This window comes from Homalodisca vitripennis, chromosome 4 (assembly GCF_021130785.1).
Source record: "Homalodisca vitripennis isolate AUS2020 chromosome 4, UT_GWSS_2.1, whole genome shotgun sequence".
Classification (NCBI taxonomy): Eukaryota; Metazoa; Arthropoda; class Insecta; order Hemiptera; family Cicadellidae; genus Homalodisca; species Homalodisca vitripennis.
The window spans coordinates 71,751,892-71,981,150 of record NC_060210.1 but is presented as its reverse complement, the minus strand read 5'-3'; the positions used below and the strand labels follow the sequence as shown (position 1 = coordinate 71,981,150).

At 33.9% G+C, this 229,259-nt stretch overlaps 2 protein-coding genes across 7 annotated transcripts; both read left to right on the top strand.

The window, feature by feature from the left end:
• Positions 1-14,196: 14,196 nt before the first annotated feature.
• Positions 14,197-29,403, top strand: LOC124359517 (actin-binding Rho-activating protein). The gene is made up of 4 exons (XM_046812315.1): positions 14,197-14,431; positions 22,352-22,514; positions 27,245-27,337; positions 28,365-29,403. The coding sequence occupies exons 1-4, from the start codon at positions 14,280-14,282 to the stop codon at positions 28,515-28,517; spliced, it is 561 nt and encodes a 186-aa protein (XP_046668271.1). The 5' UTR covers positions 14,197-14,279; the 3' UTR covers positions 28,518-29,403.
• A 41,724-nt stretch (positions 29,404-71,127) lies between these two features.
• On the top strand, positions 71,128-216,245 carry LOC124359515 (tyrosine-protein phosphatase corkscrew). 6 transcript variants are annotated; one of them, XR_006922156.1, is made up of 15 exons: positions 89,207-89,300; positions 91,323-91,543; positions 109,014-109,136; positions 113,160-113,354; positions 202,203-202,365; positions 207,604-207,780; positions 208,455-208,602; positions 208,753-208,832; positions 209,493-209,639; positions 210,206-210,367; positions 210,531-210,714; positions 211,810-211,961; positions 212,926-213,086; positions 213,444-213,550; positions 215,092-215,236. XR_006922156.1 is itself a non-coding variant. In XM_046812310.1 (14 exons), the coding sequence occupies exons 2-14, from the start codon at positions 91,410-91,412 to the stop codon at positions 215,228-215,230; spliced, it is 1,965 nt and encodes a 654-aa protein (XP_046668266.1). In that variant the 5' UTR covers positions 89,209-89,300; positions 91,323-91,409; the 3' UTR covers positions 215,231-216,245. The 6 variants fall into 6 exon arrangements, 5 of the variants coding, with proteins under 5 accessions (XP_046668269.1, XP_046668268.1, XP_046668266.1 ...); XM_046812310.1 differs by lacking the exon at positions 213,444-213,550 and having other exon boundaries at positions 89,209-89,300; positions 215,092-216,245; XM_046812313.1 differs by lacking the exons at positions 89,207-89,300; positions 91,323-91,543; positions 213,444-213,550 and adding an exon at positions 71,128-71,220 and having other exon boundaries at positions 215,092-216,245.
• Positions 216,246-229,259: the final 13,014 nt, after the last annotated feature.

The window sequence follows — 229,259 nt, the reverse complement described above, 5'->3', positions numbered from 1 at the left end:
ACAAGGCTATTTACTATCGTATTTATTCATATGCAAATACAGCTTATGATGTAATCTATATACGAGTACGGTACCATCGCACCCAGAAAGTATTCTGAGTACAGTCAATTGGGGTAACTTTGGACCAACTTTTTTTGTACATTTTCATATTCTGAAACCAATAAATTCACTACTCACTCTATAACAAATGTAAGCTGTGTATTTATGCGTTCCTGGTACAATTAAGACCAATAATATATTTTAAGTTTGATGTAAGATGTAAAATATTTAAACTTTAATGTAGTACAAAGTTACCGTTGTTCTGGGGGTTACTTTAGACCATTGCTAAAAATTTGCACTTAAAACAACAATATTCTATTTCCTAAAATAATGGGGCAACTTTTAACCATTTATAATTGACCAAAATTTTACCAGAATTATATATTTTAACCACTTACAAGTTGTTCAACTACCAGCTGTTTTTGTTTATGGTTTTTTGAGAAAAAGGAACTTTTCATGGATATAGGTTAAACTTTGTACTAGTTGTTTCAATAAGTGAATAATGCTTAAGGCTCTCTCAAAACACAATATCAATGCATTAGAACTTACCAAGAAAGGTTATAATAAAATAAATAAAACCATAAGGAACAAATTTTTATTTGTACACAGATTTATTGTTAGACAATACAGGAACCCAAACTAGTCTATGAAAATATAGAACTAGGTAAGAAATACAAAAACTTATTTTCAACTTAAAGTGTATCCCTACATATTTCAGACTATTTTATTTTATTTCAATACATTAAAAATTCTTCTTCAGAACACAAGTCTTTCTTTTAATTTAAACATACCTCTTTTATTCACTAAAACTATAGCACTTTCATCAATTTTCTTGATTAAATCTTCTCTTTCATAAAATAGTTCATCAATTTTCTCAGGCCATGCCCAGTAACTCCCCTTTTTAATCATGCAACTAACTTTATATGTGTTTGGTGAATCAGTATTTAAATTGATCTCAGTGACTTTCCCTGGGAAAAATTTGTCAATGTACGATACAATTACATAATCATCAACATTAATGTCGGTTAACAAGTCGGTTGGCTCTAATTGTTCACCATTTACAATAGGAGGAGAAAGTGAGTTGTTTTGGGACTCTGGAATCACTATAGACGTCTCCCAAGAAACAGAGAGAGTTGCATTGATTTGGTTGTGTTGAATTGGCTTAAGGCAAAGCCCACGTCTTCTGAATCCACCTCGGGTTTTCGGTCCTGAACGCAACATTTGGGTGCGGGCCAATCTTGCTTGCTGTTGTTCTTCCTTCTTTTTTAGCTGTTCTTCTTTTTCTCTTGCATTTAGTACCTTCTGTTTTTCTTTTTCTAGATAAAAAATCTCAACTTCTTCGGCTGAAACACCTTCCAGGTTCTACAGGAAGTTTTAATTTTTGTACTACTCGTAACTTTAGGTCTTGTTCTCTTACACCTCTTATGTAGTTCATGAACTCATTACTTACTCTCTGTACTGTTTCTTCCTCTTCTGTTCTCCTAGCATACTTGGGTGGTGGTACATTTGATGGTGGTACATCAACAACTTCTTTTTCAAAGTTTTTGAAAAATGTTCTTATTTCTTCTTCACTAACTGCAGCTCGTTTTTGGCTAATATGTTTAGCAAAACATTCTTTAAGGGGACTGTTACCGCCTATCTTAGTCCATATAAACTTAATGCAGGTTTATAAAATAATGAGTCATGATAGAGCTTTGATTTTTTTTTGTATTTTAAAGCACACCTTTTTATAGTTCGTGACCAACCAAAATTACAATTTATCATATTTTAGTATTAAAAAACTAATTAAAAAAAATTCACCTTTTTAAAACTAAAAAAATCACTAAATATATTTTATTTCTAAGATAATACTTTTTATTTTGTAAAACCCTTTGGTCAGGACCTAGTTTATAGTACAAAGTACAAGTGGTAAAAATTTGAGAGGTCTAAGTTCATAAATGGCTGAGAAAACTTGCATCTAAATAGAAAAAACCCAACTTACGGGAATAGAAGAAAATGTCTTTAACTACAATAGCCTAGTAGTTTCCCGACCTGTAGGATGGATTATCTGGGTCTTCACTTTGTGTAAACATGTCTTCAAGGCGTTTTCTTTTCAAAGCTCTCTTGTCCCTTATTTCCTTTTCTAGTTCTTGAACTTTCTTGTCCGCTTCCTTCACTCGCACTATTTCTAGGCGCTGCATCGCTTTTACAAAATTTTTCCCTGGACGTAGGTTTAATGCTTCCAAAACTTGTAATTTACTAGAAAAGCCGTCATTAAAGCTACAAACTGCAGAGCAAACACCAAATTTAAGGGTAGGCAGAGTTACAAAAGTTCTTTTTGGTATTAGGGACCAAATGAAACTATTCAATGACTCATTTTGGTTTTGATTTTTCCCTTTCAAACATCGCTCCAACAGTTTGGTTTCTGAAAGGTCTTTGAATATGGGTTTTATAAAACTCATAACACACTCAGGGATGTGAAAATATTTATCACGGTCATACATTTCATTGGTCAGTAAACTCAGGTTATATTTACACCATGTCTCATTGTCTTTAGGGCATAGCTGATGAGTAGGTTTATCATTTGATGACATCGTGTGAAAGTACACTGCCCATATCGCCTTTCTCATCTCTTCAACACTCTGCACATTTCGCCTTATGGCCAGGCCATAATAGGTCTGCAGTTTTTGAATATTAGGCTCACTTAGCCTACCCTGCCCACCTCAGCCTAATCCCTTACCATCCTCAAGTTTTACTTTACCCGAGACAGATTTTAATTTTAAAAGCCGCTTTCCCATCCTCTTTTGACAGTAGTAACAATAATAGTAACCTGAAATAAAGACGCTAAACAGTATAGCCAACATAAAAAGTTAAATACAGCAAAAATATATGAAAGTGTTAGCTAGTGGAACATGACTGATGTTCAGTTAGTGTCGAAAAATGACATGCACGGGTTTCAATAATATTTTTTTTTACCAACTTATAGTAATAATAGGAAAAAACAAATTACTGCAATGTAATCAGTATATTCCAAAGAAAAATAAGGAAAAAAAAAAAAAATACTATTTTATTTATTTATTGGGTAACAGTCCCCTTAAGTTCTGCTTTGTGCCTTTTTATGAAGCTTTGTCCCCATTCATAGCCGGGCATGTTGTTTTTGAAACACGGAACAGATTTTTTTAGATGAATCCAAACAATTTTTAATAATATATCGCAAGTCAATCATTGCTAGGGGAATACCCATTTCTCCACAGTGAATGCAATGCTGAACAAATGATATTTTTTCGTCAGTAGAAAATATCATTGGCCTCCCCACATTTAGGCCATGCTTATTATTCAATTTGTTAATTAAGGTTTGCCGAGGAATATTGTAAAGCTTTGCTGCTTCTCTCTGGCCAATTTTACCTGACTTAATATCTTCTAGAATAGTGTACAAAGTCGCAGTGGTATACCTAGTTCGGTCTACATAACCTCTGGTACCAGGCAGCCTCGTATGAGTTCGGGGCATGATTTCTGGAACAAAAGAAACTTTGTAGACATTAAAATATGAAGTACATAAAACTGTAAGTTTATTTATCTTTATATTTAAAACTGCATTGTTCACAGTTTAATACAATTAAGTAATTAATCAAACATTTTGACTGTTTTATTAATTTCTGGGGTAACTTTATACCGGTACAAAGTAACCCCATATTTAAACAAATGTGAGGTTACCTGATAGATTTGTAAGTATTTAAGAATTAAACCATGAGAACACCACTAATTCATGCATTAAAAAACTTGTATGCATCTAGATTGTTATTCTTAACTTGTTTGAAGTCTAGTTAAATAAAATATACTTACATTTTGAACTTGAATTCGCAACTCTCAGAATCACGTTTTGAAGCCATTCAATTCCAAAGACAATCTCACCCACTCAGTTAGAAAAAGACCATTAGACTCAGAACATAGGAAATAACAAGAAACAGTAGTAAAGGATGAAGTTGTGGTATAATCTTTGACTAGTCATATGTAATTATTAGTTTCAATTTTATTCCATTGTTGACAGTGGTAAAATGTTACCCTGCGTGGCCTAAAGTTACCCCAACTGACTGTATTGTGACATGAAATTTTTGCATCGTCATTGATGTTGAACATTTTTAGAACATTGAAGTTAGTATCGCTGTGTTCCTTGTATCTTACTCTTACATCTTACATCTAGCCATCTATTTCATGCCGTTGCTGCTTTGACATTCGATCTTCGGACTTTATTGTACGGAGTAGTTTTGCAAGTTTTAGGAACACTTTGCATACAAAATCACCCTATTACAATTTCCTTTTTGGCAGCACTTACGAAATATTTCGTTAAAAAAATTAAAACTCCTAAACAAGTCTTCAGTTTTTTGCTGCTCATAGGAAACGAATAATATTTACGGTTTCAGTTATTGTGTTCAGTGCTTTTTTAAACGTAAGTTGTATAATTTTTAAGTTGTAATGTTTAATTTTGTGTAAAAATGTGAGTTCTTTAATTTATATTATTATTGTAAATGGTGTATCCGTTGGAAGAATAAATAAAACTATATACATTAGCAAAAATGTATATTTCAGGATAATGATACTTGATACGGTAATTATTTAATTAATGGAAAAATCTCTCTACTCTTTACTAACGAATATATAATGAGTTAATATGCCATATAATATTAATAGTTCAAAAATAAATATAAAGTAGTAATGGATATAACATTAAGAAGAATAGAATACTAACATAACAAACTTAGTAATAGTAGGCTATTGTTACTCACAACCTGCATCCTGTATCTCCGGAAACAGCGCAAAGGTCCCTTCTAGGACTAAATATGCAATAAGAGATCTCCTCATCTTTCATCCTCTTGTCCTAATTAAATATAACATAAAAGGACGTGAAAAGTGGTATTTGTCATACATCATAAGTTGTAAATCTAGTTATGTTGCGAACTTGACAAAACATATTGGTTCTACTATTGAATTCTTGAGGTTCTGTGCTAAATAATCTTGCCGATTTTCGTTGAAGTTAATTAAAATTTTACGCACGCATTCAATATTTTAACGGGGGTGGTCTGTTTTTACACTACCGTCTCATTAAGAAATGAGTGTACTAAGAAGTAGCCCGAGTAGTGGCTTTAGAATTACTTACCAAAACAATTAAATTCTTAACATAAAGCATGGGATCATTGAAACTCCATGCAGAAAGCGCATTCTCCTTTTGTGTAGTGTGTATGTACTCGTTCATCGTAACAGGGCTATTACAAATATTGATTGTTTATAATGTGGAATGATCACGTCACACCACCCTTGCAAACACCGACCACGCCCACTCCTTAATATTTAAGTCTTTACTAAAAGGAATGGACTCAACACTAGCTGTAAATAAAGTTTTAAATTTTAAATTTTATATTTATTTTCAGGTTTGAAACTCAAATAAAACAAAAAGGTATTGATTTAAGAGCGATATATATATATATATATATATATATATATATATATATATATATATATATGCATTTAATCAGTCAACTGGCTCAGAGACTGGGACTAAAATTCTTAAGATACGAAGACTGTTAAGTGATGGTCTTAGAACGTCTATATAATTGTCATTCTTGGGAGGTAAATAACAAAGTAGTACTTTGTACTCATATATTTAATTATTTGTTTAGGACCTCCTTTTGCTTTTTTATAAACATTTTAGTACAAATTTCTCGTAAATATCTTACAGCTATCAATTTATAAATTACTTATAATCTAGCATCATCATCAAACTCTACCTTGCATGTATAAAAATTCAGTGCCATGACAAATTCCAAATATAGAGCTCAATTCGTTGTCGATATACGAGTAATCCCCCATTGATATACTCTGTTAAGCAATATATACTTGAAACTTTTCATATTTTTCTGTCACTCAATAGACTAGAAAAATACTGTTATTGTCTTTTTTTTGTCTTCTACAGGATATCTCGGGAACGAATTAGAGCGAATTAAGGTTTTGTATGAAATTCCATATTTACATAGACAAGATCAAGAAGGTGCATGATCCTCGTTGACATTTAGCTAGACGTTAATCCCTTCTCGATATATCCTGAAAAGAGCTAAGATGTGGCCTAGCCAAATTCCATAGAGAGTAATGCACCGTCATCGAACTCAATGTGCTTAAATAGAACTTAAGCTTCGTGCACAATTCTAAAACCAAATTAGTCCTCGAGATATTCTAACGACAGGCATACAAAAGGGAAATTTTGCCAGCCTTTTGAGCGATAGGCTTCGCTAATCTTCAGACAATCAAGCATTGTACTGAACGAGTTATATGAGCTCTCGAACCATATAGTGATATTTACTTTCCTACAGTAATCTTCTACTGTTAATCCTCAACAGGAAAATTTTTGAAAACTCTTATACCGGTCTATTACCAGAAAACATTTCTCTGATACAACATTTCTCCATGATACAATGTCATTTCATAATGATGCAAAAATCGGTTCTGGTAATTTATCACTGAGCATATTAATAGTAGACTAGTACAACTACTATATTACAAATATAATACACAACAGGAATGACAGACGGAGAAAATGGAAATATAAGGGAAAGTATGTGAGGTAAGATAATGATTTATAAAATAAAAAAGTAAATGAAAAATTAAACATTAACATTTATGGAAATGATACAATGCACACATGTCATATTTGTTACACAAGTAATATGCATATACTTAAAAAAATAGAACACTCTTTAAGGAATTCACTAAGTAACGAAAGAGGTTATATGAATTCTAGGTTCTGAACTATGATTGAAATACTCTTAGAATGATATAGCATAAGTTGTAGTTGAAATAATATTGTTAAAACCTTTAGGAATTGCTTCATTACTGTCGAAATTTAAAAGCTTGAGTAATTTAATAGGATCCTCGTTTGGAAATCTTCCTGCTACAGAGGTAGAAAATCTTATTTAATTAATACAACTCGTTTATTTCAATACTGTGCCTCTTAACTAGCATAACTTTCTAAAATATCCGTTATGGTTTAAAGATGGCGGCTGTTCAAAGAATGGAAAAGGGATTGTTATATAAGATATCTGTTATTCTCAGGTAATTTACAATAATTTTTGTTCTTATGTTTATTTTTTATATTTCGTAATATTTCCAAAATGCGGGTGTACAAAATTTTAGGTAGCACACAACGTTACGGAAATAACTATTGTAAACACGATAACCACCGTAGTTCTCAATAGATTCATATTAAACTTGGTACAGAGACAGTATTTACGCATATCTGGTTAAGTTCTTTAGCCAGTCTTAAACAATGAAATGTTTCAATATGGTGGTCATTAGAATTTGGGAAAAACCTTTTATCACGGGTGTTTCATAACATAAATAAAAATTTATAATTACTAAATTGAAATATTTAAGTATCTTAAACGTACATTTATCCTTACCTATCTTTTGATAACTCTTAAGGTTTGAAGATAGAGGATTTTTAAATTTACACAGGATGAATAAAAATACAGGACCCTACCCCCCTCTATTTTTATTCTAAAGTTTATATAAGGAGATATAATCTGGATAGTCGTGCAATGTGTAAAGGAAGTTTCATTTGGTGATTTTCAAAACGTTGTCTGTCCCCCAAAAATGCAGGACTTTGGAGGTAACTTGACAATTTTGAAATGTAAACCCCTCTCAAGTCTCCTACAATTTTAAAAGCATATACAAACTTAAATAACTGTGAAAACCAGAGATCTCTATCTGTTTCCCATCCAAAATAATGGCCAGAGTTACCAAAACAATATGTTTAATAACTCACCACGTTGCCAAAGCAAATCAAATGTTCAAACTGAAGTCGTCCTACTCTTTGGTAGTGGCTGAAGTGGTATTTAATTGCAGGCCTCACAATCCTGTTTCTTAAATCTTAAGCGTTTATGGGTGTAAGGTCCGGAGGTCGCACAGGCCATTTTATTAGATGAAGCCTATCAATCCTCTGACCACGTAGTTGAGTTCCCAGAAAATGTCGTACATCACGATGAAAATGTGCTGGGGCACTATCCTGTTAGAAGTGAACGATATCGTCATCAAATTTATGTTCATTTCTCCTAATAACAGCAGTGATTTACTACTAATCTGATAAACTGCTACGGATCTTCAATAAATGTGCTACAATTTCAAACTGTTTTTCTTCATCTAAAAGAGGCCGACCTGAACGTGAAACATCTGAAATGGATCCACATACTCAAAACTTATTTACTAAAATTAAATATAGCCTTGTCACAGATCTATCAGGATCGCAAAAAACAAATTTAAAGCAAATAATCTAGCAGGATGTGCAACATTAAACCGCCTTTCTGTATCATTCACTAATTTTCATTCACTAACATATACCAATGTATGCATACACTGTCTGCTAATCCAGGTATGTAGTTTCGTGTTTGTTTGAATTGGCTTGTGCATGGGCTTTTGTTTTGCCCGATTTGTTCAAATAGATGTTTATTTTATATGTACATATTTATTTATTTGTATATTATTTGACTGGCCCATTGTACATTTTGTATTGAATGCCTGAAATAAAGACTTATGACTTCATTCGAAGCCCCAACAATAAATATCATTTCTACTTTATCGTCGTGACTGCAAGGCATTATTACTTGAAGGTACTAAAAATTTGAGAATATTATATAAAAAGTAAGAATGACAAAGTGATTCAAAATCAATAAATGTGATAACACTATAACACTCAAAACAGTTCTCGAAACAGTAACCACACAATAATGATCCACTGGATAGTAACCACTCTAAAGTATGACCTGTTCTGACGGGAGTGAAACATAGAAGGGACTTGTTTGTACTAAACCGTAATTTGCAAATTAGCTTCTTCAGTGTACTTTCTAATCTTCATAGGATCCTTTGTCCATTGAATTCCTAATTGATTCAGAACACAAGCGACCAATAGTAACTTTTCAACAACAAAAAAGTAAGTGTAAAGACTTAATTAAAATGTTGACAACCTATTATTTTGTATTAGAAAGATATAGCGATCTCTGGGTTTTCACCATACTTTAAGGGGTTTTTATGTTCTTCGAAATGAGGAGTCACTTGAGAGGCGTTTAAATTTTAAAAGTTTTTAGTCTCCCCTAAATCCCGCATTTTGGTGGGCCACAAACAGTTTTCAAGATCACCAAATGAAACTTCCTTTCCACATTGCATCACTACTCAAAGGATATCTCCTTATATAAACTTTAGAACAAAATAGATGTCTATCCTGACTCTTTATTCATCCAGTATAAGTATGCAATTGAACAGTAACAGGTTAATTTGTTTACAAACATAATTTGTAAACAATGCAAAAAAAATAATTGAAACTAAATGTAGTTCAAGTCTTTACAAAGAAATTGATATGCTTATAAAGATATCTATCTTGTAAGTTGTTACGATTATGAAATTTGTAATTATTTAAAAGTTTTACGATTATATTAATATCAACTCTGAGAGCTGTTGCATCATCTGCGTTGTGAAAATTTAACATCTAAAGTAATAATGTTTCTTCAGTTTAAAATTTAAAGATGTGAAATTTCTTTCTGACTGTGATGGAAAGGACATTTTGATTATTTTCATTCAATCGTGTTGCCTGTCAAAATAAACATACAGTTGCCATTAAAAACTGTGATTATATTTACGAAAGTCGTATGATTATATGATACTACATTTCTGAAGAATGGTTTAATGTTAATGGATTGTCCCGGAATTTAGAAATTCATTTTATGCATATATAAAATAACAACTTGAGTTGCTCACTTTTCATTGAATAATTTATTATGTTTTATGGAGTTTTATTATGCAGTCTTATATTATAAATGTGAGAGGGAAAATGAAACTGTTACAAACCAAGAAGAACATTTAGTAACTAAAAAAAACATAGTTGACAATGCAACTCGTCATGTCGATAAGTAGAATTACTTTCCATAAAACTGAACCAAAAGTTTAATATGAAAAAATGAAATTTAAAGTTGAGCAACACACTGAAAGCAGTCACAGTGGCTGGAACCTGTTATAGAGATGGAGATGTACAACATGATTTCTGTCACTAAATGAACAGAGCGCGACTCTCCTCAACTTATATTTTGCGAGACATTGGGTGCTGGTACAACTCAGGCTGAATGCGTGATGTCAGACTCTGGATTCCTGTTCCTTCACTAGCCAAGGTGGAATGGAGCTACGCTTAAGGAGGTTGGAAATATAACTGGATGATTGTTGTCGTTTGACTCTGGTACCTGCAATGCACCGGGGATGGCAGGGAAAACGCACTGTATCAGTAACCTAGAGGAGAGTATTCACATGCGCAGGAAATGCTGTAGAGGCAAACTGTGTACTACAAAGTGTATGATGTGCCAGAAGAAGTAATGTCTAACAATCTATAATGCACATAGGGTATTGGACAAGTAGTATGAACATTGTTGTTTTAGTTGGGGAAACTAATAATCTCCTACTGCAAAATAATATATCAGTGAGATAAAAACTACACAATAACCTTTCTAAAGTGTCATTAATGACAATTATAAGTGAGCTTTACACAATCATGACTTGAATCTTATCATGAGTGAACCCTGCTTCTCTTGCAATCTCGGATCGGGATTATTTGAAGTTTATGCACGTTCAAGTCAACTGCCTCCTAACAATAACACGCATATGTTCAATATGCGTGTTATAGAGACTGCCGTTCACGCGTGAATAGAGAGTTGCTATGGAACTCATATTAGTCACATTAAATCACGTCCGTATGTGACTCAGTGGTCACTTTACCTACACAAAGATCTGTGTATCCATTACATTAAGGAAGTAATTGGAGTTCCGGTGTTGTGTAGTTTGCATGTTGTGAAAGTGGCAAAGTACTGAGATAACAAGCTGGCTCTGTCTCAGCAGTACACTGACTGAGAACAATAACATTATCTTCTCGTTATAGACAATCATTTGGCGCAGGATTTGGTGGTGGGGGCTTGGTGTATTATTTGGGTTTCTCAGGATGAACAGAGCTCATAGAATCAGTCATATGATTTTCATTACATTGAATAAAAAAATGATGATGATGCTACTATGAAATCTGCTGAGGCACTGCGGGATCAGGTAATCTGTCTATTTCTCCTACTAGCCGTCTTGTAAATTGAATATCGTAAATTGCTTAAACAAAGAAAATGTTATAGCAAGGGGTATGCATCATAACCCAATTAACACAGAGATTATCATCAGTGGAATAGTGTTCCACCAAAACCAAATCTTTATCAGTGCATTGGAGGAGATCTTATTATTTAGTTATCTGACTGTGATATAATTATACTTATATGTCTGATGGTGGTATAGCTATTATTTCTGTGTCTGACGGTGATATAACTGTTATTTTTATGTCAACAGTGATATAACTATTATTTAGTTGTCTGACGTTGATATAACTATTATTCATGTGTCTGGCGGGGTTTTAATGTATAAAACTAGGAAAATTAGTCAAGATTTCCTTTTGTATCTTTAATTCTTTTGATACACTCTCATTTAACCTCCAGTAAAGTTATCGCGGCTGACGATATATTTCTTAGGAAAGTAGTTAGGAAAGTGCCATTATAAAATATCAAAAAGAACCAGGTTGTGTGCTTATGGAGTGAAAATTGCCTGACGGCTCTCAGATTTTATGTTTTAACTTTTTATTTGTTTTATCAGAATGATAGAAATGTTGCTGCATTAAATGGAGAAAAAATATCTTTTGGTGATTATTCTTATCACCAAACTCGGCTTCGCTCGCTCGTACAACACAACTTCACATTCGAAACAACAATGTTTACTCCTAGTAATGAAAACTACTATAGTTTATATGGGGGTGTTATAATAATTTACCTATATAGACAGTTTAAACAACCTCAGATGAACATGGTGGAGAGGTATATCCACAGTCAATACAAAATATTACGAAATCTATTAGTTATGTTTGTTGTAATGACTAGAGGAACTGATTACATTATTCCTTAGATCACTGAATGTTTGAAAGAGCTACATAAAATGCACTTGGTGTGAGTGAAAGAAGAACAAGTAAAATAAATCGTATTGCGAATCTTATTAAAAAGGAACATTTGTAAATGATTACACAAATTTGTGATTACCGTTAGAAATTAAGGAACACAATTAGTGGCAAAAACAGAAACAAGATAAGTATGATATAACGTTTAAAACATATCTAGTGATAGTATTTGGATTTGGAGGGAAGTAATAATATAACAAAATAAAATATGAAGGAGTTTAGAAATGATAGGCCAGAATAAAAACTTTACTAATGAAGGGAGGAAGAAGTTTAGATCTTATTGAGTATTTTTTAGGAGATATGTGGAGAAATCTGCAGAAATTGAAAGAAATGCTAGGAAAACTTTTAAATTTGATTTATTTAGTAGATTTTAATTATATGTAAATGGGCAATGTGGTAAATACTATATGCAGACAATGTATATAAAGTATTTGCAAATTTCATTAAACTTGGTAAATTATTTACGGATAGTACTAGAAATAATTAAAATTGTAATCAAACTGTGGTCACGATTTGACAGGCATAGGCTACGGTGTGTAAAAACTAAACATTCAAATAAAGTATAATTTAATAAACTAACACTTTTTAAGTATAAATTCTTTCTTGTAGTAGCTATTCCATTAGATGTTTATCATGGATAATAGCGCTAGCTGAGTTAATGATTGAAAATAGGAATTCTAGAGAGTACTGTATGGAGATCAACCAAAAATTTTACTATTTGGAAGTTTTGATATTGCAGTTTTTAGTATTTAATATTTAACACATTTAAATTCAGTGATGTACCACGTAATTGTTATAGAGCTTAGATGTGTTCAACCTAAAAAGAATATTGTTTATAATAAATACAGATCTTGTAACAAAAATAAGGACGTAAACCTGTTGATTCTCTTGCGATTGTTTTAAATCACAATAACATAAATTTGGTGATTGTTATATTCTCAAAATTGGTCTATTGCTCATTTTCTTCTTGGGGTGTCTTGTAGATGGACAGACAGATAGACATCATAAAAAAGAAATATTTTCACATCAACTCGCAGATAAAAACGAAATTGTGTCATCCTATTGAGTGATAGGATTTAACGACACTCAGCCAAATTTAATGATAGTCTTGCACCATCATAGATCTTTCTCTTATCTATTTAGAAATTAAGTTCATGCAAAATTTAAAGTCTAAAGATTATCTTTCTCAAGATTAGCCACATGATATAATCTCATTTTTGTTCATTGAGGTAGGTTTCATAGCAGTCTTTATATATTAAAAGTTCCGGTAAGGTAGGGAGAGAGCTACAACGCAAGAGTATGCTGAAAGAAAGTCTTTTCACCGATATTTGATTGACTTTTCTTTATTCTTTTTTTTACTGTATTCATAAACTACATGTTACATGTTAAAAATCTCGTACGGTGTATTCAGCCTGTTTACACATTTGTTTATTCTGCTATTTTCTTGTTGCCATCAAGAATACCCGTAAGGTAGAGAAATGAAATTTTCCAACTCCACGAGTGAAAGGCTTCACTAACGCTCAGCCAATAAATATAACACTACACGTACTATATAAAACACGTTTAGGCGGAATCATTCTCAGATTACGTTTTGAGGTTGTGAGCCAAATACTGTCCTACTAACTTTCTGGGAGTGTTCTGAACTGACGTCTTTATCGAAGTGATGTTGGGGATGCATATCATACTAACATACACTGTAAACAAACATAACACGCAAAAAGTTTCATTAATGATGATTGTGTATGTATTTTAAGAACGTGCAACACATAGATAACAGTATGTAAAACAGCCACTGATATATTTGTTTTTGAAGCTCCTTTGGGACAGTGTTCAGACAGATTCCTGATCCTCTTCCTTGGTACAGAACTTCCAACCACACGAGCTACCTGATAGGTACAGTATACTATACGACCCTACCACATGACGCATCATTGTCAGGCTAGGGTGGAACTCAGCCCTTGTAGGGTCAGGTCATTCGTGTTTACGCCACAGACCCACGCGATTGAGTCATCGCGGCTGATTCACTTCTAGAAGCCGCACTATTGCTCCCCCATGAATGAGCGGCGCGTGGCGCTGTGGCGGGAAGCACGCTAGCTAGGGAGCGACGTCAGAGGCCGGTTCTATTTTAACGGCGGCGGGGAGAGGGCGCCAGTAGAGCACGGAACTGTCCTCTGACCAGTGTCAAGTTGAGGAAGGCAGGATGACGGACGCACTGGGACTCGCCGAGAAGGTGAACAAGTTCAACCAACAGGCCATGAAGCACTTGGAGACTCAGACTCTGAACCCCTTCAGCGACCGGTTCAGCCGCTCGCCCTCGCCGAGACCCAAGTTCAGCAAAGACGAATACGGCAAGTAAGTGGTTACCGGAACTTCCTGTTCGTATTGTCACTGTAAAAATGTACCTGACTAATTGAAAAAATAATAATACAAATCCCAAATTACAAAAACAACCTTTTTAAAATACAATACTTTCAATTAATTAAGTAAGTATGAAGTTCCCATTTTTAGTTCCTTTGAGAAAAAAGAATTTAATTAATTGTTACTCTTTTAAAATCCGACAGGATTTAAATTACTAAATGAGAGCCCGTAGTTAATGCAAATAACTTTCGTCACAAGTTTGTTACGTAATTTACATAGCAAAAGTTATAAATAATTCATGAGAATTGCTCTTTTACTAAAAGATCCACGTGTATGAATGGTTCTCAAATAACTAATTCTATTTCTAATAGAGTTAAATTTTCACATGTATACGTTGTTTCGGGAGCTTGAGACTACTGATCATTTGACTACGCGATTTTTAAATAAACAAAGAACAAAATGTTTACCACTTAACATTTTAAAATATTTTCAACTCAGCTTTCGTAATAAAGTACTGACCTAGCTATTTCGATTTGCTTATTCCATTTTGGTATTCTACATGAGTAATTCAACTTTAATATCTAAATGGATTTATAGAATAGTTATTACTTTATAAGTAATGTTAACTGGTATTATATTGGTGAAAATGTCATTTAGAACTCGTACTGCGACATTATAATGGTGATTTGAACTCCCTCAGAAGTGCAGTTCTACATTGATAAATCCAATGCTAACACATTCTGCACCGTCAATGTAATTCGTAACAGCTAGTGCGCCTTAGCAAAGCTAGGCAACCTGCCGAGCATCCCAGTAGCAAGATTGCTTGTAACGCCGCACCGTTTGCTAAATACGGGCGCTAGTCCCGGACACGTTCTCAGAAGGCATGGTCAATTTGTTTTAATTAATGTGCATTAAAATATCCAGTCAGTACATTATTTCTTTACGTAAGAAACAACTATCGGAAGTTGAAAACTCATTTGATTTTTAAACCACCCAGTTACCATAGTTATTAAAACTTATTGATATTATTTTATAACACTTTAACAGTTAATTTAAATGCAGCATTAGATCTTAAAGAGGTTTTCTTGCATGATTAAAACTGCATATCTCAAGCTATGGTGTTGTCTCTTTTCAGAAAAATTATTAGGGGATAGTTAATTTTTTTATCTAAAACAAAGTTTTACATTCAGTTAAAGATTAACCCTTTCCCACTTCCATTCGAAATTCCAAATACGATGTATGTCGCAATGTGTAAAGCTAATTCAAACCGAACAGTTCATACCAAGAGTTAGTATTTTTTAGGAACTGTAGGTAATCTTGTTGTGAAAAAGCTTTGGATTCTTGTGTCTTTTGCAATAAATTGTGTTAATACCTTACAATAAACATGGCGTGAGGGTTAATATCTTGTAAGGTTTCAAGGTGATATCTGTATAATCTTATGAAAATAAGTGACAGTAGTGTACGTAATAAATTATAAATAATATGATGGAAAACTGACTACTGTAATTATCAACTGATTCCAACCAATCCTAGTATAATTTACCAATATACCCTAAACGAGCTAATAAGTTATCCCCATTAATTAAAATTTCAGTATGGCGGGCATGTGTTAACATTTTTACTTTACTTTTTTAATTATTTTTTTAGTTTATGTTTGAAAAGAATCTTACGTTACTTCACATTCGTTTAACTAAGCAAATGTTTAAAATTGGAAGGCTCTACACATATATTGGTTATTTCAGAAATAGAACAGAATTAATGTATTTTGAGGAAAATATATTGACATGTCAGCAATGTCACGATAGTTATATTGGATGTCAACAATTACTAAAATACATACTCAATCTGATATTAATTCACGAGGATAGTCATCCATGAAATATAAATTTCGTCGACTGTACTAAGAAAAACGTAACTTTTTAGTCTCATTAGTAGAATATTCCCAGTTTAGAGATTGTTATACTTGCATAATCTGATCTGGATCGACAAACAATTACTGTTATTCTTATATAGTAAGAAGTAGATTACGAAATAACTGTTTACGACATTTCTAATTCAAGCACACTTTTTCCAATGCCCTAGGATGAATAAAATTGCTTTATAATTCTGTGAGTTTGTGAAGTATCCAATCACTGCCCACGTCTTGCCTTATAATATCATCCAATAAAGTTAATATTTTCCCATTGTAGACAAGCCAGTAGTAACAGTAGAGGACGTTATAGGATCACTCCACACGTCCAGTTGTGTAAGAGAAGCTCCTCAAGGTTCAATGTAGTCTTCTTCCTTACATCAATAATCTTTATTCGGTTAAAGTGGCATGTAACACAGGAGCTGAGTTACACGATGCTCCGTGTCAGTAGAAACCATACTAACCATACGATAGGGACTACGTAGATAATATGTCAGAGCAGTATTCCATCTACTGGGACAGTAGATTAAGTAGACGCATCAGTTCATTAAGTATACTGGTACGTGTGTCGATCGTATGGTGTCGTTATATGACATAATTTAAGAGGGTTTTCAAATTACCAATCAATTACAAAATTGAAATTTCGATTATGACAATTATAAGTAATTAGAATTATAAAAGACAGTGAGTATTTTAAATATAAAGCGAGTTAGAAAGGATTTAACTCGTTCTCAAAAGTATTACTACGTGAGATATGAATTCCATATGGAGCTTGGAGAAATCCGAGGTTTAAAGCCAAATTGAATTTTACCACACACATAATTGTCAATATCTGTACAAGATGACCAAAGAGCTTAATCAGATGATATAAGAGGATGGATACAATATTACCTCGGCCCAACTATATATCCGATTTCCTGTATCCGCATTACAAGATTGTGCTTCCAACTTCAGTCATCGACAATAATTAGAAGCAGATCTTAGTTAGGGTGGTGAAAACAATTTTTGGTTTAAATAATTTTTTGTGTTTAAAGAACATTTTAGCAACATTCATAAGATATCATTTCTAAAGACAGGAAAAATAGAAAAATATTTTCATAATTTAACAAGGAGGGTTAGGCATTTGAAGCACAATTCACTCCCTGAAGCTGAATAAGTCATACACATACAGTCAACGTTTAATAATTTTATCTTCATCCATTTGTATTCGGGCGTGATTATAAAACCGTTCTACTTTAAAAGCCTGTAATTCCTCGAGGAGTTATAAAAATATTGTTTGTACTTTTTGTGTCTGAACAAATTTTGTTACTTGTTACATATGCTACATAAGTGTCTAAAAAGTTATATTAAAGGCTACGAATTGAAAATAAACAAATATTTTCCCAACTTAACATGAATACTACATGTACACTTTACCAATTCCTTACACAGTTATATTTGTTTTTTATTGCAATCACATGAAAAATCCCCTTAAATGATTTAACTATTATTTTCATGACTTCCATAATAATAAGAAACCAATTTTACTTGAAATAAATTCGGTGGCTGGAACTGTTTGTCATCTTCTTTAGGTTTAAACACACGAGATACACAGTTAAGCGTGTTCGCAAGTTCTTGAAAGAAGAAAGGTTTTATTCTCGAAACGTAATATTTCATTTTTTTAAGAGTACGTCGACCTGACCGTCTTTTAAGCCTTATTATGACCGTCCTCATGGGCCACTGACCTGTGTGAGGATCTTTTCAAACATAACAAGGAGGAGAGTTGATACAGTACAAGATCAATGGTACTGATAAAAAGTGCAAAGGTCACAGACAGGATTTGAACCTGCGTTATCTCTAACTCAGATCTAAAGTCCAACGTCTTACTTAGATCGCACGCAATCGGGAGTCCCTATATTTTGCTTAATACATAATGATGCCAAATATCAGAAATCCTGTAGCCCTTTTCAACTAATTACCGTAGTTAAAACTACATTGTTCGATATTTTGAATCTTCGATTGAATATTTCTGAATTTCAACATATGTTCTATGTTAATTTGAAATCGCCAACAATCGCAAATTTAAAATTAATTAACAGTAACTTTAAAAAATACTGAACATAGTATTACAAGATAATATTTACGTTCTAATAAAATAATAACGTTTTATATTACTTGATATTAACATAGCTACCAAATAAACGTGTGTATATATTTCAACTACTTTAGTTTTCAGCCATATTTTGTCAATTTAAGTCTTAAGGTTTCAAGTCCTCTCTGCAATTTATATTCTCACCCTTACGCTGCTTGTTAACTTACCGCACATATCTAAAATGTCTGAAAATAGGCAAAACATGCCAACTAGCTCCAGAATGTCGACGATGAAGGGTGTTACCAAGTAAAGTTACCAAGTAAATTATTTGCAGAAATATTTTGTGCAAACCTTCGTAGTTCTTTAGATTTTGAACGTTTTTGAGTCTAATAATTTATACTAATAACGGTGATGAATACTAAATAAACCTATTATGTACATTGCAAAATAGTAATACTCAGTAATAATATTAAATCTAGCTTTTATTTCGTACATAACAATGCTGAAGCAGCCAAATAAGTATTTGGCAATGAAGATTGTACTATGCATTGAGTGCCGAGTGACTTACGATCGATTGTTAGAGACTGGAATGGTATCGATTCTCGTGGCCAAGACAGGTTGGTTATAATTTACAGTTCCCTTTAAATAACAATTTCAACATCACCATTATAATGATATTTACGTGAGACAACCCAGAGACTTGACAATCTTAACAATACTCTATAATAATCGTGGCACGGTCTTTCCGAAACAGAGGATAATGGGGAATAAAAACTTAATTATACGTTACAAAAACAATTTTTGTAATATTTACGACGGTAAATGTCCAAAATTGTATAATCCTTTTAAATAATCCATCGTAAAAGAAAACTTTAAACAAAACCAGATTTGTGAAATTTGTTGTCTTTCAATGCTCAGAGCTCGGCATTCTAGTGTAAAGATTTGCCTCATATACACTTGCTGCTCAGAATCCTGTTTGAGTATCTATTTATTTATTTATTCATAAGTGTATCTTATCTATCCTGTTTACTGAAGAGGATGGCTGAGTTGTCCGTATTTTCAGGTCAGCAGATTTCAGAGGTCTCTATAAAACATAAACGAAAACCTTGGCGTGAGAAGGTGACGATTCAACTGTCAAATTTAATACTACGATATTGGAGACGTGTTACCTATTATTCAGCGTAGGATTGAGCAGCGGTCCGTCTGGGCCAGGTTGGAAGGAAAAGGATTGTAGGATCTCCTCGGAGAATCCTGGTACCATGAAGTAGGATATATTTCAGTTGATCTTCGTGATGCTGAGTTGAACTCGATACTACAATGTGTAGAAAATTCGGCTAGCTGGTCTCTCAGATGTTAATCAATCCTCGACCTTCTCTGGTGAAGATATGACTCCCTCACGGGCTATGGAAAGTATGGTAACTTTTAGTAGGCATAAGTCATTGGTCACACGATAATCTTGACCTTTGAATATTTCTCTCAGATTTGAACGCAGACTTCTCTGGTTTGCTGACTTTGTGGGATTCGAGTCAAAATCTCAATCTTTCTCATTTTCTACATTTTTGTATTTCTTAATCGCCTTAGTTTGACTACATAGACAAGTTCATGAAGTTCATACCGGAAATTTATCCATTATTACAATAATATATTAATTAGGAGTAAGGCGAACCATGCCTGGTAATATTTAAGCCGAATTATTTTCCAATTATTATTTTTTATCTAAACATTAGATTCCTTCAGATCGAATTGTTATAGTTAGCTAATTAATATAATGGAAATGTAAAACTGTCTAGTAATGGTATGTTTAGTACAAAACCAGTTTTTAAACATGTGACTAAAATAAATAGTGGAAAGATAGCGTGCGACCCCGAATCTCCGTGGTTTGGACGGAGGCCAGACTAGCTTGTGTACAAGTTATGGTGTACTATTCTGTGACCGAGAATACATATTGGTTCGGCTCGGGCCAACCCAGTTGTCCCAGATCTTCAGTGTTTGGTGGAACAAGTTCCGCATGATCCATGACGAGAACACTATCTAAACAGTATTGAGAATCAAACTTGTGGTTGACCGGGATATGTTGACATTTGTGGATATTTATTCACTTGTTTGAAAAAATATACTTCACAAGTTATTTTCTCCTTACATAATAAAACAAATCACACAAAGAGATATTTACATAATTTGTATGGTTGTAACAATATTTCACTATTCAATATTCATTATTATTGGTATAGCTATATAATACTAATTGTCTAAAAAAACTTCAGCTATTTAAAATTGTCTTCAGCAATGTTTGAAGTGGCAGTCCCTATACTAAACAGGGATTTATGCAAATGCATCAACTTTTCAACCTTTCTGTATCTGATATCAACTGGCTCATTTATCTTATAGGTCCGTTGCCTTAAAAATAGGAGGAAACCATCTTGTTGAGGTTATACTTTCTAAACACACTCCAACTATTTCTGGAACACCGATTTCAACAGTTGGTGTCCACACAAAGCGGAACCAAACAAACAGTCTACATGAAATATTCTGTTTGTTCGACAGAAACAACTTTACAAAGAGATGACAGTTTAAACCGCTGAGCGTTCGTAGCCAACATTTTCCTGCTGTGGTGTGCCAATAATCTAACAAGCATGTAGGTGAAATAAGAATTACCATAAAGTAAAATTTAAAATTGTACTTTGCAAAGGATTAGTCACATCGTATTAAATGTTTTTAAACTCTTGTATAACTTAGTTGTATTTATAAAGGGGCCGTAGATTTATTTTAGCACTTGTTTTACACATTGATAACAAATAGAAAGACATTAGCACTCCCATGTAAAACTTTTAATACGCTTATGAATGGTACAAAGGAAAAGTGCACCATTCATTTTCATTGTTGAGATGGTTAATGGTAAAATAACCAATCTCTATTAAATAACCGTATCTTCTGTTGACAGAAATATATATTCTTAAATATTTATTTGTAATCACTGTCACTCCGAATACAAATTTCTAGATGACACATTGTGGAATTCCCTAATCTTGGAAATGCTATGGCCTGGGGCATTCCGAGTCCACAATCTTAGAAATGCTCTGGCCTGTGAGAAACTTGGTCAGATAAATATTTAAATTCACATGTTCCATCTCCGTCCATTCTGGAATGTCCTCAGTCATCCTGCTAGTCTATTGATCTCGCGTGTCTTGTCACCACAGTTCTTCCCAGCCCTTCAATATTGTGCATTCGAAATTTAGAACGGAACAATAGTATATCTTGCTTCTAAAACCACTTCCTGTCGAAAATGAGTAGAACAGTTAGCATACACACATCTCTCTCACCCTTGCAAAGTCACGTAGATCGTAATATACATTAGCAGCCGAGACTTGCTCGCCACACACCTGCCAACGTTTCTCACCAGACGGCTGAAAGTGACGGTGATTATTCTATGTCAGATATATACTCCCAAATATTGAGCTTCGTGTTATGCTTTATGTCCAGTGATTGTTACCATATATTTTGTATGCCTATCCAATTGGCATTGACCTGTCCTTTTTCCGAGTTCTGATGTTTTCTACATGAAGTTAAACGCGTATACCATTCAATAGTCAGAAAGAAGTCAAAATACTTCACTGATTTCTTCAACTACTTAGTCCAGTCAAAAGCCATTGTGGATCATCATATTTTTATCTTATGAGCAAAATACAGGCATAAAATGTTAGTATATAAAACTAATAATATTTTATTTAGTTCACTTGTTTTACTCGCAATATAATAGAATCGACGACATACGTTTGGGAATGAGCTTTCCGGTTATGTTTCAGTCTCGGTTCCAGTGCATACAGACAATACATCACCATTCATGGTGTAATATAGATACACGTGTTTATCTTTTATTGCTATAAGAATTAGTGAGTTTATGTATCAAGTACAGAGAGTGAGTGTCTGTTTGCAGACCTGTGGCCGGGTCGCTGACAGACCAGCGGGGACAGAAGGCTCTCTGCCACATCAGCCGTGAGATCCTCGAGCTCTGTGAAGTGATCCACGACATGGGACGACGTCGGCGGGACAAAGACGGCGACAGCTATATCGTCATCACCTTTGGAGAGCTGTTCTCTGTGAGTACACCTATCCGTTTCTATAGGAGTTGCGCATCTCTATCCCTGTAACAGTTTAGTTTAGAATGCTACTTTTAACTCATTTTCTTTCAATTCCATGATAGTTTCTCTATATTTACGTGACAAGTACTCATTGTTTACACTTTCAACAAAATTAGTTGTGACGAACGTAGGCAATTTTCATGTTTGTGCGATTCTTCTAAAACCCTGAATTCAGGCTTTTGTAGAGCATCCTGCAGCGGAGTATGAAGAGAATTAATCTAAAACATAGCTAGCGTGAACCATATCGGAACCATGATGTGATAAAGATATTGTAGAATACGGGTTTAGATAAGGAATTTATAAGAAGAATGCGTTGGCTTGTGCCCAGCTGCCGGCCCCGGTTATTTGCAGACTGTCCTCTGGGAATGTGTAAACGCCGTTGATTTGTCGCAACTGCCGTCACTTGGACACAATACTGTAGTCACGTCCACGACTGGCGCTATAAACATTGATATATTATCCATCGTAAGCGTACAACAATAACTCGCCATTCAGTCAAGTCACGTAGTTGTTGATTTGTGTCAAGGGAAATGCCAGATACTGCATTTAGATTTGAAAACTCTCAAATAACTCTCACTACTTCTCCGCATCACCATCAACACCAACGTGACATGCTCTTGTTGGAATCACAGATAAGAATTTTAAAACATTATATGAATGAAAAGAGTGTGATGCATAAATGAATTGTTTTGCTAGTAGCTAGATCAGTTGATTCACTAGCAAGAGCCACTGACAACCACGCAATTCTGTAATTCAAACTAATATGTTTTTTTAGAACTTTAGTCATAGCTGTGAATGCTCAGTGTATTCCTATTTATTACCACCCACGTGGCGAACGAACCTTTTTACGCCATTAACCCAGTTTGAAATGACTTCTAATCGTTTCAACTTTTCACTCTTAAAAGTTACAGACACTATAAAGTGATTTCTAAGATAACCGCTCGGGAGAACCTTTTTATTGACCATTAGCCAATTTGAAAAAAACATTTGGGTACTAATATTAGCGACATTTTACCATATAATTGTCATAGAGTGAGTTCCACAACGTTTGATATATAATGCGCTTATCCTTCATTACTACCGTTTCCGTTTAAGAAACGTTCGTTGTTTAACCACTGTTCGTACTGTTTTAAAATTATTTAAGCCAAAATGAGTATGACGCAAAGAGCATTAAATTTTTGAAAATATGTAATCACGGGTAAGCTAACACTATCCATACTCGAACATTATCAATCACTGATGAAGACCGAGTGCATTATCAAGTTATGTTCCCGGTCAATTTGAACTCAAGAAAAGGTAAGTTTAATCTCAATGAGTCTAGACTCCACAGAAAGGCAGCATTTCCGAAGCTTAAGTCAAGTGATGTACTAATATTCATTCAATAAACATAATAACCTCACTGCAACTATGATTAGTTATGTATGGAGTCATAAAATACTCGTAATGCTGCAACATAAAGCTTGCGTGTCGACGAAACATCTCTCTAGACTGTGATACCTCTTGAATCTAGATCTCTGCATCTAGATAAATTTAATTGTGATTGCCTCATGAACGCGTTACAAACCTAGGATAAACTCCCAGGAGTTAAACACTGCTGTTTACTGTTGGACACGAGACAGAGACGGATGTTTGTGTAATGACTTGTTTGACTCGCTCGTCACTGAGGTCGGCTGTTAACTCTCTTGCCAGCAAGTTGCTGGTGATGTTTTACAAGTTTCAAACTATTACTCAGTCTAGGTTGTGCACGTGTTAAAATTATTGCGCGTTAGGCAAATAATTTGGATATGTAACATTTCCTATTGCGTATGTATGAAAAACATAATATATTATTCGTCTATCAGTTAAAGTTATCAGTCAATGGGTTTTGTCAGATTCGTAGGCTAATAAAAAGGTCATAAGTACAAAACGGTCATATTCGAAGTATCAACTAATTAATTGGCTTTTGTGTTATCATAATTTTCTGAAATAATGCCAGTTATGATGATATGATATTATGTTAAATGATTTTGGCAACATCTTTTCTTGGGATTGAGTATTCATAGTTCATATATCTGGTGTCCCATAAGTGAACAAAACGTAAATCATAATACCCCACCGAGCCGATGGGCCGATGGCCGAGCGGTCTAAGTCGTTGGACTTTGGCTCTGAGTTAGAGATAACGCAGGTTCAAATCCTGTCTGTGACCATTGCACTTTTTTATCAGTACCATTGATCTTGTACTGTATCGACTCTCCCCCTTATTCTGTTTGATAAGATCCTCGCACAGGCCAGTGGCCCATGAGGACGGACAGAATAAGGCTTAGAAGGGGATCAGCCTCTCCTTTAAAAAAATAATCAGGACAGAATGTACTAAATGAAGTGAGTCTAATATTGTGTTACCTATGATTACTTATTATTAATAATGTTAACAAGTAATAATATTGAAAAATACTTTGTTTATAAAGTGGTAAATAATATTATTATACCATTTGGAAATGACCATAACAGGACCATGTTTTTAAAACAAAATATTAATGGATGTATCTCTGAAGAACAAATCATTGAATCAGAAGATTATTACATACCTTAAGATTTAATTTATTTTTATTTTACTGAAAAACCGGTGATGGAATTCACCTGTTTTAAAGTTAAACCACATTTCCTGATATTATGACTATAATTCAAAGGAAACATTTTAACAAAACTCTTAGTTTTGTAGCAGTAGTGCAAGAAATATTCATAGCTGTTTTTATGGTTTTCAACAAAATGTCAATATCTAAACGACTTTTACTAGGGTCATGTTTTGTTAATCATTGGCTGGCCTATCACCCCTTTGAATATTATTGTAAACTTATGGGGCATCTGTAAAAGCATGTGTGTGTGTGTTGGCCTTACAAGAACAGATGAGGTATCTACGTTTTACCTCCACGATATTAGAACTTGTTTATTATGAATACTTGTACATTATGTATATAGGTGGACCGCCTACTACAGTTCAAAGCTTGTTGTGTCTACAACACCAAACACCAATAAATAAAATAGTTTGATGTTTTAAACTGAAAATGTTTTTGTTTTTACCTTCTGAGAGGTAAATTTCCCTTAAATACGTCCAATTTAAAATGGGTATGGAACATGCAGGGGGGAAAATGTTAATATGTATAATAATACACACATGACACTTACACATATATCACTTAACAGTAGTAGTTTTAAGTGATAACTTAACGATGTACCCGGAAAATCTTAATGAAACCCATCACATATGTGTTTGTTTTACTACGTGGCTTTGTATAACTTACCTCATACTAATATTGTAAGCTTAGCACCTCATTAAAGATAAACATTGCTAATTAAAATATTTCAAGCTTAATACAACTTGTTACACAAAACACATGAACTTAGTGATGAAAGTTATCACAGCTATCGCTATTAAACATCATCGCTATTAAATTCATTAAATCACGTTGCTATTCTGAATACAACCAAAGAAGTTATCCACAATTCGATAAGGATCACAACACACAGTCTGTTGGAGCCTATTCAAAAATGTTTCAATTTCACGAGTTTTATGGTCCGTATTAGAGCCCCTATAAACCGAGTGTATAGTCCAGAGCAAGTATACGTTTAGTGTGGTATTGACGCCATAGAACAGTTAACAATTGCCCTTTGTCCGTTTTCCTTATTCTATTTTAAAATTAATACTTCTGCAAAACTAAAAACATTTACATATCTAAATTTGTTTTGCCTTCCTTTTTTTTAAAGTAACACAGCGATGGTAATAGAGATGTTTGTTTCCTATTCCTATAGCTACCGGCTATTTACGCTTGTTATTTATCATCTGAATAGCAAACGCAGACGTCAACTCCATTAATTTTAAAATATTACGGTCTACTAATATAAAATTAGAAGTAAGCGGAGCAGCTTGCGTGCAAGTAGCGGAAGGCGTCACCACATGCCAGGAATAGCCTTCACCGTCTCTGTAACTCATTTTGGCTGTTATTGTTTTATCTGGCACCTCAGAATAACACCTCAGCCTGATCTCTAATTGCTTAGTTGACCTTCCTAGGAATAACATTACCACCGCGATCAAAGATAAGGTAGTGCTGAACCACTCGGCTGTTATCATAAACCATAAACGTGTACAGTTTTGTTATGCTTTGTATGAGTTAGTGAGCTTTAACAGAATTGATAAACGATGGATTGATATTGCATCTTTGATAGATCTACAAGTTGGATTGTTTTCTTTGTGTAAACATAGTTCGCCTTGTGGTCATAATAAATCATGATTGTTCTCTAGAAACCACAAAGCACATTTCCTGTTTGTTTGCAATTCTATTGTTAGAATGTCTCAAGAACTTCAGATCTCAATAGGAGTTCAAACGTGGAGTTGATCATCTGCCAAGCCTATCACTGTCTTTCAGACGTTTGTGTTGGGTCCCCGCAAGGTCAAACTGATCATATTGTCGTTTCACTTCAGGAGAACTCACGACTAAAACTCTCCCAAACGCCTTGAATTCTAGCCAATTCTATCCAATTCTTGGAGACACAACTGGCCGCCTGCAGCAATGATTAATGAGACAAATTTAGATCACAACTAAATTCTGCAAAGTTTGTGGAAAAATTACTAATAAATTAATTTTAAACGTTGCTTAATTACTAATAACATATCTCTCTTACACATATTAATAAATATATCATGTGTGTTGCAGATTTACACAAAGATCAACGACAAGGTAGTAGGACTCCTGATCGCCGCAAAGAAGAAAGGATTTGTTTACTTTGAGCCTGAAATACTCTTTCAGGTATTATTTCATATTTTATTAACTTATATGTATTTCTGAATATCTAAAGTATATTTATTGAATATAATTTGGCATATTTCATACCTTGTCTACATGAAATAATATTGTAATAGTTTAGGTCTAGAACAATGTTTTTCTCTTAAGTACTGAAAAAATAAGGAGTTCTCATTAGGCTAGATTCTGTTTTACCATCATAAGATTTTAAACTTTTCTATACAAATATTAACTCCACGGGGTTTGTATCGTTAGTACAACAATATGTTAGCTGACTCATTGGCCTGCTCTATATTCTGGATATATACGGGTTTATGTTTAACTATTCACGTCTTTTTTTAACGTTATAAAATGTCTACAAAGATCATATTAACCTCCTTGGATATTCTGACTAATTCATCTGAATTTTGCTGAATCCAGATCAATCCGAATCTTCAAAATTCATACTAACGTCTTTAACTCTTGTTCACCCTAAACATATTAAAATCATGATGGTTCCAGATTTGTATGGAATACCAGATCATACTATCGCCTTTAACTCTTGCTGATCCCAAATATATTCGCATTCTTGCTGGCTCCAAATTTGTATGGCATCCCAGATCTCCCCAACCTTCCCGAAATTCAGCGAGTCCACTCAGACTATTTGTTTAGCTTAAAAACATTTCAGTGCTTATACTTTACTTTATTTGGAGGCAAGATTTGGTCCATATCGGTTTCCATTATTGTTAAACTCTGAATGTATTACAACTATTGAATAAAACATGTTTGGTGTAAACACAAAATCTAAGAAGTGGAAGAGGTTTCGAATGACTGGATTTTATGTTCACAAGAATATTTATGTTTATTACAAACATTTAGAAATAGCAATCCAGAAATGAATCAATACAACTTAATACTATTTAACGAGAACTCCACCTTGCTAATTAAAAATGCATTCATGTAAATTGGCTAATGATTTTTTTACAGTAATAAAAAACGTATGTAAATAAAACAGTGTTGAGAAAACAACTGAAACACATGAACTCTGTTGCAGAGAAGAGACGATGACGTTCTCATCGCTCTGTTGAAGCCTGTCAGTGAAATCAGAAACATAATCAACAGACAGTTGTCAGCGTCTCGCTCTCCAACCCCCGCGCCACCATCGACCGCCCCTTCCAGCGACAAGGGAGAGCAGACACTGTCGTAATCTGCTGCCACCGTCTGCCTACAATGTGTACACATACGTTAAGAGACTAGATCCAACTAAATGTTATAGTCTCTTTTTAAAACACATATTTTCAATAATGGTAATAATAATAGTATACATCACCTTCTTAGCTAAATTCAAACATATTTATAAATGTGAGACATTTTGCAGAGATTTAAATAATTAAATGCAAATTGATTGTTCAGTACCAGATGAGACAACTTCTGATAAGACAAACATTAAAATTGTATTAATGTTTGCAAAATTCTTAGTAAAAATGATCAGTCTAAAACTCTTTAAAGCGTCTTCCATTACAATGTCACCCTTAAACACTCTTGCGTTAGGTGAAAGTTTAGCAGTTTGAGTTTTAGGAGTTCGAGAACACCACCTTGATTTATAATAACCATTCATAATCATTATGTAATCCCTATACTAGTAACCTTTATGCATGAAGCCGCAATTTTATTGTGCGCCTATATTTATACAACGTTGTAAAAATTAGTCATGTAATCCATTCCTTAAAGAATTTATTACAACTAACCCCAGTCTGCTTAAAATTTATATTGCTATGAATGAGTAAATTTATTTATCGGCTTCCTTAGTTTCCATACCTTTCTCCTAGATTAGATCATACATTTTAAAGTGTACTCTTTAACGTTATCTATTATACATACTCGTATGTAAAAGTATATTAATGTGATAGATTAGGATAATAATGTTGCTAAATTTTGATGATTACTTTTTTACGATGCTTTCTATGTAGTCATACGTTAAGGAGGTAGCAATATTGTTGTTATGATAATTTGTATATAATAACAAATGACCACATTGTTAAGTTTGTGATATGTTTTACACGCATAGCGTAATAAAATATGTTTCTTATATATGTCCATGTTTTCATTTTTCCTATAAGCTTTTAGAAGTCACATCTAGTCATTTTATGCTCCTAATTTGTAATCCATAGTGGAATGATTATCAAAATTAAAATCTATGTCATGCATGAACACAGCGGTGTGCAATAGTGTATTTTATATTTATATTTTATAAATGAATTATAGTTTTCATTATGTTTTGTGTTATTTTTACCTCATATTTTCTGTGTTTTGTGTATAATTATATATATATATATATATATATATATATATATATTTGAGTATCATATGTTAGTTTGCTTATTTAAACGCATATGTGACAGATACGGCCAAATACAAAATAATTAAATCGGAAAAAGTGAGGGCTCTGTGGTGTAATGGTAACACATTCACCCGGCAAGTGAGAGATCTGGGCTCGACTCCCGGCGGAGCAAGTACTTTTTGTGATTCAATGTTTATTGAAATTAAATAAGGCTATTGCCATTTATACAATTATATATATATATATATATATATATATATATATATATATATATATATATAATGTTAATTAGGTAGGATGGTAAATAACAGGACAAATAAAATTTACAAGAATAAGTGGTGGATATATTTTAATATTGGTTAAATATCAGATGATTCTGAAATTATAGTATAAACACGAACGAAGGTTTTTTTTTAACAATCAAGGTATTTTTTATAATAACCCCTGACGAAATCAAGGTATTTTGTGAGTCAATAAATACTCAAATACCCAAGTGGGGTTTAAATATACATGTACTGTTTTTACAATATGAATACTGCCACTAGGCTACACTTCATAGTTAATAAATGCTTTGTAACATAATTAATAATGTTAGTGATGTACCGAGAACTGGCTTAAATAACTTCGGGGCGTATATGCTACCTTTATTAAAGTTATAATATTATGACTACTTTCACCCGATGTACTTAATTATTTGGTTAGACTTTTAATAACATTATCTAAAGAAAATGCATTCTTGACAATTCTTCTGTTTTAAAATATTCAAACTGTTTTAATGGCCAATATCATGAAATAGCTGGGTGTAAAATGTTCATTATATATTTTTCAAATAGACATTATTAATCTTAATAATGCATGCTATTAATTCGATGCAAAATTTTCTTGATGGGCGTATAAGGGTTTATGCACACATAAATCCAAGACCTAGAAGACTTTTCAAGGCGCCGGAATTTTCTGGAGTTCTCAGCTAACGCAATATTGTAACTATGAGCATATATGAGTTACAGAGAAATATAATGTAATACACATACACACAGACATAATACTAAATAACTAAAAATAATACTGTACTTAAAAATAAGTTTACATTAACCATATGTATTATTCCCTAAAATATCCGGCAAGAGTTCTGAAACACCCTGTATTACTTGTCTGGCGTTCATATTCGCTAGCCAGTGTTAGTCAAGATGGCGACTAAGGTTGTGCTTGTTTTACAACTCCATATTTTATAACCATATAACAAACCGTATACTGAGGAGGACACGTTGGTGGACCCACAGAGATTTTTGAAGAAGAAGTTTCGTACTATGGCTACTAAGCCTCTGGGGGTATAGTGTACGTTTCAGAAACTTTACTGGGATGACCCGTTCTGATGTTGGTATTTTATTGAGCCTTGCAGGATCAACGGTAGCAAAGAAATGAACAATCTACTCAGCAACATTAACATCCAATAAAACGGCCGAAAAACAGTATCACGTTACCAGTTAACTAGTCACTTCCTGGGTATTGTTAAAAAATGTAAAAAAAATAAGGAGCACAACAAAAATTATTGCACGGTGGGTAAATGCTGACTGAAACTGCACAGGATAGTCTTCTCTTGTCGACAGACGTGTTCACACATGGAAACTCGAGCCAAAATACCTTGTAATTTAATGTGTTTGGTATACATAAAACATTGCATTTTGTCTCCTGAAACATACTAACTTATGTCCTGATGTATTTGGAAGTACCCTCCATACAGTCTGCAGACATTTTTTAAAGTATATAGACACATTGTGTATCACATACGTAATGTAACGCACATGCATACAGACGTAATAATACTAAATAATAAAAATAAAACTGTAGTTAAAAATCCGTTTACCTTAACCATAGTGATTATTCCTTAAATATCCGGCAAGAGTTTTGAAACACTCTATATTACTTGTCTGGCGTTCATATTCGCTAGCCAGTGTTATTTTGTCAAGATGGGGACTAAGGTTGTGACTGTTATCTATTGATTGTTGTGTGGCTATTTGAGTGATAGGCTGAGTGTTTTGTCTTATTTGTGGTTAGTGTTAACACACTACTGTCTTGGGCACGGTATGCATACACTGTTTCTAGACACAAATCTGCAAGACAAGTATGGACGATGCTTTACAACCTGATGGTGGATTTTTACATATTAGGTGTTTATATTAAAAATTACGAGTTTATCTATACATGTATTTTCTCAAACAGAAATACACATTCCAGCATATACTGAAACTGATAATTTGGAAAATTATAATAAGAATCAATTTGAGTTAATGTAATCTAATCACTTGATAATATAAGACCAAGACCTATTAAACGAAAGTTTGTCTTAACTGCTGGACAAATTTCCATTGAGCCAGATTTTCAAAGGTGAGAAATAGCTAGTGGATTTGTTTGTATGGTTTTTGTATTTGATCTGAACTATGGTTTAGAGAGCCATCACAGTCAGGGTCTTCAGCAGACACAGATTTTACTTCTTTGTAGAGCACAGTCTTTAATGTACTCTTATACGTCTTAACCAAATTTCCAATTCCAAGTAACCCGAGGATGGACCGCAGTGTATATATATAAATTAAAATATTTCATTTGTTTATTATTATTTAAGTTAATTGTGCTGAATAGTATGATGTAGAACACATGGAGATTCTAGGAACCTATATGTTCCCTCGAATTAGTTGATGACGACAAAATCTCATCAAAATAGATATTTACTATTTCTTTTTTTTAGATTACGTTATAATCCTATCTTTAACGTTTTCCTCGCTTAGAAATATCTGCTGTTTTTATCAATTGCTTACTCTACACAACGGTCTTTCGGGAACTTTGATTTCCTCGAATCTTTTCCTTGGTTTGAAACCGTAGACGAAAACGTCTCTTTTTGTTTGAAATAAACACAAGTTGAACAAACGTTTCATTACTTTTCTTGTTAAGCTTGCATACAATTTGGATAAGCACAATTAATGACCTAAACGCTACCAATGCTTAAAGATGATCAATTAATGTCGTGAACACATACAATTGGTTTTATCATATTTTTTTCATAAGCTAAAGAGCTGTAGCATATATATATTGTTTGTGGTGATAGTACACAATTAAAAAGTTTTATAGTTTACGCAACATTATAAGCCTAATTTCTTTCAGTTATTATTGTACGTAGTCAGAGTTACACAGCCTATTTCAAGAATTGTATTTTTAGGTCGGTTTCATAGAAATCTGTCTATTGTAATGGGGTTTAGTTATAAAAACTTTAACGTTAAAAAGGTGCTTTGAGACTTGATGATTCCAGACGTAGTAAGATCCACGCGTACAGATTCAATAAGGCAGCCAAATCAGAGTAAAATTGTTGGTTATAATCTTCTCTCGGTCACCATCAGCTCTATAACAAGCAATTGCGTGTTATCTTATATTAGTCATCAATTATCATCAATTAACAAGGTAGTTGTACGGAGTACCTCAATATAGATTGAGGTATACCTCATTTGATTCTTGTTATGACTTGCGGAGAGATACACACATAATCACACAACAAATAAATGTGTTATCCCCTCAAGAGACAAAAGTGAAATTGTGTCAGCCTACTGAGTGATAGACTTCAATGACGCTCAGCCTAATTCCATGATTGGACATGCACATCGTAGAACTCATTCTTGTTTTATGTAGAAATGAAGATTTATACAAAATTTAAAGTTTATAGATGAAATCCTTCTAGATATATCTTGTCAGTGATACATTCTCATTTTTGTTCATTAAGTTAGTTGTCACAGCAGTGTTCAGATAATAACGATTCCAGTTACTTAGGGACTGCAACGCAAGTTTTGACGACTTTTAACATTTATTTCTCACTATTTTTCTTATTCTATAAATAAAAATATGTTAAAATTTCATATGGTTGTAATCAGTTTGTTGACACATTTATTTGAACCGCTAACTGCAGAAAGGCATCAAGTCCAAATTAACCAACTTTTCAGGAGCGACAAAAAACCTTATAAAATCCATATGTACATACATATATTTAAATATTTATTTTTTATTCTATATGACTGACCTTTTAAAGATCATATTTTGAAATTGAGTCAATCAAATATTTTTAAAGAGCTGATTATTAATTTTTTTTTACATAGGACATGTTTCCTTTCTGCGGTAAACTATTTTTACAATTTTACAAATCATGGGGGAAAAATCATTATACAAATCATTTTGTTAGATACATTTATTTTAATGATAAAAATATCTTATATCTAGGAACACGTTGTATAACAAAGAAAATATTTTTACACTACAATATTTAAGTCATCGTCAGCGGTTGATGTGGTAGGCCATGACAGGATTTGGTCCCAAAAGTCAAATTTTTCTTCTGGAATGTATTTTTTTTGTTTTTTTCAGATCTTCCATTTTTTTAATGTTGATCGGAAAGTACCGTAGCATAGGCTTTTTTTGTTGGAGCCCTGATCGGCATCTCTGCATTCCTCAATCTGAAGGAATCCGTTGCCAAGCCGGTAATGTTCATGTCACACTGCACCGTGTGAGGCGTCTCAGATGAAAAAGACATTACCCTGTATTTTGATATTGAAAATGTTATTTTTTGTCTTTTCGGTACATCTCTACCATAGGAATCGTCACTTAAGCTGGTCCTTTTTGTAAAAATCTGGCCACCATGCAGTGAAGTCAATAAAATCGTCAAAGTTCATTTTGATGACAGAGAATTTACCAGCGATTTATCGATGAACCAAGAATAAGAGCTTCGACTTCAGCTAAATCATAGTATCTTTCTTTCTTTTCCCAATTTTCTTCTTACTATCCCAAAATCTCTATCATTCGGCATAAACGAGTGGCCTCGGACTTGGAAACACTAGTTTTACTTCATCAAAACCGTTTTATTTCACATAAATACATCATCATTCTTACCAGGGTGTGGTTTTTTGTTCTGTCCTGAACAGTTGTCCCCAAACAAATAAAGTTTTTTTACATCATTATCAATTTTGTGTTTGATGTACCAGTCCAATATTGTACAAACTTCGTTAGCTCCCTTACCTCCATTACCCCTCGTGATAGATAACAGTTGTACATTCACCTGTTGAAAGATTATGCACACCAAAGACGTTAACAGTGAGCTGCCGGAAGTATATAGGTGTCTTGTACAGGAATGCAAGGTAGAGATACGTTAGCCATAAAATCAATACAGATCCCAACACTAGTCAACTCATTTTTGCACTTTTCCGTTGTTTCTTGCAAACGAGGCATAAAAATTTTTTAGCTCTACGTTTGTGTACCATTAACTCGGCGACAGCTACTCGCTTGGCATTCTCGTTTAAAAAAGGACTTTTTATTTTCAAGGTTAGTTCCTCGCAAGTTACACAAGCATCTTTAACTGGTCGGTCAAAACCAATGTCAGGGTAGTTTTCATTAAAATAAGTCCAAAAGAACTTGTATGAGAGCCTTTTTTCACTTCCCAAAGTTGTTGTAAGAAAGTTTTGGTTTTTTTTTTATGAACATATCATACATAATTTTCAAATTCAAGTTTGCTGAGAAGTACTGTTTATCTTTGCCTGTATAGTGATGGGTTTTTGTTGGGAATGATTCAACATGGGCCCTTAATCGAGTCAGGACAGACCCGGGTATTGCATTTCCTGAAACGTTCTTTCCTCTGTTGTCAGTTGGGATTTCATTTACTTGCAACAAATGAGATAAACGGTTAACACTGTTTAGGAGTGTATCCATAAGTTGTCATAAATCCATTTTTACATACCTTGGTGCGTTTGCCATTGTGTAGAATGGAATAGCTTACACTAAAAGCTTTCGGCTTTTCAGATGATGACCCAGGCCTGAATCTTTCTCTTTCAACAGGACTAACTTCCATTAGAGATTGGATGAAAATGTCCTGTTCTACTTTGGTTGTCATATTATGTAGTTTTGAAAATATTTCTATCATATCTCCCTCCGAAAAGCTTTGAAGGCAGTTGGACTTGCAGCTGAAACAATAACAGGCTTAATAACAAGAGTATAATATTATGATGAATGTGTCAAAAATATAATAGGCCTAGGCCTACCATATTTTGAGGTTTATGTTACCGTCGGGGCCAATTTGATGTAATGATTAGGTTATCGTTCAAGACCACTAGGCTAATTTAAAATAAAACTAGAAGTGAAGAGATGTATCAACCAAACATTGTATGCAAAAATAAACTATTGAACAAAACTATATTTACCTGCAAACATTGGAGCCTGGATTTTTTGCAGGTACAGTTTTTGCCTTTCCAGTTTACATGCTCTTTGCCCTCTAACCTTAGACTTTTTTAATCACATTTCTTCTGTACTTTTCTTCATTCTTTACACCCTTCCTTCTTTTATTCGGACTGTCCTTCTTCTTCTGAACTACTCATTTTATTTCAATGATGAGGCATTAAGTAATCAGTGAGACCGCACTAAATAATGTTATGAATAAACAAAGCACTATGATCGTTGTTTGACGCGACTCAGCTGACTGAACGTTAGTTATCGCGTCTGCCACGCGAGCGCTGACACGCCAGCTGGTTACTGCAGAAGGGGAACAAGTCCAGGACTTGTTTTGCAGTAAATAGGTTATTCGAGACGTCGCCATTGCAATAGCAATGCGCGGACATGTTTCCTTTCTGCTGTAAACGACGAGTCTTAAACCTAACAACAAACTTTGAAGGAAAAACGGAAAACCCGTTAATTTGGACTTGATGCCTTTCTGCAGTTAGCGGTTCATTTATTATACTATTTTTTCGTTTCATTATGATTAGGTACCCATAAGACAAATGTAAAAATATTCGCTAACGCTCAGCCAAATCCCGTGGAGTGACATGCACCATTATCGAACTCAGTGTTCCTACATAGAAATGTAGCTTCATAGAACATTTAACGTCTATAGGTCAGATCGGTTACGAGATATCGTGCGGACAGACAGGTAGGCGGAAACGGATTTTTCCAACTTGAGTAATAAGTTTCGTAAGTCTTTCTATTACTTGATTCATTATGTTTGTTTCTACTACACTATTGTTTGAGATAAGCTAAACTCCGGTTATGGTAACCCACGGGACCCTTGCCATATCCGGGCGGCCTGGCCGGAGGTGTGGAGTGCGTGGCTCTCCGCCAGCTGCCCGAAATACGAATACAAAACCGTCCAGCCAATTTAAATTGTCTAGAGATTCGCATTTCAGCTGAATACCTTTTTGCCAAGCATACATCCTCATACTCCGAGCCAAGAACGCATCATAAATTATCGCGGCCTGAGGTGCAATAATTATACACTCGCTGCGAGCGTCGATACCAAATTACAACTTTTTGCCAACGTGATTATATCCCTTGTTGCTAGAATGTTTATGTATAATTAAAGGAGTTTTGACATTTTTGGTAGTTCTTTGCATTATTTTCTTGTTAATTTTCATAATATGATTTAAAACCTAATCAATACAGACTATAAAGCATTTGTACGTGTCCTTATATAGACAGCCAGTAACATAATGCTGGTTAAAAATAGAAAGAACAAACACACACACAAACACACACACACACACACACACACACACACACACACCTATTACTACACACATGAGAGTACAATGCAACAATTCGAATTTACTAAATGGAGATGTAGCTTAAAATGAAACCAATTTTTGCATTTTAATTACAAGAATGAAAAGTTTTTATATGTAAAATTTATTATTACTGCAGCACCTTTGGATCTAATATTTTATTTAATAGTATACAAAATGTTTTAGTTATTGTATAATAAGTATGAAAACAGCCGATTTCAAATTGCAATTTCAACAAATCTTTTCAATACAGACCAAACTGTTTGAAAAATAAATTGTTGTTACTGACAGTCAATTCACTTGCTGCCCAAACATTAAATGGTGGGTACACAAATTCAAGTAGCGAAAAAGTCTGTATTGATTACAACAATACTCATATTTTCCATATAAAGAGTTGAGGTGAAAGTGAGAAAAGAAGTAAATAAATTAATAAATAATAAATGATAATTAATTAATAATTAATATATTGTATAAAATATAATATAATAATAATATTGTACTGATAATTAATTAATTATTATATAATATAATACATTAATAAATAATAATTAATTATATATTATATAATTTAATAAAGTGAAGAAAATATCTCTGTGGTGTCTTCTAGTAACGCAAGTACCACTGGAAACAATAATGACACTAAAGGCCTGACATAAACACTATAACATATACAATGGTGGTCCTCCATATACTAGTGATGAATATCATGTTTGTGGATGTAGAGCAGGACTTGAGTGAAGGCGGGTGCGGTCTGAATGGTCAGTGCCCAGACAGTCACTAGGCCACTCACCGACTACAACAAAAGTTCAATCTTAGTGTCGTTCGACTAGATGTAACTCAAGAAATCGTTCGTACAGCTGCATGCCAAACAAACTTCGTTTAGTTACATATCAATCAAACGTTCTTGTAACTGCAACCCAAACAAACTTCGTTTAGCTACATATCAATCAAACGTTTGTGTAACTGCAACCCAAACAAACTTCGTTTAGCTACATATCAATCAAACGTTTGTGTAACTGCAACCCAAACAAACTTCGTTTAGTTACATATCAATCAAACTTTCTTGTACCTGCAACCTGAAACAAACTTCGTTTAGCTACATATCAATCAAACGTTTGTGTAACTGCAACCCAAACAAACTTCGTTTAGCTACATATCAATCAAACGTTTGTGTAACTGCAACCCAAACAAACTTCGTTTAGTTACATATCAATCAAACTTTCTTGTAACTGCAACCCAAACAAACTTCGTTTAGCTACATATCAATCAAACGTTTGTGTAACTGCAACCCAAACAAACTTCGTTTAGCTACATATCAATCAAACGTTTGTGTAACTGCAACCCAAACAAACTTCGTTTAGTTACATATCAATCAAACTTTCTTGTACCTGCAACCTAAACAAACTTCGTTTAGTTACATATCAATCAAACGTTCGTGTAGCTGCAACCAAAATAAACGTTCGTGTAACTGCAGGCCAAGTAAACGTTCGTGTACCACAGCTCGAGCAAACTTTCGTGTAGATGCAGCCCAAACAAACATGTCAGTAATAATAGGTTTTAGATTTGTGTACTAGGACATGTATGAGAACTATGTATAAAAATGTACCCAGAATGTGTACATACAAAGTAAATTACATCATGAAATAAGATGGCCATGTTTAGTTTTTCAGTAGGCTGGAGAATATAAAACCCTTTTGGTGCGCACCTCTTCAGTACAATATGTAAGTACAATACTTAGACATAAGACATCTTAGAATGTTTTACAATGTTCGGAGCAGGATGGCCGGATGTGGTACAGCAGTTAAATTTTCGACCAAAATTTGTTATTGACTGAGAATCCATAATTATATTATTTTACATGCAATTAGCTGTACTACCATTACACACACACACACACACACACACACACACCACTCTTTAAAAGTTGAGGGTTAGAAATAGCTACCATATAGTATTTCTTATACAATTTTATACTGATTAAACTCTGTAGAATGACTTTAAGTACGGTATATAATGGTCTTTTACTGTTTGAATGTAAGTATAAAACTGAAAGTATCACTATTTCTATACATATCTAGATTAGCAACATACGTTTATTCTAATTACTATTAGTTAAAAATGTTCTGGCAGTTACAGGGATTGGGATTGTTTTATTAGTTTTCAGCCCTAAATCAAATTTCTGCCTAAATTCTTTGTTTTTCCAACTTTAACTTCTTGCACAAGACCTTTTTATACATTGGAATAAACTATGTGAGTTCGTAACATACAAAATGGCATTAGCCAAAGTTGCTATTGTCCTGTTAATTAATTAGAGCCGGTTGAGAGATTAATGGAGGTACTCCAACTCAGGACAATCAATGGCAAGCTAGACCACGTCTGAGGCCAGCGAATTCCCAGTTGATCGTTTTATTGAATGTACAAGTTGGCTCTCGTATGAATGACAATGCGATTACCATGGCAACGGGCACTTTTCTAAGTGTTACATTCAAATGAATGTTGAATGAGATTTCAATATGAGCTAAATAAAAAGAACAGTTTGGATATCACCATAGACCAGTATAAACTCTTATTACATAAAAAACATACATTTATTTGGATGAAACTGGTCTAATTACACGTGTTGTATACGACGCTTTTTAGAGATATATTTGCGTATACAACAGTACTAAACAAACAACCTTCCCATTTATTTATAAGCAGATGTTTAGTAATAACAATGAGTGTGGTTGTTAGAAAATAATAAAAAGAACTCTAAATAATATTTTGAGACAACGCTAACATTTTTATCAAGCAAAATGCCGGTATATTTTCATTTTAAATTTATTTGTCTTTAAAATGTTTAGTATGTCTGAACGTTGTCATTATAACATCTTACCCTTAAATATTTTGTAGCATGTAAAAAAAATTAAAATTAATACTTTCATTGAATGTAAGAGTAGTCAAAATTGATAAAATCTTATAAATTTGGATTGACACGACGGATATGATGAGCTACCATTATGAGTACTGTATACTACTACCAATAATTACAAACTATGGTACTCTGGAAAGGTAACACTGGCTTACTGTAAGTAACAGAGCTCGGTTATAGGAGAAGAATCCACAAACTGATACCTCAAGAGGGGAGGCTTCAATCTGCATCCACAACAGCTCGGCCTGTAACCCAGTTACTAAGTTAGTAAATTAATGTATATAACCAATAATAACCACAAGTTTTACCCTAAGTCGCTCTGTTGGCTGAAATCGCACATAGATCGTTACCTTGTTTTATAGACTTGTTTAAGCCTCATAAATCTTAAAGTTTACGAAATAATACAATATTGACTTATATAGCGTCATCAAATATACAAAGTATCTGATTTAAAAATAAGAAAACATGATTAAGGTGTTCAATATTTATATTTATTATTGTGTAATATTTTTATTTAAGTAATACTCGCTTAAACAAATTTAGTAGTCTTATTATAGATAACCACAATATATCAACAACAAATAATATTTATAACAAATCATAATGGTACAACTGCCTTTCATTCTAATAGTAACATTCATTTGGCAAAGTATAAGTAATCAAAGTAACAAATAAACTATTAAACAAGGAACTCGAGTACTCACGCCACGTGTCACGTGACAATACACTGCTGAGGTTGCATGAATAACTTACAAGTCTATAGCTTATTTCATTAGGATACCTATGTTACTGAACCGCACGTTAAAACATATAATTGTACTCAGATTGTCTACAAGTTCTTAATTCGGACATTTTCTTGTTGCCATCATGATTACCGATAAACCCAGTGTAAAAAAGTTCGCCAACATTTAACCAAGTCACTTGTAGTGACATACACCACTTCAGAATCATTGGACTTTAACCCAGATTTTAATATGAGTGTATTATTGTGTAACAAAGTTGTAAATTTGTTCATGCTACAGTACCCATAAGGTTATACTGGGTTGTTACGGGTTAAGCTATTGATATGCTAATTAGATTAACCCTTAATAGACCAGAATTTAAAGTGAGGGTACCACTGGGGTATAAATACTTTGCATAATACTGTGTCCAAATGGCTACACTGGGCTGTCATGTGTTCAGTTTCAGAGCGTTATTTTGGGGTCCTGAAGTCGGAAAGTTCCAATTAAATACACAAACTTATCCGTAAGATTTCAATATTTTAATGCATTGCTCCAAAACTTTCAATTGAAACACAAATAGTTTAAGCCAGAGTGGATAATACTAAGTCCGTCGTTGTATCTTAGTGAAAGGATTACTGTACTATTATGGATTCCTATAATAGTTTTGAATCGGAAGTAAACATATCTATGGTACGTATTATTTCAGTGTTAATTGTTAAAAGGTTCAAAAACTTAAAAAGAATTTCCGCTGACTCTTATTTTGGTTTCATCGTGTGAAAAAGCATTTCTTGTTGGAATAAATTATATAGAGTTTGAATTGTTGTCCCGATCAAGAAAGTATACTACATACTTGTCTGATGCCCAAAAAGTATACAGTGGTAATAAAGTGACTACTGTCGGCCATTGGGATCTGGTGGCGTATTAGCGTGGCTGTTGTTGTCTTGATAATAAAAATATGTAATACTTTGTTCTGAAAAGTCTACTATGGTAAAAAACTACACCTTTCGGTCATTTTAATTTACTTCCGATATAGGATATTTGAGAAGGCGGTTGTCTGTTGAGGTCATAATACACCGTTTTAACTTCTATGGGAGATTTATCTTCATAAAAATACTTTTGTTTTTCTAATTAAACAATGAGGAACGTGTGTAAAATTTCATGTTTCAATGACAGTGGGAAGTTGAAAAAAATATAAATCTTTTAGGGGTTACAACCTATTTCAGCACTCATGAATCTTATCTTTGCTTTGTCTTTTGAGAGTATCAGACACGCGTATTTAAATGTCATCGTTATAGGCCATCGGGAAGTTGAGAAACAAACTATAGCACTCTTAGGGGATGCAGCCATATTTCAGCCCCAATGGGTGGTTTTCTACAAGAAAAGCTTTTCTTTGAATTTGAGTACAAGTTTTTTTTTTTTTTGAGAACATGAAGCACATGTGTGTCAAAATTCATCTCTGTAGGCTATCGGAAAGTTGAAAAAGAAGAATGTAGTTTTTCAAGGTTTGCAACAACATTTGAACCCCTATGATCTTCATGAAAATGCTTTTGTTTTTATATTTAAGTAATGAGACATAATTGTGCAAAACTTCAACTTTGTGATATATCGGAAAGTTGAAGAATTAGTGATAAGTGAATGAGGGCTTTGCCCTTTATATAGAGTGTCCCGTAACTCTCTGAGCAAATGTATAGCTCAGTATTGCTTAGGTTACGACAAACACATTTCATCATACATGGGTCACCTATGCTTAGTTCGCCATCTGTCTGTCTGAATGTGTTTTTTTATAAAAAATCTTAAACACACAAAAAATAAATCCTACCAAATTTAGGTCAAATGTTTATAGTGACAAGACCAATTACCACAAATCACATTATGTTGTTCTTTGACACTTTCAAAATGGCGGCAATTATAATAATTTAACTTTGAAAATGTTAAAACCAGCAGTTTTACTAAGAGTTATAAAAGAATCAGTTTTTGTAGATATTATTACGAATCTAATGACACCAAAATTATTTTATTGGAATAATAAGTCACTGATTTAGAACAGATTTACTCTGGCAAGATACAGCTCACATTGAGGTTCTCAGCGAATAGCCAACAATATACAAATTTGATAAACGGAAGCTTCAGAATATCTTCCGGAATCGGAAATAGATTTAAACTATCATCACATTAAGAAACAATATAAGAAACAATAGTGCTTGTAAGATTATATTTTGTAAGATTTGATTATATCGTGTAAGATTTTGGGGTGGCGGATTTTTCAATGTTTTGAAAATAATATGCTGACAAGTCACCACATCAAGAATCGTACACATTTATTTTTAAAATTATCGATGAATATTCAATTTGATGTTTTTAAGATAACTGTAACAGATGATTTTTTTTATTTTGACTGCCGGAAGGGATATTCATTATGAGTAATAGTTGTATCTTAATCAAGTACACACTAGATTACAAAGATATTCATCATAAATATGATAACTCTTCTTCAGAAATTCTTCAACTCCTTCATATAGTCATAACTAAACATATATTTGTACACTTATTTTATACACTCTTATTTCTTTCAATTTTTGATCTTATACTTGTACTTGACTAACTGGGAATAATTAATTTAACTTGCCTGTAATCTCTCTTCTTCTTCCATTTTGTACATAGGGCGTAGTTTTAAGTGATGAAGCAAACTTCGACTCTGTAAAAAGTAACAAAAGTAACACCAGTCCTCTGAAAAATAGGTCCTACAGGTAAATATCATGTTTATCTTTAAATGTTGTTGACGAGGAGGAATTTTTGATAATGATTACGGACATATTATGTCATCATGAGGTATTATATTAAAACACAGATACATTTCGAGAAGGCGAATTACTTTTATTTTTTGGGGGGAAGGGGTATATTTTTAGAACAATAAACAATGGACTTAGGACTTTTTGAGCCATGCAATGATTATTTATTTTGCCAGCTCATTCTCTGTATATTGGTTGATACACTATCATCAACACACGTAATGAAATTACCTAATTTATATGTTGTGTGTACAGAATAGGGAAAAGTATTTACGGAGACTTGAAAATCTACTTAATCGCATTTAGGACTACAGTTAGTAATCAAAATTACTATTACGTTAAGAATTCTTCTATAAATAACAATGGCGGAGACTTTCTAGAACAAAGTTCAGTAAGATGTATATATTGCTTTATATTTCATGTTTTATTGATCCTCATTTGTCAAACAGGAACTCATATGAGGTAACAGGGTAACGTCTCATTTAACTGTCAGGCAGTTATACAACATGGTAAAAACGCTCAAACCTCGGATTAAAGTTAGTTGTAGTACATTTATTTCCCTTCAACTAGTTAACAAAGTTGTTTTATTCTCTACGCAGCTTATCATCTTATCAATAATTTAGTAAATTATCAATAATTTGTTCAAAACATTGTATTGTTTTCATCCGAAAGCTGGTGGAACAATAACATCTTTCTTAGAAGTTACAGAAGTTTTTAAATGAAGATGTTTATTAACAAATATATGAAGTTGCAGTGAAAATATAAATATTTGACTCTGACATAAATTTGTATATATAATGTACGAGTAATATCGTTTCACTTATGGTAATTTAATTTATAGGTTACCTCAAAATTTGTCATGCGTACCTTGATAATCATGTTCTCCGCGGCTGTCGTAGTGCTGTGCAAACAGTAAAGGTGGTACAGAACAAAAAATATGAAAAAATATACATTTTTCTCGGCATTGAGCATAAAAGTGAAGACGAGGAAGCGACTGCACTGAAAAAATGAGTCAAGCATCACGAAGAGGAGTCTGGAACCAAAGGCAGAACTGAGTAAGGAGACTGCGCCGTGGAGCCTCTCGTGGAGAAGTCTTGTAGCCTCCATCTTGTAGGTGTCGTGAACTCTCCACGCGGCCAACCAGGCACTCTCTACGAGTTGAAACCTCTCCCCCATCTCGTCACAGAAGAACTTGAACATTACAAACGTGAACCTCCGTTGCATCGCCATGTACAGTAGGCCGAATCTCACCCCCACTGTTGTAGTCGAAAAAGACTCGCCGTATGAGATTAGAAAGTTTATTAGAAGGAGATGTAAAATCATAATGAAGACAATATTCACAGACGTTCTTCGACGGTCGGCCACTCGAGAAGTATGTGAAGACCTTAAATCTCTGTCGATGTCAGCGACGGTGTTGAATAAAGCACATAACTTTCTCTCGGTGAAGATGCTGATGGGCAAGAAGGCGATGTTGAGGAGAAGGGGGATATTGCAGGTTATTGAGTAGATGGAACAATTGCTGAAGACACTGTAGACGACCAAGGAGAACGTGGTAAAACCAACTGAGCTGTGGATATTTAAGAAACTGAGTTTATAATACGTAGTAGAGCCAGATTTCTCCATCACGAAGAATAATGCGAACAGTCGGAGAACCACAATCAACGGACACATGGCGCTGTACATGCTCTTGTTCTTAGTAGACATGCCGCCGTTCTTGAGATTTCGTATTATAGTTGTAAATCCCATATTGATTTGGGTTCGGCCCAAAGTGATCATTAATTGTGGATCTGGGAGTCACAATAAGGAAATGCATCATAGTGATTATTCTATCTTGTCAAAAGCTATATTCGATTATTGTATGCTGATAGGAAATACGTCGGGTGATGACGCCTGATAAGACACCCTGACATCTATTGTCTTGTAAATATGAAACAGTAAAAAACAATCATATTAACAATACAATAAATCCTGGTTTGTTTATACGTATGAATTATGAGTTAGTAATCAACTGATTTGTTTGTTATAAAATTAATGAAATCCTTTTGCAGTATATTACAATAATTTCTCAAAGACAAAATGAGTTTCATATTTTAATCTACTAAATTTAAATTAATTGATAATTTCAATTATTAAAATTGAATTCAATGTCGGTTTTTACTTTAAATATATCAGATCTCTAGATATGATGCACGTATACAAACATGTTCAACTACGTATAATCAAGATAAACAGAGTAAGTAATAAAGATTATTAAACACACTGTTATTTGTAAACCTTTTATTCAGCATTCAATTAATGTAAAATAATGAAGAACATCTCACTTTTTGATGTTCATCATTGATAGTATTCGGTGAATTTCTTATGGGAGTAGAATTGAATATCAAATATGAGAAAAGATCAAATAGCCTATGTAGTCAACGTAGTGTTCCTTACGAGTTTTTGTGGTATTCAAGTATAACGTATTTAGCAGCTCCACCGATAACGTAGTAAAACCTGATTTACAATACTCCTAACTTTAATTTGTATCTGGAATGTTAATGCATAAATAATTAAAAGTAAAAAAAAAATAATAACAACCCGAATCAACATAATACCCATTTATTAAACTTCAAACATGAGGAATGACAGGGAGCAAAGATTTGGAGACATAAATAAACATACGTTTCTGGTATATTTCTGCTAAGGTTGAAAACTGCGCTGTATAATCCAAATTAGAGCTGATTACTATTCTCAATCGTAAACTACTTGGAGTACGGCGATCCGTAAACTACACGGAACAAGCAAAGTCCATTTTATTCTTGAATGACACTTTTATACTTCGACGAGTTGAGGTCTCCATTTAGCTATATAATATATCTTTTAACGCTGAACCTTTCCCATACCAATTATTCTTGAACTCCTGAACTAGGTTGGCTGTAGGCCACACGACGCCACGGCCACCTAGAGCAGCCGCGCAGTTGGGATGTTCGTCATCATCTACAGTCCGCGCTGCGCCGCCCATAAATCCTGTCTGGCATTCCTAGCTATTTCTGTGCTTATTTCTTTTCAACAAGAACGTTTGGTCAAATCTGATGTCTGCTCTCTCGGCGTTTAACTGTTTCCCATGCATATTTTATAAGGATTTCTAGTACTCTCACGAAAATAATATTCTAAGAAGACCTAATGTATTAGTTTCACTGTAATTATTGACAAGCGCGTTCGCTTTAGGGCTGTTTCAGATTTGCAGCTATTGAAAATGGCTGTTGCTTTCTGTTGCAGACTCGGCGGGAGGGACAATTGGTAGACTCTTGTGGTAGCACTTGGGGAAACTGCGTGTGAGCTGGGTGAATGGAGAATGAAAGCAGATACGGATGTTATAATGTTATTAGTTGATTATTGTATTAAAGATAGTTTTGTCTGAGTTCAATCAATATAATCAATTTTGAATTATAACATGTAATTTTTTATGTTGTATCGTAATTAAGTATTAAGCATAATTCAGTCTTATATGCCAGTTACGATATTGTAATAGAAATGGTTTTATTCTATTTTTTTTTTATTTGTGATTAGAGGTTAAGTGGAAGAGGGGACATTTTAGTCCTAACTTCGCCTTTATAAATAAAGACATTTGTCACTTTCATTTTCATGTTTGAGAGGCCAGTTACCTTATTTTAACCTAATACCCTTGGCAAATCTACAGTTGGGTCCAGTATCGTTCTAGGCTCCGTCACGAAACAAGCCTCAATGAATGAAATTGCTCATGGATCTACAAGAAAAAGGAAGCGTTGACGTGAAATTTACGTTTTCATATATCTGTATAAAATAAAATAAATTATTGATGGTTGGTTGAAAATTTACAAGAACATGAAAATCCTACTGGAACTTGTCCTTGATTTAACATGATGATCATTAAAATACGTTCATATTTTATATTGAGTGAGGTGGGGCAGTCACATAGAGAATAAATAATACTGTATCCGAGACGCAGAGTTGTATTGGTCAATTGTATTGCGATATTGCACAATACAGACTGGAATGTTTATATTAGATAAGTTCTCTGATTGAATTGTCAACAAGAGAAGGGAATGGTAATTGGATAGGAATGGATGCATTTTTCATATACAAAATGCCGATGCGCCCTAAATACAGCGTCCGAAACATGATTACGTGCCTCCAAGAACTTACCAAAATTTAATTTCAAACAAAACATTTCAAGATCTCTAAATTAATAAGAAACTATTCAGAACAAATGTGCAACTTCGCGCCAACACTGGCGAACTCATTCAACTAAGAGGAGTTAATTTCTTGGACTTTTCATTCAAGGGTAAACTCGTTATTGGAAAATTGGATATGGTATACCAAGATGTGGACTCCAATTTTTGGTAGAGACTTGACAAGGAAAATCCAGTTGGACCTAGCTGACATCAACGCCGTGAGTGAAATCACAAATTGTTTGGTAGAGACTGGACAAGGAAAATCCAGTTGGACCTAGCTGACATCAACGCCGTGAGTGAAGTCACAAATTGTTTGGTAGAGATTGGAGAAGGAAAATCCAGTTGGACCTAGCTGACATCAACGCCGTGAGTGAAATCACAAATTGTATGGTAGAGACTGGACAAGGAAAATCCAGTTGGACCTAGCTGACATCAACGCCGTGAGTGAAATCACAAATTGTATGGTAGAGACTGGACAAGGAAAATCCAGTTGGACCTAGCTGACATCAACGCCGTGAGTGAAATCACGAACTGTGAACAACCCCCAGAACTAAGTAAGTTACTTTCAGATTACAGCGTCATTTTCGAACCAAATATGAATGGACAAGGTCATTTTTCGAGAGCGCACATCTAATATTTATCAAACCTAGATTAGTTCCTTTTTCACTGAGAACAAAGATTGAAAACGAACTGGAAAGACTAGAAAAGTTAGAAATTATTACAAAGATAGTTGGTTTAGAGGGGGTGAAATGCTTGTTTGGCGACATCAATTTACATGGAGGAACAAAAACACGTCTTACGATGACTTAAAAATGTATTTGAAAGACTTTAACTCAAAAACCTCTAACTAAACCAAGAAAAGTGTAACTCTTTTAGTCTAAGGTTGATTATCTAGGCCATGTTATCGACAGTGAATGATTGTACAAATCAGAAAGTAAAATAAAAAGCATTGTGAAAGCAAAGAGGGCAGAGAATGTATATGAACTTCGAACTGTTCTAGGCCTAACAAACTACCACCGTACTTCAATACTTGACCCCTTGATACTGTTGCTACGAAAAGGAAGTCCTTATACGTGAACCAAGAACTGTGAGAAAAAACATTTGTTTTTGCTTTGATTTTGTAATTTACTCAGAATACAATTAACCATTAATATGTTACATTCACATTATAAGTGTTTTTTACATTAAGTAATATGCCTTCCCGCTGGCAAAATTCGATTCTGTGTTGTGATCCCCATATGTAAGTTCTTTTGGATAAGTTATCTTAAAACTTAGGGTGAAACTCGACCTCTGTCACAGTTCGACATGCAAATCTAAAAAGGTAAAGGAGAATTTTCTAAGGTAAAAGGTAAAGGAGGTCCATTGTGATTGATCTACGGGCTCGGCCGTGTCCGTTGTGGGATAAAAGCGACATCTGGTATGCGATTACTCTTATATATAGAGCAAACGAAATAACGCTTTAAATTATAACAAATATAAATCCAACATAATATTTAGTAGGAATCAGATTACATCATACGTGCGGCTTCAATATCCAAGTTATTTCCAGCTAAGAAGACTAAAAGAGACGATCACAGAGCGATCTGCCAAGAGCAAAGGGGATGACGAGCGATCTCGGTTAAAGAGACGAAGTTGCCCGGAAATGTTGCAATGAGGTGGCCCAGGTGACACAAATAACATAATTACAGTGACTCATGACATAATGTGACAGTGGAAGGAGTCGCCGACATTTACTTATCCAGTGTTGGCAATACTGTTCATTACAAGCACCATTGCCCAAGCAGTGTCGTCTTCACGCACCAACACGCCTCAAAAGCTTTTGTCTTTTATTTGAAAGGATAATTTGTTATTTTATATAATGTGTGTGACCTGACGAACACGTGTGTTTTAAATGTTTGAAATAATAGACTCAAATCTAGCAGATTTGCTAGTAGATTTGTGGATTTAATTTTCTATGGTCAATATATTATCTTTAAATCCGTTTAAAAACACATGAAGTGAGAGATTTTTGAGGAATCCTCCAAAATTCTATATTATTATAGTAATATTGTTATTATCTGTAGAGGTTTTCTTCAACCATACCACTATATTCTTAGATCTATGTGTTGCACAATATAAGTTACTTCTAAAACTAAGGTGTAAGTTATCAAAAAATTATTAAAGATTTTATATTTGTATCATAGTTAAAAAGTGTATATATTTTTGGAGGCATTGAAGCTTGAAGCATGTGTTTTGTATTATTTTATTATTTTCATATGTTTCAGTTGCTATTAGGCTTATTTATGAGTTAAACAATGCTTTGCATGCAACCATGTCTCGCAACGAAGGTGATAATGCTACACTTTGATTGTGCCGACAACTATATCTCGCCAGTCCAAAGGCTGTAAAATACTTTACAGATATTTTACAAAATTATGTATGTAATATTTGCTTAACATTTTAGAGCCGTGAGTAGAAAACTTTAAGAAAATAAGAAAACAAAATATGGAGGTATCGACAAGTTACACCAATTATATTAACTAACAAAATCGGATGTCCTTAGCCTCTGGTAGTGAGAGACAGTCTCTTAAACACAAAATCACAACCGCTTACATACATTTTCGTGGAGTACATTTTATTTAGTTCGGGTGCTCCAAGAAGTTTATTTTTCCATCATCTCGATTTTTCTTCTATACTAGTTTACCATAACAACGATTAGCTGCTGAATGTGTTAACATTTCTCGAGATATTCCATAAAAATCTGTACACTTTTTTAGTACCATACGTTCAGTTTTGTTAGGTAAACTTGTTTGAAAAAAACATTAAAATAACATATGTACTGACAATTTGGACTCAAATTCAGAGTATGATCAAATCTCATTTAGCACTTAACACAGTGTAATTGGCATTTTCAATTATAAACTAACTCCATCATAAATTGTGTTAAAATGTTTTTAAGCAATTCAGTTATTATTTCGTTTGTAACTAATGCGCAATAAACAACCTGGCTGTAATCGTATTATATAAAATATTACGAATTCAATCATGATCTTACACATATTGCTTCATTATATGTATAATTGTGTGTACTGTTTGAACGAAACAATCCATGTATAAAGTAACTTATTGAGGAAATTCATCTGTGTCGTTAGTAGCGGGCTCAATGCCAGATCGTCTTCTCACTCAACCCAATTCCAACTGTGTTCTATTTTTATCGTTTTAATAATGAACAAAGACAAAGACATTTTCGGCGTTTGGAATAGTCATTCTATTCTTCTGCAATCCATGTTTTCCTATCCCAAGAAAGCGTGAACAAGCGTCAGATCTTTCTTCTTTCCCTAGTAAACAACTGACCCGCCCAACTCGAGTGCTCTCGGTTTGGTTTGGCTTCATTTCAACATTCCAAAGCACAGCCAACCATATTTCGCCAATTTACATTGAAGCAGTAAATCATCTTATTTTTGCCCTTGGTTCTTGTATGATGAACCTAGTATAAAGTTATATAGGATACAATTAACAATATTTAGGTACTGCAGTATAAGTTTCACATTATCCAACTACGCATAGTAAATTAAAACTATTACGATAACATAACTTTAAAAAAATGAAGTATGGAAAAATAGATTTACTTCAATAACCCACAACAGCTAACAGTAGTACAATATTGGAGGATTACCCTGCAGCAAAAATCCACTTCACACACAGCCCACAATTATATATCTGTGAACAGAATTTTTATGTTTCAATTTTGTTAATACTAAATTTCCTCCTGCCAATTTACTGACTCTCATCTCTCATCCTCTTTCCAGCATCAAAGCGTTCTTACGCAAACACAAACCTTTCCAAACACTTTCTCTCCTCATCAATTAGAATCACTTCAGGGGAGTCGGATGAATCTAATTTTAATACCAATGTTAAATTGGCTCCAAATAGTTTTAGCGCATTTTTTTTTAACAATAAAAGTCAAATTTATAAACTTTGTTTTGTCTGCTATAAATGTATCTATATTTAAATATAAAAATTTTCCATTCACACAAAATATACGAGTATTTTCTTAACTTAAATAAAAGTGTTAAAATGTACTTAAAATGTTAAAATGTGTTGTTTTAATACTCCGCGTAACGTAGCTATGGTAGGAAAGGTTGATTCAGTTGAATTTTGAGTTTAACTCCAGTTCACCTTTTATTGCAGCATCTGGTATCTGACGCTCAGACTTGAATCCTGGAATCTGGAGTCTTCTGAGGAGATCCAAAGAAAGTCAACGACGAAGAAGCTCTAAACAAGTTTCCTACCTATGATACAACAAAAAGAATGTGAACCGGACCTAAGTCAAATTCAATTGAACCAACCCTTCCTACTATAGCTACGTTATGTGTTGAACACTCTGTTGCTCCAACGTGCTTTGAGATCGTGTCTATTGCATCTTCTTGCATCCAATTGTGTACCTGATGAAACAATGATACTGCCACTTCACCTATTTATAGGTGTCTCTGATGACGAAACGATGTAATTTTAATGAAATTTGTAGCGACAGAAGCGTTGTGGACACTCCATGTGTACATACTGTAAATTCCCTTCTAGTGGTGTCGAAGGTAATGATCAATATTTTACTAATATTGATCAAGAATAATGTGTTACGTAAATACGTTGTTTTTAAACTGAATAATTTAAAGCATATATTATAATAAATGAGCCAAGCCTTGCAGAAGATTGTGTAATTTTTAGACTGGATGGCGTAACTGCTAAGTTACTGTACACTCTAAAATGTAAGATCTAAAGTGAACGGTTCGGTAATTTCCAAATGGTTTGAGATATTGCTTTGCGCTAGGTCCAGAAATATTATTGGCAAAGTAGTAAAGGGAGGCTCCAGCGAATATATCAAGTCCTTTCATAGATAACACTGATTATACGATCTATTCATGGAGTAATATTGGCAGCTGCTTCTTTTATAAATAGAGGCAAGGCTTTCACACAAAATAAGCCAACTGCGTACTGAGCAGTGATCTACCAACCAGATGGAAGAAACTGCAAGTTCTTCAACCAAGGCTGCATTATCGTGTAGTGCTGGTTGGATCATTCAGTTTATGATTTAAATAAAATAATATTTTAAAATATTGAACATAAAGGAAGAAGAAATAAGTGTACATGCTGTAACATTCAAAGTAAATGAAAATTATTGTTAATGCCCATTGATATTTATATCTTGAAAAACAAAACACACTGGCGTGGATATGACATTGGCAAATTAATTTTAGAATATGTTGCTGTAATTTATGCAATATTTTTATATATTAGGAGCCAAAATTAACTTATCAACAGGCTATCAGTCTAATTATGTTGAACAATCATCTTTGCCAACAAACGTACCAGGTGTACAAAACGTAGTACGGAGGGTTCCAGGGAATAAATGAAGTACATTCATAGTTACATAAATAAAAGTCCATTCATCGCAATTCCCCCACCAGAATTTTAGACCTAGATCAACCTTTTACGAGTTAAGTTAAGGGGTCATCCACGTATTTTGTTTAAACAATCTTATAATTTTATCTATGTTTTAATTAAATTTCTTGATATTTGTAGGAAAATGTTAAGTATTTAAAATTGCTTAAAGATTGATTGATTGTATATACATATTTCGTATCAATCGAAAGCTCTTACACTCTACATTTTGTCTTTTGTGGGCTTGAAGTACACGCGATAATTAGGGCTCTCCTCCATGGCTTACACATTTCCAATGTTAATTTTATGAAAGTTAACAGCCGATTGATAAAACACACATGTATTAGGTAGTTATTGTCAATACGCCAACCAACTTAATATCAGCTGATTGGTTGTAAGACCTCTACCATTTTACTACTGATTGTCAATAACAGGTAATGTGAAACATTGTATTGTGTTACGTTTACAAAATGTTTGAATTCTAAATATTATGTAATTAAACATTGTTATAAAATTCAATTTTACTAACAAAATTGTGAATGTGCGCACGCTAGTTCATTTTAATTGGGTTTCTTTGACAATGAGGAGCCTTACATTTCCAGTAGAATAGCTATAAGAATAAAAGCCGTGGGACTACAGCAAGTGCAGCGAGCCGGTCATCATCGTAAATGTAATCACAAAATAATGCACCAGATACAAGTACAATTTTATTATGGCAGGCAACACCATCGAGAGAGCAACCAAGAGACGTTTTGTACATACATACAATAAAAATTTGCAAGTTTTCATGAAAACATTGAGTATCAAAAACTAAGCGAAAATCCTACAACAAGAATATGGAACATAACTGATTCAGTAATATCTAAATGTATAAATAGGTATATGGACATGCCTTAAAATGTGATATTTTTATACTTTAATATATTAACTGACGAAACACAAAAACTTCATTCAAATTCAAATTTCATTTTATTCATTCATTGAAATCTTCATTAATAAAAGTAGAAATATGATCTTATATCCTCTTAAACACTAAACAAATTAATTTAAATGCATAATAAACTTAATGCAAACCACATTGAAGTAAAATTATTTGAATATAATGGATCATACTACAAGCAAGGCAATGGGTTAGGTATGGAAACACTTTTATCAGTACTCCTAGCAGATATATTTATTCACAAATTGGAAGAAAGCAAAATTATTCAAGTAGTCGATCCTTTTAATTTTAAAACCAAGGTAACGTTTTGGATTAGATACGAGATGACATTTTATGCTTATTCAGCAACTAATATAAAAACCAATCAGTTTTTAGACTACTACAACTCTCCTTCGGGTGCAATTAAATTCACAGTCGAAAATTAAAAGAGCATATAGACTCTTAGTCCTAAATCTTTCAAAATAAAAGGAAAAATACACACGCAAAATTCATAGAAAGTATACTCAAACTGATTGAATCCTCCCTCAAACTTCAATTCATCCATGTTAGCACAAATTGGCTGCATTATATTCAGCGATACATAGGCTTATGTATGTTCTTGTGAATGAAGAATATTCATTGAAGAAAACCCAATAATAAAATACTTGGCAACAAAATAAGTAACTAACACACAACAAACAAACAAAATTGATAAACAATTTTGGAGGGGGGTCAAACATGCATCAAAACTTGCTGCGAGGTAATTTCCTTCATCTCTATCCATATATGGGAGGGGTGGAACTTTTGAGATATCCGGTATAAAATGTTTAGTGGCAACTGTAGTCTATTAAATGTTATTTTTTTATAAATTCATAGAGTGACTTTTTAGTTAATTAACAACAATCTCATACAATATGGCTAACGACCAAAAAGATAATTCACAAATGTAAGCACCTCTCACTAAAAGCTGTTAAAACCAAAGAAGATTTAAACTTAATTTAAATTTAAAATTTAGCAAAAAATCTTTATCTTTTAATGTTATTCTAAATTATGTTCAACTAAAAAACAATTTAAATAGTTGGGCAGCAGTAAAAGTATTAAAAGTAGCAAAAATTATCGGTTTAGGAAGAAATCCGTAGTTTATGTGCAAACTTTGGATCGGAAAAGAATTCGTTGCAAAAAGCAGGAAATGGAATAAAAGATATATTTCATAATGATACTTTAGAAGGAATTAATATTTATATAAATGATTGGATTTAGACATTTCTAATACAGAAAAAGTAGTACACAGTAAAAAACTAGACCGACCATGACCGTTTGGGTACCTGCTTGTACTTTCCGCGACCATTTGGGTGATTCGGAATGTGTGTGTGTGTGTGTGTGTGTGTGTGTGTGTGTGTGTGTGTGTGTGTGTGTGTGTGTGTGTGGGCGCGCGCGTGTCAGAGACCTCTTGAGTCTTATGACTTTTAAATAATTTGTGGGGTAATCGAGCTAAGGTAGGGACAGACTGCATCTAAGTATATCATATCAAATACATTTCCTTTGGAAAGTGTATGGAAAGTTAGAGGAAAGAAGCTAGGAAATTGCATGTCCTTTATAGAACAGGTTCGCTTCCCAAATGGCGCAACCAGAAGTCAACAAACACATACTTTAAAATAATAAAATAATTCTATCCAGTTTTGAATGCATGAAACTAAGATTTAGTTTAATTGAAAGAAACACTTAGCTCGTAGCTTCGGATGAACCCGAAGAGAGTGTGAGGAGAAGATGCCTTTATAAATATCGCAGCTGGCAGACGGACGGTAACGGCTGCGGCAATGTCAATGACAGAGGCGAGAGTTACGTAACTGCGACCGCGCCCACTAAATAAACAATAATTGACTGCCCAACATTCTGAACATCGGTAATTCAAGGACGGATACAACCAACTATATGTTAAACTCTCATGTTGTATATAGGCAATTCAAGTGACAATCTAGACGGATAATGTGATCATACAGTTTAACTACTTAGAGATTAGGAATTGAGTGCTAGTTAAAGGAAAATATGTATTGATATCATAGTCCTCCTGTATCATGACACAATTGCACGGACCTGTTGAACCTTCTAAGGATGTCTCCTCATTTACTGGGAGTATTGGTCATGGCCTGCCTTCTAACATGTACTCCAATTATTTGTTAGAAGTTTAAGGCTTTGTTTCTGAAAATGAATAACTTTTGTTAATTCGGTGTTGTGGGAATTTTGGCTCACAAAAATCGTAGCATTTAAAATTCTTGCTCAATTATTTTGACGGTTGTAATTACAACGCATCTTATCGTTTTTTTTAGAAGATTCTCCTACAGATGGCACCATTTCCAATTCTGACATGTGTGGCGAAATGTTCACTTCCATCACAGTGGAATTTCTGCAGATGACTAATGATACATTCGTTAAGAAAATCCCCATTTCAGCAGCATATCCTATCTTATTACTCTAGGACAGGTTCTAGTAGAAATTTCTCTTGAAATTCTAACATGCAGTCCCCCAGAGCATCACCGATGTGTCATTGTTATTTCCACATCCCATCATCTCTCCCTGCTTTATAAAAGGGTTTATCCAATCACCAGAACAGAGATATTTTCTGAAATTATTCTGACATGAGCAACAAAAGATTCACGGACATTAAAGAAGTAAACTATATTAAGTGAAAGTAAACCCGGACTCTATTATATATACACTGTGTCATTGATCGTTATATGTTCAAAATGTATGCGTAATATGCTACATCTTGCTATGAACTACAAAACGTTGTCGAATATAACCCTCCTGCCATCACCGAAGACATTCATGACCATTGGGAGAAAATTAGAAACCAAACCGATAGGTCAAAATTTTGGCAAGGACCAGGAATTAAAATGTAATATAGCTAAATTGGCGTAAATGGTCACTATATATATATATATATATATATATATATATATATATATATATATATACAGAGTGAGTTTTATGTCCTGGCACACCTGGATATAATTTAAACGGTCCGAGATATCTATGTGAAACCTTGACCCTACCTATTATAACATATTTTTTCAATTTTTCAAGTTGTTGAAAATGTTGCCCCCTTTTCTAAAGGGGGGTAAAGGGGGGCAACTAAAAATTTTCAAATACAAACCCCTATCATTTGACCCCTCATTTTAAAGGGAATAAAAAAATAAATCAAATAATGCAAACTAGAGGTCTCTACGTGTATTTCTGTGTTTTTAATCTATATTAAAATGCCATCTTAAAAAATACGTAATTTTTTAGTTAATTTGAATATCAAATTTGAATACGTAGACCTACAGGGATTACTTATTTGATACCTTTAATAACAACGCCTCTTTACTGTAATAAAATTAGTAGAACTCATTTAACAAATATCAAATATATCTGTTTTTTCAAACATGCATAAGTCAACAAATATCCGAAACCTTATTCAAATATATTGTTTTCAAACAGCTCACCATCTTGAAATCTTACATGATATCTGTATACTTTAGTTATACGCACCTACAGCACTTTTTGAAACCTTTATAGACAAAAATGCGTAAATGTAAAATTCATTATGGTATATAACCTAATCGAATTTTCTGGATCATGAAATAACCAACAAAGATATGTTTCCAAAACTAGCCAGCATAATTTGTTATATTCTCTAATGTTAACGTAAAACAATCGTTTCTTTATATTACAACGAAAGTAAATCGCGAACGCTTGCAAAATCTTGTGTAACACGGAATGTAATATGTAAATAACAACGAAGCCACTTTGTCATGTTTGCTTGAAGAATAGAAGCGCAAAAATACGCAGATTTCAAGACAGTGTTTGAGCACAAATTACCGTTTATTTAGCAATTTCACGCTAACTTTTGAATAGTGTGAAAAATTTATCATAGAATGAAAAAAAGTGTTGTTCCATTTTGAGCTGTCTTAATAAGCCATAAAGGGCGATTGTTAAACCCGTGTTTATAAACAAACAAGAAAAATCTCATAGAGAAGTCCTGTATCATCTGAAGGAAGACAATCGAGAATATTTCCGTCACTGCCAGCTGGCTGACGTCATGGTCCGACAGATGGAGATATTGACATGTTATGAAGAACACCTGGTATCCAGATTTAGGTTTCAAGTTTGGAAACAACAACCGGCCACTCTGGTACACTTTGAAGACACAAATACAAGTGATATGCGCAATTTGGCTCGATAATCAGAGAATTACTTAAAATATATTCCATCAATGCGGGTATTATTTAATGTAAGAAATGTGTTGTGAAACAAATACAAAACATTATACAAAATATGTACTCTGCATATTAGAAACCGGAAAAACTTTAAGTACCTCTTTATTCTTGCAAGTAACAATATACAATTCTCCTTAGCACATACAGTATTACAAACAAAAAATCGCTTTTCTTTATAACATTATTTCCTCAAAATAGACTATTTCACCATTTACTGTTATACAAAGTAATTGTAATTAGTAATATTATAAACTTACCTGTTTTACTGTATTAATTTTAGTAAAAACAAACAATGGTTTATGTACTATAAACACTGTGCCAACTTAGATTGAGCTTGATTAAACTTAAAGAACAACAGTGTACTTAAGTTGATTAGCAAAGTAAAAAAAGGGAACAACGTATTTTTGCAAACAGCTGAATGAGACATCAAAGTTCATTTCTGGCAGGTATATTCCTTCTAATTAAGTCTACACTAGGTACAGCAGCAACAACTGGGGATTGCAACTCCTTGGAGGAGACTTTAATAAGCGGACTACTCTCGTAATTCGATTGTTATTATCGAACAATTTGGTATATTAATCGACTCTGATATTATATAATAATCGTGCACAGCAAGAATTATAATTCATTAACAACAAGAATATCACATTACAACAAAAGTAATTTAACAGTAGTATTGAAAATAACAAAGTTAACCTAAACATACATGTCAGAGTTACTTTACAATACTTACAAATCGGCCGGATATCAGTGAGCAACCGTTCTTGTCTTGAGAAGAAAGATATAATGATACGACAGGAGGCGGCTATTGGCTACATACGAGCGATGCTATCCACAGACCGATAGTAGCTGGGTAGAGTGGTGCAAAAACACCAGTAACCAACCACTTAGACACCAGTAACTAACCACTTAAACTTCAGTAACCAACCACTTAGACACCAGTAACCAACCACTTAGACACCAGTAACTAACCACTTAGACTCCAGTAACCAACCACTTAGACACCAGTAACTAACCACTTAGACTTCAGTAACCAACCACTTAGACACCAGTAGACAACCACTTAGACACCAGTAACCAACCACTTAGACACCAGTAGCCAACCACTTAGACACCAGTAACCAACCACTTTCTGATGTTTCTAGTTCTCAAACCATTGATATATAATAAACCCGTTTATTATAATACATCGAAATATTTTTCTGTATGTCCTTTATATATCGGTACTCAGAAACTATTTTACCGATCATTATGAAAATTTGTATGTATATGTATTTTTCCATGTAGTAGGAGGTTCATATCTTATGCCCATGTACCACCAGGCGGCAAGTATAAAAGTTATAAAAGCGCCTGCACATTACAAACTGCAATTACGAGACAGTTACGTGTATTAAATAGCTAAACACTATTTGAAGGCGCTAAGGTTTGATGTATACTTGTCTTTAAAATAAATTTCTGATCGAACTTAGAGCTTGAGTGTTAGACCACTTTATAATAAAGTACATGTATGTGTACAGTGGCTATAAACATACACTTTTGACAGATTTTCTTGATCGTGGCAACAAGGCAAACTCTACATCCGCTTTGGAAATATAATTCACTTGAACCAGAATTGCTCATACACGGGCAGATCTTACGAGAAGCATGTGAGACCGGGGAAACAGCAAGTAGGTAATAATAATTCAGTTACGATTCATACAATTATAAGTAATAGTGTAACAAACTATTTCTCTCCAACTGATGCAAAACATCGTTTCTTAGCAAAACGTCTTACATTTCTTCCATTATAGATGGTTTGCCAATTGCTCTTGATATAATCGTATATACAAACCCACATTTAAACCCTTTACAAGATGCCGACCACTTTCTGTAGTTCTCTGCTTCCCTAACATTGAAACTATTACATATTATTAAAATAACTTTATTATTACAGCCATACCAAAAGTTGCCAAACGAAAACATGTAACTACTAATGTAATCCGTAGCGAGTGCGTATAAAATAACGCAACAAGAAGAGAAAAAATAAATATCTTGTTCTCCCTTGGGAAAATTTCTAGATCCTCTACTGGATAGCGGTGTAAGGGAAAATGTACTACAGGTAACAGGTGTGAATGATTGCTGCGCACTGTAACTATTTTTGAACGTTATTTCCCAATTATCTAGCCATTACGGTTGTGGTAAGTGCCAAGTAAGCAAAGCCCTTTAATTATAGATGGTAGCATTGGGTGGCGCGCCACATCATATCGATGGCAAGGTCAGTTGACCACTAAGTATCTGGTAGCTTATCTGAGCAACTTCTGGCACTTAATATTGTATACGTGTCTGGTGCTTTCGTAGTCAACACAAGACTAACTGACCTCTGTATATAGTCCACGCTCCAACAGCTGTGTCCACCTTCATGCTATTTTAATTGAACTCAAATTCGACTAGATATAGTGCATGTTGCTTTCAACAAGTTTTCACGTTTTAACCACTGTTGTCTGGGTTTAGATTCACGATTTTATACGTCAATGAGTCATACTAAAATGACGTATACTATTTCCAACTAACACATGAGGAGAAGCACGTTTCTAACCAGCAGTAGATTTTTTAACGCTGAAAAGTAATAAAACAAAGACTTTGGTTCTTCTTAAAACATACAAGATGTGCACTGCACAATACGTCTAAGTGCCTAACAGCAACTTTGTATGTAATTACCTAAACTCCATTCAATACCACTGCAGGACATAGGAAATAACAACGCAAATCGAAATACGATCACATGGGTCAAAAGTACTTGTTGACTAAAGTAGGCCCCTCAGACCGAGCATATCAATATATTATTGTGGAATTTAAATAACTGTACCATGTTGTGTGAAATATAATAGATTTTAACCAGAAATGTGTTTGGCGTTTGAAGCTCTTATAACAGTAAACACTTAAATAATAAACAAAAATAAAATTAAAGGAACCAGAACCAGGTGTTATATGTTAGATACGTATTACACGAACATAGGTTTATTAAAAAAGAACCACTAATAAAAAATTTAAAGGTTACGTCTGTATTGCATAAACATAGGTTTGTAAGATAGTAAGTAAAATAAAATTATATCGAAAATATCACTTTATATGTTAGGCCGTATTGCACAAACATAGGTTTAGTAAGATAGTAAATAAAATAAAAGAATCAGTAATACACAATTTAAAGGTTAGGTCCGTATAGCACGAACGTAAGTTTAGCTCGTTAAAATAAAAGAATATGCAAAACAATATTTTATACGTAAGCTCCGTATCACACGAACAATTCGTAGTCACTCACCAATATCAATTGAAGTTGATATCAGCGCACCGTACATCTAAACGGTTGTGATCGTAATTTGAAGACTAATTTGGTTGATCCGTCTGATGATTTTGCACTGGAGCGCATGCGCGAGTGAGCGAGCATGCCGCAACGTGTCCATCGCCGAACATGTCTTGACTGATAGATGAAACGAACTCGTTTTTCACGATCGCGTCAATTATTTCCGACGAGAAAAATTCGATATGGTTTGAATTGACAATTAAAAACAAAATAATGAAAAATACTCTATCTACCTTTTCAATACTTTACACATTTTTCTACATAAAATTCCAGATTTTCTAGATTTTTTGTTACAGAAAGTATAAATAAAAAATACACAGGTATCAAGTCCTGCCTACTGATCATTCGCCTAATTAATTATACTTAAATTAAGTCAAGCGAAATGTTATATAAAAAGATTTTACTAACTGAGTTCGTTTTCGTGATTTATTAAATGAAAACTTGAATTTAAACACCTAGTTGAAAGGTGTTGAGGATTTTGAAAGTGCTACCGACTACTTAATTAACTGTTTGCAATAAATTCTGCCAAAGAGGCGATAGGTTTACGCTGTTAAAAAGTTGACAAGATATTATATATTACCCTAATTACACCAAATATAAATCGCTGAGAAAAGAGTATAAGAATAATGTAGCAAAATAGTAAAGATCCGTATAAAGCAAACCTTAAAAATGCAGCTCAACATTTGAAAAGGTTATTGTTTCATTTAAAAACCCCAGTGGTTTGAAAAGTATATCCAATCTCTCTCAGCAACCGAAGCTAAATATTATTTGTTATGGAAACTATCAAAAAGCATTAAACAGTTTAAGATATGCATTTATACTATTATAAAAACTGATGGAAACTGGGCGAAAACCATTGAAAATTGGAAGTATTTGAAGAATATACCTCAACAGTTTTGAAGCCAAATGACGCCTTTGTAAACATCGAGAAGGAAACACACGAGTATTTAGGTTCTCCACTTCAACTCGATTTCCATTACAACAATTCTAGCTGTCTGGAGTTCACTTAGTTATAACTCACAATCTCAATCCTCACAAGTCTCCTAGCTATGACTCTATTACCAGAAAAACAATTAAAGAACTTCCAAGAAAGGCGATTATATTATTAACATTTTTTATTTAACCCTATACTTAGTTTGGAACACATAGCCGTTCAATTTAAAAGAGTCCCGCTAACTGTCATACCAAAACCAGGGAAACCTTTTAGCTGGTCTCAAACAGATCTTAAGCGGCGGAAACTATCACAATAGATCAAGTCCGCAGAGTATTTGAAACGATACGAGTGTGCTTAGAAAATAAAATTATTTTTCAGCTACCTTTTAAGATGTCAGACAATCGCCTATAATACAAATTATTATCCTATGTAGGATAATAGCCTATTATACAAAATTATGAAGTTTTCCAATATTAAAATCATATCTTTCAATCTGAGTATTCCAAATAAAAATATCGAGCTATTTTTATTCATATTTCTAAATTAGAATCCTGAGTTCTCTATTTAAATGTACTATATACCGCTAACGTTCCAGTAAATAAATAATCTCAAATTGCAACTTTCGCAAGTAATACTGCAGTTTTTGTCAGTCCACAAAAAAGGTGTTCGAGAATCCCATTACTTACAACATTAATTACAAGCAAAGATGTAATTGCAAATTAGTTTCAATAATGAAGAATCAAATATAACCAAAATAAATCAGTCCATATAACATTAAATCAAAATTGTCCTTCATTTACATTGAATAACGTTAATTTACTTCAAGTAACTGAAGCACATTATTTAGGCATGCTCTTAAACATTTAGTCTAACATGGAAATCCCACAATCGGATGAAGAGACAACAGTTAAACATGAAAACAGATCAAATTAATTTTCTTCTTGAACTTAAATCAAAACTTAGTTTGAAGAACAAGTTACTATTATATAAAACTATCCTAAAACCTGAGTGGACACATGTTGTGCTTTTATGGACGCAGCGAGCAATCCAAAATGCAGATACTTCAACGATATAATCAAAACTGTTGCTAAAGTGCCATGGTATAAATCCAATAAAACGTTACATCAAGATTTGAATACCCCAAGAGTCAGAGAAGAAATAACAAAATTCAGCCTAAATTAACTTTTAAGATTTAAATATCATCCAAACCACCTTAAATGTAGTCGATAATTCTAAAAATATGTATAGACTTCACCGATCTGCTATCCTGGTGTCTTTTAGGTTCTTGAATTAATTACGTTAGTTTTAACCAACTCAATTTTAATTATTAATATTGTTTCTGTATATAATATTTACTTATTGTTCTTCTTAAATGGAACAAATTGTAAATAAATAACTTTTGTTAAGAAAAAAATTACATTCTTGAACGCATAGGATAAGCTTGATAGTAACAACACTTCTAATTTCGACCTCTCCTTCAATCGCAGAGCATATCTGTTCAGCACAGAGTTTTCCAGATATGAAAATCATAATGTTTAGTAAGAATATACTTTTAACTCTAAATATTAGCATATATTAAGTATGCAATCCTTGATTAGTAGGCCTATTGCCATTTAGATATATAATGCAGCTGTAGCACTATAAATACGTAGACTGAATGTAAATTACAGTGGTTGAAAGGAGACGTTTCATGACCGAAGTAGTAGGCATCCCAACCTTTGTATGTATATTTTTTTTCTTAATTGAGGCAACAAGGCAAACTCAACCTTGGAAAAGGAAATATAATTCATTCGAACCAGAAGTGCTCACAACCGCAAGGCCAAAAATAAGAGCCATTAGCAATTTCGCGTAACATCTGAAGCTGTTAATCATGAACATTGACATAGTGTGTACCAAACATATGCCCACTTCCGTTTCTAAATTACATAGAGTCCCATAATTTATTTTCGAAACGTTATAGACTTCAACATTAGATATTTCTTCACAATAGCCAAAAGTAGTTCAATCATCGTTACTGGAACCGTCGGAGTAATGTAATCAATAAAATATAGAATTATTTATAGAAATTCGAGTTATTTCAAAGGTTATTATAAAAATGAACACTCTCTCTCTCTCTCTCTCTCTCTCTCTCTCTCTCTCTCTCTCTCTCTCTCTCTCTCTCTCTTACTCCCTCTCTCTCTCTCTTACTCTCTCTCTCTCTCATATTTTTTCCTTTGGGCTTTCCTCCAGACTAAGATGATCCGTTCACAATTTTGTCTGTACGTGAAGCAGGTTTTATCAGAAGTGTAGCAAAGTTTATGGTGCATTCACACTGCTAACAATGAACCATCCACATTAATAACGGTCATGATTGTGTTAAAAGATGTCAATACCAGACGTTGAAATGGCAAAGTTGCCTGTGTATTTTTCATCTTTTATTGAAATTGTCCTTCTAATGCTCATTCCCTCTCTAATATTAGACCTACATGAATTGTGCATTCAGGGTTCACTAAAATTGACGATATCGCACTCGTCTATCTGCATTCGTCAAACAACCTCTAAGCATTTCAATATCTGGTTGCGACATGTTCCTCGATACAAATTGTATATCTCAATGGGTTTTGTTTGTTACAAGAAGCTAACTCTAAATTCTCTAGCTCTTACATCGTTAGTGTTGTGTAGTATAGAGCAACATCATGGGTGCAATGCTAGAAAGTATTCAGGAGAAGGTAGAAAGGAGGATGGACAAACTGAAAGTAGCAATTATGTAAATGTAATTATATTTTGTGCTTAAAATAATCGACCACTTCGAGGGACAGCAAAGAAAGAAATCATTGGCAAGTCAAGTAGTGGAGATATTTTAAGCAATTAGAACTAGTAAGTCACTACCATCCTAAACTAACAGAGCATATGGCTTACGTTAAATCAGATAAAATCGCATTCAGTTACTTTTCCCCTAAAGTCCAAAATGAGTTCATAACTTTAATTGGAAGTAATGTGAGGCAGAAATTTGTGAATGAAATAAACAATGGAAAATACGTTTCCAACATCTTTGACCACACACCAGATAGTGCTCACATTAAGTAAATGAGCCAAATTATTAGATTTGTTTACTTGTCAGATGGGAAGTGTCAAGTTAAAGAAAGTTATATTGACTTTATAAACACTAATGAGAAACAGGAGAAGGCATTTCAGTGGTCATTCTTATAAAAAACTTGAAGAAGATAGCCTAAGTATGATAATTGCAGAGGTCAGGGTTATGATAATGACAGCAATATGGCCGGAAAATATATCGGTGTGCAAGCTCAAATCCTCAAACAAATTGATAGTGCTCGGTTTGTGCCGTGTGCACACAGTTCAAACCTTATCGGTAACTGGTGTTTCACCTCTAACGATTCCTTTTTTTTTGGAACAATTCAAGAGATATTTATCTTCTTCAGTGGCTCTACAGGAAGGTGGCTGGCTGTGTTAAGTAACTTCAAAATTACTTTGAGGGGTGATTGCGATACTAGGTGGTCAAACAAACGAAACGCCGTCACCGCTTTAAAAAGAACGCTATCGAACTGTATGCCAATCTGGAGGAAGTAGCTGATATTAACCAAAACATTTAGAACTTGTGGGGGCTTAAGGACTCATCAAGAAAATCGGCTTAAAATTCCTATATCTTTTGCATCTGTGGAAAAGGATTCTAGTCTCAATTGATAACATCAACAAGTCACTTAAAAAGAGACTGTTACAGTCGACATCGCTAGCCAAATGATACAGGGATTGTCAAATACGATTCAGGGAATCGGAGATGGAGTTATTGGTCCAGCAATCGACTATGCAACAAAGAAAGCTCAACAAATCGGCGTCAATGATAGTTTTGCTGAAAAAGGACGCAAGATTACAAGCAAAAACGCACGATGACTATATCGACTCAAAACAGGACTTTCAAAGGGAAATAAATTTTGTTTGTGATAAAATACTGACAGAATTATCGAAGAGGTATGAAGCAATTGCTTCAATATCTTCAGAATTTTATTTTCTAACGAGTAAAGCTCTTAAAAATGAGGCAACTGTTGTTCTCCTTAATCATGCTGCAGATGTTGGGATTAAATATTTTCATGATGTAAATGTAGTTGAGCTGTAAAACGAATTGGTAAGTTTTCGAGTAAAAGATAAAGAACTTATTAACGATGTTGAAAAAGTCACACCACTTGACATTATTAAAAATATTCAAGAGCTTTCTTTAGATTGTTTAGAAGATATATATCCTAATATCCAAATAACTCTTAGAATATACTTAACACTTGCTGTTGCTGTGGCTTCTTGTAAGCGAAGCCTCGGTAAAATAAACCTCATAAAAATTATTTAGGATCGTCCATGTGACAGGAACGTTTGTCAAATTTGGCCAGTTTATCAATTGAACACGAAGACGTAGGTAGAGAAACTTAACTTAAAAGGAATTAATAGATAATTTTGTGAAAACCAAAGGCAGGAAAGTAGTATTTGAGTCGATTAACTGAGCTTAATAACAGCGTTAAGTTAAATTTTATACAGATATTCCTAGAAACTCGATGTATTTTGAAATACTTTGTAAAATATAATGAGTTTTTGTATTTACAAATTTGTGTCTGTTCCTTAATCCTTCATAAGAACTTTGAATATGGGATGGAATTTAGTTTTATTCTTTCTTAAATTTCTGTAAATAAACGGTATTGCTTACCTATCTTTATTTATATATATTATATACGTCTTCACGTATTATATTTTTTCTTGGGACATGGGGAAATATCAATCACTCTGTACCGATAAGGATGTGGGTTCTTTGCCTGTCAGGGGCGCCACATACCTAAGGTACACCACTGCTCTCTGATAACAAATGCAACTACCAGCTATTTCTGGAGTCTGTTGAAGTTAGAAGGACGCGGGTTGGGATGTTTATTTCAGTCTTATGTTCAAGATGCTTATCAAACCAACATAATTGGATATGCTAACCTAACGTGATACATGAAACTGATGATTTTTCAAGGCTCTATTTGATAAGATCCTGATTTTTCACGCAATAAGCTTTTGTAACGTTGTTAGTCGTCGCGGATAGTTTCAGTTTGTAGCTACACGACGGATAGCTATCCATTATAGGCTATATCATAATCAAAACCCTCATCAAGTTAGAAGGAAATTGAAGAATGAATGCTGAAAAAAAACCTGTTGCGTTGATTGGTTTTGTAATAGAATACCATAGCAGAATGAAACATTGGTTATGCTTAAGTTTATTTGTGAATATCACCATTATTTTACATTGAACACCCAATTTTTCAGTATGCGTTTATTAATATCCCTTGTACATAGGACTGGTGTCGTTACATATATGTATGCATTTTTGTATGGGTTACGCGATATTTATGAGGGCCTCTGATAAAAAGACCATCCTATTTTTTATAATGGGAGATAGACGTTAAATTCCCCACACACGAACACACACACCGACGGTGATAATATACAACTGTAGCGGTAGCATTGACATTACAAAAGCCATACACATAAACCATTATCTACGTACTCGGCGTGAGGCATTATTAAAAGTAATGGGAAACAAAACCGACAAATTTTTAAATACAAATTGAATTGTAATTTAATTTAAATTATTATTGAATTCAGTAAATGACAAATGGAATTTGAAATAAATTTTTCTCGCAGATAATAATGCTATAACACTAATCACAACTAAAGTAACCAAGCGCCTACGAATAATCCGTACTGTGTTTAAGCAGACAACAGCAGTAAAAACGATCAATGCTACCAACAAAGGGGCCCAAGGACACCTCCCTGTGCCACTTAATACTTCAATTTCAGAGCTGCAATGGTATGATTTTAGATTTTGTACTACTTGCTTCCTATGTTTACAAAATTACTCCAACCAGACCAATGCATTACCCTTATCTCCATACCCCCTTAACTGCCTCAACAAAATCTCTATATCGCAAGGCTTTACGCAAATCGAGATAAATTGAAACTGTAAATTTACTTTCATCCAGCGATATACTTTATATGTTTTCTGTAGCAATATCTGTACTTGTATGGGGCAAAAAGCCCAAACTGATTACTAGCTATTATAGAATGGTTTTAAAAAACACACTAACAATAGTTACGTTATACTAGACTCAAAAATCTTTCCTAAAGTGCTAAATACAGATATAGGTCTTAATGACGAGAATTATTGAGGATTGCCAGATTTATACATTAGCACAATAGCTGTAACTTTAAAGTCATTAAAAACACACCCAGAAATACCAATTATTGTGAAAATATATGTTTCAAAACAGGAACAAAACGTTTATATTTTTCTTTATAGTTAATATAAGAAATGGTAATTTTCTTATTAATGAAATCTAATCCACAACTTTTCTTCTTCTTCGCTTTATTTATTATGTCATAAATACAATTTTCTGTTATCTGAAAATTCTTAAAATAAGAAGTCATAGCCAAACGACTCTTCTCTCAGTTGGGCTGTTACATTTACAACATATTCATTAAATTACTCAGCAACCATTACCTCATTGCCCTTCATCTCTAGTACAGCCCCATTGCATATAACTGTATGTATTTTACTTTTTTTCTTTATGCGTTCTTTTTCGTGTTTCCATTACTATTATCCACCAGTGATGAATAGTGACTCACTTTAGCCCGCTCCTGTCTGCATACCAGTATATATAAAGTATTGTACTGTGACTTAAGAAACCAATTATTTCTATCCTTGGCATATAATTTATATAAATCAATATTTATATTTACTAACTGTGCCAAGTCATCTGTAATCCATGGATTCCGCCTCATATTACTACTATTATCTTCTTTAGTCTATAAGATTGATCATAACATATATTATAAATATTACAGACACATTCAACACTTTGATTTACATAAACATATTTATAAACACGGGACCAATTCGCAGCAGAAAGCCTATCGCAAAGTTCATTGTAATCCACAACTTTACAAACATATACTTAGAACAGTTACTTATACTAGGAATATTATTTTTAATACTTATTAAATCGGCATGATGATCAATAATACTTGATTCTAAAACTTCACAATAGAAATATATTGGTTTTGTACTGCGAATCAGTACATGATTCAAACAAGGTACCTATATTAATTATGCATTAATTATTCTGGTAGGTAACTGTACATAACTTATAAAAGCGCATAAAGAAAACAAATCAATATTTTTGGGTCCAGAGTCTTTTTGGACATGGGAAGAATGTTTTTTTTTAAGGTAGAAATACACCTTTCTATTATTTGTTTAAAATATATTTTGACAATGAAAAAGTAGTGAAGTAAAGACAGTTTCGGACATTTGCCATCGTTAAGTGATACAGGTAATTAGTACCACTACGTTTCGATATCTGCAATCTGATCTTTTCCTCATATGGATAACTCACTAATCATAACATAAATACAATCTAGTTTATGATAAGCAAATCATACAACAACAAATATGTCTACACTGATGACCAACCACTGACAACTAATCAGAAGCTGATAATAATTTTATTAACTGGCAATCGCACGGCAGAAACAAGATTGTGATCTTTATTCTTTAGTTTAGCTTTAATAGCTAGTGTTTTTATTATATTAAGTGCGTGTTAGAGATAACGCGCATGGAGTTGATACACATGTCTGTTGTGATTCATTCATTCCTGACACATGCGTTCCTGGTATGATTTATTTATTTAAACCTAGACTGTAGTTATGTGTGAGCATTGTTATCCACTTTAGAAAGAGTTCAGATAGCAGATCTCGAAACGTAATCTTACCGATATTTTTATATTACTGAAGGTTGGCAAATATCCGACAATCTTGTTTTCTTCACAAACATTTTCATGTATAAGTTACAATTCTGGAAGACAGATACATGCTCCTTACTGATGGCCTATCAGTAAGATTTATAGAAAATTCAGAGTGTCTGATCACAATGCCTCCCGCCATTAATGAGGCCTGCAGCAGGCTGCAAGCTACAAAAAAATTCTTTGAGACAGCATCAGGCAATATATCTCAATTGCAGAGATTCTGATCTCAAATTATTAAGGTACCTATTAAGGACTGTAATTTCTAGTGTAAATATTAAAAGAGTCTTTTTTCGCGTTTTTGGAAAATAACCGTCCTATATTGAAACGTCCAATATTGTAATTATTACAAACCCAAAATACACTTTTTTCTGTCAATAGAGTCAAATTTAAATTTTTTTAATCAGAGCGGTAGTTGGTAAATTATATATTAACTTCAGTTAAAAACTTAGGTGGCAGCTATTAGAATATAATTTATGAGACAGTTTAAAGTATCATAACGTATTTGTTATAGTTTGAGAAGTGGATGAGAAGAACTACTATCGATGATATCAAAATAGCTTTAAAGTCCAACAGTTTGGAAGTTTTACTTTACAGGTCTATTGATAGTTATCCAATATGGTTGTTTGATTTATTTTTATTAAATTTTCATCGTTTTTATTTTCCTTAGTATATTTTATTCACCATGACTTCTAGAAGGTAAGTGGAGTTTTTAAATGTTTCATAAAAATTTGTTACAATCCCAAATCTGTCGTTTATCCCCCCTCATATAACGCTTTTGGCATTGGACAGATGTTATGGGGTAACAGCTGTTTGCATAACCCTTCTGCAAATCCCAAATAGTGCAGATTATAGGGTTGATATATATTTATTTGTCAATGTAAACATATGCCTGGTTAAATTTGAATTCAAACTATATTACACCTATGATATACCTATATTACCTATATGATATACCTATATTAGATGTTTGTTTTTTGTTATCTCTATTCTTAATAGATGAATTATGATTTTTAAGTAGGTATTGACAGATTCATTTCATTCTAGACTTGGTGGAACTTAAAAAAATAATACCTACCTATAGGCTAACCAACGTTTTGATGATTGTTCATATTACTTACAGAGGGTAAAGTGTTAAGTTTTGATGATTGTTCATATTACTTACAGAGGGTAAAGTGTTAAAAAGTTAAAATAATTTAACAGAGCAAAAAAAGTTTTAAATTAGACATTAAAATCTCTCATAAATCTCATATGGTCTATATGGTGCTTGGATAAAAATTCATAAACCTACTGTAGGCTTATTAAATACAACAAAAACAAACAAAACCATGCCGATTACCGCTTGCTCACTTACTAGCCTCATTCCTAAAGAGATGTGTATGCCTCTACTTCCATTAATCAGTTACATCAGTTGGATGCACATCATTTTAAAGTAACACATACAGAATAACTGATTACCAGGATCAGCTACTTTATATCATTCCCTGGCTGTTGAAAACAAGTTTCAACTGCAGTGTAAGTGACCTCCACCACAATTGAATCATTGATATTCACTTAGCTGAAACCAAAATGTTTAACCGAATTACGTATCTAAAATACTAAATTAAAGTCACATGTTTTAAAGTAATAGAAGTAGTTTAAACAATTACTTAATGCAATAAATAATAAAGGAACCATACCATTAATTAAACGATAAAATTAAGACAGGTAGTAGGAAAAATGTAATTTAAATAATGAAAAAAAACTTAAGTTAACAACAAAACTATATTGAGACCAAGAAAGACAGTCAATCATCTTTTAGTGTTATTTTATATAGTTTTCTAAAGTTAACGATATTTTTTATTCAAAAGAAGTCACTTATAGAACAAACTATGTTTAAAATATCAAAATGTGTGTAAAATTGGTGCAAATGATTGAGATATTGTTCAGATTAATTATTATTGGTTGATTGTATCGTTTGGTATAATTTTTAAATATTGTTTGAAAATTTCCATATTAAAACCAGGTCCGCTTATTGTACTCTAGCCCTTGCAGCCATTATTCAAATATACTATACTTAAATGATTTACTTTATTAGATTAATTTTGAACAATATTGTTACTCAATAGCGTACATTCAACAGAGCTGGCAATAATTAAGTATAAATAACTACATATCTAATGTATAATTAGAATGTTTTTTTAGGTTGCAGTATAGTTTTAATGAAACAGTTTGAAGTGAGCTTATATGATTAATTCGTACAAATTAAGTGTTAAAAAATATCAATGTGATACTGAATATCCATTGTGGAGATTCAAAAGTAGCTGTCGGCATGGTTTTATCATGAGTTTTAATACAATGATCGAAGAAATGGGATGTATGTATTAATAATTTATTTCTGTATCTTTAGGGGCAAAGAAAACATTACTATTAGTGAAGTATTCAAATGTTTGGAATTAACTGTAGCCTAATTTCATATAAATTTTATAAACTGAGTAGAAAATTTAAAAAATGAAAACTATTTTCTGATGACAGCTGAATAGACAAATCCAAAAGCAGCGATACATTTATTTTAAATAATGTAAATTATCTGTTTTAAAACGTCCCTCATAAAACATATATTTCTTCGTAATTTAGGCCTAGTTCGTCATTTTCTTTTCTGATTATTAAAATAATAATAAGCGTAGGAACTTATTACAATACCGTTATAACAATTAACAACAATAGTACAACCTGGACAATAATACCAATAAATTATAACAAGAAGAAAATCAATTAAATTATCAGGTTGACAAAAGATGCAAAATCCTTTGTCAATTTCAAGATAATTATTTAATATAGCCAGATTCTACAAATATCGAAAAATAGCTTCTCTGTTGTTTTTGTTGAAGTTGAGATTTACACTGTTCTTCTTTATTCACTGAGACCATAGCATACCATTTCTATATTCAAAGCTTGATGGTGGTTAATAGACGTTTCTTCTGCAGTAGAAAAGAGTTCTATAGCACTTTACAGTTGATTTTTCCTCCATAGAATTGTTAAAGGTGAAAGAGGTTAGATAGATTTATAATAGAGGGAAAAGAAATCTCCTGAGAGGTATTCACATAGTGCACCCAATCTATGGTTGGCAAGTTGCATTCTCCAAGAATTAGAACATATTCAGACAGGTTTAGAGTGAGCAGTTTCTTCGGAAATAGAGCTAAAAATCAGTAAACTGTCTGATGGGGTTTGTTAGGTGGAAGATCAATGGCTGTGAGTAATAGGGAACATGTATTGAACTAGTATTGAAATAGTGTAAGCATATATTTGATAGGTCGACAGTCTAGAGTAATCTCTTGGGTGTTGAACCTATTATTAAAAGCCACACAATAAAACCTCCTCCGCTTATGTTGTAAAATGATTCTTCAGTGTGGTCCAAATAATTACTTTTTAAATTAATAAGACCAAGTTCAGCATTGTGTATAGGCTATCAGGTATTAAATCGGATTCAACCAGGAAAATGATGTCAGTCACTAGTGGCTACTGTATGGGAAGTTTGAGTTTTGTCCAGTTTACTTCGAACCACATTGACATTTTGAAAATAAGTACGTAATTTAGCCTGGTCTTTGAAGCTTAATTATTTTTTACCTGGGTTTTAACAATTATAGAAACTGGTTAATATACTTGATAGCAAGAGCAGTCTCTACTTACTTTCTTCTTTTAGTCCTCCAATCCATTCCTGGGTTCATTCAAATATTGACGTTCTCTAGGAGTTTGATCTCTATTTATCTTCAATTCAGCCATACTCATCACTAACTGTTGACACCAAATCTTGTGAGAATTTATTAGTAAATATCCGATCCTTGCATCCTTGTAGGACTACAAAAATTACCTTCAGAGGATAATTTTTTCTAAGAAATATCTTTCCAAGTGTGTAGTATTTGGTACGTTTAAGTTGTTCTAGGTCTCAGGCCAAAACTATTTTTGAGACGTTCTGAAGATCCTGCCTGTTTTTAACATCAGATCTAGTAGATTCCTTCAAGTTGTATAATACAACTCCATTGTTAGAGGTCTATTGTGATCTGTCATTTAATTCCTCATTAATAGTTTCCGGATTCAAGCTAATAGTGGTTTGATTCATTATCTTGAAATTTTCGACTCTAAAAACAGTTGCCTCAGAAGACTTTTGAAGACAAGGTTATAAAGGAGCAGATTTTTAGATTCATAGTCCTGTGTCCTCCTTTATAGGAGGAATACCTTCAGTTTTAAAGCAGTAAACTTAAGAAATTATGCTATCCATTTTCTGACCGAGTTCTGCAATCTGAGCAACTAATTTGTTGATGGGATTACCGCTGTCCCCACCATAATCAACCCTATATCAGGACCAAGACAAATTTGTATTACCTGGAAATTTTGCATATATTCAGTGGAAGACATGAAACCATCGGTTGCAAGGATCATCACACATCTAATGGCTCTATAAGTCCAACACCTTTTTTATGCAGATGAGGGAAATGTGCACACTAGTATTTATAATAAAGAATATAGGATACAAAAGCTCTTAGTTCAAACAAGTAGTAGTGATAGCTATTTCAATATAATGAGAAATTCAAATGTTCAAAATCGGTAACATTTATCGCTCTGTTAAATTGAGATTGTTTTTTAATCGAGTTAATGGGTTTTTCTCAGAAGAACTACTCTGAAACGAATTTCTTGTAGATAAAATGTTAATAAATTCAACTTGAATATATGAAATGACAAACAAAAACCCATACAAAAAATTGAAATTGAAAAAGATTAATGAACTGAAACAAATTCATAAACACATGGTATCAACATGATATTGTTTTGTGATAGTGAAAATCAACAGCAGATATCAGTATTAGTTGGGTAGCCTGTTGGCCTTTTGAGTAACTGTTCCAAAGAAACTGATTCAGTTACTCTCAGCCATCTCTAATAGAGCTACCAATTTTTATATTAATCATATATCAGGTAGACCCAGATAGAATGTCAATTTCACCAAAGAAACTTCATAAAAAATGGTTACGTTGATGGTGGTTTATTTACATCCATTCTTATTTCAGTCCATCAAAGGATTTCCTCATAAAATAAAGGGAAATGGATCTTAACTTTTGTAACTGTTCTCAATTTAAATTTTGCTATAGGTTTTGAGTTTGCAGCTTATATATTAAATATTGGCACGGCAAAGGCGAGAAAGTTATTTAATGTCTGATTCTGTGACCATGGACATTTCCTTCTTTTATTCAAGAGTAAGTTCTCCAGAAAATATGAGAAATTCAAATACATGCTGTCTGAATACCGTCATTATATCTTGATGGAAAAAGGACAAATGTGTGTGAGAGGGGTTATTTAGGGTTTTAATACATAAATGGGATAGTGAAGTTTAAAAGCTGATACGCAAATCTTAGCATCATCAGAATCTTTAAAAGAAGCTGAAATTCACACTTTTCGAGTTAGAAAATAATAGTAATTATTTGAATGCTCTTGATTTACTTTTAAATACTAATAAAACCTATAGTATTAACAATAAAACACCTCAAAGTAGAATTTCAAAGTATTCAATAACTATCTATAACTTGCATCAAAGTGACAAGAAAACTAGCATTAAACTTTCACCATTTACTAAATCTGGGTGAGCATGTAAATAAACTTTTAATTCAAATGAATTATGACATTTATGCATTGTGAAGAATGATTTAGTACTGTGACCTAAAAACTTTGAAAAATGTATATTTTACCCATGTGCACTCGCAAATTAACATTTGGCATCACCCAGTATGGCTCGAAAACAACAATCATCAGGGATAATATTCTTAAACAATAGAAAAATGTTAATACATTTCTAAATACATTATTGCAATATAAAATATAAAATCAAATTTATATTCTAAGATCCTTGCTCATCTTTACATTATAGAGTAACAAAATTGTGATAATCACACTCATATAGACCAGCATTTTTTGTAAGTACTTATATAGAAGACTTAAAACTTTAAAAACATATACCTTATAAAACATACGGCAAGCATGTAACATTTCAGAGGTATCAGTTGTTTGTTGCTCCTGGCTTGTGGAAGCATATCATTAAAGTGGTTATGCTCACTTATGCATTAACGGATTTCATTGAAACAAGTACTGTTGGAATTGTAATAAAATTGTTCAAATAGGCTAGTTGGTGTCTAGTAAATTTGTTATAACTACTGGATTTTTTGTTATTTGACTTTATAAATTTTCAACAGACACCATTTTGTTAAAATTAAAGAAAATAACACAACTATTTCCTCTTATCTATTGAAACCTATGTACCAAATTTGTTTTCTGTACCTTTACCAGCTTTAGATATAATAATTTTTTTTACAAAAACTACAAAATGGCGACTTGGCAAAATATACATTTCTCTACCTGTATTTCTAAGACATTTTTTGTTTGAAATGATGAATACCATCATCTACAGAAGTTTATGACACTCTTTTGTGAACACTCTGTGTATGTATATATATAAAATTTTGTATTCCGGTTGTATGAATAAAATTAAATTATACAGAGTGTTCTGTAACTCTCTGGACAAAGCTATATCACATTATTATTGCTCAGGTCAAGACAAACATATTTCACCATATGAACATAGGTCACCGATGCTAATTTCCCATCTGTCATATGTATTTTTATAAAAAAATTAATATCTTAAAAACTAATAAATTAAATTATACCAAATTTGGCTCAAATGTTTATGATAACAAGGCCAGTTACTGAAAAATTTATCATGAAATTATCTCTACTATTTTCAAAATGGTGGCCATTAAAACTTTTAAACTTTAAATATCCTAAGAGCCTGCAATTTTTCTCAAAAATTACAAGAATAACAGTTTTAAGAGGATTTTATCACAAATATAATGACACCGAAATTATTTAAATTGAATAATAAATTTAGAGCAAGATAATAAATAAAAAAATAATAAATTTAGAGCAGATTTACTGTGACAAGACATGACCCATATTGACAGCTGCCGTTTATTCAGTATTTGTATTGTTGGCTATTCACTGAGAACCTCAATGTAGGCCTTGTCTTGTCACAGTAAAACTGCTTTAATTCAGCTATTTGGAAAGTATAATCTAGCTCAAAGTAAATCTTTCTGGAGTGGTTAAGTGATAAGCTTAGTGTCTCTTAAGATACTTGCTTAAAGAACAAGGATTAAAAACACACAAGATTAAAACGCAATTTAATGTCACAAACTCTAAATTTAATTTTTTTTTAACTTTTTGTTTCCATTCATGTTAGGGTTGCATCTTGATAGGCCTAGGTTCAGGTAAAAATGTAAATTATTTGAATAATCATGTTTTAATGCATTTATTTTATTCTATAAAGCTTGCAGTTGCCTTGATATTAAACTAAAGAAACTTTTCCTAGCAAAGTTAAGTGATTTTGCTTCATTGCATCAAAATTATTTATTACTTTGTCAAAAGACAATTTATTACTCATGCTCAATATTCAAAACATCAAATAATTAAGTCTGTCCTGAGTTGTTGTTGACCTTGAGTAGTTTTTTTTATATTAAGAGATAACTTATAAATGCTTTCTCGTTGGTAGCATTTCAGAAGTTTGTACCAAATTGTTTGTTAAAATATTGAGTTGGTGAGGACTCATTCATTCAATCTATCCATTAATATCAACAGCAGGTAGTACAAGGTATTCATATTAATTTAATGTGAACATTAAATCTGTAGTTTTTTGCTAAGCAACCGATCAGTTCTGTTACAGAACCCCTTTTTTTGACATCGAGCAAAAGATAATATAGTAGTATTTTAAAGAATTTCTCTTGTAATTAATCCATTCTTATTACAAGATTCTAAGTGTAGTCATAATAATGATCTAATTTAAGTTTTATATATTCATATATTTAACTCATGGTAATTCAGTATTACTAATAAACACTAATCATTAGCAGTTTAATCAGATGCGAAGAATATTTTACTAACCCACTAACAGATTTATATATTATCAGTAGCATTAATTCTCATGTGTTAAAAGTTTATGACAACTTAAAAATGTTTGCTCAACTTAAAATTACACTGTTTAAGTATGAATTTTTAAATTATTAACTTATGATCATTTACACATTCGTGATACCGAAATATAAGTATCTGTTGCATTATTCTTTAACCATAAAACCTGTGATTAATTTAAAACTCTTGTACAATAAGAATTAAACACAGAGTTAACTTCTTTGAACCAAACCATGTCACAGTTTGAGTAACTATAAGTTACGGTTAATTACTATTACTATACTGTGCTGCAATTATTATTGTAGCTGTATCTAAAAAATATAGTTGATTATTTTATTATTTTAAAAATAATTAAATTATTTTTATTCAATTATTCTCCTATAATGGAGGCTCAGAAGCGTTTTTGTTTACTTGGCAATTATTTAATTCAAATTTAATAATCAATCTAAGTTAACAGATTGATTCATTTCATACTCAAAACTCGTGACAGAATAAATTCTTTCTCTAGCATAAAGTTACGTTTACGGAATACATGCTTTATTTTTAATTGGTTATTCACCTAATTAAAAAAACCGAAGGATTGAGAAATAATTTTGTATGAATTTGGTTGGTGTTCTATCACTATGTTGGCAAGAGGAAAAGAAGGGGGAGAGGTAAGGAAACGGCAAAAAATTGTAGCTGCTTCATTCATCTCAGCCAAACCTAATACACTGCACTGACTGTTCCTATATGTAGGCCTACACTACACGGTACTGGTAGTCTCAATTTAATACAATAATACAAGCACGACATATTGAAAGCCTTAAAATGTAAAATAGCCAGGTATTTTGTATCCTCCCCCTGAGTGCCCCTGGTAGTGATGACTTGTAATGAGTATTGATAAGTGAAATAAACATTAAAATCAACTTTAAAAACTATTTTATACACATATAAACGCTATGATTCTGGTATACCATGGACCTTGGTTGAATAATACTTAATAGGCCAAGTGTTTGACTTACCAGACAAAAAATATTATGTTATAGAACAAAGACCAAAAGGATTAAACCACAAATCAGGATGGAGCTATTTTTAAATATGTTCGATATGATGAATCCATTTTAGAACAATAAGTACACAAGGAAATAGGATGGGAAACCCTAATGTCAATCAATAGCAAGCAAACACGGAGTAGTCCACTTCAAACAAATTAAATTAGGTTAAAAGGTAAATTAAGCTAGTTACATTCAGTGAAATAAAACATATAAAGAAAACAACACTGAGTTAGATACTGAGTTTTAAATAAACTTCACAGTTTGAGTTAATAAGGTGGTTTTTGAAATCAAACCATTGCATTGATAATGAGTTGAAATTTCATTAGTTAATGAGCACCGTCATTGGTTTCGGATGGGAGTGACCTGCTCACAGGTAACCAACTACTTTCACTGAAAACAAATATCCCTGAGTGAAAGTAACATTCCCCATTTTAAAGATTGTGCTCAGACAACTTAAATGTCAAAGGCTGTAGCTTATACATGTAGTCACTTTAGGTATTTATAAATTATATAATAACAATGTGATTCCATATTTGTGTATTTACAGATATAACTGCTATGTTATTTGTCTAATTTATTAAATTTACAAACACGTACTATAAGTAGGTAAATGTAAAAGAAATTTTATAGGCCAGATCTATTTATTTTATTTTATGAGTATATATTTATTGTAATGGAAATGGGTAGTTTTTCTGTTGTGTACAGTATTTATTAAAGTTTTGTTTGTTTCCAAAGCCCAAACTTAAAAAAGAAAAATATACATATATGTGTGGGGAAGGATATTATTGGAGGGTGCATAACGGAATAGCTCATTCCTTATAATTCCTTAAGCTGATAAACCTGTTATTTTTGACAAAAAGTATTTTAGTTATATACTAGGTATCTCATTGTTTTCTATATACATTTTTAGTTAAATATAGTATTTAGATATATCAAATTTGATATAAATATAGAATTGTTAGAATTTATTCAATTTGTCTATCCATTTTATTGTTTAAATTAATATGATGTATTTGTTCTTTTGATATAAGTTGTTATATTTTTCAATTCTCCATGTATTCGTAATAACATCTTATAGTTTATATTTATGCATTTTATTTTAGATTTTCTTCTCAAATAGCTTCGGTTAGATAAGTTAAAAGAAGTACTACATTGTAAACAAGAAATAATTAGTTTTTAATCAAGAGTTTGAGGTATTTATTTGAATCAGAACTTTCCCTCACGAATTCAAAAACTTTGAACATCCTATAATTTAAATACAGTAAAATATAATTGTAATTCCGTATCATGTGAAAACTATTGTAATTTATTTAAATTATTGTAGGGCTTAAATCCGAAAGGCTAACCATTTTGAAAAATGTTGTTAGTGTTCACCATTAACAAATAGTTCTTATGATGAAGTTGAAACATATAAAAATTTGGCTATAGCCAGAGAAGTTTTGGGATATTGTGTGATTTATATTGATTTGCTAACAAACAACATAATAGATCTCACTTTCTGTACAATGAAAACTCAGATGTATTTATAATAAATGAACAAGGACTGTAAACAACATAGAAAACATATATATCTGTAAATATTTGTGGACCGGCAATTTCTACAGAAAAAAATCATAAAAAATAAAGTATAGCAGCATACGTAAAAGCTAGTTATATGCAGAATTCAGCATAGAAATATAAGTTTGTCTATGGAACAATACAGGGTGTATCAAAAAGAATCAAACGATTTAATACAATCATAACTATTCTGTTTGTTGAGCTAAATGCGCCAACAACGTACTGTTGAAAAGAGTATCTTTTAAAGTTTTACATGGTTCCCGCTAGGTAGCAGCAGCACGCTTGAGTAAACGCCTACTTCATTTCTAGTGAAAATGGCGTCTGCACCACAAAAAGCGTTTTGTGTTCTATGTTTTTCGCAGTGCGACTCTGTAATAACTGTTCAGCGTGACTTTCTTAATAAGTATGTTGTTGATCCTCCTACATCACAGAGCATTAGACGATGGTATACCAACAACAATGGATGCGCTGAGGAATTGCATTACAACAGCAGTGGAATCAGCAACTCAGGACATGCTCGCTGCAGTGTGGGATGAATTTGAATACCACATAGACATATGCCATGTATCTAAAGGTGGACATATTGAACACCTTTGAAAAGGTATGAAAAAAAACTTTTTAAGTTTCCCTTTCAGCCAAAAAAATTAGTAATTGTATATGTTTACTACTGTTCGAAATATAGACATGCCAAATTGGATGATTCTTTTTGGTACACCCTGTATTATTTGAAATTAAAATGAAAAGCAAAAGGCTGCTAATATTAAGAATTCACAGACCAGCAGCACACACTAACCTTGACTGCAAGACCGGCATCCTGTCAAACCAAACAAGAAAATGGTGCTTAAGGGCAACATAAATTTATATAACCTTCAATGAGTTGACAACAGGAATAAATTCAGGAATTCCATCATGCTCAAATATAAAAATAATAAATAATTCCTTTATTTTGAACTGATATTCAGTTCACACTGATTTTCAAAATAACTCACGTCAACAGCATGACAATAAAATTATACTATAAATATCTAACCTGCTAGAGCCAGTTTAAACTGCTTCCCTTACCAAAAGAATTCAGAAACATTCCTGCACAACAATTTTAAAGCAGCCATACTGACTGATTGCAAAAGATAACTTTATATTCACTGGAAGAATACTTGAGAAACGAATACTGAATAAACACATCAGGTTTTAATCAAAATTGCTTCAGGTACAATTTTATTAAGACAAAAATACGTGTAACTCTGATGAATAGTTTATTTAACAACCTGTAAAAGAGCTTTGGGAATTGAATATTAAGTCACTAATCCTAACCAGACATGTTTGTCAGCCCATATTATTTACAGATTAAAAAAACTTTAAAATCATGTTCAGACAAGTACCATCACTTTACGGCTAGGATGTGCTAGGAATAATTGAGGTGATACTGACCTGCATCCAACCTGTCACATTCCCAATCTGAGGAAAGCTCTTGGAATCAACTTTAGGATTCATAATATTCTAATCAAATTCATACTATCTACCAAATTTCATGGCTAGAAGGTGCACATAGAAAAAATTGAGATGAGACTGACCCGCATCCAGGCTGCCATATCTTAAATGTCAGAACAACTCTGCAAACCAACTTTAGAGTTCAAAACATTATAACCAGATTGAACCTAGTTACCACTACTTGACTGCTGGGAGGTGCATATAGGAATAATTAAGGTGAGACTGGTCCGCATCCCAGCTGCCACATGCTCAATGTTAGAAAAACTCTGGGAACCAGCTTTAGAGTTCATAATATTATAACGAAATTCTGGTTAGTTACCACCACTTGACGGGTGGGAGGTGCACTTATTAATAATTGACTGGTTCACTTCTAAGCTACCACAGCCTCAATCTCAGAAAAACTCTGAACCAATATTAGAATTCAAACAACTTACGTTTTTACAAATAATTCCGTATGGCAACCGTTGAAAAGTAAAAAGTAGACAATTTTATCCCAAATTTCTATCTTAATTGTATTAATACTGAATTAATACAAGTTTTCAAAGGCAAAGATTTTATAATTACAATACTGGTGTGATAGTTCCTTAAACCTTGTTATAATTCACTTGCTTGCAAACTTTAAAAAAATTATTTATGGTGAGTGTGTGTGTGTGTGTGTGTGTGTGTGTGTGTATATATATATATATATATATATATATATACAGGGTGTATATTATGTCTGGAAACACCCAAATATATCCTTTAATAATTTAAATATAAATTTTGAAACCTCTTACAACAATCGTGATAGAGATTGGGCATCTACTTTTTGGAACAATGTTTTGTTATGTCACACCAAACGGGGGACGTCCTGCCGAGGGTATCGTGAATATTCTTAATGGAAGCCTATACCTTGTGATACATAATTTTAAAGGTAATAGCTTACTGAATTGAATGCCACAAACCGCATCTCAAAGGAATTATTCTATCAGAAAATAGAGCATTTTTAGTATTGAAAATTTACTGATGTTCAACAATGTAATTTTAACATGGTTCTTGCCACAAAATGTGTTACACTAATTTTTTTAGCATTTTTTTAAATGTTCAATTAAAATAAAAATAAACAATTTATTTTTAAGCTGGTTTCATTAGTACAAATTTACCAGTTTTTATTACAATGAATAAAACTTATGAGTCACTTTCTCTGATTACTTATGAATCTGTACTTGGTGTTTTCCCAGTCAGCAGGAAGGTTTAAAGAGACAAAGGTCACTAGCCTATGAGAAAACATTATTGTGTTATTAATCATCTGGTCTACAGGTTTCAGTTTGTTGAGCATGGAGCTTTCACTAGACAGGTCTAAGCTTGGGAATTACAAATGGACAAAGGTCATATCATTCCTGTCGAGTTAATCAGTGTCTCTGAAGCATTGCTGTCAACAAGTTATCTAATTACAGTAGTTCAGTTTTTTATTTGGCATTTTAATGGAATTGTCTGAAAGAGAACGAATTACTCTGTTGATGATGCGAGGATATGGCGATCGTCAAAGATCTTATCGGGAAGTTTGTAATTTGTTTAATGACACTTTCCCAGAAAGGAATCCCATAAGTGTTTCAACAATATCAAAAACTATTGAGCGTTTTTGAAATGACAGGGAGTGTACGTAATCGGCCAAAGTCGGGTAGGATACAATCTGCAACAGATGAAGAACATGCACTAGATGTTTTGCAAACATTTATTGAAGACCCACATACATCGCTCAGAAAAGCTGGCACAGCAAACATGATATGCACCCTATGTCTGTGAGTAAGATTTTGAAAATTAATAAATACAAACCATTTAAAGTTCATTTAGTCCAACAGTTAAGTGAGGATGATTACGACAGAAGAGTTGAGTTTTGTGAACTTGTGATGCGCAAATGTGATGACAATAGAGATTTTCTGACCAACATACTATTTTCTGATGAGGCAACTTTTTTCCTAAATGGCAATGTTAACAGGCACAATTGCCGTTACTGGGCTAGTGAAAAACCCACATTGGATACTGAGTCCCATTCACAGACAACCACAAAAACTGAACGTATGGTGTGGAATTTTAGGTAACAAAATTGTTGGACCCTTTTTCATCAATGGAAATTTAAATGCCGAACTTTACTACAATATGCTCCAAAATGAAATAATCCCAGCTATTCAAATTGCATCAGGAGAATACTTTGATAATGTATGGTTTCAGCAGGATGGTGCTCCACCCCATTATGGGAGACAGGTAAGAGAGTATTTGGATTTAAGGTTTCCTCATAAATGGATTGGCCGAAGAGGAGAAATCGAATGGCATCCAAGATCTCCGGATTTGTCACCAATCGATTATTTCCTATGGGGTCATTTAAAATCCAATGTTTATAGAAGAAAGCCTCATAATTTGGAAGACCTAAGAAACAGGATTATAGAGGAGATTGCTTTGATAACTGAAGAAATGTTAGGCAACTCTGTCGAATCATTTTACACAAGATTGGCTCATTGTCAAACCGTAGAAGGAAACACAGTTCGAACAATTGCTTTGACACCAAATGCAGGTAAAACGTTTGTTGTAAGACTTTTCTAACAGCATACATTTATTTTTTATTTGTAATAAGAAATCAATAACATAAGTATTTCCATAATTTGTACTGTAATAAAAACTGGCAAATTTGTGCTAATAGAACCAGCTTAAAATGAAATTTTTGTTTTATTTAATTGAACATTTAAAAAAATGCTAAAAAATTAGTGTAAACACATTTTGTGGCAAGAACCATGTTAAAATTACATTGTTGAACATCAGTAAATTTTCAATACTAAAAATGCTCTATTTTCTGATAGAATAATTCCCTTGAGATGCGGTTTGTGGCATTCAATTCAGTAAGCTATTACCTTTAAAATTATGTATCACAAGGTATAGGCTTCCATTAAGAATATTCACGATACCACTCGGCAGGACGTCCCCCGTTGGTGTGACATAACAAAACATTGATATGGTAAATGCTTCCTTGAATAAAACCAAGGCTGCTTGGTCAATTATCAATAGCTGTACGAAGAGTAACAGTAAACCTCTGCCAACGCCAGTTTCTTTGACAGCAGATAAATTTAATAAATATTTTGTGGATTGTGTAAATGACATTAGAACCAAGGTGCCTTGTAGTATAGAAGACCATATCTTTTATGTAAATAGTGTCAACTGTGATTGTAATTAGATTTGTAAATAGTTTTTAATATTAATGTTTTTACTGTAGAAGAAGTTTTTAAAGCCATAAATGAAATGAGAGAAAGCTCATGCTTGGATGTCTATGGGCTAAATGCTGCCATTCTAAAAATTGCTTCTGTTTTTATTTGTGAAGTCCTCACTTACTTATTCAATTTAAGTATCACTCAAGTGTTTTTCCTGACTTATTGAAGGTTAGTAAGGTAATACCCCATACACAAAAGAGGAGCAAAAGAGTTTATGTGACAATTTATAGACCTATATCTATTGTGCCCACAGTGTCAAAAGTCTTGGAGCGACTTTTACATGGTCAGCTTGTGCACTTTTTGGAAATCAATGACTTATTGTCAAAAAGTCAGTTTGGCTTTAGACCAAAGAAGAGCACTGTTGAAGCTGTTCAACAAGTTAATTATCAACTCCTATGAAGGTATTGAGAACCATAATAGTGTAGTTCTGAGATCCTATGATATGTCCAAGGCCTTTGACACTGTGGACCACAACATCTTGGTAAATAAGTTACCTTATTACTTTTTTCAGTAATTCTATTGTAAGCCTGTTAAAATCATATTTAGAAAATAGACGTCAAACCGTGTTCCTAAACGGCAACTTTTCTAGCACACTGTATGTACGCCATGGAGTTTCCACAAGTTTCCATTTTGGGGCCAATGCTTTTTTGTCCTGTATATCAATGACCTTCCATACAATTTGCAAAGTAACAGTATAAAGACCTTTTTGTTTGCAGATGACTTGGGAATGTGTATACAAGATAAGTGTGTAGATAATACCAATGCCATTTTAACAGACAGTTTCTGAGACCCATCCTCGATTGGTGTAGTGCCAACAAACTTAAGCTAAACTCTCAAAAAACACAAGATCTCACTTTAAGTCTTTCAAATAAAGGAGGCTGTGATCCTCCTCTCAAGTTTCTTGGCATATATTTGCAGAGTGATTTAAAATTGGCAAACATCATATCGATTATGTGGCAACAAAGATTTCAAAAGGCATATTCTTGATAAGATCTTTTAAGAAATAAAAAGTAACTCGGACAATTCCTGCTTAGTGTGTATTATGCCTTTGTACATAGTCAGCTAAACTATGGAATCATCCTTTGGGGAAACTCTGGCTATTGTGATAAGTTGTTTGTTTTGCAAAAAAGAATCATTAGGCTTATTTGCAGTTTGCCAGATTTGACTCACTGTAGACCATATTTTATAAAATTAGGCATTCTTTCCCTCCCATCAATGTATGTTTTTTCTACAACTAATGTACATTAAAGAAAACCTCTATGGCTTTCAACATATAACTGATATTCATGGCTATGAAACAAGGATAGGCATAATATTGTTACAAAAAGATATAATTACTCTAGCACTCAAAAACAGCTTTTATATATCAAGGCATTAAGTTTATTCAATGCATTCCCTAGTGACGTCAAAGGCATGTCCCTAAACAGGTTTAAAATTGCTATTAAGTTATGGTTGACTGAAAGATGCTTGTATAGTGTAAGTGGTACTTTGATGTATAGGGTAACTTTCAACCTGGTTTCGGTCCTCTGGCATCTCTGTATTTTATAAATTTTTAGTTAATTTTAAACCTAGACTGTTAAATTGTAATTTTAAATTAGGCTTAGTTTTATTGAACAAAATATTCACCATTTTGACAATGTCTTACAAAAATGACCAAAGACTTTAAAGAACTATATTTAATACTACTATATTTAATTTAATTTAATAATACTATATTTAATCTTTTATAATTATAGTAAATAAAAAACATGTATTTAAGGGTTGATGTACTTTTAAAATGTATTTGTATTTAATAATTTATACGTTAGTGTGGATTGTTGTTATCCCTTTAACTGTTGACGTTGTTATACACTTTGTGTTCTGACAATAAAATGATTGATTGATTGATTGTTCCAAAAAGTAGATTGCCCAATCTCTATCACGATTGTAAGAGGTTTCAAATTTATATTTAAATTATTAAAGGATATATTTGGGTGTTTCCAGACATAATATACACCCTGTATATACATATATATAATGGTGTGTGTGTGTGTGTGTATATATATATATATATATATATATATATATATATATATATACACACACACACACCATTATGGTAGATGCTATATACAGGCGAATATATATTATTTTACATAAGTTATTCTTATCTTTCTAAAACTGTAATTTTGCAGAAACAACACAACCTGATCTTAGTAAAGCATTTGACAAGGTGGGCCATTACATTTTATGTCAAAATTGAACTTTTATGGCGTTTATGTTTATGAATATTATATCTCTGATAGAAAGCTATTTGTAGATGTCAGATGAAAATTTTCCCAGATTTTAGATGTTAAGTTAGCAAGGATCTGTGTTGGAGACAATTTTAAGTTTTATTTAAATAAGTTATCTTAGTTTTAAAATCACTAGCTTTACCACTGTCTATTTGGGTGATACGTCCCTTTTAAATGTACATAATAGTATAAACTATTTCATATCTTTGTATCATAACATCTCGGACATCAATAGATCCTACTTGTTATTTTAAACAAGTGTAGTGTTTTTAAATAAAAGATAATATTTATTTGTAGTGTTAAGATAAGACAGTAATATTGTTACTTTAGTAGGTATAAGTAGTGGTACAAGTCTGTCATGGACATATTTTGAGATATGGATTGATTGTCTTGAGGATTGGTGTAGGTCTAGAGAAAATTTAAGTTTGATAAAAAAAGGCTGTGAGAAGGACCTCTAGATCATTGAAGACTTGTTCATTCAAACGAACATTTCAACAGTTGTAAACCTGTATGTATTTGATGTTGTAATGTTAATTAATGAAGATATTAATATTTGTACTATATGAAATACCATACATAGCTATAATACTAGAAATCTCTATATAACTTGAGTTACCAAAATGCAGACTTGTCAAAACTATGAGTTACCATAAATATGTAGGTATTAAGTTTTAGTAAAAATATCAATAGCATGGCAAAGCTTGGCAGAAAACACAAATGTTTTACATTGCTGGTTGTTTTGCATTGCTCATTCTTTCTATAAACTACAAGAATATTTTAAAATCATTATGACTAGACCTTGTTTTGAATTTATTTTTTCTGTGTAGTTTATTTTAACATAGCATCCTGACAATAATAATGCACTAGTAGTAATTTATTTTGACAATGACCATCACAATGTTTGTAGTTTGTTGAAGGAAATAAGAAATTTACTATCTTTCTCTCTCTCTCTCTCTCTCTCTCTCTCTCTCTCTCTCTCTCTCTCTCTCTCTCTCTCTCTCTCTCTCTCTCTCTCTCTCTTGTAGTTAAATTTTGTCAAGAGGCAACCATTGCAGCAACGCCTCTGCAGTTAATTGACAACATGTAGTAGATGTTATGTCAGCCAGACTGTCACCTGTCACACATGACACTCCTACTGCTGCTGTAGTGCTCTGATCACATTTAGTCTCTCTTCAGTGTATTTAATTATCCTTGATATGGCTGAAGTAAGTGTTTCAATTAATTGTCTATATTTAATCCTTTTAAGGCATTGCATTTATAAATTTAAATGTTTTTAAGTGTCAAATTATGATTTACACCTTTATAATGTTTTTAATAGAAAATTATTGTAAATTTGAGAAATTTTTAAAATGTTGTGTGTTTGTTGTCTTTTACAGATAAAATATTGTTTTAATTTTAAATTTTCACATTTTGTTTGTACTTTTACATGTATTTAAATTGAGTAGTAAAGAATATCAGTATAAAATACTTTTTCTCATCAATTGTGTCTGAATACAAATGAATTTATCAAATTTATACACTTAATAAATTGTCAAAGATTTTTATAATGTTGCCAACATGGGTGCTGGGTTTTTAGAAATTAAATTTTTAAACATACTCATAATCTGCAAAATCTCTTCTGTTGTGTAACATCATATTTGATTAGTAGAACATTAAGACTCTTAATATTTTAATTTCAAGTATTTTATTTATTTTCTGGTTATAAATGTTGAAAATCTGTCATGTATACAAAATTAACTATCTACCATCGTTTAATGTTACGTTATCAATGCAAGATGACATTTTTGTTGTAGATTATTAATTTTCAAGTAAGACTTGACAGTTGTAGGACAAGAATCTTCTCCTACTTTAACTGCCATTCACAATCTCATGTGGTATTATCTGATAACATATAATTATTATTGTACACCCACATGCAGGAGGGCTTAAAATAATGGTCAGTACTTGATAGATTTCCAGTTTTTATTATTAAGATAGTCTGCATAAAAAAATAAAATATAATTCATTTAACATATATATAGTGGGATTAAGATTTTAAATAAGAACTTTTAAATTTAGCATGACAAGATTCGTATGATTCAGTTAGTCTTATTTTTAATGACAGATTATTTTGAATTTTTTTTTAACCTGAAATATGAATATTTTTAATTGATAAAGTACTTTATCTGTTATTTCTATAATTTTAAGTCAAGGCTGTATTTAATTTAACATTTTAATGGATTTTTTTGAATCTTATAAGATTTATGTCTGTGAGAAACTTTTGGTTTACTAATTAAATTTCAAAATACTGCACTATCAGACACAATTAATGAACAAGATGCATAAAAAGTGAGTGGGAATGAAATAATTGAGTAGACCAGAGACAATTGGAGGTCAAATGGCGATGTCACCTCGACCATAATTGTGGCTCCAAGACGTGCTTGGTGTGTGTTGAGCACAATCACCTGATTTATATACCGTGTACTTTTTAAACACATTTTATATATATTATAGTGTACATTAGCGGGTAAACTACGATTAGGCTTAATATTTTTCCATGGTTCTGAGAACCTTACATATTAAAAGGAGGACATGTCATGTAACATACTTATTCCTTAATAGTTTGTTTGATATATTCTCTTACTAAAACTATACACATCATGAATATTGTTGTAACCTATATTTAAATTATTGTATGCACCAATGTATGAATTGTTAACTATGTGTTAACAATTTTACACTCTCATCCTTGAGGGTACTCTAACTGACAAAAGGAGTAATGAAACTATAGACAATTGCTTCGTCTTTGTACAGATAAAATTTTCTTTCTACTATTAGTTTTATAAGCTTATAATTACAGTCAAGTTTTAACGCTTAGTTCATTTTGTGCTGTGTGAAATGAAAAAACAGCAGCGTATCCAGTATTTGGCAGAATATGTTGGTTCTAAAATAATTTATGAAAATTTCTTACCGTGGATGCTGCAACAACAGCCCTTTTTGTATTCCAAACTTGCAGTTTCTTAAATGACAAAAAATTCAAAATACTTGAAATTCGCAAGAAATTTCTTTATCACAGCTAAAATTGATTTACCACTATGCTTGCTATCATTTTGACTATACCAGGGATGAGTTCAGGAACGGGGAAACTTCTTGATACCATCTCATAGAAACAAATTAAGTCCGGTTTCTTGATTATATAACTGAAATAAAATAAAAAAGAGTACTGATGGTGCACTATTGAATTACAGGACTAAAAGGCTGTGAGGTTGCATGTATAGTGAGTGGCTGTGGCGGGTCAGTAGTGAGAGGGATGTAGTGTTGGTGGCAGTGAGGTGATGGTGATGTTGGCCAGACTGACCAGTGTGCTCTGGGGTCGAGGGGACCCGGACCCCACTGAGGATCCCCACCCAGAAGACTGTAGCAGGGGACTCACCCGGCGACAGTCAGTCTACTCTCAAAGACTGCGCAGGTACAGTCACTGACACTGAGGAGGAGTCTGTACACAATCGGATTCAGGATCAACCACAAAGTGGTTTAAAAAATTCATGACAGAATTAAGAAAAATTATAAAATAGGCCGATGTTTTGTAAAAATGCATTTTCTTTAAATTTTACCAAACTTTGTTTGGGCTAGTCGAGGTTTAAAACTTTTATACGTAAAGTGTATTCAAAATTGGAGTTTATCACAATTTGTGATTTATTTTACTTTGACACATGCACAAAGATTATTAATACAATAAATGATTCAAAATATAAATTAATTTTCTTGTGGCATATACAGGGTGTAAAAAAAGTCCCGTGTGGGCTTGATAATTCCCGAACGATTAGATGTAAAGAAATAAAACTTGGTACGTCATTACTGCACCTATAAATGTACTTTTTGAAGTAACTACCATATTTTTGTCATGTCAGGGGGATTGGGCCCACAAGAAGTAAGAAGGAAATCTTAAATGAGAACATAGGTTGAGTAGTACATCAAATTAAAGGTCTTTATTAATAGAGTACAATGCTGAAATGCAACCTCAAAGGTTCACTCTTTTATGCTGTTTTAAAGTTTGAAACATTTACAATGTAGGTCCTGTTCTAGTTTAATATTCTTGTCTTGGGTCAAGTTGTGAAAGTTATACTTAGTAAATGAATACTGGACTTATGAAGTAATGTTTAATCCAATGGAGGATGGTCTACAATGAGTTTTGTAAACAAATTTTATGTAAGCATAGCTCAAGATGTACATTGTTTTAAAGTCTAATGTAAGATTTACATCAAGTGAAGTCCAAAGCTCAATCTAAAAATAAGAATTTTCTATTATAATAACTGGTATTTGGTTTTCCCTTTAGCATTCATCTCTACTAAACAACCCCTTTATAATTATGTATATATTGAGCTAAGCTTATGGTAAAAACTCCTTGCAGACCATTCTCCATTGGGTGTCTACCACATTAAAAACTATTTCTTAAGTTTAGTATTCATTTACTAAGTTTAACTTTCACAACTTGAGCGAAGACAAGAAACATAGTGTTACTAATTTTTTGTTTCACTGAACGATGGCAAATGTCCGGAAAAATCCTGTTTCCTTCACAAGACAAGAATATTAAACGATCTAGAACAGGATTGTAAATGTTTCAAACTTTAAACCAATGTAACTTTTTAAAGAATGAATCCTTTGAGATCGGATTTGCAGCATTGTAATCTACTAATAAAGACCTTTAATTTGATGTACTACTCAACCTATGCTCTCATTTAAGAGTTTCTCCTGAATCCTTGCGGGCCATTCCCTCGACATGACAAAAAATGGTAGTTACTTCAAAAAGTAGATTTATAGGTATAGTAATGATGTACCAAGCTTTATTGCTTTACAAATAATCGTTTTGTTGCCAAGCCAGTGCGGGACTTTTTTTACACCCTGTATATTTATAAATTCCTAGATAAACATTTATTGTGGATAAATCTATACTATCCATCTGTGATTAAATTGTTTCACTTTTATTCTAGAGCAATCATGGACTATGGGTGTTGACTCTCTAGCAGATTATTGGCAGAGAGGCGAAAAAAGTAATTATTTTTAAACTAACTTTTATATATTTGATTAATCAGAAGGTAAATTAAATTTTTCATCAGTAATGGACAATTTATAATTTTTTATGAAATCTTATATTTGAAGAATATCTACTTAGTCCTGTATTTGATTTGAAAAAATTTAAATTATTAACTTAGTTTTAAAATCAAGTTAAAATAGAATTTATTTTAAGTGGGCCAAAAATATTAATTAAATATACAGACTTCTCCAAGACAGAAAAATGTGTGCAAATAACTCTGTCATGGCTGACTAACAAGCACAAGCTAAGTAGATTTAGAGCTCCTACCATCACCATGTCTCCTAACAATCCTGTGGTTATCTTGCTTATCAGTCATGCCAGTTGATTCCTGGAAAAGACTCTGTGAAAAACCACAAATACATATTCTGAAACTCTTGGATTTCCCACAACTTCAAGGTCTAATGTTTTCATCATCTACAGAGTCTTAACTTATTCCCACACAGAGAGTATTTCCAAAGCTTAAAAATAAGAAATAACTGGTTGCCTTCATTTTTTGAGTTTTAAAGTAGCGAAAAACAACATGTTTAGGTTTTTTAGTTGGGAAGACATTAAAAATGGTATGCTGTAAAATTTATGTGTGAAACAATTACTGTATTATTGTACTATCACTAGTATAAACGAATACAACATATTCCAATATAACTTTTTATTTTTTGCTACAATTACTGTATTAATAATTGTAATCTTTATTCCTTGTTTCTTTTTATTCAAAGAAAAACTTATTTATAATTATATGTTTTAGTATTTAATTCTTTTAGAATTCTAAATAAAGCAACATATTTGTTTGTGTTACCTATAATGTATTAATTTATTGAGTGTTTTCTAATACTTTGATTACAGAGACTTTAACTTATTTGCTTGATCTGTACTGTGAGTTAGTTATATTGATTGATACACACTGCATGAAAATATCACAATAACTAGTACATTTTTAAATTGGCTTGTAAAATTGAAATGCGAGACATCACCATGGAACTAACATGTAATGTGTGGTAACTCTTTTTTTTATTAATAAACAATTATATAACTCCTTCCGATCCTGTAATGAAATACTCTAGCTTTGATGAAACTGAATTTGTGTTGGCATAAAAACAAGTTTCATCCCTTAAATACTGTTGATCATTAGGTTAGAGCCTTGAGTAGTTATTTAGAACGTTTGACAGCTGTATTTTATTCTGAAGTTTTTGGATTACTCAAATAATATTGCCTAATATTGTGCATACCGTTGGTTTTGAAGTGTAAGAAATTACATTTATGGCTCCTATGTATCCTCATGAGAAAAATAATCAAACTGAAATTGTAATCAATATAAAATTAAATGTTTAATTTATTCAATTAATAACTTTCAGACATTGCAAAGGTGAAGAAGTGTCTCAATTTGCTCCAAGTTAAACACATTTATGGGGTGTTGGCTGGTAGTCTGGTGACTTTTAGGTTAACCTGTAATATATCAATGTACACTAAGAATGAAAACATTCAAAACATATTAAGAAGTGGAAACAGCCTAATGAGAAAGGGAAATACTAGTAATATGAATTATGATTAGGACGTTGTCATCTATTCTCATTTACTTAATAACTGACATTAACAATGTGAAACTATTATAATAGAGAAGTAAAACTATCGCTCTCTGTCCATGATCTCAGTAAACAAAGGATGATATGAAATAAGGAAGAAACTTTTAAAGGTGACTCGTGTGTAAGTTTAAACCTAATGGACAGTCACAAATAAAATATTAATTGAGGAAAGTTATCATCATTTATCACTTTCCATATAATACGAGATGTATACATATAACAATAATAAAAGTAAAAAAAATACACTTCATTGTTTAAACATTACAAATAATTTAAAACAAAATAATGTTTTATTATTTAAGTTGCAAATTATAACCAGTAAATAAAAATTAATAACTTTATTATTGCAATAAAAAAAATTAATAGGTCACAGTCGCTGATAAAAGCTTATAAGATCGAAACAGAATAAGGTCACAAATACCTTTGGATCTGCCACTTTTTCATAGAGTGTGTAGAAGCTGCTGAGACCAAGCTAAGGTTGCCTGCATTAGTTTGCTAGGCAATATATAATCAGAGAAGTACTGCAGGTAATGGCAAAGGAACTGTAGGTGTATCCGTAAATACAATTTGAAGATTTACACTAAATATTAGGTTATTTGCTAAACGTGTTTATAAAATATATAAAATAAATTTTTTTAGCAAAAAGATTATTAATTTGTCAAATTTATCTTAGAGGATTAATTATTCTTCTGGATACAATTTTACTCAAAATATACTCTGGAAATGCTGCTAATCTTGAGAAGGATTTTTACAATAGTGATTATGCAAACAAAATGATATCTGAGATCAAAAAAAAAGTATGAAATAATTTTTTAATAGTACAATCCAGAAAGCAATTTTGAAACTATTAACTATTAACTTATTTTTAGCAAGTATATTTGAATTTATCTTTTAATTGTTTGAAGGTAATTATCCATTCCTCTGTAGTAGTTTGTCCATATGAGCATTTATTATTGTAAGGCATAATAAAAATATTAACTGCAAGAGCTAATTTGCAAGGATCACACAATAAGCACGTTTTAAAATCTGTAAATTTGGAGTTGTTAGGATAGCATGGGTTTGGTATATTGCAACCATAGAGAAGCAAAGTATAACTTTTGTTTAGATTTGTTATACTACAACAATAGTGTGCTTAGACAATTCAAATATAACTTGCATTCATATTTTAAGAAAAGATATTTATTCTTTTTTTAAGATAATACTCCATTTAGTAAGAGACAGTCTCATTACTAAAATTTGTAATATAACAATATGAAAACAGAAACTGTACTATAGAATAGATAACATCTGATCTACTGATCTCGAAGAATTTACTCAGCTATATTACTGTAGAATATGATAAGACTTGTTGGTTTGTCTGCTCTCTGGAAAAAGGTCTGAAATTAATTGAAAATTAGTTTTCTACATTCTAAAGGACTAGCCAATTAATTAATTATAATTAACGAGTGAATGCAGGCAGGGTAGGATTTAGCATTTTGCCACCTAGGCCCAATAATTTTCTCTGTCCCCTAGTCTCTGGCTAAAGTTACTTTTCTAAAAGCCTTTTTCTTAAAAAAAATTATATCAGTCAGGCCTATATGTTAATTGCTTAAACACCACTCCACTTTGTTAAAATTTGTTAAATAATTGAAGGACTGTGGAAACAATTTGCTGGGCTTTATGTCCAACATTTGGGACCAAACAAATCAACTTTTCTATCGGCATGCCATCTTTGTTAACATATACAACGAAAGTTAGCTGATCAACATGTGAAATGTCCGGTATTGAATCCAACACAATGTCAAAGTACTTTGCGTCGCGAACCTCTTTCATAATAGTGCTTTTTATCTATTCAGCCATAAGAGAAATAAATCCTTGTAAGTTGTTTTAGGCATATATGAGGTACTTCCTGAACCTTTGTCACCATATTTCGTTAAATGTTCTGCCATAAAAGGATCAAATTCCGCAAGAGTCCCCAAAAAGCATACAGGGAAGACAAAAAACGCACCGGATGGAAGGAGATAAACAGTCATGATCTATTATTCATTTCGCCATTTTGTAATCTTTTTTCAAATAATGTCCTTAAAAAGCAATGAGATATGTCTGGATACTGCCTTTTGAATTTTTGAAAGTTTAGATTACTATTTTGAGACATTCCGTTGAGGCAGACATAATCTCTAAAATCTTCCTTAATGTTCTGTAATCCAGGGTCATTGGCATTGCTAAAATTAACTACAACTATTGTATCTACTTCTCCGTCCGTTCCTGATTCAACTGAGATAAGATCATTGAGCACAGGATCAATTTCACAGATAACTTCACTTGCCGATTTTGCTGCAGAATCCAATGCTGATGTAGCATTTTCATCTGCACAAACTTGTAAAAAATGAGATGATTTTTGAATTTCTTAATAAATGTTCTTCTTTATCTTAATTTTTCTCATGTATTTTTCTAAATCCCGCATCATTTGGCTTTGATTTTTTACTCATTATGCACTAACACTTGACTCACTACACTAATAATAATTGTCGGAATAAAAATACTTTTAGCCGTTGGCATGCACAACGAAATACGTTACAACACAACTGTTCTCAGCCGGTGAGTAGTGACACAGCGACACTAACAAGATGCCAGCTGATTTACTGTGAGGTGAGGGTGGTAACAGTGTTTTGACAATAAAACCTTGGTGTTGAGGATCACATATTATTGATTAATCTACTCACATCTGTCTAGGATAGATGTGTAGTTTTTGTGGGAGGTTGTGTAAACATACATTTTCTAGAATGATTATTCTAAAAAAGAAAATCATTAGAATAATTGCAAAACTGTATCTCAGAGTGTCATGCAGACCAGCATTAAAAAATCTGAACTTTTCGACATTGCCCTGCCTCTATATTTTGGAAATATCTTTTTTCAAGACAAAGTACAATCCTATAAGAGGTAGCAACATACACTGAAACTAGAGGCATTAATAACTACTGAACTTGGAGACACAAAATGGAAACTTATAAACGTTTGCCTTCTCAGGCAGCAGTTCAATTAATCAACCAATTGGCCAATTCAATTAAAATGCTGTTATACCCAAGGTATTTAAAACTCTTCTAAAACCAAGTTGATTTCAAAAGCATACTACAATATAGAGAAGTTTATGACTTACTTTTGGGACACCACATGATGAGCTGACTGAATTTGGGACAAGAGTGGGAAAAAATTTGGCATGAGTGAGAATTTTGGTGAAAGTAAAAATTGTATGTATGAATGAGATTCAAATGTAGTGAATATAGAGAATTTTAGTATGTAATTTACTTTTACGGTTACGATAAGATGTCAATGTTTACATTCAATAAGTCATATTATTATCATATTGTATAATATCCTGTATACAAGATGTTCTCATAGATTCAAAGATACGTTATCTGTTGTTTCAAAAACTATAAATAACTCATGTGAATTGCTTTGACAAAGATTCTTGTCTGGTGTCTTACAGAGTCTTTGTCTTAACCTATATTGAGTATACCATTTTCAGGGATAAGGGATCCCATGCTATCACTTAATTATACAGATACAATAATTGACTAATGTATGGGAAATCGGAAGTCAGAAAAATGAGGTAGCAGCTACTAATGTAATCTTGGAAATTCAGAGAAACAAATGCAGACTCTGGGTTCATGTTTAGCTAATATTTATATAGAAATAAAATTAACTAAAAATTTAAAGAATGAAGAAGGATAATAGATAACGCCTCCATTTAGATTTTATTACAATGTGAAAACAATAATGTTACATTAGTTTTGAGGATTTTAGTTTAGATAAAATATAGGGTTAGCCAAAAAAATTACTAAGAAACACTTAATTATGTGTACTTGTCTGTATTAATATAGGTAGGTATGAAACAAAAACAAATCCTAGTAGTATTATAAATGCGACTCTGTTTGTTTGTTTTGCTTCCTAGCGTAAACTATTTAATCAACTGTATTGAAATTTTACATGGTCATTCTTGGGGTCCCTTGTATGAATATACTGTAGATCTATGTTATTTCAAAAATCCGCCCAGGCTACACCCAACTGGTCTCTAAAGTAGCGAAAAATCCAATCTTAGTCTCTAAAACTGTAAAATATTAATTGAAAGAGCCTGTTAAATATAATCTGTTAATAACTGTTATGTGTTAACATTGTTTTATGACAGTACAACCATATGTTTAATTAATTTAATCGCTATTTTCAATTTTTTTACATTTATAGTCGAAAGTATAGAGTAAGCTTGACAGTAATACTTCTTATTTCTATCAGCAACCGCTGTTGAACATGAGTAACCAAATATCCAGATAAGAAAATTAAAAGTATACTTTTAACTGTTTGTTTTAGCAAATATTAAGTATGCAGTGCTTTGTTCAGTACTGTAATGCAGATAACAAAGTTACTATATAACTTTTACTATATATTTAAAGACTGCTATAAAACCACTCTTAGTTGTCTTTTGACATAAGTAAACTTCTCAGAACTGTGTACGTATGTATATTTTTTTGATCGGGAATACAAGGCAAAATCAAGTATGTTATAAAATACTAAGAAAGGAGTAAATCACAAAAATCATAATTATACACTTTTTTAATATATTTTCTTGATTGCGGCAAGAAGCCAAACTCAAAATTGGCTCGGAAATATAATTCACTCGAACCAGAAGTGCTAATAGAAGTGCAAAGGTTATGAAATTGTGTGTGAAGCCATAGGTATCTGCTAGTAATACATTATGAATTAAAAGTATGGATACACTCTGTTTAGTTTTTGATGGACAAAGATGGAGGGATGGAACTCGGGACACTTTTCTAGGAAATAGAATTGAACTTTTTAGTCACTGTTACAACTTCCCTATCCCCAAAATGGGATTTTGGGAGGGGGCGCTCTAAATTTTTAAATTTAAAGACCCATTAAGTGACTAGAGCTTTCTATCTTAACCCAGTACAAAATGGCAGCTCATTGAAATTGATTAAGATAAAAGCATGGATGGATCCTGCTCAACCTTCAATGAACAAAGATGGAAAAACTCTGAACATCCGTCTAGAAAACAAAAACAAACCATTTCCCAAAATGGACTTTTTGGGGAGCAGTTTAAAATTTTTTAATGTATAGTTACAGTAGCACTAGTAATTACAGTTACGTTAAGCAATAAACTGCTAAAACTTTCTGTGTTTTTTTATATCAGATGTTCAAACTGCTGTCGTAGGACAGTTTTACAATTTCCAAGCCTGTTGTGCAAACTTGAAATGGCACACTATATGGATTCACACAGGATATTTTAATTTCTGCTACTTTTCTAGAGAGAGTGAGAGAGAAACTTTATTTTATAATTATAAAAATTGAAAATAGTATCATTCAATGCAAATTTGGTATTTTTATACAAATGTATTCTTGGGAAGTTATAGGGCCAATCCAGATACTCAGCTATGTTGTAAATGGTCTTTGAAGAAGCCAAGCCTGAAGATGTGCTCTGAAACTCTTTGATTCAGTTGTCTTGGTTTCAGCAGGCAGTCTATGGTAGAATTTATCACCAGCATATGTAGGCCTCTTTTGAAATCTTCCAGTCCTGTGAGAAACCAAGTTGAAATGATTTGCATACCTACTACCATAAAAAAGTGTCTTTTCCGTAAAAGCCCTTTTGAATTAGCTAGGCAGATGGTTTATGGTTTCTAACAGATAAATGCCCACTATAGTTCATATTTAACCCTTAAACGTGTCTCTGCATCTTTCCCTTTTTTTATAGACCATGCAGAAACCTCACAGCCTCTTTTTGCATTAACAACACTTGCTCAAGGGTAGATGTGTGATGAGGTTCTGTCCCTAAGGACATTAATGCACTGGGGTTTTGTTTTATAGACGTTGTTTTTAATGTGATTCCACACAAGGTAGTCAAGTAGAGATAGATCTGGCGATCTTGGTGGCCACTCAATAGTTTATTTTCTGTCTATCCAGCGATTTGGAAAAATATTGTTTAAATAGTTGCGAACATGCAGGCCATAGTGTAGATTTGCTCTATCCTGATGGAACCAAACTTCATCATAGTTGTTGATTGCTACTTGGATAGCTGGCTAAACCTGATTTTGTAACATTTCCTGGTATACTTCAGCGTTAAGGTTTCCATCAATAAAAACAACATAATCCCAACAAAATGATCCCTCACAATGCCAAGCCAAACGTTTAATTTTTCAGGGTGCGGGGTATGTTGCTCTCTTATTCTATGAGGGTTAACACCAGCCTAATAAAGAGCATTGTGTCTGTTAACATTGCCGTTTAACATAAAAGTTGCTTCATCTGAGAAAGCAATGTTGTTTAATCGAATTGTATTATAATCAGTTTTATGCATCATTATTTCACAAAATTCTACTTGATGATCAAAATCGTACTCACTTAGCTCATGAACTAAATGAATGTTGTACCCTTTATAACCACTGTCATGTAAAACTTTACAAACTGATGTTTGAGATATACCTAATATTTGAGAAACATTTCTTGTTGAGGGATGGGGATTTTCTAGAACATGCTGCAAAACATTAAGTGACAATGATTCGTTTGTAGCCGAATTTGGTCGTCCATGTTTGGGGCGGTCTTGAACGACTGTTTCCGGGAAGCGTTGGATTGTTTTTTGAACTCCTGATTTAGATACAAGGTCTTGATTGGGATGTGTCTTTAAATAAATTCCTTACTTCATCATGATTTTACCTGGTCTCCTTAGCCTTGTATTATCAGGATCATAATACGCTAACTGTAAGGTTTGAGTATGTAAGGAAAGTGGTTGTCTATTGAAGTGATTTACTTTCTGTATGTGGATGTTCATGTTTTGCCTCAATTAATTTAAATGAGCTGCCATTTTGTACTAGGTTGAGATAGAAGGCAGTAGTTTCCACTGCTCTTATTCTTTTATCAAGACCTTTCAAATGAGGTGTCACTTAATGGGTCTTTACATTTAAAAATTTTGAGCTGCCCCCCCCCCAAATCCCATTTGGGGAAATAGGCAAAGTTGTAAAAGTAACTAAAAAGTTCACTTCTATTTAATAAAAAGGTGTCCCGAGTTCCATCCCTCCATCTTTATCCGTCAAAAACTAAACAGAGTGTATCCATGCCAACTCATACTGTATAGAAAATAGTGTAGACAATATCATTACAGAAAAAGTTGGCATGATCTTGCAAACCTGTATCAAGCATAATAATTTACTACAATCTAAATATGATAATGTGTACAATTTTTATATTGATATTAAAATCTAAATTGTTATATTAAAATTCTAACATTTTATTTCAGATGTCATGTGTTTATAATGTTAGAATGTTAATCTTATTTTCATGTGATTAACTGTTACAACTAATGTTTGATAGGTAGAGAAAGTAAGTAATTTATTCTGTTTGGTTATCACCTTTTAATATGAATTAGATATAAAAATCAATTGTATTTTCTTATCTAGTCTCATTTAGATAAAAATAATCAGTTACCTTTTGATTGTTACGACTGTTATACTGTAATATAGTGGTTTGTTTGAATGTTAGAACACTACAAATACTAGTTTTATAGTAGTATTCCAACAACCAGTCCTCATATTTTAAAATGATATACAATCTTAAAGGTGAATTGTTATAACCTGATACATGAAAACATGTGTAGGTGTAAACTCAGTAATTTTAAATCTTAAAACAGAAAGTCCACTTGCAGTGGAAGGGTGTGCCACAGGAGTGCAAGCTGAGACCTGCCTCTGAGCAGATAAAGAAAGCAAGTCTGTTTTCTCTGATAGTGCCACTACATTACATCTGATAGCTCTCTCAACTACTTCCACGGCAGTCTTGTCTAGTGTTCAGCTAAGTCTATACACTATACACTCTACACTCTTAACTGTGGTTTCATCTTATATAGAAACTTGTTTTCAATTTGATGGAAACTAATCTTGCCAAACTCTCCTTGCTCAGTGCTGTTGCTGATTATCCAGCCAAATGCAAGTAATGTATACCACTATATTATATGACTTGTTAATAATAAATATTATCTTGTTTGATTAGTGTAAGTTTATTTCAAATTACTTGTATACAAGGTGTCCTGTATGTAGGCAGCCAAACTTCAGAAGGTCGTTCCAAAGGTAAAAAAATCATTTAAACATATGATCTATCTCACTCCATTTTCCATCTATCTGTCTTTATGCTATTTTTACAGAAAGCTTAATATCTCAGAAGTTACTTAGGGTAAAATCATGAAAATTTGTCTGAATATTGGTCTTGATAATGTTCATACACTTCCCTTAACTTAAAGGTTTCAGTTTTGTACAATATTCCTTTTTTTCTAAAGCGGTAATTTTAAATTTTTAAAGCTAAATATCTCCAAAATCTAAATGTTAAAGAATTACCTACAAATTATGGTACAAAGATTTTTAAGATCGGGCAATTATTAACTGAGAAATTGCAATTTTTATGAAATAAAACTTTCACTAGTACTAAAATACATTTTTGTCTCTTACAGTTTTTTACTAAAATTTAAGGTTTTTAGGATCTTTAGCTTTACAAATATAAAATAACCACCATTTATGAAAGAAAAGTACAAAAGTGAAACTTTTAAGGATACTGTTTCAAGATTTTATCTTTAGTAACTTTGATATATTAAGCTTTTTGTAAAAATCACATACAAACAGATAGACGGTAAACAGAGCAAGAAAGAGTATATGTTTACATGACTTCTTTGGTTATTTTGACCTCTAGAATAACATCCTGAATTTCGGCTGACTATATATGGGACAATGTATATCATGGTGTCAATAAATCAGGAATAAGGTAGCAGCTCAATTTACATTTGCATAAAGTCCTTCATTATTTAATTTAATTTGGTACAGATCCACAATCAAATTAAACCTCATATTATATTAGGATCATGCTTTTCCTTGCATACCTCACTAGTTCTGTTTTGTTTTAAGCACTTACGTCCTACTCACTTTTCTCTTTTAGGCTATACGTAATATTCAGTGTACAATTATTGAAAACATTATTATTGGACTATATACTGAGCTTATTTACGTGTTTAAAAAATGTTGACGAATGTTTTGAAATATGATTCAATATGAAAAAATAAACAAAAAGTTCCTTTTACACTATGGTCTCTTTAATTTCGTTTAGCATATACAAGTGTTATATATTATGTGTATTTTTTATGAAAGAATCAAAACCAAGAAACGGTTTAATTTATGGCATTGTAATTTTACATGTTTGTACCTCTCTTTTTGATGTTACTTTATTAATATTTTTCATCAAAACTTTATTATTATCATTATTGATTTGTAACTTATAATAACGTAATGGTACAGTAAACAAAACTGTAAATATAAACACAACCTGTGTCCTATGTATATGAGGACATAATTCATAAAAAATATACACTTTTCACTTACTTACAACAAAGAGACCTCGTTATTTAAATACTTTACTAACTTTTAGCTTAAAGTTAAAAAACATGTTTTAAATACCACCAGGTTTTAGACAAATATAGGTTAAAAAATCAACTTTGCTATGTTTTGCTTCTTGTTGCTCAGCACAATGTAATCTATGATAAGTGTATTACAATTATTAACCTCTTGTCACCATTGTAAGCTTTACATTCCACCAAGATTTCCTTCAATAATAATATCATTGTTACCAAACAAAAAATAGCAAATTTAAAAGGTAGCTTTTTTAAGAGGGTCACCTTTGTGATCTTGAAAACAATAAATCTGGCAGCAGACATTAAACTATTAAAATTGAGAAAATGTCTTTTTAATAAGTGGCTATTTGAATTGATCCATTTCTTACAACTGTATTTACAGACTATCATTTTGTCTTGTGATTTTGACTGCTCTGAGTTAAAATGTAATGTTCTATTAAAGAATATGAAGATTTTTATTCTCTATTAGAATATGCCATTTTGATCTTGAAATATGGATTTAAATGGTGATTTAGTCTAATGACTATCAAAGATTTTAGCGATGTTTGGGAACAGATCGATAATTTAAAGCTTCCTTCCAATCGTATTGTTTGAATTGCAGTTGGTGAAGCCATATTGGGCCTCTAAACATAGTAACATAGTAGACCTGTACAGTGAATTTATAACTTCAATATATATATATAAAAAGATACAACACTTCTTGGTGAATACAATTTTACATACTCCATTTATATTTATTTTTATTTTAAACTAAAATTATATGGACTGGTCAAACTTATATTTTTCCTGGTATAGGAAATTATTGCGGTCAATAAATTTTATCAAATTTTTGTATCAGATGCTGCCAATGTTGCTTCTTTAAAGCGTGTGAAACATATTATTTTCCTTTTTCCTCAAAATCATTTGAATCCTACGATTTCTGGGAAGACATAAGTGTCTTTAACAATAAAAGTAGAATTGAGCAATAAAGTGATTCAATCATATGAGAAGAGATTGCTGAGAGCTGAGAGAACGTGCACCTATTGTATGTGCCGGAGCAGGAACTTGATAGATCCTGGTTCATTGTTATTGACATTATTTGTGGATTGTGTAAGAAAACTCACGTGAATGGAATGGATATCACGTTTTAACTAGTGATTGTCCTTGAAGTGTGTAACATACATAACACAACTGCTGTTATCACATCATTTTGTTTTGTCAGTACTTTGTTCTATTGTGTTCAATAATGTTACATAGTTGTGAACTAAATACTTCTATGGTATGCAGGAGTTGACATATTATGTAATTACATGTTGAATATGGCAAAGTTGAAAAAAGAATAAATTACATGGATCTTTTAGTATCTGTTTCTTCTTTTAGACTACAGATTGAATGTCAGATATTTTTATTTTATATATAGTGTAAGGGAGATTGTATAAAAATAATCAGAAATAAAATGTATGGAATTTGTTATTCTATACAGTATTGTGGAATAACTCACAATGTCTTTTTTTGTGGATCAATATAAAAATTATAGTGGTTTGTTGTTTTATCATTTATCGTGTAATAATTGAATAGATAAATACATGTTAATTTTGGATAGAGTTAATACTAGTATAACCACGTGGTTAGAAATATGTCTCCACCATTTAATTTTAACTATATTGTTTTATAAAGTTTTACAATCATATACATACAAAGGAACTAAATCATTCTTTATTATCACTAAAATTAATAATTTATCAAAACATTATTAATTTAATTATAAAATTACAGTATAATTTTATCAAATGATTATTGAACTAAATCAAAATTAGTAGTTTTAAACATAAGTTTTATAGTTTATAAATTCTCTTGGGTTAGTAAACAAATTCATTTAAATTTAATTTAATTTTATTTACATTTGCAGTTTACATAATTAGCTCTTAAGTACATTGACAATGTATCATGCCTTTGCAGTTATTTTATATACTGGCAGTTTCAAGGCACGATTATGATCATTGTTCTGTATGATCTCAAGAACGAACCGACCTATAGACTTGAAATTTTGCATGAGACTGCATTTCTAAGCAACTTTTAATGACACTCCATGGGATTTTGTAGAGTAGATTTTAGATGTAAACAATTTATAGAAAATAAAATATTATATTTATTTAACCATGTAATTATTTTCATGTGATTATTTCATGGATCAAATCTACAAAACGACCTTCTAAGCTTTTATTAATTACCTACCTTTTATCTGAAATTAACAGATTTAAAAAGTTACATTTTTGTATTTGAAAAATGTTTGATTAGGCTCTAATTATAACACAATTGAATGAGTTTTTAAATTCTAATCTCAGTTGAAAAATATTCAAGAACCAAGTCGCCTTTGCACATAGAGAGTTACGTAACTATCTGGATCTGACCGGACACGGTCTGGTTACGCAACTTCGAAGAATCTCTTGTAAAATTCAAGCTCAGACTTATAAACACTCAATAGTATGTTAGTGACTAACCTTGAGGATAAATATACTCGTGTGCTTACCTCACACAGCAAGTCGCCCGATGCTTGACAGGTGACCTTCTCCTCTCTCTTGTTAACATTCGTCCCAGCACCCAATTTGAGTTGTGACTACTGTCCTTGATAAAGCTGATCAAGTTACAAGATGTTAGCTTGCAGCAATTCAGGAATTCATTAAATACAATAAATGTCTGATTAGAGAGCTGTTTGTTTGTATGACTTGTTAATTACATGTTTTGTTGAATGCTTCTAGGAACTATACAGAATAAGGACATCAATTACATTGTTTTTTTTTTTGTTACAGCTATAACTGAATTTCTTCCTCATTTTCATTTTTGTACTAATCCAAATATCCAAAATGTAATTTATGTTCTCTAACTATTAAAACATTATAACTCATTTCTGTGACAGTAACAATTCTGGAGTTCTATGCTTTTTCCCCCTGAGGAGGATACTCCTTGTAGCTCATAGGACTGGGGGCTGTTGTGCAGCCTTAACTATAGATACCCTCAGCAGATTTACTGAGGTTTCAGAGGTTTTCTCTCCTTACATCTGAGGGCTCAGTGAAGAGTTTTACTATCCATTCTTGTTACTTAAGATGACTGGACTGTCCAACTAACATTTATTCCACTGACTTTTCATTGTCAAAAAATACAGATCTTGAGTCACTCTATCTTTCTTCTTCTATGGGGTGGCTTATTGCCATGCACTGAAACCTCGGGCCTTTTGCGCACCCTGGAAGCACACCATGAGGCCTATCAGTCTACGGTTTCAGCGATTCCACAAACCGCCTAAAACAACCTATCAGGACCTCTTGGGGAAATTCACCACCTTTGTCCAAACTACCAAAGATGGCATACTGCTCCCTTGCTATTGCAGGACAATCAAAGAGCAGATGTTCGGCAGTTTCATCCTGTTCATCACACATATTCTACAGAGCGGATCCTCCCGAAGGTTGCCGTCTCTGTAAAGATGCTTCCTCAGGTGACCATGTCCTGTAATGAGACCTATAACCTGAGATATATTGACCGTCACACTCCTAAACCGCAGACGAAGATTCTCCAAATAGCATTAGGCCATTCTCCATAACTGGGATATACCCTAAATTCTAAACCTCGAAGTTGATGAGAAACATTATATCTCTTTTTAATAGTGCTTGAGAACAAACCTGTATGCTCCGGGGACCTTAGTTAATCTACGGATCTGTTGGTTCCTTCCAATTTTTCTGTTAAAAATTTATTCCCATTGTCTTTGAGCCTAAATTTATTCTGTGTTTGACCATCCAATGAGCAATGGGAAAAGCACATATACTCCTCTCTCTAAGTATATTTCCTTCATTAACTCAGCAACAGATAATTTTTTAAATTTATGTTTCCCTTGCTGGGTGATTTTTTTCTGTAGAGTGTTTGTACTTCTGGAAGACTGGACTAATTTTTTATCATTTAGGTAGATTAGTTTATACTGGCTTATTTAATTCATCTGTATCAACGAAATCGAATGGGTACTATTAGGATATACCCTTCAGTGAGGGTGACCGGAGGCAAGCAATTCCACATGACTTCTCAACATTATTTACTAAGCCAGTAGTAAAGACAAAATTAATATTAAATAATTGTTGTGTTAATAACCTTAAAGTGTTAGCATTTAGTGATATTATGAAAAAAATTAAATCCAAATATTACTATTTTAAAATTAAAGTTTTATTTTTGTTCTGAGAATTTTGAATTTTTCAAAACCATTTCCTAGTAGTTCACTGTTTATAAACAACAAGAGCTGTTTAATATTGACAGTTTTATCTATTTACCTTGCTCTAAAGCCATGTTCTTAAACTATACCTGATATAAGCTACTCACTTTAAACTCCGCTTTAAATTCAAATTTTCAAAACATTTTCTTTGTACTAATTACGTTTTAAAGTACCTGTACAGATAATCAATTAAATTATATTTAAACAAATAAATGTTACAAACCATATACAAAATTAATAAGCATATATTTATTATAGTTAAAATTCCTGTAGTAAATCAAACTAAGTGGTGGCAAAATATGATACACATTACTACAATAAATTACATTACAAAAGAAGTATCTTTTGGAGATTTTTTTAGGTATCGATAATTGCAATGGTTTCGTACATTTTACAAAAAATTACATAAAAATATGTCTAATCATTCATATAATTTTGTAATGTATATTAAGTTTTGGACTGTAAACTATATTCTAAAATCGTTATCATACATTCAATTATAATATATGCTTGTTCAAAACAATGAAATTTTAAGCATTATAAAATGTTTGTCCATGTTTAAGGGGCTGTTTTTGAGCAGTAACCATAGTACTGTAGTATTTATGTTTGCAGATGGTTTCACCCCAATGTAACTGGAGTGGAAGCAGAGAATCTGCTGAAGGAGAGAGGCTTCGATGGCTCCTTCCTGGCCCGACCCAGCCGCAGCAACCCAGGAGACTTCACACTCTCTGTCAGGTACCAAGTGATAAAGTGTAGTTGCACCGTCATTTAATACTCTCCTCGTGAGAAGGTAGAGCATACAGTAAAGTTTAACGAATTGAAATAAGAGACCACCCTGAAGTACCAAAACTAAAACTCAATCTGAGTAAATATTCTATTGCCTTGATCCCAGTCTCCATTTGCAGGAATTCAAACCAAGTTGAGAACAGTTGATCTTTATCTAAACCCGTATTGATACAATATAATTTTATCACTTACCCATAGAGAAGAAGTACAATTAACATATCTGAATGGTACCAGAACTATGTTGGATATTTATATATAAATAAATTTATGATAAATAAAAATGGTTTGTTTATGCAATAAATTACATGACTTATTACCCAGCAGCAACTAATAGGCACTTTCAAATCCCATACTGCTATTGGTTGAACTAAAAACAGCCAGTAGAACATGCAAATGGAAAAGTAGGACTGCTGTGCCCCCTTACATCAAAAGCACATCTGGTATCTTCAGCTTAATTTTGTTTATACTTTCTTTGGGGGTTCTTTTTTAATGGCTTCGGTTAACCCAATGGCTTGAATAATCAGAATTTAGATAATTTTGGACTTCTAACGTATTTTAAATTATGATCAGGGAATTTTGAAATACATTTAAAATACTTAAATTTCATTACTAAACATTACTTACCATAGGGCATTATTGATAGATTGGCTTCTTTAGTTGGCACTTACAATAAGAACAAGGAAGTTTACAACAAGATAAAGTTTCAGTAGTCACACTTGTGCATGTGAGTGGGTAGGAATTACCAATTCAAAACCTTCCTTAACACCGGAAAATATTTAAAACTATACATTATTTTTCAATAGCTTTGTGGCGGTCATAGCTGTGTGCATGACAAGTAGTGGTAGTGTCTAAAATGGTGCCACGACAGTCTGAGGAGAAGTATTGAATCCCATGAGGAGTTCCCGAGATTTTATAAAACTTTATAAAAGGCGGAAATGAGTCGGTTGAAGACAGGCAGTGTTCGGAACATCCACTAACCTCAAAAACAGACAACAATGTGCAAAAATTAGGAACAATGGTTTGTTTAAACAGGTGAATGACTATTTGAGAGCTATTGGAAGATTCTGACATAAGCAATAATTTGCAAATGAGATGAGTGATTACAAAATTTGTTCTTAAGTAGACTTTTGAGTGATGAACAGAAGGAAAATCGTGCGTCAGTCTGCATTGAGTTGAAGGATCGTCTTCAAGCAGATCCCGGACTTCATGGGTAAAATTTTAACTTCAGATGAAAGTTGGGTTAATGAATATGACCCTGAGACCAAATGCTGAGTTCAATGGAAAACCAGTGCATCTCTTCATCCTAAAAGGGCACATCAGTCAAAATCAAACATCAATGTCATGCTCATTGTTTTTTTTAATATTGAGGGCATAGTGCGATCTGAGTTCGTTCCAACGGGAACAACTGTCAACTCTAAATTTTATAAGGGCATAATGCAACGTTTGCGATACAGCATACGAAGAAAGAGAACAGGAAATGGCTTTCTTCTTCATCACGAAAATGCGCTGTGTCACACCTCGCTTCTCATTCATGAGTTTTTGGCCGAAAAAAGTGTTCCTGTCTGTCCACATCCACAATACGTACCCGATTTAGCACCATGCGACTTCTGGCTCTTAAAAATGATAGTGCTTTGAACAATATTAAATCAAATTCAATTTAAGTTTATTACTTTTTTTAAAATATAAAATTGCTCTATTTTCTTTTACACTTTGTATCTTAGCACTGAGACCAAAAAGTTTTCTATGTATATTTGTTTGTAAAATAGCTTTAACCTGTTGAGGAGTAGCTGAAAGTTGTTCCAAAAGAGTACAGACGGTTATAGCCGTTTGATCCCAAAAGAGTATTGACGATTATGACCGTCCATGACGGGGTTGCTAAAACAATCAATATTGCAACTGTTTATGCACTCTAGTGGCGTTCTTACATACTATTTCGACTGTGAAATGTTCAAAGTAATTATTGCTGTACGGTGCTGGCTTCTAGTGACGGAATACATAATCACAGATTTGCCGCCAAATGTTCTGTCATTTTCTCGCGCCACGTCCATTTATAGGCTATACATGGAATCAAAAAATCCAAATGCTAAGGTTCACATCATGGACTTCCGAATTAACGTTATCAGACAGATACTGGAAGCACATGTTGCACCAAGAGAAGAGGCCGCAGCTGTGACGCGTCCGTTGGGCGGAGCCCAGCAGCTGCTACGCTTGTCAGGTCGCCATTTCCCCCGCCCACTACCAGTAAGGGAAAATGGCCGAAGGAAGCTAAAACGCTGCTTTGTGTGTTCAAATACAACACGGGGTGAGCGTAAAAGGAAAGAAACTGCTTATGAGTGCACAAAATGTGAAGTAGCACTTTGTGTGTACCCGTGTTTTGAACACTATCATACGTTTGTAAAATTCTAAAAAAAAAAAACAAAATGTATGAATTTATCAAGTTGTAGATCCAAAAAATGCATTATTATGATATTTTGTAAGGTTTCAATACATTTTGAATGAAAACAACAACAAAATATTCTTTACTCCCTGGAGTTCATTAAAGATAATTTTGCTTACTCTAGTATAGACTAGGTAGGATAACGGTTATAGCTGCCAGTACTCCCCAACAGGTTAAATATTTCAATTTAGATTAATTTTCTATTAAAAACTAAAACAGTTTTAGCTTTCCTAGCTACTATGTTTGAAAACCATTTTTTTATTCTTGATTCTAAAATATTTACTTATATGCAATGTACAATATTAATGAACTAAGGCATAATTAGAAACTCGTTTGAATTGTACTGTAAGCCTGACAATGAAACAACGAAGTTACAAAAAGATATAGTTTCAACAGCTTCAGATCTCATCTGTATTTTAAGTACTTTTAAAAGGCATTTGTGCTAGTTTTGCAAAGCCATTTTATGTTGTAATGATTTTCTAGGTATTTTTCATTCACTTATAAATTCTCATTTTTATCAGTTCATTTTGCCAAGTTGCACTCTAGCCATTTGTAATTTAACTATCTTTCTATAGAGTTTTCACCTTAGAAATTTCTTTTTTACAATTTATTGAAATAGTTTGTAATGTAAACTTGTGTGATCTATAATGTCCTAGCTGCCTCATGCTATCCTCATATGGATTTTATTCATAGTCTTAGCTGGCTTTTCCTCTTTATTCTTTGCATATACTAACAAGAATCATTGTATCACTAGCTCACTGGCAGAATAATAATTCTTTGATTATAATTAATTACAAACAGTTTTCAATTAGAAACACTGATTGAAATGAGAACATTCACTTGGTGTAGGCCTGCATTGCCACTTAAAATTACATTACACCTGTTAGGACACTTTATTATTGTTTGTATATAAGTATTTTGACAAGTTTTATAACATGAATAAGCAAATTCAAACAAAAGTGTATGTTACTTACCCAGAAATAGAGCATTTTAATGTGTAACACCTAAGTTGTGAACAAAACCACGACTGTTCAGATTTAATATTATTTTCTTGAATCTAAATGATTTCTAGTGCCAATATAAAGTGTGATTAGGATTATAATAGCTAGTTCAAATCAACTCAATTTTAACTTAGACATAGAAAGTACAGAGCTAAGCTTTTTAATTTTACTGCTGACCTAAAAGTTGAGTTTCACCTTACACATTTAAAGATTTCAGCAGTGTACCCATAATTCGTACATTTTGTTAAGTTGATATGATAAATTTCTTACTTTGTAGAAGATAAATTCCTCAAATTATTTTCTAGAAATTAATTAAACATGTGCTGTATATAACTGTGAGATATGTTTAAAGCTTGAACTAGTTTTCATGAAGATACCAACTCTTTCTAGAAATTAATTAAACATGTGCTGTATATAACTGTGAGATATGTTTAAAGCTTGAACTAGTTTTCATGAAGATACCAACTCTTGCTCCACCCTTATGTTAATGTGCTGTGCTACTTGTCATTACTCGGTTTGCTATTGTTGTTGCAGACGTAATGGGGAAGTGACACATATCAAGATCCAGAACACGGGTGATTTCTATGACCTGTATGGCGGGGAGAAGTTTGCCACGTTGTCCGAGTTGGTACAGTTCTACATGGAAAACCAGGGACAGCTCAAGGAGAAAAAAGGAGAGGTGATAGAGCTCAAGTACCCCCTCAACTGTGCTGACCCCACCACTGAGAGGTTAGTGATTTTATTATGCCTACATACTTTCCAGGAAGAGAATCATAAATTAAGCAAGTTATTGTCAAAATTAAATAATATTTAAAGAATGTAATAAGACAGTATCGGGTCATTCAGATAGGAAGTAAATCCTTGTGATTTTCAACATGTTCGCTGTTTGGGTTCATAAATTCAAGAGTAATAGGAATATAAGAGTACTCCTTGCACAGTGGATATAAGCACCAGGCATAGGTGAAATACCCTAGATTTCTTAGAGAATTCCAGGCATCTCATTTTAGTGGATTGCGGTCAGTATGCAATAAACCTCCCTCCACCTTCCACTATAGGTCTGAAACACGGCGGAGTTGTAGTGACTCTCTGTGTGCTTTTACTAATATCTAGAAAATTTCTTCATATAGTCCAGAATTTCAGAGATTTAAAGCTAACCAGGAAAGACTCGTGCTAACTTGTAACTCTCCTTTAAACCTTTTCTTTACTATTAATAAACTTCAGTCTTCAATTAAAGCCACTTCAAACTCTGCCTTAGAGTCCAATAACATACATTATACTATGTTGTGGAACTTGACGGATACATGTTATTACGCTTCAAAAACCTTGCCAAAATTGAACAGCTCCTGGAAGCTATCAGCCAAACGCCCTTAAAAGTAGTCTCAGTAAAGTAATCGAGAGAATGTTTAGTAGGCGACTTGTTTGGTTTATAGATATGAAAAACCTTTTATCATCCTCTCAATGTATCTTTCATTAAGGCAGTTTAACTAGCGACTACCTTCTCATAATGGTGTCTGCTATCCAAAATTCCTCCATTAATAAGAAACATATGGTCGCTGTTTTCTTCAATTTAACAAATGCCTATGACACTGCCTGTAGAAGGGGCATAATAAATACTGACATGTAGTGTTATGGGTCTCATGTTGGCATATCAGGTGAAACTCAGTAATACAATTTCCGATCCTTTCATTTTAGCTGTACTCTGTTTGTAATAGTAATAAACGAGATTACAGTGTTATACCTCCATTACACTGTTCTCTATTTGTAAGTGACTTTGCCATTTTCATCTCGGCAAAGAAGCTGTTAAATTAGAATGAGCTCTCCAGATTATTATTAAAAGACTTTTTCTGTAGAGCAGAGTCACTGGATTTTCCTTATCTCCATCAAACTAAGTTCGTGGTCTCTAGACTTCCCACAAACCAGAGACCAACACACATCCTGAAGGGACAGAGAATCATTACTTGTAAGAATATGACATTTCTGAGTCAATTCTTTGATATCTGTCCAAATTAAGTGCCACATCACAGAAATCTAAGAAAAATATTTGAAACTTCCATAGAGCTTTGAGTGGAACAAAATAGTGGTACAGATAACAGTTGCATACTCAGTGTTTATAAAGCCACGATTTGTTCTTGTTTAGATTATACACTAATGTGATGTTCTACATGTTGTACCTCGGAGCATGTCAAAACTCTCCATCAATATCACTGTATCTAGTTTTAATAAGTTGTCTACTATAGAAACACAAGGCAAGAGTTATGTCAAATAAGGCAGTGTGATGTAGTTTATACCAAAAAATTCAAGTATTGGGTTTGCTTATGTTCCTGTAGATGGTCGGTATGGCTTCCGACTTTCAAATGACTATCTATATAAACAGCTGTATTTAACAACCATCAAAAAGGCCTTAAGCATAGTAAGGTCTAGGATTGAGAGTTTGGTGTTCTATACAGATTCCCTTAGTGCCTTACAGGTTATTAGTGACATTTCTTTGAGGAAAATTCTTGTTTGGGATATTTGGAGCTCCCTTCAATCTAGAAGAGGTAGTTGGAAACTTTGTTTAGGAATATCTGAAAACAAGCTGGTGGATAAAGGTTCAAAAGATACACTTGAACTCTAGCCTTTCTACATACGGATGGTGGCACTATACATTGTCCCAGTGGTGAAGGTGAGATTAAAAGCTAAGAGTTTCGAGTGGCAGGCAGAGTTAACAATAACAAACTTACATTAATCAAAGATACCTTTAAATCCTGGGACACAGAGCAAGTCCCATCCACTCCAACAGTCATCTTCCGCAGTAAACTAGACGTATCCAACCAGCCCTTTTAATCTAATATCTCAATATTTTTTGTTTATTTATATGTCACTCCTGGACATCCATTGAATTATCAAGATTCAAGTGACACATCAATTTTAGCTGTATCCAATAATATATTCTAATGGCAGGTATAAACCCCACTCCTGGAGTTTGTAAGCCTTTACAAATATTTAACAGAAACATTACAGCATATAATACAAAGTAAATAAGTAGCAACAAATATATAACAATAGAACAAATTAATAAATAACTCCAATAGCAATAAACAATAGGTATAAAAATTAACAAAATCCTAATTATTAAAAACTTAAAGCAATAATATCACAGGTTAAATAGTTGTTACAGACTGAATATAATTATGCCAACTAGCTAATTCCTTATGTTTTTAAATCTACTAATAAATACATGCAAAGTTCTTTCAGGACATTTATTAAAAGGTTTAATCCTATTAACCATGGGAGTAACAGACCATTTAATTCTGCATTCAACTATTGATTCTGCTGCAGGATGGACTGATATCAACTACATGTCCTTCTTAACCTTCTTAAATACCCAGCAGGGATCACTTCTGGCTGGTTTATACCTTCTAGTTAAACCTACCACTGGGCACAGCAAAAACTAGATTTTCACTTAAATCTGGGCAACTCTATGGTTGTCCAGGAGTGGCACATCACTAACCGTAAATGTCGAGATTCTGGGGTGCAAGTGTAATTCGATAGGTCTAGCCTACTGCGGGAGATGACTGTTGGAGTTGGTGGGGTTCGTTCTCAAAGTGGTAAAGGTTCTTCCTATCCTCAAAATAAGGATGTGCCACCTCCCCCCTCCCCTGCCTGCTTTGACTGGAGTGGCTGGTTCAGATCCTTTGTTTTTAGGGGACATGACTTGAGATTAGTGCCTTAAATTCTTCCTCATGGATCTCGATAGGAGGCGGCCTCTATTCCCAACCTTATCCATCCAGAATATCCTGTCACTCCAGAAGCAGCGCAAAGGTCCTTATAGGACTAGGTGCAATTTAAAAGCATCTTGTCTTAAAAAAACAAAAAAACCTTAAAACTGTGTTAGTTACTCCTCTTTACAAAACTAATCATTAGTTGTTCTTATGTGGCATTAGAGCAATATAAGAGAAAACATGACATGCAGGATCCTAGTGTTCTGATAAATTCTAAGTTAATCTTTTACAAGCACTTAAGCGAGTGCAATACTGCAACTCAATCCAGGTCCAGAATATCTTAGCTAGCTGGTGGCAAGCTGAGTTAAATCTTACAGCCTTTGCTGCTCGTGCTCAATAGTCTTAACTACTAAAGAAGAGGTTTTCATTGCACTGAATAACTAGCTGGGTTTCCAGGTTCGGTGTATTATCTCAATAGAAAGGACCAAAAGAAGCCCATCATAGAGCTAGAAGAAGTATTTGATCTCCAAGAATGTTATTTAAAATTTTTTGGAGTATCCGGTTCAGAATATATTACTTCTAAGTTGGGCAGCAAATAGGACTTCTAGGCTGCGTGGTAGAAGTGTGATAATAATGGCCAAGCATCTTCTTCTAGTACGGGTACAACCTTGCGTCTAATGTATCCCGAATTCGTTCTATATAAAAGGTGGCAAGTGAAGATCCTTCATCAAATGTGCACTGGAACACTCTTCCTGATTATGTACTTGAATAACGTTTTCAAACTGAAAATTGATGTTACATCACTGACCAGTATTGAAATAATGTTGACCTTTATTAGGGTCTAATCTCCTGTATCAATGCAGTTTGGTAGATTGCTTATCCCAAAAAAAAACTACAATGCTTCTCCAAAAAAAAAATAAAACAAAATACCACTGATGGCAATGCTTTCTTATGAATAGCAGTATAAATGTTTTTAGTTGTTGCTTTGTTTAAAATATAAATGTTTAGAAGGTAATAATCTTATAATATGGTAGTATGAAAACGTTTAACATGTTGACTGCAGGAAACGCCGATTGGCATTTGGTCTATCTGCCGCATATGTGGATAACTCCATATGGCTTTCTGCTCAGCTCTTGGCGGAAAAGTATAACCGGTTGATTCCTGTTGTTGTTATTCTGTTATTTTATATCATTTGTCTTGAAAGGTCATACTTAGAGGTTATGTTTTTATATTCTTCAAGGTATTTTTGATTAAATAAATAGTATCTTGTAAAAATGAGTCAAAGCGTGAAAGAACTCTGAAACCCAATAATAATTATTATAACAATAATTAATAATAGTAAGTAATAATAATTTTAATAATATCTATTTTACTAATAATCTAACTAATTTTTTATAACTAATGATAATAATTTCAATAATATCTATTTCTCTAATCATTTAACTATTAGTGAAATATTCTGAGATCTTGTTCTGATTCTGGATTGAAGGCTTGTAGTAGAGATGTAGAGATGATACTAACAGTGATAGTAGTGTATGAATTAGATTTAGACAGCAAATGGCAGCCTCAACTGTAAGTAGTCTACAACTGAATTTACCTTCTACAAGCCAAAATACTTGAAGTAGAGTTAATAAAGCTTCCTGTCCTCAGTTAGATTGGAATCTAAATCCTGTTATGAAAACATTTATGTTCATAGAACCAGCTGGTTTATGTGTTGATATACCAGATGCCAATACTCCCTAAGACTTATTTAAACTTTTGGTTGATGACACCTTTCTGCATGGTATTATAAATTAAACTAATGCTAATGCTGAATACGTTTTTTGATTATCAAGTATGACAGAAAAATGTTGTATAAGCCAATAGAAAGATTTAAAACTTCCTGGATTTAACAATTTGTTGGGGCTTTTATTTCATATGAGAATTGTAAAAATGCCTCAAATTAAAAATTATTGGACAACGAACAAACTTTTTAAGGCATGCTTTTACTAGTACGTGAAACGGGATAGGATTTTTTAAAATATTAAGATGCTTACATTTAGCAAAGGATAATCCAGAGTCGATCGATTACAAAAAATCAGGCCTATCGTAGATTATTTTAATAATAAGATGTAATGCATGTTCATACCAGGAAAGGAACTCTCTCTCGACGAAAGGATGATTTTGTGGAGAGGTCAGTTGATTTTTAAGCAATATATCAAACAAAAAAATATAAATATGGTTTGAAATTGTATATTCTATCTGAGCCAAATGGCCTAGTTTTGAAGTTCTGCTTTTATGCTGGAGCTAAGAAGGTAATGCACTTATTATCTGAACAGTTGGGAAAGGGCTATGCTGTTTTTGTTGACAATTTTTATAATAGTGTACCACTGATAAAAAACTCTCTTGCTGAACAGACGTACGTAACTGGAACACTCCGTGGAGACAGAGTAGATAAATCTAAGGAAGTTGTAAAACGAAACTTAAAGAGGAAACACTGCTGAGTACCATAAAGGAGTAATGTCGAAAAATGGACGGACTCTAGGAATCTTTTGTAAATTTCAAACCAATACGAAAACGAAATATGACTAATATTGCTGAAAGATGAAAAGAGAAACGAAAACCATCGCCAATTTTTTTAGCAGTCCACATGTTAACCCACACCTAAAACTAGTACCTAACTACTAGTACCTAAAACGGATACCCTAGTTTCATATATGGATTGTGTTTAGTCATCATGATCACATTATTCTCAGGCACATGTGAGTTATAATAGTGTATGACAACAGTTTAACCCACATTATCCTACTGGTACCTATATAGGGCACCCTAATATCATGTATGAACAGTTTTTAGTCATTATGATCACTTTAGTCTAAGGCAGGTGTGAGTTTAACTCAATCAATCATCTTTATTTACAGTAACATTAAGAAATGTATTGGCGTCAAAAATATTATACAATCAGTACAAAGAATTAAGAATATGTGAGTACAAATTACAATGTTGAAATTATTTCTCTTTACTGATGTGTAGCGTCAAAGAATTCTTTCAATGAATAGAGCGGTCTTGTCTTGAGCCAGTTGTGAAGCCTGTTGTTAGTAGTTTCCCTCTGAGTGCTTTTAAAGATGTGGGCAGAGCATTGTATAACTTGCATCCAATGTAACTTGGTTTTCTTTGGAACTGGGCTGTGCGATGAGATGGAAGGGAGAAGTCGGTGGCATACCGGGTGTTGTAGGAATGGATGTTTTCACCTCTTGTATGTAAGTCCCGATCTCTTGTTTGAAGTATAACAGTTTGAATGTAGAGAGCCACAACTGTTAGTATTTCAAGAGATTTGAAAGCATTCCTGCAGCTGTTAAGTGGTTACAAGTTTGACAAAACTCTAACGGCTTTTTTCTGCAGTATTAAAATACTATTAAGATCAGAAGTCCCTCCCCAAACAGCTATACCATAGCGGATGTGTGATTCTATCATGGCATAGTAAGCAGTTTTTGCTGCATCCAGTCCTGCTGCCCAATATATTCTTCTGACCACATTACTCCAGTGCTGATTTTTTTACAAAGGCTATTAATGTGGCTAGTCCATCTGAGGCCAGTATCAAGAGACAGACCTAATAAATTTTGTTTCTTCTTCGGAGGTGATGTTTGATAAATCTAAAACAGGTTCTGCTAGTCTACTGAAGTTTAAGTGCACTGTCTTGGATGCATTTAATGCAAGGTCATTTTGGCTGCAGTACTTAATTACTTTGTCAAGTGTGGATGAGTCTTCATAAAGGTCTTGTGCTTTGTTGTTTCTCAGAAGGAGAGTAGTGTCGTCAGCATACATGATACATTTTGTATTTCTATTTGCTTCAATGATGTCTGGCAAGTCATTAGTAAACAAAATGTACAGGACTGAGCCTTGAGATACTCCTCTTTTCATGGGCTGCGGCTCAGACATATATGCAGCCTTTGTGCCTTTTGTGATATCTTGGACTTCTACAATCTGTGTACGCCCTTCAAGGTAACTGGCAAACCACCCACTATCTTTACCTGTTATACCCATGGCAGCTAGTTTTTATACTATTAGTCCATGTCCCAGGCCATCAAAAGCCTTACTGTAGTCTATAAGAATTGCTGAGACATGTTTGTGGTAATCTAACTGATCGATGTTGAATTCGACAATACAAGTACGCTATTAGTAGATTTACCTTCCTAGAATCCGTGTTGGTTTTCACTCAGAAGTTGTTCATGGTTAAGGTAGGTAATAATTGAGTCATGACAATCTTTTCAATAATTTTAGAAAATGGAGAAATTAATGAATTGGTATATAGTTTTTTATTTCAGTACGTAAGCCTTTTTTATGCAAATGGTAAATTTTGGCAATATTTTGGCAAACTGGTGCGCCACTTGTATATAAAATTTTATAAAGAAAACTATACTTAATTAAAAACAATTGTAACAGATAAGCATATATAATAAATGTGAAGAACTCTGTCTCAAGAGTTTGCAGATAGATAAGGAAGTAATATTCAATAGTCGGCAGAACCTGCTTTTTCATAATTAGTTGACTCTATCTGCAAACAATTGATGTATGTGAGTCTTGTGTACGCCTTCTGCAGGCCAGGCTTATATATATATATATATATATAATTTCAATAAACACTGATTCGCAAAAAGTACTTGCTCCGCCGGGAGCATATATATATATATATATAGGGTGTACATGAAGTCCTGATACGCCTGGATATATCCCAAATTGATTGAGATATTAATATACAATATTCACTATCTTATTAAAATACAATTTTGAATTTTTTGGAGGATGAAAAAATTTCACCATTCTTTTCAATGGGGGGGGGGGGGGGTTATATGGGTGTAACTTTATATTTTCAAATTGCAACCCCTATCCTGTGACATTTCATTTTATGAAACACAATGACATGAATAAAACATATCTATGGTATTCTTAGTTAAGATAATGGGCAAATAACCCCTTACATCTCAGGGTGCAAATTAAGTCCTGATACGCCTGGATATATTCCAAATGGATTGAGATATCAATGTACAACTTTCACCATACTTTGAAGAAGTTGTCTTCATGTGTGTGTATATATATATATATGTATGTGTATATACAGGATGTAAATTCTCTTAAGATTATGGAATGTCTACATTTTTCAAAGTATTATGATTTCATTACCATGCCAGTCATTATATCATCAATTTTGTACAAATTAACTTTCTAAACTAATTAACGATGCATCCTCAATTTGATATTTTGAGATAATAGCAACAATACATGAAATCTATTTGGCCAACTGCGCTGTAGGGGTTTTTAAAAACTTAATGATTTTGTAAGAAGTTAAATACACCTATACCAACATGTGAGGTAATTTGAACCAGATCAAGTGGTAGTATAACCATTCATATAGCTACTTGAAGCGGTAGTAATTGAGCTATCAGTGTACCCAATTATATAATAAGAAAATATTAGATTATTGTTGTACATTAAATATTGAAGGTCCATAAAACTTCTATCTTTTCTGATAATCAGTTTATACTAGTGTTTGTATTGATTGAAATCAAAATTCAAGATATAGAGAAGAAAGAACCAGGTGTGTGTGTGTGTGTGTGTGTGTGTGTGTGTGTGTGTGTGTGTGTGTGTGTGTGTGTGTGTGTGTGTGTGTGTGTGTGTGTGTTTTGACCTTGGTAGGGACAGAGGTGTGGAGATCCACCAACTAGATGACCTTGGAACAACATCTGCTTACACAAATTGTCACTGCTCATTACCTGTATACCTCATTGTGTAATGATGCTTGCAAACTTTTACATTTTGTAATAGAGAGTGTGTTGCGTTAGCAATTGCAATTATACGTTATTTACAATTCAAAATAGGAGTAACCAAGTTCCTTGTTTATTTATTTACTGTCCTTGCTGGGAAATATGGTATTGTTATATTCAATGTTTTAGAAGGCTATTTTCAAATTAATATTAATAATGTTTCAAAAAATATTTGCAATACTTTTGATGGCCAACTTATGTCAAGATCTGGTTGATTGTTTAAATTTGTATTGTTTAAATCTTTTCATAAACAAGACTTACATACTGTCTACAAATTAATAAGAAGCAAGGGAGGATAACAAGATTTTTATGTAATATAAAAATTTGAGATATGTCTGCTCTTTTCTTTCTATGGCTATAAAACCATAAGATTCAACACCAAAGAAAGTTAAATTACAAAACATTATAATAAAAATGTCAACATCAAATATTGCCATAAAAGGTATGTAGCTCAATCTCTTTCATCAAACTTCTCATATTTATTTGGAATTGGTAGCATGATACACATTGCTTAGAGGTATGTTTGTTATCTTGTGTTTACCATATTTTAGGGTGGAAAAGGTAAACTTAGTGGTTACTAAACTGTCAAATAAAATAATAAGACTATAAAAACGTTGATTAACTTTGTGAACATTGATTAACTTTAGAAAAACAGGCAAATATGTATCTCAGAAATATCATATAGGAGATGATATTTCCAGAGGAAGACTTTGAAAGCAAGATACACCTTATCTCAATACATCTGTTTGATTATTTCCATTGATTTAAAAGCAATGCTTTTTATGCATTTTCTTTTGAAATAATTTTTTTTATAACCAAGCATCCTTCACCCCATGTCTTCCATTATGGTACATCCAACTCTCGATAACTTAAAAGTCTCATTAGATTGGATAGTATTCAGTTTTATTCAGGAAAAAATGCATCTAAAATATTACCGCTATTGATTTAAGTTTACCTACGTAATTCAAAATTTTTACCATTGTACTTTGATGACTAAAAACTACTGGAGTAATGAAACAAATTGTGATTTGTTTATGAGTCATCTGTCTGGAGGTTGTCAGTGAAATAATATTAGTTCAGATTCTGTACTGTGCGTGATAAATTTAGGAACCAGTGTTGGTTCAGTTCACAAATTCTAAAAATTTGGATTTAAAATGTGTTTTTGCAAAACTTGTCCTTAGAATTGCTTTCACCTTATCATATGAAATAATGTGGCTCAGTTGCTTGGGTTCTCATCCATTGTTCTCTAAATGACTTGACTTTTGTTGTTTTCCAAAATCACATTACAGCTGAAAGGATGCTGATTTCTAGAGTAAGTGAGATACAACAAAGTTTTACATAGCAACGTATAGAGATTAAAAAAACAAACTTTCTTCGAACAGTGGAAACAATGCTGGCTGGGAAAAGTGCTGTGTGGTTTTAGGAGTAAGCTGCCATTGAAGGACAATAAGTCTCAAAGCTCTAAGTCAAACACCTCTTTTTTAATAATGCCAATCCAGATTCTTTATGAATATACGTCAGGTAATTAAAGAAAGAAATGATAAATTGACATCTTCTGTGTAGAAATAATTGAATATAATTCTTTAAGTTCAGATAAACTTTAAGTTCCGCAATAACAAACTTAAACCTAAAATCACTACATCCTATTTTTTATTCATGTAATTATAAGAGACATTTCATTTTAAAGTTATCAATAAAGTGTCCAAATGCTCTGAGTTGTTGTTGTAAAATATGTACTTTTTTAATGATGAAGTAATAGAAATGTGTATAACTTTTTCAACAGTAAAACTTGTTTAACATGCTAATTAATATATTAATAACTTACTATGCTACCAGTTATGAGGCCAATAGTTGATCAACTTAAGCTGATGAGGAAATGTAACATTTTGAATTAGGTAATCAACAGAAAATATTTTAAAACATAAAACTTTATTATAAACATAATTTTTTTTGTGAAGTATTCAGTTTGAGCTTTTTCTTGGAGGCTCACTTCAACATAACAGAAATTTAACCGTATAAGAAATAAATAATTTCAGGAGATATTTAGTACCTTAGGAAAGTGATACTACTTAGGTTCTCATGGAACTGTTGATAAACTAATACCTTTTTACTTTGCTTCTGTCAGATGAGAATAAATAACCTTACATTGATACAGGCACTTTGAGGATGTTCAGGTGATATATTCCATAACACCTTTATTACAATTAATTGTAAACTTGAGCATATGAAAATATATTAATCTGCTCTAATATATTGGTCAGTATATTCTGTCATTTAGTTTTGATACAAATTTTAATTTAACTTTTTTGGATAACATTTTTTTCTTCTGTGTCAAAAATTATATTGGTTGGGGTACGGCAGCAGATATTGTAATAAGCCAACTCATCAACATAGAGTTGTTCCTACGAGGGTGGTTTGATAATTTTCCTAAATTTGTATAAAAGAGTGGGAAATTTTCGGAACATACACTGTTGTTGGTAAGCGTGATATTTCCACAGTTATTACAGCAAGTTTCAAATGGCAGCTGTTATTAGTTGATTGTTGGCAGCCAGCTGAAGTGGTAATTGTGTAGTTAGTTCCTTAGGATCGAGAAAAACGAATTTCGTGCAGTCATTAAACATTTTCATTTTAAGTTTGGAGAGCTGCACAAATCAAATCTGAGTTGGATAAAGTCCATGTGGGTTCTGCACCAACATATAAGACCATTTATGTTTGGATCAATGGGTTTAAATGTAATCGAAGAAGAACGGAAGATGAAGCACGCTCTGGTCTTCTGTTGAAGTCTCCACTATGGAAACCATCGATAAGGTACATGATATGGTAATGAAAGATCAAAGATTAAAAGTTCACAAGATAGCTGACATTGTAAGCATCATAACTGAATGAGTGCATTGCATAGTCCGTTAAAAACTGGCCATGAAAAAGCTCTGTGTGCGATGGGTGCCGGACCTGTTCACTTTGGACTAAAAGCGAAACGAATAAACATTTCTACTCTGAATCTCACACTTTTCAGGCACAATCCACAGAATGTTTTGCGCAGATTCATAACTGTGGATCCACCATTACACTCCAGAGACAAAAAAACAACCCAAGCAATGTAGAAGAGTGAGGAGAGTGCACCATAGAAGACGAAGACTGAAGACTGTATTGTCAGCTGAAAAGGTGATGGCCACCGTCTTTTGGGATTCTCAGGTATAATCCTGATAGATTATTTGGAAAAAGGCAGATCCATAACTGGGTCCTATTATGATGCTCTGCTGGATCATATGAAATAGGAGAACTCATTGTAACACATCCAAGATTGGCATGAAAAAAGGTACTGTTTCACCAGGACAATGCTCCAGCCCACACAGCAGCAATCTTAATCGCAAAAAGTTGGCTTGGGATTCGAATTGCCTCCTCAACCTATTCACCAGACTTAGCTCCGAGTGACTTCTTCTTATTCCCTAAATTGAATTTCCCTAAATTGAATGAGGAAGTATACACCGCTTTTACAAACTATTTTGCAGAGTTTGATAAAGCCTACTTTGCCAATGGGTTGAAAAAGTTGAATACTCGCTGGACCAGGTGTATAGCCTTGCAAGGAGACTTATGTCGAGAAATAAAGTAAGTTTTTGCCTATAAAATAATACTTTTACTTGACTTATCAAACCATCCTCATATTTTGTGGTGAACTTTACTATTATCCACATGTGTAAGGTATGCGTCTTGTATTCAGCCTAATATTTTTTATGGTACTTACCATTGCAAAGAATTGTTATAATTTCTTATATTTAAGTTGAAGTCTCTTGATAATGAGTTACTTACAATCATGAAAAGTAACTCAAGTAAATCTTAATTTTTTATTATGATAGCACATTAGTATATAATTTCTTTTCAAAGCTAAAAAATAATGTATCAAAAATGAGGCATGTAATCATATTACTCATTAAATGGAGGTAATTTCATTCAAAATTTCTTCCAGATTATGATATAAATTTCTTCTAAGATTAAATGATCAATAAAAGTTTATAAGGCTCATAAGGCTACAAACTAGTTTCCTCTTTCTTTTATTTTTTATATTACATGAGGGATATACAGAAAGTAAGGAACACTTCCACCTGATGCCGCCAGAAGCACACCAATCGTGTATATATTGATGTGCTCGTGCTCAGTATCTCGGTCAGTGTCCAGCCGTGACAACGAGAACATCTCATTGCCAGTTTTTTTTTATATTTACATTTTAAATGTGTGCTGCCGCCTGTTGTGAAGTGCAGTCTGTGATTAGTTTTTTTGTTGGAAAAAAACTTAAAACCAATGGAAATTCATCATGAAGTGTATGGGAACAATGTAATAACTGAAAGTTCTGTCAGAAAGTGGTGCATTCAGTTTCAAAATGGCCAAACAAATATTCATGATCAAGAAAAGAGTGGACGTCTGAGCATTGTGACTGACGATCTGCTTACCAAATTTGACGAAATGATTTGTGAAAACCACTGCTTCACTATAACTGAGCCTTCTCTTTGTTTCCCACAAGTTTCATGGACCAGGCTGCCACAAATTTTGTGCAAGATGGGTGCCAAAAATGCTTACAGATAAAGAACAACAAATTGGGGTAGCTTTAACGTTTTTGGATGCCAACCACAGTTATGATGGTGTACTACTGGATTGCCTCGTAACAAGAGATGAAACCTAGGTGAAACATGTGAATTGTGACACAAAATTACAGTCCATTTAGAGAGGGGCACACAAGTTTGATTTAAAAACTAAGGAAATGTGTTCTGGGACAGGCAATATGTTCTTCTTATTGATTTTCTCGAGTTGAAAAACCATTCAAGAGCTACCAAAAACAAGCGCTGACGCAAATTTTCATTAAAAATTTTGCTTTTGCATAGCAGTGCCCGACCTCACACGGCAAACCGTACGCAAGAATTCTTGAACTTTTTCAAGTGGTAAGTTTTTCCTCATCCCCCTACAGTCCTGATCTTGCTCCAAGTGATTTCATTTGTTCCCAAAAATGAAGATCTAGCAACACAGCATTTTGACAACGATGAAGAGGTCCAATTACGTGTCATTGAGTTGCTGAGATAACAGGTGGCAGAATTTATATGACACATGAATTTCGAAGCCTTTTATTTTAGTCCCTCTTTCATATGTACATATTAAAGTGTTTTACTTGTACTTGGTTTTCTTTAAATTCCAAAACGTTCCTTACTTTCTGAATAGCCCAAGTATTTCATGGCATATTTTAAGCTATTAATTATAAAAATCTAGTTATCAGTTTAAATTATATAAAATATTATAACAAAACAAAGTTTCACTCTTTATTTATTAAACATTCATGAAAAGATATTTAGCACAATGTTTTAAGCTTTTATGTACATGGTTGCTATTTATTTTACTGAATAAATTTGATCTGCATGTATTTTTGTAGGGAAAGACCAAACATTAAAAGGTTAGGTAGTGAGTCCTTCAGAACTACAATAAAGAAAATTATAACTCACTTTGCACCACTATAGACAGAGGACATATTTTTGATACCTCTATTGTTAAATAGATGTATTTAATTATACTTTCCTAGATTCACTATTAAAAAGTAGATGTTACAAAAACCTAGTACGGTACCAAAGTTCTGCCATTCTACAGATGTTAAAAGCACTATTAGATAATATTATTATTAAAACACTGGAGTTAATGTAGGTATAGCTACACTGGTTTTTTAAAAGAATTTATGAATATCTAGAATCTACCTTTTCAATAACCAAGTGTGTAACATGCCAACTAGCTTAGTTTTAATGTTCATGTATTGTACTTAAATCAACAGTGAGAGGATATATTGTTGTGATCTCCTAGATAATAAATACATTCACTGCTCACAAATAAATAAATCAAACCATCTTTTTTTATAAAAAGAATAAACACACACTAAATAAAGAGTAACAATATGCAACAAGAATTACAATAATATTGTATTTTAGTTATGTTTATACTACAAAGAATGTGTTTAATTGCATTTTAATACTAATATTAATAATAAATTCTGAATATAAAATAATTGTTTAATATTGTATAAGTATATGAAGATGTTCAGTCATAAATTAAACCCACTCTCAGATCTTAAAACCTAGATACCTGAGTTTCAAAGTTAACAACAAAATAGCCATTAGAGCTTCAATAACACTACAATTAAGCAAGTTAAATTCTGTATTTAGACATATAAATCAAATTATTTAACTATAACTTTTAGTTTTTATGTTGATAACAACAATAAGGGTACAGATGTTCATAACTTTTCAACCAAACTACCTGAAAGCCATAACTCGAAAACTTGTGATCTGAATAAAACCAAGTTTTTATACAAAATTAGTACAAGTTTACTGTTTTTGAGCATTTCATTTTATAATTGTATAAAAAAACTATTATATGGCCATCGTACATTTTACTCATGTCAGGAAAATAAAAAAAATAGTATTAAAGTATTTATTTTTGTCCATCCTTTCACTCACGTTTTGCCACTCACAATGACATAACTATTTAAAAACATAATTTTTATTATTTCAACTATTTTGTTGACAATGTTTCTTCAACGACCAAAAGTTGGGGTTTTTAACAACCAAAAATTGAAAGTTTAAACATCATATTTATATAATGGAGTGAGTAACTATTTCATTTTTATGGCATCTAGAAAACATAGAATATTTCAATAAGATAGGAGGGAGGACTATTCATTTCCCCCTCCTCCAAATAAAGACTGATATTAAAATTTGTAAGTAATAGTTGACCCATTTAAGAATCACAATTAACAAATGAAGAGCAGGAAAATATGAATGTAATGTAATGATAGGGTATGAAACCAGACAACCATAAAATGTAAAATCTGTAATTAATTAATTAAGTTTATGAGAGTGTGTCAAAGTGAGGTGGAGGAACCAGAGCATGGTGGGAAGTAGGAACAGGGCATGAAGTAGGCTGAGCAAGTCAGGCTTTGATTATATACTGTCGAGACACACAGACCTGGCTGGGATTGGATTTCGCAAACTGTATAATGTGGGCCTACTAATTGTTAAGTGGTTATGAAATATTGTTATATTTGCTAAGGTTTTGTTTTTTTCCACTAAAGATCAATAATAACCCATATTTTATTGGGATAATACAAATTTCATTGTTTGAAATACAAAATTATACGATTAAACCTGTTTTTCTAACCAATTCCAAAACAACTGAGTGTTATAAGTTCATAGTTTATAAAACAATCCATCTCGTTCAGAATACCAGACATGAAAATAATCTCTACTCAATAATAATTGCAAAATTATGAATCCCCCTCATGAAACCCCTCATTATCACAATTCATTGCCTTAACATATTAAACAGTATAAATATAATAATTTATTCTTAACAGTGTTAAAACAACTCCTAATCAAAGGCTAATTTTATTTTATCAATAAATATATAACATCATGTGTAAGTTCATAGGGCCTGTAATAACTGTATTATATGATAATGAAGTGTTAGTTTGAATTTGTAAGTGTTACTATTGATTTGTTTTTTAGTGCCTTAAAACAAATATTTCATGACAAAAAAATGAAACTCAAAGTATTTTTGCTTTTTTAACATGTGAACATATTATAGTGTTCAGTAGATAAATTGTTTGTATATATCCATGTTAATAACAAGGTAGGAGTATGTACTGTGTGTCACATAACAGGCTTCACTGAGGCTAGAATCAAAATTTCAAATCTAAAGTTAATTTCATTCTGAAAGCTAGGCTACATGTGGTATTACTATGTCACATGTTGACATGTCATATGATCGCATTAAGTGTGTACATATTTACTTTTTCTGTAATTTTCTCGTTACCATCATGGTTACCCATAGGACTGATGTACAAATGTTTGATAACGCTCAACCAAATTCAATGGAGTGACATGCACCATCTTCAATTTGAATACAAAATTTCAAGTCTGTAGGCCAGTTAGTTCTTAAAATATTATGAGGATAGAACAGACAGAAATAAACTTTTGCAGCTTTTTAAGTGACAGGCTTCACTAATACTTAGCCAATGAGCATAATTTTGTCACTACTTTTAATACATTTTGTGTAAAACTTTTCAATAGGCCTATTGATAATTTTATCACCAAATAAATCCAAAACTATGTCAGAAAGAATTTCTACTAAACAATTAAGAGTTGTGTGCAATGATCTGTAGTGTAATTTTAAATTGATATACATCCAATATCTTTCTCCAATTATATATATTTTTTAATAATTATTGTATACAAATTTCATATAATCAGGAATATGCAAGAATTCTGGCCTTCTTACAACATCTCACTCATCCATCATTTGCCAATGTAGTACATATGTGTTTTAACATATCATTATATAATAATAATCACCTTCTGCTCACTAGGGGATACGCCACCAATGTACAAATTATTTCTGCACAGATATAAGTAATAATTTATACACGTGGGTGAGTTTAAAAGTAACCAAGTAGATAATGTAGTGTTTAATATGATCAAAAGTATCTGGTGTTTGATGGAATTATGCTAACCGGAGCCAAAGAGGAACAGTTGTTGACTCTGTCCTTGGCAGTTTTGTGGATGAAGAAAATAAGTAGAAACTCAAAAATTTCTCCTGCGCTAGAAATAGTTATATAATATTTATCCTATCAACATTCTCCATTCACTCAATTTACACAAAGTTACCCCAAGTGTGACCACAAGAATCACCACCGACACTCCCACCGAAGTCCCAGCAGAAAGGCTCCAACTTCAACCCTAAAGTGAAGGAATTTTTGTCTCATTTTCTGAGAGGGAGAACAGATACACAAATTTTAACTTTTGAGCAAGCCAAAGAAATATTGAGACCCAGTAAACAAATTAATTTAGTAAGTTCATGTTTGTCACTAAAAAAAATTATTTCGTAACAAAGAGCTTTTTTGTTCTGAGGATTTTTACAGGTTCTCATAAAGATCTTCAGATTGGTAAGTTTCCAAAAAAAACAATGTATATTTAGATTGATAAAATATAGTTTACTCAATTATGTTATAAAACATGCGTACATGATAATACTTTATTATTATTAAGTGACTTCTTTATATATCAAAATCCTAAGGTATTTTAATTGAGAATATTAAACATTTGTAAGAAAAAAAAACTCAAATCTATTTAAATACTCCCACATCCATGACACAAGTAGGTGGAGGATCTCCATTTGGTCTTGACCCTCAACTGCTTCCTACTTTCTCCCTCCACTCCTTTTCCCCTCTCTTCACTTCGTTCTTAATCTGAATTATTGAACTACAATACTAGCACACTTACTAGTTAAGAATTAGTCGTATGTTGAAAGTAACATATGATTTTTTGTTAATTTTTTAATAATACTATCAGTAAATATATGTTTTTAGAAACAGATTAACTATGAGTATGGTATGAATAATTAAGATACTGGACTTGTAACATTAATGAAACATTTAATTGGCTGAGCATTAATGAAGCTTATTACTCAAGGAGTTGGAAAAATGTAATTTCTGTCTGTCTCTCAGCACAATACCTTGACAACAAACTAATCTATGGACTAGAAATTTTGCATGGAGTTTCATTTCTTTGTAAGCAACATTGATTATAGAGATTGGTTTGACTCGGTGTTAGCAAACAATTTTACACTAATCTTATGGGTAACCATGAGAGAAAATCGAAGAGTAAATAAATTTGTAAACAAACTCAGTACACATTTTAACACATGACATAGTAGCACAAGTAGCCTAATAAAATGAGCTATTTACTTTAAAGTTTATATGCATGTTACGTGACATGTGATGTGGCATATCCACACCTTACTATATTGTTAGATGCAAGATAGAGTAATGAAATATTGCATTGTATATCCCACCTGGATGGTAAGATGTCCACAAGGAACCCAGAAGTTTCAGTACAGTAATTGTCAATGGTGCATTAGATCCGGTAGGTCATTACCTCAACTCAAATAGTTTGAATATCAGGAATCGTAATCTACACACAAGATGTCTTATCGTAAAGACTATCTTTGAGTTGAGAGCTGGAGTTCATAATCACAGCTGATGACTATATCTTTTTAATGCAGTTCTGAGATGTCTGATAGTAATATCTCCAACTTTTTTATTGGTAATTTATTGAAGAATGTTTAACCAATTTTCTGAGATTAACTAAGCCTAAGCTAGTTTATATAAGTTTTAAAAGTAAGATATATTTTATGGCCAACATAGTTATGCAGCTAAGGAAACAGCTTAGTGACTGAAAAAGTTCTATATTATTGTTAGACATAATCAATACAAACATGTTTATGGTCCTTTGTCTTTTGATGATCTGTAAAAGGAACTAATTTACCAATTTTAGAATTTGCAGCTTTGTAATGTTTGCGCAAAAAATAGTTTAACGTCTTGCAATTCCCAGAAGCAGCCATGCGATAATTTTCAGCTAAGGATAATACAAATTCCATTCCTGATCATTTTAACACTTTTACTGCGACACGAGTCATGTACTGACTTCAGGTCAGCTGGGATAATATTAAGCTTCGTCCATCGCAGTCAATGCGTTAATTGTTTAATATAACAGTTAGGATATAATGAAAATTAAATTAAATTAAACTTTGCTTTATTAGAAGACAGGCATTCTGTGTATGAAGGTGATTTGTTGAAATATTGGTTGCAAATTGTAACAAATAAGCAACTAATGATCTAAAGAAAAAGCAACTAATGACCTAGCGTGTACTTATGAAAGAAGCTGAATTGTGAACACAGCAACAAAAACATTTAGACTGGCACATGTTACCGTCACTAACACAAATTTAATTTTAACTGTTAAGATTTTTGTTTCTATTATTTATATATCCTAAATGATCTATCTAAAGGAAATTTGTATTATTTGTTAAAACAAACCACAACACTGTTACTGACTTGCATGTAATTTTTATTAAATTAACTGTTTTAACATCAAATGTTATAGTGTTTTTGCATCCTCGAACCTAATTTATAATGAACAGATTTCAATGATTATTTTCAGGCAGATAAATCCATCAAAACTACTAGAATAATTGGTATATATTTATAAAACGATATATTCAGCACTTAAAGAATTTGTTAATTATGTTAAGTTTCACAGGGGTTTGCTTACACTCTAGGCTTTTTATTCGTTTGAAGTTGTCCGGAAAATTCCTGTTTCACTCAAGGTTTAATTATAAATCAGGAAGAATTCAAGGCGCTCCAGTTCTTAACTGTACAGCATGTTGTTTAATCTTTTAAAAATTTATGAATCTTGAATCCTAACGGTTTATGTTTGTATGCAGTAATTCAAAATAAATCAGAGTTGTGAATTAAATGTTGTAGTTAAGTTGTACGTAGATAATCAAATGAAGTACTCAAGTCAAAAACTCAAATTCAAATCTTAGCCTCCACCAACCCATATGTGATGACAATTTAGTTAATCTTTTAAGTTAGTTTTAATTTATCTTCAATTCCGTATTGGGGAAAACAAATGGGGACTGGGAGTGCTGAGTCAAGCTGCTGATGAAGTGTGGGACAGCTATAAGATGAATGACTTACTGGTGATATCATCAGCTGGATAACTGACTGATCGGTGTCCACCTACATGTTTGCCAACTTATATGTACATAACTGCTTTTCGACTAAGCAGAAATAACCGGATATTGAGCTATGTGGTATTGCCATTTCTGAGGGCTTGATTGTTAGCATCGCTAAGTCATTCATCCCATTTAGGTTTTGTCACAATTTAGTGTTGTTATTGTCCTAGCCATGCTTAATATTTTGTGTAAAGCAGCTTTGAAGTGTCCACTCTTTTTTATTTTTGAACTTCACTTAGTTTGTTTGAGTCAGAGGTAGAAACTGACTGGAGCAATCAAGTTAGTATATTTGTAGTTTTGAATCGTTCATGATCGACGAAGAAACTTGAACTATTTTTCTACTTTATTGAAAATACAAATAAATATTTAGTTTGTTTTACAATAAAGCTGCCTTCGAGGAATGTTTACGAGATACACATGTTGCTAGGAAATCAATTCAGGAATTGAGCTGTAAAATGTTTTTAACATACAAATATCTTGTTAAATTTCACTTAAGGGTGTGCTTTACTACAGATTAATTAGTTTACTTTTTACATGGCTCAACTTATGCTTTAGTAATTGATACCTGAATTAGTAGATAGATTCCAGTCCTTGAAACTTCAGGTTTATTTTATAATAACACTTCAGGATGGCAACTGGCCATAATCTTGTTATTTCTTCACGTCATCCATCATCAATAATGGGCTTATTCCAGGTTTTGCTCATGTAAAGTATGCAAAAAGGAGATTTTATCGACCAACTTGTATATATATATATATATATATATATAATTTCAATAAACACTGAATCGGAAAAAGTACTTGCTTCGCCAGGACCATATATATATATATATATATATATATAATTATATTTACATAGTTTTTTATTTGTACAGAGTTATGACAGAAACAGAGCACACGAAAATTTATAAATTAAAAAATATATCCTTAGTAGTTTGATTGTTGTTGCTCATTATGTTTTTAAAATATTTAATTTTTTGAAACAATTCTCACCTAGGTTGTTTTCTGAAGGAGCTGGAGAATAATCAATTAAAAAGTATTATCATTTTTTAATTAGAAGCTAACTTAAAGGAGCTTTTTTGTTATTTATTTTTCATATACTCGGCTGTACAAATACTTTACATACTATTGTAACGCACACGAAAATAGTCCAATGGCATTTGAGGTTATGTTGTCGTATCTCCACTGACCACCAGCTGTACCCGTATAACGTGTCTATGGCCACATACTGTTTGCTTTTCTACATTTTGTCTGCAAAATGTAGAAAATGAGGTCAAAAGTATGTAACAGATGTTTAACGGTGACAGCTGATGATGTTTATTTACTGTATTGAAACAGATGTTGAATCGCAATCGGATTAATTTAATAATTTTTATGCATGTAAAAAATGGTAATAGTGTTTTGCGCGGTATGTAGAGGGGGAATTCAGCCGCCTCAGACATCACCGGGCGGCTGTGCAACCGAGTATCTGCACAGTTACAAATGCATCAAAGAAACAAAGTGACATTTTGTTTTATCATCATTGCAATCACTGGTTGAGTCTGGAACTTCTAGAGTGGAACCCCGTATATCCCCACAGATCGGGAACAGGATCTCGGGGTAGTATTAACACATAATATGACGTTACAATTGTATACCTATAACAATTCATTCTTTACCTTGATATGAAATATCCTAACATGTTGCTTATTTTACGAGCAAAGTTTACCTCCTTCCCAAAATTACGTTCCCGATATTTATCAATCTTCTGCAATATAAATCCTTTTTATTGAGATGTCCTTTAAATTATTTTAACGTGGAAGTATTAAACGTCTTTACGACGTGGTTGTCCACAACTGGCAGAAAACCCCGACAGTATTAACAGTGACCGCCAAATCACGTTCACGTTGCGGTATCGGTTCTGCGAAGCTTCAAGTTACCGGATGAGCGAGTGACCATGAATCTGGAACATGTACCCTGAGCCCTGGAAGGTCAAGTTATGGGTGGGATTTCCACCTCTCCCCTCCACACTATTACGAGAACATCTGACACCGACTATTCAATGGAGCTGCCTCTGCAACCTGCATAGATTAGTCATATACGCCCACTCATCTCTAAAAGATTGCATTACTAGTGTCCGCTAGCAGGATCTTTTCCTACACAACCTTTTAAACCCCGCTTTTTTGTGTAGTTCACATAAACAAAACTTGTTCACAAGCTAAATTCACGAAGAGCAATTCTTCACACGTTGCGTATTTGATCCTTTTTTGTAATCTTGGCATTCTTTAAGATTATTTTCCACTAATTAAAGCCATAGTGATCCGAAACTGTATATTAACCTTGACAATACAACGCGACGTTTTGAACATGGAAATCGTGTTAGTTATAGTTGTTTGAGTTGCCATTAAACCTGTCGGAGTTTTGGCAAATAATTCGAGACCAAACGACCAACAAATCTACAAATAATTAACATAGTTGCATGTTTATTGTCTATCCGTTAATGTTGAAATCGTCGATTGTTTAACAAATAATTCGAAACCAAACGACCAACAAATCCACAAATAATTAACATAGTTGTATGTTTATTGTCTATCCGTTAATGTTGAAATCGTCGATTTTAAACAAATAATTCGAGGCCAAACCACCAAGAATTCCACAGATAATATAGTTGCATGTTTATTGTCTATCCGTTAATGTTGAAATCGTTGATTTTAAACAAATAATTCGAGGCCAAATCACCAAGAATTCCACAGATAATTAATATAGTTGCATGTTTATTGTCTATCCGTTAATGTTGAAATCGTCGATCTTTTAACAAATAATTCGAAACCAAACAACCAAGAATTCCATAGTTAATTAATATAGTTGCAAGTTTATTGTCTATCCGTTAATGTTGAAATCTTCGATTTTTTTAACAAATACTTCGAGACCAATCGACCAAGAATTTCAAAGATAATTAACATAGTTGTATGTTTATTGTCTATAAGTTAGTGTTGAAATCGTCGATTTGAATAAAGTTCTCTCATTGATGGTTCAAGAGTCTATCTAAGGATTTGAACTTGGGGAAAATTGTCAATAGGAGATCTTTAAATTACGTTGACCACAAATATTAAGTAGTTTGAAGTATGATGCATATTGATGTTACACTTTTAACTTCTTTTTATATTTTAGGAGTTAGACCTAGCTCTAAAATATTGTTTTATAGAAATCTGTAAACAAGAAAGTTTGATTTTTTTCTCTCTCGAAAATCCCTTATAAGTATATCGCATTAGTGCAGAAGCAGCATGTTTAGTAGTATAGGCCCACTTACTATTACTAAAATGCCTACATTCTGTAAAAAGTTCTTTTAGATCCACCTTTCTGTCAGGTGTATTTGTTCTTCTCGTGCGATAAATTATTCAATAATTAATTTTAAAATTGTCGTGGGTACGAATAAAGAAAATCGACATTTTTTATTTTGTTTGCGATGTCCGAGATTCGGTGCGGGGAATGTATTAGATGAGTGTACTGTTCAAACCCTACGTTTTGAAGCACACGTACATTCTTAATTATAAAGTACCCGTCAAGTTCTTCCGTTGTCTGTCCATCCATGTGTACGTTAACTGCACGATGGAAAGATCCTAGGAACCTGTTACTTCCTTAAGTAACAGTTGCCCCTTAAGTAAGGGTTCCTCTTGGTCAAAAGATGAATTCTATTGGTTTTGGGGATGAAAGATCAGTCCGCCATGTCAGTGCGATAACGGTTTTGTTACGTTCTGTCGGGACCTTCGATACTCCGTTGTGTAGTTCGATTCTCTTATTCCTCTATATTCCTTTAGTCTTAGTCTTATTCCTGCTTTGTTAATAGTCTGGTGCTTAAAAAGTAAAATTTAATTTTACTCAATTTTTGTAATATTAGCTTAAAAATATAGACTTTTATGTGTAATAATTTTGTCTGCCTTTTTAAAACAATCTGGTGCACTTCGTCTGATACTGTACAAACACACAGCCCCGATTGTGTGTGGAAGGGCCGACGCTCTGTAACTAATGCTTTGTTTTGAGTGACGGGAAATGAATGGGATCGTTTACGTGGGTAACCTTGACTGGTCGAGGAAGAGAAGGAGGCTGACAAACTCGAGTGGGCAGCGAACGAGAAGCGGATGTTTATGGCATTTGGGACACGCTCGTTCGCGTTTCCTGGAACTGAACTGAAGGGTTAAGTTATTTATGGGAAAGCAGTATATTTCTTCGTATCTGGAGTTGTTTCCGACCACTATATCTTAACAATTTATATTTATGGCGGAATGCAGTATGTGAATTTGAAATGTGTTCATGAAATAAGTGCGTACGTTTTTGAAATGCAATGCTGGAAGATTTGCATATTGTAAATTTAGGTTTTGATGGAAATCTCAATTAATGTTTAATCTTGCATGTCTAAACAATAATATTATACATTATATTTAGTTAGAATTATCGAAACGTTATACGATATACTCCACTCTGCCAACTACGTTGTCATTCCTGTGCTACGTGTGTAGTTTCTGGTTGAGTTTGTATAAAGATATCAAAGTTTTAAAAAGAGCAATTTTGTAGTTTTTCTTTCGCTTGCTTAAGATTTCATGTTTTATCGGTGCAAGCCTTCCACACAGCCTAACCTGTTCGCCCGTTAATTAATTCCAGATGACACAACTTTAACAGTGAAAGGAGATAATTTGGCTGAGCTTGAAAGAGCCTTGCAAATGTCCCTATGTGAAGTAGGTAATTGGTTTAACGCTAACGGTCTGATGCTCAACAAGAAAAAAGCCAATTAATTCAGTTCATGCCTTTTTTAAATCAGATTCCAGAAGTAAAATTGCCTAATATTGAGGTTGTTCACTCTTCAAAATTCCTCGGGGTAGTAGTAGACAGAAACCTTGAATGGAATGAACACGTAGAGCAACTAATAAAAAAAACTAAATACGGCTTGTTTTGCTTTGAGAACAATTAGCTCTGTAATAAACTGTGGTACTATTAAGTCTGTCTACTACGCATATGTTTTCTCGCACCTGAGATATGGGGTGGCATTTTGGGGAAATTCATTAAAGTCAAAAAATGTGTTCAAACTGCAAAAACGAATTATAAGAATTATGTTTAAGCTCCGAACCCGACAGTCATGTAAACCATTTTTCATAAATAAGAACACTTTGACCCTCCCATCTCTATACATTTTTGAAGTTTTAAGTTTTTACAAATCTAATGAACAGTTCCATAAAAATCAAGTATTTCACCCTTACAATACAAGTCATCAGATACTACACTATCCTGTTCATCGGTTAAAACTCTATGAGCAGGGCGTGTATTATTCTGCATTAAAACTTTACAATAAATTGCCAGAATCTTTAAAAAATGAATATTCAATTCAAACATTTAAAAATTCCTTAAAATGCTACCTCATAAACCGGGCATATTACTCTGTTGAAGACTTACCTATTTATGTTTCTTATTTGCTTTAAGTAAGTTTTTTTAGCAAAAGTGTAAATTTATACTTTTGATTTCTCATTCTTTTTATGAAAGCCTTTGGGTCTAAACATAAAATAATCAACGGTTTGAGGTACCACTCGGAATCTATACGGGTTGTGATGGTATTTATGTTTATGGTACACTTCGAGTACTAGTCGTTGATTAGAGAACGGTAGTCTTATTCAAAACAAAGCGTGTTAGTTATTATAACGTAATAGTGGCTAATATTCTTCCTTACATCCTTCGATGACAGTTTATCAATTCTCCACTAATTTGATACACAATCATCGACGACATCACTTTGTGTCGTTGTATCACGCTGTGGGCGCGAAATTGCACCATTTCCGTTGCTTTGAGTTAAGAGTTCTTCATCCTAAGAGTTCGGCAAATTACAAGAAAATACCACCAAAATCAAACACAAACAGCCACAACTTTCCAGGTTCACTGTGTTATGTGCAAAATTTTGGAGTTTATGAAATATCTGACAGTATACTTAAAAAGTTATAGGTATATCCTTACAAAAATTAATTTTAATTCGCCAAATTCAACTTATATTCCTTAATTTTCGAGAATTATTATTTAGAGAAATAAAGAGATTTTTGTCAATAGTCACGAAGCAAGCTTTGATTGTATCACTTATAATTATGTTACAAATACAATCAAAGGCTGTAATCAATACAGTATAGCTGATAAGTGGGTGCTTCTTGAATGTATATATGGTTTCTCGTATATAGTATTTAATAGTGGAGGATACGTATTATTAACTAATTGCGTTCTAGGTTGCCGTAATTTTGTTTGTTTATTACTAAAAACAATTTTTCATCAGAGGTTATTCATTAAATACGAATAGTTAATTACTAGTTACCAATGTACAGTGCAGAACAAACTAAGTTGTTGAACAGCAGTGCAGGCAGTGGGGAATGTTTCGTTATAGTCGGGCAACGGGGAATGGTTGAATATGTCATCACCAGCGCTGGAGGAGCATTTGCTTCATTAAACTGATGGGTCCGTGCAATCTGATTAGTCAGCCATTATCGGCCGCTAGTGGAACTGAGCTATTTGTGCAGAAGCGATCGTTTGGGACGTGAAAAAACATTCGTTAAAATTATTAAATGTTAAAAATTATCTGTTAAATCTTAGCGTGTAAGAATTTGTGCCTGTAATATTACAACCATCACGATATATTCCAATCGTAGTGACCTGGTGATAGTTGTAATTGAATTGGTATCTAAAGCGACGTTGTAACTTACAAAATTTAAACACTTTCAGTGATAAAAAATGTTTATTTAGCTAATTGTTACAGTCGGAGGTCTTTTTTGTGGCTATTACCTTTTATTTGGCGTATAACTCGGGTTATAACTGGCGATTTCAACTACAAACTTCATTCACTTGCATTGAACTTGATAACAACGTTGATTGTAATGATGAAGAAACGAATATAATTCGTATGCAAATGGAATTAATTGAAGATTTAATATTAAAGTGTCATTGCCTTACCATGACTCAAACATACTATAAAATGTATCATTTTATCTTCAGCTGATTACAAAAAATCAACTAATTACCCAGCCATGAGTTCGATTACAAAAATGTGCAAAATAATCACTTTTAAATGCATTTCTTCGTGTAGTTAACAAAAAATCTTGCTGTCGTTCTTGTCTTTAGAAAATGTGTCCTAAACATCTACGATTTAAATACATAGCGTACCAAAAACTGGTTCTTCCACCTTATCAGTCTGTACTACACGTTGCCAGGTATGTTACAATAAACACTTCTACCACGAAGTATTTAAATAGAAAAGCTAGTTATTATAATTTTGTATGGTGATTGGCGATGATGCCACACCACGTGTCTCTAATATGGTGTGGCTACGATGAACTGAAACTCCGTGTTCATAAGTTAGTGTCGATGCAATACAGGGCGAGGCTGACCACTTGCCTGAGATCTATAGCGGCTAGACCAATTATTGTTTCAACTAAAACTCCATATTTCGACTCCAAAATAATGTTAACACCCAAAATGGCACTATGGGCGAAGGGAGAGGGTTCGTTTTTGAAAGATTTCCAAATTTAAAGATAGAGCGAGCCTTATCTCAGTAAGTCTCTGTATTCACAGGTATATCTTTTATAGAGTGGATCATCCACATATTTAGTGCTTCTTATTTTGCTCACGGACTCTTAACTCCATGGTCGAGTTTAGTTAGAGAATTGGTTAGTTTATCGTTTTGTACAACGATGTATCTCACTTTCTGTTAGATAACAGAACATTTGTAATTCATTGTAAAAGGGCAACTTGGTTTTACCTTATCATGATTTTACATTTCATTGTATACTACTCAATATTTGAAATTCAGTGATAAATAATAACCATATGTATAAAACACAAACCTACTCGTGTTTTCAAAAACATATTAGTTTTGAAGAACTATCTTAAGTTAATGATGAAGGTCTATAATATAATTCTTTTTTAATTCAGTATCCAGGATTATTTAATAATATCTTTAAAACATGTGTACTTTACAGAACCTTTAGTACAACTAATATAACCATTAGCTCGTTTACCTCCTGAAAGCGTATTACATTAATTAGTGACGAAGTACAAGTAAATTTTCACTTTCTATAAACTATTTGATGCAGATTCATGACGTATTTTAATACAACCAAAGCGCAATTACCGTAGAGAGAAATAAGGCAGTAAATGTTAATTACAGTAACTTTAAACTTGTATTTCTGTAATCTTTTAAAAAGTAGAGATGAAAGCCGTTTCAGAATGGTATTCAAATGTTAATTGGACGATAACGCTGAAAGGGCGCGCTGAATAGGTGTGCTTGGAAGCGGCGGCAGTAGCTGTATTATGACGGTGAGGCGCTGCGAGATGTGTTGGAGTTCTGTTATTATCGTAAACTGCTAGCTGCTGGTTGGTGTATTTGAAAGCGGCAGTAGCTGTATTATGACGGTGAGGCGCTGCGAGATGTGTTGGAGTTCTGTTATCATCGTAAACTGCTAGCTGCTGGTTGGTGTATTTGAAAGCGGCAGTAGCTGTATTATGACGGTGAGGCGCTGCGAGATGTGTTGGAGTTCTGTTATCATCGTAAACTGCTAGCTGCTGGTTGGTGTATTTGAAAGCGGCAGTAGCTGTATTATGACGGTGAGGCGCTGCGAGATGTGTTGGAGTTCTGTTATCATCGTAAACTGCTAGCTGCTGGTTGGTGTATTTGAAAGCGGCAGTAGCTGTATTATGACGGTGAGGCGCTGCGAGATGTGTTGGAGTTCTGTTATCATCGTAAACTGCTAGCTGCTGGTTGGTGTATTTGAAAGCGGCAGTAGCTGTATTATGACGGTGAGGCGCTGCGAGATGTGTTGGAGTTCTGTTATCATCGTAAACTGCTAGCTGCTGGTTGGTGTATTTGAAAGCGGCAGTAGCTGTATTATGACGGTGAGGCGCTGCGAGATGTGTTGGAGTTCTGTTATTATCGTAAACTGCTAGCTGCTGGTTGGTGTATTTGAAAGCGGCAGTAGCTGTATTATGACGGTGAGGCGCTGCGAGATGTGTTGGAGTTCTGTTATTATCGTAAACTGCTAGCTGCTGGTTGGTGTATTTGAAAGCGGCAGTAGCTGTATTATGACGGTGAGGCGCTGCGAGATGTGTTGGAGTTCTGTTATTATCGTAAACTGCTAGCTGCTGGTTGGTGTATTTGAAAGCGGCAGTAGCTGTATTATGACGGTGAGGCGCTGCGAGATGTGTTGGAGTTCTGTTATCATCGTAAACTGCTAGCTGCTGGTTGGTGTATTTGAAAGCGGCAGTAGCTGTATTATGACGGTGAGGCGCTGCGAGATGTGTTGGAGTTCTGTTATTATCGTAAACTGCTAGCTGCTGGTTGGTGTATTTGAAAGCGGCAGTAGCTGTATTATGACGGTGAGGCGCTGCGAGATGTGTTGGAGTTTTGTTATTATCGTAAACTGCTAGCTGCTGGTTGGTGTATTTGAAAGCGGCAGTAGCTGTATTATGACGGTGAGGCGCTGCGAGATGTGTTGGAGTTTTGTTATTATCGTAAACTGCTAGCTGCTGGTTGGTGTATTTGAAAGCGGCAGTAGCTGTATTATGACGGTGAGGCGCTGCGAGATGTGTTGGAGTTCTGTTATCATCGTAAACTGCTAGCTGCTGGTTGGTGTATTTGAAAGCGGCAGTAGCTGTATTATGACGGTGAGGCGCTGCGAGATGTGTTGGAGTTTTGTTATTATCGTAAACTGCTAGCTGCTGGTTGGTGTATTTGAAAGCGGCAGTAGCTGTATTATGACGGTGAGGCGCTGCGAGATGTGTTGGAGTTCTGTTATTATCGTAAACTGCTAGCTGCTGGTTGGTGTATTTGAAAGCGGCAGTAGCTGTATTATGACGGTGAGGCGCTGCGAGATGTGTTGGAGTTCTGTTATTATCGTAAACTGCTAGCTGCTGGTTGGTGTATTTGAAAGCGGCAGTAGCTGTATTATGACGGTGAGGCACTGCGAGATGTGTTGGAGTTCTGTTATTATCGTAAACTGCTAGCTGCTGGTTGGTGTATTTGAAAGCGGCAGTAGCTGTATTATGACGGTGAGGCACTGCGAGATGTGTTGGAGTTCTGTTATTATCGTAAACTGCTAGCTGCTGGTTGGTGTATTTGAAAGCGGCAGTAGCTGTATTATGACGGTGAGGCGCTGCGAGATGTGTTGGAGTTCTGTTATTATCGTAAACTGCTAGCTGCTGGTTGGTGTATTTGAAAGCGGCAGTAGCTGTATTATGACGGTGAGGCGCTGCGAGATGTGTTGGAGTTCTGTTATTATCGTAAACTGCTAGCTGCTGGTTGGTGTATTTGAAAGCGGCAGTAGCTGTATTATGACGGTGAGGCGCTGCGAGATGTGTTGGAGTTCTGTTATCATCGTAAACTGCTAGCTGCTGGTTGGTGTACTGCTGGTTGGAGTATTTGAAAGCGGCAGTAGCTGTATTATGACGGTGAGGCACTGCGAGATGTGTTGGAGTTCTGTTATTATCGTAAACTGCTAGCTGCTGGTTGGTGTATTTGAAAGCGGCAGTAGCTGTATTATGACGGTGAGGCACTGCGAGATGTGTTGGAGTTCTGTTATTATCGTAAACTGCTAGCTGCTGGTTGGTGTTTTGACCAACGGCCGCATCACCCATTTTGACGATGAAGCACGGCAAGATGTAGTGGAATTCTTTGATATCGTAAATTGCTAGCTGTTGGTTGGTGTATTTGAAAGCGGCAGTAGCTGTATTATGACGGTGAGGCACTGCGAGATGTGTTGGAGTTCTGTTATTATCGTAAACTGCTAGCTGCTGGTTGGTGTATTTGAAAGCGGCAGTAGCTGTATTATGACGGTGAGGCGCTGCGAGATGTGTTGGAGTTCTGTTATTATCGTAAACTGCTAGCTGCTGGTTGGTGTTTTGACCAACGGCCGCATCACCATTTTGACGATGAAGCACGGCAAGATGTAGTGGAATTCTATGATATCGTAAATTGCTAGCTGTTGGTTGGGTGTGTTTGTGAGCGGCAGTAGCTGTATTGTGAGGGTGAGGCGCGGTTAAATGTGCTGAAACTCTGTTATAACGTAAACTGCTAGCTATTGGTTGGGTGTGTTTGTGAGCGGCAGTAGCAGGATTGTGAGGGTGAGGCGAGGTTAAATGTGCTGAAACTTTGTTATATCGTAAACTGTTAGCTGCTGCTTGGTGTGTTTGTCGTGATTACCTATAAGACCAATGTGAAAATATTCGATAACGCTCATTTAAATACCCTGGAGTGACATGCACTATATTGGAATTCAGTGTTTCTCGAGAAATTAAGCTTCATGCGCAATTTCAAGTCTATACGTTAGTTCGTTTTCGACAATCGTGTGGACAGGCAGACAGATAGTAATTAAATTTTTCCAACCCCACGAGTCAATTACATCCGTTAAAAGTTTATATCTACATCATCAATTCATGACCCGTTTTTATTATCTAGGTGTCAAATTGTTTGTAATTACGCGTAAATTTAGTAACTTATTATTTGTAAGAAATGTTCATTATCTTATTAGTTTGTACGGTATGAAGCTTTAAAAATCTCAACCATCCATCATCTTAAAGCGTAATATGATAATTTTTATCTTTATTTGAGTCTCTAAAATAAAAATAATAGTGTCAAATTTGAGTTTTTGTATCTATTGATTTGTGAAATAAGAAATAAAAAGCTAATACAGGCATAACATAAACTAAGAAATTCTTGCCCATAAATATAAGTATTCCAAATTTTGTTTCTCTCGACACGAAGAACAAATTTCCATAATACTGCCCGAAAGTAAACACAATGTATACGATATTATCAATTATATGTTTTGTATTTTGCTGTTTTTTAATGCCAGAGTAACATGTGGGATGACCAAATACCTGCCAAACAATTTTTTAATGTTAAATGTGTATAAATAAGAATTGTCCAATAATCATGGATTTATGTAGAAAGTATACTTCGATCTCACGTTAGTTTGGTAATTTAAACACGCGTGTGACAGAAGCGTCCAGACTGGTCCGTGCTTTACACCATTTAGTGTAAATTGTGTAGTCGTTTATTATATACCATGGCGTTCGTACACGTCTTCAATGTTCTTGGTGAATAGTAGAAGTCAATGTGTATTTTCTGTTTTCGCAATATTTTTGTCCGCTCTGACCGTAAGTTCAGGTTAGCGGTTACAGTTATTGAACATCGAGGGTAGGAAGTCTTCGTCCAATATACCGTTGTTAGTGACCCCTATTAACATTGAACACATTGTGTTGTTGAATTAACGCGTTTTATGCATAAGGAAATGTGCAAACGTACAGATTGTTTAGGCTTGTCTCAATTTTCGTTAAATTTTTTAGGACTGTCATTTGTCTCTATTTTTTTATTTAATGAAAATAGATTTTTTATTGTACTATTTGTTTAAATAATACTGTAGAGAATAGTAAACAAATTTTAAATGTACTTATTTAGTTGTACATAAATAACTTTTAAAAAAACTAAAAAGTATGTATTTATAAACAAATTTTTACGTTGCACATAATATGTTGCCAGTGAAGACCAAAACTGTGATGTCAATCTACAAAGAAAACCTCTACTTGATAATAAGTCTATTGCAATAGCTAATACCCAATTTAGTTACAATAACAACAAATTGTATACAATATTTCAAAAGTTTGTTGTTAATATTCATCCTTGACCTTCCTGGTACCAGAGTATCAAAAAAAAAGTACGTTGTTACACATTTACATCATAAAAATTATTTAAACACTTAAACTATGAGATCACATTTTATTTCTTAAGTTGAATTTGGCAAAAGATTGCCTTTCATAGGAGCGGGCTTTCTACAAACCTAAAAAGGAATGAACAGGTTACAAGACGGTAGGTGTACTTCACACCACGTTGTCCACACACCTGTGGTGAAACAGGCTTCGCTGACGTTACGTCCACAATTTCAAGTCTATAGCTCATTTCATTTGGTTACGTGTGTTACTCTGTAACATGTAAAGGTACCAATCTCATATTCAGCTTGTTTAAACTTATTTATTCGGGAATTTTCTCTTTGCTATTAAGGATATCCACAATTTCAAGTCTATAGCTCATTTCATTTGGTTACGTGTGTTACTCTGTAACATGTAAAGGTACCAATCTCATATTCAGCTTGTTTAAACTTATTTATTCGGGAATTTTCTCTTTGCTATTAAGGATATCCACAATTTCAAGTCTATAGCTCATTTCATTTGGTTACGTGTGTTACTCTGTAACATGTAAAGGTACCAATCTCATATTCAGCTTGTTTAAACTTATTTATTCGGGAATTTTCTCTTTGCTATTAAGTATATCCACAATTTCAAGTCTATAGCTCATTTCATTTGGTTACGTGTGTTACTCTGTAACATGTAAAGGTACCAATCTCATATTCAGCTTGTTTAAACTTATTTATTCGGGAATTTTCTCTTTGCTATTAAGTATATCCACAATTTCAAGTCTATAGCTCATTTCATTTGGTTACGTGTGTTACTCTGTAACATGTAAAGGTACCAATCTCATATTCAGCTTGTTTAAACTTATTTATTCGGGAATTTTCTCTTTGCTATTAAGGATATCCATAACACTAGTATGTATAACCTTAGAACTAATGTTCTCTAACGCCCAGTAAAATCACATGGAGTGACGTACACCATCTTCGCACCATTGACATTGCTTGTATAAAAAGAACCTGTCTGCACAAGTTTTAAGCCCATTGGGCAGTTCGTTCTTGAGATGCATTGTTGGCAGACTGACAGAAATTAAATTTCCCCCATTGTTTGTGGCTTCCATAGTTTAAAGAGATTAGCTGACCTTCAGTGTTAAGTTGATCTAACATGTTAAGACTCATATTTTAACTCTAACTACTGTGATGTCTTGATCAGTCACGTGACAGTTAAGCAATCGGACAGACTGAGCATGCTCATAATTACTGTATTAGATTTATGTTTAATTTCATGAGCATGTTACACAATTCTTTCAGCAGTTACCACACATGAAACTTCAATACCTACTTAAATCCTGTTTCCTTCACAATCCTTCCATCGTCAAAAATAACATTCATACTTAAATTCAATATGCTTAATATATATTCTTCAATATTCTACGTTCTCTTATCAAAACTATATTTCCGATCATTTTAATTACATTTTAATATAATATTGGTGACCGATCTACAAGAAGGGAAACCTCATTACTATTAATTATAAGTTCATTGATTAACAATGTTTAACAGATCGTATACTCTTCAAGTCTGTCGCCTTTGGAACGATCTTCTTAACCCTTAGCGAGCCACAAATAAATAACCAAAACTACTCCTAAGAGCCATACACCTTAAAAATAAAAAAAAAATCCCACATACCAAAACCAATTTTTTTTATAATTCTTATAACACAAGAGGTAAGAAAAACAACAAAATATTTTTTTCACTCTTTATTGTTAATTTACAGCAAAAAAATGGTAAAATCATAATTTAAGTGAAAAATTTACTTTTTACATTCTATGTGTTCATATATAATATTAACAATAGTTGAACACAATTATTGTAATATTATACAAAAACCAAGCATATAGTAATTTTTATTTAGAGAAAATATAAAGAATATAGTAAAAATGTATATATATATATATATATATATATATATATATACAAATTAAATAAAAGCAATAAAACTACAAAAAATTTCAATTTTCCAAGTATAAAATAAAGAACAAAATACATTTTACAATATTATAACATTTGAAAACTTAAAAATGATACTTATTGAAAATGAGCTACATATATGTGATCCTTAGGTGTAGGTTTGTTGTGTGTGGTACAGCTCAAAATACACGTCAGACTGCAAGGCAGGCTTCGATGCGCACGTCTTGCGCACAATAAAGCCCTACATCACGATGATAATACGTAAACTACACTGTAGGCCTACATTGAGTAAAAATATTGATTAACATCAAAATTGAAAAAATAAATACGTGGATCGAAAATGGAAGGGCGAATAAACATCTACCTCACGGAAGGCTACAGGCAGACTGAGCGCGCGTAAGTAGACGTCGTTGGCTCTGCGGGAGATTATGATCATCCGCCGCCCGCCATTTTGTCGCACGCACAAGAGCCGTGACCTTAAAAATAGACACAAACGGTTGTCCCTTGTTTAACAGTTTTTTACTAATTTTGTAACCCAGAAATGCTTTTAAATAATGTATATAAAAAAATTGATTTTGCGTCAGTGGACGTCGTTGGCTTTTAGCGCTAGTTTAGGCATGTAACGTCATTGGCTCGGAAAGGGTTAATGATGAATGTATTGAAGATCGTGCTCGCTGTAGGGCGAGGGTCAGGGACTTGTGGTGGCTGCACGGGGTCGGGCAGTGTTGACTGGGTTTCTGATTTTTTTTTATTAATTCTTTAACGCAGCTTTTCTTGTATTTAGTTTAACGTATAGAATTTCACGCTAGTTTTATTTTATAATTTAATTTATAAAGGTTTAATAACTGTATAAAAATGTATTGTATTATGTCAATCATTTATCCAGTTTGTATTTAATTCTTGTAATTTCTTTCATACACATGAGGTTTAATGTTATAGATAGTACTGTTCATTTTTGTTGACAATGTCTTGACGCAGTGTAGACTAGAAATCTGAAACAATATAATCATGACACTGTGTGCGTAAGCTTAACAACAAATACTCAAAATAATTAAGAACTTTAAATTTGTAACATGAAATGTTTTTCAATCAAACCACTTAAATAATATGTAGTATGTGGACAGACATTATACTTGATAATAGTAATTATTCAGTTTTTAGGCGTTATGGCATGATGATCTAAAGATGACGTATTTTGTTTACGCAATCAATAACATAAACGTAACCTAGACCAATCTGTAAATAATTGTCTAAAACGTGGAATCAATGCAATTACAGTAAAAAAAAACCGCTCAAAACATCAGTTTACTCTAACATAAACTAATTTGTACCGGGAAGGTCCTGCCCTCTGTGTAGCATCTGTTCTGAACATTAATTTTTCAATAATAATACCTTGCCATAAGTAAGCAACTCAGTTATAACACATATGATTAGATCTTTCTTTCTTGTACTAAAATTAGATTAGTAATACACTGTACTTCGTGTTATTAGTTAAAGACATACGTCGGAAACATTCAAATAGTGATTTAAACTGTTTAGCCATTTTCAGGAATACAGCGAGTAAAAGTACTGAGAAACATTGTTGGAAGAGAATTCATTAGGAAAGAAATTAAAAGTTATAATAATTATTAGAACATTTCACTGGAGGATGGTGACGTCGCAGCTGCATAATGACGTGTACAGAGACAAACACGAGAGACGTGGGCAGCGGGGACATGACGTCACAGCTAGCCTCTAGGTCAGCTTTAGTGTTACCGGTCACTGGGGTAGTGTGGGCGAACTGCGTTGTCTTCTCCTTTCCGTCCTTTTCCGTCCACTTCCCTGCCCACGCAGCAGCCGAGCCGCGCCGCGCCGCACAGCACCGCACCATACACAAACACATTGTTTGTTATATCTAGTTGTTTTCTTCTCAATGTTTATTAGTTCTTTCGTTTTATTGTTCGGTATCTTCGCGTAATACATATATGTGTTTTCGTGGCTCACCAATGATTTTATGTTTTATATGATTATTATAAGAATCATGACAATCATAATAGTGATGCTAAAGTCTATATGAATGAGAATTAAAATATAAAACAAGCTTAGTACAATGTTAAGTTTAGCTACAATTCACCTTCCACATACATAGTGTAGCGTGTTGAGATTTGACACTGTCACAGACTCGACTCCTGGAATCTGGAGTCCACGGCCGTCTGAAGGAATCCAGGAAGGCCGAAACAGTAGAGTACCTTGGCAATACTACTTAATTTGCCATGATTGAACATTACGAACTTTCAATTCCTGGATGAGTTTTAGTTGTGTTCGAGTTGAATCATTTCGACACCAGAGACGCTTAGGCTACAAAAGATCGTCATCTGGATTATACCGCAGAAATTCTGTGTAATTTAGATGGAGATGTAATTGGGAGTGCCCATGGCCGAGTGGTCTTAAGACGTTGGACTTTGAGTCAGCGCAGGTTCTCTCCCCCTTATTCTGTTTGATAAGATCCTCGCACAGGCCAGTGGCCCATGAGGACGGACAGAATAAGGCTTAAAAGGGGATCGGTCTGTCCTTAAAAAAAACCAAAATGAGAGATGTTCTCGCTGTCTCATCATGTGTACTAAGTGGAAGGTGAATTGGAGCTAAACTCGACACTCACATTGAATCAAAAATTCCCACCATATGTTTGCTGTCGCTGTTAGCATGCAGAAACGTGCTTTTCGTTGTATAATCATCAATTTTTACTTGTATGCTACTTCACAGCATTGACCAATCCCGATACAGAGAGGTACTAATTGAGGTGCGTCTTATAGTTGTGTAACATGTCAAATCCGTGACAGTTTCGGAGATAATACGTGTATGACGCACGCGTTGACATGGTCGATTACCTTCCTGCCCACGCATGTAGGCTATATGCGTTGCCGCAGCTGCATAGGTCAGCAGGCAATTCTGTGCTTTGATACCTAGTCGACCGTATACACTGAGGTATGCCTATTTTGATACGACCCCTGATGTGTTTGATCGGTTTCTTTTGTCTTAGTCCTTGTACATGTATTTTTATTCACTAGATTCGTAGTCGTAACTAAAGTGTAATTGTTTACTTAGTTCTCGTTTTTTGTAATAAAATAGCAGAGATTCCAAAATGTATTCATTAGTTGAATGTGTTTTGGAACACCCTTCTAGGCTGTTAGTATTTAGGTAATTATATAGTGTCCAAAAAGAATGGAGTTACATTAAATTATTAATGTAAGTCAATTGTATAAAACACCAGGAAGGAGATTGCGTGGTTAAATTTTTAATGAACTTTGCCAAATAATTAGAATCTTTATCAAGGATAGTAAATGTATTATTCTACTCTTTTAAAATCTAACTAAAAAAATCTTTTATTTTTAATCAATTATTTTATACGTATTTAGCTATCACATTTGCCCATTATTACTTTGGTATGAGGGATAAATAATAAACAATGTACTGTAGTGACCTGGCCACGGAAACTGTATTGAGGGAACGAGTGGGAGCGCCTACAGACTGCCTACTGGTGTCCTACACGGCGCGGCGGGGCACAACATTACGTTAGTGCAAGGGGCGTAACTATAACTCATTATTCGCCGAGTTACTATATTATTTTTGTGTTTATCATACAGCTCTGTTAACAATATAAATGTTATTCAGATACATTATTCGATATATATAAAAGCATAACAATATAACTGTGTTATGAAATTTATTGTTTTAAAGTTATATTCACTATAATCCTCTTTGTCTATTTTGAAGCATATTAAATGTTGGAAGGTCAAACGAGGGAGATAGAGAGAGTGGGAGGGGGAGAGGAATGGTGGAGAGAGGAGTGGAGGTTTAAATTAAAGTGTAACGCTACACTGGGTTGAAACTTCACCAGGAGTTAGACACGTATTTAGATTTACAACACATTGGATAAAATTAGTTATTTAAAAAAATTTAACATTAAAGGTGCATCGTAACATCGAAGTGTAGACCTACAAAATATAGTTGTACTATAAGAAATATGGCGGACAAACAATTTGTGAAAAATGCTAAAACATTAAATGGTTAAACCGACATTGTTATTGCCATTACAAAATTCAAAGAGGCCTCTCTTCACAATGTTGCAAAGCTCAAAGTAAAACATGTAAGGTAAATTAATTAAATCTGTGAACGTAGTTAACTCCCTTTCAACCGCGTCAAACGCTGTGGCTGGTGAAATGGAGCTAAACTCAACTCTTAATTTTGAATCGAACGTCCCATCCATAGCTGCGTTATGTGTAAGTTAAGTCTCTACCTAACTCTTGTATTGAAGTACAAGATTAAACTTAGCCTTATAAGTACTTCGGGTCAACGTGGGAGAGAGGCTTCGTAGCCCGGAGAGCGACTCACAGTGGACCGATGTTTACCTTTTCAATTTCGATGTAAAGGTAGTAAAAATGGAGTTACGTATTAAATTTAACCCCTTAAAGGTTAAATCATTTGACCAGGCCACAAACCTAGATTACTACTTATCGTGATTCCAGTCAGAAATTGGATTTCGTTCATCAAAAACAGATGGCAAGAGAGATTTGCTAAACGTCCAGCCAAAAATGTGTTACCACAATTGTCAAACAATCCTACTCAATAAATTGTAAGAAAATACCCTTGTTAAAGGCCCCCTTCTACTGTAATTTGAGTATACACTGTTAAGCCCCGCTACGTCCTAGTAGCTGTGTCCTGGGTATCGAATAACCAAAGGAAATCGCCTAATGACATTCAGGCCAGGTGCTAATCTAAGAAGACCTAATTAATAGCGAACAGTTTACGGCTCTCTGTCTTAAACCAATTCAAGTGAATAAAGATTCATATTCCCATAACCTTTTTTTAAATAGGAGTGGTTGAGCAAATAGCTATCAACAATGATATCTGAGCACATTGATATTATTGCATGAAACATTTAGGCAATAATAAAGGTTTTATACTTGCGTATGTTGTATATCTGTTATGGTTGCCGTTAAAAATGTTAAGGCATAAACGATTACCACAAGGAATATTGGTGGAAAGTCAAAAACTGTAGAAGAGACTATTCATTCTCAGCTCTCTCCAGAGGAAAAGGGCTGAAGGATGTGACAAAATTTACATTCAGATGCGTCGTTACGAGTTTGATTTGTGTTATATCTAACCATGCATTGCGAACATCAATCTGGACTGTAGAATTAAACAATTTTAAAATCCAAAAATGGTGTGTAGTGAATTGAATCTGAACTCTAGAACAAAAAGGGGACTTTAACTAAAACAGGTTTGAAACATGAATCGGTGATGGAGAAAACTGAAGTAGTGACCGGCTGTATGCCCTGAGTGCAGACTGGAAAAGGTTGCGGTCGACAAAACGAGTTGCAACTAAACGGCAAGTTATATCACCAGTGAAACACGGAAACAGCCTCTCCGTACAGAGAGAGGAACTACAAGCCCCAACACGGATGACTTCACATGACGTAGAGCAAGGGTTGATACAATAAGAATGTTAAGTTCGGCTCCAATTCGTCTTCCAATAATTAGTGTAGTGTCTGAAGTCTAACGCTGTGACAGATTTGACTCCTGGAATCAACTCTGATGAGACAATGAGAACACCACTTCATCTTGATTACATTTTTTTGTAGACCAAGTGTCTCTGATGTCGAAACGATGTAGAGAGTTCGTTTTGAGCTTCTTCGTCACTGACTGTTTTGGTTCTCTTCGTGTGGATGTAGATTCCATATTCCAGGAGTCAAATCTGTCACAGCGTTATACTTCAGACGGTGCACTTAGTGGAAGGTGAGCTAGAGCTGAACTTAAAATTCTTATGGGTTACTTCTCATCCATACACCGAAACCCCATCGACCTCATTTTATACGGAAGATATATCGTATGGACGTCCTGATTTTCCAAGAACAAGAGGAGAAATAAAATATCTCGGAATAATGCATTCGATCTAGTGGTATACGAAGAAAGGGGAAGAAAATAAAAAGTGAACAGAAAAGTGTTTGGAACACTCCTAACATCATTGAAATGATAAAAACAATAAAAAATCTCTCGAAAAGTCATTAGGTGCGAGACGTGTGCTTTCAGCGTGAGGATCGCCCAAATAGAGTAGTTACTGGTAATAAGAATTTCAAAAGTGATAAACGACCCAAATTTGTCGAGTGAGTCGACCTAAGGGCAAAACAAACCAGCCACAACCTCCATTTGGGAGGGGTTATGAATCCTTCCTTCGTTTGTACTTCTTCAACACACATCCCCTATTTCGTAGCCGACTACGCCTAAGCAGCCTGTCACGTGACTGTCATGTAGAGGTGCCACGTGTTGCCAGGAGACCAAATATCCATTGGCTGAAAAGCGGAAAGTGTGGTTTTATTCTCAAATGGCGAGAGTTTCTTATTAAGAAAATATTGAAGAAAAAATTTGACCATCTAGTTTTCTCTGTTTCTCAGTATTAGAACGACTCGAAAATTAGTGTTGAATTACTCATGATGAAATGGCTGAATAGTCTTGTGGCAAACGCCATGCAAGAACAGAAACTATAAATATACCTAAATACGGAGTGTAAATTATCCGTAGTTATCGTGGCCAACACATCAAAATGATGGGAAGGTTGTGAGATTATCGTAACACTCTGCAGTGGCACTAAACTCACACAAGGTCAAGTACTGACAAGTCTCAACTCACGGAACGCACAAGGACAACCACAATGGAGAGCACTCAGTACTGAACCATCAACCTTTGACGAAGCAAACTAACCGGTGAATGTTGCGTTTTAACTACGGGCTGAAACTCGCAGCTAGCAATCGAGTTATCAGCTCATACTTCACAGCTGAGTGAAAGTTATATCGCTGATCTAGCACGACAGAAACGTCAACCTGGACCGAAGCACGCGGAATGTGTGGGAGCCATCTTTCGCTTATCGCTAATTTGTTACTTTGGTATAATACCGTACTACCTGTAGCTTGTTTTAATTTTTTCTCAACAAAAATTTAACAACATTTTTTTTTAATTTTCACGACTTAATAATTTGTGTTATTTCATGTTTTTTCTATTTATTTTTAAATAAGCGTTTTATAGCTCATCACAGTAATCATGCATTCGTCGCTGAAACCAGTTTTAGCATGCTTGAATGTCTAAATCATTATTATTTATCTTTTACGTTGCTACCTGGAAATATTATATGGAATATAAGTTATATGCAATAAATTACCTTAGAACAATATTATTACTATGATGAATGTTTAGTTTATTATTAATAAAACGATTCTTAAATTTTGAAACTTTACATCTTTCAAACCTTACTTAATACTCTGTAAGTACACAAGTGGTTCTAAATATATTTATAAATACCATTTTTACCTGAGCTTCTTAGATCATCTGAAGCGAAATATGTTGACAGATCTTTTTTCTATATTCGGCATTACGTCTAGATGTACACTGCAATGAGTTAAAGTCTATTAAGGTGCATGTTTAGGAATAATACAGCATTCAAAATGTTACAAATATTAACGTTAGAATTGAATATAACATAATATTTTTCAGTCAACAAATAATAGTTACATTTTAAATATATTTAGGCTTTGTATAATTTGTCCCAATGTTGTTAAATCAATTTTCTTACTGTGGCTACTGATATTGAGTTATGGTGCTGAGACATCATACTTATCATAATAATTTGGTTGTATTACTTTATGTGTGTTCACATTTCCCATTTGTTGTGGAATTAGGGATATACACAACAAACTTATATTTGTGACTTCTTATACATGTGTTTTATATAATATACAATGTCTTTAGTAAGATATACATAAATTCATAGTGTTATATTTATTAAGTACTGTTATAATAATATGGATATCTTTACAGGTATGTTAAAAGAATCGGATAACGAGTTGGTGAGTCTTAGAGTGCTTTAGTAAATATTAGTTATTAGTTATAGGTCATATAATATCAAAGTAATGCAGTAAGTAGTCTTTCGAGCTCCCACATTTAAGTAATCCGTATAAATCGTTGTTAATATTGTTGTCAGTAAATAATACAAACTGAAGTCGTATTATGGTGAAAGAGAGGCTGAATTGGAGCTAAGTGCAATATACGGTAGTGAAGTGAAGAAAAAGGAGTAAATAATCGCCGGAACTACTGCGAAGTAATATAATTTTATTGAAACGAAATGTATAAACCACCGCTATCACTTATTAGTTACTACTACAGCAGACCGGAACTACTACGAAGTAATATAATTTTATTGAAACGAAGTGTATAAACCACCGCTATCACTTGGTAGTTACTACTACAGCAGACCGAAACTACTACGAAGTAATATAATTTTATTAAAAAGAAGTGTATAAACCACCGCTATCACTTGATAGTTACTACTACAGCAGACCGGAACTACTACGAAGTACTATAATTTTATTGAAACGAAGTGTATAAACCACCGCTATCACATGGTAGTTACTACTACAGCAGACCGGAACTACTACGAAGTAATATAATTTTATTGAAACGAAGTGTATAAACCACCGCTATCACTTGATAGTTACTACTACAGCAGACCGGAACTACTACGAAGTAATATAATTTTATTGAAACGAAGTGTATAAACCACAGCTACTACGCTATAATCACTTGGTAGTTACTACTACTACGAAGTCACTTGTAGTTACTACTACAGCAGACCGGAACTACTACGAAGTAATATAATTTTATTGAAACGAAGTGTATAAACCACCGCTATCACTTGGTAGTTACTACTACAGCAGACCGAAACTACTACGAAGTAATATAATTTTATTAAAAAGAAGTGTATAAACCACCGCTATCACTTGATAGTTACTACTACAGCAGACCGGAACTACTACGAAGTAATATAATTTTATTGAAACGAAGTGTATAAACCACCGCTATCATATGGTAGTTACTACTACAGCAGACCGGAAACTACTACGAAGTAATATAATTTTATTGAAACGAAGTGTATAAACCACCGCTATCACTTGATAGTTACTACTACAGCAGACCGGAACTACTACGAAGTAATATAATTTTATTGAAACGAAGTGTATAAACCACAGCTATCACTTGATAGTTACTACTACAGCAGACCGGAACTACTACGAAGTAATATAATTTTATTGAAACGAAGTGTATAAACCACCGCTATCACTTGGTAGTTACTACTACAGCAGACCGGAACTACTACGAAGTAATATAATTTTATTGAAACGAAGTGTATAAACCACCGCTATCACTTGGTAGTTACTACTACAGCAGACCGAAACTACTACGAAGTAATATAATTTTATTGAAACGAAGTGTATAAACCACCGCTATCACTTGGTAGTTACTACTACAGCAGACCGAAACTACTACGAAGTAATATAATTTTATTGAAACGAAGTGTATAAACCACCGCTATCACTTGGTAGTTACTATTACAGCAGACCGGAACTACTACGAAGTAATATAATTTTATTGAAACGAAGTGTATAAACCACCGCTATCACTTGGTAGTTACTACTACAGCAGACCGGAACTACTACTACGAAGTAATATAATTTTATTGAAACGAAGTGTATAAACCACCGCTATCACTTGGTAGTTACTACTACAGCAGACCGGAACTACTGCGAAGTAATATAATTTTATTGAAACTAAGTGTATAAACCACCGCTGTCACTAGGTAGTTACTACTACAGCAGACCGGAACAGACGGTAGTTGTTACTTCCTTGTTCTACTACACCGTAGTAATTACTCAACTTTTTGGACTCCTGACTTTCTCTCAGAGCCACTAGATAAGATAATCGTGTAAGTTTCAATCGTCCGATGAGACGCAACGTTAGAATAATCTTTTACTGCCTTAGTAATGCAGCTGGGGGTCCTGCTGGTAATCTGCAGCATCGTAAACTTTGCTTACAAGCCCTGAAGGGAAGTAAAAGTGCGCTGCTTAGAGTACAGTAATCCACGAGTAAGTGCACTTAACCAAACCTCAGCTTATAGTAAATGGGCTGCTATGGAAGTTTATAACACGCAAGTAGCATAAAATCATCGATAACGTAAACTTTCATTACAGGCCCTGAAGGGAAGTAAAAATGCGCTGCTTAGAGTACAGTAATCCACGAGTAAGTGCACTTAACCAAACAAAGCACCTATTGTTCACCTTCCCCCAGCTGGGCGTAAATGGGCCTCCGTGGAGGTTTCAGCCCCCATTAACCTCTTTTAAACAGCTCTCATTGCAATGCTGTGCGTTTTCGTGGTATGTAATGGTTACAACAGTAATATAATATATAACTAATACAGAGGATCAGGGACTCAGCCACCTGGGGTTTTAAATAAAAAATTAAAAATTTCTTAAAATGTACTGGGAAATAGTGAAACCATTTAAGGTATATTTTTATATATGTAATTAAAGGTATATATGTATTAAAGGTATATGTATTTAAAGGTATATGTAATTAAAGGCTTCTGTTCGTTTAAATAAACGAACAGAAGCCTTAACTAAACCTCTCTCTTTTTCGTGGAATATGCGAAACCACATGATAGGTATAGTGATAGCAATGTAAGTTATACAGGTCGGCAACACGGAGCTGGTGAGGATATAAGTGATTCATGTTGAGGTAGATTATTGGGCTGACATACACTACACCTCTGCACTGCTGGCCCGCCTCGCTGTCTGCCAGGTCGGACCTCTCGCATAGCTCTGGCCCAGCCCTCGGTAATCTGGTGTCGGGTGTCCTCATTCCGCTTGCATTCAACCGTCCTCTAGGAGTAGAATTATCGTCCATGAAAGTGGAAATATGTGGACTTTTACAATTTGTCGTGGTGTCCCGGAAAAATTACATTTTCCAACGGAGTAATTGCGCATTAACTATTGATCAGTAATAAATCGTTCGAAGTAATTTTAATTATTTTTTAAATGTAGATGCCTTGTTCTAACGACTAAGATTTAGAATGAAAGACTAATATGCTATATTTCCACGTCGCCAGAGGCAAAGGTGGTTAATTAGTTAATCTGTGTTATCATATCCAATAGAGTGACAGAGCCCTTATTGTGCTGTAGCTATACATCTTGTGTTAAATGTTATAAGAAAGACCAAACATGTGCATACATGTTTTTTATGTTTGCTAATAAAACTGTTAAACTTTTATATACGTCGAAATTTAAGAGGTCAGAAAGAATAACATTAGAATTTAAGATCGTCATGACGAAGGAAGTGATGAAAACATCGCTGTACCACCAGAATAATGTATTCTAACAACAGTTATTCGTTCCCTCGTAACCTGGCGTTCTGATCAGAGCAGATAGGAATAATCCTTTTCCATGGAGAAGTTTCCGCGAAGTCAGTTACTTACCGATTCTTGTTTATTTCTTATGAGGTTCCCGCAGTTTCTAACTTCACCACAAGACATGTTTCCGTTAAGGAAGAGTGGGCCGCATGAGTGTGGGCGGTGGCGGTACAATGGTGCAATGTTACGCTATGTAAGCGGAGGACAAGAAGCCAAATTGCAACAACACCTGACAAAAGGCTCTTTGTCAATAACTGCCTTCCGCTTGTAGACAATCTTGGGCTGACCGTTCAAGGTCCGGGCTCTCGCTCGGGCTTTTGTTGGCCAACACATCACCCCGTCGTACGCTGTCTTCAACTCCTTGTCGCTGAAAATAATAAGAGTCTAAAAATACTTTTGACACATGTATTTCGAGCGCTAAGTTAGGTTTAAACGTTACAATCTGATTTTAATTTGAATATTTATAAAGGGGAGAAGGTGATTGGTCTACATGTTTTTCCCTGCTAAATTTTAAAAAGCTCGAATAGAAATAAGATGTATGAGCAAAGTTATACTCGATTTACATGTATAAAATGGATTAGGGAGATGGTATGGGAAGAATTCGAATGATCCTTAAAAACGGAACTATAGACAGTGATAGCAACGGAGGCGCAGCCACAAATTTATTCTAGTGTTGGGGAGAGGGAGGGGAGGTTTGGCCGTATAACTATCGGCGGATGGGGGTTTCGGTGAAGAAAATAAAATAAAATGCAATTTTATGCTACTCTAATTCTTAAATGAAGTATTATAAGCCTCAGCTGACGATACAGCAGGGTGACGAATAGTACGTGCTATTTGCTATATAATGAGCACAAACATAGACTTGTTTCATACCAGACTTCATACAAATGATTCATTAAACAATGAAAACTGGAATATTTCTATATGTTAATAAGCAATTCTATGAACATAACGTAGAAGTTCACCTTCCTCTTAAAGCAACGTCTACTGTTACAGACTTGACTCCTGGAATCTGGAGATATGTTCGTCTGAAGAGATCGAAAAAAATTGGCGACGAAGAAGCTTAAGGCGAACAATTTACATTATTTCGACATCAGAGACACCTTCATTACAAAATATAAAATATAATGGAATCCTATATTTGTTTAGTACTTCTTCGACGTCGACTCTTTTTCGATCTTTTCGGACGGTCATAGTATTCAGTATTTCAAGCAAAAAATGTCCAATAAATATAGTTCGAAAAATGTGTCGTTTAACCGCACTACCATTTTGTATTTTTTATAAAAAAACTAATATCGCTAGAAATAATAATTCAACGTACTTATTTGAACGAAATCCGTTAACGCATAAGCGAGCACGTTGGAATTGTCTTAATAGGTACGTTTTGAACATAACAAACTCCATTTTAAAATAGTATAAACTCCTTCTCCATAATCTATGAAACAGGCCAAAGTCTTGATACAAATTCCTGTAAGGTTGTTTTTGTGTCTAACTTTTAATTATATTTATAACTGTCTGTATTTTTTCAATTATTCACTTACCTATAATTGTAGAAATAATCATAATGTTCTTATTTTTATTATGTTTAAACCATTTCTATGTTACCCATCATATACGAATTAAAATTCCATAAAAGAAAAATATGTCAATATAAATTGGGTTAAAAAATTATGAAAGAATATACTTTTATTGCGGGTTCAAGAAGTGTGACTTTTAAACGTCTAGAAATTCCAAGATAAAAACTGATTAAACTGATTAAAACAAATGAGTTTTTATATGATGTCCGTTGCCGTTCCTTGTAAACTACATCCATCATAATTTTAAGAGTAACTAAAGACATAAGTTTCTACTACCAGGATTATAATAATCATAAGTTAAAACATTAACAAAACCAATATAAACAACTAAATATATATATATATATATATATATATATATATATATATATATATTGCTGTCTTTGTCGAAACCAACTTTATAGGTCAGACGATTTTGGTTTCAACCGAGACAAGGCGATCGCAGGACATATTAATTTTATTAATGTTTAAACGCAATTAAAGTATAATACTAATTGTTTTACGAGATTACTGCTGAAGAACTCGTTTAGTCGTAGGCTAGGAGCAATTTACACATCTCAGGCTACATAAATTTAACGTGTTAGTACAATAAATAATTACTTCTCAATTAAATCTGTCAGTCAAAACTCAACCTAAACATATCCACACATTCTATTTATATTTGAGATGTTACTAAATAAAAATTTCAGATTATCAAGGTTAAAATTCAACAACCAAATAAACGTAGGCAAATATACGATGTCTATTATGTTGAATACAAGTTAGAAAAATGTATGCTGCATCAATTATATATTGCAATTTTATATCGAACCAGTTTGATTTGTCGTAGCAAGACTACGCAATATAATGGGTACAGGATAGGTCTGTAATATATTAACGACGCCACGGTGACCTTGCCCTGAAACAATTACCTTGCCGGCGTGTACACAAACAACCAGTAACAATTAGTAGTGGTCTGCCAGTTGACACTACATTAACACACGAGATGCAGTGTACAGTAGTGTAGGTTGGCCTGACACATTGCGTTATCGGTGTACACAAACTAGTAACATAATGATTAGTAGTGGCCTGCCAGTGTCAGTTGACACTGCATTAACACACGAGATGCAGTGTACAGTAGTGTAGATTTGCCTGACACATTGCGTTGTCGGCGTGTACACAAACAAGTAACATAATGATTAGTAGTGGTCTGCCAGTGTCAGTTGACACTACATTAACACACGAGATGCAGTGTACAGTAGTGTAGGTTTGCCTGACACATTGCGTTGTCGGCGTGTACACAAACAAGTAACATAATGATTAGTAGTGGCCTGCCAGTGTCAGTTGACACTACATTAACACACGAGATGCAGTGTTCAGTAGTGTAGGTTTGCCTGACACATTGCGTTGTCGGCGTGTACACAAACTAGTAACATAATGATTAGTAGTGGTCTGTCAGTGTCAGTTGACACTACATTAACACACGAGATGCAGTGTACAGTAGTGTAGGTTTGCCTGACACATTGCGTTGTCGGCGTGTACACAAACAAGTAACATAATGATTAGTAGTGGTCTGCCAGTGTCAGTTGACACTACATTAACACACGAGATGCAGTGTACAGTAGTGTAGGTTTGCCTGACACATTGCGTTTTCGGCGTGTACACAAACTAGTAACATAATTAATTATTAGTAGTGGTCTGTCAGTGCCAGTTGACACTACATTAACACACGAGATGCAGTGTACAGTACTGTAGGTTGGCCTGACACATTGCGTTGTTGGCGTGTACACAAACTAGTAACATAATTATTAGTAGTGTGTCTGTCAGTGTCAGTTGACACTACATTAACACACGAGATGCAGTGAACAGTAGTGTAGGTTTGCCTGACACATTGCGTTGTCGGCGTGTACACAAACTAGTAACATAATGATTAGTAGTGGTCTGTCAGTGTCAGTTGACACTACATTAACACACGAGATGCAGTATACAGTAGTATAGGATGGCCTGACACATTTCGATATCGGTGTACATAAACTAGTAACATAATTATTAGTAATGGTCAGCCAGTGTCAGTTGACACTACATTAACACACGAGATGCAGTATACAGTAGTGTAGGATGGCCTGACACATTGCGTTGTCGGCGTGTACACAAATTAGTAACATAATGATTAGTAGTGGTCTGTCAGTGTCAGTTGACACTACATTAACACACGAGATGCAGTGTACAGTAGTTTAGGTTGGCCTGGCACATTGAGTTGTCGGCGTGTTCACAAAATAGTAACATCATTATTAGTAGTGGTCCGTCAGTGTCAGTTGATACACGAAATACAGTGTGTATTGTAGTTACATTAGAGATTTAGCGTATTTGTAGTGAAAATGAGTCTAGGGCTAAATCGTTTACAACATAACTCCTACAACTTAAACTCCTATCAAGAGTGTTGTGTTGTGGCAGAAATAAAGGGCAGTTTTAAATGGGCTTGCTATTAGGAAATCTGTAAATGTTTTAGGTGTCGGTCTGTAGTGCACTCAACTCTCATAACGCCACAGACAGTTCGAGCTTCTGTGGTTGTTTTTTTTTTTTAAAGTATCTTGTTCTAGTTTATTGTATTGATCTTGTAATAAAATTATTATCACGTGTAGTGTAGTTTTTCCATTTTAAATTGCTACTTGCAAAAGTTATGAAATTCCATGATCGGATTAAATATTTTGTATAAAGTATATAAAAAATGTTTATACTTCTTAAATTTAAATAATGAATAAAATTTTACATTGGTATTTTAAACAAGCAACGACATTATTTAAAAATCTACAAAGAATTGGATTTTGGGATGAATATTAATCATATTTGTGAAAGGAGATACCGCCCTTAATTCTGCCTCTAAATAGAAGGGAGAAAAAGTGATTCAGGTTTAGCATTATACAGTAGAGAAATGCTTTATTTAAAGAAAGTTTACAATACTTTTTAACGTCCCAAGAGCTCACAGAGCTCGCGCGGAAATACTATTAACACAAGAAAACAATTACAGCATACATTATTAGTTGTCAGCAAGTTCACAGATCAAAAATCTTTTTACGATTACTAGTTCGTCACTATATCAGCACTTTCAATATTCAACAAAGTAACAACATGCATTTTCTATGTTTCACAGAACAAGTATCTGAACAGCAAATTCCGTGACAAAAATATTTAACTGCCAATTTTAACAGAAATGTCAACAATAAATAAACTACTATTAAAATCAACAATAAATTTTTAACGCTAAATATAACAAAAAAACTGCAATAAATAAACAAATACAAATCAGCAATAATATACAGTAAACAACTAGGCCTACAGATCAACAACAATATACAATAAATTCTAACGGAAATATCAACAAATAACCTTACATAATTAGCATTTAATAAAATATATTTGAATGCGAACAAAGTTTAAAATAATTTAATAATTATGAAATTTGCCAATACACAAAATATATAAACTATGCTTCTGAGATGCAGACTAATACCATTATTAGATATTAATTTCGTTTTTGAGAATTGCGCTCTTAACTTTCATTGTTCTTTGCATTGTTCTTATGGGGCGTAAATAAAAATGGTCAATGGAAATATTAATTTTGTTAACACCAATAATGTAGAATTTGTATGGCAGAGTTTCTATACCAAGTCATGTCAATGGACAGTCAACAGTAACAAGTTGTGAAAAACTACATTTACAATTATGATTCATCGTATTTGCAGTGTAAGATAATTGGTTATTGCTGTAATTAAACTTGATAAGATCTTAGAAGCGTGAGAAGTTCAGTGAAGGATAATCCTCGTATTCTCTGTGTACGTATACTACCGGTAGAGCAGCAAACTGCGACGTGGGAATCGTGATTAGTCGAGTATTCTCGCCGCTTTTCCTGTCGCTGCACGGCAGACAACAGACAAACGACATGTGAACTGAACCAGTGGCCAGACAATTAACTTCACTCGTGTGAGATGTGCGAACAACGGTCGGCCTCACCGTCCACGACACGAAAACGTAACCTGCAGTACCCATCTGTAAACTACAAGGTCTCCACTGTCGTCAGAATACACAGTAGAGGACATTCAGGATTAGGATTCTGCGGACAGTAGTCGGTTACGTGACCACGGTACTCTTTGTCTCCTGATTCATATGCGCTCCCCGAGTTTGTGGATTCAAGGATTCACTGGACATGCTTACCGTCACGTTCGCCTCACAAACTGTCCACTCGTGCTTTAATGGAACTGCTATCTTTCGACATGTCCTGTTACGTTCGATTTGCAAGCCTTCCGCCTTACTTTTGGAATATTGATGAAACAGAGTCACGCTCACCAACATAAAATCTGTTGACGGATTTCATCTAAATTATCACTCAGGGAGACTGGTACAATTTTTATTTTGTCTGTTCACACGATATCTTAAGAACGAAATGACGTAAAGGCTCAGAATTTTGCATAGAACTTCATTTTTGTGTATGTAACGCCGAGATCCATGATGGTGCATGTCACTCCACGGGATTTGGCTGAGAGTTAGTGAACATTGTTACATTGGTCTTAAGGTTAACCATGATGGCAATAGTCAAGGAGTCGACAGCCAATTTGCGCTGTATAAGAACACAAACGGGATTTTCTTGAAATTGATAGAGAAATGTGTCCGAAGAAAACATCTAACGTCAGTCACGTTGGTTTTTGGTGAAGGTCGAAGAGGGAGGGTAACTAAATTATAATATACTTGTTACGCTTCTGATACTCTCCTATTTCAACATCCGCCGAAACTAGCGTGACTGGCGATCGATTTCATTTTAAGGATAAAATTGTCTACAGCCTTTAAGAAACACTTGAGTTCTTACACATTGCAAATCAGTTCTCGGACCCAGAACTATTACTATGAAATCGGAGAAGAAAACAGATTTTTAAACAGTCTGAGGAAAATCATACGTCATCTTAACCTGTGGCATTTAGTGGACTGCTTGGTAAGACTCTTATTACATACTGTCCGTAACCTGCGATATTTCGTTGTATCGTGTTCTTTGTTTTTTCATGGAATTTATCTGAGTTTAGAATTCTCAAAAATTAAATGAGGTAAAATTTTATATATTTTGCTATCATTATCGTCCGGGGAAAATTCCTCTTCTGCCTATCTGTGTGCCTGTCTATCTGCCTGTGAATCTGTTTTACGCTGGATATCTCGATAACGAATTGAGGTATGGGCTAGAAATTGTTTATGAAACTTAATTTCTACGTAGACAAAAATGGGTTCGATGATGGTGCAAGTTGATTGAGCATCATTGAAAACGATCTCTCAATAACCTACCAAAATGTATCTTTTCTGTCTGATTGTTTAGTCGTCTGTATGTCTCTCTGTCTGCGGGATATCTCAAGAATGACATCCAGCGAAGCGTGTTACGCAACAAATGGTCTGGTGTACTCCTACCTTGCAGTAATATTTTTGGATATTAATACAATAAGTCATGATTTCTGATAGTAAAGAATTTGTTAAAAAGTAAAATTTAAAAATGTTAGTCATTAATTAAATGTTACTTTGTAGCCCAATAAGACACTTAAATAATACGAATAAATTTTCTGGAAAGCCTCTCTGTATGAGCTTCGCTAACGCTTAAACTGCAAGAATAACAGTATTCGTGCTGATTTACATAGGTACACCAGACTTTCATTCTGAACGTTTAAAAATTAGACTTAACGGTTGGCCATTGAGATTGTTACAAATTTTCCTTTGTTGATATTTTGAACTATAGTTCATAGAGAGGTGTTTCTTATCATGTTTAATATTTAATTGGTTATAATCAATGAAAATTTACTACAATTGTTAAAGCAGCTTACAAAAGTAAAAATTATGATCAATTAAAAGATGAATTAGACATATACAAGTATTTATTAGTGTTTATATATTTGTATTGCGTCAATATTAAAAATGGTTCTTCATTAGGTCAGAGATGGAGCTTAAATAAATGTATATAATTATAAATGCTGGACATTTTTACAAAACTGGCTGTTTAGAACCTAAACAGTGACATTTTTATAGATAACTCAAAATATGACTTTATTCTCCATGTATAAAAGATAAATTTTAAATTACGTAAGATTGTTACTGGATTTGTTTTTCAGTAATATGGAATACCTTTAAAACTGTGAGTATCAGTAAAATTATATCACATACATTCTATATTGACAAGTATTTTAAATGCCTTATTGCTTAATAATTAGCCTATAAATGTTCTTTTGGGATTTTGAACATAATTATCTAGCTTGAATATTGTGGTATGTTTGTCGTTTGTTGAACTAAACAGGGAGAGCTGCAATAGGGGCTTCATAATTAGTTTATTATAATTAAAGCAAATTAGTGATGATTCGAAGAATGCTCAGAAATGAAATTAATTGAGTGCTAAAGCCATGTTCAACTGGTTGCCCAAAAATTGGGTCGGAATAGGAGGTTCGTAAAACACTCAGTTCATAAAAGTAGCATCAACATTTTGCTATTTCTTTGAATGTTTGCGGTGTTATATTTTCGATTAATGACATTTTTATTCATTATAAACGTAATCGTGATATATAAGGTATTAAAGTTCTATTAATTATACGATAGTTCAATCTACAAGGTAGAATATGGATAACCGTGTAAACCGTAATGTCATATATATTGCTAGTTAGTATTTAAGGACTTAAAATTCCAAAACATTTTACAATTGCTTTAAAAATTAACAATCTTCACACAACAATGTATTTTTGGCATGCATATTACATACGTCCTTCTAACGGGAAATATGAACAAATTTACTTTTTTAATACTAAACTAAAAATTTTCGGTCCCTAAACTAGTTACAGAATAGTTATAGCTGTTATTTTCACCGTCATTTAGGATAAATACGACCATTGAAACTAACTAACCCAAATTTCAACTTGATCGTTGAGAGCAAAGAGGGGCGTTATCGACAGACTGGTTATTTAATTTTGATTCTTATATTTTGTCACAGGCAACAAATTTATAAAACTTAAATTTTTGTGACAAAACTTATCACTGTCATGAAATGTCAACTTGACACACGTATATCTTAGTATTAACATTACAGTCTTGTGACGTTTCACTTAAGTGTCTAAATGAAATTTCAGGCTAACTTTACTTGATGTGAAAAAATACATTTTGGAGACCACAATATTATACCATCAACCGAATACTTTCCATTTTGTATCGATAACTGTAATGCGCTCAGAAACTTGTTCCGTTGTACAATTCGTACATTTCCCCGAGTCTAGTACCCGGACACGGCTCATTTCATATACAATAGGCATTGTCTTATGAGTGGCCTCCCCGCGTCCGTGGCTGGCGATTTATAGACATCACAGCCTTCGCCTTGTTCCTTCCTGAGTCACCGGGCCTTGCCTCGGTCTGGCCACTGACTGTGAGAGTTGCAACAGTAAGGTTTTTTTCCAATATAGTCCAACCGTAACAGCCATCACTGCAGGTTGTACACTGTGCTATTGCCCTCGTTCCTTCCTGGCTCAACAGCCTTACCTCGGTCTGGCCACTGACTCCAGTGAGAGTTGCAACGAACCTAATGCAGGTTGTACACTATGCGATTACCAGGGTGGCCACCCGATCGGGAAAACCGTTACTAGGATGGGAATTTAACGTACCGGGGGAAACCTGGGAATAAGGCGGGAAATTTCCTGTAGAACCGGAAAAATCTCAAAAACTATTTTCTGTCTGTAATAACTTATTAATTAATATATAACTTCAGCACCTTAAATTAGACCTGATTAATCTCGAAACATCATATTTAACGCGTTCGTAAGCGCGTCATAATGTTCGTAAACTCCTTTTTACACCGATTGATCCAAGGTTGCCTCCATGTGTAGAAGACTAGATCTTGATTAGTTCTACCTCGGTAAGCCACTTGAACACGAATCAATTTATTTTACAGTTAAAGTCGGCCGAGAGATCGTCTCGGGTCTCCGGCCACTATACGAGAGGTATGTGGTAATGCGGCAGAACTGTAGTGGCCACAATGCAGCGGTGTTTTCGTGTTTAACGTTTATCAGCCATTTAAATTTGGGATTCTGACCAAGTTGCCCAACTTTTATTCTTGCGGAAAATAGCATTTTGAAAAGACGTGTGTTAGATAAGTTGCACAGGACTAAAATGTAGTGTTGTGAACAGACTTAGACTTCGGTTCGGTGAATATCTGTTTAACGGTTTGATGATTTGATATGAATTACGACTTGGTTTTTTGAGTACACCAGAATGTCAGTTGGCTTTTTACGAGACTTGATAAGACACTTTTTGGAGATAAAAATAGTGATTTGCGTCAAGTAAAGCCTAACGTCCGAGAGGCTTTTGGGTCAGACATGATAAGCAATGACAGATTGAGCTGAGGTCTGAGCGTCATCGGAAAAATTTAATGTCTAAGTGTTGGCGGCGTATCAGCGGCACCGTGTGGTACCGCCCTGCCGCTCACGTCTGTCTTGGGCGATGGCGGGGGTTCATCTTTTTACAATACAAACATTAAACTTTTAAGTCACCGCTCATATCGTGGTCGAGGCCTCGGTTTGTTCTATGAACGATTGCTACTCACATGCACGTTCAGTATGGTCGTCAGATTACATAGGCTGCATCAAAGAAAAGGCTATTTTGATATCATGATCACATTCAAGCCTTGGCAGAACTAACCGTGTTCACGCTGGATCAAGTTTTGTGTCCGACAGTAAAAATCACCAGTCTAAACGGATGCAAGTCATTTCACGAGCGCTGCCGGTACCCGTGGCGGCCATTAAAATTTTAATTATAAACTACTGTTTGTGAACAGACTTCGTATTAATTCTCGTAACAACCAACTATACAACCGTAGTAAATACTTGCGATTTTCAACAGTTCTCACAAGTAAAATTGCTTAACTTATTTACATTATGTGATGCGCATATTTACTCGTGACTTTATTTGCCATTGTAATCTGAGGTCATAATATAGTCGCCAGTATGCAGATGGCCAGCCGGTCGAATCTACCTCGCACATCAGTTTTCGTCGTCACAACGGCACTGGCTGTACAATGGCTTGTGGAAATCCCATCAGTTCTTCTATAAACTATTCGTCTGAACGCTGTGAGAGTTGTAACGGTAAGGTTTATTCCAATATTGTCCAACCGTAACAGCCTTCACTGCAGGTTGTACACTGTACTATTGCCCTCGTTCCTTCCTGGCTCAACGGCCTTGCTTCGGTCTGGCCACTGACTGTGAGAGTTGCAACGGTAAGGTTTATTCCAATATTGTCCAACCGTAACAGCCATCATTGTCAGGTTGTACACGGTGCTATTGCCCTTGTTCCTTCCTGAGTCATCAGCCCTTGCCTCGGTCTGGCCACTGACTGTGAGAGTTGCAACGGTAAGGTTTATTCCAATATTGTCCAACCGTAACAGCCATCATTGTCAGGTTGTACACGGTGCTATTGCCCTTGTTCCTTCCTGAGTCATCAGCCCTTGCCTCGGTCTGGCCACTGACTGTGAGAGTTGCAACGGTAAGGTTTCTTCAATCAAGATGACCGTCAACACAGCGGGCTCTTACCGCTATCGTAGTAAAACTGTCTAAAAGAAATATACGGTACTATCTGGAATAGCAATAAGTTTCACTATGATACACGCATAGCTCAGGTTTTAATATAAAACTAATTATATGCCCATTGTTGCTAATGGCGTATACGAAAATAGAGAAACAGAAAATACGAACTGTAGAGTGGAAGTCAGTAACAATTAAACTTGTAAAACTCTACTTGTTTGAATTGTCGTATAATTAAATTGCTTTGTCCTGCATTATCTGTTCAAGTTTTACTTTTGAAGTGTGAGTTATAAATTCAAAGTTATCTATAATTTTACAATTTCCCTATCATAAAATGTTGGATAATGTATATCGCAAGTTAAACGTTTTCCTTGTACTCTTTCAATTTACTAAAACGTACATTGTTAGAATTTGCTGAAACATTTTCCTGTACTTCTTCGTCTGAACACTTAGGATAGCACAAAAGTGAGTAGTAATGTTTGTAGGTTCAGGGACGGGGTTTTCTGTTTGCAGCTTGTTTCTGTCTGGAGTTCCCTGCACTTTAATCAGTTGTACTCGTACGTGACTTGACGGCAACTACAACACCTAACTTTTTATTAATTAGCTGACCAATAAACGTGACACAAAAGTTATTGGTCAGGGTTTTTATGTTCAGGGGCGGGGTTCCCTGTTTGCAGCACGTTTCTGTCCGTAGTTCTCCGCACTTTGATCACTTGTACTCGTACGTGACTTTACAGCAACTACAACACATAACTTTGTATTAATCGCCTGAACAATCAAATTGGCGCAAAAGTGAGTGTTAATGTTTTTGTGTTCAGGGACGGGGTTCCCTGTTCGTAGTTCTCCGCAGGGGGTTCCTGTTTGCAGCACGTTTCTGTTCGTAGTTCTCCGCACTTGATCACTTGTACTCGTACGTGACTTGACAGCAACTACAACACATAACTTTGTATTAATCGCCTGAACAATCAAATTGGCGCAAAAGTGAGTGTTAATGTTTTTGTGTTCAGGGACGGGGTTCCCTGTTTGCAGCACGTTTCTGTTCGTAGTTCTCCTGCACTTTAATCACTTGTACTCGTACGTGACTTTACAGCAACTACAACACATAACTTTGTATTAATCGCCTGAACAATCAAATTGGCGCAAAAGTGAGTGTTAATGTTTTTGTGTTCAGGGACGGGGTTCCCTGTTTGCAGCACGTTTCTGTTCGTAGTTCTCCGCACTTGATCACTTGTACTCGTACGTGACTTTACAGCAACTACAACACATAACTTTGTATTAATCGCCTGAACAATCAAATTGGCGCAAAAGTGAGTGTTAATGTTTTTGTGTTCAGGGACGGGGTTCCCTGTTTGCAGCACGTTTCTGTTCGTAGTTCTCCGCACTTGATCACTTGTACTCGTACGTGACTTGACGGCAACTACAACACATAACTTTGTATTAATCATCTGACAATTATTATTGACCTTGCTGTCGCACAATGTAAGACCTCATGATATCGATCTCTTGACCTTGAACTTTCCTGACACTTCTTGCTCGCCCTCATGACCTAACAACTCACCATAATAACGGGGTTACTATTAACAAGTTCATACGAAGATGGGCCACTATTTTTAATATAACTTATGAACTGTGTGTTCATAAAAATATAACGATTTAATAGTGCGTACTGATTTTACTGGTATTGAAAAGACCTAAGCGTTACCTCATACAAGAAGAATCTTATGCATAGATAAAAATGTACAAAACAACCTCTCTTTGTTTTTTGGTATGTTATCAAATCAAATCAAATCAGTCTTTATTGCCTTTGAACAACATACAATATTGTATAGCAACAGTCATTGTCCTATCTACTCATTCACACACAATCATACATACAACAAGTTCCTCATCCAGACAAACATGCAATGCGTTTATGAGATCCTGTAAAAACGTGTTTCGATTTTAATTTTAATTTCCATGTTATTTAAAGATGCACAAAAATCAATTTAATCAATTAATTTAACATGCCAGTAAGCGTTAGCACATGAAGCTGTTTTCGATTTTGACTCATTATTTCCATTTTTTAACTGATAATAGATGTGTTTCTAAAACGAAAACATTTTACAAAATTGGTATATTTAAAGTTTTGTTTATGGTTTATTTTGATTATAAGCAATGATTAAGAAAATATAATAAGTATAAAAAGTCATATAAATGATAAAGAACAATTTGGCGAGCTGTATATGTATTTTATTAATCAATATAAGTTAAAAATTTTAAAAACCTTGAAACGGGTTAGTTTTGTGTATGTTCACAGTTCAAACACGTTTATTTATTAACAATTTGTTACTTTATACTTGATTCCATAGGCCTCACATAGTACGTTCGGGATTGTGAAAAACCACTACACGGTGCAATACTCCTCACATACTATCCCAGGAAAAAGGCTACGCTGCAATTAAAATTACTGTTAAGTACTAATAATAATAACAATAAAAAGAATAATTAAACTTATAAAAAACTCAATACATTCAAAAGAGATTAAAACATCTGATACATTAGCACTTGTAGCCTATTTATCCCAACACACATATACCTTTTTGGTGACAGTGTTTAGACTGTTATTGTTTAAACATTGATATAAACCTCGATTTAATGAACAAAAATGTGAATCTAATATTTGGTAAAATATGTCGAAAAAGATGTCATATGTTGACTTTGCATGAGACTATATTTCTATTAGAATGAGTTCTATGATGCGTAGTTTTCGTGTGAACCTTTTTTGTATCATTTACTCTCTGCCTATCTGTCCGCTGGATACCTCGAGAATGAATTGAGACATTGAATTTAAATGTTGTATGTAATGCTATCGAAGTCTCTTACGACACGTGGGTTGTCGTAACTCTGGCTTGTTTATATTTACCTTATTTGCTGAGCTTTAGCGAAGCCTATTACTCGTGAGGCTACAAAGTTTCTTTTCTCTCTGTCTTTCGTTCCGGATGATATTTTTTTTTAAATCAACTGAAAAATTGATATAAAATTGCGCATGACGCTTCATCTATATATATTAGAAACACTGAGTTCGATGATGGTGCATGTCGCTCCATATGACTTGACTGAACATTAGCAAATATTTTTATATTGGTTTTATTGATAAACATATTGACAACGAGATAAAGGAGAGTAAATACATTTGTAAATAAATTGAGAGTAACCATTTAAGATTTCAACATGAGACTTTTATTCATAGAGTGAAAGAAAAAGAAAGGAAATTCAATATTAAAACTCAATAACAAGATTTGATTTCTGCTCACCTTTGCGCTGTAGTACACTCCTTAGAGCACTGGAACATTTATTATATAAAAACTGTCATGAAACCTATAAGCAGGCTGTGTTCTGTCATCTCATGGAGACATTGTAGCGAGACGATTCACTGTATGTATTGGATTCAGCGATATAAACAGCAGAATATGTTGACAGATATAAGCAAGTTGTGTCCTGTCATCTCATGGAGTCATTGTAGCGAGACGATTCACTGTATGTATTGGATTCAGCGATATAAGCAGCAGAATAAGTTGACGGATATAAGCAGGCTGTGTCCTGTCATCTCAAGGAGACATTGTAGCGAGACGATTCACTGTATGTATAGGATTCAGCGATATAAGCAGCAGAATATGTTGACAGATATAAGCAAATTGTATCCTGTCATCTCATGGAGACATTGTAGCGAGGCGATTCGCTGTATGTATTGGATTCAGCGATATAAGCAGCAGAATATGTTGACAGGTAGAAGAAAGCCGTGTCCTGTCAGCTCAGGGAGACATTCTAGCGAGCCGATTCACTGTATGTATAGGATTCAACGATATAAGCAACAGAATATGTTGACAGATATAAGCAGGCCGTGTCCTGTCATCTCATGGAGACATTGTAGCAACACGATTCACTGTATGTGTAGGATTCAACGATATAAGCAACAGAATATGTTGACAGGTAGAAGAAAGCCGTGTCCTGTCAGCTCATGGAGACATTGTAGCAAGACGATTCACTGTATGTATAGGATTCAACGATATAAGCAACAGAATATGTTGACAGATATAAGCAAGCTGTGTCCTGTCATCTCATGGAGACATTGTAGCGAGACGATTCACTGTATGTATAGGATTCAACGATATAAGCAACAGAATATGTTGACAGAAATAAGCAAGCGGTGTCCTGTCATCTCATGGAGACATTGTAGCGAGACAATTCACTGTATGTATAGGATTCATCGATATAAGCAACAGAATATGTTGACAGATATAAGCGAGCTGTGTCCTGTCATCTCATGGAGACATTGTAGCGAGACGATTCACTGTATGTATTGGATTCAGCGATATAAGCAGCAGACTTAGTTGACGGATGTAAGCAGGCTGTGTCCTGTCATCTCATGGAGACATTGTAGCAAGACGATTCACTGTATGTATAGGATTCAACGATATAAGCAACAGAATATGTTGACAGATATAAGCAAGCTGTGTCCTGTCATCTCATGGAGACATTGTAGCGAGACGATTCACTGTATGTATAGGATTCATCGATATAAGCAACAGAATATGTTGACAGATATAAGCAAGCTGTGTCCTGTCATCTCATGGAGACATTGTAGCGAGACGATTCACTGTATGTATAGGATTCAGCGATATAAGCAACAGAATATGTTGACAGATATAAGCAAGCTGTGTCCTGTCATCTCATGGAGACATTGTAGCGAGACGATTCACTGTATGTATAGGATTCAGCGATATAAGCAACAGAATATGTTGACAGATATAAGCAAGCTGTGTCCTGTCATCTCATGGAGTCATTGTAGCGAGACGATTCACTGTATGTATTGGATTCAGCGATATAAGCAGCAGAATAAGTTGACGGATATAAGCAGGCTGTGTCCTGTCATCTCATGGAGACATTGTAGCAAGACGATTCACTGTATGTATAGGATTCAGCGATATAAGCAGCAGAATATGTTGACAGATATAAGCAAGCTGTGTCCTGTCATCTCATGGAGACATGGTAGCGAGACGATTCACCGTATGTATAGGATTCAGCGATATAAGCAGCAGAATATGTTGACAGATATAAGCAAATTGTATCCTGTCATCTCATGGAGACATTGTAGCGAGGCGATTCGCTGTATGTATTGGATTCAGCGATATAAGCAGCAGAATATGTTGACAGGTAGAAGAAAGCCGTGTCCTGTCAGCTCAGGGAGACATTCTAGCGAGCCGATTCACTGTATGTATTGGATTCAGCGATATAAGCAGCAGAATATGTTGACAGATATAAGCAAGCTGTGTCCTGTCATCTCATGGAGACATTGTAGCGAGACGATTCACTGTATGTATAGGATTCAGCGATATAAGCAACAGAATATGTTGACAGATATAAGCAAGCTGTGTCCTGTCATCTCATGGAGACATTGTAGCGAGACGATTCACTGTATGTATTGGATTCAGCGATATAAGCAGCAGAATATGTTGACAGATATAAGCAAGCTGTGTCCTGTCATCTCATGGAGACATTGTAGCGAGACGATTCACTGTATGTATTGGATTCAGCGATATAAGCAGCAGAATATGTTGACAGATAAAAGCAAGCTGTGTCCTGTCATCTCATGGAGACATTGTAGCGAGACGATTCACTGTATGTATTGGATTCAGCGATATAAACAGCAGAATATGTTGACAGATATAAGCAAGCTGTGTCCTGTCATCTCATGGAGACATTGTAGCGAGACGATTCACTGTATGTATAGGATTCAGCGATATAAGCACAGCAGAATATGTTGACAGATATAAGCAAGCTGTGTCCTGTCATCTCATGGAGACATTGTAGCGAGACGATTCACTGTATGTATAGGATTCAGCGATATAAGCAGCAGAATATGTTGACAGATATAAGCAAGCTGTGTCCTGTCATCTCATGGAGACATTGTAGCGAGACGATTCACTGTATGTATTGGATTCAGCGATATAAGCAGCAGAATATGTTGACAGATATAAGCAAGCTGTGTCCTGTCATCTCATGGAGACATTGTAGCGAGACGATTCACTGTATGTATTGGATTCAGCGATATAAGCAGCAGAATATGTTGACAGATATAAGCAAGCTGTGTCCTGTCATCTCATGGAGACATTGTAGCGAGACGATTCACTGTATGTATAGGATTCAGCGATATAAGCAGCAGAATATGTTGACAGATATAAGCAAGCTGTGTCCTGTCATCTCATGGAGACATTGTAGCGAGACGATTCACTGTATGTATTGGATTCAGCGATATAAGCAGCAGAATATGTTGACAGATATAAGCAAGCTGTGTCCTGTCATCTCATGGAGACATTGTAGCGAGACGATTCACTGTATGTATAGGATTCAGCGATATAAGCAGCAGAATATGTTGACAGATATAAGCAAGCTGTGTCCTGTCATCTCATGGAGACATTGTAGCGAGGCCGATTCACTGTATGTATAGGATTCAGCGATATAAGCAGCAGAATACAGATATAAGCAGTGTTTCCTGTCATCTCATGGAGACATTGTAGCGAGACGATTCACTGTATGTATTGGATTCAGCGATATAAGCCAGAATATGTTGACAGTATAAGCAAGCTGTGTCCTGTCATCTCATGGAGACATTGTAGCGAGACGATTCACTGTATGTATAGGATTCAGCGATATAAGCAGCAGAATATGTTGACAGATATAAGCAAGCTGTGTCCTGTCATCTCATGGAGACATTGTAGCGAGACGATTCACTGTATGTATAGGATTCAGCGATATAAGCAACAGAATATGTTGACAGATATAAGCAAGCTGTGTCCTGTCATCTCATGGAGACATTGTAGCGAGACGATTCACTGTATGTATAGGATTCAGCGATATAAGCAGCAGAATATGTTGACAGATATAAGCAAGCTGTGTCCTGTCATCTCATGGAGACATTGTAGCGAGACGATTCACTGTATGTATAGGATTCAGCGATATAAGCAGCAGAATATGTTGACAGATATAAGCAAGCTGTGTCCTGTCATCTCATGGAGACATTGTAGCGAGACGATTCACTGTATGTATAGGATTCAGCGATATAAGCAGCAGAATATGTTGACAGATATAAGCAAGCTGTGTCCTGTCATCTCATGGAGACATTGTAGCGAGACGATTCACTGTATGTATTGGATTCAGCGATATAAGCAGCAGAATATGTTGACAGATATAAGCAAGCTGTGTCCTGTCATCTCATGGAGACATTGTAGCGAGACGATTCACTGTATGTATTGGATTCAGCGATATAAGCAGCAGAATATGTTGACAGATATAAGCAAGCTGTGTCCTGTCATCTCATGGAGACATTGTAGCGAGACGATTCACTGTATGTATTGGATTCAGCGATATAAGCAGCAGAATATGTTGACAGATATAAGCAAGCTGTGTCCTGTCATCTCATGGAGACATTGTAGCGAGACGATTCACTGTATGTATATTTTCAGCGATATAAGCAGCAAAATTTGTTGACAGGTAAAAGCAAGCCGTGTCCTGTCATCTCATGGAGACATTGTAGCGAGACGATTCACTGTATGTATAGGATTCAGCGATATAAACAGCAGAATATGTTGACAGGTAAAAGCAAGCCGTTTCCTGTCATCTCATGGAGACATTGTAGCGAGACGATTCACTGTATGTATTGGATTCAGCGATATAAACAGCAGAATATGTTGACAGATATAAGTTGAGATATCAAGCTGTGTCCTGTCATCTCATGGAGACATTGTAGCGAGACGATTCACTGTATGTACAGTTGGATTCAGCGATATAAGCAGCAAAATTTGTTGACAGGTAAAAGCAAGCCGCGTCCTGTCATCTCATGGAGACATTGTAGCGAGACGATTCACTGTATGTATTGGATTCAGCGATATAAACAGCAGAATATGTTGACAGGTAAAAGCAAGCCGTGTCCTGTCATCTCATGGAGACATTGTAGCGAGACGATTCACTGTATGTATTGGATTCAGCTATATAAACAGCAGAATATGTTGACAGGTAAAAGCAAGCCGTGTCCTGTCATCTCATGGAAACATTGTAGCGAGACGATTCACTGTATGTATTGGATTCAGCGATATAAACAGCAGGATATGTTGACAGATATAAGCAAGCTGTGTCCTGTCATCTCATGGAGACATTGTAGCGAGACGATTCACTGTATGTATTGGATTCAGCGATATAAGCAACAGAATAAGTTGACGGATATAAGCAGGCTGTGTCCTGTCATCTCATGGAGACATTGTAGAAAGACGATTCACTGTATGTATAGGATTCAGCGATATAAGCAGCAGAATATGTTGACAGATATAAGCAAGCTGTGTCCTGTCATATCATGGAGACATGGTAGCGAGACGATTCACTGTATGTATAGGATTCAGCGATATAAGCAACAGAATATGTTGACAGATATAAGCAAATTGTATCCTGTCATCTCATGGAGACATTGTAACGAGGCGATTCGCTGTATGTATTGGATTCAGCGATATAAGCAGCAGAATATGTTGACAGGTAGAAGAAAGCCGTGTCCTGTCAGCTCAGGGAGACATTCTAGCGAGCCGATTCACTGTATGTATAGGATTCAACGATATAAGCAACAGAATATGTTGACAGATATAAGCAGGCCGTGTCCTGTCATCTCATGGAGACATTGTAGCAAGACTATTCACTGTATGTATAGGATTCAACGATATAAGCAACAGAATATGTGGACAGATATAAGCAAGCCGTGTCCTGTCATCTCATGGAGACATTGTAGCGAGGCGATTCGCTGTATGTATTGGATTCAGCGATATAAGCAGCAGAATATGTTGACAGGTAGAAGAAAGCCGTGTCCTGTCAGCTCAGGGAGACATTGTAGCGAGCCGATTCACTGTATGTATAGGATTCAACGATATAAGCAACAGAATATGTTGACAGATATAAGCAAGCTGTGTCCTGTCATCTCATGGAGACATTGTAGCGAGACGATTCACTGTATGTATAGGATTCATCGATATAAGCAACAGAATATGTTGACAGATATAAGCAAGCTGTGTCCTGTCATCTCATGGAGACATTGTAGCGAGACGATTCACTGTATGTATTGGATTCAGCGATATAAGCAGCAGAATATGTTGACAGATAAAAGCAAGCTGTGTCCTGTCATCTCATGGAGACATTGTAGCGAGACGATTCACTGTATGTATTGGATTCAGCGATATAAACAGCAGAATATGTTGACAGATATAAGCAAGCTGTGTCCTGTCATCTCATGGAGACATTGTAGCGAGACGATTCACTGTATGTATAGGATTCATCGATATAAGCAACAGAATATGTTGACAGATATAAGCAAGCTGTGTCCTGTCATCTCATGGAGACATTGTAGCGAGACGATTCACTGTATGTATTGGATTCAGCGATATAAACAGCAGAATATGTTGACAGATATAAGCAAGCTGTGTCCTGTCATCTCATGGAGACATTGTAGCGAGGACGATTCACTGTATGTATTGGATTCAGCGATATAAACAGCAGAATATGTTGACAGATATAAGCAAGCTGTGTCCTGTCATCTCATGGAGACATTGTAGCGAGACGATTCACTGTATGTATAGGATTCAGCGATATAAGCAGCAGAATATTGACAGATATAAGCAAGCTGTGTCCTGTCATCTCATGGAGACATTGTAGCGAGACGATTCACTGTATGTATAGTTTTCAGCGATATAAGCAACAGAATTTGTTGACAGGTATATAAGCAAGCTGTGTCCTGTCATCTCATGGAGACATTGTAGCGAGACGATTCACTGTATGTATAGGATTCAGCGATATAAACAGCAGAATATGTTGACAGGTAAAAGCAAGCCGTTTCCTGTCATCTCATGGAGACATTGTAGCGAGACGATTCACTGTATGTATTGGATTCAGCGATATAAACAGCAGAATATGTTGACAGATATAAGCAAGCTGTGTCCTGTCATCTCATGGAGACATTGTAGCGAGACGATTCACTGTATGTACAGTTTTCAGCGATATAAGCAGCAAAATTTGTTGACAGGTAAAAGCAAGCCGCGTCCTGTCATCTCATGGAGACATTGTAGCGAGACGATTCACTGTATGTATTGGATTCAGCGATATAAGCAGCAAAATTTGTTGACAGGTAAAATCAAGCCGTGTCCTGTCATCTCATGGAGACATTGTAGCGAGACGATTCACTGTACGTATAGGATTCAGCGATATAAGCAGCAGAATATGTTGACAGATATAAGCAAGCCGTGTCCTGTTAAGTACAGGACACATTGTAGTGAGGCTAATCGCTATATATAGAGTAGTTAAAGAGAAACGTGTTCACTCTGTCACTTACAGCAGCAGTTCGGCTTTGTTGAAAGTTACAGACAAGTTGTGTCCTGTTAACTACGGGACACATTGTAGTAAGGCTAATAGCTATATATATATATATATATATATATATATATATATATATATATATATATATATATATATATATATATATATATATATATATATAGTAGTTAAAGAGAAACGTGATCACTCTGTCACTTACAGCAGCAGTGCGGCTTTGTTGTCAGAGACAGACAAGTTTGTCTACAGCTCGGAAAACTTTGTAACCAGAGTTGTACATTTGTAATGGGACTGTCTCTTTGAGAATCCTTGCATTCGCTACAGGACATGTGTTTATATTTTAATATTTAATTTTGTAAAAAATCAATACTTATAAATGACTTATCAATTTTTATATACCTGAATATTTAAAAAATTAATACACCATCTTATACATCGGAACGCTCATTATTTTAAATATAAATAATAAACTTGTAGATTTTATATTAAAATACTGAATTGAATGCTGTTCTGTCAGAAAATATCTTCATTATATGGCAAGCCATTATTTGAGGGACTCATTGGGTAGGTCTCTCTATTATTTTCGGACACTTGAGGAAGCAATTTTGCCCCACAAAAGTTGCAATTAAAGCTGTATCATGCAGACAAAAGAGCCCATCTTCTTCAGAACGCTTCAAAGCAAACTGCTGCTGCGACTTATTAAAGCGCACTTCAGCTCCTCCGCCAGCACAATAGAATGCTGCCTATTGTGTCTTGATACTACATATTTATGTCTTCCGTGTTCGGTTCAAATATTGATTGGTCAATGGTTTTTAATTTAAAGCTTGCTTATATGTAATTACAGTTTAGATCTAGGTGAACTGTAATGAGTACGCCACACCACGTGTCGCGTAGGTACACCACGTAATTTCAAGTCTATAGGTACATCTATTACAGTGTAATATGTTAAAATCGTCATTAAATTTATAATAGATTGTTATCAGTTTGTTAACAAATTTTCTGTTTACATTATTCTGTGATTTTTTTCGTCACCATCATGGTTACCCTTAACAACAATGGAAAAGTAAGTGCTCACTGACGCTGAGCCAAACTCCATGGAGTGACGTGCGCCAACGTTGAACTCAGTGTTGGTTAAATAGAAATTAAGTTTCGTAAAAAAACTAGGTATATAATGTCAGTTCGTTTTCGAGGCTTTGCTCACGCTCAGCAAATTTCGCTTACTACTTTTAATTTCATAGTCCAATTCCAACACAACTGATTCGGAGTTGTTTCAATCATTCACAATATAAAACCATTTACGTTACAACCTGAGGTAGTTTCTGGCTAACAGCACATTACTCGTAAGCACGAGAAAGCCTTCACTGAAGTCCCGTTTGATTAAATTGTCACTATAAAATGAAAGGTTTTTATTTTAATTTGTTGAAATCTATACAATCGTAGTTAAAACTGAAGAAATCTAAAAGTGCGATAACTCCTGTGATGGTTATCACTGCTTGCATGTGATGTATTAAGTTACGTATTGTAATACTTACTACTTGACTATACACGAGAGTATTACATAACACGAAGCAGTCAGTGATCAATGAGTCACTGGCCTGGTGGGGTGAGAGGTGGGTGGGGGGGGGGAGTTCAGTACCACCCACATCACACCTAGTTCACTTCAAGTCAAGGAAACTTCCACTACAACTGAGCCGTAGACTGGACCTGTTGCCCTAGCCACTGGCACTCCAGATTTACTCCTCATTCCATTCATGCACATTCCGTTACATCTCCAGTCTACGGATAGACTTGGCAAATTTCCACATGGAAATTTCCAGAATCCTGAATCATATAAATTTGGCGGACCACCTATTGAAGTTGCTGAAACCGCGTTACAAAACCACTAGTTCCTTCTTCATCTCCCTTATTGTTTCCCCGGATATTCCTTTTCCTAAAAACCAGAGAACTTGTTTTGGAATACTCTAGATTGCTCTAGCACTACTCTAGTATATTTAAAATCCTTGAAATTGGAACATGTACAAAACTCATTTAAGTATCGGCATCAAAACAAGAGTGAATTCTTCAGCAATGAATATTAGATTATTTCTAGGGGTGTATTATGAATAACAAGGTTGTAGTATTTACTTTCTGGTGGCCCATTCATGGACTCCCATTCATTTTGTAGAACATCGCTGAAATTCACGCTCGTAGATGGATTCAAATCACGAAAATTGAAGAAGAACTTAATTTCTATTTTGAAAAGTAGGCTACATTTAAAACCTAATTTTTCAAAAACTTAAATCATTTAAAGTATGATTAAAGCCTTGCAGTATTTCTTTGGTTATGTTGTTACTACTGGCTCTGCCCTGCATTTTCTGGTGGCCCCTTCTGTAGCTAATCAACATCAACTCGTTACATTGTGTTTGGCGTTACCAATACACAGTTTTTGTCATTAATCTCATACTGGTTTTGTTATTTTATAAATATAGTTTACTTACATTCAAATTACATAGTTTTGTAGCCTCAAAAAGCTCTCTCGGACAGATAATTTCTGAACTTTTTAAAAATGAAATATTAGCAATGTGTTTATTTCAGGTATAATGTAGTTGTACAATCTGGGTCACTGATGCGTCCTTCTCAATCCCCTCTTTTGGAGAAAACCCTCTCGTGTAACTACCGTTAAGCCTGAGTTATCATGTGGTGGTTTGCATTCTATGTCAAGGTCTATTATACCCATATTACTCTACACCAGAGCTTAAAGTGCTTGATTTATCTTAGAAAGGTTTACTCTCTACAAAGTCATATCATACAATATTACTCGACTGTAGAGCCGGTTGTGTCTGAGTTATCTGATACAAATTTACTTTCTTCAGTATATATCAAGGTCTATTATACCCGTATTACTCTACACCAGAGCTTAAAGTGCTTGATTTATCTTAGAAAGGTTTACTCTCTACAAAGTCATATCATACAATATTACTCGACTGTAGAGCCGGTTGTGTCTGAGTTATCTGATACAAATTTACTTTCTTCAGTATATATCAAGGTCTATTATACCCGTATTACTCTACACCAGAGCTTAAAGTGCTTGATTTATCTTAGAAAGGTTTACTCTCTACAAAGTCATATCATACAATATTACTCGACTGTAGAGCCGGTTGTGTCTGAGTTATCTGATACAAATTTACTTTCTTCAGTATATATCAAGGTCTATTATACCCGTATTACTCTACACCAGAGCTTAAAGTGCTTGATTTATCTTAGAAAGGTTTACTCTCTACAAAGTCATATCATACAATATTACTCGACTGTAGAGCCGGTTGTGTCTGAGTTATCTGATACAAATTTACTTTCTTCAGTATATATCAAGGTCTATTATACCCGTATTACGCTCCAGCAGTGTAATTCGTGTGTAATACTCTATTTAATTGTAATTTAAATGTATTTCACATATTTAATATGTAAATATGTATATATTTAAATGTAATTGATATGTAATATGACATTTAAGAGCAGGTCATATAATACCAATTCTACTCTTGGACACGACATAATGAGCCTTCATATCACGTGGGCTTTTATGAGTTCACACCGTTGTGTCAAACTTTTATATTAAGGGAGATTTGGATTCCTTAATAGTGTCCGTTCTTCAAAATTATGTGTGGGAGGTAAAAATGTTGTAACAGAGTTGATATGTCAAAACTATACAGGGAGTTTTACAATTTGTAATAAAGTTTGTTGTGCCAAAATTATACATGAGAGGTTGCTATTTTGCAATAGTCCCCATTGTGCTAAAGTTATATGTTATATAGGAAGCTTTATCCATAAAAGATTCGAGTGTTCAAAATTATACGTAAGATTTCTATTCTGAAATAGCCCCCGTTGGGCCGAGGTTACCAGAGAGGTTCTGTGCACCATGCATGGTAGCCTTGTTACTGAACATCACAGTCACGATTTGGGTCACCGACCATACAAGTCTGACATTTGCATATTCATCTTGTGAATTGAAAACAGTCTTGTCAATATCATTCAAGGTCAAATTCTGTAAACATAGTGTGTTTAAACATTTTAATACGGGTTACGGGTTTCTATTCGCATAGCTACCTATTAAATGTTAAATATAGTTTTCAATCAGCCCAAAATTACTTGTATTTATATTAATTTTGAAATCTATAATATTGTATTTCTCTATCAATTTTTTATTTATTTATGATGCTTCATCGAGCATTAAAATAACTGTATTACCCTTAATTACCCTTAATTTAAAATATACAGTGTGAGTTAAAAGTATGTTTAGTTTTTGATTAATAAAGATGGGGATGGGACTCGGGACACTTTTTTAGGAAATAGAAGTGATTTTTTTAGTCACTGTCACAGCTTTTCCCATTTCCCCAAAATGGGATTTGGGAGGAGGGGCTCAATTTAAATGTAAATACCTATCAAATTACACCTCATTTGAAAGGTTTTGGTAAAAGAAGAAATACAGTGGAAACTAGGGCTTTTATATTTCAACCCAGGACAAAATGGCTTTTTGGCACTTAGCCTAATGGTTTTTTACATTCAAAAATCCCATTTTGGGAAAATGAGCTAAGTTGTTACAGCGACTGAACAGTTTATTTCTATTTCCTAAAAAGGTGTCCTGAGTTCCATCACTCCATCTTTATCCATCAAAAACTAAACAGAGTGTATCCATAATTTTAACTCACTGTATAATAATAAGAGGTTAAGAAATCCTGCCTGATTTTTATGGTTCGTTTTTCCAAACAGTAACTCTAAAATATGAACTTTATGTTATGTAAAAATTAGGTAGTGCTCTCGCTGGTTTCTTCAACCTGGAGCCTAGTAAATATTGTTACACTGTTATCAATTACATCCAATCCCTTGTACGTAGTTGCATACATAAGTATTATATTAAACCTGTTTAAGATTATTAATTCACCGTAGTGCTCGTGTAGGTTCTCTGCCTGAGGCTTCAACTACGATGTCAACGAACACCGTTGTGTAGATAGCGAGTTGTCAACGAACACCGTTGTGTAGATAGCGAGTTGTCAACGAACACCGTTGTGTAGATAGCGAGTTGTCTTATGTTTATCTGAATCTCGTCACCAGCACCAGTGGCGATGCCATCATGCTCACTTGGAATTACGACCTGAGTATGAGACCATGTTCCATATAACGATATTTTTGTAGTTACCGTTGTGTAGATAGCGAGTTGTCTTAAGTTTATCTGAATCTCGTGGCACCAGCACCAGTGGCGATGCCATCATGCTCACTTGGAATTACGACCTGAGTGTGAGACCATGTTCCATATAACGATATTTTGTAGTTACCGTTGTGTAGATAGCGAGTTGTCTTAAGTTTATCTGAATCTCGTGGCACCAGCACCAGTGGCGATGCCATCATGCTCACTTGGAATTACGACCTGAGTATGAGACCATGTTCCATATAACGATATTTTGTAGTTACCGTTGTGTAGATAGCGAGTTGTCTTAAGTTTATCTGAATCTCGTGGCACCAGCACCAGTGGCGATGCCATCATGCTCACTTGGAATTACGACCTGAGTATGAGACCATGTTCCATATAACGATATTTTGTAGTTACCGTTGTGTAGATAGCGAGTTGTCTTAAGTTTATCTGAATCTCGTGGCACCAGCACCAGTGGCGATGCCATCATGCTCACTTGGAATTACGACCTGAGTATGAGACCATGTTCCATATAACGATATTTTGTAGTTACCGTTGTGTAGATAGCGAGTTGTCTTAAGTTTATCTGAATCTCGTGGCACCAGCACCAGTGGCGATACCATCATGCTCACTTGGAATTACGACCTGAGTATGAGACCATGTTCCATATAACGATATTTTGTAGTTACCGTTGTGTAGATAGCGAGTTGTCTTAAGTTTATCTGAATCTCGTGGCACCAGCACCAGTGGCGATACCATCATGCTCACTTGGAATTACGACCTGAGTATGAGACCATGTTCCATATAACGATATTTTGTAGTTACCGTTGTGTAGATAGCGAGTTGTCTTAAGTTTATCTGAATCTCGTGGCACCAGCACCAGTGGCGATGCCATCATGCTCACTTGGAATTACGACCTGAGTATGAGACCATGTTCCGTATAACGATATTTTGTAGTTGAGAATACTGGTACCAAGAGACTAACTCCTAGTGTATCTACTGTTCAAAATTATAATTAGAAATTTGATGGGTAGTTGGACGGAGCCTTGAAATTAAACAGTAAAGCCACATCTTAGATATTATGATATTAAAAGTAACATCAGCTTGTTTAAAATATCCTGGTATCCCATTTTGTTGTTTCTTAGAATTAAGTGATGTTTTAACAGTAAGAGTCAGTGAGGTAACAGAGCTAAACAAGATTTTTACAGCGTCTAAAAGGCAACATCGTTGAATGTAGATATGTGAAGGCAATTAGTTCAGAATTGCATTTTGAAATCATATATTGGTTATAAAAAGTTGTAAGTTTGTTCGTTTTCGTGTTAAAATTTTAAAATTATCACACTTATTTCTATGGCAGTGTTTAACAACAGCTGCTGAAGTCATCAATTCCAAATCTCAGGCCTGTCTCGATAATGGGAGAGATTACATTATCGGCGTGAGTGAGTAATAATTTTGAGTATGTACATTCATCTGCTTTGTTTTCTAAATTTGTCATTTACTTTGAATTACGTGTAAAATATTACAAGCCACGTAACTGGGTGCTATCTGATTGTGCCGAGAGGTGAGCTCATCTACTAGTAGTGACTTTCCTTGTCCCCGCACTTTAGTGGCAGTATAACACTGTCATGTGCGGCCAGCTGATGTACTCTTGCTGCAGATCTGCTGCACCTGCGTGCTCTGATACTAGGTACTGTGTGCTGGACAAGTCAAGGTTCTCTAGTAGTACATCGTGATCATGACAAACCTTACGCAAGATAAGTATCTCCATTAGGTTATTATTAATAACAAAACGCAGTTGGTCACACTATAAGTGACTGTGTGCGGCTTCAAAGCCCACGCCGGCGCTAGCCTACTCACACCACTCTGTCGGAACTGCGCAAGAGCTTGGTGACGGTCATGTCTGCGTTACATTCCTGAAGAGGAGAGAGTCCGGACACAATTCCCAGTAAGTGAACTGCGCAGTATCAGCTGACCGGTTGTCCCCCCTCCCCCCCCCCCCCAACAAACAACTGCCACAGACACGCTGCCGGCTCCTCCGACAGTCAGTCAGAGCCTAGCGTTCGACCGTCACGGTCAGACCACTGGTCATACCCATGAGCGAGAGTGAGTTCACTTGACTCGGCGTTTTTGTGTCGGAGACTATCTTCAGAAACTTTGGTTTTTGAATTTGACTCGCGTCGCGTTAACAGTAGAACCGGTGGTAATGCGTATACAGCAGTGGTGCGACGGCGCCGGGGGGCCGGGTGAGAAGTGTCCACGGCGGCGGCGTTGGTCGTCAGTCGGAGAGCGAACCGCGGGTCTAGTAGTGCCTGCCGCCAAGATAATCCTGGGCACGGCCCTCTCACACCTGCGTCGCGCCATATCTGTCTCACAGTGAGTACACTGTCACAACTCTATTATTCCTTGTCAAATTTATTTCATTTAAGAACTTTTCATTATATTCCCCATCATAAAATGTATACTTTCAATTTTTAATTTAAGATGTATCACGGAAATGAAATTTAACAAATTTAAATTCCTTACATAAAATAATCTGCCAATCACAGTCTGCCATATAAATCAATGTATTGTAATATAATCAACATCATTTATTCTATCTGTGAATTTATACTACCTACAAACTTAATTGTATACTTCAATTGTACTTATTTTTATTTGTGATTTGTGAGGATTTCGCTATTTCTATGTGTAGTTAATTAATCGTCTAAGATCAATGTATTTATATATATATATATATATATATATATATATATATATATATATATATGTGTGTGTGTGTGTGTGTGTGTGTGTGTTTAATCATTTAAAGTAAATGCATCTAATAGCGTAGCGTTATTATTAATGATTATTTGTTATATACAATACGAGTAATTAAGTATTTTAAATTAGAAAAAAATATATAAACCGCACTGTCCTGTAAATATATGCTAACTATCTCACGAGAATGATAAACCTCTTGTATTTAATTCAATATTAAAATATTACTGATTGAGCCTTAACCAAAAAGATCGATCGGATACAGGAATGAGTGATTGTGTTGGTGACAAGACCAGCCACTGTTATGTAAAACAACAAGCACATTATCAGCAAGGACTATCGCTGTGTGTGTACTGTACACTGTACAGTGCAGCCTGCCTCAACGCGCCCGTCGCGTCGCGCCGCCCCAATCGATGGCCTACACAGCTCGCTCGCTATACTCCGCCACCACTGTCACTGCAGTAGTAGTGATCTTCCTCTCGTATTCTAGTTACGTTTACTTTAATAATAGAAAATCTACTTTACTCACACATCCAACAGAGTTGGAAATCTCGACTACTACCAAATCTACACAGATCGCTCGCTATACTCCGCCACCACTGTCACTGCAGTAGTAGTGATCTTCCTCTCGTATTCTAGTTACGTTTACTTTAATAATAGAAAATCTACTTTACTCACACATCCAACAGAGTTGGAAATCTCGACTACTACCAAATCTACACAGATGGCTCGCTATACTCCGCCACCACTGTCACTGCAGTAATGATCTTCCTCTCGTATTCTAGTTACGTTTACTTTAATAATAGAAAATCTACTTTACTCCCACATCCAACAGAGTTGGAAATCTCTACTACTACCAAGTCTACACTGCTCGCTCGCTATACTCCACCACCACTGTCACTGCAGTAGTGATCTTTCTCTCGTATTCTAGATGCGTTTACTTTAATAATGGAAAATCTACTTTACTCACACATCCAACAGAGTTGGAAATCTCTACTACTATCAAGTCTACACAGGTCGCTCGCTATACTCCACCACCACTGTCACTGCAGTAGTGATCTGATCCTCTTCTTGTATTGTAGTTACGTTTACTTTAATAATAGAAAATCTACTTTACTCCCACATCCAACAGAGTTGGAAATCTCTACTACTACCAAGTCTACACAGCTCGCTCGCTATACTCCACCACCACTGTCACTGCAGTAGTAGTGATCTTCCTCTCGTATTCTAGTTACGTTTACTTTAATAATAGAAAATCTACTTTACTCCCACATCCAACAGAGTTGGAAATCTCTACTACTACCAAGTCTACACTGCTCGCTCGCTATACTCCACCACCACTGTCACTGCAGTAGTGATCTTTCTCTCGTATTCTAGATACGTTTACTTTAATAATGGAAAATCTACTTTACTCACACATCCAACAGAGTTGGAAATCTCTACTACTACCAAGTCTACACTGCTCGCTCGCTATACTCCACCACCACTGTCACTGCAGTAGTGATCTTTCTCTCGTATTCTAGATACGTTTACTTTAATAATGGAAAATCTACTTTACTCACACATCCAACAGAGTTGGAAATCTCTACTACTATCAAGTCTACACAGGTCGCTCGCTATACTCCACCACCACTGTCACTGCAGTAGTGATCTGATCCTCTTCTTGTATTGTAGTTACGTTTACTTTAATAATAGAAAATCTACTTTACTCCCACATCCAACAGAGTTGGAAATCTCTACTACTACCAAGTCTACACAGCTCGCTCGCTATACTCCACCACTACTGTCACTGCAGTAGTAGTGATCTTTCTCTCGTATTCTAGTTACGTTTACTTTAATAATAGAAAATCTACTTTACTCACACATCCAACAGAGTTGGAAATATCTACTACTACCAAGTCTACACAGCTCGCTCGCTATACTCCACCACCACTGTCACTGCAGTAGTGATCTTCCTCTCGTATTCTAGTTACGTTTACTTTAATAATAGAAAATCTACTTTACTCACACATCCAACAGAGTTGGACATCTCGATTACTACCAAGGCTTCACATTCATTCTCCATTAATATTACTTTCAGTGCTCGTAATACGCCGCCGCCACCCCCACTACAATGTTTCTCCTCTCATATCCCACCTTTCGTTTACTTCAATGATCAGAAATCACAATGCTGTGTTACCACTGTTGTGTATATATATACTTTTATAAACACGCTTGAATAATATTCGGATCGTAATAGAAAATACAGTGTCAATTCTGATGTTACGTTAATTTAAAATCGATTTTGTTATATTTATTTATATATTATATATATTATAAAATTACAATATATATATATATATATATATATATATATATATATTGTAATTTTCCTAAACTGTACACTTCTAATGAACAATATAAACCTTACCTGCAATCCCCTTATTAGAACGAAATGTCACCGTTTTTGCATTGTTCAAAAACATAACAAGCTCCTCGCTGTTCATTCCAGAGAACAAAATCCAAACAAAATTGAAGATTTTTTAAATTAAAAGGTTATTATATTGAAGCATTACGTACTAATGCAAACATCAATTTGAACACATTAATTTGAAAAAGAAGAAAAAGTTTATAAACTTGTATTAAAATCAAGATATCCTCTTGCTTTGTACCTTCGATAATGTATTCTGTTTTTATCTCTATTTTAACTCTGCAATTTTTAATCAAACATCAGTTGTGAACCATTTGTTAATTGTTTATTTTCAAGGAGAGTTAAGTTTTCTTGTTTATAATAGTGCCATATTTGTAAACACTGAAAATGTTTGAAAATTTGTAAGTTTAACCATATTTGCTTTTTTATGTATTAAAATAATATATTAAATGTATTGATATATAACTTAATTTGTAATAATATTGCGAGCTAGACTGTTGCAAACAAATGTTGCTTTTATTCGTTACCTTTGGAATATAATAAATCCACTGTTTATGCAGAGTTTGGTATTTTCCGGTATTTGTACATGAAGGGGGCGCGGCGACTAGCTGCGGGTCTCTCACGAATATTGTGTGTAGTGTTCCCATCTCTACTCCACTTTCACTGTGTACTGCACTGTGTTCTCCCACACACCATTCCGGGAAGCGTTATTGTAATACAGCACTCAGCTTTATTGTACTGTACTTTAGTGAGGAAAACATTTAGAGACGTTTGATGAACTTTTTGTATGAGAAATATACTAAATTATCGCGATCTTTTCAAGAATAAGATATTATAGTTGGGCTAACTCATTTAAATATAATTCAATGTTAATTATGTAATTGCCTGAGCGTTAGCGAAGTCCATCACTCGAAGGACTGGACAAATTTGATTTCTGTCTATCTGTCTGTCTGTCTGCTAGATATCTCGAAAACCGACTGACTTATAGGTTTGGAATTTTGCATGAAGCTTCATTCGTATATAGGCATCGGTGATGGCACATGTCATTCCATGAAATTATGCTGAGCATTAGCGAATCTTTCTATATTGGTCTTATTGGTAATCATGATGACAACGAGAAAATAGCAGAATACATATATTTGCACCAAACTGAGTACAATCATGTGAGATATTAAAATGTGATATGTTGATTCATAAAATAAAAAATTAATAAAAGTGTGTAAGTCAACGTTAAAAATCAAAGTCGAGATTCGATAGCATCGCACTCTTACGTTGTAGTACCTCCCTAGCTCATCGGGCGTTTTATTATATAAAAACTGCTATTTAACTTGCCAACGCTGCTAATGAAAGTATTATGTGGCATGATATCTCGAGAAAGATTTTATCCGTAGACAAAAATAATAGTCTGTGATAGTGCATGTCCGATCATGAAATTTTGCTGAGCGTCATTGAAGCCTATCACTCAATAGACTGACACAACTTCTCTATTGTCTGTCTGTCCGTAGGAGGTATAGATTTGGAATTTTAGAAGCAACCTCAGCTATTCGTGGTGTTCATCCCGTTAATATGTATTTATCTATTGAATGATGTTCGACTTTGGAGTACGATCGCCTGGTTCTCCACTTATTCGAGGAAATAGTGTGAAGTGACATCGTGAAAGTTCGTGAATCAGCAAGAGTGGAGCACAAGTGTACCGCTTTCACAACCTTGGGTGGCCAGGGCCGTGGCGCAGCTGCACACTACACGTAATGGAAGGTTTCTGGTGAGTCAGTAACTGGAGGTGCAATACTGGAGGTGGAGGACCAGACAGAGTGGTGCGTGCGACGCGTGCGGTTGTGGTCGCGAGAACAAACCGCGGGCTTGTCTTTCCTCTGGTCATCGGAATCGATTATAGCTCTTACACCACTTCCAGCGTCAAATTTTAGTGTCATCTCTTTAAAAGACTACGATTCTTTTAAATAAAATAACATGTTTTCACTATGGGTTTTTTTTAAATATATGTGGTAAACATGACACTAGAATTGTATGTCCTGAGCAGAGTCGATAAATTGTTGTTCATTATTATTTTACGCATAGTTTTGAAACATATTATTTAATTGATTTCCGTAAACTTTATTACAATGGCATTTAACATTTGTTTCGGCCAATCAACTATACTGAATGCTTGATGCGTTGTGGGTAAAATTACCAATATTTTTATTTTACTCGTATTGTTGACAGAACTTATAATTCCATAACATAGAATCAAAATATTAAACCATAACATTACATGCCCTTGTAGGTTAGTTGATTTTAGTTACGCAAAAACAAGAATAAGCTATGACTTCGTGTCATCTACCCTTTTGGACAGATTTAATATTATACGTAGAAATTATAAATAATTGTCAAAGCTAAATTGATTTATTGGCTACTACACTAACTGAGTGCTACTAACATATGAGTAGGCTTATAAATTAAGAAGTAACAGTGACCTGTTCGTACACCAAAGGACGTTAAATAAGATGGTAAATGTTCTATGAGGTGGTAAAATCCGAAGTTTTCGCCTCAAATGGCTCGATCAGTAGGTCGGCGATGGATGAAATTTGTCACGCTAAGAACACATATTGTGAGCTACGACGATGGAACACGCTATGACCCCATTCTCGCAGATTGTATTGCCTCCGTTCTCACACCACTTACCATAACTTCGATCGGTACCAATAACAGTTGCAGTGTCCAGGCGCGGATAGGCAATACAGGTACACGGCTGCCGCCCTATTGCGTTCCTGCCCCCGCTGTCTCAGCGATCCTTGCACCAACAGACTTGGGTAATCTTATTAATTCTCTGCTGTCACTTTTATATATTTTTTACATTGACTTTCTCGTAGGTTGTTAGATTATTGACCATTCAACAACAGTTAGCACACCTAAAATATGGTTTGGATTTTTAGAGGATAAATTGTAGATCAGTTTTACCAAGTTTTATGTTATTTATTATAGTGTAACATATTATTGTATTGCTCAAAGGATTTTACTTGCATAGTTATATGAATTAATTACATCTACTCCTGCAATTAAAATTATCCTAAGCAATAACATCATACGAATTTGATTTAACATGCTATGTTAAACTGTTTGTAATGTTACATAATTGATCATAATATATTCAATGCAAATGTGTGCGGAACTAAAATTAAGTCACTCTTTAGAATTTTTCATGTAATCAAATTTAAATTATTTACTATACTCATTACCTGGTTATGGTTTGGTTGCAACAAATGATATAATTGCAAAACTTATTTTTATGCCTTTAAAAATTTATAATTGTATGACTTCAACGTGCTTTCTTTTTTTTTTGTTAACATATTAAAATTGAGGTACATTAAAATAATTGTGTTTTAACATCCGACATACTCATAATACATGACGAAATACAAAGGAATTCAGAATCAACATGAGCTCATTTTTCACGTGAAAATTAAAAGATAATTTAATGTTAAGTCCTGTTTCGTTTGGAAATTACGTTCGGCAAAAAGATTCTTTTCTTAAAATATGGTTGTATTTCAATATTCGGATCACGGTTGCAAAGATAACTGTAAGCGACAGGCAGTTTTGTCGTAACACACAAAAGTTAAAGTTCTATGACTTATTTTATTACATTTTCCAGCTTAAAAGTGTTAATAAACTAACATTTTTCCCCAGGTAATAAGTACGGCTTAGTGTATAATAAGACCTCACATCTATTGCTAGCCGTAACTCGCTAACAAAATGTTCGTATATGATACTGTAATTGTATATTCTGATAATGTGTATTATGTTTGACACGTACAGAAGTAGTAGTTAAAGCACAAAATTAGATCGATATTACAGCAAAACATGTATCGGCGACCTCGAGGCCGTGTGAGTATCTGGAGTGTGACCGACAGTGTACTGTACACGGGTACAGTTATGGGAGCCTAACACACTGCTGCCTGCCGGACTGTACTAAACCCAGTGTAGCTCCGTCCGAATATCCCAATCAATTTTCTATTTACAAAAATCTTTAAAATTTACTGATTTTTGCCTGAGAAGAATAGATTTTTTGACATTTGAAATATATTCCGTTGTGTTCCTTGTACAAAATGTATCCTTATGGACATCCTTAAAGTGTGGATAACTTAAAATATACACTTTAGTCATCTCCAAAGATGAGGCCATACAGGTAATGGCGTGGTGGCCCCCTGGTGATGTATGTTTCATGAGTAGAGTTTTGTGGTGTTGGTTTTGTGGCAATTGATATGGCTGTTAAGATATTATCTCGCTATAGCATCATCCTCCGGTCATGAACCCAGTTCATCATCCCGAGGCGTGTCAGGTTCTGTGTTATTACGCCACAAAGTGATTTGTAAGGCTGCTGTGCACATTTTCGTGTTTAGTGTACCTGGGTTTTGTCATGGCAAACTCCGGGACAAGCCAGCGCCGGCAGCCCAGTTCATAATCCCGAGGCGTGTCAGGTTCTGTGTTATTACGCCACAAAGTGATTTGTAAGGCTGCTGTGCACATTTTCGTGTTTAGTGTACCTGGGTTTTGTCATGGCAAACTCCGGGACAAGCCAGCGCCGGCAGCCCAGTTCATAATCCCGAGGCGTGTCAGGTTCTGTGTTATTACGCCACAAAGTGATTTGTAAGGCTGCTGTGCACATTTTCGTGTTTAGTGTACCTGGGTTTTGTCATGGCAAACTCCGGGACAAGCCAGCGCCGGCAGCCCAGTTCATAATCCCGAGGCGTGTCAGGTTCTGTGTTATTACGCCACAAAGTGATTTGTAAGGCTGCTGTGCACATTTTCGTGTTTAGTGTACCTGGGTTTTGTCATGGCAAACTCCGGGACAAGCCAGCGCCGGCAGCCCAGTTCATAATCCCGAGGCGTGTCAGGTTCTGTGTTATTACGCCACAAAGTGATTTGTCGCCAAATAAAAGCGAGAGTTGTTTACATTCAGAGGAGGCAACGCGCGCTCTGCGCCTTTATACTTACACTTGACCTTGGTACGCCCTCTCCACTCCACTCTAGGTCACGCCTAGTTGATGGCTTCCATTGTTGGTCCTGCTCCACTGGATTCGCCAAGTGTCTACTACCAAAATAAATTTACATTTACTTTACTGAGCCGGTATCGTATTTTTTATTGTTTTATTTTGGCACATCGTTTAGTGTCGTTGATACAATACGAGCGCATTGCTGTTCCATTACTATATAGTTTCGATAAGAGCTCTGCATATGATACGGAATCCAGCAATGAAGAAATGTGTATTGTTTGCACTTGATTGGGATGCGTTTGTTGAACCTCAAACACGGGTGTTAAAACAGGATCTCTTTGTTGTCGGCGCTCGCAGCCGGATTGTTTACTCCATGAAAACCAATGTTTGTTAAAACAGTATTTGCTATCAGATTCTATTTGTGCTTTTTGCCCGAAATATTGCAGAAAACCGTATAACCAGTTTAGTGAACCAATCAGATTTTCTAGTTTCGCATACGAATGAATATAACGGAGCAGACTACAGAAATTAATTCATATTTCTGTGCATTCTCCGCACTATCCGTGGTGTCAGTCCATACTTACTGGTAACGTTAACTCCGCAACTGATTAATTGTTTGTATTTTCATATTTAATTACATCGCATTTAAAGAAACTTACACAGTGCACTGGCATGTGTCATCAGGTTTATAAGTGTCAGTCGATTAACACTGTTGTAATGAAATTCCTACTGAATCAAATTTAATGGAGTGGAACATACAAATCTTAAAATCTGACAGGCGACTAAAATACACGTGAATTTTTATCATTACCATACATGTTGGCGTTTAATTCTACCGATAAGGGGTTTAATTTCTTTTCAAGACTGACTTGGGAAGCGAGATCTAAGTTGTACTTTTATAACAACACAATATAATTTCTCGTGAAATTCATAGATGTGTAATCCTTAGGAAATTTAATTTTGGAGAGGGTCGAAATGAGAGGGCAGATATATGTTATAAGTGTCAAGAGTTAACTTTTTTCAAAAGCAATATTTTTAGCTTAACACTCTCAAAAGCATTCACTAAGCACTTAATTAATAGTTGTATCATGCTCGGTTAAATAAGTTACAAAGTTATTGGACCTTTAGAGATTATATAAACCAGTAGACCAGTAAACTGCATCCGCGTGTCATATAACAGCGTTATGAGCATTTGCCATGTTAAATAACATAACATGAGCATTTGGTATTATTGTGCTAGTTCCATAGATTTCAGAGCTAAACAAGTTAACATAGACTATAGTGACAGGAGAATCGAGTAATTTGTTTATTGTAGGTGTCACGACGAGCGTGAAGATCCTATTCTAACGAAGTTTCGTGCTACGTACAGTTGTAAATAGGCAAGTGAAACACACAGTAGCACATACAACCGACATACTAGTGATGTTCAATTGATGATACTCACAGACCTCTTTACTAGTAGTAACAGCTATTCTGATCGCATTGTAAATATAATTCATTCTTGTACTTTTCGTTTTTTATGAATACAAAACTAGAATTGAACTAAACGAATACTACCATTTGTTTCAAATTATTTCCTCGTCATTCTCTAAGTTATTTTCCCCGTCGGTGTAGTGAATTGCGACACTGACTACGAACGGATTTTAATGGAGAATGAAGACTCCGGACTCGGCTGTATTGATGGACTGAGAAAATCCAGAGGCCAATGCTAAGTCCGGCCCTTCGCCACCCTATGCTAACCCGACTAAGGCTCTACGGCCGGTGATTTAATTATAACTTACTCAGTTTTAAACCATTTAAAATTACTACCGCCAAGTAAGTACCTTGACTATTACATCACATCACATGCCGCCACGTGACCGCCAACGAATGTGTTTACCAACCATTGTTAACGAAATCCGCCGTGTAATGAGTTAGAGTCCTCGGCAGTACATGGGACTAATACATGTCCTGCCGATCATTTTACTTCACTATTGTTACTCATCAACATTCTCGAATCGGTTAAATTCGTTGAATCGTTACACAAATTTGAATTACTGACAGCTGATCATTATACTAAAGTGATGACTCACTGTTTCTACAAAAGGAATAGGATATTTTATTAATTAATCCTACCAATAAAACTAAAATGTTTCAAAGAATTCAATTGGTACTTTTAATTGGCAATTAAAATTTTGTTGATTCACTATTCCAACAAGAACACAACCGTTGATAGGCTATTTAGCTCTAATCCCACCAATAAGTAGTAATCCTTTCTGTGGCTAATCTATCACAAATCGGATTTCGATAACGGAACCAAAATAACAGTCGGTCTTCAGATTTCTTAATATTGTTAAACGCTTTTTCCCCGGTGACGTGTTAACAAAGATTACGTAAAGTGTGCGATATTGCTCGGGTAGATTTAACCGCACGCGAGTGACTGTCACACCTCAGTCTACACTCTATACCGGTGTTGTGGTAGTTGAGAATAGTGGACGCGCTATGTGCAGACAACGGCAGACCTTGAGCACCTCTTCACGTCGTTGGAGGAGGTAACCGTGTACTTTTATCCCGCATTATATGTTTCTTTCTTTCTTCCTTAATATATGGGAACAAAGGAGATCATGGGTACAGTAACCGCTCTCCCAACATAATTCTTTCACACCGAAGGTTGTCTTCCTTGCATCCCATGTGAGGCTCCTTGTTTCTTCCTCCCCCCTCATAAACCAAAATTATTACAAAATAATTGTTTGTAAGAACTATATTTTTATTGCATTTGTTTAAAAATATGTACTTGATTGCACCAGGGATACCTTGAACTAGGACAGAAGGAACATATAAAATGTGTTCTATTCCTGTTTAGATGTAACTCATTTCTTGGAACGGTGACTGTTAAACCGTAGGGCGATTAATCCGAAGGCGGTTAGGAGGCCGCTTACTGTGCCTGACTATATCCGGATTAAGAAAGGAGAGATCCTAATTCGAGTTCCAGGGCGGAGCGAGTACTTTTTGTTCATAAAGTGTTCTTGAAATAATATATATATATATATATATATATATATATATATATATATATATATCTTCAATAAGAATAGAAAAGAATAGAAGAAAAGAACATAAAAATTATCTATATTTCGTCTTAAGACATTTTCAAGAGATATACAGTAGGTAAATAAGCAAATATATCAACAAAAAATAATAAACAAAAGAAACATCATATGTTAATAAAAACTAATTTTGAATTACGTACAAAGAGTAAATAATTTTGCTTATTACAAGGAATATAAAGTTATAAATTAAAATTGTAGTTAAATGTGTAATGTTATAAATTAAAATTGTAACGTGTAATTTATACATACTGCTATCCGTATCTTAAATTTAGACCATCCGGATGTTTAGTTTGTAGCACCCTCTGATGAGCTATTTCTAAATAATTTATTTTAAGTTTATGGGGGTTCTGAATTTTGTTAATACTTTTTAGAGAAAAGCATTCATCGAATTTTTTTGTTATGCTCCATTGCATGGGCCGAAATAGGATTTGATTTAATTTCAAGATTTGTATCGCTGCGATTTTTGTTCATTCTAATGTGCAATGGAGTTATGGTCTGACCAATGTAGTCCTTCGGACAGTCTTTACATGACAATTGGTAAATGACATTGCTGGATTCACAAGTCATTTTACCAATTATCGGATAATTTCTTTTCGTTGTGCTGCTACAGAAATGTTTTGAACTTATTATTAAATTACATGTTTTGCAGCGAGGCTTAAAACAGGGTTCACAGCCAAAAGGTTTGTTTAAATTTTGAGTTAGCTCATCAGAGGGTAGTTTTGGTCTTACTAATATGTTTTTCAAATTTTGAGGCTTTTTAAAAATTACTTTAGGTGGATTAGTGAATATATTTTTGGTTACAGGTGAAGCCTGTAGAATATTGTGTGCAGTTTTTATTATACCATTAATTTTGTATAGCCCTGGATGATAGGTGGTAATAAATTTTCCTTGGTTTTTATAATTCCTAGGAGTAGAGTTTTTTAATATTTGCATGTTATCATTTACAATTTTGTTAGGATATCCTCTATTTCTAAAAAACATTTTTTAATTTTTCGGTGTGACAATAATAATCATGTTTATTAGACCAGAGTCTATTTGCTCTAATAGTTAGACTTTTCGGAATAGATTTTTTAATGTAACCAGGATGGCAGCTTGAGTAGTGTAAATATTGCATTGGATTGTTTGAGTTCTTACCTAATTTTTTGTCACAGTTTATGTAAATATTTATACATGTATATTATCTGAAGAAGTGTACCTAGATACACGAAAATTTATAAATGTTTCAAACCAATATACCGTGGTTTATTTATTAAGAAGAGAATAACCTGTTTCTGTCGATATATATATATATATATATATATATATATATACACACACACACACACACACATATTTCACACACACATACACACATATTTCACACACACACACACATATTTAACACACACACACATATTTCACACACACACACAAATATATATATATATATATATATATATATATATATATATAAACACACATAACAGAACCAATATATACATTTAATTTACAAATTTATTTTGATTATTAAAAATTTTAATAATGTACAATTTTTAAATTTAAACAAAATATGGAGAATGTTTATGTTTAATTCGAAATGTTTAGATATATATTGTTAAATATATCTTTTTAAGTACATAACAATACACAAATATTATATTTGTCACATCATAATTGTGCTAAACTAAGACTCCTTCTATTAATTCAAATATGAGAGAATAAATGTTAGGGGTTTCCTCAGTTTATTTAACACACGAAATGGAGTTTTCATTTTATTACTTAACGAATAATAATTAACTGAAATAATTGGCGTTCAGAATACAGTTTTTTGAGAAATCCCATGTTCAAGTTGTGCAAGTTAACAAACCCGAGGACAGCGCGGGCTGTCTGTGTGCCATTGACCCGAACAGTGCGGCTCCACTCCCGCCAAACAACAGTGTTGCCACATCAATTTCCATTCTCATATCAGCACAAAACCTATAATGACATTATTAACTATAGTTCATAATGTGTAAAACATTGTTATCAATAGATAGGGTATAAATGTATTCCTAAACAACAAATGCCTTTTGCCCGTTTGACGGTTTTAATCATAGCCATGTTAATTTATTTTTGTTCACTGCTACAAGTACAGTAGCTTGCTATGTTTCTTAAGAAAGAAACATCGCTTAAGAAATGAATTTTTGTATATCTGAAGAGTCACGGAGTCGGTTAACAACGATACGGGCTCGGTCTCTTCTATTCCTTTATCGTGAGTGTTCTTGGTATTTAATTTCCTATTAAATATATATGTGGGAGTGTGTGTGTGTGGAGGGGGGGGGGGCACCGGGGACTAGAATGTGCAATATGTCGGCGAGGCCATGTCCGGTCTGTATTGGGCAATATCCGGTACTGTGTCGGTGTTGATGCATTCCGGCGCGTCCATCGCATCCTCGCCTCATCGCAGGCATCGCATATTGACGCGACGCGACGCGAGCCTCGGCCGACCCACCCTCACTCGGCTAGCATTGGTTGGGTGAGTTTGTTGACCCAATAAAGCAGGGAACAGATCTTAACTGGGTAATTATAATGTTTAAAGAATCGTTCACTTGTAAAATTATCACGTTTCTAAATAGTGAGCTGTATTCTGTGTGTGTTTGCAGGTGGTTCCACGGACACTTGTCGGGCAAGGAGGCCGAGAAATTGATACTGGAGAAAGGCAAGAACGGCAGTTTCCTGGTACGAGAATCTCAGAGTAAACCCGGCGACTATGTGCTGTCCGTGCGCACTGACGACAAGGTCACCCATGTCATGATTCGCTGTCAGGTAAAACGCCTTGACATTCACATGTCATAACGTGTTTAGATGATTTACAGTGATAGGCCTGTGGTTTATCTGCATAATGATCACAGTTGGAATATAGAATGTAAGGAGGCATAGATAGGGATGTTTTTAGATTGCACATGACATTTTTACTACCGCATTTGTTGCCCAATATATTGATTACTCTCCAATTAAGAGAGCTCACTACTTAAAAATATGATTATCTGTTAAGATGTATGGTTTATAATTTATATTCAATATAAAGTTCCTTATGGAAAAACCTATACTGAACATAAATTTGAAACACTATTAAAAGATAATCATATTTTAACAGTCAATTAGCACTCGGGCATAAATGTAAGTTTCCGAAGTGAAACATTTAAAGATTGGAGACAAGATGCTATTTCTAATGCAGTTTTACGTAGCCTCATGTTATAGACTGCTCCCAGCTGCAGACATGCTCTTAAGGGTTCAAATTCAGAAATATGTTTAATTTAAATAAAATATAGAACATTTATTAATGTTATTGGCGCTTTGACATTATTAGAGAAAACTTTCACAAGAAAGTTATAGATTAGCTAAAATCCTAAAAGAAGTGCATAAGTAAAAGTTTATGTTAAGAGGATTACAATTCACAACAGTAAAATTGTACACTATTTTTGAAATTTATAAGGGTACAAAAAGATAATAATCTCTCAGCTTCTACAGTGTTTATCTTTCATGTACTGATTTGTATCAAAGAAACATATATCACCATTAATAAGTGTTTGTAATTTTTACCAAACAAGCTCTTTCTTTGCAACAATATCGGTTTTTAGTGCTTTAATATATTCAAATTGTTAGCTTTGAAACTGCCCTTCAAGACTACAAATAGTAAAGGCCTTGACCAGAGTCAAAACTTAAGCCTCTCTACAGGACTTTAATTAGTTCTGCTATGTTAGCTTACAACAAAGCCAAGCACTGTACTGCTGAACCTTACTGTTTAGTTATTTCAGTGGAATCAAAGGTACATAATTTTCTTTTACATTTCTATTGTGCAGGTTTTATCCTAATTTGAAAAAGGTGAAATGGAGTGTAACTAGAAATGTTTAAAATATAGTAACAGAACAACAAATTCTCTTATAAAAAATCCTATAAGATAACTCTTAGTAAAATTACCAATTTGTTTTAAACTTAAGCACTTCTATTTTAAATAGTATGGAGGATGTGCTATTAGGGTGTAGTTTTAGTATAGTTCTTAAAAAAATTGTTATTAATTAAATAGTATAATAACTTATTAAACCATAAATATACACCAAAGGAATCCTACAGATTTATGTAGTTTGAACAAATGGGAAATATTAATATGCTGTTGTAATTTTGTGTCAAATTCCATTATTTTATTAGCTAAGGAATATTTGGTTAATTCACCATACACTAAAAGTGTATCAAAATTGGTTCTGATCATCAATATATTCATTATCATCTTACTGTATGCAAAAATACAACAAAGTAAATACAGTTGTGTTCCTAAGATGTGTGTAGTGGCCCAGTAAACTAAGCTAGTCTCCAATTCAGCACCTTCCTATAAGGAAGTGGTTTGTAATTAGGTTAGTTGGGCATTGCATGGCATGGTGTAGTGTAGGGGGGCTTGTCATTGAGTGCCTTGTAGTGCAGCCTACAACTGAGTCTTCCATTCCACTGAGTGTCACCTAGCTAGACCTTTAGTGGTATGTATTTTGTAATTAGGTTAGCTGGGTATTACCGGGATAGTGCAGTGCAGGGGGGCTTGTCATTGAGTGCCTTGTGGAGCAGCCTACAACTTAGTCTTCCATTCCACTGTCACCTAGCTAGGCCTTTAGTGGTATGTATTTTGTAATTAGGTTAGCTGGGTATTACCGGGATAGTGCAGTGCAGGGGGGCTTGTCATTGAGTGCCTTGTGGAGCAGCCTACAACTTAGTCTTCCATTCCATTGTCACCTAGCTAGGCCTTTAGTGGTATGTACTTTGTAATTAGGTTAGCTGGGTATTACCGGGATAGTGCAGTGCAGGGGGGCTTGTCATTGAGTGCCTTGTGGAGCAGCCTACAACTTAGTCTTCCATTCCACTGTCACCTAGCTAGGCCTTTAGTGGTATGTACTTTGTAATTAGGTTAGCTGGGTATTACCGGGATAGTGCAGTGCAGGGGGGCTTGTAATTGAGTGCCTTGTAGTGTAGCCTACAACTGAGTCTTCCATTCCACTGTCACCTAGCTAGGCCTTTAGTGGTATGTACTTTGTAATTAGGTTAGCTGGGTATTACCGGGATAGTGCAGTGCAGGGGGGCTTGTAATTGAGTGCCTTGTGGAGCAGCCTACAACTTAGTCTTCCATTCCACTGTCACCTAGCTAGGCCTTTAGTGGTATGTACTTTGTAATTAGGTTAGCTGGGTATTACCGGGATAGTGCAGTGCAGGGGGGCTTGTAATTGAGTGCCTTGTAGTGTAGCCTACAACTGAGTCTTCCATTCCACTGAGTGTCACCTAGCTAGACCTTTAGTGGTATGTATTTTGTAATTAGGTTAGCTGGGTATTACCGGGATAGTGCAGTGCAGGGGGGCTTGTCATTGAGTGCCTTGTGGAGCAGCCTACAACTTAGTCTTCCATTCCACTGTCACCTAGCTAGGCCTTTAGTGGTATGTACTTTGTAATTAGGTTAGCTGGGTATTACCGGGATAGTGCAGTGCAGGGGGGCTTGTAATTGAGTGCCTTGTAGTGTAGCCTACAACTGAGTCTTCCATTCCACTGAGTGTCACCTAGCTAGACCTTTAGTGGTATGTATTTTTGTAATTAGGTTAGCTGGGTATTACCGGGATTGTGCAGTGCAGGGGGGCTTGTCATTGAGTGCCTTGTGGAGCAGCCTACAACTTAGTCTTCCATTTCCACTGTCACCTAGCTAGGCCTTTAGTGGTATGTACTTTGTAATTAGGTTAGCTGGGTATTACCGGGATAGTGCAGTGCAGGGGGGCTTGTAATTGAGTGCCTTGTAGTGTAGCCTACAACTGAGTCTTCCATTCCACTGAGTGTCACCTAGCTAGGCCTTTAGTGGTATGTATTTTGTAATTAGGTTAGCTGGTTATTACTGGGATAGTGCAGTGCAGTGCAGGGGGGCTTGTAATTGAGTGCCTTGTAGTGTAGCCTACAACTGAGTCTTCCATTCCACTGAGTGTCACCTAGTGGTAGTGGCCTTTAGTAGTATGTACTTTGTATAATTAGGTTAGCTGGGCATTACTGGCATATAGTGTAGTGTAGAAGGCTTGTCATAGCGTGCCTATTTTTTCCTTAGGCCATTCATTGAGCTGCTTAGTTTCTGTAATTATAGAGAACCTTTTATAGTTTTTTGAAATTTAATTTTAAATAATAAAATGTAGTGAAAGTAAATAGGATAATACTATTTGCATACAGTTAAATCTTTTACATATTTTAAATGTTATCTGTTTAAACCAGATGAACACCCAACAAACTAGTTTGAACTTTCTGGTTCTAGCTTTTGGCTTTTAATGATTTCCTGCTTGTCAAACCATAGTGACCTTGCACCTCTTTTCCTGTCCTCTATAGTCCTCTAGGTATTTTATTGCTCCATTTTATTGAGCTTACTTCCTTATTGTTTCAAAATTGGCCACCTTTATGTAACTTGTTTAGACTTAATAATGGACCTAGCCTTTTAAAACAGACAAGGTACAATCTATTTATTACTGGATAAAATCTTGATGTATTATTTGAGTTTTAAGATTGATTATATTACCTGTTCCAAAAAAAATACTGTATCTTGTACTAATAGTAATGTAAAATGTTGCTTGTTTGAGACTAAAAATATATAAACTAACACGAATGACACTGAGGATTTAGGAGCCTTGAGTCCATATAAAGATTTTGGGCTTTCCAAAAAAATTAATTTAATTGTATATTTTCCTTGATAATTTTTTATTTCAGAACATGGAAAACCTACAATAACTCTAGTATTTAATCAAGTAAATTTCTCTATTTTGTAACTTTTATACCAACATTTATGTTTCAGTCAGCAAAAATTATTATGTTTTATATAAATTTTTACGAAAAAAATCACTCAAATTTATCTTTGCTCAAGTGGTGTTGTGTAACTAAATTAAGTTTAAAATTAGATTTTTAGCACCTTTAAAGATTGTTTACATACTTGAAGAAATATTTCTTAAATATGATTTAGAAATATATGTAAAATTTCATATACGACTGTTTACATACTTGAAGAAATATTTCTTAAATATGATTTAGAAATATATGTAAAATTTCATATACGACTGTTCAATATGTTCTAATTCGATATCTTATAATTTGAAATTAAAAAATTGACACAATAAATATAATAAAATGTGTCAGCTGGGCAGTATGGGTGAAGGTGTAATTTGCAGGTGGAATAGTGATAATGTGTTAATTGAGCCTTGGCGTAGCTTTCAGGCCACATTAACATAGACTGTGTTGCAAGTGACATGCTTCACTGCTCTCAAGGTCTCTGATTGTCATGGTGGAGCCTGAACGGTCATCAAACCAAACCTCGTCACACGTTTATAGGAGTATTACTCTTCTGTTCTTCACTGAAACATGAAATTATTTATAGCACTTATGCTTTGGACAGCAGTGATATTTCACTTCTTTTCAATTTTAACTGTTTAAGTGTCAATTTAAAAAAATGTATTATTCTTGTGTTCTTTACCAGCAAATTTTAAAAGCTCAGAAGTGTTAGGAATTTCTATTTTTAATGTTAATTGATGGTAATAAAACCACATCAGTTTGCCTGGGTATATTTTAGAAATTCAAACAATCATTCCTTATTTTAGACAACTTAGTAATTCTATTGGCTTCTCAGTAATCATTATTATGACCTGGAGTCTGAATGATATCATCTTTCTGAGAGCTGTGTCACTATCAATACAGAGGAGTGGGTTGAGTGACAGCATGTGACTCATAATCCTTTTCTTGGGTGAGTAAAAACTCGTCCTCTGCATCATTGGTGTCTCCTTGAATGAAAATTTCCACTAAGACAGCCTGTAAAAGTTTGAGAGAATAGTAATAAGCTTTTATTGTTTATTGTTGCAGAAACTTTAGATTAAAGCGGTAAACTCAGTATAGTTAATGTTATTATTTAAAGGCCCAATAATATGTCACTGTATTGAAGTGTGTGTATTGAATAACACCAACATCAAGTTATTTCTATGATGACAACTTACAGTCTCCTTAACCTTTTTGCAGGACAACACATATGATGTAGGAGGTGGTGAGAAATTTGACAGCTTGTCGGAATTGATAGAGCATTACAAACGCAATCCAATGGTGGAAACGAGTGGTACTGTTGTGCACCTCAAGCAACCCTTTAATGCAACACGCATCAACGCCAGCGGCATTGACCATCGCGTCAAAGAACTGCAGGTTGGCTTACCATTTATTTTAACAAATACATTTTCAAAAGTATACTAGGAAAAAATAGTACTACTTTTAAAATGTATAACAATTTAGAATTATTAAGCTTGATCTTAAAGATTTTATTAACCCACATTTGAAACAACCAGTCTAATGGTTTTAACATTGATTTTGTTTCATAAAATAATTTTCTGGATTTAGTGAACAATTTATTCAGAAATGTTTATCACGAGTCCAGCTTAAGTAGAAATTGGAAATCAAATTTAAATAGCCATAGAAAATAGAGTTATGTTTTATTTCTTCTTCTAAACTCACTGATAACTTAATTTAACTGCATATTTGTAATAATAATATGAAAACATGTTTATTTTTTTTATGAAAGCAGATAAAGTTGTGTTATGTTTTTTTTAAAGAACAGTTTTTGTTACAAGTTTAATAATGTACATTTGTGTCTGTAATGTAAGGTTTAAAAAATGTTGTATTCAGGCTCATAAAATAGGCATTTCTCGTACATGATTGAAAAAATTCAAAAATATATTGGATGTTCGATGTTAGAAAAAAACTTTTCTCTTCTCTTTAACATATTAATATTTTAAGAAATAAATCAACTTTTTATAATGTACCATAATCAACTCATACAATATAATGGTGGTTTATAAATAATATCCTTTTTATCTTTTTAGAAAGAAAATGCACAATTAACTGGAAAAGCAGGATTCTGGGAAGAGTTTGAGTCTTTGCAGCAGCAGGAATGTAAGCATCTTCTATCCCGGAAAGAGGGACAAAAACCAGAGAACAGAAATAAGAACAGATACAAGAATATTTTGCCCTGTAAGTAAATAATTACTGTCTACCTTTTTGTAATTTATTATTTACATAAAAACCTTAATGTACTACAGTAATGTAATTTTAACAGACATAACTGTTTGAGATACAATTTAATGGTATTTTGTAAATTACAACACAATTTATTTGTTACAGTTGATCACACAAGGGTAAAATTAAAAGATGTTGATCCCAGTGTGCCTGGCTCAGAGTATATCAATGCAAATTACATCAAGGTATGAAACTTTACTATTTTAGAAGTTAAATCTTTTTTGACAACATTGTATTAGTCTGTGTAAGGATTCAATATGGTTTTACTGAGATCTTTTTGAAATAGTTTGAATTCAGTCTTGATTTGTGAAGATTAAATTTGTTATTCCTTGAAAATTTCTAATTTATCTGTATTACAGACAATTGAAATAGTTTATCAACATGATTGCTGAGTCATAAAGTGAAAAAGATTAATTCATCAAATAGGGCAAAGATTGCTCAGACATGTATTAATATTCGTATATTATAAATTACTTAAAATTTATTAAACATTAAAAGACTTTTGAAATTGTTACTCAAAAGTAACACACCCTAACAGCTCTTAAATCTGTAGTTATACAGTATTTAACACTTTGATTAAGTATTCTATTATATTTCTAGAAATATTAAAATAAATTGTTGTTATAATTACCTATATCAAATAGATCTTTTCAGTTGGTGTTGCTCACAAATGAGATTATTATAATAATATTAAGAGTAGGAAGAAAAACTAAATCATTCAAATGTGAATTTAGTTCTAAATCTGTGAATTAATAACAATGGGGTGTTGTTAAAATGTTTTTCCTATTAAACTGATGTTCAAAATATTGATTTTATTTTAAAAGTATGTTCAATGTTGAATTTAGACGGAAGAGGATGGAGACTGGCCTGTACGTACATATCTAGCAACACAGGGATGTCTGCCTACTACAGCCTCTCACTTCTGGCTCATGGTTGTACAGGAGAACACTAGAGTCATTGTGATGACCACCAAAGAGATGGAGAGGGGCAAGGTCAGTGATTCTATCGAGGATAACTAACAAAATATCTTTTCCTATTATAAAAGGAAATCATAGCCAACTGGAACATAAAAGTCACACCACCTATTGTAACTCTATTCAAGTTACTATTTTCAGTGCAATTTAACTACAATAGAGTTTCATTTGTAGGATAATACTTTATTTTTAATCAGGCATACAAAAATATTTAAGAATAACATTTGATAAGTACGTAGCAAATTTAATATCAATTTGCCATCTTAATTTTAAACACTCTATACAAGATTTTAAATTTTTGCACTATCTGTTGAATTGGATGTGGAAAGAAATTTGATATGTTAGGATCATAGCAAATCTTCTTGTGTTTTGCATTTTATGCTATTGCTACAACATAGATTACAAGGACTGACCGAATTAACTGGTATTTGGTGGTTGGAGATGATTTAGAAGTTTCTGTACACTATTTAGAAGTGACTATATGTTCATAATATTTCTACTTTAGTTAATGTCAGTAGCAGGCTGAAAGGATTCTATTCTTAGTATTGTTTTTGTTTATAACCATGTTATATTTTACATTTCAGAACAAATGTGCGAGGTACTGGCCAGAGGAAGGAGAGACGAAAGAGTTTGACAAAGTCACAGTGAAGAACATGTCACAGGCATCTACTACCGACTATACCCTACGAGAGTTCCTAGTCTCCTACAAGGACGAGGACAGGATAGTCTACCACTACCACTTCCAGGTAATGGATATATCACGGTCCACACTCTATTAAATAAGAAAAATGTTTTTAGTGTATTTCACATAAATTTAAAATATATCCACAGTTTTGCTGCCTTTTTTGGACATAAATCTGTAATAAATTCAATCTAACTGTGGGTTATCTAGACGTTGTGTGTTGACAGGCGTGGCCAGACCATGGAGTACCAGCAGACCCAGGCTGTGTGCTGAACTTTCTGCATGATGTGAATGCACGTCAGGAAAGCATCATCGGTGCCGGTCCAGTCTTGGTACACTGCAGTGCCGGGATAGGCAGAACTGGTACCTTCATCGTCATTGATATGATCCTCGACCAGATCAAGCGACAAGGTCAGCAGTCGTATTCACACTTTCAATATCAAAAATATTTAGATTTTTCCAAATATTAGAAGCTGGTAGACAGCTCTTTTTGCCGTCATGTTAAGCATGACGATGTATATTTAAGTAAAAAAAAGTTTTAATAATAATAAAATAGGACAATAATATAATATTTTATACAGGCAAAGGAAAAGATTTTTGAAAACAATCTTTAAATATGCTATGAGTTAATATAGTGCAATAAAAATTTCTACACTAATTTGAGTATTATTTAAAATATTTCATGCTGAATAAAATGAAATGAAATCTTTAAAATCAGTTTAAAAGTAAGTAAAAAACTTCAAAAATGTGTGTAAAGGGCAAGATAGTTCTAGAATTCTTAGCAAATACCTTTGCACCAAACCGAGATTTAGGTAGAAAACTTTTTCAAAAGTGACTGGTATCAAAAGGATTACTAATGTAAATACTTTTTGTTTTAGCAATTTTTCAGACAAATAAAGTCTTTCCTATTGTGAGAAACATGAGATAGAGGTTTGAATAATACCAAAATGTAGAATTGTAGGTATTATTCAAATATTATCCAGAACAGAAAGAAAAAATATTTTATTTTATTTTATTTTGGAATGTGTTGGAAGACTGAGTTTAATACCATTGTATCTCTTAAATAAGTGCATGATGCGAGTTTAAAACATTTTAAACCCGTATTTGCTTATTCTTATTAATATTATTACTAATATCAAATTAAATTATTGTATTATTAAACCCTTATTGGCAGTTACAAAACATGATTTAAAACTATTTCTTTCCTCGTCTTTCTGTTAACTACTAGTAAAATCTTTGCTTAATAAAACCCAAAATTGTATTTGATTGTTCCAATAGAAGGTTCGTTAGCAAAAGAAGGACCAACTAGACTTTAATCACAGTATGTTTCTCTTAGCTGATTAGAACTTACTTAGTACTTCTATGCAACATAGCTTGGCAATGAGTAAGTCACAGCAGATAGTGAGTCACTCACTTGTATCTAATCTACCCTAGTTCTTTTATTCATTTCAACCTAAATCTGTAAGCGATTATGAAAGAGAAAGCAAGTGTCACTGTCTTCTGCAGGTCTGGACTGTGAGATCGATATCCAGCGGACGATACAGATGGTGCGCTCACAGAGGTCTGGAATGGTGCAGACAGAGGCTCAGTACAAGTTTGTGTATCTGGCCGTGCAACATTACATACAGACTGTCTCACAGAGGATGCAGGCAGAACAAGTGAGAATTACATAGTCTACTTATTTATAATTCAATAGTTCAAACAAGGTAGTAAATTAGAGATTGGATAGTTTTTATCCTCATCTACTTTTTTATTAATTATTAGAAATAGTTGTGACTAAACATGTTTCATTTTTATTTTAAACTGTTTTCTGCTATACTTTAGGTTTCCAATTACTTGCTATTTTAAATTTAGCAGGATGTCTCACATTATCTGTACTAACTATAATGTACTGCATCGCCACCTAAACTGTAAATGCTACAAATATCTTCTAAATGAAAATGCCTCAGAAAATTAAGAAAATCAAATCTATCAATCAATTACACTATATTGGATAGTGACATTATAGTCTTCCACTTATAAATATTTTAGTTTATATATTGATATAAACACTAAACATCATCACGATGATCAAGTCAGAGCATTCAGTAATTCTGCAACAGTTTGTCGGCTTACATTTGATTCCTTGAGTTGTGTATATTAATGTTACAGTGAAAAAGTGGCAACATAGTTCATAACAGTTTTAAATCTTCATTGTTAATTGGCGTAATTATATTTTGGTATATTATATCAAATTAAATGCATTGTAAAAGATGAAATATATTGATCAATTCCAAGGTACACTGAGAATGTTTTATAAGTAAATATGTCAAATTGCTTTAAAGTGTTGATTTAATAGGTTTTTCACTTTTTTCTGCAATGCTGATGAGTACACAGAGCCAATAGGATTGCCAATGGCCGAGCGGTCTAAAACGTTCGACATTGGATATGAGTTAGAGATAGCGCTGATGCTAATCCTGCCTGTGACCAGGATTTTTGTCAGTACCATTGGTCTTGTACAGTAGATGGCAAAATTTATTTATTTAGGTAGTTTTTTAAATAGATAAAATATTACTTTGTATTCAGTAACATATAAAGGTACAAAATGACTTATATCTGTTATAACTGAAGATGTTTGTACAGAAAAGCTTGCAGCTGGGCAGAGAGTACACCAACATTCGGTACAGTAACGAAGTGAGCACGTCACCGACAATGACTCTGTCTCGCTCCACAACGTCGCTCACATCCACACCTGTCAGCTGCCGCACACCCAGTCGAGCATCGTCTGACATCCACTTGCCAAGGTATACACCTCTTCATGGCACTTCCACGTGAAGTGGGTGACTCTTCTTACTGTCAGTCACAAATATTGGTATTTACATTTTGTTGTACTGTTTATTGAGTGTGTAGTAAATTCTTAAATGATAAATGGAAGGAAGTAAAAAAAATTTGTTCCTCAATTCTTGTACTTTTGTGCTTTATAAGTCAAACGAAACTGTTCCATTGGTATCAAGAGTACAAACTGCTTAACAGATACTTCAAATATGAAATGCAGTACTTTTTCCACTAAGTTGTGACAGTAAGGACTGTTTCTCGCACATGCACTGTACACAATCTGTCACTTGTAATTTTCCAGGTACTAGACTGTATTTGTTGTGCAGGAAAGGTTCAATATTCTTGGAGTTTCTGTTAGAAGTCTGATCATTGTTTTTGTATCCTACGCTTCACACTGCCATCCAGAGTCCTTTATTTTCTCATTCATGAAAAAGTAAGTATATCTGACCGAAACATGTACTTTACATTGCTTGTTTAATTTTTTAATTGGTTGAAAGTGTTCAAACTGTGTTTTATGCAACAATATTGAAAATAGAAATACCTATTTCATTTTTTTATAAATTGATTTTTATACTACTTTTTATAGCAGATTTAAAAATATATATATATTTCATCACAATTCAACCCCAAGCAGACATAAATTATTAATTTATTTTGTAATGCTCACATTTGACATTAAAGGTTAATTAACTTGTTTTTTTAAGTAATGTAAAAACTTATAAAAATATTGCAATATAAATCACCAGAAAAATTCTAAAGCATGTAGTCTCTATTCCTTCTTTTGTACATTCCTACAGATCTTGCAGATTTTTACTGCATTCACATAAACCAAAATAAAATAAGCTTAACAAATGTTCCTAATCAAGAGCACACATTTGTTGCATTTTTACCTTTATGTAAGTTGACTTTAATAAAAATAATTCTTTACAAATTAAGTTATTATTCAGAATGTGACCGAAGACAGTCACTTCTTGCAGGAATATTATACTAAGAAATGTAATTTAAATTTAATCAAAAGTAGATATTTCCTGATTAGCTATTGTTCTAATATTTTACAGGACCCTTGCTCATCCATTTCTTGATGCTTGATGTTTCAATGTTTTATTTTAACCTTATGAGTAAGGCTGGATTTACTTGTTTGCCTATTTACTGCAGCTACATATGCAGTTGCCCAGGGCTGCAAATTTTAATGTGCACGATAATATTTTGAAATAATGTAATCTGTATAACATGAGTGGGAGGGTGTAATTAATTGTGAATGTAAGGTGTGAAGTAAGTTATAAAATAGAAGTTTAACACCTTCATTGCAACATGAGTCATGTACAGACTTCAGGACAATTGGAGCTGTAGTGATGTGCAGCCACCACAATCCAATGTTTTAAACAGCTACTCAAAAAGCTCTTTTCAATGCCTAGTAGCTTATTTTTATTCAGTTGGCTTTATTTTTACACAGTATGAGTTGTAGTTCCTTCAAATGAAAAATCAAGGTTTTTCTAAATTTTATGTATAAAAAACATATCTTCGAAAATTTTTATGAAATTTAAGTGTCAAGGTTAATCAGTTTTGGAAAGTTATAACTCATAATTGGTTACTAGTATGAAAAAATATGTCTCACAAATTAAATTTGGAAAACCTTTAGCTTTAATTTGTAGTCTCTATCCACTTCTATAGAATATGAAATGAAGACATCATGTAATTTGATGAATACACGTAAAATACATATACTGCATCCTAATTCTGGATACCTTTTATTCATCTCTAAATTGATTTGTCTCAAATTAATAAATTTAGAATCTTAAACATTACAAGTAAACTATATACCCTACAGTATGGGGAAGGGTGGTTTGAAGGATTAGTATGAAAGATAACGAAAGACAATAAATCCAGCCTTACTTTTTAAGGACATTAGTGTGATTTACTTAGCTAAAACATTTTGTTTTCATTATTTCCTAACAAATTTTCGTTATGTTCCAGACCCCCAGAAGAAGAAATTCCAAAACAAATCTACGAGAACATCCCACTGATGGAGAGGAAGTTGTCGGCCACCAGCTACATTGGGCCTCCCCCACCTAGCCTGGCGCCTCCACCACCTCCCCCACCAAGGAAAACGTGACCCTCACTGAGCCCCGCACTTTAGTGTCCATCGTACAAACAGAACTTGTCATATAACGATATTGGAACAATAATAATAACAATTTTCAGTTCCACTAGAAATAAATTTTACAGATGACAATGCCTTGTGATTTTCTTTGTTAAAATTACTCATATGTGATAAATCTTAAAATAGCTTACATTTAGTCATGGAATGTCATTTTCAATGTTAATAATTAATACTTATCAGAACTATTATTTGTGGTTTTCAAAGAATGTGACCATTGTTATTTGTTGTGCTGTTAGTAATCTTGTTATTGAATAAGCTATTATTTGTATTCTGTATAAGATTACATAATATGCTATGTAAAGAAATGCTAATATATATACATATATATATATTTTTGCTCGTTATAAATCAAAAGAGCTGTGAGGATGTAAAGAGTTGTAAATATGTTAAAGCTTTTTTATGCACTGAAACAATTAAAAAATGTTTCAATAATAATTTAATCTTAATTTGTTGAGCTTTATAATCAGTACCAAAACCCATTGTTTTTGGTGTTAAGCATTAAAACATTTGCACTATCATGTTTACCAATTAAAAATATTAAGCGAAACCTATTTTATTATTTATATCTTTACGTGTAGCCATGTTAATCTTATATTGTAATGCTTTATGAAAGCCAGCACATTGTTATGATTTTATTATATAATAATTTCACTGGGGTTAAGTGTAATTTAAAATTCAAATGAAATATTGGGAAAATTTTCATGGATGAGAGAAAAAGTATTTAATACAAAGACAACTATTCTTTAAATATTGAGAGTAGGTTTAAGTTTTTGATGTTCATCGAAGTCATATATTATTTATTTAGTCATCACGATGTCATAATTTGGAAGTACATTATGTTCACTTCGGTCAGTATTGTTAATATTTGTTGCAAAATGAAATTATATTAATTTTATTGCACATTTTTTATTAAGAAAGTGTATTTTAAGTTACATTATTGTAATGATTAAACACATTGATAATTGTATTACATATTATTTAGCTTACCTATATTGTCCTTCAGTTTTGGCAAATAATTTAATTTTAAATTATTGTTATAGAAAAAGTTACTATAACCTAAAAGGTTACTCTACGGTTAGTCTTACCTTTTACTCTTGTATTTTAATTGTGCTGGCAAAAAAAGTTGAGAATGTTCAACTCCAACTCCAAAGAAAACGGCTCAGATAAATTTTTTGAAATGATTCTTGATTGAGAATCTCTTTTTATTGTATCTGAGAATGTGGGAAACATTAACTAGTAACTCTGAAGACCATGTCCATTGAACAGTTGTGTTGTTTGCCTAAAAGATAAACATCCAATCCATCTGACAGTTTATAGAAAATTAACGCATACATATCAAACATTTTTCAATAATATATTAAATTTGTGTATTATTTATGAACCACTACACCTAAATATAACAATATTTTTCTTATACTTCTGAATAACTTTCATATACTGTGTACTCGCCAGCAGGCACTCGACTGCTCGTGCATTTTTCTTTTCATTTGATAGTTTTATACATTAATTCATACTGCTTTATATGTTTGTTTTATGTTACCAATTTATAAAATGTGGTATAAATAGCCGTTTTGAAAATACCTATGTAGAAATATTCAAGATTATATTATAGTACAATTACAGTATGTTGCCTATATTTTCTCAAGTTGCATCAAAATTTTATTCAATAAAAAATAAAGCAGTGCATTACTTGTAAAGAAATACAAATGTATTTTTCATAGCTGTCAATATTTTTAAAAAATATGTAGATATTCTAATGTTTTGCTAATGGAGTAACATTTTGAAATGGTACAGCTATACGGTAATGCACAAGATAAAATATTGCACTTGAAGTCAGTTATTTATAAGTTAAAATAGTCCTTCTGGCTCAGTCAGAAGAATTATTTAGATTTTGTGATAACTTAAATATTAATAATCTATTTCTTATAGAATTTACATTAAATCAATATCTCAAAAACCATTCTCAAAAACCATTCAAGATACCAAAAATTGTAGATTGTATGGAATCTTTTTCAAAATTTGAATTGTCACCATATTGCCCGAAATGTATCAAGTTTGCCAATGAATTTATTCAAGATATCAGCCCCTCCCCTGTTCAATGTTTATATATATATATATATATATATATATATATATATATATATATATATATATATATATCAATGCTATATCACATGATGTGAAAACGATATATGTTCCAAAGTTGTTTAATTTGGTATAAAAACTGATTTTATTAATATTAAGTTCATTAGCAGCTTGGTGCGCTATTTCGTTTCAGTATGGTGGCCAGTCAAAACTGCCTTATTTATCAGCATAAATAAAAAAACAAGTTTTCTGGAATGCTTAAAACATTTAATGAACATTTTGCAATTAACATTTTTTAATCTCAACATTATTTTAAAGATATTGATTACACCTATATCCTGTAGAGTTTACATTACCGAGGACTGGATATATAGGATTGTGAAATAAGTTCAAACTTGGTACAAAAATTGATAATATAAATACCTTGACTAAGTATGATTCAGATTCAGATTCTTTATTGGCTATTAAGTAACACAAATTACAATAAGCTTCGTCAAGTTAATACAGCTAAGTCATAATGTTACAACCATAAATTGTATATTAAAAATTATAACAACACTCAAATTCTTAGATCATTAAAATCACAGTTAAAATATTCTTCAGTGGTATAAAAGCATTTTCTTCTTAACCAACTACGTATCACACTTTTGTATTTATTACAAGGTAATTAATTGCCTTACTGCTAATGGTAACTTGTTAAACAATATGTATCTACTGTTGAAATTTAAAACTTTTATGAGTCTTGTCCAACCTAACATTTGGGGTCACTAAATTAAGGCATTGTCTGGTCTCATAATTATGATAAAAACTGTGGTTATTAAACATACCAAAATGTTCTTTAACATGTAGCAGATTACTGTATATATACATGCAACTCAATGTCATGATGTTGAGACCAGGAAAAGTTGCTCTACAAGAGTCAGAAGCTGATAAACCAGTGATAGCTCTTATTACCTTTTTTTGCCAAACAAAAGCTTTTTTGGCTGCACTTGAGTTACCCCAGAGTCTTACACCATAGTTGAGTTGCGAATGAAACAGACCAAAGTAGACCATTAACAAAGTTTCCAAGCTGACACATGATCTTAACTTTCTTAAGAGACAAGTTACTCTAGATAGTTTTTTGCAAAGATAGTTAACATGTGCATCCCAGCTCAGTTTAGTGTCAAGATAAATACCCAACAGCTTGACAGGATAAAAATAAGGATCATACAAAATGTCCATATTATGTTTTAGTGAGAATAGTATATGTTCAGTCTTAGTTTCATTAATCATTAGGTTATTTACAGAGAACCAGATTTTGGCTTGTTCTAGAGAATCTGTAAGCTGGGTTTTAACATTAATAGGATCGGTATTATAACATAACAAGGTTGTATCATCTGCATATAACATTGAAAAACATGGTACATTCATACTAAAATCATCAATAAATACTAAAAATAAAAAGGGTCCCAAAACAGAGCCTTGCGGTACCCCTGAAACTACACTTAAGAATTCTGAGGAACGGTTATTAACATAAACCTTTTGTTCTCTGTCTTTTAGATAACTTTCAATTAATTGTAATTCCAAATTCCTTATTCCATAAAATTCAAGTTTTTTACATAAAATAGAGTGATTAACAGTGTCAAAAGCCTTGCTCAAATCGATCAGTGTAGTTCCAGCCACCAGCTTATTTTCAAAACAATTCAATACAACCTCAATAATTGCTTCAACACCCATTACAGTGGAGTGATTTGGTCTAAAGCCACATTGATAAGGATAGATCAAATTGTTTGATGTAAAATACTGAAAAAGTTGCCTTATTAAACAGGATTCTATTATTTTACTAATTATCGGGAGTATAGTAATAGGACGGTAGTTCTCTGGTAAATTCTTGTCTCCTTTCTTAAATATAGGGGTAACCTTATAAAATTTTAAACAGCTAGGAAACTGACCCTAAACTAACATACAATTAATTATATAAGTAAGAGGTACAATTATTACATCTATAATATTTTTTAAAACAAAGTTGGACATTCCATATAAGTCTTCACTACGTGAACAGCTCATTTTGGAAACAACAGAAATTACAGTATCACAGTCAATTATATTCCATTTGAAATCATGTTCAATAACATTAACAGGGCGAGGATAGTTCTCTAAGAGATCAAAATATGATATGTTGCTGGCATCGTCATTAACAATTATTGTATTTACACTATTACAACTAGGGTTGACAAAAAACTTATTGAAGACATCAGGTGTTACAGGTACAATATTATTACTAGGCCCATTCAGATTACCAGATTCATTTTTTACAACTCTCCATGCTGTTTTACATTTATTCTTTGCATTTGTAATCATATTGTCATTAGCAATCCTTTTCGCCTTATGTGGGCCAGCATTCAAGTATGTTCCATTATAGCAGCCATTCACACTTTTAAAAAAAATTCACTATTTTGTTATTTACAACCTAGAGAAAAAAAAACAAAAAGTGTTCTGCAATGTTTGTAACAATTACAAAACATTTTGTAATTAACAATAATGCATTACAGATAATTGCAAGACAGAATAAGCAGTTCTTTTGTATCTGGGAACGGTTTTTGAGATACTGAGTATATGTAAATCTTAGAATATATTAATAATATTTCAGTTTTCTTAATATCTACCTATTCTTACGACCAAGCTGGAAGAACTATTGTATACAAAATCCACCCCAAAAATTGTTTCCATGGAAAAATAAAATATTTTTTAAATTCATGATTGTATAGTAATAATTTTATAAAACATTATGAACATGTTAAGGGCCGGTTTACGTGCTCAGGCATCTTAGAACCAATTTAAAAACCTATTTTTAAGCTCCAGTGTAAAAATTGGGTTTACAAGTCTGGGTTCAACTGAAAGTGTGGTCTAAAGATAAACTTGGCCTAAATGAGAGGGATAATTCTTGGTCTAAAATTTAGACTAGAACTGAGAAAGATTGAGTCTGAACTCACTGACCTAGACCTAGACTTGCCTGTGGGCTGGTGTAAGTGCAAATATGATGAAATCTAAACACTATCTTGTGGATACACAGTGTGATTTATTTTTTATTTGTCAAACTAATTTACATTATTCTAAGTCCGCCTCAAGTAAACATATGACAAGTCTTGATAATTACGTAATTGTAAATTCATAACCATACAATTAAAATAGGAATCATCCAATTTAAATTACTAAAGAGCACTGATTTAGTTTAAATATTGAAAAATTCTGCCACAGAGTAGTATACCTTATCTATCAGATGATTTCTGAAGCTTATTTTTCCAAAACATTACTACGTATCTTATGTGAGAATAGTGAATGCAGAGCTAACAATAGAATGTATTTTGTACTTTTAAACTTATTCATAGCAAACCGCTTTAATTGTTTCTAAACTTGTAAAATATATCTCTCTCGGAGAAAAATATACAGAGAATGTTAAAAACACCGGGTGCGGGTGAGGGACATACCCCATATTGGGGTGGAGTCAATAATTTTCATACATAAAAAAAACTCCTCAGTTGGTCATATAAACATCCCCCAAAGTTAATCACTCTATCTCTATTCTTAAGAAAGTTAATAGGGGGAGAGGGGACTCTTAAGACACCCGGTATAATAACTTCTAGCATATGCATTAGATCCACTTTGAAACACTCTACAACTTTTATTTTGCCATAAAATGCATCAAAGCTAATAATAATACCACACTGATGAAAATACCAAAATGTTCCAAAAATTTTAACTTTCCTCTAAATGAATTATTTTTTAGAATAACCTTATATAGTTTAACCATATGAATTTAATTATTTATAGAATCATATAGGACTTTTCTGAGCAAATGGAAAAAATGTTGGCGTTTCTACAATCTTATGAGTCTGCCTCTTTTCCGAGGTTTATGCAAGATTGAAAATCTTCCTAAAATAGGAAACTGAGAATTTTCAGGAAATGGTAAACACATCCCAAAAGATGTTTTCTGTTAGAATCAAACCCTAATTTCACTGGGCAAAACACCACTTCAGACCATCAGACTCATGTTCAGGCTGTCCTGGAAGGATATGGCTTTGAGCTGATAAACTATCAATCCCTTATATCTAGTGTTTTTTTTTCCAACATGAAAACAACTAACATGTTCAATTCTGATTGTGCTAAATATGCATCATTGTACATGTATTCCATTACATGCCACTCTGGGGACATCACTGATTTCCTTACGATGTACTCTTCCTGTTGAACATCGTTATTCCAGTGACATTGTGCATCATCAGCTATATAACATCAATATGGCTTTGTTGTAGTATGCAGTTATTACTCTAACTTGTCAATCTAGTTATCAAGCTTCTCCCAATCTGTTTCAACCTTAATATATGATCAAAAGACAAAAAATAGATTTTAATTGTAAAGTTGTATGACACTTTTGTTACAGTAAACAGTTGATTACACTGATGTAGTTTGTTAATTTGTGAATTTTGAATTCTGTGCATTTTATGTTAGTGTTTCAATACCTTTTCAATAATTTGAGTTCATTTGCAAGTACTGCTAGTTAAAAATCTTATTCTCTGCTTCTAAACAGAGTATACTAGACTAAGTTTCTTTAGTGTTTACTAAAACGGTTTCGAATCTTAGGATGGTTAATATAATATTGTCTTTTGAAATAGGTTTTTATACACATTCATTAAATTTTGGTAGCTCTGCATGATTTATGGGCTATTAACCCTTAAAGCGCTAATTTAAATTACTGTCAAATGCTAAAACATAAAAAAATATTTTTTTTTTAAATTTCCCAATGCTAATTTTTGTTTCTTATTCCTTGGTATTACCTTTATAAGAAAAAATATAAAAAAAACATGTAATATTACATATTTTTGAGAATTTTATACGCACGAAAACATTTGAAATTTTGGATAAACTGCATGGCAGGATAATGTACATAGAAACACTATTTGACAGATTACATTACATTTATACAGGTTATTTATAATTAGTAAATTGTAACTGAAGTTTCTGTATAATTAGTACATAAAAATATAAATAAGTTCAGTATAAGATTTTGAAATGTAATAATATTAAATTCAACACAAACTTATTTATACAATAGCCTACAAGGGTAATGAAACAAATATTGTACTTATAAACCTTATTTATTTAGAATAAATAAACTGGACTTGTATTGTGAAACTGGTATAAAATACAAAACAAATAATTGAAAAAAAAATACTACACGTAATATATAAAAAAAATGCGCTCAAACTACGTTGTTCGTAGTAATCATTTGGATCATCTGGATTAGCCATTATAACAAAAAATTATACTAAATGTTAGTAAAAACAAACTTAAACACTATTAGAATAACAACGGACTGATTCAAAACACTTTGTTTAACAATATAACCAACATACGACCAACACACAAGTAGTTAAATAGCTGAATGAAACGATTGCGTCTGTAGGCGTATGCCGCGTCACAGGCCATACAAAAAATGCTTTCAACCCGAGTAGATATCGTTACAACATCCATTAACGGTGACAAGGCATTTTGTCTAGTCCCGACAGTCGAAAGGAACATCGACCTGCTCTCTTATGGAAGTTTTAACCATTTCCATTTCCAAAGTAAAGCTTTTGCGTTTGTAGACGTTATCTGCGTTTATAGCATCGGCAGTTCCGCGTCTACAGGCGTTAGCCGCGTTGGAAGGGTTAAGAAGATTTTAAATAATGTACAGAGTAACTCTACAAATCACTATGCTCAAATTTGCTCATATGGTATCAATTCCTTCCTTTTTGATTAGCAGCTCTACAACAAGATGCTATAATGGCAGCTGATGCTTAGACTAAATAAAACACATCAAGAATTAAAGCGGTAATATAAAACATTACAACTAATTTTCAAAAAGATTGTTCCAAATATAACCTTTTTAAGGTGTTGTTTTTGTTTTTTTTTACATAAAAACCTGAGAATGCAAAATGTGGTTTTTGGCTTATAAATTTTATCAGAAAACGTCACTCTGAAAATTATTATGGTATTGGTTTTATACGTAAGCAATTACTGATTGTAGCTGAAAACTGCTTTGCTGAAGATCATGTTTTTTACTATACGAAAAAAGCCAGTGTTAAGTAAACTATTTCTAACAAGTATAGCTTATAAACATGCACTGTTCATGCAAATCTCTACTAGACAGTTACAACTTATCTCAGTTCATTCCACACCATATTGTTGACACTTCTTGTACCACCACTGCATGGCTCGTTAGCAAACTACTATTGGTGTTGCCTATTTGTACATATGTTTTCAGGAGCAGAACATCATGTTTAGTAATAACTCTGGTGCAGGGCTCATTTCGCATGTAATGCACTCTGCCTGATTTCACTTTTTCAAATCCTGTCTTTGGAACAGACAATATTGTTTTCATAGTTCTGTCATAGAGGTTACCAGATAAGGTGATTAACAGCAGCATGCTGTATTATAGGTGTCACTCTTATAATTTTCGTTTTTTATATTGAGATTTTTATTGTAGTACAGTAAGTTCAATGTCACTGTCTTTTTTATTTTAGTACAGAGATATAAAAGCCACTACTATGTGAGTACATACTAAATTATTGCATTTGAATATCCAAACAGAACACAAAATATTATTCTCTGCTAAATGTTCCACATTACAAAGAATGTCATTATGGTATCAAGAAACACTTACAAAGAATGAAATAGTGGTATCGTGTTTTCTTCTGCCAAAATCGGCAATGTATTTATAATAAATCATTATTATTTTATATTATTAGAAGGGATTTTTTCTCTGTAATTATTGTCACTAACAGTTATTGAATTATGGATATCTTGAATTGTTCATAAATTACCTACTATGCAGTGGTGTGCAGTGGGATGAATCACTCTGCTTCATTAAGTGGATACAATTAATTTTTTGAAATATTTTGTATGTAAAACTGCTAACAATGCTACTAGAATAAGCCTGACGCACTCTAAAAACACAATTCTTTGATATTGTTCTTCCGCGTCTGAAGTGAAGTTCGGTAGACAGGCTGCGTGCGCATCGAGTTCATGGTTAGGGGCTGGGGGAAGTGGGAGCAGTAGCCGGTGTTAACAAGTGTCCAGGGAAGCTAGCTTCTCTTGACAGAGACATACGAGTGATCCCGACTACTGCCTAAGGTGTGTCATCCGAGTTTTGTCGAAGGTCCGAATGCTTACCGTGCGACCTGCTCATGACCTGGCCGCCAACCCGGCCCTGTCCTGGCTTAGATTATGTTATAGACCACTCACGCACATCTTTCCATGTCGTATGTTGCATAATGTTGTCGGTGTCAATGTTATTAGTTTTATTGGGTATGTCAACTAACTACCAGTTATATACAGTATAGTACCATTTTACCATGTTGTGAATTTAAAATAAAATACTAGTACCAATGTGTCTTGTTTCTTCACGATGATGGAGGTGGAGTGTATTACTAAACGCCTTATAAACGTACTCTTCTCATCTAGAACTTTTGAAGAAAAGAGGAAGTAATAAAACTTTGGAGAGGCCTAGTCCAGACTTACCAAACTTAGTGCAAAGAAGTGAAAAGTTTACCCGACATTTTCAATTGAACTATTACAAAAATGTGACTGGTTGTCTGGTAACACAGAGTGGAATGCTGTTTTTTGTTGGAATTGTTTATTATTTGGTAAAGATTGGAATACTAGCTAGACAAAAGGTGGATTCACCCATTTAAGGAACTCAATCAATTGCAGGACATGAAATTCCAATGAATCATTTGCAATCGTCTTTGGATGTTACATAATTTGGCCAGAGCAGAATAGAAACCGCATTAGATGATAGTTGAAATGTTGGCAAGAAAGACCAAAGAGGTCAACCCAGCACTCCAAACTGTGTCCATGGTAGCTGAGACAACACTTGACACACTCGACAAGACAAGGGGCCATTCAACTGTAATGAAAACAGGTGAAATTAATGTTATTAATGCAGACATGGAAGATATTATTGAACACTTAAAAAACAACTCATCCACAGCTTTTGCCCATTCAATTTCTGCTGATTTTGAGGATCCTAGGCACATGACAGCTGGTGTGGCGGTGGTATTTAGAAAAAAGTTCGGTAGGCCCAAAACCACAGATTATGTAAATAACAGTTTGACCTGTCAGAAGTGGATAAATGGTGCGACGATCTATAGTTTGGTAACCAAACCAAGGTATTTTGGGAAACCTACCACGGACCGTTATGACGAATCTTTTGAGCAACTGAAGGAAGACTTCAAAAATAAAGGTTTAAAGACACTAATATGTTCTCCAATAGGCTGTGTGCGTGACCTAATAGATCTGGAACATTTTGCCAAAAATATTGTTGAATTTCATCTGTGCACAGGAGCTACAATCTGTATAATTTCAACAGACCAGAAATCTACCAGAGAACTTAGAAAAGGCCTCTCACATGTGGTATTCCTCGAAAAACTTCAAGAGGAAATCCTGGTGGCACAAAATGTGCAAAGGCAGTGTCAGAGTCAGCATTTGTCCAAGGACTTAACCGAGGGAAACCACCAACATTCACAAAATGGCACTAAGGATGAGACTGAGAAACAAACTGTGGCGAAATCATCTGACGGGACATCATCTGAAATGCTACCAACTCTCTCAACAGGAACAAACAACAGTGAGACGCAAGTTCAACCCATCAGCCAGTGTAGTGATATTACTATGGTCAGTTGTGTGTCATGTGATACAGGGGAATCACAGCTGAAGCCAACCTCTGTAAACAACTCTTTTTTTAGTCATAAGTACAGAAAAAATAATGCTAGCTCAGTTTCAACTAAAAATTTTAAAATACTGCATCAAAATATTAGACATCTTCCTTCTGCTCTTGAATCATTGGAAATCACACTAGAAAATCTTAATCCAGACTTAGTAGTTCTCACCGAACATAAAGTGAGCTCAAGTCTAATAGGCCACATAAATATTCAAAATTATGATATAAAATCTTATTACACTAGAGAAAACTTCCAAGGAGGAGGTGTAATGATTCTTACAAAGAAAAATCTTTTAAAATTTAAGTCAGTAAATCTTAAAATAGTTTCAGAGCAGATGGAAGACAAACTTTTTGAAGTTTGTATGGTGGAATATGTAGAAAAGAATAGAAAAATGCTGTTGTTGGGATTTTATAGATCACCAATTACTTCAAATGAGTGTATTTTTGTTAAAAAACTAAATTTAATCATGGAAGCTCTATGTTCTAAATATAAAGATATAATGATTATTGGAGATTTTAATATAGATATGACTAAGAATACATGTACTAGTAGGGAAGTATGTAATATACTAATCACCTACGGCTTTTATTATCTTGTTGACTTTCCAACCCATGTAACAGAACAATCAGCAACTGTTATTGATAATGCTTTTACTAACATTGATATTTCATTGATAAAGATAGTTGGTATTAATACACAACTATCCGATCATGATGCTCAATTAATCGTAATCAATATAGGTACCCATGAGAACAAAAAAAGAAAACAGATTTATTTTTCAATATTCTAGACATTTTTCAGAAGAAAATATTTCAAATTTTCTGATAGCTCTGAGTAATGAATCATGGCTTGATGTATATACATCTGATGTGTGTAATAAATTTGGAATGTTTAACAACATTTTCCTATATCACTTTAATATTTGTTTCCCCAAATTATTAGTTAGGAAAAATGTCAACCAAAAATCTTTGATTACAGATGACCTGAAATTGGATAATGCTGAGTTGATCACTCAAAGTAATTTGGCACGACTATCAAAAAATAAAAATATACAGAATAGCATCAAACAGAAAAACATTGAATTTAAAAAAAAAAATTACAAAACAAAAAAGCATTCTATGACCACAAAATTCTAAATTCAAAAAACGTGATAGGTGATACCTGGAAAATTATTAATAGAGAGGTTGGAAATAAAAACAAAACAAATGAAAACATTACAGTAAGTAATGAAGGAGAGCTTTACACTAATCCTGATAAAATAAGTGAACTTTTTCTTAATCATTTTACAAAAAATGAAAATTTACAAAAGAGCTTGTGCTCTCAAAACACCTCTGAGGAAGACCATAGTAATAGTAAGCTGTTCCGGTGCAAGGAAATTGATTACAAGACCCTAAATAAAATCATTTCAAGTCTGAAAAACAAATACAGCTGTGGATATGACGATGTACCAATAGCCATTATTAAAAAAGCTAAGACATTTCTGTTAAAACCACTATTGCACCTATTAAACTCCTCATTAATTATAGGGACATTTCCAGAACAATTAAAAATAGCTAAAATTATACCAATTCACAAAAAAAAACTGTAAAAATGAGATGGATAATTATCGTCCAATTGCTTACTGCCAGCATTTTCAAAAATTTATGAACGCGCCATGTCAGACCAATTACTTGATTACCTTGAAAAACATCAGTTGCTGGATTCTTTCAACATGGCTTCAGAAAAGGCAAGTCAGTCAAAACAGCAGCATTGGAATTCATAGAATCAGTAATAGATTCCATTGATAATTCAGAAAAAGCTCTTGGGATATTTTTGGATCTTAGCAAGGCATTTGACAGCATTTCACATGAAATACTGCTAAAACGCCTTCATAATTTGGGAGTAAAACATTTTGCGTATAATTGGTTTGAATCCTATCTGCTAAATAGGAAACAATTTGTTCAAATTACACATTTAAATAAAAAGAACTTCAAAAGTATACATAATTCAACAGTTAAGACTACTAAATTTGGTGTGCCCCAGGGCTCAATCTTGGGTCCAATTCTTTTCATCTGTTACCTTAAAGGTGTAGCAAAACTAGAGGGAAACAGTCAAGTGGTTTTCTATGCAGATGATGCAAATTTAAAAATATCGGCCAGCTCCAAAGAAGAAATTTAAATTCTATCTAGTTTAAATATTTCCACCATGAATAGTTACTTTAAAAAGAACAATCTTCATATTAACCCAAATAAAACTAATTTTATCACTTTCTCTACTCAACAAGGAAAATCATATAACCCAATAATAAAATTAGATGACCAAACCATATCACAGGTCAGTAGCTCAAAATTTTTAGGTTTGGTAATAGACCAACACCTAAGTTGGACAAATCATGTAACAATGATATCGCCAAGAATATCATCTGGTTTGTATGCCCTTTGAAAAATGTCCTTGATATGCAGCTGAAAAACATTGAAAATCATTTATTTTGCATACATACATTCAATAATTTCATTTGGCATAAGCCTTTATGGTGGGACTACAAATAAAAATATGGACTCTATTTTAAAGACTCAAAAACAGGCCATAAGAATCATTTTAAGATTGGGTCATAGTAATTCAGTTAAACAGCATTTTTCTACATTAGGAATACTAACTGGGTATAGTCTTTACGTTTTTGAAACTGTCTTAAGCATAAAAGAAACTTTTCATAACCATTTAAAACTAGGACACCATCATCAATATTCAACAAGAAACAAAAACAAGTTGTGCTTAGAAAAACATAATTTGCAATTTTATTTGCAAAAAACCCTTATACATGGGTGCAAAATTGTATAATAATCTGCCTTCTAGTATTCAATCAGAGCCACATTTAAATAAATTTAAAGTCCTTCTGAAGCAGTATTTAATAAAAAGAGCCCTCTATAGCCTGGAAGAGTTTTTTGAGCCGTGTATAATACTTGCTTAACTTTCTTTAACTTAATTAGTCACATTTAATATAGTTACATTAGGAAAAAAAAACAACTTAGATATTTTGATACACTTAAGATATAAATAAATAAGACAATATTAACTAAATAAAAAGCTAACTAACAATTTAAAAATGAATTATCTACAGTTAATACATTATTACCATAGATTAAGACTACTTTTATGTTAGATAACTTGCACTATAT

Excerpts from the sequence above, each read along its gene's own strand:
- LOC124359517 (XM_046812315.1), top strand. The coding sequence starts at position 14,280 with ATGACGGACGCACTGGGACTCGCCGAGAAGGTGAACAAGTTCAACCAA. Across the intron at positions 22,515-27,244 it reads CCTTTGGAGAGCTGTTCTCT|ATTTACACAAAGATCAACGA; the intron begins GTGAGTACACCT and ends TGTGTGTTGCAG. Across the intron at positions 27,338-28,364 it reads AGCCTGAAATACTCTTTCAG|AGAAGAGACGATGACGTTCT; the intron begins GTATTATTTCAT and ends ACTCTGTTGCAG.
- LOC124359515 (XM_046812310.1), top strand. The coding sequence starts at position 91,410 with ATGGTGATGTTGGCCAGACTGACCAGTGTGCTCTGGGGTCGAGGGGAC. Across the intron at positions 91,544-109,013 it reads TACTCTCAAAGACTGCGCAG|ATGGTTTCACCCCAATGTAA; the intron begins GTACAGTCACTG and ends TTATGTTTGCAG. Across the intron at positions 207,781-208,454 it reads ATCGCGTCAAAGAACTGCAG|AAAGAAAATGCACAATTAAC; the intron begins GTTGGCTTACCA and ends TTATCTTTTTAG.